At 38.2% G+C, this 265,063-nt stretch overlaps 2 protein-coding genes and 1 long non-coding RNA gene across 12 annotated transcripts; 1 reads left to right on the forward strand and 2 right to left on the reverse strand.

The window, feature by feature from the left end:
• The first annotated feature begins 56,059 nt into the window (after positions 1-56,059).
• Positions 56,060-79,219, forward strand: LOC128808916 (uncharacterized). 2 transcript variants are annotated; one of them, XR_008437567.1, is made up of 6 exons: positions 56,060-56,257; positions 57,275-57,371; positions 58,473-58,638; positions 60,374-60,452; positions 72,272-72,494; positions 78,852-79,219. It is a non-coding gene; the product is annotated as an uncharacterized LOC128808916 (long non-coding RNA). The 2 variants fall into 2 exon arrangements; XR_008437566.1 differs by lacking the exons at positions 72,272-72,494; positions 78,852-79,219 and adding an exon at positions 62,862-62,925.
• A 29,166-nt stretch (positions 79,220-108,385) lies between these two features.
• INSC (INSC spindle orientation adaptor protein) lies at positions 108,386-234,569 on the reverse strand. Of its 5 annotated transcripts, none has more exons than XM_053980636.1 (13): positions 234,406-234,569; positions 194,402-194,495; positions 163,621-163,966; positions 163,057-163,109; positions 161,364-161,487; positions 159,018-159,131; positions 153,660-153,785; positions 125,373-125,544; positions 123,004-123,182; positions 112,712-112,778; positions 111,039-111,194; positions 110,320-110,396; positions 108,386-108,975 (listed from the first exon to the last, which is right to left on the reverse strand). In XM_053980636.1, exons 2-13 carry the CDS (start codon positions 194,452-194,454, stop codon positions 108,847-108,849), a joined length of 1,596 nt encoding a protein of 531 aa, XP_053836611.1. In that variant the 5' UTR covers positions 194,455-194,495; positions 234,406-234,569; the 3' UTR covers positions 108,386-108,846. The 5 variants fall into 5 exon arrangements, with proteins under 5 accessions (XP_053836611.1, XP_053836610.1, XP_053836612.1 ...); XM_053980635.1 differs by having other exon boundaries at positions 108,920-109,865; XM_053980637.1 differs by lacking the exon at positions 234,406-234,569 and adding an exon at positions 165,349-165,600 and having other exon boundaries at positions 108,920-109,865; positions 194,402-194,484.
• Positions 234,570-251,338: 16,769 nt separating this feature from the next.
• On the reverse strand, positions 251,339-256,516 carry LOC128808932 (calcitonin gene-related peptide). Of its 5 annotated transcripts, XM_053980587.1 has the most exons (6): positions 256,444-256,503; positions 256,065-256,249; positions 255,891-255,978; positions 255,411-255,506; positions 254,986-255,117; positions 253,645-254,180 (listed from the first exon to the last, which is right to left on the reverse strand). In XM_053980587.1, exons 4-6 carry the CDS (start codon positions 255,494-255,496, stop codon positions 253,982-253,984), a joined length of 417 nt encoding a protein of 138 aa, XP_053836562.1. In that variant the 5' UTR covers positions 255,497-255,506; positions 255,891-255,978; positions 256,065-256,249; positions 256,444-256,503; the 3' UTR covers positions 253,645-253,981. The 5 variants fall into 5 exon arrangements, with proteins under 5 accessions (XP_053836565.1, XP_053836564.1, XP_053836562.1 ...); XM_053980590.1 differs by lacking the exons at positions 253,645-254,180; positions 255,891-255,978; positions 256,065-256,249 and adding exons at positions 251,339-251,808; positions 252,105-252,289 and having other exon boundaries at positions 256,444-256,516; XM_053980589.1 differs by lacking the exons at positions 253,645-254,180; positions 255,891-255,978; positions 256,065-256,249 and adding exons at positions 251,339-251,808; positions 252,105-252,292 and having other exon boundaries at positions 256,444-256,516.
• Positions 256,517-265,063: the final 8,547 nt, after the last annotated feature.

Below are 265,063 nucleotides of genomic sequence, written 5' to 3' on the forward strand. Positions count from 1 at the left end.
ATATAAGAAAAATCTACAGCTACTAAAGTTCAGTTCTTAATGCAATATTTCTGTCTGCACTTCAACTCTTGTCAGTGGTAAGACCAAAGTAACAGCAGTGTATAAATAAAGGAAGCAATCTTTGAAAAAACAGTAGTGGAAAAGTAGAATTGCACTAGCAACAGGCCTGGAGTTAGTAATGGCTGCTCTTATGTTTTTATTATAATTGTGAGACTTATGGGTTTGGGTTTTTTTAACATAAATTCCTTAGTACTCCCTGAAGGAAATTAGAGAAACAGTAATAATACCTGAGTAGTAATATGACTGTAATTCAAAAATTAAGATCCAATTTCCAGTATTTTCCTCTTTACCACAATTTCTTATTAAAAAAAAACCCAAAGAAACAAACAAACAAAAAAACCCAATAAGAACAAAAAAACCCAAACTCAGAACTTCAAGCAAGGAAAAGCCTTCAGCATTGTATTCTAAAGCTTTATCTGTCTAATTTGATCACTTCTTGTCAATTTTTCTTACTTTCATAAAGAGCTGATCACCAAAAAAACCTACCAAAAATGCAAGAAAAAAAGAAAACAAAGGTAAAACCAATTAAAATCAAAGCACACCAATAAGCTGCAGTTCAAACCACACAAAGATGTTTACTGTGAAGGTGATGAGGCATTGGAAGAAGTTGCCCAGAGAAGTTCTGGATGCCCCATCCCTAAAAGTGTTTAAATGTTGGATAGAGCTCAGAGCCTGGTCTAGTGAAAGCTGTCCTTGCCCATGGCAGGGAGCTTGGAACAAGATGATCTTTAAGGTCCCTTCCACTCAGGCCATGCTATGATCATGCAGACTGACAAAACACTGGAAACCTGAGCTGCCAAAGAAAAGTCTCAGCCAAGAAAAATTTCAAATTGGTGCTATTAAATAGAAAATAAAAGAACCTGAAACAAATTCCCAATCTAGGCTGAATACTTAAGTCCCATAAATACTATACCTATGTTAAATTTCACAATGATTACCATTGGTTGGCCAGTAAACCAAAGAGAAACAAAATATTGTACAACAAAATAATTAAAAAGAGTTACTATGTTTCCTCATATGAAGATTCTGTGTCTTCTGTTATAAACATCCCTACACAACATATATGAAAGGTCCATTTAACTCATAAGGACTAGACAGACTGTAAACAAATATCGAACTTGGCCAAGTGATTGTAATAATTTTGTGAAGCAGAAATGAGTTTGAAGCAACTTCCTGAAAGCCATATTATATATGTCAGTTATCAAAATTAATAAAAATTCTGTAAATATTGGAAAGGTAGATGAACTGTAATGTAAGAGTGATAAACTCACCCTGTGCCTAGGTATAGAATGAACCTGATATTACCTTTTACTCTTTATGCTGTTAAATATATCAAGTCAGGGAATTCACATTGCTCATTGGAAGTCTAACTATATTTTCTTTAAACCAAACTATACACACTCAATAAAAAAAAGTACTGCGAGGTGTACTATCAAACCAAGGTGTGACCCTGTATTAGACATAAAGAAGAGGAAAAGTGAAACGTACCTGTAAATAGCAATCATGCTTTGCTTGGTGCCACTAAAATGAATCCCAAAGTTTTTTATGGTTTAATTGCTACATGAAAGAAAATCTTTCTACTCAATTGACCACTGTACACCTCAAATTTATGTTTCGACAGAGAGATTATAAAATACAGGTAAAATAAGATGTTCAGCAACCACAGGTGTTTATCAAATTTTTTGTATTTAAGCTACTTTCTAAGGCAGAGCACTGTGAATATACCTAATATTCTGCAGCCAGCCATAAAGAAATCAATGTCTCTCACATACCTCTTATCTTCTGATGATCTCGTTCATCAGTTTCCTTTAGAGGTACTTTTGAACCCACAATTTGCTAGCTGGTTTGAAATTTTCTGTAATGAGTTCTCTATCCCTAGTTCAAAGTAAATCCAGCACTCAGGATTTGGGAGAGAATGATTTGACTACTGTGTGTACAAGGTAATTATTTCCTTTCTAAAAGTTTAACCTTGCACTTCCAACTTAACATTGTTTAGATTAAATCATCAGTTTTAAATATATGGATATCACAACCAGCCAAAACATGCAGAATATAGCTTTAGCACGGAAAATCTTACTGTACTTCATTAGTGTTCTAGATGTCTGGATCTGCTGTGTGACAAACGAAGGTATTTGTCATTACACACGGGGTTCAGGACCTTTATCAGGAGCAACTGAAAAGTGATGCAGAAGTATTGCAGTGTTCTGATGTTAGAACCCTGCTTACTGAGAATTTTAGACTTTCTGTGCTGATAGGCACTGACCCCCAAGAGAACACTGCATTTGACCTGAGGCCATGGAGAAGGCTTCCAAAACTGAATGAAAGAACTGGGATTATGGGTGTGGAGTTTGAATAGAAGTGTGCAATATCACATGGTGGAAAACTTAGAGTTTTAGAATATAGTAATATATATAAAGCAAGATGGAGATTTCAGGGCAGAGGCCAGTCCTTCTTCTTCACCTTCTTCTTTATGGCTTTCGCTGGTTTTGTGTAACTGGATAAAAAAGTCCACATTGTGGGCCACCGGTGGTTGGTTATTGGGTTAAAAATAAAAATAATTTAGATATCGTTTCTTAATTATATATTATTTCTCTCTACAAGGTTTTCTAAGTTTATCATTAAAAGGCCTTGTAGAGAGAAATACGGCTCCATTTTTAGTTTGTTAGAGTGAAGTGCTGTAGAACTCACAGTTTGTGAAAGTGTAATATAGGTAAGAACTAATAAACATCTGAGCCCGAACAGGAAATACTGCCTTGCGCATTTAATCCCAACCTTAGCAAAAAAGAAGCAAGAATCTACATTCTGCCACTGGAGAGTATTAATACAATGGGGCATCTGGCTATTGCATAATCCTCTGTGTTGGCCATTCAGAGGGGAATAATGCAAAATAAGTAAAATCTTAGCATTTGTGTCATCTGCGAGGTTCTCTCACATCAGCTAACACACTGTAAGATAATGCAATCAAAGACATGTAAAACTGCCTTTTCTCAGCACCACCCTGGTGCAGTGGGAACATTTTGAGCACTACAGCACATTCAGGTTCAAAAGTGGGGTAAAAATAGTAGTAGGGTAGGTATAAGCAGGTATGCCTGCTTATTCCTGAGGCACAGGAGGCATGCATTTCTTCTGTGATAAAATACCAATGAGCCATTTTATTCTGCATGTAGAGTCAGATAAAACATCATAACTGCTTTTCAGGAGGTAGTCACTGAAACCTAAAGTAGAATTCATTTCAGATAAGCTCACGCTGCTTTTGTGTTCCCTCTTCTTAATCATTAGAGCGATTTTCCCTAATTTAAATGGGACATCACAGGAAAATGTTAAGAGTCTTGAATGCTTGTGTACCTGCATGTCACTGTACATGAAAGGGAACTTAAGGGAGGAAAAAGTCCTCATTAATAACCCAACATAGAGGTAAATTGAAAGAATCATGCCAAGATCTGGCTTCACAGCAGTAATACAATGCATCTCATCATTTAATGAGAACAAAATGAGAGAATATTAAACCTTTACCCAAGTAACGTTTTGAAGTTTAGGAAAACTTTGGAGACATGTCTGAGGCAAGAAGCATATCAACCACAAGTGGTAGATCTTCATATTAGTCCCAATTTTCATTCTTAAAATCATAAGCTAATTCTTCCTACTATTGCTTTCTGCTTGTGAAATATTGTTTTATGCAGAGTAACTTGGGTTCTTTTCAATACAAGTGTGACAGCTATGATAGTTAGTGAAAAGGAATATGGACAGCTCAAAGCAATGCTTTCCAAAGATTGCAAAACATTTGCAACCTGGTCCAGCATCCTTTCAGACACCACCAGAGAGGCAGGGAGGATGGCTGACCAGCAGCACCATTTTATGGGAATATTTGAATATGTGGCCTGCTGTTGTCATAGAGTACGTCACACATCACCCTCAGGTAAATTTGGAATATGCAAAACAACAGGTCCAAGCTCACTAATCACTTTCAGTAACACTGTCTCCAAGTTTATGAAATTGCCCCCTTGTGATGACTTTTAATTGGTATTAATTTGACCATGATCTGGCATCCATTACTAAAGAATGCTGCAGATAGAAAACAAGTGAGCATATAACTGAAAATTTGCAGAATTGTTTTCATAATATTAACACTGCCTCAAAATATAACACTTAACCTAGATAATTAATCAACTCAGAAAAAAATAATTTTGCTTAATTGAAATGGCAAATTCTATTCTAGTATTAAACAACTACTGCTCAACTCTCAAGAAAGCGGAAGGACACAAGACATGAAAAAACAACTTGCTTTCCAACATTGCCACAGTCTGAAATTCTTACTTGCTCCGTTAGAAATGGGGAAAAGACCCTTCATGATTTTAAATGGAACTGTAAGAGTCCGTCAGGTTTCTACTGTGGCAGAAATTATGACACTGAACCTGCAAGATGTACACATTGCTTAGCTAAAGTATAAAGTTAAGCAGAGTAGATAAATCCCTGCTGACTCAAATGCCAGCAAACTGTATTCCTTGGCATTCCCAATGTTCCACAGGGACTACAGAATTAGCTCTTCTCATCAGCAACTGCTGTCAGCTGTTGTAAGCAATACAGAGAGCATGCAGTAATGAAAGAAAGAAGAGAATTCCGTTTTCCTTTAGGTTGTTGCATTGATAAAATTTTCTGTTTAAGTACTGGACTGTAACAAAGTCAAAGAAAGAAGCCATTCTGAACACAGAGCAAGTTTGCATGGCTTGTAGCCAAACTGCCGCCTAATTTTACAGGAGAGTTAACTGTTATCTACATTGCAGAGACTGTGCTATGGTAGTCTTATGTCACCCAGAACCCAAGCCCCCCTTGGTGCTTCCAGCCAGCACTTCCAGCTCGAGCATTGCTCCACATGATGAACACAATGTAAATGCTCAGTTATCTACCCCTAGTTCCATAAAATACTTAAGCAAGAGCTTAGACCTTCACAGAAATATCGTATCTCATAAGCTAAGCATTTACTTATGCCCAGAGTTGGACCTTCAGATGAACCTTGAAAGATAAGTAATTTCAATGTTCTCACACAGCGCAGCTGGGTTGACAGTCTCAGCAGTCCCAAATCATCTTTTTTCTCTTCTTACTTGGTACAGCCCTGAATAGAACTTCATTTAATCACAGAAGGAGGAACTGGCACAATTTAAAGATTTCCTGATACAATTTAATTGCAGGTTGGTTTTGTTTTTCTGTTGTTTTGGGATTTTTGGAGGGTTATTTTTTTCTTATACATATTAGTTAAACTTAGGCAAATCAAAGTATAAACCACAATTTTTTTTTTTTAAATACTACTCAAAACCTGACAATACATTTTGTTACAAAAGTAAGGGATTACTGGTGAATTACTGGGGTTTTTAATTACTCTGGGCTCAGTTTTTTCCTGTGAAGTTAATTTTGCTACTATCAGGTTTACTGTTACCTTCAGGAACAGCAGAACATGCTCCTTTATGTATAAATGATACCAATGAGGTTTGCCATCACAGGATCACACACAAAAATACTTGTAGAACACATTAAATAATGCAGTAGTAACACTATCATATATTGATTTGGGCTAAATTTTTTTATTGGGGGGGGGAAACTATCTTAAAAGATGCAATTAAACTAGAAAAACAGTGTGATCTACATTCTAAAATTATATACTTTGCCATTCAATTTTCTAAATGTAAGCCCAAATGCTTTGTCTTCGGGCTTAATTTTAGCTCTATTCTACTGCAGGTAAGTCTTCTGCAAATTCTAGCCTGAGGGTATACTTTTTTTCCTTTGTGTTTAATGCTGTTTGAAGCTGCCTGAGTGGAACTTGTGAAATTCCCAGCATCACAAGAGAGGCTTGTGTTTTCCATTTAACCCCTGAGTTCTAACTTCTGTTCACAAATTGTCTGAGCAATATGCTACATGCAGCACTTTCCACATGCTGATACAGATGCTGGGCTCCATTCACATGAAAGCAGACCATGTTTATTTAAATATTGACTCCACTTAAACATCAATATCTTTGCTATAAAAGCTGCATCTGAATGTTGTGGAAAGTGAGGAGGATCTAGATAAAACTCACAGTACTTTTTTTTTTTCAGTAAGAACATAAGTTCAATGTGAGTAAGAAAACAGAACAACTAAGAATGCACCAACAACCATAGGAAGGAAAGATTTAAATTACATGGGTAGTTATGAGGCAAAGACTGCAGTGGTTTGTTTTTATAGACAAAGTGAAAGCCTTATATAAACAGAAGAGGAACTAACTGTACTAGCTTTAAGGCTTTATTCAGAGAACTTACACCTGAAGTTAATATATTTTTAGAATAGATAAAACAAATGTAATTTAGAGTGCTCAGTGTGCTAAATCTACTTGGCATGCTCTACAGCTTCCTCTTTGCTGCTGTAAGATTCGCTGCCTATAGCTTTTGGCAGTCCCAACAGAGCCAGCTCTTTCCACTAACAAAATACAAAATGCAAAATTAATAAAAGGACCCTTTGAAACTGACAAAAGTGCCTCAGGCAAACTATCTGCCCAGCAGCTGGTTAAAATTTAATCAGTTATTTTTTTCCAGTCCTGTATATCTTTTGTATGGAGCTCCCCAGACCGAGTGTGGTCAAAGTTTGTTAAAAAGGAAGAATAGATAAGTCTCTTTCTTTCAATAAATTAGCAGCAAAGCTAGTTAATTTCTGGTTTTTTATTGGCTAATTGTTTTAGTTTCCCCAAAAGCATCTAAAAGATCTATTGGCAGATTTTTATCTAAATATAAGAAAATTAACCCAGAAAGCCTGATTTGGATTGTGGTGAAACTGTGATTATTTTTTTTTTTCCATCTACTATTGCTTTAAATTTTTAAATAATTTTTGTGGAGGTGGGTTTTAGCAGTCATGCTGATTTTAAGCATTAACACTATCTGTTACAGATGAGGAATATAGATTCACTGAGTAGTCAGATGCAAAATATAGGGTTGCTCTTCAGTTCCTTTAGTTTTCATACTTAAATACTGTTTCCAAGCATTCAGGTGAAAAAGAGGCATTTTCATGAACCACACATTACTTTAAGAGTGGACTTGCATATGTAGATCAGGTTCCTTTCTAGTGTCAGTTTCATCTTTGAAATTTTAGGTTAAACCTTCAAAAGTAACTACATGCAAAAAATGTTTCTCATAGTTTAGGTAAACTTTAATTCCTGGCATGTATTTCCATGCACTAGACTGAACATATAAAAATTTACCTCTGATTGAATATAACTTTCAGCTGCAAAAATTGTAGCAGGTGGCATTTTTTCAGAACTCCCAATAAGCTCACACACTCTATTAGCATATGCTTTATCATAACACCCAGGAACTGTAGGCTTAGAAAATGACTCCATAGCATTTCATTTATTATGGTCACACCATCAGAGTGTGGAAGTTTCCCCAGTATGACTGAAGTAGAAAGACAGAAAAGCTGTTCTAGGAAGCAAATAAGTGAGCATGAGAAGCATGAGGATATTTGTTACATGTATTTACTTATTAGCAAAAGGTTGAGTTCTAAAAATTAACTTTGGGTATGAGAGATGGGTTGGGTTTTTTTAAAAAATTCAGTACCATCAAGACATATAATCAACTAGATGTAAGGCAAAATCTGCACCTTTTTAATTTAATACATCTTTGCCTGAATTACAATTACAAGTCTACCCAAAACATGGATTTAATGGCACTTTTACTTTGGTATACTACCTGATGGCGAAGCATGCATGAACTTTTATTAATAGTTCATAGTATCGTGGTGGTGTCAAGTCATATTTACAGAGCTGGGTAAGGAAGTTTATTGTGATTTATAATGCCAGTGGAAAATTGATTCCATGAAATCTAATGTCCAACAATCTCTCCATATCTGTGGGGTGACAGTCCTCTGCATCCCTGCTGGCCTCCCTTGATTCACAGGTGCCCACATCTGGGTGCAAAGTACAATCCAACGATTTTCTTCTGCCACGATCAGTCACTTCTGTCTAATAGGTTGAATGCGTTTGCATTCTGCAATGCCTTATTTTTTCCCAGATTTTCATTTGGAGAAATGAAAAATGTATAAGAACACTCAAGTCTTTCCAAATAGCTGAACAACTTGGTGTTCAGTAAATTAATGGTGCAGACAGCTCCCTTATTAAAGTCCCCTCACTAGTATATGTCTATCCTACTGTTCTTGCAGTGGTAACTAACGAGTTGCTGCAGTAACATTGTGCTATGTAAGACACTGCCTCAGGCTCTACAAGGAGCCCTGAAGGCCCAAGGCAGGCCCCAGCCTCACCCACACATAAACAGATTCAGCTGCAGGTGGAAATGCTTTCAAGCATTACCTTGAGCAGATCATATGTCTTTCCCTAAATAACCAAGATAATATGGCCAATAAAACCTCCAAGCAGAGCCTGCTTACAGGCAAGGATTTTGACAAATTATTTTCTTCATAATCTTAATGTCTATTCTTTACTGATATGGCTCTCTACTTACTTTTAATAAAACCAAATGTCATTAATTGCAAATTGCAAAGTTGTCTCTTCATTCTTTAAATCTAACAATGTAAAAATAAGGATATGTATACTAAAGCATTTTAAGTAGAGTTATATAAATCTATGTTTAACTCACAGAAACAAACTAAAACTGCAAACTATACATTTTGCTTGAATATTCAGTGGGAGAAATAAATTCCTTTTATCACAACAATTCAGTTATATTTATCCATCCTGGTCTGGTACGCTTGGTGGTTTTTTTTTTTTTTTTTTTTTTTTTTTTTTTTATACTCTGACATTACTCACTCTTCCATTACTATCCTATTATTAATAAAACAAAATGGTGTTATATTACCAGCCAGCATCCACCTTCTTAATGTTTAACTTCTAATGCTCATGAAGGCTTGACAATATCTAATTGAGGAAACTCTGTGCCTCCTGTGCTGCTACAAATGGATGACCAGAATTCTGTGCCCTGTTTGTGCTCTGCTCAGGAATCTGTGCTGGCAGCTCTGGTCTGAACCTCTGCTCCATCTCTGCCTAGGTTCAGTCACAGCCCTGCTATTTTATGTGTCCTACAGACTGAGGGGCTGCTCACAGCAAATTTTCCTCGTTGCTTCTGTAGCTCAGCCAGGCATATTATGGAACAATCACAACCAAAAAGTGCATAAGAAAGAAATGACTTCTTTGAGGTAAACATGAGATGAGCAGGCATTTATACACAGGGTTACTTTAGGATAAATTCCATCCTTTGGCATCTCATTAAATCCACAGCCTAAATGTTGTCTCATACAGAAAGAGCAGCTGGATAAGCTATTCTTACAAGATAGCAAAAGTGACATCCTTCTTGTAGATCAGCATTTGGAAAATTTGTCTGACATGCAAAGTATCCTGGTTCAAATGCCTCTGCAGGTTCTGAGGACACTGATCTGGATGGCCATTAGGAGATGAAAGAAATAAGTTTGTTTACCTCTCTATATAATTATGTGAAGTATAACAGGTTATAAAGCAGTGAATGGGAGAATTCCCAACTAGAAAAACCTTTTTCAGATTGACTGCTAGCATGAGATCTTGTACAGGGAGTGCTCTTGAGATAAAAGGGAAGAAACATCATGTTCTTCTCACATGTGCACTGTGCAAGCCCAAGGTCTGTACAAGTCTTGAATAAATCCTTACCTTAATTGGACCCCTCAGGAAAGACAGGTAGAGGATCCCTTTACTGTGAATTGTAATAGGATCTGTGAAAAGATCTATAAGAGATGTTGGCAGTCTTTATGTGTTCTTGATGGCCCACAGAGACCCAGCTAAGTATTGCAATTCAGCATTCTGTACTTCTGCCAAAGAATGGCTCACCTGCCAAATTGTCTTTCCTGCTGCACTCAGTCCGGATGGATTCCTTTTTTTATATATATTACTAATACTTAGGACATGCCCAAAGGTTTTGTAACTTTGCTTGAAAAAAGCCATTTACAAGCCTGGCTATCTGTTCAGACATCTCAAGAGTTAGAAAAGCTTTTGCATCACCCAAAACCAAACATGGCAGGGAGAGGAACTACCTTTATTGTGTTTCCAAGGACCTACACTCCAATTTCAACACTTCTGTAAAGTGCATCTGACACGTGATCTCTTCTGTACTTACTACAGAAAATGCATTCCTTGGCTCTTTTAGGATATGAACCGGGCTGCTGAAATGAGCTGCAGTGGAATGATCACAGTTTCATCTCTGTGAGTAACATGAACTTGAACTTGTATGAGTAGATCTAACAAATAAGATATTGAAGAAGATATCAGATATTCTGCTCAGAAGTAGCAAAATACATTCACCCTCCAAAAAGTAAATTCCCTTCTCTTTCTTTAACATTGGAAGGACTGGAAAGGGACTTTGAGCATCATATGAGAATCTAAACACTTCTGTTTATTATCAAAGAATTGACACTCAGTCTTACAAAAGCTGTGGGAAACCTTCCAAAGTAACCAAGACTGGATAATTATTTGGCACACATTGATATACCTCTTTAAACTAATAAAAAGTATCTATATGAAAATCAAAGTAGATAATAATAGACATATAGACAAACAGCAGTAAGTACTTATATACCAACCGTAGCATAACTCAGCCACATATCAAAATAGTAAAAAAAGTCCAATTTTACCCACTATCCATTTTATTCCTTATCCAAGGACAACAGGCCTGGGAGGTTAAAGATATAATATTAATCTATAAGCTGAATAGACTGAGAAAAAAATTATTAAAATATTTAAAATTATAGCAATAGCCTTGATGACTGAATTATTCTGCAATATACAAGGAAGGTTTAAAACCTGGTGGCAAACTTTCTCTCAGGTCACTAGGTTTAACGGTAAGATATTTAAGATAAAGAGTGTTCAATCACCAAGTACAATTAATCTGATCTGCCATTCATTTCAGGAAGGTGGAGATTTGAGAGACACACATGAAATACACAAAATGAGTGTCTGATTAGGAAGAGAAATGTGTAATAAATACTTTCAGAAGAATATAATCAAAGACACAATATAGGCATAATATTCTAAAAGTTCTATTTGCTGGAGGATCAATTACAAGTTAGATAAAAACTGAAAGCTTAATTCTGATCTTTTCAGGTCTCTGGAGAGTGAAAGGAGCACAGGCTCAGACTCAGTCTACTATCCTGAATTCAGTAATCCCCACTTGTTACATATCAGTGACGGAATAACCTGAACTCAGAGGCGTGATTTTCATATGCACTTTTACAGGAATAGCTAGCAAAAAGGCAGCAATCCTCACATCCTTGGAATCTGTTAATCTTTATGAAAATTCATTTCTCGTTTACAGAGCATCAGGTTCTATCACCATTAACACAGAATTGAAACTAATTTTTCAGTAGTGCTAATAAAAGTAGTATGGAGGTGCATAAGGAGCAGCAGTCACTCTGGATTTAAGCGACAACATCTGAAATTAAAGGGAGACAGAATTTTAGGCTCTCACTAAACATCACCATTAATTAAGGCGATTCTGTAAAGATATGTCTAAACTCAGTTCATAATGTAAAGACTTTGCAAGTCCTATTGAGTCCTGTGAGCAAACCCACTACATAGAACAGTACACATTCCAAACTTAGGGAATCATACACCCTGTTTGCTATCTCACTTGGGTTTCATATTGTGCGTATAAATAGCTGAGACACATATATTAATACATCAGCTAAAATTAGCAATACAGTAATTTAAATGCAGGGAGCATTTAAATAAAAATCAAAGAATATAAAATAGCCTTTATCTTTATACTGTAGCAGCTTTATCCAGGCTTGTCTCAGTAAGCATCATGACATTGCCTAACAGTTGTATAGAGAACATACAGCAAACTACTGGTTCTTTAGTTTGCCAGAAACCACAGACATTTAGTTTTATTAGCATATCTGAGTTTTATACTAACTTTGTACCCATAGTGTGAAGAAGACAGGTATTTAAGTAACCATCTAAAAGTATAACTATGAAAAATTTGCATATCTTTCACAGTTCTGTCTTTTGTAAAAGGGTGCAGCAACAGTGATCGCATGAATTTCTATCCCTTGCTCTGCTTTCTGAGATTAGGCTTTAAATTATCAAATTGAAAGTGGACATGTGGGTCTTTCATACATTCAGAGGGGAAAAAAAAAAGAGGATCAGGGCAATTTGGTTCTATGTATAGCTTACATCCAACCAACACATCTGAAAGAGCTTCATTCACAAAGTTTCCACACCTATAAAATTTACATGGAGAAATACTTTCTCCCCATTTCCCCCCCCAACCCAAATTCCACCAATTTTCCACTTCTGAACACATTTCCTGCTCCCTAAATGAATTTGGTCTATTATCACACCTTGATTAAACCCTAGAACTGAAATACAGACAGCAGGATGTAGGGAGCACAGTGGCCTTCCCAGAACACTGATCTGTGGCTCAGTCTGTTGTGTTTGCTGTTTTCTGCCAAGAAAAGCAATATGTATCTACTTCCACATGTAGCCAAATGTCAGGATGAACCATTTTCCTTGAAAGAATTCCAAAGGCAATGTCTAGGCTTTGGGAGTGACTTCAGGACCTTTAGCTGTGGCATGTGCTCTACCACAGTTTTTAATGAGTATCCTATACATGACAGTTTGGGAATAAGAAAGTAAACATTTGAGACCATAAAAGTGGAGTTTTAGAAAACACCCAATGTTTTCAACATCAGCTTGGCAATCACTTGGGAAAAAAAATCCATATGAAAATTCAAAAATGTATTATATTATTAACAGACCACTGGCTGACAGTGCAAAACCAACAATTTTCTTGTCTGAAAATTGCAACTACAAAAATCTGCATAAATATATTAAATATTTGAAATCACATTTCAAAATTAACACTTTTGGTGCAGAAATATTGGAAAAGAGAAAAAAGAAAAGAGGTTTTGCTCTAGAGATGAGTGGTAGTAAATTTCAAAATAAACATTAATGTAACTACAAAGTCAGAAATTAAAGCCAATCGAAAAATACTGAGATGGGGATGGTATAAGAATTTAATATTGAAAATGCTAGATGTGTAGTTCTCAAAATTGTAATTTCTCCCTTCCTTTTATTTTTGTTTTTGGTTGGCTGTTATTCCTGCTACTATGTTTTGGGTTTTTTCGTTTTTTTTTTTTAATGACTAAACCAGTATTTTTCACAGGAATCCATTTGATACCTAATGTGAGTGGCTTCCAAAGCATTTCATGCTTTTAACAGCACACCTTAGAGCTTCTGGGAACACTATTAATATGTGAACTGGAGGTTTTTCTTTTATCTGCAAGACTAAAAGTTACTGGTTCAAACAGGTATGTTTGAGTTGATTATTTTCTCCATTTATCTTTCATTCTAGATGCTCATCAAAATCTAGATTTGAGATGAAGTTATAAAATGGATTGCAGTGTATGTCAATGTTAGAGGATTTGATGGACCACTTACAGTTCTTCATGGCTAGACATTTAATTTGTCTTACCTGGTTCATGCTGCTCTCCAGCATAAAATACATGACTTAAAAGCAAAAAATCACCTTTTTGATTACAAAGCTTAAGACAGTCACAAACATGTTGCACTGTGAAAGTGTTATCATGTCATAGACCAAGTTTTACAGCCAAGAACATAGCAAAATCTCCCCCAGATGGACACTCTCCGTACTGTCTAACAGATAATGAATAGGGAAGAGTAAGGGGCATCTCAACTTGAATTAGATCAAATACCTGCTCTGTTATTTATCTGGTGTTTCTACTACTGAGACCCTGCCCTAATGAAATTTGGCTTTTGTTTCTCTCAATGACAAATTAACAAGTACAATTCAAACATCTTGTTCAGAAGTTTTAAATACACTGTATGAGAGGCTTTTAAAGAAAGAGGTATTGCTGAAGTACACACCAAAGATGTTTTGATCTCCTTACGCATTCTTCCATGGATGGGATTACAGATTGGTTTTAATAGCACCATGAGATGAAAGCAGTCAATATTATCACAGTGAATTACAAAACAGATGGCTTTTCCTTCACTTAAAATTAGTGCAGCACAAGAATGGTTATCACAAATACCCTGGCCCTCCTCCTGACCCCCAAATCTTAGTCAGCTGCCTGTCCAAATGAGGCAGGCCAACACATGTTCCAATCTGGGGGAGTTGCACCTACACAAACTGAAGTTTGAGTGAAAAGGTGAAAACACCATTTGAAAATTCATTTTGTCTTCCAGTTTAGACTATCTGTGCCTCAGACATTGATGACTGAAACATAACTTACCTTATTAGCCTCCATTTCAAAAAAAAATACAGATCTGCTGTAGTTTGACTTATAGCCAGGAAATTCTGGAAATCTCAAAGGTCAAGAAAACCTTGACCAGGATCTTCTGTGACCTCGAAATGACTACTTTGTGTCTACTAAAAGGTTGTTCAAATTTCACCCAAATTATCAGAAACATTTGATGAATCCTATGAAAAGCAACAAGTTTTTAAAATGCAGAGTCAAGAGGAAATCAATGCTATGCAGTTTGAGATAAAACCTTCTCTGATAGGACTGGAGCTACAATAAAAGATTCTGCCCACTGTCTAATGTTGCTAAGTGTAAGGAAGGACATAACACATAAGCTAATTATGTTTCACTCAACTTTTTAAAAGTCAGGCAATAGTTTTACAGATAATTATACTGATTATACTAAGAACAACTGTCAAGTGTGGCAGAGAAGGATATACTAAAAGGAGAGATGATCAGAATTTAGTAGTTTAACCATATGAGCTTCTTCAGAAGTCAGTTCTGACACGTGACACCTGAAGGTTTTACTCTGTACTTATGTCTGTAAACTGTATGATTATTTAGTCACTTAGAAAGGCAGAGAAGACATTAAAATGTACATGAGACTGTACTTAGACCAAATAAGGAACAACACAGTGGATATGGCAAGGTTTCCTAAGAAAATAGCAAATGGCTATAACCTCCTGTGGTATGGCTGCAATAAATAAAAGGGTTTTTTTGTTCTAAAAATAAAACCTCATCTCCTCTGATCAAAACAAGTATATTTTTTATATTGTATATACACATTTACAATATTTAAAACATAATTATATTTATATTAAGGAAGGCACTTTACAAAATGTAAGCATCATTTTTAATAGATTTCGGTGATTTGTAAACCCCAGTTTCACTATGGGTACTTTCCTATGGGATCTCTTGTTTTTCCTCTAGTCTTTGAATCTTTTAAAGCCCCTCTCATTATTTTTGTTGTCTGAAGTTGGGAAATAATGTTACTGTGATTAATTAAGCAAAAAGACATGGAAATGGGGGTGTGGTAATCATCAGATAATAAAGCCCTCTGGGTCTTGCAATGCATGAGGTGCAGCCAGGACCCTTTATCCCCAGAGGTCTGATTATCTCCAGGAAAGCTACACCTCCCTGTACTTGCTGTATGGCTATTATGAAATATCTTTACATTTTATAGATAAAGTAAATTACTTTAATCACTGAAAATTGCCAGTGTTGTGAGGTTTCAGCTGTGAGGTTCACAGAGCTTAATCTGCCCATTTCAAGTCTGAAATAACCAATAATTGTTCTAATAAAAGCATCAGTAAATCATTATTTAAATGCTGGGATCATCCCCTCAGAGTGGCAAAGGCACCTTCTGTATGTTTGATGACATGGGGTGCTCGTTTAACCATAACTCTGGAAGTGCAAGCCATAAGGGAAATACTCTACCAGGGCTACTTAGTGTGTGTAATCAATGCTTTGTTAGAACATCAAATTATTTTCTGTCATTCTGCAAAGTCCTAGGTCAGCAAACAATAACATCTGCCCAACATCTGAAAATCTCTTTGGAAAAATTCCAAATGTCTTCGATTTGTCACACTTCCAATCAAGCATTTTTCAGAAAATCTTCAGTGGCTTTTGTTCAAAGGCAAAATATATTTTCCCATTCCTAAATCATTGGAACGCACAAGAAGCATGTTTAGTAATTGCAAATATGATGGGGATGTCAGTGACAACTCTATCCTGACCTCCACATGCTCTGGAACTGTGAACACAGGGCTTTGGCAGGCGCCACAGTCAATCAAAAGACGTGTCCTCCTTCCTGCTGCCAGCCCCAGGATCGTGACAGCCTCACATTTCCTTTCTGTAGAGGAGCACAGAAGTAGAAATCTCAGAATTGCATCCCAACTGATGAAGGAGTCACAGACTGACAAAAAGATCACCTTTCAGGAAGAGCATTTCCAAAACAAAACTTGTTTACACTGATGTATGATCCTTACCTGTCACATTACAGTAATATATTTAAGATACACTAACTATTTGGAAAGATTTGCAAGCAGTTCCACAGGGCTATGGATTTCTACTCCCAAGAGGCTTTCAGTGACCTAATGCACTATAAGAAAACACTGTAGGAAACAGACATATAGCTAAAAAGCACTCCTGAATATCTGACTATCCAGAAAGGTGATCTAGGTCTGAGCTGTGTAAACAGATGAATTAAAAGCAATCCAAGGCCTTTTTGCAGTGTAATGTTCACATACACGTACAAGCTGAAGACCAGTCACCCAGGAAAGCAACCAGTTATATTTATTATATATAACGTATGACTAATGTATGACACAGTTTCCGCTGGCATGTCAAACCGGAGACTAGAAACAGAAAACAATATCCTTAGCAGAGGTGAAAAAACAGAACTAGGAGGCAGAGGAATACTGGTCCTAATGCCATTTATCTTACTTTTTAAAAGAAGTGCTAAAAAGTTGACACATTTCTCATGACAGGAAAGTAATTTTATTTCAGAAGGAAATTGTGTGCTATCAGTAATTCTTGAGAGAAATCTGAGATTATTGTGCTAGAGGCAATTAACCCTGAGTAATAAAAACTTCTAGCAGCCTTAAATGGCAACTTGATAGAAGAGCAGATATTTCCAAGGGAAAATAGTGACTTGCAAACAAGATATCTTTTTCTTCTCTTCTGGCTTTCAACCCAAGCTTTTAAGCTTCCTGCAGTAATTTGTTTACCAAGTTGACTAATGAGAAGAATTAATCAGAAGACTTTTCATTGGAGAAATATGACCAGTAATATGAGCAAGAATTATATGATACAGAAGACCAATGTCATCTGCTTCTGGGAGAATTCCAAATTGAAAGATTGAATCTGGTTACAAGATACAGTGTAGGAGATGAGGAGGAATGCTCTGTGGAAGCTGCATTAAAAAAAATCCCAAGTGATTAGCAAAAATATAAATAAGAATATCAGTCCTAGGAATAAAGATGAGATCAAATTTAAGGCCAGACTTGTTCACTCTTTAAGTATAACTCATATAAAGAAGGAGCTGGTGAAGTCAGTGAAAGGACTGATGTGGGAAAATCACATGAAAATGAGGAAGATTGAAAGATTCTGCCTTCTGGTAAGTAATTTGCTAGTGTTGAAAATCTATTGCATTTTTGAGATACAAAGGTAAATGTTAAAATCCCAGTACTGTGTCCTTGTTTCATCTGGGACACGGTTACTTTTCCTCCCAGCAGCTGGTACAGTGCAGAGTTTTGGGTTTAGGATAACAATTATGTTGATAACACACTGAGGTTTAAGTTGTTGTTTACACCAAGACTTTTCAGCTTATATCGGGGAGGAGGATGGGGGGCACAAGGAGCTAGGAGGGGACACAGCTGGGACAGCCAAGGTGGCCAAAGGGATATTCCATATGGTGTCATGGTCAGTGTATGTCCTAGGAGGAAAGCTGGCTCAGGGACTGACAGGTGGGTGGTGAGAAATTGCACAGTGCATCACTTGGGTTTGATATTCTAACCAAAGTCAGTACATTTCCAAATGAAACAAAGTAGCTCCAAAATTTTTAGCTACATAAAAGTTCATGATGTATCCCATAGGTTAATGCAGTTTCAAAAACTAACTTATATCTTAAAATTTAAGAAGACAGAGTGAACAAAAAATAACTAAACAACTATACAGAAAATAAAAAAAGGTGGGCTCTTAAGAGCTATCATTGAAGTACTGCTTATTGATTTTTAACGTAGGAATCAATTAAAGTTTTGGTAAAGTATATCTTTTATTAAAAATGCTCTCAAAAGTTGTCTATGCCAGAACTGTGCTGTACATGGTAGGTATATTGTGCATCCAGTAATTTTCTTATGCAAACAAAGCAAAAACATGGAGTTGAATTCACCATATCTCACTATTTTTCAAGGTATTTCTTCTGAATTTTCTTCTGAACAAGCAAATAAACCTAAGTTTAACAAAAATTTTGAAAACATGCTAAAAGGAGGAATTGGAAACAGGCATGCAACATGGCATGTAGTAATTTTCAACAAATATTTACGCTATGATTGAACACAGCATACCCAAAGCTGTTCGTGACTATGATGGCCAGTATGTCCTGCTACTCACAGCACCAGAGGTTAAAGCTCATGTAAATTTGAAAAAAACTTCCAAACAGTTCCAGACACACAGTATACCCAAAGTAAAAAAGCTAAGACCATGAAAATTCTTGATTATCTAGAAATGGAAATACTACAACATCTGGCCCCACAGTCTTGGGCTCCAACTCTGAAACTTATTCAAAGTGGGATAGCTCACAGGAGCAGCTCCCTCTTGCCTAAGGTTGCTGAGGAGAATGGCAATGTTTAGGTTTAATAATTATGTTAGGAAAGGATTCACGTAGACACTTGATATCAGGTAAGCTCCTCGTCTAATACGGAAATTGAACTCATGTAACATTCATGCAGAAATATTTTACGTAGCTACAGTAAATATGATCAAAGCCTTTAATTGTAAAACAGGCTGAAGCTTCTTGTGAAGAATTTCGGGTAATAAGCAAATATGAAAGCCAACTTGGGGGTTACCTAAAAGGGTGAACAGCCTTTGAGGTACCAAACTTAAAGCTGCTTGTGCATCAAAATCTATAATATTTAGAAATAAAACAGAGATCCTTGAAGGCATGAAAATCCTGAGGCTTCAAGAATATCTTATTTAGGCTGAAGAATATATTACATAAAATGGGAGAAGGCATGATGAACACAGCATAACAAGGAACACAGAGTAATGTCTCAACATGCTTTTTGTTCAAACTTTATAGGAAATTAGATTCATAATGCATGAGTTGCTTTATGCTAAGGTTACTGGCTCACCCACCCCCTTATTTATTTTTCCTTTAGAAAACATTCTACTTTTACATACAAAATTAGATTTTTCTCATTTTATTCAACACGGCTAGAGCAGACACAGAGCTCTCAAAGGCTTTCAGATAAAGTCACTTTTATCAAACTATGTGGAGCTCTTTTGTTCATGTGAGTATTTTTCTTATTGCAAAAAGTAGACAACCTAAAGAGCAGCACAACTAAGTTATATCTTTTTCCAGCATCACCAGTTCTTTCAAAGATGCTGTTAAAGTAACTTATGGTAAGTTGTGATATTTACTAGATCTAAGGAAAACCTACACCTGTTTGGAAACAAACCTCATTCTTGCTGTGGGGAAAAAGAACAACATGTGGGCTAGAAAACATTTCCATCCTTCTCCCCTTCTTTCTTTGTGGAAAGAGTGTCAGGCTTACATTAGGAGCAGTTTTTCAGCTAAGATTTGGGCAGGAAACTCTTCACCTTGCTTTTATTCTAAAGAGAAACAGGTTGCAATAACACACACTGTCCTTGAAGTCACATACCTCCACCTACTCCTCTTGTCAACGAGAAAATGAAACTCTCTGCAGTCCATATGTCTTGTCTCATGAAACACAAGGCATTTTGGGCATTTCTTCCCTTTAGGGGCAATTAGAGGTAGTAGATGAGATAAAGGCTAGCAGAGTACAACTGTGTACACAATGACTTCTTGAGCACAGTGACTCATGGAATAGCAGAAAGTCAAACATGCACTGTGATATTTCTTTAAATGACAAGTCATCATCAAAAGAAAGCTGTGAAACTGTTGCCATCACTTTCAAAATATAAATAGGGGAGAACAGAGCAAAAGAGAAGGAAGATTTCTCCCATAGAATCACAAACCCCGTTAACAGAACAAGAACAGATAAGCTTTTTGTTGATAAACTCCTGCAATCATTAAGTCAAACAATTGCAGCGAAGAAAAGGAGCTCAGTAGATCACTTTGTCTAAGACCATGATCTGAGATAGAGCTATTTGTACTTAAATAAACATTTACCAGGGAAAGCTAACATTTTTTTCCTTTTGGAAAACTGTTGTTTATCTGCTTAGGTAACAGTACAGTGAGATTTTTTTTCTCCTAAATGGAGATATTCTCTTTCTACAAACTAAGCCAATTTCCTCTTGTCCTTCATCTGACATTTACAGGGAGCAATTCAGGATAGTCCAGTTTAGACATTGAAATGCTACTGTCAAGATTCCTCTGATTTTCAAAAGCAGAAAACTAAAACAGTTTTTTCAGCTATTGGTTTAAGCTTTACATTTGTTATTTTATCAAAAGACTGTGCTTTATCATCAAAAGACTCAAAGTAGATAAATATAGTATAAAGTTTTAGATATATATGTAAAATTATAGTCAAAGGAATTCTCAATTTGTCATTACAGACACTGTGAACTTTTTTGTTGCCTTCACTAGGAATAGCATTAATCTAAAGAAACAAAACAGAGTACAAATCCAGGATGATCTTTATGAATAACAGCACATGGGAAAATTCTGGACAAATCTATTTTTGCAAGACACACCCTTTCCTTAACTTCAGAGAGAAGTTGCATGTAGGAGATAAGTAGGATTTGACTGTAAAATAACTCAGTAACCATGTACACTAATATTCTAAGATGTTATTATCTGGCACACAGGCAATATTAATAAAAAAATACATAATTCAGTTTTCCTTTGCTTGTAATTAATAATTTCATTGCCAAAGTTCTCACAAATTGAGAGAGCCAGCAACAAGAATCATTTTCTGTAGATTATAAAAGTTAATTTCCAATACATTATGTATATCATTCTTTAAATGTCACATCCAAGTGCATTTTTAGTGACTGATCTTAATTTTGCATATGCTTTTAAAGTAGTATTCATTAAAAAGTAATCTCAGTAAATTGATGTCAGGACCATATTTCATTTCATCAATCAAATCCCTGAAATGTTTTGAGACAAATTCTTGCACATCACTAACTATACCTGGGAAATTATTGTTTCACTCTCACTTAAACTACACCCTGAAACATCAAAAAAAGATTAGGAGCTTGCTAGGGAGAGATCCTTCACTTAAAGTAAAAAGGGAGAATGATACTGCATTGCAAGGAGTTCTTTAAGCTGCTTTTGCCAGAGCCTGAATTGCAGGTGAAGCTCCTCATCAGCTGGGGACAGCCACAACAGCCCATACCTGGGGACAGGACCAGGTTTTCAGGACCCTCCTTTGTGAGCTACCAAAACTAAATGACCTTCTCTGCATACACATAAACATTTCTAATTCATTTCTGATTTCAAATTAGACTAAAAATTCAATGAAGAGCAGGTTTTGCTTTAATTTACTGTGAATTTCATAATGTAATAACATCAGAGGAGTTAATGTACAGCTCTATTAATTGAAAGTAGAGCTTCAGGGGTTGGTGGAGCTCTTTGGTTCTTTTCCTTATTTCTTTGTAGAGAATGAACTTTGAATTTTGTATTTTCAGGTCTTGTAGATTTGTGACACAAAACACTTTTTCCTCATTCTTGTCACAACATGACTAGGGGAAAAAGACTTTTTTTTGGCTGGCTTTCTCTTTTTTTTTTACAGATAATGACTTGGATCAGCTAGTCAGTCTGAATACCCTTACAATGTCACAGCCTTCAGGCTGACATTTATATTAATTTTAATATTTCCTTCTGGCTAATAAGGAAAATTGGCAAATAAATACTTATATAAAACATATATCTGAGCAGTTGGTTGTGCAGGGAGATATGAAAAACCAAAATGCTGGAGAAAGGGAAAAAAGCCCCAAAACTTAATCACATTTTAAACAATTTTCCAACAAGAGTTGGAGAATCCTGGCAATCTTTTTTAGATAGATCCAATGATAAAAAAGGTCATTTTCTTTACCTAATGTCGTATCTTGATAAATGAAGATATAAGTAATAATTCTTTGTTCTATGCACCACAATAATTCATAAAAAGAGATGGGACTAAGAAGCACCATATATCACATATATCATAAAGAAGAATACACAGAGAATACTGGTCTGAGATACACAGACCAGTATTTCTTAAATGCACTGTAAGGGATTCTCAGTGGGATGACAATATAGCCTACAATACTCCTGTCTCCAAGCTCAATCTATTTTTTTCCCTAAAATTAAGAGGTTCCATAAATCAGGAAAGGAATTCAGGTTCCCTCTTTCAAAAAAAAAAAAAAAAAAAAAATCATACCCACAAATTAACCCTGTCCCTCCACCCTACAAATACACAGACATCCCGTCCTACAGAAGCATCTAAAAAATTATAGAAACCCTCAGAAATTGCATAAAATATCTCCATGTCATTTCCTCTAAGTATAGAGAAAGGTCATGAAATCTGGCTGCTAAAATTTGTACCTACCATACAAACAGAAGAAAGAAGAAAGCAACATACTGGTCATAGGGTAAAATTAGGGTACTTTACCCCTGTATCCCAAATTCTATAAAAGAGTTCTACAGACATAAAACCCTACTGAAGTTTTCCAGATAATTATTTGGCCTCATCTAAATCACAGAAGAATCTGATAGTGGAACTTGGAGTTTTGGGCTGTTTTCTCCCACCCACGTTCTGGGACAAACATTGTAAACTACTGGAAAAGTTCAGCAGATTTGAATTTTCCTCTGAGGAGGAAAGCATTAAACTTTACCAACCTACCTAACTACATGTTGTACCAAAGATATATGACTCAGGAAATTCTTCTGACTGAGGCAGAAAAAGAATACTCTAAAAATTTGATTTGTTGTCTGTTAACACCCTATTTTATATTCAATTTTCTTTTGTCACATTCCAAGAAAGCAATTATTTTTGCATGTACAGACACACTGTTCTTTCTGAAAAGTACAGTTTCATATCTTTGTCCATCCCTTTTGATTTATTGCCTCAGTGTCAATATACAATGTCTGTGCCAGCATTTTGAAACTCAAAAAGGGGTATTTGCTCCACAGAATATAAATGCTACTTCAAAGAAAATATTTTCTTGCATTTATGCTTTGAGGAAACAGATTTTTAAATCCTGGAAACCTGTTTAAATTTGGCTTACTGGCAATATCTGCCCAGTTATGACATTTACCTCTTTAGCTCCTGAAGGACAGCAACACAGAAAAACCATCATCACACTCTGCAAATTAGTAACATCTGAATCTTAAAAAAAACCCAAACCAACAATATAATAAACAGAGATTTTAATTTGGTAGGTCATCTTAAGTATTAAAAACTGATGTAAAGTCCCAGGTACTGCAGCCACTCGAAGTGCCCAGAGCTTTCTGTTCTGACTGGAATTTACAGAAGTGCTATTGGCAGGTGCATATGGACATACAGTAAGAATATTTTTGCAACTCAACTTTTTTTTTGTCTCACCAACTGTTATTAACTTTTACTGAGACAGAGCCACAGTCTGTTTTTACTTTTGGAGTGGTAATCTGCTAGCAAGTAGCATGGATCCCCTCTGTAGTTATGTTTGCTCAAGATGTTTATGGTTTTTTGTTTGCAAACACAGAAACATTAACAGAATTTTCCCATATTCTGTGCTTAGCTTTTGAAACCAGAAAGAGCTGTTCTATGAGCATGGATGAAAACACTTTTTTCCCTGTTTCTACAGGACCACAATTTTTTCACGTTGGCTACACTAAGAAATTTGAAAGCAATACTTCTATTTTCAGCTGAAATCCACTATTAATGCATATAATAAATTTTCTGAACTAAAAAAAAAATAATAAAATAAGATGAATTATTGCAGACTGGCAAATGCTCTTTAACTCTTCACAAAGAATAACAGCTGTGAATATCAAGCAGAACTCACTCATTGAAAATGCCCCATAGTTTACAGATTTTACAGTAAAAAGGGCTGGGGGAGGGGTGTGCAGGGGCAGGGGGAGACCATGTGAACATTGGCCAAATCCAAAAATGTTTTAGTTTGCTGCAGCATCTTTGAATTCTGTTTACATCACCACCTTGAGGAACGGTTTTGTTTGAAGGGCTTCATCAGTGAACATTCTGGGTTAGTTTTTTAGTTAAAACTAAAACTGCGTGTGAATAACAGGTCCCTGGACCATCACACACCCCTGCAATGTAGCCATGCTGAAAACACACAGCATTTGTGTTCTTAACCCTGTGATTTGAGAACAATAACTGTTAATGTAACTCAGTTAACTGTATTGCTTTTAATTGAAGATTATCTTGATTACAGCCAAAGGGCACTATTAATACTCTGAAGAAATGACTAAGACTAACGCATTTGAATGTTGTAGAGAAAATAGAACTAATTAGCACTAATTTAATTCTAAGATTAAAGAAAATTCATTTTTTAAATTTTTAATTTAAGATAAACTATTTTACTCAGAACAAAGAAAGAATAATAAGTACTTTTTCCAACTGAAAGGCATTTTTTTTTTACTTTTTGCATTATTTCATTAATATGGGAATATGGGAATCATGACCCCATTAAAGATCAAATAATAAGCATTTAATTATTGACAGCAAATAAATTTTTAATAAAGATACAAGGGTTTTGCTGTATAAAAGAAAGAAAACAAAGTACCTCTGACCCAGAAATTCTTAGAGGATCTCACACCACTATATAATCTATAACCCAATTTTAAAAGGATAGGTTCACAAAGGGACATGTCATTTTTCTTTCTTCTGTACCACAGAATGAGGTACTGTAAGTATAATATCTGTGAAAATGCTCCCCAGCAGAACCCCAGTTCTATCTTAATCATGCACTTAAACTAAATAATACATTGAATATGTCATAACCAGGAGGACAGTCATGATAAAAAGTGATTTAACCCCTTTTTACTCTACAAAATAATACTTTCTTTTCTTTACCTTGGGACTAGTTGTCATTTATAATCTCTGACCAAGGGAGACATAATGGATTTACAATAAAACTCTGATGCTTTTCCAAGGAACATGAAGATGCAGAAAATAACCACCTATTACATTAGCAGACAAAAAGATATTTTCGTTGGAAGTCTGAGCCTCATCCTGGTGCTGGCAAATAAATGGACTGTTTGCAGGTTCTGAAAGCATACTTTCTGGCTAATCACATTTCTACAAGGTAAAAATAAAATGAACTTTTTCTGAACTTTCTGATTCAGCACATAACTAAAAGATTCAACATTACTTTTTTCAGCTTTGCATTCATATTCAGAAGGGGCCCAAATCCAAGAGCCCTAGTACAACCAGTCACTACTAAATATTCAGATTAGTATCCTAAAATGCATAGAAATACCTACATGACAAATAAAAAGGAAGGAAAAAAGGAAGATGGATTTGGGAACTTGTTACTGTAAGAAACTCTAACTCTTTTCCCAAATTACTTCTTTTGCCACCTGTAAATCTCATCAAAATATCACATCAAGGAGGGGAAAAATACTCTTAAAAATGTAAAGAGTAGAAGAAAAAGAGAAGCTGTCAGAAGACAAAATATTTACTAAATTATGGAATCTATTTAGTCTTTTCATAGTTTAAATAAAATAGCATATTCTTGACAGATGAGAAAATTTCAAAAGATTCTATGTTGAGATTCAGTTTGAATAACTCACATACTAGCTGAATTTCACAAATTTGCAGAAGTGGGTTGAAGTTCTCCCAGGCACTGCTTTTCTTCAGATTCCCCAGATTTTCAGAAGCAACATAATATATAAATAGGGAGAAGTGAATCACATGAAGATTTAAAAAAAATCCTCCTCAACAATTCAGTCTAAGTTTATGGAGATTCTGATCTGAAACATTAGGAAGAAATTCCTTACTTTGAGGATCGAAGGACACAGGTCGCTCAGAAAGGCTGGGGATTTTTTCTATTCCTGGAAGTGTTCAGGGCCAGGTTGGATGGGACTCTGAGCAACCTGGTCTAGTGGAAGGTGTCTCTGATCATGGCAAGGGGTTAGAATGAGACGAACTTTATGGTTCCTTCCAAGCCAGGCCATTCCATGATTCTATGATCTAGGAATTCCTTTAGTTGTCCAATCCCCATAGTGCTTGTAGGAAAATGGCAGCAGTCATACGCATGTAGCAGCCATGGAAATACTCTGCATTTTGTGTCTAACAGTAGTAGGAAACAATAGCCCCCATTACTTTGCATTTCACAAACAAAAAAATCTGCAAAAGTGCTTTTTGCACAATGCATTTCTCACACAACTTCCTTCTGCATGTGCTCTGGTCAGATTTACAGCAGCACAGCCTACACAGACTTGCTCTCAGCAACACAAACACCAGAATGGGGGAGCCACCAATACCATTTTCAAGGATACCCAGAACATTCATGAGTAAAAGCAAACATTTTGGAAGGAATTTGACTGACTGCTTGAAAAAAAACAGACAGAAACCCGGAAGTGGTTTATCCTTAGTCTCTGTGTTCTAAAATTATGTCCCAATTTTTGTGAAACATCTGGTGCAGGCCACTGCAGGCCACTCAAGGACAGGGTAATTGCTACTCTCTGATTTGGACCAAGCCTGAAGGACCATTTAAAGACAAGTTTTAGGGTGAGTTTTCCCAATCTCCTAGACCAGGAAAACTGGAAGTTAGCAACATCTGCTCTATTTGGAACAAAATTAAACCCCCAGTAATCATGTTTGAAAACACTTTGCAATGAAAAGTTCAAACCAGCATTGTTATCAACTACTAATGCTGCAAAAAAACACCTTGATTTTCATGTTTCCTCTAATACAGTATGGATGTTTATAGTGTGAAATGCACTGCACAATGCCTTTGGCTGGTTTGCGTTTGATGCAAATGCAGTCTGTGCATATTTACAGTAATAAGATTGTTCTGCAGGCAGCTCCTCAGCCTGTTTTCCAGGAAATACACATTGGGAAAGCACCTCCACCACTAAAAATTCCCAGTAATGTTAGAATTAAGGTAAATGATGAATCCAAATTAAAGCAACATTAAATTAGCAACCTATGAATGACTTCAGGCTACTTAAAGCAAGTATTCAAAGACAATGTATTTGGGGAGAAGTCAAAGTTTACCCAGACTTGCATATGGAGTACAACAAAAGTTTTCACCTACATTATAAGAAACTTTCATTAATTTCATATCAACAGAGATGAGAAGTACCACTACCTGAAGCCTCTTCAGAACATGAGCTGTCTGCTGCCAAAAACCAGAGAGAAAACATAGTAGGGATCAATATACAGTTATAAGAGCCTCAAAGTGATGAGATGTTTCACATCCAGACCTCAGCAGGTTAAAATTAATGATTTATAGGAATAATGGAAAACAAAAAGGTGCCATCCTTGATGACAAGCTAACAGCCCAACAAATGAAGTTGGTTCTCCAAGTACAAGCTTGGAGAACTCAATTTCATTTTTTTTCAATTTTTTGAAATAACCATGGCAGATATTTTAGTATGAATGGTACATTTAAGATTCTTTTCCTCCAAAAGGATGTGAACACTCAAAAATACTGACCCAAAGTCATATCTACTGCTAACCAGTGGAGGACTTCAGTCTGCAGCAGATCAGATAGCATTTACTCTAAGAATAATGACCAGAGAGGCTTCAGTTGTAGGGGTAGACAGAAACATTTTTCTACCCTAGCATTTGACAAAAAAAAAAAAAGAGGACAAATTATCAATGTTTATTTCTTACAATGGGGGGAAAATTTGGTGAAGCAAGAAATATTAGTCCTGGTATATTTGATTTCTCCTCACAGATCTATGTAGATTCTTGCCGCCTAGTCACATTTTTCCTGCTGCATTAACTTCTCAAACTAATTTACTGAATGTAGATTAATTTTAAATACAAAGCCCTCTTTTGCTTATCTGTGAAAGTTTCTTAGCAATGTAAGAGATCAAAGAGTTTAGTCTTTAAGTTTTAAAGAGTTTTCTTTAAAAAACAAAACATAGCTGCCAACTTTATCACCAGTTTTATGCCACATTCGGTTCATTTACAGCAAGTACTTACCAGCATCAACAAGAGCAGTCCATTCCTCAGACACTTCCACATCACAGCTTTTGGGGATGAACAGCACTTATCTAAATGTTCAGCTCAGGCTCATCTAAATTTCCCAACTTGATGGAGAAGGCAGGAGACATCAAAAAAACATCCTGTGTGGGATGAGAGAAAAAGCAGTGTGCCCTCTGCCCCTCACCAGCCTCTGACACAGGCCTTTCCAGTGAAGCCTTGTTACTAAGTAATCTGACTAAAAATCAGGTTTTTGCCAATAGCTAGATGAACTTTGAATGAAAATGGGAACTTTGGAATTTACATTATCAGCAAGTTTTGAATATTTCTTAAGGTTAACAGTCAATTTTAAAAAAAATGAATCTTACAAACTTCTGCAAGTCAGTGGCACATTTTATCAAGGAATTTTTTTAATTATTATTTCTTTTTTTTAAATTCATTTTATCAAAGAATTTTTTTTTAGTTTTGAGTTTGCATTCTTTCCATTCTCTTGAGTATTTTCCTTTTTTAGTATTAAGAAAAAGAGTGAGTAATTTTCCTGATCTACCTTCTCTACAACAGTCATCTCTTCTGATCACTTTATCTTATCTCTTCTTAATCATTCTGCTCTGAAATAAAAAGGTTTAGTATTTTCCATCTCTTTTCATATTACTCTTGTTCATATTACTATTGTTGGTGTATTTTATCACCAACAATAACAGTATTGAGCTCTGGAACAAAAAAGGCTGAACAAGGTTCAGTCCGACTCAGAAAAGTTTGCTAACAGGCAGATTTTTTTAGACTGGAATAATCATAGCAGACCTTATTTTGTAACTGAATAGCATCATTCTGATTTTTCATCTTTTTGGTTCTATTATTTTATGGCAGTCCTGTCAAGAAGTTTTGCCAGCTTCAGTCAGAAACAGAGCGCCTAATGCAAAATAAAAGGCAGAGTACATCTAGCTTTTACAAATGTTTACTGCTGACATGAAAGGAATGCCAAGTGGAGAATAATACCTCTGCTGCTGACTTTGTCACAACTTGGGAGAAACTTTAAGCACCATTAAGAGTCACTTTTATACTATAATTTCAAAACAAAGCTGGGCACGTGTAGGCTAGATTTGGAAAGGAAGCAAACCATTAAATTATCATGTAGGTATTTTTATTGCCATATTGGCAGTGATCACCTTTTAATGCCAGAGCTGAAGTATCACCTTCCTATTTCCTTCTCAGCTGCCTCTCACCAAATCAGGCAGAAAGCTGCCATCCAACAGTTAATGCCCATGCAGAACAATTACTCAAATCCTTGGAAAGAGGATGCTTAAATCAGCCTGAGGAGCACCTGCCTTACCAGTTGGGTCTTGCAGTTGTGCACTGAAAGCTCTAATAATTCAGTTGCCTTTCAGCAAAGGGCAGGTTAACTGTGATAAGAAAAGGCAGCTGTCATCTCAGGGGCACAGCAGCATGGGAAGAGATAAAGGCATTTCAGATACTAATATGAGGGCTAGCAAGTGCCTGACCTGACTTGAACAGCTCTCTCCAGGACAGTTTAGTGGAAGAAGATAACAAAGAAAAACAGAAAAATGTAACATCTGTGGAGGAAAATACAGTCACACCACACTGATTAGTTTGAGAAAAAAGTAATTTAATACATCAGAGTGACAAAAATTATTTCCTTAAATAGTCCATTGCAAGCTGATCTTCACAGCTACTTCGTGCTTCTTTTCTTTTTCCTCTAGTAGGTCTCTTACAACCATGATTTCTGAGTTTCTATTTTCTGTTCAGCAGAAACAAAGTATTCTTTACCTCAAAGCACAGTTGTATGTGACAAAAGTAGGTAACTACAAACAGCTGACTACCTGTTACAGTGCCTTTTGTTGGGCAGTATCTCAGCCTAGCCAGTTTTGCATTGCTGTACCCTCAGTCTAGTTTGCACACCATGATTTGGTGTTTAACCATTACAGCAAGTGGACATAAAAAGACAAAAGTTTCATATTGAAAGGGAAAAACTCAAGTGAAGCCTAAAACAAAATGCCAATAGGTACATTAATTTTCTTCAAGAAAAAAATAAAGTCAGCAAGAAGCCAAAGAAAAACAACTTAACATGCACTAAAGAACCCATCAAACTTGAGAGAGCGCTGGCACTTCCACAGTACATGTGATTCACAGCAATAGCACAGGTCCCTAACTGTGGCAAAGAAAAACTAATTCATTTCTCACGCCTGGTTTTCAACATGCAACTAAAAACTGACAGATCTCCCTGTTCCATTTTACATAACCATTCAGCAGATGATAAATCCATCTTCAAGCACTTTGATTTCAAGGCAAAGCTTGCTTTTTGTTTGTTTACTTCTATGTAGGTACACAGACCCAGAGAACAAATAGCCAAAGCCCACAAACAGTACCAGAAAGCAAACTGGTAGACATTTCTAAAACAGGAAACTGGAAATAGGAAACAAGAAACACCATGGGAAGAGACAGAATAAAAGGGCTCCCTCATGCAGGACTCTGAATGAAAATGAACAGTGGCTTATACAGGTAGGATATAGGCAATGGGAAGGGAAACATGAGACTCAAATTATGTGTCAGCTCCCAAAATGTCACCAAGCAGTAATTGAAACTTTAGCAAGGAGCAAATTATGGAGAGGGAAAACAGAAAAGAAAGTGTTACATAGGCTTTTTGTAATTTCTTCAACATCTTGATCTCATATGTTCTTCTAGGTTGGTGCAATCTGCATATTTGCAATCTGAAAGAGCTATTTTTAGAAGACCAACCGGGTTGCTATCTGCAGAGTAAACATCAGTTGGGGTCCAAGATCTAAGCCAAAGCAATTCATTCACTGCTCACTTGACAGAACACAATAATGCCAACAGGAGAATCTTCTCCTCCTGTTTGTCATGTAGGAGCTTTCAGGATTTTTTTAGGTAATCTTCTCTTTCATATGCTCCAGCTGGTAGCTCTTTTCTTCCTTGTCCCCTCCACTCCCTAGACACAACCACACTGTGTCCCCAGGTACATTTTATTTCCCACAAATTCCTCTGTTTGCCTTTGCTGATCATAATGTATCCTTAAGCAAATTGGTTCTGCACTTATAGATATTTTCAACGTCTGGTTTAGTGATGAAATAAGAAAAGAGCAATGGAAAAAAAGAGAAGAGAATCTGAAAAAAAGACAGGAATTAACTTCTCTGCATGAATAAAACCAGCTACAGATCCAAATGCGTTTTCAGACTTAATTTCAAAGAAAAGTTAAAGGAGATTAGTATTTGGGGTGTTTTATCCATACATGTGTATGGATGTGCATATTTATAGATAGACTTATATTACTAAGGCTAGAAAATTCAAAGTATAAAACAATATTTGAAATCCTTTCAAGTTTAAGAAATTAAAAACTCACTGTTCAGGTACCTAAAAAGAAACCCCAAATTATTCTGTCTCCTTACCAAAAAGCAACCACAGAGATTTGAAAAGCACCTCATAGGCACACAATAAAATACCAAATTAGAGTGATTTTTAAACATCACTCTGCTTTGGGATACTTTTATACACACTCTTACTCAAATATTTCACTTCCAACTTTTACTTAATGAAAGATGCTTATGCTATCATCTCTTCCTCTTTATTTAGTGGTGTCATTATGGGTATAATGGAGACTCCACAGCTATATTTCCTAAATATGCATAGCTTTAAATGTTTCTGGAGGTATATGGGATACAGAACACACCTACACATAATAAAGAGTTCCCATTTAATTAAGGAGTTATTCTTGAGGTAACACACAGTCAAATCTCTCTAAGCATCTTACAGAAACTGTTCACAGCTATTTTTTAACCCCACTCTTCATCAGGCCTTAACTAAAACCACAGTTTATATATAAAGAATAATAAAGCAAAAGCCTCAAGAACAAAGCACATCTCACTGAATGGGCAGGTGATCCAAGCTAGTAACATAATTAAGCAGTGAACATCACAAATGGGTATAAGTAAAGCAGCACGTGCACAGAAAAAATACAAGTCTGTAAGGGTAAGTTAGAGATAAGCCTAAAACTCCTTCAACATTAAGGTTTTATTCTGTTCCAGAAGTTCTGATGCTGCTCTGCAGCTTCAAATGGCATGCTCCTACTGTCCCTTAAACAGCTAGGCATAACTATTTAACCATTTTAAGACCAAAGTAGAATATGCAGGTCCAGTTAACACTAATGGGAGCTGAATGTTCATTCAGCTACACCTGCTGCTAAAAATGTATTTCTTGGCCCACAGCTTCAAAGTAAGAAAAAAAAAAAAAAACATTCTTAAAGGCAAAAAGGTTCACTTTTAGATCTTTTCACTGAGTGAAAAAAAAATATTATAGTGTAGTTGTCACAGGCACCATAATCTGCTACATAAAGACAAATCAGGCCTGCAGCAAAAAATCTGGGCACCTAAGAATCAGTGATGTGTCACAGGGATATATAAAATGAATCAAGGCATTTGCATGGATAGCATATAGTGGACATAGCTCACAGCAAAATCCTACACCTGCAGCTATAAGCTTTCTCAAAAAGTTTCCCACTACTCTGCATCATCTAAGCAACAGTATTGCTCTAAAGAGAGAATCTGAATCCATCTCTGTTTGTTAATATGGCCTTAAGTGTTAAATTTGCTGTTGCTGTCTTGAGCTATGTCAAGACTGTTTAAATAAATGCTGTGACTTGCTAAATCCTGTCCCTAGCTAATTAAAACCATGGGTTTGAAGTATGTTGCTTAATACATTCCCTTTACTCACTGTTCACCGTTGATACACTTACTAAAGAATTGCACAATACAGGACACATATTCAGGGCTGCAAATACAACAAAAAAAAAGAGAATATGAATTTGAGGGAATTCTCAGAGTACAAAAAAAAAAATCAAATGTACTGCTGTGATTAAAGAAATGAGAGGCTTCATAAAAATGGAAAAAAATTCTTGATTTGTAAAGAAATCTATTTTTAATGGATAGCATTTATATATAAGTCAGATAAGTGCAGGTTATCATCTGAAACAGATGTTTTATAAAAAGTTGTTTCTAGTGTCAGAAGACTGACAAAATGAAACAATTACAATTAAAAATATTGCAAACTCTATTCTAAGGGGAATTCAAGTAATTTATTAAGTAAGGCACAAAATACCTACTTAATGTGTCGGATCTTTTCTTCTAATTGGGATTTTCTGTAATCCAGAAAGACTGTGTACACCCTTCAGTCTTGGGTGGGCACATTCACTTGATTGCTTTAGCTATTGGTTGGTTGCAGTGAGAATTGGTTTACTGTGTTGGGAAAATGTTTTCCTAAATGTTTTCCAAGGGATCTAAAAACTTCTAGTGCAACTGGTGCAAGACACAATCCACAGAGGGGATCCTGCACGTACAGCTCGTGCACAAGAACCTTAAGAGCATTGATTAGGTTTAGATCTGGAGGCAAACTTCTTCATTCTGTTTCCTTTCCACCCATCAGTCAGCTTTCTGATGCAGCTGGAGCTAATTACAGCTGCCAAAATATTATCTATCAGCCATTGAAAAATGCCTAATGATTGTGCATCAGAGTAAAGGTTTTTTAAGTCAAAAGAGATAAAAACATTCTGGTTCTGTCAGAGTACACAGCACTTTGACAGGAACCACATATTACATGCAGACACAATGTGCAGAAGGGAAACAAATATACTGGGTTATACTCACCTGAGCCAGGAACTTCTTAATGTCAGAATTTTTCACCTTCCCAGAGGCAATGGATTCTTGGCTCATCCAAAATACCTGAGACAATTATCAGTCACAATGCATGTCCCTGGAGGTTTTTCTTTAGCAAGAAGCAGCTTGTGCAACTAAATCACATTCTACTTCTGTAGCAAATACTAGGAATAAAAGTAATAGTTCACACCTTAGCAAAAACCTCGGATAATGGTTATAACAAGGCTGTTGGCAGGAGTCTGGGCTCTCCTTGGATTGCCTTTATAATCTCTAACCAATGTCTTTAACCCCTCTTTCTCTCTCTTCATTTTCTTTTCTGTGCTGTGTTAGCTATTTGTAATTGCAAACTTTTAAATTCAGTAATAGGTTTGTAATCAAGAGTAATCAAGCTGTGAAATAAGAACGGTATTCTTCAGTCTGTGACATTAAGGTCAAAAGGATATTTCTCCATTCAGAAGTTGACATCAGGGATCTCACTATTACCATTGAATGGATATGAGGATTGCAGTGACCAAGCATCCTTAAGAAGGAAAAAAAAAATGAGGAAAAAAAAAACCGAAAACAATGATTACTTTGCAAACTTAGAAAAATTCTCATTTAGAGAAGACCTAAATTCACTCTGATTTTGATGGAATTACTTCAGCTTTACAGTTATGTGATTAAAAGTAAGTTAAGAACTGTAGTTCAGCCTAACTATTTCTGAACTTGCTTAGCCTAATATCCCCATGCACCAGAAAACATGCAGAGGCTTTAACTCAAAACCTGATCTGATATTTTCAATACAGTGCCATTTCTATTATATTGCACAACTTCATTAGCATTAATAAATTCAATCAATACTTCAGGAAATAATGAAAGTCAATCATGCTTCTTATTCATGGCCTCTGAAGGAACTCGGTACTGTACTGGTGACAGCCTCACAGCTTTAGGAAGAAGCCTCTAAAGTAATTATTTGCAGACAAACTGGACAATTTTCTAGATATTTTTAATGAGGCAATTCCTGAGATAGTAAGCCATTTAAGAGCCAGAGAACTCTCATGGGAACTCTGATGTGTACTTTGTTTCTTGGGCTGAACTCAGGAGCACTGTACCTGACTATGCATCCACCAGCACCACTGGAATTACATCTCCTTGCCACAGGGTTGAATCAGAGCTCATGTAATCATGGCAGTCAAAACATTGCTAAAAAGTCAGATTGCTCACAAGAGGAAGAACACATCCCTCTGCTAAGACATAGATCTTCCATACTTTATTTACCATTAACAAAAAGTGCTTTATAGTACTGCATAGAGGTTGCCATAAAACAATGTTTTAAGGCTCTCTCAACCATATTTCAGCCATAAATGTCCTATAGTTACAGGAAGGAAAACTACCAAGGTTCAATATTATCATCTTTATTACAGATGACCTCACTATTGTGCTCACCATAAAGAAAAAATATTAAACCATTAAAATTGTCTGAATCCTAAATTAATACAGGTTTACTACTCATATCTAGATCTAAATGGCCTTACTTGCAGAGTAATTATTTTTCTAAGAAAATTTTGTTGACAGCCTCATTAACAGTGATCAGACCAGAATAAATGTTACCTCTTCTACTAAAAATGTGACTACCCTGGCAGAGTATCCCATATATTAGTACACATCCATCAGCAATTCAGTTCTCAGTGGTTTTATAATGAATGCCACATTAAAAACCAAGACACAAATTAATGAAAATTCAGTCATTGCACTATGTGTTACAAAGCTTAAACAGCTGAAACAGCTATCCTGTTCAATCCAGAGATTTTGAGTCCCCTTTTACACTACTTCTCACTAGTCCTATTTGTCAGTATGGTTCCATAACACAAAAATATTATTACAAGTTGTCCTCATGCAGCTCATAATAGTTCTTATAAAAATCCAAAGGAGACAGTAGAAAAAATAACATTAATTATTGTTTCATTATTTTTTTAAATGAGATTCATATGTCTGATACCAAAATGTGTTTCTGCTTAACTCGTAGTTCTGTACATCCTAAATCTGAAAAATCCCAAGGCAATTTCTAATGCCTTGTGTCAGAGTATGGCAATAGCAACAGTTCTCATTTCTGAGCCTATTCTACTGCACTATTCTACTGGAACTTCACAGAATTTGACCAGATTACTGAAATATTTTCAGACAAACAACACATGATTTATGAAGATGGTCAGTTTTATTTGAACACGGAGGATTTAAATCATTAAACTTGCTTTCTTACATTGGAAATAATTCTGTCTGCAAAAGTCATATTTCACAACAAAGCACTGTTGCTGTGAATATGGTTTCCCATCATAGAGTGCCTTAGAAAGAATTCTCTCATATTTTCTGTGGAAAGCTCATTTTTCCCTGTTTGGACAATAATGATAGCAGCAAATTAGAGGGAAAAATGTTGGTTGGAGGCTTTTCTTTTAAAACTGTTAAAACATCTTCTTACCCATTTAACTCTTTCTTCTCATTTTTTTCTTTTTTTTAGTTCTCCAGAAGATACACAGAATTTCCTCTTCTACTTTTAGCTATAAAGTACTGCTGGAGAAGGCAGATGGGTACAGCCACTGTGTGGTTGCACCACAGCAGAATTGTGAACACTCTTCTGCAGACAGCAACACATCTCTGTTTATCTTGGCAATCAGCTTGCAGGAATTTGCCTAAAAAACAGAACTCAGATCTCACTGCTGTAGCAGGCCCCAGGTTATTTCCTCTCTTTTGGCTGTTGCTTTTTCTCAAATGGGTAAAAGAAAAAATCAATTGCAGGAAGTTTCATTCTTTGGCAAGAAAATGCATGCTCTGGCAACAGTACATTCTTATTATTCACCTTGATACAGCTTTTGTACATTGTGCTCCTCCCAGTTCAACGGTACCTGACAAAACTAATGCCAGTTTTCATCCAGCACCAGCCTGTGATGTTAAATAAGAAACTCTGTGTGAACGTGCTTTTAAGCACTACAGTGCACCAAAGAATGAGCTGTTTTCAGCTAACATTGAGCCACTAATGATTTTAATGAGAGTGCCTTCTGGATTCATATTTTTTTCATAAAATACATCACACTAAAACAAAATCAATGAGAAACATTAATTAGGGCCTTTTTAGACGCCTTCTGTGGTGTTGTTTTTCTTTTGAGAAGCACCAGATGAAGAATGCTGTGCTTTATTTAAGCTAAGTTGTTTGACATTTAGATAAGAGAAAAAAGGGAAAAATACTAACAAACACAGGAACAATTTCTGACAGCTCTTTGTCATGCAAGAGAGAAAAAAGGGGACCGACTGTGAGATACTACTTTGAAGCCCTGGAAATTTGTAATGAAAAATTTAAGATACAAGAGAGGAAGAAAGATGAGCTATTCATTGGGTTCTGCATATATTAACACTTGTAATTCAAACTAAAGGTTTGCTATGTGTTTTCATAATTTTGACTCTAATAAATATCTTGGAGAATTGCTTTGATATTCTAAGATCATGCATGTAGCTTGCATCCATTAAGAAAAATGGGGAACAATCATCATCAGCCCTCTTGGCGCTAATGAGAAGGTCATTGCTCTTTAATTATCACAGACATGAAACTGAAATATTTCAAAGGGTTTGTGGAATACAGTGGCTATGGGCAAAGCTGTGTATCTGTTTATAAGTCTGTCTGACCCAGAGCATGTAGAGTAGAACATGCATCTTCCATTCTACAGCCTTTCTGCTTTTGTGTATATTAAATTTGCAGGTTTGTATCACTCTTTCTTGCACATCAGATTAATCTGGGAAATTTAGACCAGCTATTAGCGGGGGCTGAGTAGGAGGGAGGAGGGCAGGGAAAGGCGGAGAAAAAGGGGTAGAGATGTGAGAATAGTAAAATGTTCCTCATCAGGAGGTATTGTGAAATAAGTACTACTGTGTTGTGTGACCTTATTTCCCACAGTAGGGGTGTTATGAAGAAATAGAAACGGTGAGGTGCTGCAGGAAAATATTAGCAAATTAAAATTTTGTGTTTGCCATTGGCTGTGATCTCACTCATATTTCCACCCTTGCAGAAGAAGTGACTACAAGGGGAACAGACAGAGTGGAGGAGTTGGGGAAAAAACAATTAAATTTAAATAATTTTTTCCTGCTGGTTGTGATTTACTCAAAACAATTTCTTCCTACTCTGGTAGAGAACTACAATAAATCCTTCCCTCACTCCTAATGTTTTTGCACCAAATATGTTCTATTGATCCATTAGCTAAAATGTTGATTATTGCTGGATTAAATAGACCATTTCAACTCTAGTAATAGGTGAGCAACCCTGTCTTTCATGGGAGTGAAAAGGCTGAGGAGTAGAAAGGAAAAATTTCTTGCTGTGAGGGAGAGAGGAAAGAGGAAGATCCAATTTTGCATACAATTTTGTTTTATATAATTTGGAATACTACTGCTGAACAGCTATCTTCTCTCTTTTTCCTCAATTTTCACCTTTGGGAGCAGTCACATTCCCAAAAGCACTGTCAAAATATGAGTGGGAAGAGGAGGGGTGGGAAGAGAAAGCATTCAAAATACTAGCAATCAAAAATTGGTCTCCTCTGAATGCTTTGTTTTAATAAAGAGTTATGGCAAAAATGCAAATTTAGCTTCTAAGTCTAAAATTCACAAATATTTCTCATAATTAAGAGAGTTTCCATTTCCCAGCTTTGGAAGACTGAAACTGAATTTACAATACAAACTGACTTACAGAGTTTGGATCTCTAAATATTCATTGCTGGAATCTGATGTGAACATTTCAGCAGAGTAAAACAGCAGCAAATCTTTATGACAGATAAAAAGTTTACCTTCCTGCAGTAACCTTCATCTTGAAAGGCAGCTTAGGTGGAATTACATTAGGCAAGGAGGAAATTATTTTCCAAGTTATTTCCGATAGAGATTCCAGCTAATTCTTTTCATAGATTTTTACCTTTCTGGGGAAAGACAAATACCCTTTCCTTCAGCTGACAGATGTCAGGCCTGAAAAACTTCTTGGAAATTTCAGTGAAATTACAAGAGGAAAAAAACACCCCCCTATTTTTTAAAGTATTTTATAATACTTTTCATGCAGAAAGCAAGAGAGAAACTCAAGGCCAAAAGGACCATGTGCTAAGCCAGTATAGAATGGTAGCTATTCAAATTTTATCTGTTCATCTTGTAATCCAAACAAAAATCACCTAAAACTGGTTAATACCCTGAAACCAGGTAAAGTGGCCTAATCTCCAAAGGAGGCAAGCCACCAAGTAAGTGATTCTGACTAAAAAAGTAAGATTGCCCCATTAAAAACCAATGTAAACATTTTCATAGGACCTTTCTCCTGAGATCTACATACATAACTCTGTAAAAAAGATCAGAGTGCCTTTTTCAAAGAAGGACTTGAGTAATCATTTCCAGAGTAACTAAAGTGACTTGATGTGGTTGAAGCCAAAGCAGAGCTGATGCCTGAACTGAGATATGCATCTGAATGCCCAGATCAGGAAATGTTTTCTGACCTTTCTCCTTCCCACTCTCCCAAGAACCTGTAAAAACAGTAATTTGTTGCAGCAGCCAGATGGTGACCAGAGTGCACCTCCCACAAGCACTTCAGATGCAGTCAAGGTTCCCCTCTGACCAGACTTCACTGCAGCAGAAAAATGGAGTTAAACAGAAGCTGTGCTGACAGTGTCAGCTCTCTCCCGCAGCTGGACACCAGCTGATCTAGTGATTGCAGTGACCCCTTCATTAGCTGGAGAGCCCAGTGCTTTCTCTTTTCCCCATTACCATCAAACCTTCAATTCAAGAGGAACACAGAATCTGGTATCTCATCAGAGAGTGTCATTATCTTGTACTCCTATGACTGGTATTTATAACTCTGGTAATTCTCACCTGCCCTTCTAACTGGGCCATTTTAAAAAGAACCAGAGGAAAACCACACATTTAGTCAGTGGATAAAATCTTCAGTGTTGTGTCAGAAAAGAGCCTGACCCTCCATATTTAGGAGAATTGGCTGTGAGAGGTACTCAAAGGAGACCATTTCCTAATGATCTTGTTCATGAGGAAAGAGGGACATTAGCTGGATTTCAGGATTCCATGTGAGAAATCTACTATCCAAACTAGACTGACAGAAACATTGTGTTGGGCTTTACTTGCTCTCTCTACTTCTGTAAAGAGCATGGGGAAACTTGCAAGTGTGGTCAGGCAAGGCAAGCATGAGACTGGAATCTTCTAAATACATTAGAAATAGCAAAAATATTTTCTGGAATTATGAAAAAAAGTCAAAGCAAATAATTTACCTCTCATAATCCTTCGACTCTCTCTCTCTTTTGCACAGGCTTAGGGAGAATGGCATCATGCAGGTTCAAGCTGCTATCACAAAACATGTAATTAGGAAGTGCTCACACCTGGATAGAGACAATTTTCATCTGTAAATCAAGCAGCACAAAAAGCACCAGGGAGTAAGTTTCCTGTTTCAAGGCATTATGCAGCTAGAAATATTTAGCATATTCCCAAATACTTCTCATTTACAGTATTTTCTATCCTTAAAACACAAAACAAAGGCATAACTTGTCATTACAACATTTTGTTTATATATGTCTCTAGCTTTATACAGCTCAATATCCAGAAATATAGCTACAGAATAAGAAATTAATTTATTTTATCTGAATAATTCTTAATTAAATTGCCTACTTTCTTTATTTTGACATTTTTTGTGTCTTTGGCATCTTAAATCCTTTGCCAAATGCTTTTTTGTCTTGACCATTAAGGTATAAAGTAAATTGAATTAGTCCTAAAACTGTTTCTTGTGGTACTTCCTTTTTTCCCTTTTTTGCCTTTGGTATCAATGCACTTAAAAAAAAATTCATCAGTTCATGTAGTAGATCCCTTCACAATATTTACAAAACTTTCATGTAATTAGAAAAGCCCTTCATGCAGCACTGTATCAAAACACTGAGAAAGGAAATGAAAACAGAAGAATGCTGACAACGTTACAGGATGAAAGATTATACAGCAATTTTTAACAGGGGAAGCTGCATGAGCTTTTGACAGCCAGCAGGGGAGAATTTGTTATTATTTCAATCTCTTAACAATGGAAATGACACACACTGAACAAATGGCCGCCTACTCAAGTTTTGTATGGCCTTAAAGCACCTCTCTCCTTCTGCCACTTATTACCAGCTCTTCTTCTTCTTAACCCCCATATCACTCACAACCCTGAAAGCAACATCTTCCATTGAAAAGAATACTTTACCTCCTAAGTATCTGCCCTTCTTTTAGTGGAATCCCCATTTGACTGCTCTTAAGAGCACAGAGGATGAAACTGGTAGGTGGCTGCTCAGTTCATCTCCATTGCTCTCACAAGAGCCAAGGATCTTGGTAGAGACATTCATGGGAGGCACAGCATGCTTCCAGAACAGAGCTAGTAGAAGAAATCAGACAGAAAAATATCACAGGTATAGAGAAACTGAAACCACCTGGAAGAGCACAGAACTGCACAGAAAAGGTACAGCTTTAACAGGGCTCTGATTAAGTGTATCTGAAAATCCAAGCAGTGAGATCTAATCTGCCCTCTGGGAATAGCTTTACACATAGAAGGCAGAGGTTGTTCTGCAGTTACCCATTCTCAGGGTTAACTGGTGTCTGAGGTAGACAAACACACTAGTTAGAGAAATTCAGCTCTTACTCCAGAGGTATCCTGAAAAAAAAGTGGCACACACTTATTTAGAAAAAGAAACACCATGAAAGTTCATGAAAATAAGACTGCTGGAACTGTAAGGCAATGGAAAACCTGAGCATGAGGCAATGAATTTCTAGGCCAGTGGGGGCCTAAGGGGCCAAACCCCAAACTCTGCACCTATTAATTTCATGCCATTGGCTTCAATAGGGCCATATCCTATAATGATGAGTGATACTCCTGGTGAGGTTGTTTTTATGTTGTGTTAATACAGTGTTAAGCCAGTTGTTTAAAACTGCATTGCAGTAATTAAGTAATGGCAGTTACTGTTACATGTGTTTATTAGTGAAAAATAGTAAAGGACAGTTGCTTTTCTGTTCTTTATATGTGGCCTTAGGGACTGTACCTTTTGTAGTCCCCAAAGTCCCCTCTCATTATTGGACTAAGCTTGCCAATAAAATACTATAGGGGATAAAGAAGTTTGTTTTTTCTTTTTCAGTGGGGTGTGAGTTCAGCTGAACCTGAACATCACCAGAACAGCAGCTGCTGATTTCTTGGAATGGGAGAGGCAATCCTTACAGGGAGGGCTCTCTGTGCCACTCTCCTCTCTCCTTTGTGTTGCAGCCTCACTGTGACACAAGAGGTGTGTGGCTGGATGCTGCAGTTTTCTTCCTGCTTTTTTTCTCTTCAAGAACAGTAAACAGGGCTGGAATCAGCTGTGACTTATCAAAAGAAGTGTTAGAAGTCTGTAACACAAAAAGCATGGGGCTTTCCTAAATTCTACCAACTGGGCAGAGATTAGAAGAAACTCATTAAAGGAAGGAGATTTCCACATGGCATCAACACGAATCATGGCCATGCCAATAAAATATGGCAGACAAAATGCAAATCCCAAATGGGTACCACTGACACATGACATAATTAAAAACGCAGAGACGTTGAAACTTCTTCCTGTCTGCAGAGGCAACACTCACAAGTGTACACAAAGGTCACAAAACCAAAATCCAAATCCACTTTTAGGCAAAACAAGCCTGATTTTCCACTACAACATACCTTATGTATTTTCTTAAGAGAAATCTGAGGTTGGCAACACAAAAAAGCTCTTCATTCACCATTCTGATATTTGCTCACTAGACAGAGAAAATACGGAGAATCTGCCTGAAGTCCCAGATGAATGGAATGATGGCTGTTCAAGGCATGTCTTATGACAATTGCATCATAAAAAAAGGAGCACAACTTATATCCCACAAAGGATGACTATCTAAATTGCCGTGGCACATTCAGGGATCTGTAAATCAAATTACTCCATTTTTTCACTTAAGAAGGGATGCTTGCTTTTTTTTTTCCCCCAGCTTCTGCCAACTACTGAGCAATATAAAGCTGAACTTCTACCCCAGGTATAACTCAGATAACATGATTAATACAATTATCCCATGTGAAAAGGAACATTCCTTAAACTTACTGACATTCCACATCAGTTTATTCTTTCAGTTTTCATATAAGTATCTTCTATCTCTCCAGCTTTGACATATCTTGCCACAAGGAGAACTTCAGCAATTTTGGAATAAAAGTCTGTCAAAGATGAGATTTGCCTAAAGGTAGCCTTTTCAGCAAGCTGAGTAACATGCCACTGTCACAAGATACTGAGATGATTTTTCTGGTCAAGACTAACTTTCAACAAATCATTGTCCCATAATGCCAGGGCATCAGATTTTAACGACACATTTGTCATATGTTTTAGCTGAAATTCTGCAAATAAGTAAATCCTATGCATGTCTGACTTAAAAAATTCAGGAGGAAATAGTCTTGAAGATTCCTGTTAAACTGTTTTCTTTCTTCTCAACTCCTTATTTGAAGCATATTCTTAATTATGCATCATTTCCCACACATAAATTCATTTATGTATATTAATTTTTGCTCCACTTAGCAGTGGTCACTTAATTAAATGTCTTCAGTTGTTTTAATGAAAATAAAAAAAAAAGGATTTAACAGAATGTGTAACACTGTACATTTAAACATATTTGTTGCCTTTATTTCAGTCCATTTGTAACACTGATACTAGAACATTTGTGGAACTGATATTAAAAAGTAATATACTTTTCTAAAGCCCCCAGACTGTTTAGCAGATTTTTTAAATTGAAATCAAAATTATACAGATTTTTCATTCTGATAATTTTACCAATTCACTAATTCTTTAATCTTTACAGGTCATTGAACAGCTTCACATTAATGAGATGTAGTTAAGAACAAATTTTACAGTTTTTTCTCTCCTTTTTTTTTTTGAAAAATGTTGCATATCGTTTGCAAATTAGAAAGAACTTGTTCCATTTATGGTACATTTATTTAAAATAATCAAATGCATGAGAGCCAGCTGAACACTGTGTGCAATGATGCTTTAAAACAAATTACCATTTATTTATAAGGAAGAAATAGACTTTTAAAAAGCTCACAGACTGCATTTCATTATTAATGGTCCTCTCCACTGATTTCTTGCAATGAGATACAGAAACAAGAGAAAAGTCACAGTAAAACCAGGAAAGAAAGCTTTTTTGGGGGACATGCACTTTATACCAAATATAATATAAAATATAACCAAAAATTGACGGCACCTGAGGTGCATGTATGAGGAATTTCAGTGGCAATTTCTCTGCAGCTGCTAGAGAGTCTCAAACAACACAGTAGATAATGTATTTAGGAAGTCAAATTAGCCCATATCATCATGCAAAAAACTTCACTTTCTTCCAGTGAACCCAATACATTCAAGAAACACTTCTAACATCAGAAGCCTGAAAGGATCAATATCTCAAAATTATTGTAGACTGTAATTTCATGCTGTGGAAACAGTGAAAGGTAATTACTTCAGCTCAAGTATGTTAAATTACTATTATTGTCTTCTGAATTGAATAGACTCTTTATCTTTTTAAACAGCAAGTTAACCACCGTGGGTTTCCCGGGCCAGGTTTGATGCACAGGCACACATGCACAGTACTCAGGAAAGTCAGCACTCGGTGCTGGCTGAGAGGTCCATTGTTATTCACTCCAGAAAAATCAACTTCCTGAAGATTAAAGCCACATGTCTTAGTGAATATTCTGAATGCTCTTCAACCATTCTCTAGGCTTGCTTGTAAAAGCCTGAAAATTGTGCATTTGATTCCCTCTGGAAGTCGAATGAAAACCATTTCAGACTGTTCATAAACAACTATTTCATTACAGAAGATCAGCAACCAGAAAAAAGATATTTTGATGGGTAGGCAGCAAGGTTCATCTTCTTTTTTTAAAAAAAAAGAACAATTGAAAACTTTAGTCCCATGAGTGTCTATTATAATATCAGCTTGCTCATCCACTTGCACTTTAGCTCCCTCTTTCTTGTGTTACAAGCTAGGATCTGACCTGTGGCTTCATAGCTCAAGATAAAGGAGTACCACAATTTCTTAGCCAATTTTAACAGTAGTACAGATGGAACCATAAAAAAAAGGTCTGTTAAATCAGTTTTTGAAACAGCTCAGAAAATATTTTAGTTTCAAAAATATATGAACTGTTTGACAATAATAACTATGCATCTGATAATTCCACAATCTTTATACAGGGGATGACACACATAAAGCCTAGAACTACTGTTACTAATGAGATTGCTGTTAACAGGCAGCAATATCAATGCCTGACTGCAAATTCCTATCTGGCCAGTGATCTGACAACAATTCCAAATGACTCATTAGTGATCTTCACTTCAGGAGGTGCTTTGTAAAAACCTGAGCTAATTCCTCTTCTTTCATTGAAACAGCTATTTGCATGAATCCTGAAATTCGACAATTTAAGTTTCTCTGTAGCTGCCAGCTATTGCCATTGATGAGATTTGAAGGTTTCTAATAAGCTTCCTCACAAAATTTCTTAGCAAAGAAAAACACAAAGAAAATGTGTGTGCTCCTGGGGCCTGTTTCCAACTCTGCAGTCAATCCCTCTGATGACCTTGCTTTCCAGCCATTCTGATTTTTGCCTCTTGCAGCCTTGGGGAATGACATGGTCTCTTGCATAAGTTATACCCCACAGTGAAGAGCCACTGAGATGGGGTTCCTTTTCTGTCCCTTTATTCCCTGTCTTACTCCCAAATGGAGCAGGGAGGAGGTGCACAGGGTTAAGTTGTTGACAAAGAAGTGCACAATGGAGAGCTGCCCTGGCAGCAGAGCTCAGGATACAAACTAGACCGCCAGGAGCAATATCCATCCTCCCCTTTATCACTCCTGTTTGCTTCCATTTCTCTAGACATGGGAAGAAGGCAAAGAAATCTCAGAGCCTGTGATGAAGAGACACAAGATAAAGACAGAATGGGGGGAAAAAAATGAGAGGAATGTGTTCCTAGGAGAAGGCTTTGGAAAATTCAACTTTCTCACCCCTGAGCCCAAATAATTTAAGAGAGAGAGGACATGGTTACTTCCATCCTGTTAGGCAAAAGGAAAACACACACTGCCCTGACCCATTCTCAAAGATAATGGCCTGCACTGAAGTACAGTAGCTTCTGAATTTCATATAATGTCTACACCACTTCTGTGTTCAAGTGAGAACTAGGAGTCACTGACAGGAGCCTAGGATGAGTATATTGTAGTGACTATAGTATCTAGGAAGCAGTTAATTACACCACAGAAAAAAAAAAGTGTGAAAAGGGACTTGTCCTGCAACAGGATAGCTGACAAAAAATTTCAAACTGCTATACAACAGCAGACATTACAAATAATCTATAGCAAAAATTAATCCATTGGAGGCCTTTTACACGGTGTGTCTTACATTACTGTGTAAAATAATGCTCTACTTTTCAGATCAGATCTGCATTTTAAAGCTTACAACTTACTGTGATATTTTCCACTTGTAGAGGCTGCTATTAGAAATATGAAAATGGATATAAAACAGAAGGACACAATAACTTAATTCAGAAGAGAGCTCAGAAAGAGCTGTGGTCCAAACATACCACTAAATGCAGGGGCAGAGATGAGGTTAGAGACAATTTCAGAAGTTACAACATGTTTTTCAAGGCCTTGCTTGGTGGTGTTTTGATTATCCCCAGAGAGATTTCACTGCCCCTCCTGCCCCTCACCTTGAGCACCTTCAGTGTGAAAATTCCCTAATATCAAAACAGGATTTCATATGTTGTAACCCGCATCCATTGCCCTTTTTTATTTTGCTGGGCATATTGAGGAGTCCTTTATCTTGCTCATAAACTTGTTAAGCAATTGGAGACAGCAATATGATGCCCCTTCTCTTCCTCAGATTGAACCAACTCTCAAGACGCTCCTTGTACCTGTGCTTGAGCCTCCACAATGATGTTTGAGAACTCTGCTGGACTTGCCTTTCTACCACTGTCTCCCAGCAAGCCCCAAACTGGAGACAGCACTTGAAATACTCCCTCCCTTTCACAAGAGGGAACACTCACCTCCCCCAGCCTGCTGTCTGCCCTCTGGCTGATACAGCAGAGGTTTGCTGACCTTTCCTGACACAAGTACACACCATTGGCTCAGATTTGATTTGTCCCTGGCCAAGGCCCCAAATTCTTTCCCACAGAAGTGCATCCTCAACAGTCTGCAATCCCAGGTGCAGGACTCTGTATAAAGCTACGTTGAACTCCATGAGATTCATGTTGCCCAGTGCTCCAGCAAGCCAAGGCAGCTCTGGATTTCTGGACTTGCCTTGCCTGACACAGTGTCACCTGAGAACTGAGTGCAGGTACACTCCATCCCACCTCCAGCTGAGTAACAAAAGTTATTGAAGCACCCATGTAGTGACTCTTGAAGAATGCCACTAGCTGGACCCTGAACGGACAGGTCTTTAAGCCTGTTGGTGCAGCCAGGTTCCCACCCACTTCAGAGCACATCCAGGCAGTTCACATCTCAAAAAAAAAAAAAAAAATTTAGAACATTATATTGTGAAAATAATCTGGAATCCTTTCAAGTAGACAGAAACAGATTTGCCAGCCTGAGAAGAAAGGACTATGCTACTCCTAAGGAGACCGGGAGCCTTGGCTGTCCCAGGGGAGAGCCTATCCCTGTGCCAGATGTGCTGCCAGAACCAGGTGCAGCTGCCAGCTGCCAGCCATAACCACAGTGCACAGCATGTTCTGAACTTCTCTGGCAACATCAGGCAGCCAGAGCATTCTGGGGCCACCTGCCAGTGCCAGGGTGGCAGCAGGGCCATTTGGTACCCACGCAACTGCTTCCTGCACTGTGGCAGTAGCCAGCCTAGATGCTATTCCTGGTGCAACTTTCCAGCCAAGCAGTCTGTAGCTGTAATGTGCAAACTGCAGGCATGTCAAACAAGTTCTCAAATTTGCCAACATAAGTAAGCATTAAAACTATGATGTGCATGAATTTGAGGTTTACTTTAAGGATACGTATATACATATAAATTCTTATTTATATTATTTTCCAGGTAAAATAATGGCAGTGTTTTCTTGTGGTTTAAGAGAAACATGCCACTTTACCAAATGTTAAATAACAAAAGAACTTGCATGTATTGATCCTTCCTTTATTCCCTAGAGATATGAGTTATTGCAGTGTTTTGGGCCAACTGCAAAATATGTTTCCAGTCATTTGCCATTGAAAGCTTACAGTCTACTTTCTAGGACCCATATTAGTGCCTTTTTTCCTAAGGAAAATCATTAGAGATCTTCCACATCTCCTTTGTGAAATCTGTGTGCTTCCGCTTCACTTCTCAATCGAATTTAACATGTACAGCTGTACTATTTTAGCAGTTGGTATCTTTACCAAACACGGGAAAAAAAAATAAAAGTAATATATGATACTTGGTTTTAAACTAAGTTTAAGACATGAATAAAAATACTCTTTCTTCAAAGCTCAAAAAAGACCCCTTCATGACCACTCTTGGCAGATCACAGAAGATGGGACCTAAACATCTTCTAAACAAGAGGTTGCAGATGCCAACTTTATTTCTCAAGTGGCTCAACCAGACATATTAACTCAGATGGAACAAGAAAGAGATGCCTTCCTTGTCCCAACAAACATATTATCATGAGGAATGTGAATACTACGTGTTCAATGTTCTATGTGAAAGAATGAACAGCAAAAGCTTTCAAAATGTAGTCAGCTGTAAATGCATACTGTTCCTTGAACTTAAGATGTAAGCTCCCCTGGAAGTTGGTCTTTTAAAAAGTTAGAGAGCTACGTTTGAAAAATGAAGGAACAGCACATATAAAATTTCCATATTTTTAGAGCAAATACAAAAATTAATACACCATAATCTTGTTAAAATGAGATTTTTCAGTATACTTCTAGTTGTACTAATTCAGTGTTTAAGGATGATCTGTCAATGCTTTAAATTCTGCATATTTCAAAAAACAAACTTTGACTGGTCCCAGTTCTAACAGTTATCTTGAATTTCAATATATTTGTTATTTTTTCCAGAATCACATACTTTGAAAGCAGCATTCATTTCAAAAGTGACAAAGACACAAAACTCTAAATTCATGGTAGGAGAGAAAGGCTGGAAAGCATTAACTAAATACACAGATAAAATTTCGGAAATATATTCCAAATGAAATAAATTGTCTTTCCCACAGTAGTTATTCCAAAGCAAAATGGGGTTTGTTTCATGATAGAGCAGCCACACAGGGACAGCAATTAGGAAATGACATGCCACTTCACATTTTTTGCAAAATACCTTCAGCTCTTTATTCTAATCATGTAGATTAGACCTAGACCTTCCAGACTACACCTGGAAATAATGGAGAAACCTGTCTAGACTCACAGGGGTTTGGGGTTTGTTTTGTTTTTGTTTTTTTTTTTTCCCCAATCAATATTTCTTAGAGGAGGACAATTTTGGCCAGATCTAGGTATAAAGAATTTTGGCCGCTTCCTAGGCTGGCAATCAGCTTGCACATCAAGGATGGCTGCTATCCCTGAACCTATTTTCTTTTCAGTCCTACAAGAGCCCCAGCAGGAACTCTGGGGTGGATCAGGAAACGTGGTCCTCCCACTGCAGCAAGACCTCTGCTGCCCTCATCCTTTCCATCAGTACAGAATCAGGGGGTCCAGCACCTCAGTGTCCCTGCCCAGCCCCTCTCTTTCTCATAGCAGGTCCTTGACCTGCACAGTAATTTCTGTTCCACACCCCTGAGCGTCCCTGAGCTGCAGCTGAACACTGTTCTCCACGTGCAACTGCTGACTGTTCTGGGGAGTTCCTCACTGAGGAGCTTTGCAAGGGGGAACTTTTACAACAGGACCCAAGGACTCACTCTAACTATGTGCAACGTGTGAATTACTGCACTTGCCTCACTGAGGGTAAATAATGCAGCTCTTTCTGAAGAAAAACACACAGCCCAGCTTAAGCTTTCCCTCCTTAGTTACACAGGCAGCCTGGAGTACATGAAAATAGGCCAGAGTCAAAGTGGACGGTAATAAAGTCAATGGCATTTTATCAGACACCATAGCTAGGGGCAGAATATGATCCAATGTGTACTTTTTGAATAGAATTCTTTTAGAAAGCACTTCAGAGAAATGAAACAAAACCAGTTTGTTTTCCTTGATAATATTCAGTCCATGCAGTACAACTCACAAGAGACCAATAAATGATTGTTACTGGAAACTTTGAAAAATCATGGCAAAAGAAAACATTTATGCAAGGTTATGGAGGCTTCTGAAGTATGGCTGATATGTTCAGGTCCAAAAAGTCTGTAAAGTATCAGGATATTACATAGAGTAATGCTGATGGTCTCTACTCTATTTATATTGAATGCAACTTAGTTTGCTTTTTGTATATAGGAAAGGTTAATTCTATACTGAACAATGTTTTGATTCCACTCTAGTGAATTTCTTATAGAAACACTAAAGATTACTTGGATTAATAAGAGTAATAAAAATAGTCCCCACTTTATAATACTAAGATAAACATATGAATTTGTAATGGGAAAACGTGATTTATGGAAAAGATGTAAAATTTAAATCCTGGCAATCAGGCTCAGGGAAAGTAAAAGTAGTCCTGAATGGTCACCCAAAACTGGTTTTAGCCCCTATATTTGCTTATAGCAGAAGTAATTTTCTTAGGCCATTTCTGGTTTAAACTTGCTACTGAAGATATTTAGATAATACTTAGGGTAAGGCTACAGCAAGATTTTAATTATAATGTGATGCCTCTCAGTGCGGCTTCTCAGGCATATTTGAGCCAAGTTTGCAAAGTTCATAAACCTTTTGATAAAACTGGGCCAAGTCTAGAGTGAACACAGATTGATTTATAGCATTGCATGTAAAAAGGAAGCACCTTGTTATCTTCAGAAAGTTCAAAAATGAAATAATAGTCTCAATGTTATAAATGAGTGGGATGCCCTCTTGTGAAATAATTTACCATGTTCTGTCTATTCAACTTTGGAAAGAGCACAGAGAAAAACCTGGGCCAATGACAGGACTAAAAACCAGGCAACAGTTAAGACTGCAGTCATAAAAATACATCTGCAGAAGGAGAGCTTGAAATATTAAAAATTTTGTTTTGAGTGGAAAGGAGGAAGCAGGAGGAAACATACTAGAGCTACTGCACTGAACACAGTCTGAGGGATTTCAGATGCTCCCATGTCCACTATCAGAGTATGAGAAATAAAGATTGCAAAAATACTCCTAAACTGCAACACTCTTTTAAACTGTAATTTCAAGTTGTTCTTTTTTATATTTTTTTTAAACAACATATTATAAATAACCTGTAGAATTCATTGTTACAATGAAAAAGTTTAGTTGGTATGGGAAAGTACAAGTGATTAGGTTGAAAATCTCAATTAACATAAACAACAATGATTAGCACAAAAACTGATTGGCTAAAGACATGAACCTGATTCAAGACAAAACAAAACTTACCTCTTGGACAGGTTGCCCTTTGTACCAAATAATACCAGTACTATTACGAATGTAAATTTTCCCATTATTAACTCAACATTTTAATTTCCTTATTATGTTACTAAATTTCCAATTGATTTAAAATTTTTAATTTAATTTTTCACTTTAATTTTTATTGACAAAGGATTGCTCTCAGGTTAATAATCTGCAAAGATACTGTGTGTTCTTCAGCACACAGGTTTCAGAGAGAGGCCTGCAGAACTTGAGAAGGCACTTCATTCATGATTACTAAGTATATCTCCTTGCTTTGGAGCCATCAATAACCTCCTTAAAAATAAAGATATCATAGGCAGATAATTCATTTCATTCTAGCAATAATTGATCTTTGTCACTACATACCACCAGAGCAGTCTGGATACCATCTAGGAGCTTCACTAAAGTATTTACATAAATCATCATCATGGAGCCCCTTTAGGCATTTGTTGGGTTTGAAGTAATTGAGATGCAAAAAATCCTCTTTGACTAATAGTCAAGAGACAGCAACTGACACCAATCAATGTCTGGAACTGAATCAGGTGGAACATATTTCTCCAGAAATCTGGGCAAATACAATCTGGGGACACATAAAGAAATCAGGAATGGCATTGGGAACATGGAAAAGAAGTAAGAATATGTTTGCTGAAAATATTACCAGGGAGTGTAAAATGTATGCGAGAATGCCAAAATAGTATAGATTAACCAGAGGAAGCCAGAAGAGATCAGAATTCAGTTTCTGTGCTCAAAGAAGCTTTTATTCTTTCTTCTCCATCTTCTTCTGATGCATCAGAGATTGGCCACAACTACAAAGAACATCTTAGGTAAAGGTGGACAGCTCTTAGACTCCACAGAATACTAATTTTCCTAGACACATAGCACAAGGTATAAAAACCAATAAACTAAAAGCCTCTGCTATTTAGAGAGTCACTTTAGATCATCAAACCATTTCTCTTCTCCTGATTCTAGATGTTAATCATGTGCTTTAGCCACTTTCCTGTCTGCTTCATTCACTGTGTGTGACACATTGTATATTGGGTATGGGGAATGGGGGCACTCAGAGCAGAAGCAGCAAGAAACATTAAGGATTTGAATTGCATCTTGTACCAACATCCTTCCATTGAATACTCTTGCAGTGTAAAACAAGTATGCCTCAGGTTTAAGTATGAAGGCTAGAGCATTTAGGTTTACCAAGTATGAACTTGGAGCAGGTATCCTGCACAATACTTGCTTAGTGTTTGTGGCAATCTTTGACAAAACCTTGGGTTGTTGTTTCTGTAAAAGGTATTGCCTCCAGGTGCACAAAGCCCACAAAACATTTTTACCTTCCTCCCAACACAGCAAGGAGTCAGCAACAATCTGAGATGAAAAAAAAAAAAATAGGGAAGTATTTTTGAGACCTGTATATTTGGGTGTCTCATAAACCACTTGATTAGGAGAAGGTTGGACATCACACTGGCAGATAGTCAGTGAAGACATCAACATGTTGTAGGATCATCCCTCCACTTCAGAAGGGAAGCTCAGCTCACTGTCCTGGGCCACCTCTGGGGAAAGGACGAGCACCAAGCAGTTCTTGCTGTTGCTGGACTTCAAGATGCCAGGCCAGCCCATGGCATTTTTCAAACAATACTATATCAGTTCACATCTGTACAGCAGGTTATCAAGGGAGTTCAATGTGGCCACTGACTGTGAGTGCTGAGATTTGACTTGCAATTCTCTTTCTCTCCACCTGGCCTACCACAGTCTGTCAGCCAAGGAGGGAAGCCTCTCCTGAGAAGCAGTTTTTGGACAGCTCAAATGAACTCAAACTCACTGCAGGTTCCATGTGGCAGAAAGTTAACTCTGCTGGACAACTTGGAGCTTGCAGAAATGGCTCAGATTGAAACATACCCAACAACTAAGCCCCACTTCTGTGCATGAACCCAGTAATGTGCCAAACCTCACATGTCTTGTGGGAGCAAGGGGAAGGCACTCAAATGATATTTTTTGGGAGGAGAGAAAAAAAGAAAGTGGAGCTACTTCTGTGATCAGCTTCAGATGACAAAGCTATTGTCACAAGAAGAAAAAAAGCTAGGGAGTTGTTTCTCTTCAAAATATTAAATTTAGATGAACCTTGACATTTCTAGGTGAGAAACCAAAGTTTAGCTCCAGATAATAGTACATATGCTATGTATGTCACTAATGAAATATATAAAACTAAGACACATTAGTTAAGAGAGGCCCATTAATCATTTGTGTGTTTAAAATACAGTTCCTGCTACTTGAACGTAGTTCCTCTGACTTGATGAAGTATATGCAGAGCACCATTGTGATTTTTCTACAGAACACTGTAGAGCTGGCATCGAGAAAATGCAAATACCACATAGTGCTGTGAGATCCAGATTCACAGAGTACTGTGGTAGCTGAATTGTTTGAAAAGACATACGGCATCCCAAGTGTAACAGATAGTTGAATCTCAAGGGGGAACCATTGTTCATTCATCTGGACCAAGTGACATTCTTTATGCAAGAATAATTCCTGATTAAAGGGTGAGTTTTAATGGAAACTAATTAGGCAACCTCTTTAGCCTGGGCATAATGATCAAATGAGCTGTCACACAGTACCTGATACAATGATCTCACTTGGTACAAGATTTTATTCCTTAGCAATTACACTCCCACGTTGCACTGCATGTGTTTATTGCCTGGAGCACACATGTCAAATTAAAGAGCAGCTTATGCACCTGATATTTAATTATTGCCTAGCACTACAGACAACCGGGAAATGTCAAAGTGAGCAGTCCTGCACTGGAGCAACTAAAACGGATATCTTCTCTGGCAAAGAAAAAAATAGAGATAAAATATGTATGGATGATTCAGTTGTCTTACAATTCACAGTTACAAAAAATGGCCTCCCCAATCTTAAATAATTTACCATCCTGCTCAATGCAGAGAATACTCCCTGAGCAGAAGGGTATGTGAAACAGGTTCGTCAACTCACATAATTATTTGTATTAGATGCATTTTTGCATGATTAGAGTGTTTAAAAGAAAATGTTGAAATTTGAGCTGGTTTATATCAACTTCAAATACCAAAGGGATCATTTATTTATTCAGGTATGGACTAATTCACAGGTGTTAAAAGAAACATTCATTTCTACAACCCTGTTATCCTGCAGTTAACTAAAAATCATCCTTAGCTTACTGGAAATTTTCCTAAATTCCTTCATAGTCAAATCACTTCCTTAATCCTAGCTGTAATAAGGCTGAAATGAAAAGCCATCAATACTAAAAGAGATGCAAGTGAAGGGTTTCCAGCAAATCAAGACAAGCTAATCAAAAAAGAAAGTTTTATGGCTGCAACAGAGGTGATGACAATAAGGTGAGGAAAAATCCATACCGCCCCAAGTTTTGAGCACAATTTTTAATAAAGGAAAAATGTGCACAATAAAAAAGAGTTTTTCTTAGCCATTGATCTGTAATGGAACACCCAAATAGAGATACGATGGCATCCTGTGGCTAAGAAAGTTGTGTGTGTGTGTGTGTGTATCTTGGACAATTCTACTCCCAATAAAGGAATCTAATTACCCTTAGTCTTAATTGCACAGTCTAATACTAAAAAGGCTTAATAAGAGTGCTTTTGTATTTACAAAACTGCACAGCTTGTGAAAGAACCCTCAAAACATTTGGCAGGAATCCCAGCCGAGGTATGACTGACTGGAACCTCTAATGACTACAACATGTAAACAAGCGTTTTGTTTCCACTGATAATCATTAACTTCCAGTGTCAGACTTATCCCACAAGGTTTTGTTCACTCCTTCACCAGGCTGCTTTACAAAGGCATCTGGTGCTAAGGGAAAGGGCAAGGCGAGCAGGTGGGGGGGGAAGAGGGAAGTGCAGAGTGCTATACAGTGTTGTCACTCTTAAACTAAAGTGGCAGTAGGCAAATGAAAGGGTCATGAGGTAAATGCTTCTAACAAGGAGCAAGCTGCTGTGATAATTCCCACCATTCTTTGATGGTCCCTCTTACTGTGTGACTTAGTGACATAACGTGCTAGACCTCCTGGTTATTTTATTGTATTTTATTTTTTAATGAAGAAAGGTCATTAGAAACAGAGCCTCTCTGAAATATTGTTTCACACCAAGGTAGCTTTCAAAATTAAACATGGGCAAAAAGAAAAAAAGTAAAATGGAAATTTGGTTTCCCTTACTACTGTAGTACTGGAACAATCTGCCTCCAAGTGCTGCATTAAAATAAAAGAGGAGCTGCTGAATACAAGTCCTATTAGGACAAATCTGGTTGCACACATAACAGAAGGGAAGCGTGTCAGAAATGACACAAACTGCCCTGGCTAGCTAAGCAACAGTCATTTTAAACATGAATTTCAGACATCCAGACCCTCAGCTAGACCAACTCTGCTAAAATGCATACACCCTGAGAAGCCTAACCCGGACTTCTCATCATACACTTACTTTATTTTTAAAGTACTTTCCATTCAAATAATTTTATGTAGAAACACTGAACAAGTTGTAAAAAATTATGTCCATTATATATAGCATTTAGTAAAACTTTGCAGTCTATAAACAAAACATTGAATAGCCCATATTTACATTCTCAAGCCTTTCTTAGCCTGAGAAGTGCAGCTAATTTGGTAATTTTTAACCACAGGGCTATAGACAGCCAGTGGTTTCCAAAACAGCAGGAGTAGCTTGCAGCCTGCAGACCTAATACTTCTGTGGCTACCTGCGAGCAAAAGGTCGTTTGTAACACCCATTTAACTGTCGGTGTCACGGAGGCTCCTTTCAAAGGTTTACACTTATTTCATGCCCTGCTAGGATGCTGCCTGTGAAGGAAGCATTTCCTGCTCAGCCTCAGTAGAGCTCCTCACGGGAGCTCTGTGAGGAGCAGGTTGCTCACAGCTCTCACCACTGCACCAAGAAATTGATGCGTGCATCTCTCCAGCAGTTCTGGTATATACCCCTGCAGAATCAGGTAGGAGCTGTGAAGCAGCCCAGCTAAATTTATTTTAAAAACACTTGGCAAAGCAAGTTTGCAATTGTTTAATTTTCATTATAACTGCTGCCTCACGAGATAATGAGCCCTCATAACAGTGTTTTATATAAAAGCACATTATGCCTTTACCCAGCGCACACAAATGGCCAGTGATTATTAACAATGTTAAAATGTCAGTAGAACCAAACCAGCAGAAAGCATGGATTTAGATGCCATAAAAGCTGCAAATGACTGTTACATTGTTTTAAGAAATCATCTTTAAAAGGCTCTTACAAACAGAGGAAAAGAAATATTTGCTATGCGGAATAAAAATTTATGAAGAAATGTCAATCAAATTTGACTTCACGACAAGCATTAGGCACTAGAAGCAGCTAAGCTCATCACTGCTGCCACTTTTCAGTTTTAGGATTAGAGACAAAATGCTCCATAAATAATTGTTGATTTTACCTTTGGCTTGAATTTTTTTCCCTTGCCATTCCAGGATTTCAGTGTTTTGGAATGCTTTAAGAAAACATTCTCAAAGTAAAACTTCAGAAAGTCCAAATCTACACATTTGCCACTGATTTAAAGTCAGGAAAAAAAAAAAATCCAACATTTAAATGAAAGTCTAGTAAAGAGTACAAGGTCTAGACAGGATAATCACTATCTAAATTATCACAAATATTTTGGAGGCTTTTAGCCTCAAAACGTCACTCACAGCATCATCTCAGATACAAATGGGTCTTATTCCCATTCACTGAGGTGAAAATTAGTGTGGTAAAGTCTGATTCACAAAGGATTTATGTTTGGCTGTTGTTGGTTATTTATGTCAATTCTTCAAAGTTATTCACATGAATTTAAACTTAGTAGGCTCTATTTAGGTTAGTTCAATTTTTAAATTAGAAAGAAAGAAAGAAGAATTGTGGTGTAGGGTTTTGGGGGTGTTTTTTAATTTGCTTTGGATTTGAAGTTTTTGTGGGGGAGTGGGGGTTTGCTTATTTATTTGTGTTTTTTAAGTTACCTCTACCTGGCAAAGAATATAGTATCATCCAGGATTTGTCAGAAGAATTACTGTGCTTGTCTCCATGTAACTCCAAAAGCTCTACAAATGCATGTAAGTTAAATAATTTTTAATTTTAGCTTGTTCAGTTGCCAGGTCACATGCTGCATTTCAATTCATACATTAACAAAAGGTGTTCAAGAGCAAATGAGTCGTGAATGTCAATGTTTTCCCCACTAAAGATATACTTCTAGAAATATAAACCTACAACCTCTTTATTAAATGTGAACACAAACAGAAATGTGAAATCAAGTGTTTCAGACTTGCTCTATGTAATCTATTGCCAATAATATTCTTTTTTTCATTTCCAACTATTATTATTTTATCTTACGCAGACAGTAGCTTTTTCAAATAAGATATTCAATAAATATTTGTACATCCCTCTCACTAACCACAGGCCTAATTTCTTCTCCTCAGTTATTATAAACCAAATACTTTAGAAACTGATTTAGATAGCTCACAGAATAAATTGGTATGTCTGTATAATTAATATAATATAGATTTTTGAACCAGATAGATGGGAGATATTTCAAACATTGCTCTAAAATATTAATATTTCATTGCTTTCATTGGGCCTTCAATTGTGAGTTTAGTTTAAGGCAATAAATTAGTCTTCCTTGAACATGCATTAGATAGACATTGTTTCTCTAAAGCTGGAAATCTATCATTCATCTCCAGTCAGCTTTAACACTTAGAAGGTCTGTAATAAATACACACACAAGCAAGAAAAGCCTGAACATTAGCAGAGATGCTAAGAGGGCTATTAATTAAGCCACATTAGTACAATGTGATCAAAAACAAGGCATCAGTATCCTTAGGGCAAAAACACATTTCAGGTCAAATTTTACACACATGCATATAGAGATAGATAGATATAGATATAGATATAGATGATATATAGATATAGATGATATAGATATAGATATAAATATAGATATAGATTAGATATAGATAGATATAGATAGATATAGATACCCCCACCAATAGGCACACATAAAGAAGTATATACCAGACAGACCCTTCCTTTATGCTAAATATATTAAAAAAAAAAAAAAGCATCAAAGTAACTATTTGCACTGGCTGCTTCGTTTATTTGCACTGTGAATTATTTGAGACCAGATTTTAAAGCTCGTTTGATTTCTGATCTTCTCAAAGCTCAAACCATCGTCTCGTACTGTATATACTGATGGCCTGGCACCACCCTATGGTAGCCGTCAGAAATGCAGACGGAAGCTCTTCCAGATGCATGGAGAGAAACTAGCAACACATAAACATATTAGAGAAAAGAAGCAGTGAGTGTTTTCTCAAAAACAATCAGCAGGTATTTATTCAAAACTAACTAGCTTCTCTTAAATATGCCTTAAAGTTGTTCAACAAGTGTGATTCTTGCGAAGAATTTAGTACTGCCTAAAATCCATAGCAAAGCAATTTTTTTAGTGAATGCTGCATTTGTTTGTTTGTTTTAATACCATTAAAAAAACACAGTTCTTGTGATATCAAAACTCATAACCAGATGGGAATTATTGTCAGGTCTGCTGCGACAGGAAGGCTGACCTACAGTGTGTAACTACAGAGTAAAGGGTAAAAGTTAATTAATTCTAGCAACTGGAGAAAGAGAAATAGGTGGCTTCAAAGCAGACAAGGAAAAAAAAATCTTTAGTGATTTCCTAGCCAGAGCAAATTTATTCAATCCTTACTTGCTCCATGACATATATTATGGATAATTTAAAAAAGACACAACAAAATGCTAAATTCCTTCCCCCTGCAGAAAAAAACTCTATACACTGACTCCTCAATCAAATGTAAGAGGGTAAACAATGTCTCCTCCATTCCTCAGACAGAATAACAAACATTACTGCACTATCAGGAAAGCTGGCCATTCCCAAAAAGTGGTAAAGTCACAACTTCACCCCCAGACATCCTACTCAGTCACAGCCTTTGTGCAACTCCAAATTAGATTTCCAGCACACAGAATTACAACAAAATGTAAAGGCAATATAAGAAGCCGAAAAAGCTTGTTCAAAAATCCTTTGAAACAAGTCAGGTTCTTTTTCTCAGAGAAGATTCTACTAAAAACCTTCTTGGTATTGCAAGTTTAAGCTGTCTTATGCTCTGGTGCATAGTTTGGTCTTCATTGCCTTCATTATAAAGGTTGAGCTTTATAAGTGTGAAAATAATTTCCTGCCGCTCCCAGAAAATTATAAAAATTATAAAAGAGAGCAAATAGCATTTAGACTTACATTTTCTTTTTTTTTGTTTGTTTTGTTTTGTTTTGGTTTTGTTGTTTGTTTGTGGATTTTGGGATTTTTTTTGGGGGGGGGTTGGGGTTTTTTTTTTTTGGGGGGGGGTTGTTTTTGTTTAAACACATACATAGGAAACTTGAAAAGGATGAACTGGTGAGGCATATTCTTTAATTGACAGACTGTTTTACTATAGACTTTGCAGGAAACTGACTGTAACAAGCATCTCTAAATTTAAGACCTCCTGGATTTCACAAACACAGAGCACCTGCAGGATTCCACAGAAACTAGCAGTGCTTTCACAGGAGAAATTAAGTCTCAAATGCCATCATAGACTAAAAATGCTGTGGCAGCGTTATCCAATTTCAGATAAACAGGATTTTTCAAATGTAAAATGAAGTGACTGGAATAACGTGTAAAATTTTCTTGCTACTGTGTTTAAAGAGATTTTTCAGGACATTTGAGTGCTGGAAAAGGAAATACTTATACAATATATTTTTTCTGCGGTTCAACACTGACAATTAAATCATAGATTCTTGACCACAACTCCCCATAAGGAGAGTGTTTTGCAAGGGAATTTAGAAAACCACAGAACACCTGTGTTCATGAGAGTAGCATTTGTGTTTCTAGAAAAGCTTTCTTAGGACAGAATCAGTTTTCCTCAACAAAGACACAAACAGTGCTCCATAATGAGCAGATCCTACTACATGCCTTTCATAGATAGAATGGAGGTGCACATTCCTCTGGATGAAATGGCAGATGTGAACTATCTTGTATCTTACTCACAGAAACATTCTTTCTCTCTTTATTCTCTAGGCAATAAACACACTAATGACAGAGGTTCACAGAATTCACTGAGAAAAATGGAAAAGACACAGAACATGTTCTTCCTATGGTGAGTTTTAACTCAGAAGACATTATTTGACAGAAATTCCACAGCTTCAAAAGGAAAAGAAAACTAAACAGCAAGAGCAAAGCTTGCAACACTAAATATAATAGTACAATTTATATGTTATTTTCACAAGGATAAGCTGTTTTCTAAGGACAAGACAAAATAATCAACTCTATAGAAGCAGCTTGAGTAGTCTAAATATGTCCCAGTTAAATTTTTTAATGAAGCTGCAGAGTGAATGCAAATCTACAAGTCCCAGAGCTGGTGTAGCACCACATAATTTCTAAGTAGCAGAGCCTGAGAAGTCCCCTAGCAGCACACCACAGCTCCTGCTGAGGAACCAAGTACCCTTGTAACACATTAGGGTCCACACAGCAGCATCCAATCAGTCCCTTTAATCTGAGCAGTGCCTTTTTACTTTGTGAGGAACCTAAGTCTGCTGGGGGGGGTTGTACTGGAGGCTTTGGGATCTTAAAAGCAGCAACATTATCAATGCCAGCAAAGGCAAACCTCCAGGACCTTTTAGGGGGAGTCCTGAGAGGCCTGTAAAAACAGTGAGAGTGTCTCCCTTGCAGGGATACCAGTTATAAAGGATAAACCCCTCAGGCAGGTTTAACTGTAACAAACAGGGCAGGGAGAAAAACCCTCACAGGAAAAAAGGATGCTAAATTACAGAGGAACAGTAGCACATATGTTGTATTCATTCCAGGTCAGAGTTCACAAGGAATTATATCCTGGCAGAGCCTGAGTGCTTTTCAGCTACCATTGGGCCAAATCCTCCCGTCTTTCATGTTTTCTTAAAAAACAGCAAAACTGCCAGGGACTCCCAAATTATTTTTCCCTACTTAGAAGAATAGCTGGAGTGCTAAAATGAGAGGAAGATATGACAGAACTATTCTGGCTTAGTGACAGAGGTTTCTTGGCACATCTTCTTCCCCTTAAAAAGTAGGAAAGTCAGACACATATTAGAACAAGCCAACAGGAGAACAAACATTTCTCAAAAAAAATATCAAGGCAAAAGATTACTTGTTTCCCTGCTTGCTGGGAGGACAGCTTCCCTGGCTGCTGGAAGACTTGGAGACCTTGCACACTCCTTCCCTGGAAAGAGCTGTCCCTTCCCGCACCCTCCTGCTGCTGTCCTTCCAGGTGAGATCAGCAGCTCTGAACCCCAGCACACCGGGCTGACGGGAAAGCTGAAAGGCTTTCCTGGGGTTTTTGGCTCACGACCTCTAACTTTTTGGGATGATGCCAAAGTACAGCTCTTTCTGTGCTTGTTGGCTCAGCAGCCCTAACAGGGTGAACTAAAGCCCAGGCCTCTAAAGGACAATTACTCATTTATGCACATTGAACCTACAACCTTATAACAACCAGGACAAATACAGCACTTCAGGGTCAGACTCTGCTTTTGGGTAAACATGAGGCGAGTAACACAGAGTGCATGTCATTTAGATGGCTTTGAGCAAGTCCACAAAAAGCACGTGCTTGCACAGAGAAGGGAGCCTTACCCCCACTTGACACCACACAGCAAACATGGCTCTGTCGTGCTCTGTTTCTGCATGGAATTTGTTGCATCAAAAGGGAGAAATTTTCACTGCCAGCCAGAGCTCTCCAAGAGACACTCAGGTTCAGAGAACAGAGTTCATGCACTGACAGCCCGATGGCTCCTCGAAACCCCTCTGAAAAGGCTGCACAATAAATAGGGAGCACTTGGACCCAACATTTATGTGGTAATATAAAATATTAACTCCAGCCAGGGTGTGCAGACTTTGCCAAAGCTTGATTGGCGTTAGGTGATTTCGGCATCATTGCTAACAAAGATTTCAATGGAAACCTGGGTGACTGAAAATTAAGTGTAAAAAAATTATAGAGACTAGAATATCTACCTTCAAGTCCTTGTGCAGCAGAAGGGGTCAAGCAGGTAGCTGCTATTCTAAAGGCAAGGAAGTGAATTTAAAAGCAGCTTGAAAGCTTTGAATAAAGAAAATAGTGGTACAGAAAATACCATGAAACCTCACCTGGCTAACAGCTTGTTCTGAAAAGCAAAACCAAAGAAGGGAAAAAGTGTCAGAGGACATGGGAAACCAAGCAAAAAAAAAAAATGTAGCTGTAATTTCAGTTAATTTCTGTGTTCGTTATTCATTAAGTCTTTTGTCTACATCTACTGTTAAAAGGCTTTAATCTCTACACTTCAATTCCAAATCTCTATGAATGACAATTTAAGGCATTTTATTTACCCCACATTTTTAAAGATGTGGTAATTAAAATAATCTGTTTTACACTTATTAAAAATAAATTATTGCATATTTTAATGTTTTTCCTCCCTGCAACTTTTTCTTAATTAGTTATTTAAACTGCGTTGAAAATCCCAAGCCAATACATTTCAATATTCATTTTTCTATTTTAATTTTTCAGACAAGAAGAAAAGTTTCCCTCTTTAAGCTGAAAATTCAATTTAAAAAGCAGATTAAATACTCATTGGTGTTATTTTACATCGTTCACAGAGAGCTTTCTTTTTCTTCAATATTTATTAATGACGACATTCTTGCATGTACACATTATCTTACATCTATTAGCATCTTTTATCTGGAAGGAACTTGGAGAGCTCTTACAAACAGACACTTTTGTAAATACGATGAGGGACTCATTCATTATTCGAACCCAAACCTCCCTGGAACACAAATCCTTTTACTGTTTAAAAGTCCTCAGCAAAGCTGTAAAAAGCAGCAAAGAGCACCTTAGTGAACATCAGCAGAACTAATGCAGCATAGACCCATTGAATTCTATTGAATCTTACCATAGAACTCACAAGTAAATAAATCAAATACTGAGGCTGATTGGCGAACTGTTATTAGTTCTGTTGGATATCAGGCCTTGTATCCCTCAATAAAGGATTAGCAAACTGCATATTCCCCAATCAGAAATGGCTGCATATACTTTACATAATTTAGTAGCACATACCTTCAATCATGTTGCTGTTTTACCCTCTAAAGAGCATTGGATTACTTCAGTATTAGTAAATAATAACCAAAAATACAACCAAAATCTGGCTGCTGTCTCAGCCAAGACCCTCAGCAGATATCAGCATGTTCTATCTATACCATGGCCACACAGCAATGCTAGGGAGGAGGCTTCATAGGGATACACATACATATGTACATGGTTTAAATTTAATTGTAATTACAGACTTTGTGAAAACAAAGCTTCAGGGGAAGACAGAGGCTTAATTTCAGCTCAGTTGGAACTGAAGCAATCATTACACAGTGGGGATTGGTACAAAAAATGAACTCAGTAAGCTTATGCAGAAAATTACTGAGTTTAAAGGGTCCCTCTACATCTTAAAAAATAAAACAATTTTGCTCTTTGACTGTGTTTTTCTACCATGACATAGTATAAACCGACTTCTTCCAAAAGTGAGACACACACTGTGTTTGGCTGGAATAGAGTTAATTTTCTTCCATCTGTAGGCACAAATGCTGAATGTGTTTAATTTATTTTCTAAAATGCAGAAATACATGTTTTTCGTAATATCTGGTTTTCTGAGTAATGTGCTATTAGAACAGCCAGTGTGTCACCACCATGATATTGGTGGTGACTGAAATACTTCTAGTTTGGCCAGCCTGCTTCTAGTTTTTCAGGTAGATGCCCAGGCCAAATTTGGGGAGGAGGGAGGAGGGGAAGGTGAATGGAGTTGGTTTCGGGGTGGTTTTATATTGTTTGGTTTTGAATTTGATTTGGGATTTTTGCCTCTCCTATTCCACTGTTTTCCCTTGTGCAGACTGGTGTTTTATTCATATAGGAAGTAACAAGGTGAAGTATGAAAACATTGCCTTGGCACAAGGTGTTTCCCGACTACAAGCATCATTTTTACTGCCTGCACTGTCTAAAGCTTCCCTAATAAATATTGTCCTGCTTTTTCACAGTAATCATATAATGGGCAGTGTACACCACTTTCTCTTCAGCTGGCTTAATCTCTTCAGTGTTTGACTGGTACAGTAGCTTTCCACATCAAATCCAGTTTAATTCAGGGCAAGATGCCACAACTAAAGATGAAACTTTTACATAATTGCTGTGAAGAACAATGCAGAGGTATATAAATTCAAAGGTTTTGTCTTCCAATGTCTCCTTCCCAGTTTTCATAAAATTTTTTAGGTTGGAAAAGACCTTTAAGATCATTGAGTCCAACCGTTAACTCAGCACTGTCAGAGCCACCATTAACCAAGTCCAAGGTGCCACATCTGCATGACTTTTACATACCTTGAGAGGTGGTGAGCAGTGTCAGAAAGAAGCAGCAGTTTTCTCAAGTTCACTTTAGGAAGGAGAAGCAGAGACAATCCAGTACTTGCATGCACATCTATCTGTAGCAATGCGAACTCCACATCAACCTGACACTCAACAGTTCAGCAACAGGAAAATTGGAGCTACACAACTATGAATTGCAGCTGTTGGGGGTGAGGAGATTTCTTGTCTAGCCTCCCAGAAACTACTGCTATCACCTCCCATATCCTGATTAAGTAATCACAGCAATCCTCTTTGCTCATACTCTGAGCACACAGAATAAATGGCTTTCCTGGTGCCCAGGGCTAAGGTTTAAAGAGCAAGGCAAAAGAACCCTGATTAAGTTTTGTTCAACTTGGGATGCAGTATTCCATGTAATTTTCCAGACGTATACATTGTACTAAAGTGGAACAAAAGCGGAAATAAGAGATTTATAAATTTATTATATTGCCCGGTAAGTGATGTCTTCTCAGTCATCAACCTTATTTCCTCCTAAAAATGCATCAGATTCTTCTTCATTCCTGGGGGTTTTCTTTCTCTGTAGTTGAAGTTTGATGGTCAAGCCACAGGGAAATGATAGAGTACATTATAGCCATAAAAAATAATCTTAGAGTCCAACAGCATGCCCAAGACATTTATTATTTTACTTCATATGTTCAACATGTTATTGCTGCTTTTGACTCCAAATTAACCCCCAATAATTTTGCAAATTATCTTTCTATCTGTCTCAAATGTAATACTTATAAGAGAATGGTAGCTAAAAAAACTTGGGTTAGAACTGGACCAAAAGTTTCAGTCTGAATGCTGAAGATCTGGGTTTAAAGGTTTTGATATCTGCATTGTGACCAACTGTCTGCTCCAGTAATTTTGTGAATTTACAACTTTGAATGAGAGCAGAGATCTGCAGATTCCATTGCCAAATCAAAGCCAAATATATCAACTGTCAGCATAATGTCTTTATTCACAGAAAGGGGGGCACATTTGTGCACACAGATAGTCTATGCACTGCATGCAAACTCTCTTGCTATAGGAATTACATTGTTGCAAAGCAGAGCTAGGAAAGCTCTAGTATACTAAGGCTACATCCCTGTGGAAATACTGCATGAAAAGGCTTTTCATTTTTAAAGATAATTTTTTTTTTTTTGTATAATTGAGTCACACTTTTCATGTAGCACTCAGCCTAGGGATGTCTGCAGGAGAAAAGAACAATATCTTACTAAATCCCTTTTAGGATCATTAAATTTAGATCACAAAACTCTCACAGGCATGCAATTCCAAACATGTCACAGAAACAAAAGGAACAACAACAAAAAATGACAAGCTTCTCTTACATTATTTTCCTTCTTTACAATGATGTTTAAGGTAGCAAAGTGTTAATGAATTCAGTACAATGTATCATGCATTGTGTTAGAACTTTTATATTGTTGAAAAATTGTCATATTTGGCTAGGCAGCTGCATGGAGAAAAAAGCTCTGACAATATCTAATTGAGTCTATTTTTACTGTCTTTCAGATAACATTGTTAGAATTATGTACTGTACATATTTCTTATTTTTAGTTTCATAGTCCCTCCCCCTCCCTCTTCACAGCCCCTCTCTGCAACAGTATTTTATTACTGCTTATAGGAATCCAGGTCATTTTCACAAAAAAAGAGTGAGTCCTATTCTGTAATATTGAACTGGGGCTACAAGCTGTTATGTAAATCACTATTAATAACAGAGTATTCAGGACATGTGCCTCTAAAAAGCTGGTCCTTCTTTAGAAGGCTGACTGGGACACAAAGGCTTCGAGCTCTGTCTCCTACTTTCCCATGTGCTTCCTGGGCATTTCTGAGCTGAACGTCTCATATCTCACTTGCACTTTTAAGTAAAATGGGAATAGCAGAATATTTCCTTTGCTTTTTTCTGCCTTTGGAAACAAAGTGCTTCAATGCAAAGCCTGCCTCTTATGTGGATAGATTGTGTCAAATGCAACTGCTCCAACTCGCACACAAAATTTCTGGTATTGCCCTGGGATTCTTCCAGCACAACAACCTTTCATCTCTCATCTTTACCCAATCAGCTTATTCACTTGGGACTTTTCATGAGTTTCCCAAGCCCCCACAGCCTTGTAGGAAAATCAGGTTGGTAGGTTAGTCACACAGACAGAACAGTTTTCTTCAAGGATAGAGAATGTCTTGAGCCTCATCCTTTGCAGTAGCCTCGTTAAGAATGTGGCAGGACACTAAGCAGGGACTATCAGAAAGTCTTTTTAAGAGGAATCAAATTGTCTAGGGCAGCACACACCAAGCAGCACCAGCACTGATAAAGTCCAGGAGCAGAAAATTACTCCTCTGCACAGCTAGCCAAGAGGACTGGATCTTCAGCCTTTGCAAATGGAAATACCATAGCCTGCTTCCATGCAGGAGAACAGCACACCAAACTAGATAAAGCAAGCCAGCCAGGGGAAATAGCCTCAGGTCTCCACATAGAAATGCATTTGTTTAGAAATGCTACTGTTGAAGAGAAACTACTTTAAAAATATCCCACATATTAAAAACAACATAAAACTTCACACCAACATCATCCCATTCCCTACAATTGTTGTTTAAACATTATTTTATACCCAAATTTAAATATTATTATTTCTTGAACCCAAGGGATCAAGAAACAGACTTCTGGGGACAAAACTCTTTATGAAAACTTCAACCAGCCATGATCCAAGAGAGCATTTTGCTATGTGTACAGTAGGGACACTATCAATAACTGGGCTTCACTAGGCTTTGGAGGAAAACATTTTACTGAGAAGAAAAATAATATTTCGATGACAAGGTACAGGAGACGAAAGTAAGCAAACAGGACTTTCAAGATGGGAAAGAAAACTACATCACTAAAAAAATCCCAAAACCACCAAAAAACACTTCTCAGCTTCTTTGGTTAGCTCCTGTTAGCACCACCAAGATTTTCCCCAAAAACTTAGAGAAAAATATCTCCTCTTGAAATCTGAATGACATTGATTCATGTGGGTAAAATGAAACACTGAGCAAAAAGTCAAAATTCCAGAAACTGAAACGAGTACATTTAGTAGAAAAACTAAAATTTTCCTTTCTATTACTTTTTTCCCTCCCAGCAATAGAAACATTGAGTTTAGGATGAAAAGCAAGGTACCATTTTGCAGAAGACTGACAAAGTAAGATACATATTCTCTATACCTTTCCCTTGGCCCTTACCCTCCAATTCTGTCTCTATAAAAACATATTTTATTATTTTTCTGCATGACACCTCAGATTCTCATGATAGGAACCTAATACTGAGACATTGTTCTGAGTGATTTAAGCTTGTGTAAGCATTCAGGTGCCCACGGGGGCACTGATTATTAGAGAAACAGGAGTGAAAAAAAGGAATGAAAATGGAAAGCATGGCATTCTCAGGGAAGAATAGTTGGGATCTAATGAGGAGCTGTACCTGTGAAACCTAAAGGCCAGAACAGAATTGGCCATTCAGGGGGACTTACTCAAAATAGTTCTTAGAGCAGGTTTAACAGAAGAAGCGCTCCAAACCAATATAAAGTGCAGCTGCAGATACAAGTAACAAATGCATGAGTTAGTAGGACCTGCTCCTCTGTTACAGATGCCCAGAGGCTATGGTCAGACATCCAGGATATGAAAATGGATACACCTACACCATATAATCAAGACCATAATGCCCACAGCATTCACTTCCATTTAGCCTGCAGGCTTCTGAAAGTACAGGGAAAAGTCTGGTCGATTATGGGAACTGGTATTATACATGTATGGCCAAAGAGAGCAAAATTCTCTAATATGATAACACCACTTTTCATTTTTCATGAGTTTCCTGATTTACAGTGCATAAGATACTGGTTTGAACAGATGGATTTATGAATCAATTGGCTTGTGCACAAACTTTTCTGTTATTAAAAAAAAAAAATCAGTATAATTTTCATGTGTGGATCTACGCAAAGACTCAAAATGGAATGTCACCAACTTTTCAGGCTGAACTATAACAACCTTAATAAAGACTCTGCCCATGTACCTCTGCCAGTTCCCACCAGAGATGAGGACTGGGTCTCACATGAAAAGTTCTTAAAAAAAAACCTAATTAAATCTGCTTGACTACTGCCACTTACTGTCTAGAGTTACTATGTGACTGCATATAAAATAACAACTGCTAATGACAAAAACCCAGAAATCTTAGTAAAGAAGGTTTAACTTTCTGAATGCAAGATGAACTGTAGTCTCATAATGATTGCTATGACATTTATTATTAATCACATATTTTTGGAAATAAATGACTATTTTGAGGGGGGGTTTTGTGCAACATTCAATCTAACCCTTACCTGTCTACTGTTCATACTCATGTTTGCAGTTTAACATGGGAAAACAAGTCTAATATGGTTATTTTCTGTTCAGTTCCAAGCTAGACAATGATAACCATATGTACAAACCTCCTGCAGAGACACAGAATATGAGAGTGCTACCTGGACTATCAGATCCTGGCCTCATAGGTGTACACTTCACATAAAGTCTTCCAGAAGAGGCTAAATCTCCATCTTGGAAACTGCACCTTTGGTCCATAGGGCTCGTGGCAGGCAGTTCTAATCTCCCACTGCTCTGATAGTTAGTTTAGTTCCTGACTTTTCAACCTGAATGTTCTCATGGCCAACTCATCCCGTTTGTTCCCGAGTGTTCAGTGTTCTTGAAGCTACACTTCCTCCAGCTAGTCTGCTTCCTCTGCTGTTCAATTTTTCTCCCTCTTCTTTCCTTCCTGTTTCCCTGCTGTCCTCAAGAGTTTCTTGGGTAAATTACTGTTTGCAAGGACCTACTTGACAACAAATTATTCATTTCCATTTTGCACAATTATGCAAGTAATTTATTTAAGGATCCTGTTGAATGTGTGTACATATAACACACACAATTGTTACTAGTTACTGAATTATCAAACAGCTCAACATGACACAAGCCAAAATAGAGACTTTATTTTTGTGTCAGTAAGAACACTTACACTAAAATGGGAATTTTTTTTTTTGTGTTAGTTCTGTTTATGGCACTCTGTCTTCAGGATGGTTTCTTACCACAGTGGAGTCACAGAAACAAAGACTCTTCTCTGAATTATCTCTGCTTCTGGCAATTGTCAAAGAAAATACACTGAAATAACACACCATTCATTTGCTCCAGCAAGTGTCATGCAAGCAGCTCTTACTGCAGTTGCAGTCCTGGGCCAGTGCTCAGATCTGTGAATAAGTTCCTGACACAGGCGTCAGTCCCACATCATCCTTCATTTTGAGAACTACCTTTAATAAAATTAGCAGCGGCTAACTGTACATTCTTCTCTCTCTAAATACTGAAAAATCATTACAAGAAAACAAGGACATCCATAAAGTGGCAAAGGTTCAAAGAAGCATCTATAACAGGATGGAACCATTTCTCTATTGTTGTCCCTGCTTGTAACCCCGGAAACTAACTGGTAGGACATGATGTACTAGAAAGAAACTCAACTTTAAAACATCAGAAGCGAAGTTGAACTTCATTAGCCAATGTACGAGCCATCTTGAAAATATGGAAAAATTAAGCCCTGTGCATGGTTTGAGGCTTTATGAAATTTACACCCTTAATATTTAAAATTATGCAATTGCTGCAAGGCCTCCCTCTATCTCTTTTGGAAAGTCTAAAACAAAACTTTCATTAAAGGAGACTGCAAGCTTGCCTGTGGAGCCAAATAATTTCCTCGTATCCCATTTAAGAAAGCTCTTATTTTACAGGTCAGCTCTGCTTACCACACATGCCCATTTTGTAAGATGTATAACTCATGCCAGCTAGACTAGTGAATGGGATGCAATAGAATAAAGAGATTATCCTGATAATTTGGGAGAAAGGAATTCATCTGACTGCTCCATCTGATTAGAAAAATGTATATTTACATTTTGAGATTTACTTAATTTCTTCCATTACAGATGTTTTTCCTTTCTCTGTTCTCTCTTCTGTTCACCTTCCTCTCTTCTCATGACTCTGTATTGTCCCCCTTCCTCCTTGACAGGTGCTGTCTCACTGGAGACACTCATTTGCCTGCACTTCTCTCTCTTTAAAGTGACTCCCACACAAGTGAGTCCTCCTTCCAGGAGCTTCTTGTTCCCACCATGTAAGGAAGGGCTTCCCACCCAATAACCACCTTTCATCACACACACAGCACAAAGAACCCCTCTGGATTTCACTCTGACGTTCTCCACACCAGGTGTCTGGATTTGCCCAGCACTGGGGTGTCCCATGCATTGTGAAGGTATCAGCAAGACTTCTTCTCCTACAGGCCAGGTCCTTCCCTGCCAGGATGGAGAGCAAGTATGTCACTGCTGCTTTGATTCACCACAGATTCCCCAGATATGGAGCCAGAAATACAGCCCAGTTGTGTTCTTTGACCAGAGGTCTTACGGCCCACAGAAGGGGCTCCCAAATCACCTTGTTCAGTAGGAGTTTTGGAGTGTATTTTTTAAAACTAGGATTTTTTTCCATGTAGGGCAGCCCAAGAAAGAGAAGGAAAAACCAACACCTTTCCATTGAACCCCAAATCTGCTCCACTGAAGTGAGAACATACTTCAGTCTCAGGCTATTTAATGTTTGATGCTCCTAGAGATCCTTGGCCAAATACAACTGTTTTACCATTCTCCCTTCTCATATCCCCTCTTCTCAGCAGAAGATGCTCTGTGTACTGGAGCTTACACAGAGTAAAACCCCTCTATGCTCGCTCTCTCCATCTGCATCCAGATGGAGTGGCTTTTGTCCCTTTCTGCTGCTTGAAAACAAAGCAAAGAATCTTCCCCATTTATTGATTTCTAGAACCCTAAAGGTTTTTGAAATAATGCCTTTGCCTTTCAAGCCAGAAGGATTGGAAGCCATGGCATAGGAAACTGGCAACAAAGAAAACATTTTTTTGAAAGCATTCACTCAGCAATTCAGAATCGATCTGCAGAGTATGTTTCACTTGTGCTTGCTTTTCACAGCCATTAGAGCAAGAAAGCTCTTTTTGCATTCATGCCCTGCCAAAGGGCTGGGAGGCTGCAGGCTGTGGACTCCTGGACTGTGCACACTCCAGCTCGTAGGGCAGCCTGGCAGAGTTGGAGCCATTGCATAGAAAGGAGCCAAGGCCTGGGCGAGAAACCCACCCTGGTTAAAGGGGAGAAGTCTCAAAAAGGTCACATGTTAGGGAATTTCTGTAAATCAGGACCATACTCTCTCAGGTACAAAAAAAAACCAGGAAAAGGCAGAGGAACCTTTCCTTACATCACTTGTTGGCTTATACCGGGTACTTCAAACAAAAAAATTACAGCATGGAAACATACAACTGCCGCAGGGTAAGTAAGGGAATAACTATCTGTGTTTAACCTCTAGTCAAGGCCAGCTCAAATTGCTCTATCATTTCTACAGACATGCAATCAACCACAGAAAAGAAGCTATTGCAGAAAAGAAGTTATTTATCTCAATGATCTCTTGTAAACTTCACATTTTCTGTGTAATCTGAAAAGACTGCCAAAATACTGTTTATTTCTTTCCTAACACAGAGGCTGCTTCAATGGACCTTCCACAAGCAGAAGAAAAAACCAAGCAAGCAACCTTTTCCCTGGTCACAGAGCAGACAACTTCCTCACTTCTGGAACCCAGGACCCCAAACTTCCTTGACATATCTCCTGCACATTGAAACAAAACAGCACAGGAAGGAATAGCTGTTTGACCTCTCTCTCTACTGACAATAAGCACAACAAACATATGGGATGCATCTGTGTGGTGAGAAGAGCAGACAAAGTCTTAATTTATTTAATGTTATCAGTGGCTGGAAGCATTCTGTGTCTTAAAGGTCCCCTAAAAACTCAGGCTTTTGTTAAGAGTTTATTTTATCACCATGGAAAGAAATGCATTCAGAGATCTGCTGCCCTGAGACTTAGGAGAAGTGTCGGGTAACAATCATCTTTAGGAAATTTGAATCAAAAGGAGCTCAGAAGTACAGCTTCTCAGAATCCATTTCATTACTTAAATGTTTCTAGACAAAAAAAAAAAAAAAGCTTGCAGATTTTAATTTTTTTAAAAAATAAATGTAACAGTCCAAGACTCCATGGCAGGAATATTTGACAGCACAATCTCTCATCTTTGCATTGAAGTCTTTATACCACACCCATGGCACATCAGAGACCTTCACCCTTAACAGCTGCCACTTTTTCAGTAACCAGTAATGAAAATACAAGAATATTGTAATAAAAATAAAAGATAATATAATAAGTGTGAAATATAATACAAGAATATTGTAATAAACAAAAATCAAGCAATGCAATCACTGGAAAGACCCACTAAAGAGTTGAACATGTGAAATTTCATTGCAGCAACCAGTGTGGAGGCACCTGATCTTCAAGGTGGAATCCATACCCCTAAATTATACCTCTGGGTAATGACTAAGGAAAGTCAATTTTCTCAAAAAGACAATGTCATCTGTTTCCAAACAGCTGTCATCTGTGCAGCTGCTGAAGCCATAGAAGGGTGTTTGCTCTCATTTTGCAGCTATTCCACTGTAAGGTGCCAGGAGATGGGGAGAGGCTTCCATCCATGGGGATCCCCTTTGCAGATGGGCTCATTACCCATCCTCAGCCACTATGGGAAATCCTTTCCTGATCCCAATCAGGTATCATTATAGCACACACACACACACACACACACACACATATATATATATATATAAAAATCATATTGAGTGTGACATCTATGTATTCTGCTGCCTAATTTGTCATACAGATTCAAGTCAAGTCTCATGCAGTGTTTCTAAATATTCTCCATAGGTTTTTGGCATCCCATTCACACTATTACTTGGTATTTTTCTTTTAAGTTTGTTCCCTCTGTTGGCCTAAGAATCATTAATATGACAAATGAAAAACAAAAAGTAATTTCAAACAGGTTAATTTCTACATTTGCATCTACTCACAAAGCTTCCTCTTTTTACAGAAAAAAAAGTCATCATTAAAATTCCATGGAACAACCACAGTTATCAACTGTAATGGAATTTTAGATGTGCTGTTTCTCAGGAGAGTTGGTCTTAGGCCTAGACTTTGTTATCAGCTCTAGGAGAACAAACCAGAAACCAGTTAAACAAACCTGAATTGATGCTTTCTTTCTGACAAGTTGTGACTGTACAGAAAGATCTTTTTAATGCTTTGGTGTTACCACCATAATTAAACATCACAGATGTTCACTCAGATTTACAGCAACACAAGTGTCATTTTCACCATGCCAAAAATACAATATTGTACTTCCTACTCATCTTCTGGCCACAGCATGACCACAAATGAAAAAGAAGAGAGGGAAAAAAAAAAACAAACCAAACAAAAAACAAAAACCCATTGAGGGAATTGTCTCCTTGGGAAAAGGCTGGAATTTCAAGTCTTGGCACTATTTATGCATGCTGTGATTTCTTATGCACAGTCTCTATAGCATGAAAAAGCCTACATCAAATACGACCATCTTCTGAAGATTCTGTGTGGGTTTCGAAAAATCACTTTGCACATTCCAGTGCTCGTAGGTACCCACACTGAGTTATGAATAACTCCCAACATGTCTCAAAGCCAGCAAGCCTCTGGCACTACTTCAGGATATTCCTGGCAAGAGAGAGTTTTCTTACAGCCATCATATTAGACTCAGGTAACATTTTGGAAAAGGATATTCTACCTACTGAGCAATTTTTTTTTTTTTTAGGAAGGGGTCACCCAAAGAACTCTTCTTTGTATATAGAGATATGCAAATAGATTTTTCATTCTGGTTTCCCCAGAAAACAAGGCTGATGCAATCACATTTGTTTATCTGTTTTTCAGCAAAGCTTCCCACATCAGCACATTTGCAAGTAGAACAAGTATCAAAGACATGTTGAGTGAAAACAGGCTGTCAATAGAAGGAAAAGTTCCAGGCTGGGCTTGTGCACTTACTGGTCCCTAGAAAAGTTTACACTTGGGAGACCAAAATAATTTTCTACTGTTGAAAAAAATATGGATGATAACCCTAGAGTAAAACCAGGAGATCCTTCCAAGCCATGGGAAAATGTCAGATTTCACTGTATGCAGTTCCACTGCAAACCAGTCCACAATTATTCTTGTACTCCTGAAATTATTTGGTTTTAGCTTTCATGTTGTTCTTTTGTATCAGAGTAGCTCAGCAATATTAGAGCTCAGAAATAGCCTGTTCTTGGTGTACTTGTGCATATCTGTGCATTTGCAAAGCTACTTCATTGCTTTGTTTTTTGTTTTTTCCCCAGTTGGAAAGGGAATTTGCACCAGATCCACCAAGAAGCAATCTGGGCAGACAGGTCCTGTGCATCAAGCTCATTTATTATGCAGGCCTCTTAGGAGATAGCCCACATCTTCCAGCTCCTTTATGCATAAACATTTTCTCAAGATTTATTTTTATAAAACATACTTCAGTGACACTACAAGTGGACAAAGCTCTCAGGCATAGGGTGTGATTATTGGGGAGTCCTGTGCAGGGCCACAAGTTGGGTTCAAACACCCTGATGGGTCCCTTCCAGCTCAGCATATTCTATGATTCTATGACTCTTCTTCTTTCTCAGGCAATGTGGTAAAATCAGTATGACCTGACTTCCAAAAAGCAAGGCCCAACACCAGTATTTTGCAGCATAGAGGAGACATAATCTAGAGCTTTAATTCACTCTTAAATCTAGTTTAGAACTCTAAAAATACATCTATATTTGCACTGTGTTCTCGTTTTGCAGATAAGTGATAAAAACTCAGTTTTCTTCATGCTTTCAGCTGACAGTAGGCAGATTTTACATGGTTTTCTTCATCTGATTCTTACTTTAAATATATATATATATCTATATCTATATATATACAGGAATGAATGAGAGCATTAGCCTCCACACATTCTGTACTTTATGCTATTTACTACTGGATAGCTCTGGAATATTTGCAGCTGGCTGTACTGTGTTTTGTACAATGTAGCTCTTTATCATGTTTTTTATCAAAGAGCTGTGGTTTAGCACAGAATGAGGCAGAACTGCATTGAAGATGTAATGTGGTTCAGGTTACCAGATTGCATTTTTGATGATTTGGTATTAAAGTGTTCAACATACACACAAAAAAAAAATCAACATTTAAGAAATACAAGTGAGAAAAGTTCTAAAGAGAGACCGTATAAACTATACCATTATGGAGATTTTGCCTCACTTTCTATATTAAAACAAGTAGCTTTGAATCAATATGAGCAAATCTCCTTATTATTTTCTTTCTGAGGCAAATCTTACACTAAACTTTTGCTAGTAGAAAGTCAAGGGTGTGAGGACATGGGATTTGCAACCAGCACAGCTGTGCTGGCAAAAGGCCCTAACATAGATGTGGTTTTACTGGCGAAATTGAACTTTTGCCAGCATAGCTAATTTCTCTCTTGGGAGTTAGTTTTGCCAGTACAGCTGCGTCCAGACTCAGGATCAGTGACTTAGAGACATTTACAGAGCTGCCTTCCAAGCATGGGCACGCTCAGTCTCAGCAGAACACTGGTTTGTCAGCACCTTGGGCTGATATTGCAACCATGGCTGTCTAACAAGGAAACAACCAACCAAACAAAAGAGTTACCTGGCTCCTCCAATGCTGCCTCCAGGGCCATGAAGCTAACTCTTTTTTTCTTTCCTTTCTTTCTTGTCCTGACTCCTTTCTGTAGGGGTAACACAGAACACTAATCCTATTACCACCTCCCTCTCTGGCAACCTCAAGCACATCACCTTCTCCCCATTCCCTTAATTCTCCATGAAGCCTTTGTGTTTCTCAGCTCAGCTCTGATTTCAGTTGATGCCTGTGATAAAAATTGCTATCAGCTGCAGCTCCATCACCTAGTTATGGTCTTTGCACAGCTGCCTGTCTCTCATCCTAAAGGACTCCTGCAGTATGGCATTTCTTATATGCTGCTGAAAGTGCTGATCTACTACCACCTACACACCCTTATTCAGCTTTTCTGTCTTTCTCAAGCATTATTGCTTCCAGCTTGTAGTCCTCTTTCAAACTGGGATCTCTCCTTTTTCTGTGGGAAACAATTTTGGCTCCTGCATCAGATATCAGGCAGCACTGCTCCCCCTGCACATTTAACACAATATTCTGCTCTAGTCAGAGTGCAACTTTTGTAGTTGGATGATACGGAATATAATTTCCCTTGTGCATCTTCATCACTAAAAATCTGAAGAAGTTGCTCTACATCAGTGCCTGCAGAACAGCGTTTTGATTTTTCAATAAATCCTCTGTCCTTAACCTACAGTTGAAAAAAAAAAAAATGGTACTATCCCTGCTGGTAAGGGAGAAAGGCCAAGTGTAAAGTAAGGGATTATTTTACACCAAAATAAGTAAAAAAAAAGTGGGAATATTCTGTTTTGTACCACTACTAAAATCAGACTTCAGTGAAAATGGGAAGCTGTCTCAAAAAAAGATTTCAGCATCTCAAGCAGTTGGCAGCAGGAAACAATGACACTATTAAAACATTGAATGTTTTTCCTTGAAATATTACTTTTAATGCTTCTATATTTAGCTGATTTAAACAACCACAAAATACACTACCTTTTAAAAAACTGTTGTGCTCTTTCTTGTGATTTAAACTGACCCATTTAAATATGTTATTTAACCTGAACTTTTGATAAACAGAGCAGTGTGAAACTATAATTCCTAGCATCCTTTGAGGAACACTTGCTTTTGGGTTTGGTTTCCTACACAAATACACAGGCAGCAATTAAATTCCAGCAGGGCACTTTGTTCTGTGTCACCCACCATTGAGAGTGGCATAGCCAGCATCTCCAAAGAGGCTCCCATACTCAGCAGCTTTAGAGTTGCTCTGCAAACATGCTCAAAAGGTTGCTTTGTTATAGTCCCTCAGCACAGCAATCTAATGCCTTGGTTGCTGATGTCCTCAAATAAGCAAAAGCAACAAGTTGCATTGATAAAGAGTAAAAATATTGAGTGAGATTTGAATATATATCAAGTAGTTAATAAATGGCATTTCAGAATTTTTTTTTCCTCCTATCTCAGATATGTCATTGTGTCATTGTAGGTAATTTACAAAATTGTTCCTTAAGAGATCAAATTCAACTTCAGAAATCTCATCAAGAATTTCTGAGGAAATTATTTTCCTCAGAAATAAAGAATAAAATAAAGTATAAAAACATAAAGAAATAAAGAATAAAGTATAAAATAAAGACTAAAGTATAAAAGATAAAAAATTCAGCTCTGATGTCAAGCACCTTGCATCCTTTTTGGCACAGGGGTACAGAGATGACAGAATAGCGCTTGCCCTGACCTTGCAATTTTTATCACCATGACTAGGATAATCTCCCAGGAGACGAGCAATGTGTTTACACATCATCTGCATGTGAAATGGCAAGGAGAGCCAGCCCCTCAGTGAGGCTGCACTTATCCTGAAAGGCAGCTGGAGGCACCACTTTGCAAAGGGGATCCCCATGGATGGAAGCCTCTCCCCAGCTCCTGGGACCTCACAGTGGAATAGCTGCAGAATGAGAGCAAACACCCTTCCATGGCTTCAGCAGCTCCCTGCACAGATGACAGTTATTTTGAAGACTGTATTTTTTTGAGAAAATTGACTTTCCTTAGTCATTACCCAGAGGTATAATTTAAGGTTATGGATTCCACCTTGAAGATCAGGTGCCTACAAATTGATTGCTGCAATGAAATTTCACATGTCCAACTCTTTAGTGGGTCTTTCCAGTGATTGCATTGTTCGATTTTTGTTTATTACAATATTCATATATTACATCTGCCTCTTTCAAATTGCTGACATATAATTTTGACCTTAGCTCTGCCTTTCTGCAGTGTTTTTCAGAGAAGCCCCACAGTTATTTAATATCCAAACAAAAGCTGTAAACAAGCACAAGAAACAAGCTTGCAATGCTTCCAATTATTTGCTATTTAGTATTGGCATTGCAAAATTTTATTCCTTTTGGAGGTTATTAACTAATTTGCTAAACACACCATAGCCAGTTGGTTATCAATGAGGCTTATAGCACTTTTAGATGTTACAGCAAGCATATAAGACTACTACAGTGCACAGGTAAATCTGGCCTTTAAAATGTAAATCTATTTTCTTCTCCCTTTTTTTCAGAGAACATGCACAATGGAGTTAGAACAAAGACAGTTCCCCTATCTGATTTTTCCAACTTTTTTTTTTTTTTTTTTTTTTTTTTTTTTAATGCTAACAAGCAGTGCTTATGTAGCCTTGAAGACTTAAAAACCAAGGGAAACCATCCAAAAAATCTACCAGGAAAAAACACTGTGTGTTATGTGTATCTTGCCCTCCACACCCTGGAGCTCTTACAGCAAAATGTGATGCTGTATTTCCTTTAGCCCCAGGAAAAGGGCACTGAGAGAGTCACAGAGGTTCAACTTGGGAATCCTCCACTCAGAATTCTCCAGGTTACTGGCCTGGGCTGGGCTGTGAACAGCTTGGCTTTATCACACTTTCTTTTCTCGAGACTTAGTGAAGATGGAAGATGCACAACTGACACCAAGTAACAGTTATTCAGTGTTTTAAATGCTTTCAATTACGCATTGTCAAAACTATTTGAGGAAGTTAAACATATGCTACTGTTGTGTGATTTGGTTTGTTTTGTTGGGTGTTTTATTTTTTTTTATAGGGAAGTTTTCATTTCTATTAAGTGCAAAGAAATTAAGACACTGATTTATCAATTCTTAGATATCTATTTCTAACTTAAAGAAAAAAAAAAAAAAATACTGCATGTCCAGAGAGGATATTCTGCCTTTTCAGGGGGTAAAATGAAAAGATGATTTCTAGCCTCAAGTTCACCAGTTCATCATTTTATGTTTTTTGACCATGTGAAAATGCACACTTGATTACATATAGCTTGTCACAGGTAAGGACAGACATGTAGTTCAGACCAACAAATACCAAGAGATTTTTTTATAAATCTAGGACTTTTTACATGCATTTGTGAGAGATTCTCACACGAGACACACCCGCAATAGCAGCCATATATTCTCCAAGTATCTTAAAAGTACAGGCTGCAGATTCAATTTCTCCTGAGCTTTGCACTTCTCAGCTATTGTCAATTTGCATCACAAGCATAAAGTTATTTAATATACAAAAGCTTTAATGCTCTTTCCACATCATATAACAACACATGTTTATCTGAGTGCTAAATAAAAGCTTTCAGAACTTTAAAGTGACTTTATGAATTGTATGTACCATAAAATAAACATTAGAGTATAATAATATTCTGTAATTTGGAAAACAGCAACAGAAACCAGTAGAAGACAAAAGAACAAATGCTTGAATAATTTGCTGCATGTCAGAAACATTAAATTAATTTATGCAATAATGTAAGCACAGTGATGTTAAGGTAATATGGAGGACATAAATTATACATTATTATTGTCAGTTCTAGCACTTATCTTAGTGGTATGTCAAAATAAATCCTGATGTGTTAATATTTATAGAAATGAACAAGTGTTACAGCTCAGGGATTCATCTGTGATATTTTTATATATAATTTGCATTTGCATATATGGGTGTCATTGTCTTTTCTGTAATTTGAGAGGTAAGCATCATGCAATTCATTTCTAATGCATTTTACATTACCATGAAAGCACATTATGCTTCCTCCACTAACACTTTTCAAATAGATGGCCTGCAATGATTTAGAGATTGCACAAAACCACTCAGCAAATGGGTAACAATCTACCTGCGAAATCTGCAGTAACAATGGGTTACGGTGAGCAAAGTGCACCATTTGCTAATAACAGATTGTCTCTGTAGAATAAATACCTCCCAAAGTTCTTGCAGTGGCACATTTGCTAGGAATTAATATCTCCAAAGGATACATCCTTCCATTCTTTATATTTCACACAAATTGGGAGAATAATTCACCCTCCTCCCCGTAAAATATGAGAATCTGTGTTTACCCCCTTTTCATCCAGCAGATCAGTTTCTGGATGAAGATAACTGGACCCCACTTGACTTGGTGTTTGAAGCTGACAGGAGAAGTTTCCAGAAACAAAGTAAAGATTTCCCCCCGGATTAAGTACAGTCCCATTTGTTGCTACCTCAGAAGCAAGAGGCACACATTCTTCCCTCAGCAAGAGACCTTGAGTAAGGCTGGTTAGGGGTTTTGGCCCTGGGCCACGACTTCTGGGTTCTGGGAACCATGCTTTGAACAAAAAGGTAGCTGTAGAGTTCATATACTGCTGAGTCTACAAGTAAGGCTACTGTTTCTAATTACCCAAGAACTTTTTGGTGTTTTCCAGAAAAGAAGTGTGAAAATACTTATGCTCCCTGATTCAGCAGTAAAACTCTTATTGTGAGCCTTAGGTTCATGTTCTGGTTATCCAAGGACTGCCATGTCAAAATTATTTGGCCAAGTCTGATGATCTTGCCTTTTCCCAATTGCCTCACACACAGCTGGTTTTTTCCAAAGTTCATCCATCAAGATTTTCAGTATGGAAGAGTTTAAATTCAAATTTTTGTATTTTTATTATGGAGATGGCTATATTTAAGAAACTCAACAACTGTCCCCATTACCAACCCTTATGCTTCATCCTATCTTCTGAAAGAGCTTATCTGGAAAAGCAGCTTCATGTCTTTCTTTGTCCCTCCAAAGGTATTTCTAGGGTCTATCTACAAACCCATGAATATCAGTCTAAGGAGTAGTTTTGATGCCACCATAGGCACAGAAATCAGAGGACTGGAGAAACTTAAATAATAAGCCATAAAAACCCTGTAGGCTGTGGCCTTACACACAACCAAGCTCCACTGGGCACAGTATGAGCATACAAGAAGATTAGCATGAGTATGAGCTGCAAGAGAAAATATGGGGAAGTGTCAGAGGGCAGTTTCAGATCAAGACACGCTAAAATCCACCTAATGTTTGAATCAAGAGAAGGGACTGCACAGCCATAAATTGGGAGTATAAATCATCCCTGTAAGCCTTTTGTCAGACATGGCAAATGGACAAAAAGTCCTGCTTGATCTCACCTTTTGACAGGAAACAAAAATAAAAGAATTCAATGACCACATTTTTGCAGAACCCATGTACAATTCAGGAGAGTGAAAAATGACACAAGAAGTACAATCTTTTCACATATGAAAACCATACCTGAAAGAATGCCATAGCAGTACAGGCAGCACACTGTATACACAGAAAATATGTAAGTAAAGCATAGTGTGTGGGTCGAATTTATCACTTGCCTTTTGTTTATAACATTTTATGCTCCACAGAAGTATAGGATTCTCTTCCATCACTGAAACGGAACTCGTGTCAGCACTCCAGTGAAATGAAATACTCTAAAAGGCTGCTTGACGGTTCTGGGAACAGAGAGGAAATAGTCTTGGGGTAAATGTGGGAAAAGCTTCTAAGCATGCAACTTTACAATAGCATTCAGTCTCTATGGGATATGTCTTCAGCTACTGTAAATATTATCACTTCACTGAAATCAGTGGAAGAGTAGCAATCGATATCAGCTGAGGATTTGTCCCACTGACTTCAAAGGACATACTTACAGTGCACACATTTAAAGGAAATGTATAAACCTTTCCAGCACTGGGGACTTCAATGTAAGCACTCCAAATCCTGAAATCCTTACTTAATATTCTAAACTACTTTTATTCAGAAAACTCTCATTGGAATCAATCAGGATAAGTAACAAACAGAGCACTAAAAGGTATTTTCAGACCAAGATAGTACATATAAGATTCTTGCATGTCAAAGCTCTTTAACAGAATAAGGTGCTTAGACTCACGTAAATTTGTACTCTGGAAATAAAGTATTCCTTATGTCTTGGGCTTACAAAAGAAGGGGATTTTTTTATTATTATTTATTATAATTTTCCCAGCGTAGCTGAAGCAGAGAAGAGAGACTGAAAGCAGGAGAGAAGTTGGAGGTAAGCATTTGTAGACAGTATGGATTTTAATGGACTCAGTATCAAAAGGGAAAAATATGAGCAACAGGGAAAAAAACTGATTTGTAAAACAGTAACTGTGCTTTGAAAACAGTATGCATTTTTCAACCTTATAAAACAGAAATTATGTCAAATATTTTATAGTATTCCATAAACTGTTCTTCTACTTTCCAACCAGATCTTATACATATAACCTTATAGACTTTATCTTTACTTTTAGTAGAACTTTAGGAAAACATAAGATAATGTTAAAGGTGTTTTGTGTGGGCCTTTCCTTCTTGAACACTCATAAATCCTGATAAGGGGAATGGAGGTTTTAAGTATAAGAGCATATTGTATATTCCCACTACTTTCTTACTACCTTGGTTTCAGACAGAGTTCTGCTTTATATATTTATATGAATTGTGCAAAGTTACCAGAAAATTCCAATAATGAGCATACAGAAAAACAGAGTAACTGGGACTTGCCAGACAGAAGGGAGGGAGGAAAAGGTCCAACTTATAGTGTGCTGCTAGCGCTAGAACTGCCTCTCTCTCCTAAATCTAAAGGACCCTTTACAAAATGGTCACTACAGCATATTTCATCTTGCTGCCTAGTGGAGTTTAAGTGGCAGCCTGATGCATGCTGCTTGTTTCTTAGGTTTCATTTCAGCTTGCTATCACTGCACTGCAATGTATTTTTTTTGACTCATTTCTTCTCCCCTCTGCAATGTCTCTAGCTTTTTGGTTTTCACTGCTGCTTAATATGGCTTCCTTGCTGCCTCTGGCTCTGTCCATCCCACTGGTTCTCTATTTTGTCTTCCTTATCCTCCTAAACACTTTTTTTGTTACTTTCTCACATATGACTTTTCTTCTTGTTTATCAAACAAAGTGTGCATGCTAAAGTACCCCACAGTGTCCAACAGCGCTCTTACTCAAAATCTAACAGGACACACCCTCAGCAGTGAGGAAACCAGTAGGCCCTCCCAGGCAAGGTTCCTGCATGGAGACAATCCTTAACTGGCATTAAGCTACTAAATCAATACATAAGCACTGGCTTTTCTTGACCATGGAATACAGAATATGTTTAGTGTAAATGTCCTGACTGGACAATCCTGGTGCAGTATCACTCCTGGAAGAATCTGCAGGCAGTCAGCCAGCCATGAGTTAGCACAGTCTGATGTTATCCTAAATTTTACTGGCTACCAGGAAAGAGCTATGTGATTTGGGATAGGCATACATGCACAAATCTGCTGCTGCTTCAGCAGTGCCAGCTTCTAAAAGCATTTACTTCTGCCTCCCTACACACAGCTATCACAAATCTGTTCTTTAGTCTGATACAGTGCTCGATCTCCAGAAGAATTCTGTTCTTCTTTCTCTCCACAAAACAGAATACCATGGCTTTCTGTTCTCAAGCACAATTTTCACTACAACAACTTTTACATCTCTTCAGGGTCTCCTGACTGTTCTAGCTTGTCTAGACAAAAGCAGTTTAACACCACAGGGCAGAGAAGCACACGTGTGGCTAGAGAAGAGGATGAGAAGTCAGAAAAACCCAGAAAAAGGTCTAATAACCCAGCTACAAAACAAGCTCTCCTGCAGACAGTATCTACTGTAATACCAAATCTGTATTTAGTGAGTTCTAAAGTGACACATCCCTTTGTGAAGGAGAGCAACATTTCTCAATTTCACATTTATTTATACTCTTCTACAATGTTCTCCACTCTCACCTGTGACTATGTTGAGAGAAATCAGTTTGCTATTGCTTCAGAGCCTCACAGTTACTTTTCTCTCCATTTTTTTTTTGATCTCTCATAAATATGGAGCAGTCCTAACACCACTGGTAAAAAAAAAATCAAAAATTAAAGCAGAAATAAAGTTCACACTGAGATTATTTTATACCAGCATGCTTAGTCACGTCACGTGCACCTGTAGCTCTCTCCTTTCCTGTCTTTCACAGGTATCAGGCTTTGATAGTAAACACACACTCCAGACTTTCCCAGGGTGGTATGGGATGGGAAGGGGGTGGTGACATAGCCTGTGGGTGCTGAGAGCAGCCAGGCAGGGTTGTGTGTGTCAGCACCAGCTGTTCTCTGCAAAGAATGCATCTTATCATGCTAAACAGGATGCATCTTTTCTGCATTTGGCTGGTAAAGCTTTGCAACTTTGTCAACCTTTTTAGCATTCAACAAATTCTTTTAAACATATGACTTTTAGTAAGTTAATCCATTCATTGTCTGGAACTGTGCAAAGTGACATAAAAGCACAATGAAGCCTAATTAAACTTGTTCTGTGAAAGCTAATTTGTCAAACCCAGAAGCATAGTTCATAGATAAATGCTAATATTTGAAAGTCAAATTAAAGTTGAAAAGGTTTGTAATAACAGTTAATTAACTCTTGTTTTGTTTTCCTCTCACAAACTTGAACCAGCTGAAATATTGCTCAGTTCATCTTTAACATTTTGGACCACAAAGATAAAATTCAAAGCTTTGAGATAAGCCTTTGATGTTGGTATTCTCTACAGATTATATATTATTTTAAGATCTCTTTGTTTAAAAATTCATTTTTATTATCCCTGCATGAAATGCATGGCAATTCCCCAAATAACTAACCATCAGGGCAATTAACATCTTCGATCGACACCATATTCCTGATAATTAATACAGACTTTGTACCTCCCCTGTGATAGCTGCAAGGGTTTGATTTTTCAGAGCAACTGTTCATTTACAGAATCAGTTTCATCCTAATGAAAATGGATTGTGAAACTTTAATGAACAAGACTTTGCTGTCATAATAATAAAGACTTTGAAACAACACGAAGACCTACATAACAAGCATCTCTCCATGCTTGTGTTGCTATTCTGTATCAAACCAATTAAGCCATACAATGAATATTAACACTAGCGTTTGTCTAAAGTGTGTGACATCAGGTAAGCTCACAAAAACGTGCATTATTTTGCTCTGACAACTTCTGGCATTATGGCTTAATAAACTTAAAGCATCTGTAGAGCAGGATGCTTTGGTCTGCCCTCCTCCCTTTGGTTTAACACGGGTAAACCAAAGCCTGGAAAATCAATTTACAGATTGAGATTGTGTGTTTGCTGTGACAGGCAGAGGATTGCCTCTTCTGCTTGCTTCCAGCACCTTAGGAAGTACACACAAAAGCAAAAATGCTGTTTCTGGCATGCATCTAAGCACCTTTACCAGCGCCTTGCAGGATAAATAACTGAACTATTAACATGTAGGCTCTCCTGAGGAAGGAGTTTGCTGTTCCAACACTAATCTTGGATAGCCTTGCTAAGGATTCCCTGTCAGCAAAGGCTGAAGGGTTTTCAGCTAGCAGGTGACCCCACTGGAATGAGCCCATCAGCCTGTGGTTCATCTTGAAAACCAACCAACCAAGCAACCACCTGCTGTAAAAATAAAATAACTGGGGGGCAGAGAGGATTAATACTTTCATCTGCTGAACCAAGATGTCAGGGTTTCTTTCCAGCTCATCTGACCCCTGTGCAGGTCTCCCTGGAAAGCTCAGAAAGGAGTCTTATGCAGCCTCTAATATCTTGGTAAAAGGTCTTTCAAAGTTGTGATCTGAGCTATAATATGCTCATAGTTTTCCTTTGGCTAAATCCCCTTAAACATGGAAATAGCTGATAGTTCCCACTTTAAAAAAAAATGGTGCACAGGAGAGAAGGGATAGAGTCATTAGTAAATAAATGAATGGGATGATTTTAAAAAAGAATAATTTGCTCAATCAAGAATAATTTGAGCAGCATCTAAGTAGTCATGGAAAATCATAAACTATTACCCTATATAGTGCTCTGTTGACTATTAAATGCCTCCTTTTTCACACCACTGGCCTGAATGAATAACTTGGCAGCACAAAATTAGCCAGGTGGCAAAATGTGCTTGTGTCAGCTATTGGCCAAACAAAACAGCAAAAAGCAAAGCTCATTTTGCAATGTCACATTAACTCCTTCAACACTGGGGGCACGTATTTCATATCTGCTGTTTGGAAGTACCTGGAAGCAGGCCAGGAGAGACCTGCTCACTCCCTGCAGCACAGGTGGCCCTGCTCTTGCTCCATTCGTTGCTGTTGCAGGTTGAGCTGATGTTTGTGGCTGTTTCCAGATGTGGCATTTGAGATTGAATGGAAAGGGCTCCTCTGTAACATCTGTGTCAGCTTAACATCCCAGCTTAGAAAAACTGTATTTTCAAATGCTTTTTACTAGAGGGGATTTTATGCACAACTTCCTTTACCTTTATTAGAGCCATCTCTTCACATTATCATAACACATACCGATATTTCTGTTTTCATACTGCCATTATTTCATGTTTGTCTTTAGCTTCCAAGTGACCTTCAGGAAACTGATGTAAACAGCATTAAGACAAGCAGTAGATGACCAAACTTAACTCTATTATGTTCCTAGTAGCTTCATTGGAATCACCTCAGGGATTAATCTGGAGTTTCACTTACACAGCATTACTAAAATATTATCTATGACAAAAGGACACTTATCTCATTGATGTCAGCAAGATCCTTTTGAGAGATTTCACAGAATTTATCAAGAGCAACCAATGACCTTTTTCATTCTAGAGGTTAATACAGGGGAACAAAACATATTATTTTATAATTAGCAGTCTTTCCCTGCTACAGAAACTCACCTTCCCATTGCACAGCTAATAGTAGATCCCTAAAGTTAAGACTGGGCCTGGTTTTTGTTAGCAGAGAATTTATTTAACCTTAGTATGTAATATTTCCCTGAAGTACCATGGAATCCATTAAGAAAATAAAGGCAGTATTTTATAATTAAGTTGCTGGTTTAATATTTTTTTTACATGAGACATGCTTTATTGATAAAACTGCCCATGTCATTCACTGTGAACCCGAAGCAGAGAAGGGTGGGATATTGGCATCTGTATTTTTTACAAAGGATATTTATAGATTTTTTTTGTCCACAACATATATATCTCATATTTCAGATTCATTTTATTTCCAAAAATTATAAACACATTGTACCTAGCCAAGGATGATGTCCTGTTCTTATCCAGGCAGTCTCTTTTCCAGAGGGTTGTTTCACATGCCCTAGGAGAAAGACGTGTGAATATTTTCCATTAAAAACAGCAGTGGTGGGAGGAGGGAATCACCAGTACTGTAAGTTAATGAGATGGGGGGCTTTAAATACACTTAATAAACAGTCACTTAGGCTGAGCATAATAAGTCATGGAAATTTATAAACTATTACCCACTATAGTACTTCATTGACTATTAAACATCTATTTTTCACACCACAAGCCTGAGTGAATAGCTTGGCAGGAAAAAAAATTGGCCAGGTGGCAAAACGTGCTCAGTACAACCCATGTCAGATATTGGCCAAACAAAATAGTCCAATAGAGGCTGGTTTTCAAATGCTTTTTAACCCTTGGTAGCCTACAATGAAGATTTCTAGTAGCAAGCACACTTATTTTCCTGGAAAGAGTAATCTGTACAAGAACTGTACACTTCTTTTTCCAATGTATTGTGGTTTTGCCTATCCTGGATACCTGTTCTCAGTACTGCCCCTCTGTGATCTCCAGTCCTGCTGACGGTCACAGCCTGGGGACAGAGGCACTCTCTGTCACCCAAGGTGTGAGGGTGCACCCAACAGAAACTTATCCTTTCAGGCCTTTAACACTGGGCTTTGGATTGTGCTCTAATTTCTCTGCTGTTTAATAACAAACTCCAAGCAGGACTGGGGGAATTTCCAGGCTAGTTAAACACATGAGCAAATGGACTTTTTCTGCTGTAGAAGCAAGTGTGGATTTAACCTGTGGATTTAAGACTGTGATGTGCCTGGAGTCACATGGGACAAGGAATGTCTGAGGAAATCTCTGAGCTTGGTTGCATTGCTGTATATTAGCTCTGCTGATCTTTGTGGAGGGATCAAAACCCTCCATTTTTAGAAATTTTCATCACACTTCAGCCACTCCAAGGCTGCTTAAGCATTTTGAGGTATCTCATGCCTGGCTGAAGAGCCCCTCTATAAAAGAGGGTAGAAGGGCTAAAGCTGGGGGCACATAGCACATTGGAAACTATTCAGTCTAGATGAAAAATGAGAGGTTTACACTGTGTCTGACCTTTCATCATCCTTTGTGACTTCAATTAGGCACAGCAGCAGAAAGGCAGCAACCTTGTTTTCCATTATGTCCTCAAATCTGTCAGAGTAGAAGATATAAGATTTTGATTCAGCTTCTAATGCATTTCATGTTCCTCATGTTTCTTCCTTTCTTCCATCTAACACTGTACTTTTGCCTTCAGTTTGCTCATCTCCTCTCTGATGAATTTTGGAAATATCTTACCAGATTACACAGAGAGACAGAATTATCTGTATTTCTTGCTGATACCACCCATCAGTACAAATCCAACTGCGCAGCACACGGAGGGTTACACTCCTGCCACAAGCTGACTTGAGAGTATTCCTGTGTATAGGGCTAAAAAGCAGTGTCAGAAGAATGGCTCAGCCACCAATGTCCAGTCCCTAACAGATAATCCATTCACCTTTTGAGTTCCTACTGAATATGGCCTTCTAGAAATGTCCCCCTATCAAATATTGCTGGAGAGGTGGTAGAGACACATATGAAAGCACATCTGAAGAAACTGTGTTAAGCAGTAATTATATTCTTGGGATAAAGGGCTATATGGGAGGGAAAAGAGCGCTTACAGTTGTTTTAGTGCCTGTTTGCATCAGTCTAGTTAAAAAAAAAAGAGGGCCAGTGTGGCAACACTGAACTGAGCCCAGCACACAGAACTAAATGAAACTGCTGAAGGAATGTGTGTAGGTAAATAAAAAAATAAAAAAAATCCAATTACTGGCACTGGAATTAGGCCAGAACACCTTCACTAACACCTCTATTCATGAAAAAGGAAAAAAAAAGTTATCCTTAATGACCACAAATGATCACAGACTCTGTTTTACATCTCTTACAAAAGACAGCATATTCAGCAGCATTACATTCCCCAGAGCTAGATGGATAAAGGGGGAAATATGTCATTGATTTTTTTTTCCCCCCAGGAAACACATGATACTGTTTGCGCTAATTTGAACAGTACAGAGATTTTCAAAAAGGGAATCAGTCTTGTTTAACCTGGAAGCTAACAGTATTGAAAACCTACCTTGTCTCACTGCTTTCATTTGCAGAGGCAATCAGGATCTGCTTCTTCTCAAGCTGTATTCATGAAAAGCCTCTTAACTCTTAGACTGTAACACTATTACCTGCAGCAGAAGGGAAACAGCCTCTCTGAAGGTTCCTTGCAACCTCATTCCAACAGGATGATGTCTGCACCATCCCAAAGCCCACTGAAGTAGATGGATGGGGCTCTGTGGGTCTCAGTGTGTTTTACATCCAGGTGTAGATACATGTAGAAAAGACTTCATATTTTTAATTTCTACTAATGAAGAACTGTCAATTTATATCCTTCCTTTCTCCATATATCTATTATTCAGTTCCTTGCTGCCTGAATTTTGGGTACACAAGAACAAGGACTCATTTCCTTTACTTACCCATCCTCTGCTCCATTGGAAACGAGGAATGAAGAATTAGGAGATCACTTTTTCCCTCACTCATTTGCCAGTCTCACTGGGATTCAATGTCTTGCAGGACAATTCTTGGCACTGTGTAATATTTTTCCCAATAATTTACTCATTCTATTGCCTACTAAAACCTCACCTTTGCTTTACATGGAAGTTACTGAATCAAAACTAAGAGAACGGCTCACATGTTTCTACATAAATTCCTTGGATTACTTGTTCAAAGAGATTGATATAATTCTGCTGTCAAACTTACAATTGGCTTAACCCAGCTTGGAGCCTGTAGTGTTGTTCCAACATGTTCTACTGGGAAAGTTTTCTCTTTCTGAAATTTTATTTTCCACTGCCAAAGCACGCAATGATCCAGTGCTCAGCTGTGGAAACATAATGAGTGAAAGAAGAATGCTCCTGAAATCTGAAGAACTTATTTCATATTCCTTTTCAAATTGGTTACTACTCTGAAACACTTCTTCCACTTTAATGGGCAATAAAAAATGGCCAAAATCCTGCTGTCCTTAGACCCTGGTTACATAAAGCAAAGCAGTATTCCAGCCTACATGTTGAAAGGATACACAAGCCTTACTTCAAAAGTAATTTTGCTTACGTGCTTGCAAGGCAAGAGTGTTACGGTACCATCATCATAAGGTTTGGTATTAAGTTTGTCCAGCCTGTTCTCATTTTTAGGCTCACCATTCTTGGGAACAAAATCCTACATCTGGCACCCTAGGCTGGCAGAAGAAGTAAGCATGAAGGCTTCTAGCTTAATTGCTGAGAGGGGTCATCTTCTGCTGCTATACCAGGGCTCCTGTGATGGATCTGAGCAAAATACTGGGGAATTTTTAGAGTGAAGCTCCACTGAACCTCTTCTAGGAAATGGTGCTCTGAAATGGAGGGGTTGCTTTGTATTTAGCTTTTTTATTAGCTTTTTCATTTCACCTTTTATCAAAAAAAATAATTAGTAGCACTGACCAGATATTATTAAATGGAATCATTTCTAACCCTGACCAGGTATTCCTGGTTCTGGCAACATGATCTTTTCCTTACTCTTTATTTACTGTTGTCTTGGAACTCACTGCATTCTGGATTTCATTTAACCAAAATTCAGAAGATTTATGCTCATCTATTATGTTTGTGGTGTTCCTTTCTTTTTCCCCTTATTGTATGCCATTCGTGGCATCTACACGAATAGTTTCAGCTATGGAACAAATCCATAAGACACCACTGTAGATACAAACCATGTACCCAAATGAGTTGATTTTGGCACCCAGCATGCTGATGAAATTTATGCTTCATTAACAAATGCCTAATGTATATAATGCACATATTTTAGAATTGACCTCAACCTGGCCAGGGAGGCTGGCTGACCCCATGAAAATACAATTACCTAATGAGAGATTAGAGTTTTGCTTATTGTATTTACTATTTATAGGAAATTACTTTTTGTCTCTGTAGCTGCGTCAGCCTTCTTGCTTAAAGTGTGTTTTAATGTTATTAGCGCTTGCAAGCTAAACTAGTGGAAAGACAGGGAAAGGCAGCACAATTTCCTTTCAGAAAAGAGTCAATGTTTCTCCAAAACCTTAGCAGGCTGGGTTTGCCACAAGATCAATGCAGCTGAACACTCCACCTGCAGAATGAGCTCACTGTCTGTGCATTACACCAGCCCTCTGCCAGTCCAAGTACTAAGGCTCCTGGGGTTGGTCTTGAACCTGCTACTCGCCACACTGGAGAGCTAAGCTTTGCTGCCAAGACACCAGGCCAGGTATTAAATGCATTCTTGTTCCTATTACTTTCCAGCACTCCAGAGGACCACGTTAGAAACACCAGAAAACTTAATTGGAAAGCAAGGAGAATGCAGAATGCTTAAAGACCTTTTACAGACAGAAATATGGTCTTTAAAAAAACCCTACAAAACAAAAAACAACAACACATGGATTTAAGTATTCAGCTCACCCTTCCTTACAGAGGCATCAAAATGATAAATCCTATTTAAAGCAAACAAGAAAAAAAAGTTTCAGGATTAATTTCATCTTCATCACTGTATTAAATTTTGTGTGGGCTGCTTGGGCTGCTCATTTCAGCATTGTAAAGCCTCCATCTTTTGGAGAAGGGAAGTCTGTGGACACTGTAGCTCAAATCCCCAGGTGTCGGAGCCCTGGGCTATGGAACCCACCAAGGACCTCCAATTTGGTCTCACTCAGGATTTTGGATGGAGCATGTGCACCTTGTGAATTCCTTGGAAACCACAGTGAAGGGCAGAAGTGCTGCTTTTAATTATTTGGAGTAAAACTAGTGAACAGGAAAGTGAGGTCCCTATAAAAGTGATTTGGCAGGATGGTTTACCTTGGTTTTTATAGCTCTTGCAGGGGAGAAATGAAAAGCCCATTTGTGGTTTTCTAGTTGTGATTATTGGAGGTAAAAACTCAAGCACCTCAGGTTTATCATTGTATAGACTGCAGGCATGGGAAATAATGCACAGTAGAGTTTGACCACTATGTTAAGTAAAGCTTCTTGCACGTTTTCCTAGGATCAAGCTACCAAAAAGAAGCAATTCAAAGATTGTGACATGCCATGAGGAACTCAGAGGCACATAGGCATGAGGATACATTTTTTCAATATAGCAGATTGTTTAAAAACCTGTTTATCTGTTCATAGCAGATAGTTTAATTGTTTAAATTGTAATTTAGTGTTTCTGAATCAGAGTTAAATTTTAGTCTTCCATTTTTTTCACAAGAGAGTTGAAAGTAGCAGTTAGTTTGTTCCTTTTGTTCCCTTGTTACAAGGGATTTCCCTACTATCTGTGCTTCTCTCTTTCCCTACATTTCTCTAGCCAGAGAGGACAAAGAAGTAAAAAAAAGAAAAAAAAAAAAAAAAGACAAAGAAGAAAATCCTTCCATTTGTAGTAATAAATCTTAAGAGGAGTATTTCTGTGCTACTTTAAGCTCTCCTAAACATGGCAGTCCCTTTGAATAAGCCACACAAGTCGGGGACTTAAGAGGAAGCAGTTACATAAATTTACATAACTCCCCTCTTAATAAGGGAACTGCATTGGTGTATCTCTTCCTAAACCCTGGGTATGGCAGGGAGACACTACACTAAAAGTTACTTAGCATGCAAATAACAAACATTTGTAAAATCTATAAACCTTCTTCAAAATACATGTTAACTCCTCTAAACAGCAATTTCAAGTTCTCTATGCCTTGGTTTGGAAGGGTTTTCCACCTTGAACAAGAAATGATTAATGAACAGTAATTAATCAGATGGCTTTGACAGCTGCTACTTATGTTGAAGTTTGATATACAGCCCAGGTCTCTTACTGGTGGCTCCACAATAAGGTAATTGATGTGGATCCAGACTGAAAGGCAACTGTGTCTCATCCCAGTCCTGCCATGTCAGGCCTCAGTGCAGAGGGCAGCAGTAGCTTAGAGAGCCTGTCAATATTTTTGAATAACTTACTTGAAATGTAAGCTGATAAAGTTTTGCTATTAACCCTAATATATCAACCAATTTTCATCTGGAGGAGAATAATGATTCTGCTTTCCCCATGAGTCAGCGAGGAGCAATGCCAAAGCTTGGGGTGCTTTCAGATTAGTGCAAGGAGAAAAAAGTATTGCAGCACAGCTGCTCTACACACTTGGAAAAACTTTACCATGGAGAGGAACATCTCTCAACAGGATTGATGCTCCTGTCTCCTTGGGTAAGTCAGAAAATACCAAGCAAGAATACCACAGGCACTTTGTTCTCAGACCTGACATTAGTGAGGTCTTTAGATCTAAAACAAGCAAACAAAAAAATCCCACCAAAAAAAAAATCCCCAAAAAATGCAGAGTGTAAATATTGAAATGGTTAGAAAGTTATAAAAATGTGAAATCAAATGCAAAAGACACACAATGAGAAACACCAGAAGCTTTATCTGTGTCATTCAAAGATTTTGATTACAGCCCAGTCACACTTAGGGAAAGTTCTCCACTAACACAAGGTTCCCTGATGTAGCATGACAAGACCTCAAAGATGATTAACTCCAGCTTTTAGCTGAAAGAAACTCGCATAGGGTTTCTTTTTTTTTTTTTTTTTTTTTTTTTTGAGCATAGATCACCATCAATCACTGAAGCAATTTAAGAAAGTAATCAATTTACTGTTAACCCTACAGTAGTTCAGACAATCTAGGAAGATCCCTCTATACACAACTCAGGACATGCAGAACAGATGCAACTTATTGTCTTCAAGTGGCAAGGCAGACCAAAACATCCTAAAATATCCCTCCAAAATCCATGAAACCAAGCAAAACAAAATCAGTTTAAATCAGCGGAGTTGTGTACTTGATGCCCCTTAAAATATGAGAATCATTAAAGGAAAAAAAAGAAAACAACACAAAAACCCACATAGTCATTGGTTTTGTGTACTTGTGAAAAGAGACACTGAAAAATATTTACAGGGTTACGTGCTAGGCAAGGGACCTCCCATCCTATTCTGACTATTACAGTGTTTGGATGTTGACAAATAAATTACATTAATTGCATTCATTCCAGCAACCACTTAAACACCATTAGGGCTTATGCATACAATAACTGTGCCATTAGTCAAATCTGGATACCTCACTGCTGGTAATCAACATTCTGTCTTCTTCTAGTACAACTATCTTAATTTCTTTTTGCAAGCCTCCTTCAGAACCATTCAGCTTTTGAACATGAAATTAAGGACATTATCATTTTGCCTAATAACATTACATGGTGTTCTCTCAGAGTTACAGCCTACTGAGCTACTTGTAATTATGTGCAGTGAAAAGCTGAGGTTTGCTGACTATTCTACTATTCTTTTTCTTTTTTTTTTTTTTTTTTTTTGCCATGCTGCAAACACCTGCTGCAATACTGTCCTCGGATTACTGCTATAATTGTTGCTTTGCTTCTTTCTTAATCTGGGGGGAAGTAAGAATCCTCTTACTTCCAGAGGACTGAAAGCCTAGGCCAGGAGGAACATGAGATTCAAAGGACCAAATATTGGAAAAATATTTGTCTCTTGTATACACTTTGAAATAAAAAAAAAGTGGACAGTGGAGTGGGTGATTTCTTAAAATCTGTTATCCTTTCTTGCCCTTCAGCTGGCTATAGGAACTGCCACCACAGTCCTGGGATTAGGAAGATGATTCCTTGCCAAAGCTGCTTGTGCATCCTCTCCCAAGGGCTGATCCGGGGACATGTGGTCCCAGCAGTCCCAGAGTACCATCTCTAGGAGTTCCCAGCTTTGTCATCAGTGTAGCTGCTTCTGCACACAATGACCAGGGGACTATGAGCCTTCTTTAAAGAGTAGGCTCTTGGAAATTCACCAGTCCTGTATCAGTCCATAATCACAAGACTAAGCTGATTTATTTTTCATTTTTACACCAAAAACTCATCTATGCACTAGGGAGGAATTCCTTGATTACTTGCGTTAGAGAGCTCCTTTGTATAAATGTGGGAAAAAATTAAAAGGCAGGGTAGGAAGTTATAAAACTGATTATTCAGGTCAGAGAGATCTCTATTTTTATCATTTCATTAGCATTTGTTTGTGTTTGATCAAGGCAATAAAGAAAGGGATGAGCACACTCAGCATAGCAAGAAACATTTGGGAGTGTGTCTTGCCCACAGCTTTAAGAGAAGCTCAGCAATAAATCAGCAGACCAGAAGAGATGAATCTTAGGGAAAACATCTCACTATCAGTTCAAACTCTTCATTCCACAGCCAACACCTGGCCAAGATTCCTAAATTCAGCATTGATAGAGCATTGCCTTAAATGTAACAGTTGTTCATTAAAATCAATTTCTTTCATTTATGTTCATTCTCCCCCCTCTTGTGGTTCATTATAAAATCACAATTGTTGCTTTCAGAAACGTTCCATAGTTGGGCTTTTGTGCAGAAAGGACAGAAAATGAGCCACAAAATCTAGCCAGGCAGTACAACTAATAAACTTAACAAAATGCAAATATAGTAAATAATGAGCTTGTTATTCAGGATAATTCTTACAGCTAATTTAAATGTTCTCTGTAATCTCCTATTGAAAGCAACTCTTGCCAGAAATGATATGGAGTCTATTTCAGACATATTTACCACAACTATTAATTGGATATTATGTGCTATTGTCTGAGGAAGATTTTAGTACTTGCACCCTCAATCATTTATTGTCTTACTAGCTTAACATAGGAGTATTTTTACTTTAATGCCTTCAGCCACATCTTCAGCTTGTATAGGTGGATGTAGTACTAAAATACTCTGAATATGTGCCAGAAGCTCTGCCAGCATCAGAGTGCAGGCAGCTTCTGGCATTTCTAACATACAGGTATGTTTCCCCAGCAATTACCTGATCCACTAAAGTGTAATTATGAAAAGTACTAATTGGAAATATACAATAATTTGCCCCCACATTTTGGATACTGGAGGGTCTACAACAGGAGCAGATTTAAGCCTCAAAAATGGTTAGAAATGGATGTGGATATGCATACAGACTCAGGGAATCTCTTTTCAATTAAAAATGGGTTATTTTGGATAAATTTAGAAAACTTGGGAGCAGCAGGCCAACCAAATGAAACTGATATATTGATAGAAATGTGTCAATTTAGTAAATCAGAGACACAGTGCAGGAAAGTCAACACTTCCTAACAAAACTGGTTGATTAAAACTTATTACTAAAGTCAGAAAACAGTCATGTGAGCATTTCTCACCATAATGCTGACACCCAAACTAATCATAATGAGCAGCAGGTAAGTGAGATTGTCACTTGTGATCTCTTTAACCAGACAGTCTCAGAACCAGAGCACAGTGCAAACTGTGCAAAACAAACCCCATTACTGAGAAAGCTGTGGTGACTGGGATCTCCTTTGATTCCCAGGACCCAGCTGAAGGCTGAAAGAATAGAATATTAAGGGTAAGACTGGAGGTAAATGTGCATTTTGATGAGCAGCAAATGGTTCTCTTTTGTCATCACAGAAAGTTTCTCACAGATCTGACAATTTTTAACGAAAGAGTAGTGTATATATATATATATATAGATACACACACAGTACACACAAACCAATATTTAAAGCAGTTCTTAGTAAGACTAAAAAAGGGTGGTGGGACTTAACAGGAACAACATTCTCCATTTTGTCCATGGCATTTCTTGTGTCTGTTACTCTAAATATTGCTGAGCAATCATTTAACATTGCCCACCAGAAATCACACCATTTATTTTGCCCATTGTATGCAAAGGTTTACAATGCAAAGAGCCCAGTAAAATAGAGAGTTTGTGAAACTCTGTGGACCAGCCTGTGAAGTACCAATGTACTTCAAACATTGTTAATTTGGCTTTTAGTCTAAGGTGAGTGGGAAAACTCCTGTTTCTCATTTTCAACAACTTTTAATTGCATGACACAATCACATCATACAATCAGGTCATAAACTTTATAAAGTCATAAGGTCTTTGAACTTTAAGGATTAAAATAAGGCATAGACTGAAGGGCATGGGACATGCAAATTGCAGTGGCACACAGATAACACTGGAAAACACCCCTTCAGGCCAATTTTACCTACACCTTCCTTGTCCCAGCAGAAATTATTTATTCACTGGTTCATAGCAGTAAAATTTTGGGAAACCCTGACCCTCATCCAAACCCAGCAAGCCAGGATTTCTATATCAAGAGGGATAGCTTCCCCTTCTGCAATCTTATTCCCCTTCCCTTCCCTTCCCCAGGCTTTCTCTGGGGAGAGAAAGGGAGCACATCCAAAACACTGCTGCTTCTGCAGGCCCAGTCCCAAGGTCCAAGCAACCTACATCAGGATGCAGGAAGAGCCTTCATGCTCTTATTGAGCATGCAGGACACATCACAATCTAGCCCCAAGAAATTAGGAGATTAAAGTTAGAACATGCTTTAAATGGATCTGAATGAATAATTTTTAATGAATGCATTTAATGATGGATGAGTTTCCTTCCTTCTTACCATGAAATGTGGGGAGTGGGTTGCAATTTCCTTCACATATTCCTTCCTCATTGAATTCTTTTTTAATTTCTTTTAAAGTAAGGAGCTGCTACTCCAAGCACAAACTCACTGTTCAATTGCAGTTACTCCCATAAATCACTTATAATATTGCTTCCATCCTCCAGTCTAATGAATGTAACTCATGGAATCAGACAGGCTTACAGAAAGCACATTAGAAATTCACTTTTCATAGTATTCCTGTGTGAGCTTAACATTTATTTTCTGCCAACAGTTATGAGATTAAAGTTTAATAACTGTGAGTGTGTGCAGGAAATGACACCAAAGGCAGCCCCAAGATGGCTGAAGATTTGCTTCCAAATTTGCACAAATATAAGTAGATATTGTTTCTGCATTATTCATCCAACTTTAGACCTAAACCAAATATGTCTCACTAGCAGCCTTGGAAACATATGATGAAGTGTTTTAAAATTCCAGTAGATGTCCCCACTTCTCCCCCAGCAAGTCCTTAAGTACATCTAAAAGCAGCTTTTGAAAACTCAGTTTGCACTTCATCATGAGTTGTGAAAGCACAGAGACTCCTTTTGCTTTGGGTTACATTTTGTTTTGACAGAAAAAGAATATATCCATTTTCCTCATCTGTGCCAATGAATTAATGAGCTTCTAGAACTGCCACTATTGCAAACCAAGGCACGTGCAGATCAGCTGCCAATTGTGATGTTGTTGCTAATACAAAACAGTACCTAGTGTTGTATTAATTTTTTTGTTTTTCAGTTGATACTTCATAAATATCAAAGTTTTAAATGATACTTTGATTGTAACTATAACCCTGATTGTGACTACAGTTAGTTTTCCAGCGTTCATAACCATTCCCTGCAACATTTCATTTGCTTTTGTTTCCCAAGTTTCAAAAAGCCCCAGTAGTGTCTCCTTCCTAAACATTTGGGTTCAATTCTTTTCAGCTTTTCCTTGCTGTTATCCTCTCCTACCAGGAAAAATGAGGCCTCGTGCTTCAGTTCACCTGATTTTCATGGCTACATTTTTCTCCACTCCCAATGGGAACAGGACACCCACGAGGCCTGGAGTTCTGACATCATGGAAGAAGGCTCATGCTTCTGCTCAGTCACATCCAGACAGACATTACCTTCTTCTTTGCACACTAAGTCTCTATGGAAGAAAATATCTTTAAATTAATATCAGATAAAACTCAATTCCAGGTAAAGTCTGCATCTTTGAGAAACAACATCAATGGATATTCATTTGCTTACACTGACCTTGACCCCTCACATCTGACAATTAATACACTTTCTTAATTAATAATTATTATTTTAAATTTAATAAATTAATAAATCCCTTTATATTTCTCTGCATCATGAAATAAAAAAAAAAAATTTACTCTGCTCTTTTAAAAGCAACTCAGATCCACAGGACATTGTAATGTGAAAAACCACATTAAGAAAACCTTATTCTGCTAGAGAAAAAATTCTTTAGTCTAAACTTAATTTTCTGAAGAGATTTTTATAATCTTTTTCTTTAGCGAAAAATTTTACATTTTCTAAAGAATATTAGAGGACAAAATTAATTCTCAGCAGTTCCCTGGGCAAGAAAATGTTTTGTGTGACTTTTTTTTGTCACTTTAGCAGGTGGCCCCAAGGGAAGCTGACTTTCTGGCTACATTCACCCCTTAAGACTTGGAAGAGAGTTTGGATGCATAACAGTGTATAATGATCATATATTTCTGAGTTCAGCAGTGGTTTAAAGATTTCAGAAAGGTTCATTTGCAGGTCTCTAGATTACTTGCTCTCATTCAGATTTCACCCAGATTAAAACAGCCAAACTTACTAAAGACATTCCAGATGTAAGGAAAATTGGTTTTTAAGTATTTTAGGAAGCGAGATAAGATTCAAATGCATCCCTTAGACTTTTTTAAATGTCTTTATTCATGGGATCAGGTCACCAGAACAAGTTAAAAAACTATCAAGCACTTTTAAAGAATATTTAAACCATTATTGTTGCAATTCCTTTCCCACCCAGCTGCAAAAGGGCCTCTAAATTACTCTATTGTCCATGGGATTTGTAGAATAGCAGCCAGAACTAACATGAAACTGAACAATAGCAACACTGTACTCCTTCTCAAGTAAAAGGAAAAATGTAGTCTATGGCAAAACCTTGGGCTGCTACGTGACAATTGACTCCTTTTAGGAGATTCTCTAATTGCTTTCTAATTTTTAAAGAAACAAGCTTTCATGTTATACGTTTGAAATTTTTTCCTTGTTTGAAAATAAGTTAAATTTGAAGAGAGATTTTTTTGCTTGAACTGTTAAAAGCAGTTTATTGACAAGAGTATGTAAATGGAGGAGAATAATATGAGCAGCTCTTCCTGACAAAATTGATTAGATTTTCCAGAATAAGCTTCAGTATTACAAAAATAATGCTGTCTTCACACAGAAGAAACATATTAATTATGTGGTGAGTTTGACTGCAGTTTTCTTAGATTTCAGAAAAGCCTGTAACGAGTAAACAAATAGTAAGGAAGATGATTCTTCAGCAAGCGTTACAAATAAAGCAGAAAGAAAGAGGTATGCAGACAAAATCAGAATTATTCACAGGGTTGCAGCGCTCAGCTGTCATGATGGGAACAGAGAGAAATTACCACTCAAGGCTTTCTGAAAAAGTAAACAAGCCTAGAGGATACTGAGTGAAGGCAGTGGACATCTGAACTCCACAGGGGCCATGGAGCACTCTCCAAATGATAAGGACGAAGCACCTTCAGCAAGATCTTTGTTTTCGCTTGTATTTCATACATTTCCTGCCCCTTGGCCTCCCACACAGAACACACCTTCAGTCTGCAGCACAGAACTACCATAGTGCTGCAAGTAAAACCAAACACGTGATGTTTGGTCATTTGCTTGGAAAAATAGCCCCTGGGTGAAACTAGGTTTTTTTTTTTTTCTGGTAATACTGTCATTTCTGAACTCAAGGTAAAACAGCACATAAGGCCTTTGTGAAATGTCATTAAAGAAAACAAATTCTAAGAACCTCTTTGGTAAAATCTTTTGCAAAAGTTTTTTTATGGTGTTTTTAATAGAAACGTTTCTAATTAAAAAAAAAAATCCAAATACTTAAGAAAGAATTTTTTCAATAAAAATATATCCATACTTCATTAGTGAAAGACACTCTACCTTAAAAGTACCTTCAAAATACTTAAAGCCTGAGATCCTGGTGTCAATAACACCTCTCTTCCAAAACCATATTTTAATGATTTAATTTTCAGCAGCCTTTTTGATTATTGGTCACACCAACTTGTAGCATTTAAATCTGAATTAAAACAGCTGCAATATTTTATTGATACACATAATGAGAAAAGTGAACAAATTAAAAAGTTAATCAAAGGATAAATGAAGAAGGCAGAACTTCTACTGAGTATGAGAAGCAACAAAAGGGGCTCTTAGATGAGCTTGCAAGCAACAGAAGTGCTGAAATAATTTTCTATAAATGAAAAAAAAAGTTTGAAATCAGCTGTTTTTAGTGAATGAAAGCTGCAGCTGAACAGGTGTTGGACACAACAGACATCTCTAGTACAGCCATGTCAGATTATTAACTGCAAAAAAGCTCCAAAGACATTTCCACACAAGGAATAGATAGGGTCACAAACAAAAAGAACCATACTGGTACTATCAAAGGAATTGGTCTTTGTTTTTAATATTTTTCCAAATAAATTCTCTTTAAAAGGCCTCAGATTAAAGGAACAATCTTAGAGACCTCAGTATCATACAAAAGGATGGAAAGGAACACTTCACTCCTGTATTTTTTAGCCTACATAGGCAAGAGAAACAAAAGATGAGAAGAGGAAAAACTCATGAACATTCATCTGGTCTTTGCAGCAGAATCCCAAAATTCTAAGTGCACTAGCCACTATGTTGGTAACTATAAGTATGATGCTTCAAAAAAAGAAAACTAGATAATATCTGAGGAGAAACAGCTGTGAGATGGTGATAACAGTGCAAGTGAGGAAACAGAGAAAATTTTAGCCAAGATGTTAGACCAAGAGATTGCCTTGATTAAGATATAAAACAGCAGTGAGACAGCACCTGCAAATACCTTGTAAAAAATGTCACTGTCCAGTTTCACAGATGTTGGGTTTGAACTCTCAATAGCTTTCCCTTGTACTGAGCTAATCCTTCAGCTGCCATTCACTCTAAAGGGGAGCATTAATCTGTTGACATCAGCAGGAAAGGCCTAGAGAAAATTAGAGAGAAATGTAGTTTTGAACTACCACACATCTGTCATCAGCAACATTGATGGAAAGCATATTCTTGACTCAAGAAAGGGTTCCCAACATTTGCTAGCTCAAAGATTAAGCCACAGTAGCATAGCAACAGAGACTTCTATGCAAGGGTTTAGCAATGGTCTTGATAGTAAGCAACTTCCAAGCCAGCATGGGATAGCCTACACCACCTGGAAAAATCCTCAATATCTGTCACTTACCTGTGATGTTGCTTTGTTTCAGGCTCTGCCTTGTAATGAAGTGTCCTTTCTTCTTCTTCCAGCTCAGCTCATTACTTTTGGGAAGGAAGGTGCACTGGGTTTGAATGGATTTGTGTTTGTTTTGTTTTCTGGTGAGGAGTAGCTTTCCTGGCATGTGCAATACTATTGATGCGCTCAGGACAATTTCACATATTGTCCAGGATAGCTCACTTTGGAGTTCTTATTTAGTGTCTGTTTCTCTTCTCCCTTTTTTTCAAATACAAGATATTTTTCTGTAGTAATAAACCTATAATCTGATACCTTATCATGAGATCAATGAGTTGGTGCAGCTATTGTTAATTGTTTTAAAACACTGGCAAACAGAATTCATCAGTTAGCACATACCAAACAAGTCAATGATGTCTTTGTCATTTCAAAACAAGAGTCTGATCTTGCAAAATCTTCTAGTTTGAGGGAAATTGTTCTTGATATGTAAAACAGCATGTAAAACCAGAGTTGAAAAAGTGCCTCCCCTTTGTCTCCAGACTGAGCCTGGAATTCATTTCCCCTGATTTCAATTAAGACCCAGATGTCAAGGTGTTTAGACAGCTCCCTCAAAGAAATCATCAGCACCATTTTCCTATATTTCTCTCTGTGGCCTACAGAAAGGACCTAAATTGCTTGTCTGGACTGTACTTGCAGAACTGAACTTCTAACAGTTCACAATTCCCCCCTAGATAAAGCACATGACAATTTCTTCTACTGATAGGATAAACTTCTTAAATCATTGATTTAAAAAGGTTGGTTTTTTTTTTTCCTTAGTTTCATATTGTAAGACTTTATTTCTATTTATTTGATATGTTAGACCTCTACACATCTAACTCTAGCAAGATTCTGGAAACCTTGGGTTACCTCTGGCTCTTCTTCAGTGCAAGCAAACTGACTTATAGAAGTCAGAAGTGGCATCAAATAAAACTCCCCTAGATCATTTGGGCCCATAATTATTCTTTTGATGCAAGTGGAAACATACGTATCTGTTTCTGGATCCTTTTAGATATACCTTCTTGATTTATCATAATCTTTGTCTCACCTGATGAGCATACATAACAGACAAAAATTGTTAGGTTTATCCTTTCAGAACTATTCAAAAAAGGAAATTTTTACAATATGGGGTATTAAATATAAATAAATCAGACTAAGTAGATCACTTAGAAGACATATGCATTATTATATCATGTTCTAAATGTTGCGAGGAATGTAGACAAAAGCTGGCTAAAACCCAGAGGTAATCCAGAAAGCTTAAAGAGGGTATGAGCAGTGATTTGTAGCACAAGTGATCACAGCAGTGATAGGTGACTGCATTATACACACCTCCTTCTTCACATCATTTAAGCCTTTTAATCCTTTTAAATTTCTTTCCAAAGCAAATTAGCAGCATTACCTGCTACTCTTTTTTTGCCCCACTGGTTTCCCATAGGTTTCTTTGGGTTCTAGGCACACTTTAATTATTAAAAAGTCATCAATTGGCTATTGAAAATGAAAGAGGAAAATCTTTGATTTTCCAGCATTCAGGCTGTAGGTCTAGTGGGTTTCTTTTATTTCTCTGATTCAGTGATTATTTGGCTGACAACTGATCAATTCATAAACTCTAAGTCATCAGGTCTGCTTGCAAAAGTACCAAAACATGAAAGTATAAGCTGATATACCTATACTTTCTCTCAGGCTTTTTGGAGGATATGTTGGTCCTTCCCCTTGTCCTAAGAACAATAAACATTTCTTTCTATTCTAGCTGATCCTTATTACATGTATTTAACAAGGTATTTTTGTTACTTAGTTTCTCAGGAAAAACCTTATCAATATAGTAATTAGCAGAACCAGACCTTGGAGTGCAACTCTCTTCTGTTAGATAACTAGCTTAGACAAATATACTCCCAAGAGGAAGACATTTGTCACAGCTGGAAAAAGAAACTCAGATCCAAGAGCAAGCCAGAAAATAGAGATAAGGGTCTCCACAAAGAGCATAAATATCTAGAATAGATGATCCTGTTTTTTTCTTGTTCCCAGTTCTTGAGCTTGTCAAGGGCTGAAATTATTCACCCACCTTCCCACCAGTTCTGCACTTCCAACTCCCATTAACAAATTCACTCTGGACCTTTTTTTCAATGCTTAATGCCATCTGTATTAAATTACAAGTCCTCCGGGCTTCACCCGGGTGCCCAGCCAGTCTGGGGGAAAACCCTCAGAGGACCGGTCCGCGGGGAGGATGTGGCGGGAACCCGGATAGCTCCACCGTAAGGACGAGAGGGCTCCGGAGTAGCTGTATTCCTAGAGGCTTTAGTGTAGGAGAGTCGCAGGAACAGGAGGGGGAAGACGAGGGAACACAAGCTCTCTGGAAGGGAGCCAGCTCCGGGAGCCCCGAGGGAAGGCGGGGCTGGGTATTAAGGGCAAAGGAGTAGGAGTGGTTAGGGTACAAAACAGCCAATGGGTAACGGGTAAAGGGGGGGAGACAGAGTGGGGTGACATACAGAGAACTAATCGGGGTACAGAGGAGGAGTGGTATTCTAACAGGGGCCAATGGGGATAACCATTGGGGATAACCATTTCTGGAACTGGGGAGTATGCTAAACATTGACGGACAGCTCTTCTGGGGTGGAGAGCAGCAGGTGATTGGCAACCTTTTTCTAAACTGTTGCTGCCTCCCAAGGGAGAGCAGGAACCCCTCCCACAGCCATATTCCCTCCCCTTAAGAATGAGAACACTGGTGAATAATTTACAGTGTCTAGAGTGCTTCTTTAAATACATTAAATTTAATATAAATTTAAACTGAAGATCAAAGCAGATTCCTCAAAATACAAAAGCCAAGGTTATTTTGACTGTTCATTGCTGTTATCTAAAAAGAGATGGTCAACAGAAAAATTTGTAACTAGCCATATGAGAGACCAGAATCAGTCTTGTACAAAGGCAGAACCCTACAAATGAAGTAATCTTTTGGATACTAGCAGACAAACCCAAAAAAATAGTTAAGGTATGCAAATTACAAAGACATTATTTTATCCTTTGTAAATACAAATACTATTTTAAACTGAAAAGGTCAAACAAGTAAAATCCCACATGTACCAAGTACACAATAAACAGAGAATAACCAAACTTTATTCTATGAATGAAATATCTGGGCCCTGAACATCTGTAAAAAATTTGAAACCAAAGCTGAAATTTGAAGACATTGTCCAAAGTTTCTGGAGTGTAAATCAAAATTACAAAGAATCCTGCAGCTCACTGCATGTTTGTTAAGCATTTCTAATCTCCTACAAAACTGAAAATGTTCAGAAGAATTTAAGTGAAACAACATTATTTCTAACAAGTTTGACATTCATTTTCCAGGAAGATTAAACCAATACCTAACCTATATTCAGGCACTGTAGGTCAATGAGTCCACATAAATGAGCTGATTTGTGAATGTATTACATATACTCTCCACTCTCACTCCTACCTGTCTATGTATAGACACAGGGAGTGCAAGGATTAAGCCACTAGAATACTTATTTTAGTGAAAATTTCTTTATATTAAATATTGTATTTAATACTAAACTTGAAAGAAAAAATGCTTTTTCTGGCTTAAACTGTTCTTTTTTGTTTGTTTTGTTTAAAAGCTGAAGAGTCACTTTCAAAGCAAACATTTAGAATCAAGAATTCATTCAGAATCCAGAATTCGCATTCAGAAGTAATGAGAAAAATAAATCAATATTTATAATGACTTATTATTTCCAAGTAAATCAAGAAGTAAAATTAGAGGCATGTTTATTTTCCCATAAACTTTAGCATATACAAAAATAAAGTGCACAGCTCCAGGTGAAAAAATCAAAACCTAAAATGGTTTTGAGGACACTTAGGTGACAAGAGGTCTGCTGAAATGGCTTTTTCAAGATATATTTTCTGCTGCAAATATGACTTCCATCTAAACGTACTTTTCTTCAGTAATATAAACAGCCACATCTGTAATATGAACACATTTAAATGGAAAATATGGGCCTAGAATGAAGGACCCATATTGCAGATTGAGAGTATATGTAGTAAATTCAATCAATGGGTATTCACATTCCTGTATTTGAGAGCAAATTAGTTGTTACCAACCTGCTCACTGAATATTTGATTGATCTGTTAGAAATTACATTAAAACATTATGAGTCATGATGGCATTTTCTTAATAGCTACTTCAGTTCATTATGCATGAGTGGAAAATTTCTTTAAATGAGATCTTAAATTTACCTATTATGTGATAAACCCTACTCCATCTAGAAACTCATATCTCTGGTGTTAGCTGAAGCTGACAGAATGAGGTTCTGTACAGAAATTCCATACAGAATTTGATGTGTTTTATCAGGGTTTTGCCAGGCTATAAGAATTATAACAACAAGATTTTATTTTTGATTCATTTTTAATGAAATTTATTAATTCATTGTTTATACCAAGAAATCCATGGCTCACACATGTATTTCTGCTTAGTGAGGAAACTGTTAAAGTCCATCACTAACACAATGTTATTAAAGCTTTACAGTACCATACATTTTAACAATCTTGGAAACTTAAGAAACTGTCTCAAAGTGAGCAAAAAACACCAGAATTCATCTCTGTGCTTACTAGAACAATCTGATTCAAGACTTTCCTTTGAATAGCTGCTCATGACAGAGGTCATTGTATGTTTTGTAAGGTTTTAAAATTCAGTCAAGATAGAGCTGATTATATGAAGAGCTCACAAGAAAGACATTAAGGCAGAGACTTCTTAACCCATACAATCAAGGGAGAAAAAAGTAGCCACCATTGTCTCACTGCTTGATGCAGGACAGATTTCTCATATACAGAAAATGTGGAAGGCAACCACAGGTTCACAATTTCCTGGTGCTTTCCATCTAAAAACCACATAACACTAAAGAAACATTATTTAATTAAGCTGTTTAATATATCTACAAAGTACAGTAAGGAAGGAATGTGGGGGAGTTTTGGCAGATATCCTAGAACCCTGAAATTGCAGATCATAAAATGATCCAAAGCAATGTTTGGAAGCCATGAAGAAAAAATTACATCATTTTTTTCATAATCTACAGAGTACTTTGTGAAAAGTTAAGGAAAAAAGAATACCAATATACTGCTGATTGAGTAATTTTCAATAGATGTGGTTTTTCAATGAAAGGAAAAAGAAAGAATTAAGAAGAATGCTAATGAAAAAAAGTTGATTTAAAAATCACATCTGTTATTTAAGTTATCATCCATTTCTCAACTTCCAGAGCTCCTAAGAGTCCCATTTAAGTTTTAAAAATACTTTAAAACTAGTTAGCAAGTCAGAAAAATGAAAATTCAAGTTACAACTAATTAAACTCTTCAAATTATTTAGTATAGGTGTGAACAACTTTTTCACAAAAACAGTAGCTTGGATGTTAAAAACATGTCTGGGCATTAGCATTTCCAGTTCTTGCAAGGCTTGGAAAGGAGAGAAAATTATCACTGTGTAATGATTTTAAAAAATAGGTGGAAAATCTCACATTCTGAGATAAAATACACACACCATCAAAGATTTTTTTCTAGAATTCTATGGATTTCTTTAGGAAATTTCAGTCAATGTAAATAAAGAGCTTTCTGTTAGTGTGTATCCTCTGATGGAGCACATCTTTATACAGCCTAAGAATGTATTCTAGCATCATTTGAAGCCAGTATTTGAAATTTTTTTGAAATTTTTCTCTTGGTTATATAATTCTATTAAAAAACAACAACAATTAAGAACTGTAACATCCCTTTAATTTCAAAGTATGTACTTGCAGCTTTCAGGACTATTTTTCTCCTACTACAGATGAGGCTAAAACATTTATTAAAAAACCTACAAAATGTCCTAACTATAGAAAAATATCAGTGATAAAACATTATTAGGAGCATTTAACATCAGAACAACAAATTCTTGGCTTCATTACCTTTATTTAACTATATTAAAAAAAACATTTTGTTAGATGGCAATGATAACGTCTTGTGTGTCTTGGCAGGAGAATAAAATAAAAAATTACCTTTGCAAACTACAGTAACAAGTTTTCTTATTCTGTCCCTTTGTTCTGACAAATCCCATGTTCATGGGTTTAGAATAAATAAGTCATAAATAACAATAGGACTAAACCAAAATAAAATTGTACATGTGTTATCTTACTGTGTACCTATCACCTTCCTTATTGTTCAAAGATTTTTGGCTCCCATTTATACAAAGCTCTCTTCCATATTTGTGCACAGCAGAAAAGAATCCACAAGTCTGGGCTTTACCAGCTGCTGAAAATCTGAATCTTCCAGCCCATCAGGACTCATAACTGCCAGTCTCCTCAAGGCTGCCTAGAAAAACAAAACAGCATCCTTGCAATGCAGTCAGGTTTGGCAAAGTCTTCATTCAGGAATCCATAATAACCATACCTAAATAACAAAACTGAACTCTGCAGGTCTATGGGTTCTGCTACCTGGGTAATCTCTCCTCACTGTCTTCATCTGTCAGATGAATCTTCTGTCATGCAAAGTTATTCAATGGCAATTATTTTGGGGCACTTTACTTTTCGACCTGAGCAGCAGGTGTAAGTACAGCGCAAGCCCTCAGACACCAGTGACAATACCTATGAAAGCTTGAAGCAGTTTATGTCTCAAGGACAATATTTTTGCCACATTTTTATCAGAAAACATCTTCAGGTAGTTACTAAAATATCAGGAAAAGCCAAATTTCTAAGACAGGGAGGTAGATAATGTCTCAACCAATAGGCATGGATTCAAGGAATGTGCAGCAACAACTTCAGTGAGACAAAAATCATACTCTGGTTTGCTGCCATCGCTCTGTGGTCTCTCCTCCAACCACACAAGATTAACAAGTCTTCTTGGCATGTAGGAAGAATAATCACAGCATTTTCTATGCTCACATTTATAGTTTCTTCATCCTGAATGAGACCTGCTTAATAACCAGGCTGCAATAACTGAGCAATAGTTTTACATTTAAAATAACATTAATATCATAAAGCACTGTCAAACAGTATTCTTCAGTCGTCATTCATCACAGCTTATGCTCCAACCCTAGATCCCCCATGTCCACAGAGCCCTTTCACAGAAAACTCAGTGAAATCATTCAGCTCTGGCATTTGGCTCACAGTCCATGCAGTGCAGGGCCAGGAGATGGTACCTTTCTCCTGAGCAGAGACAGTCTTAAGCTTCTGGTGCCCACTCCTTGCTGGGCACTGTATTGTCTTGGCAACACAAATAGAACAAAAAATTGGATTGGAGTGGAAGCAAGAAATATCTTATCACTTTTTTTGATATTTTACATAAATATTTTCAAATATATGCGTGAGTGCTGATAAAGGGCTATTAAACCCATGACTCAAGGTTCATTTCAACAAACACAGAACCATCACAGAATGGAATTTAGGAATTAATGAATCCTTAAATTCCAAAGTGTTCCAAGGAAATTTTTTGGTGTCCAATAATGTGAAGATGAAGCCATTTTTCCTTATGTGCTTAAGTCTGCAATCCGAGGATGAATAATTGACAGTGTACAGGATTATGCTTAAGGGGAAAAGCAGGAGACCCTAACATGAATTTAAAACATTTTGGCAATACTTATGCATTTTGAAATCTAAAGGGATTTTTTTTCCTTAATTTTCCAGTATAAGCATGAAAGGAAGATTAAAATGTACATACCAGACATGCCACTAAAACAGAATCACTGTTATTTCTTTCTGTTGGTGATCTGCAAAGTTTAATCAGGCGAGGAATACCTGAGAGCAACAAAAGAGTGTCAGGAGAAATCATTTAGAAAACCAACTTCTTATTTTGTAATATTTTTTAGATGCATCATATTTATCTTTTTTTAGTAGATATGATCTCTAATGCAAAGATGATATGCAAATACTTAAAGGACTTTTCATGGAGCTATGCAGTTCAGAGCAGTCATAATTAATAGTTGTAAAGCATAAACAAATAAACTGGCTTTACTTGCTGCTGCAGTTTCAGAGTGGAAATTGTGACCTCCATTTCTTCCCTACCAATCCTCCCACACACCTTAAAAAACTCCTACCCAAAGAACACATTCCCTCCCATTGGATTCATCACATCTGGACCTGCTGGGGTCCCAGTTTTCTGTGCCCTGACAGATCCTGCATAAAGGAATGAGGAGGCAGCAGTGTGAGTTGGCACAGCAAGGCACAGATACATGTTGAGTGGATGCTGCACATCAGGCTTCTCTGGGAAACAAGCCAGAGGTTCATTTAGCTCCATCTCCTCAGTCATCCTCTGGACAGACTCTATTGGGAATATCTCTCATAAAGTTCACCAAGTGAGGCTAAAAATTAAAAAGAGCTTCTCCATGACTGGCAGTTCCGCCCTCTTTCAGTGCCATTAAGCAGGAGACACATCCTTACAGCTGAGTTTTACAGCTGCATCTGCCACCTCGGGATCTCGGCTGAGCCGTGCCAGGGTAACTGCAGATTTCTGCTGGACTCGCTCACAAGCTGCAGCTTCTGCTGGATTTCCAGAGGAGGATTTCTCAAAGAGCATCTCCATTAAAAGCTGAACACCTACAAGGATGCAAGAGCCGTCATTATCCGCTCTCCAACAAAAAAACTCAGTGCAAAAAAAATAAAGGGGTAAAGGAAATCTGGGTTAATACAGACCAGCCACTGCCCAAAAAGGGAGAATGGAGAATACATAAATGAAGTCTGCATTTTTGACTTCAGCACCCAGGCACATCTGATCTATGCATTTTTGTCTTCACTAGAAAGCTACAGAACTTCTGGAACTAGAAAATGCACTAACTCTTTCGTCTTCTAAAAGTTGGTATTTTAAATTTCACTAATTCATTTCAGCCAACCAAATGTAATTTCTTATTTGATTCTAAATTAACCTGAAGGTAATCACTATCTGAAAAACCTGTAGTCACATATTTCAGGTCTCTAAATGAAGTTCCACTCTCAGTTAATTTTTTTTGTTTGTTTACATATTTTTAAGCAAGCCTTTAAAATTTTCCTTCTCAAATGTTTAAGGGTATTTTAGAATGAGGAATCCTTTAATGAAGGAAATGATGAAATTCTGTTTCTTGAACTTTACTGTATAACCCTTCACTCCAGAAGAGACAATGTTATCCCTGTCAAAGTGGCTTCATTAACTTATTGTTGCCTGTAGGAGTTGATATTCTTCTTATAGCATCACAAAAAAATAAGATGATTTCTCTTTTCTAGATTATTTTAAGTGTAAAGACAATTATGTGCTATTAAACTCTATATGCTATTAGGCATTCAGATTACATCAGGTAGCATCAGAGGATTTTAACTGTTAGAACATTTGCATAAATAATTCAGAGAATTATCATCAGAACCATGCAGCTAGATAATAATCAATCAACATACAAAAAAGTCAGAGTTGAGAAGAAAGTACCTAAATTCTCCAGCATTCAAAGACCATTTTCAGAATGTGGCCTCTGACTAGCACCTGTTTATTATAACATTAGGCAGACACAAAAAAGGTTTTACACCCAGGATGACTGCCAACCCCTCTCAAAAGCCAGGGGGCAAATACTTCTTGTGAAATTCCATGACAGAATGTATACACAAATTTTACTTGCTGTCACTGTCCCTGACAATCCACTGCAATACCCAGCATGAGTTAGGCCTACTTGGCCTAGCAAAACAATATATGTGAATTTTCATTGTAATTTAGTGTATATTAATATATAATACATACATATATTAAAGGTGTATTAATAAAGCATTTACACCTTCTCACATTACCTGTATTACCACTGTACAGGTTGCTGAAACACATTTTACTACTTTGCTTTGAAGTCACACACACAGAACACCAACAATGTGGTCACAAATGCAGTTTCCTAAAACAGTGGCATTTTATTTCATTTATGTGGAACCATCCCCAGGGCTCATTTTGCACCCTGCAGCAATATGCAATATGCAGCAGAGACAAGATGCAAAATGAAGCTTTATTAGTGAAGCCTTTCTCCTTTACCTTGTAAGTACTACATTCCCATCTACTCAGACTCTCCAGAAATAAATATAAAATACAAATCAACTAAAATACATACCATTTCCCTGAATGATTTCTGAAGCACACTGGTCGAACACAGACATGTTTGCCAATATTGTTACCACCTGTTGTTAAAAAGAGAAAGAAATATAAAGTCCAGTCCTTCAATTCAGTAATATTAAATATCATTGTGGTTCATAAAATTAATATGGCAGAAATAAAGCAAATATTTGGAAGTGCTATTATTGCACTGAATCGGTTCAGGTGAAATGCTAAGAAATCCTTGCAAGAGATTTGGAGTTTTGAGCTTTGATTCAAGGGAATATTTAAGGAATATTTTTCAGTTTTATTGAAGTCAAGAATTGTGTGCATGTCAAGACACTGTCTCAAAAGTAACTAGACTTAAAATTCTGTTTATATCTTTCCAGAGGTAAAGGCCATGGTTAGGCTTTGTACCAACACACTCTGTGTTGATATGTGCACAAGGACATTTTGAGATCTAGATTTATAGAATTCCTTATCCCAAATAGCTTTATCTGTTTTTGAGATTAGGTGTAACTCAACTTGCTTAAAGCGATGCAGCAAGCTACTAACAGAGCTGAACCCTGTGGTGCTGTTGGCTTTCAGTCAGCCATTCCCTTCATTGATGTCACATACTTTCTCACACATCCTGCAAGACATTCTTCTCAGTCCTTCAAATAGTTTGCTTTTTGCATGCAGACACATCCCAATATTAACAGCATATGTGAGAGATCGTCAGAATGCAAACCAGAAATAATTTTCTTTCTTAAGAGATTTTAAATTTTCTTTAATTCAGGAAAACTGACCAGCCTCAAAAATAATGGTCAGTTTTGGAACTGGTTATCAGCTTTTAACAGTACAGTGTCACTTCAGAAACCAGCAAACTTCTTAGATGTAAGGAGGCATGAGATCAAATCACCATTCTGATCTCACTTTGCCTTTTTAAAAACAAGGATGACTCATTTCCGATGCTGTGACATAAAGGTCTTCCACTTTTGAAGGTAGTGTTACAGTGTCATCTCCCTGAATAAATATACTTACTTAGCATGCAAATGAGTTGCTGAAACTCTACAGAGTGACAGGTAGAAATATGGTAACTCAGTGTATGTCTATGTATTTATTCCATATTAATTATTAACCATGTTGCAGGCAGAGTGTATATGTTTTCTCATTCTAAATTATATCCCGTTAATAAAAATTGCTTCCTCTGTGCAGAATCTGTACCCCATGTGGCTCTCCAAGCCACAGATGAAGAATTCAATTAACCACAATTTGAATACATGCCAATTATTCCACTGCTTCAAGTTATTTTGTCTAATAAGTATTTTCATACATAAAAATAGTTTGTGTGCATCTTTTGACACCAAAAAAATTATTTGAGGTTATAGATATATTTCCTTCGTGTTGATTTTGTGGCCTCCATATTTTGCAATATTTATGGACTAGATTGGAGGGTTTATATGTAATATTTTCCAGAGGGGTGTAAAAAAGACCCTTATGATCAATGACCATCAAGTTCTGCCTATATTATCTTTTAAAATCTTAGTTGGACTCAAAAGGTAGTTAAGCCATAGATTAGCTCACTCTATATGGATAGATTTTTCTTTCCCCAAAAAAATTTATTTTCCTGTGAGGTAAACAATAGGAATAGGATAACATAAAAATGTAATAGGCAAGCAGAATAAAGAGTTGACTTTAAATGCTCTATTTCCCCTACACTTTCCTATTTTAAAGTTCATGCAACTTACATGAAAATTTCCTCTGTAATACAAACAAAATTTCAAGGAAGTTTCCTATTAAGGATGAACTCTCTAGAAGAAAACACAAACAAATGTAGACTCAATTTGCTTCAGAAAGTAACACTTCTGTGATCACTGGTATTAATTAATTCTCATCTCTTCTGGATTTAGAGTTGATCAAAAGTATAAATAGATGTTTTCCAGTAGGTTCTCTCCCACTGTAGATTTTTTTTCTTTTTGTCTAATGATACAGAGGCTTACACTGCAGTCTTTATCTTTGCTTCTCTTCCCATTATCTGGCTCCAAATTTCATAAAGCCTTAGGCAGTCTCCAAATTAACTATGAAGTCCTGTTGAATCAGCAAACCAGTTCAGATGTTACGGTGAGACATGGAGCACACTAACAGATACAGATAAAAGTGACTGTCTAAGCCTTATTTCATACTTGAAAATTACTGGAAAAGAATACATACACAATTTATGATTCTTGCAATTATTTTGGGTTCCTAAACCATGCAATGAACTTGTGGTCAACTCAAAGTGTAATAAAAAAGGCATCCTGAAGACATGGATACATGAGCTCAGGTTATCTGCCATTGCCTTCCTACCATGGGGAAGGAATGTGCTGAAGCCACAAGCCAATTCTTGACCTGTGGGATTTGTAGATGTGCTATGAAGCAAATTTTGTCAGGGAATCAAGCATAATTCCCTACCCCAGCACCTGTATCTCTGCTAAGCAGATCTGCTTTGGAGGTGGATCTTGACCCATGCATTTCCAATATCTGTATTTTAGCAGTGCTCTCCAAAAGACCGACACAGGCTGACCCACACCCCTTTCTCTGATATCCAATCCATCAAGAATTTCAGGTGCCTTTCTCTGCCAAACCTGTGGCTGCAGTTTGTGAACTGGCAGCCCTAAATCTACTGTACTAATGAAGAGCACAGAAAAATAGACTTGATCAACAAATAATCAGCATAGAATCATAGAAAGGCTTGGGTTGGAAGGGACTTTAGAGATCATCTAATTGCAATCCCTGTCATAGGTAGAGACATTTCTCACTTGATCAGGTTGCTCAGAGCTCCATCCAGCCTGGCACTGGACACTTCCAGGGATGGGACATCCTCAGCTTCTCTTGGCAACCTGCTCCTGTGCCTCACCAGCCTCACAGGAAAGAATTTCTCCCTAATATCTAATACAAACCTACTCTTGTTCAGTTTGAAGCCATTCCCCTTGTCCTGTCACTACATGCCCTTGTAAAAGGTCCTTCTCCACCTTACTTGTTGGCTCCCTCAGGTCCTGGAAACCCTATGACATTTGTTTGCCCTCAGAAGTGAGCTGGATGAATGATTCAGGTCAGTGTCACGAGTAGCACTGCTAAAAACAACCCAGAGCTCCAGGGCTCCTCCTGTGCTCACCACCTGCCTGCTTCCCTGTGCTCTGCACACCTGAACCACGGGGCACTGATACACAGGGCAAGGCAGAACGTCAGCAAAGGAATTCTCAGGCCAGCTCAAGATTTAGCACCTTTTGAAGGGGCACCAACTTAGCAAAAGAGCAACATGCCGAGATTTCACTGAGAGTAGTAAGATTTTTCACAAGAGCAAGAGATTAAGCAGTTAAAACTGAACTTAAAAACTTAAAATTTTAAGTTAAAATTGAACTTTAAAACTTCAGAACTTAAAAAAGCACACCCAAAATCAAGAAGCTTTGAAGGTTCATCTTTAAATAGTATGTTGGTGAACTGAGTATACAGAGATATTTGAGGGGCCCCTTAAGACCCATGGAAAATTTCTCTCTTTAATAAATAAACTTAAAAAATAACAGGGTTATTTCATATTTTTCAAATGTCAATACAGCATCATCTTCTTAGTCGTGCAGTTACCATGGAAATTAACCTGAAATCTAATCAAAAGTCTATTTTTATAAGCAAAATAAGTAAACAGATATTAAACACAGATGCTAGTGACAATATCATATATTATTATAAAGTTGGCAGTGTTGATCTTTTTTGATTATTCTATATATATTTCATAATTTTAAATTTGTTTCTATTCCCACATAGTTTCCTTTCACTCCCTCAGATTTTCACACATATTGAATTTATGAGTGGTGAATCTTCCTTTTAAGTTCTGTAGTCTGTTTTGCCCTGAACTGTAGGAATTTCAGTTGTCAAGAACAATTTAAATTTGAGAAACCATGGTTAATTAAGAATTTTCAAAATAGTTTTCTTCAAACAACAGTCACTTGGGATTTTTTTTTTTTTTTTGCTAAAATACGTGTTTACTAATACTATAATAAAACTTTTCTAAACAACTAATGGTGACTAATGCTCATTAACCAGTGTACTAAGGTGCTACATCCTTGTTACAAAAGTAAAAACTAGATACAAATGCTTTGCTATAAATTAAGATACACGGAGTGTAAATCTGTAATAATCAAAGAGATTTAAACTTAAAGAACACTTAAGAAACAGAAGGCTTCTCTGAAAACCTTCCCTTAGTGGGAGATTTAAGAAAGTTTTCCCCTTTATTGTGAAATGAACTACTAAGGAAGATGCTCATTTTAGCCCGCTATAGGCCCAAAACTTCCACAATTGAGGGTCCCTTATCTCATTTGTGGGAGGGGGAAGTGTCTACAGAGGTGGAAGGTGTGGTGCTTATATACCTTAATTGATAATAAAAGCACACGGCTCAGTAGGCTTTTATCAACAGTCCCAAAATAATAAGAAAGACACAAGCTCAAAATAAGAATTATCAAGTAATTTAATAGGGTGGCAAAGTAGATCAATATAGAATTGCTAATTCTGTTAGTTAATTACTTCTTTAAGGCTGATTCATTGCTAAGTAATATTAATTTTTGTACATATTATAAGAGCATTTTGTAATTCATTCAAATAAATGAGATAAGCATAAATCATAGTGTGTCTGCAAAGTTCCAGATAGCCATCTTTAGAAACAAAGTGGCACCAGAATACTACTCAGAAGCAAGACAGAGTCTCTGTTTCTGAAGGTAAGTTAAAATCATCTGAACATCACAATTCAAGATCCATCCACAGGGAGATAGCAAAAGAGTGCATTTAGCAGGCATCAAGAACAGGCATTACAGCAAGCTGAGGTAGAAAAAGCCTTTCAAGATATTATCTATCAGGAAAAAAAACTTCAGTAAGAAATCTCTGGATATTCTCTCTGGGACATTATAATGCTTGAAAATAGAAAATAACTCCAATGGCTTCTGATAGCCATTTTTGTGATTTGGAACTTAGTTTCTCTTCCTGAAAACAGAAAATAAATACAGCTAGATGAGCAGAAGAAGCTAACACCCCCCAAAAATAATAACAAGGCATGGAGACAGAATCTGCTTGCAAAGTTCAGGTTTATTCTGAGACTGTGCCAGGGAAATATAATTTTGGCATGCTGAGGCAGAGGAACAGAGACTAAAGCTGTAGGAAACTTACATTTTGGAATGAAGGAAGTCTTTACTACATTTTTATTTACTTTACTTCCTATTGCTGACTAATGTAGATAAGGAATAGGCAGAATAGCCAGGCTCTTACATTATTTGTTTTAAAGAAGCACATAGGACACGCACCCTGAATAGGTCACATTGTGAAAAGACACATCCCATAAACCAGGGCATATAACTAACAGAGTGATCGAGCTAGTGGCCACAGTTTTCTGTCTTTCAGGTTACAGCCTGGGGGGGAAAGAATAACCATCTCTCAGACTTCCTTCAAGACATTGAAAAGCTTCTCATGTTTTTCAAACAGGCTCAAGCAGCCAAAGGCACCTAAGAGATCTGATCTCCCCAGAGCAGAGCACAAATTAGCCTTTCAACACAAATTAGTTTTTCAACTGAGCTGAGATTTTATTCTTCCAACTGAAGCCCTTGCTTTGCAAGTAGGAGCACATTGTCTTATCCCACACAGATTCTAAAATATGACTGGCAGAATTGTAATTAAGCAGGAATTCTGTCTCAAAAATCTTAGTGTTTAAGATAGACAGTCAATTTTGGAGCCCTGAAATATAACAATCCATAATATTGACCATATAATGCCAGCCAGTACTGTTATTTATTTGTGCTGGTCGCATGTGCATGAAAAGACAGAGAAAAGCAGTTAAACAGAAAAGCAAAAAACATCAGGAAAATTATTACAATCTTACATAGGAAACTAATTGGACTATCATTAATATAATGATATGGTTAAAATTCAGATAGTCTGGTGACTTTGGCCTAATTTTCAGTTTTGCATCTGCTACTAGCAGTCATGTTTCTTTCTTGATTTCTTAAGCCTTTTAAAATAACTTAATTTTTTAATTTATCACTTCTCTTTCTAGCTATATTAGTAGAAATCATGTTTTCTCAGTGTGATCTAGCCAATACTGGAAAGGATCCCACTGTTTTAATGTACAGTTTACCACCTACAGTGCACAGTCAGGTCTCTCAGAGGGAAGGGAATTTCAACCACGTATCTAGTGATCATGATACCAAAGTCAGAGCTGGATATTAACAGAGACCTGTACAAGAAGACAGTGCAGATACCCTTTTATGACCTTGTCCACATGTAAAGGCTTTGTTAATAAACTCCCCAGTATTAAGAAACTCAGATTGAGAAGTAGTACTGCAAGTTTCTTTCATACAGACAGGGATTTTCAAAGGAAATCTAAAAGAACTGTTAATACTATTCTCATTAAAAACATTGTTCTCAAAGTCTTTCACTGGGGGTTCAGCAACATTTGGAAATCATAACTTCTTCTATTATAGTAACATCTCTCTCTAATCTCCTTTTGGCACTACAATCTTCATTTAAGGGGGAAAAATGAGGAAAGACAGTAAAAATAAGCACAAATGCCTGATAAGGGGAAAAAAGGTGAAGAGCAGAGAAAAGAATGTGGAACCTAGAGGAAGAATGGTATTAAGGACTTAAAATCTTAAATGACACAGAAGATCTCAGTGTCTAAACCAGCAGTATCTCCCAAATATCAAGAAAACAGGAAAGAATTTATTAAAAAAAAAAAAAAACAGCAATAATTTCCAATTTTTCCTTCCAGCTTAAGAGCCTTTCTCCACCACAAACTGTTTTGAAACATAATTCACTGATTTTAGACCTAGGAATAACCACTTTAAAGGGGATGTGTTCACTGCACATTAATTCTTTGTCTTCCTGAATAAGAGAAGATCAGAAGGTGTTAGGCTATACCTCCACAGCTTCACAGGTAAGGTGAGAATATTAAAAACACTGAAGAGACAAGCGGGAATGCAGAGAGAAAAACTGTATTATAGATAAACATACTGTGCCCAAACATACATATTTCATATTTTTCTATGTAGAGTCTAAGATGATGGTTAAAGTCAAGAAGACCCTGGATGATAAGGGGTTTAGCTAAACCCCTCTTCTGACAGATCTTAATCTCCATTAAGACTGCATACACAACACTGCTGAATTTAGGCATAAACCCTTCTGAAATGATATTTTGGTGCTTTTTTGAAGTAAAATGCCTTCTCTTCAGAAAACAACTATCTGGAGAAAGAAAAGAGAACATGGGATATTCATATCCATTTTGACCCAAAACTGGGGACTAAGGAATCTGGAAAATATTGCTTTATGACTGTTCTTATACAATGTATTTTGCTACAAAACTAAGAAATCTCAGTATAATGTTGCTGGCTACAGAAACAGTCACATGCTTCTGTAAAATGGGCAATGATAATCTTGTTTATCAGTTAATCCAGCTCTCAGTTCTAGATTTCTTTCCTAACCTAATCTAACACTGCCTAGGAAATGAAAGAATAAGGAGGTTGGTTTTTGGATAGCAAAGATAGGAAAGGTTTGTTGTTGTTTTTTGTTTTTTTTTTAGTTTAGGTTTTTTTAAAGGTTTTTATTATCTGTAAAAAAAAGCTTTCCAGAAGTCAAAAGGCAAAACAATTTTAAAGCAGTAAAATATTTTTTGCAGCCAGTACACAATCTATCAAATATCCAACACCTGGGCAGAATGTTATTTATTTGTACCATCACAGAGAGTGATAACTAATAATAATTCTATGTCCTATCTAGAAGGACATAGTGTGAATTTAAGATGAGATAAAATGACACAAAGGAAAAAAAAGTTCAGTGTTCCTTCCCAGCATTTTTGCTGTCTTCCTCCCAGTTTTGGCTTACAGTAAAGCACACTTCAGAATTTTCTTAAATCAGCATTAATGCTAAAGTAGCAATATACTCAGAAATATTAGGTAGTTTTCTATAAGTAGCTGTGCTACTTAAATATTTGTATGAAAAACAGAGCATTTACGTTTGAGGGGTCTTTTATATAATTTTATAACATTCAGACCACATTTTGTATCAGCTATAAAACTACTTACTTTGTTTAATCATTTCAACATTCAGTTCCAAATCCTCTTTTTTACTGACCAGGATGACTTGATTATTCAGAATGGACATCAGTGCATGAAAATATATTTCACATTGGCTCTATAATCCAAAATAAAATCTTGAATAAAAAAATTTTCAAACCTACTCACTTTTAATGTACATCTCCCTAGGCAAATGTCGACTGCCTGGGACATAATACTAAACATACCGGGAAAAGATTCTGACTACATTACTTACCTAAAAGGACTTCTTGTCAAAAGCCAAAATTGGAATTTATTATATCATTATAAAATATAGTATTGTAGGGCTGTTTTTCTTTTCAGTTGAGTGTATTTTCCAAAAGGCACAGAGCAAATTAAAAGGCAAAATATTCCATGAGACTGCTGTAATTGGCAGACACCATCCCCACCCCCAAATACAAGACTGAAACAAGGGGAGCTTTTCAGTCAAATACACATTTGTTCAGGAATTTGAAGGAAGACTTCTCTCAAGGCTTTTGCATTACCAAAACTGCTTGACTGGCAGCTCTTAAAGACAAGATGAGCAGCACTCAGATTCCACCTGGACATTCAGTGCTCAGTAAAAACTCCAAGGTAGGATTTTATGATTCCCATTGCTGCAGGAGCCAAGGAGTCAGCTCAGAAGCTTCCTGCAGCACACCACAGGGAACATCACCCTTGCTGCTCTAGTTTCTCGTTCTGAGAAAGAAGGTGAGGTGTTCTGGGGGATGAAATCTCCTCAGTTCTTGGAAGGAAGCCACTCAGTTTGCTGTTCATCTAGCTAGTGAGATGAACTTGCAGCTCACAAACTGCAAAAGGTCTGGAACTAGCCTGTCACCTAAAAAAAAAATCATACATATTCCTTTCAAGATTACCTTCCTTAAAAAAAAAAAGGGGGCTTGCTGTGCTACCCCCCAGAGCAAACAGCAAACTCACTGCTGACAGCAGAATTCAGATGAGGGCATAAGGGAATAAAGAAATCAAAATTTTCCAATGAAAGCATACAGGAGGAATAAAAAAAAAAAAAGACCGTGAAGGATTGTACATATGTAATAGTACACAGCCATGACAACACCACAATTGATACCTCTGACTTTCCCCAAAGAGCACTACAGTAATTATGGCTTAATTCTATCTTTTTATACACAGACCTGAGCTGAAAAACTGCTAAGTGCTATTAACAGAAGCTAAAGCAGCCCTAGTAATCCCTCTAGAACACAAATAATCCATTTTTAGGGTCCACTATACCTTAATTTCCAAGGCCTGGCTGCTGGTTAAGGATGAGCAAAGCCTTCTGTGGCAATGCAGATCCTAAATCTACCATAAGTCATCTTTGGCTACTTCAGAGCTGTGAAAGGGAAGATTGTGAGGCTTGAATGGTGGACTTCTAATTACAGTCACAAGGTCTCATGAACAGAAGTAGGTTAAGGGAGCTGAGTACCAACCTCCATCCCTCAGCAGCCACCACGGAACCCTCAGGCCTCATACACATCACTGCTAAGGCAAAATAAATCACTGAGATGCCAAATAAGCAGTGCCTCTGCACCATCCCATTGCATTTGAGTGCCTGAGAGGAGCAAAAGAATTCTCCCTGATTTCATCTGTGCATTATCATAGAGCTTTAGTATTCTGTGTGCCTTCACTAAAAAAAAATTTAAAATACTAGTGAGAAGGAAAGGGAAAGGCAAAAGTACATTAGCAGTATTTGCCAATAAAAATTTGCAAACCATCTACCAGGCAGACAGGACTTGGTCCAAAGCCCACCGACGTCAGTGGGCTGGGGATCAGGTCCTTATTCAGCTTTTGGACGCAATTCATCTTTGAATTGACAGCTATATATTTAGGCTCCATATATATCTTTGCCTCAAAGCTCTGTCTAGTCAAGTTTTGAAACCCTCCAAAGACAGAGATCCTATAACCTGTCTGGATCTCTGTGTCACTATTTGGCCCAATTCATGTTGAATGACAATAAATTCTACTATCCTAAATATATGGAACTGCAACCTTTTTTTTTTTTAAATCAGGTTAAAGTTGTCATATTTTATAATGCACATTAAAAAACATAATAAAAAAACAACCAAAACCAAAGAAGGAGCTGAAGGAGATAAAGAGGCATTATAATGAAAAGAACCAAGAAAGGATTGGCTATGTCAAAACAGACACAGTGCTGAAATCTTTTGCCTTTTACACAAATGTGACATTGGCTTACAGAGAAATTCCTCACCTGATCCCGGGAAAACGGAGTATCCACTATGCGTTTGTCTGAGCACGCTGCTAGGAGAATCTTCATTGCATTTAACTGGAGCAATATTTCACAAGCCATGGTATCAAAGAAAGTAATATTGGCAAGAGCTGCTGAAGCCAGCAGGAAGACTTCACCTGATGAGGCTTCTTGGCACAGCTCTAGGAATGCAGAAAATAAGCTGAATAAAAGTCATTCCTTCAATGCAGCTGTTAAAAGAAATATTTAAGCATCTGCAGCTTGCAATAGTGATCTTATTAGCTGATACGAAGTCAATAAATGTGGAGTTAAAAAAAAGGAAACAAAAAATATAAACTTAATTTTGTCAGTTATGTAATATCATAGAAGGGTTTAGGGTGGACAAGACTTCTAAGATCATCGGCTCCAACCAAGCCCAGCACTGCCAAGTCCACCACTAAACCATGTGCCCAAGTGCCACATCCACACAGATTCTAAATACCTCCAGGGATGGCGACTCAACCACTTTCCTGGCCAGAGTGTTCCAGCACTTATCAACCCTTTCCATGAAATAATTTTTTTCCTAATATCCAATCTAAAATTCCCCTGGCACAACTTAAGGCCATTTACTCTTGTTCTATCACCTGTTACTTGGAAGAGACCAACACCCATCTCACTACAATCCCTGATGAACAATACGCTCTACCTAATATACCACTCTACTGGGAGTATTTCATTGCATGTTGCTCAAAATAAAGCTTGCTATAACTAAATGAAATCAAATACAGGAGGCAGAAAGCTAAAAGTAAATGATCCATATGAGAATAATTCCATCCTCTTCTTTAGAACAAGGCACATGTTGCTTATCTCTAAATCTAATTCTCTGTAGTTGAAAATCATCCTGCATATTTTTCAACTTCAATAAGTGCTGAAGAGACAGCTACCTTTTAATCCCTTGTACATATATACTTTAACTAAGATGTGAATCACCTGGTAATAGGATTTCTGCATGGTTTAAAAATTAAACATGTTACAGTAATTCAATTACTGAGTTATAAATATTAGAAGGAAAGTGGTGTGTGATTACCGAAATGGCTCTTGCAAAGTTATACATGTTCTATTTTTAACACTTACATTTCTTGGGCAGAATATGTACACCTAAAATGCCCGTGGAACTTAAAGAGCAACAACTGGGGAATGATCCACCAGCTAATACATTCTGGATAGGCTCTTCAGATTGGGCCTTGACTGCAGTATACTAAAATAACCCAGAAAATCAGCTGAAACAAATCAGGTCAGATGCTGCTAGCTACAACAGAACCCAACTCAGCACAGGCTAATTCCACCCACTGTATTCCGGGCAGTGTCAGGGCACAAGCTTCTCCATTAGTTGCTGGACATCAGGAATAAATTATTCCCTTGATTTCTGCATCACTAGTTCTGTTTGGACCTATTGAAGAATGCCTAAATACATCTCTGATAATTCCCAACCACAACAGAATCCTCAAGCACTCATAATACTCTTTTTTTCTTCTTTAAAAACAAATAAGCAAACAAACAAGCAAACAAAAAAAAAAAAAAAACTGTATTCAAATTGAAGTTCTGCAGTTTGACTGTAACCACAGGGTTCACTAGAAAAAATTCCAAATGTACTGAACTATTATACATGAGAAATCAAACTAGAAAACCCAAACAGTACATTCTGATTTGGAGCTCTGGAAAATTGAATTTCTAGACTAGAGAGAGGAGAATGCTTGAATGAAAGCTTCTGGTATTTGAGAGAGAGGGAGCACACTGCCAGAAATAAGATATTCCTCTCTTTAGAAAGAAATGAGAAATGTCATCTTGTTTTTCTAAAGTATCCTCACTGACCCAGCTTAAGGAAAGTCTTGCTGTTACCTTTGTCTCACTTTACCATGGATCAGGGGCCTAGACAGGAAAGACAGATCTTTCATTTTCTTGCAACAATACCCATAGATTACATGACACTCTATTTCTCCTCTGAATTATCATACAAATGCAGATGTAGTGGTGAGCTTGAGTCCTAGCAAGTTTGGAAAATACAACAGGCATAATGGTTTGCAGCTCTCAATATTCCTCTTTTACAGTCAAAAATCAGACAAGAGGATGCTTTGCTGAGTCCTCCCTGGAGACTCTTAAGATAAACTTTCACACAGACATTATTTTTACAAATATTAATAAATTCTATTCACATGGGGCCTGGAGTAAAAAAATATCATGTAATTGCAGAATTCTCTGGTTCAGAATTTAAAATTGTTATTTTATCTGTTAAGGGAAGGATGGTAAATATTATTTAAGGAATATTTCTAATGAAAGAGTCATACCCTAAGGTGTTACTTTATCTGGACTCAGAAGTCCTGTAGAGAACTTACTGACAAGTGCTGTCACGATTTCTTCCATATTTTCCAGAAAGCTGCTGAGATGCTGAGTGAACGTGAGATGTGGAGATGTGATCTGGGCAATTACTGCTGCTGCTTCTGCATGAGTAGCTTCAGAATGGCTGGTATCAGTGAGGATGTCAGCCAGGCACAGTATCCCATCAACCTATGGAAAAAAAATAGGCAGAAGTTAGAAATATTGTAGGAAATACTTTTGCAACTAAAGATGGTTTTCTATTTGTCTTTTCTTGGCAGTGACTAAACGACTCAATTTAATTTCAAAAATAACTTCAACTTGGTGGCCTTAGTGTCACAGGAAATTTCAGTTTAGCAACTACAAATGAGATCAGCATATGAGTTTGTTGTCCTGGCAAAAGTCTTGAAGTTCCTTCTCCCTTAATGTTTCTGTGAAATCAATTTTGGTCCAACAAAGCCTTCCCTGACAGACATCTAAAGTTAAATATAAATCCAAAAATAAACTCTGATAAGCAAATGTTAATTGTTACTATGCCTCATTTGAGCTCTACTACAAGACTCAAACCTCAATGTGCACTAAGGTCTAAACAGACAATTTTTTTTTTTTCCACTTTTGCCTGAAATTGTCACAAAGCCAGCACAAGATCAAAAAGAATAGTATTAAGATGACCCTGGCCAAGCTGCTCCTGATGAGCTTGCACAGTACTTCTATTAAAGCCAGGTCCATGCATCCCTTGCTTACTTCAAAGGAAAACAGAAAAATGAAAACTCACTTAAATGTATGGTTTTAGAGTGTTTGAAGTGTTCTTACATTGTTCAGGCAAATAGATCATATACACATACATTGTTTATGTTATAGGAGACCCACTGGCACAACAAAAGACAGCAACAGGGCACATCCATTGGGATCCTTGTTAGCAACAAAACACAGCAAGGGAGTGTTCTCTCTGCACAGGGGCATAATCTGTGAACTTTCAAATTAATAGCAATGTGTTTCTCCCCATTTAACATAGCCATGAATAACTTATCGCGTTGACAAACAAGTAGGTAGACCATAGGATCATTTAGGATGTAAAAGACCCCCAAGATCACTGAGTCCAGCCTATGACTGACCACCTTGTCAAGCAGACATGGCACTCAGTGCTGTTCAGTCATGGCGGCTGCACCACCTCCCTTGGGCAGTACATTCCAAAGCTTGACAACCATTTTCATGTAGGAATTTTCCTGATGTCCAGCCTGAACCTTCCCTGGTGCAGCTTGAGGCCATTTCTTCTTGTCCTGTCACTGGCTGCCCTGGGAGAAGATGCTGACTCCCACCTTGCTCCACCCTCCTTTCACTGCCTTGCAGAGAGTGATAAGGTCTCCCTTGACCCTCCTTTTTCTCCAGGCTAAACACCCCCAGCTCTGGACACTTTAGAGATACAAGGAGGAGTTAAGAAGGCTTAGTACTGAAATATACTTCAACACTCAAAGAAAAAACAAACCCACACACATTTGTGTTGTACAACCACTCTTAGCTCTGTTGCTCAGACTGCGTTCTCTGTAAACTCAAAGCTTCCTCACAATATCCATGTCAAGTCCTACCCATTATCTTCAAAAAGGGTATTTGGCAAATCTCTTATTATCTTTTTTTTTTATTTATTTATTAATACAGAATGTTGAGTTATCTTAATTACTTACCCTGCAATGGGCATTAATTAAATTATTTGATAAGTACTGGAGTAAAAATTACCTTCTGTAAGATTATTCACTGGGATGGAGTTTTTAATAGGAAATAGACTATATCATTGAAACTCTAATAACACAGATAAATAGAAAAGAAATTATATCTCTATTTTTCCCCACATCAGAAATGGTATTTATTGTAGAAGCTCTAGCACTGGCAAAAAGAGAAAGAATAAATTTTCAATGTTAAACATTTTCTTGACAAGCTTTCAACATTAATCTACCTACAGCAAAATATTTCCTCCTAGTTATGGCAGAATTCTACAGCTTGAAACAGCAGAGTCACATAATTCACTGGGCTTCAAAGGTATATTAATAGATCTCAGTGTCAAGAATTAATCTATGTCCTCACAAGATGATTTAGTGCCCAAAGTGTGCTAGACAATATCATATGCAAAACCCCACTATTTTGTCACCTTGAAATCTCCCCAGATCACACCTTGTCTGGGGTCCAAAGGATGTTAATAACAACAGGCAGTATAAAAAGTTAAACATATTCCAAGACATTGCAAAAATACTTGACAAGAAAGTTCTTCTAAGATCCACTTCAGTCTTCAGCTCTAAATTTACTGGTTAAAATTCACTTGGCCTACTTATATTCAATGACCTTGACAAATGACTTAAGAGTGCTTTTATGCTGTTTGAGAACAGCTAATGGCTTATGAAAGACAGGTACAAGTACACAGATTTTTCTATCACCAGTAATTGTGTAAATCTACATTAATGATACAAGCTTCTACTGCTGTACTCAAATTTTAAATCACATGTTTGATTTCATTATTTGTTAAGCAATAGTTTTTGGAAATTGGGAGTTGCTGAATTGTGAATAAAAATAGCAGATAGATAAAATTTTATTCAACACAGAGATAAATTACATATTTTGGGTCTAGAAAAGCCAGCACTAGTTATTCTTCTTCCTTTTCAGAAACATGTAAAATACTAACAAATTCAGCCTAAAATTTTCTCCATACACTTTTCCCTGCCATCTTAAATATAGAAAATAAAATAATTCTACTTCAGCAGGCAACCCCATTTATAAGTGTCTAGCAATAAATTTTAAAATGACAGGGGAACAATCTAATAAAAGCACTTTAACATCCAAAAAGAAATTGCTGCTTAAAGCATTTTTATAATTAGGTTTCACACTGAAAGGAACTTTGGATGGCTGCCCTGTTTTCTGTTTAATTTTGGTGAAGTAATCAGCTAAATGTCAAATATGTTCATCACCTTGGCAATACAAAAGAACCAGTTAGCCAGATAATGCAAACAAATGAATTCCATGAATGCAACAAGATGCTGTGAAGCCCTTGCATTTGAGGAATGGCGTTCAGTAAATGCTTGATCACTAATATTTCAGTATTGATAACTAGAAAAATGCCAGGAACTTACATCCTTATGAACATAGCCCTGTTGTAGAAACTTAATCCAAGTGACAAAATAAATGTGTGACCATGTTACTGCATAGATCAAGTCTTCCGAAAGGAAATAATTTCTTTTTTTCTACAACAGGAATGAATGAGTTCTGGGGCAACAGTTTTCTTTCTTCAGTATACCTGCCCTTCCTCCTAAAAATATTAAATAAAATTAGACATCTGTTAAAGATACCAAGAGAGAACTTGGGATGGATTGCATTTATGACTTCATTATTTGAAATATTACACACAACAGCAACCTTAACTCTCTGCTTTCCACAAGGGGGTTTAAGGCAGTTTTTCCATGCCACTCTGGGAACCAAGACCCATTGTCTTCCTTTTAGAAATGTCTATGTTCATTTGTGTAAAATGCTGCTGAAGGCCTTCTCTCGTAGCACGACTTTCCCTACTATTCCTGTTTGCTCACTTAGCATTCAGATGATCCCTACATATTGGTAAAACTTTGGTCAAAACATTTTTTTGCCTTCTCTAAATTGATCTCCAGAGTCATTTGGTGAGACTGGAAAGTCTTACAGGCTTCTGTCAGCAGATTTCCCACTGTCAAATCCATGGATAACACCATCAGCCTAAATCTGGGTGCTTCTGGTAAGAACAACCAGCAGATTTCAAAGCAGTTTTGCAGAAGAATAAAATGGAGATGTTGCGATCCAGAGGTAGGGCAGCAAATGAGGAAACAATATCACAAAGGAGATAGCCCTTTAAACAACCTCAATTTTCCCAGAAGAGAATTTCAATAGCAGAGGCTGCACCCAACAGTCAAGAACTGATAGATCAGAGCTGTGTGGCTTCTCTCCTTTCATTCACACTGTGTAACAACATCTCCTACCTGAAGCCAGGACAGGTTAGCTGTGTAGGTGAAGACATGAACATTAGCAGGGCAAACCAAATACATAAAGGTGTATAAAAACCCAGACACATCAAAATTTATGGGATGAGGAAGAGGGTAACTCACTAAGAAGGCAGGGAGGGAGGAGTATCATATTCATCCAGCAAAACACATGTATTGTTATTTTGATGACTTGTTACTGAGTAATGAGATGATATAGAAAACAAAGTGATGCCTTTAAAACATCTCCAAAAATAATCCCAAATAATCCAAACTACTGCAACAATTCCATGGCAGTAGCACTGACCAGTGAACAAAACTGCAATGATTTTTATAACTAATGCTGTACAACAGCAGCCAGGGCACCTAATTTAAAAGCCCTGTTGTGTACACCATGGAAGAGTGTGGGGATGAATAGAGGTTGAACAGTTCCCAACTCAGTAGCTTTGAAACTTCTGTCAATAACTTTAGCTTTGTACCTAAACTGGCAGTGAGTTGTGCTTTGGTTTGCAGCAGCTTTGACTACAGCTTCCCTTTAAAATTCCCCTCCTTCAGATGTGGTCAAGCTGATGAAGAAGTATTTGTTCTTTCTAACATTTATCCACCAAGGAGAAGTGTAAAGTTGATCTAGGAATATTGTTATGAGCATAAGAGAAAAGACATTTGGCTGTACCAGCTTGAAGGATGCATTAAATGTGGCAATGCCTGAGTAGCAACCTTACATCAATGCTGCAGGGAGAAACAAAGTGCAGAGCAAGATGAAATAAGAAGTTCCTTACTCTGGACTGTCTAGGAGCCGAAAGATAAATCCTGTGCAAACCCCTTCTCCCTGTGAAACCAAGAGGAAGCAGCCCTGCACCTCAAAATTCATGTTCCTCAGCACTCAGAGGTACTCTAAGCCTGTTGCAGATAAAAAGTACAAGTGGTTTTCAAAGAGATGATAGAGAATAAGTCATTTTACAGAAAGGATGGACAAAATCAGTAAGGTTGATATCCAAGACAAGACTTCTCTCTTCTTTTTGCTTCAAGGATAAGAGAATAGCTGGCTTTGAACTCCCTCAATATTGAGGGCTGATATGAAGGGTAAAACAGTCTTTTAAATAATTTTTGTGGTTGATAAAAGAAACCAGGCACTGCACTGCTATTATCCTAGCAATAGTCACATATTCCCACTCCCATAAATCACAGCATTACATTGCTTCAAACTATTCCCCACAAATATAAGTGAAATACCCAAGGATAAACTCAGCTTTCCTCCAATGTGATATCCCTCCATTTCTACAGGATAAACCCTGAGTGGCTACAAAGGGCAGGAGAAGACACTGCAAAGGAATTCCCTTGCAGTTATGCAGAAGTCACTGTAGTGCAGGTAGGTGTTCGCAGAACTGGGTTACATTGATAAAACAGAGGGAAAACCACTGGTCACAAAAGAGCACAGTGGCTTAGAGGGGAAAGAAAAGGCATTTGCAATTACCCTTGTACTCAACAATTGTTACATTTTCTTTCTCCTATTCTGTCAAGCAATCCCAATAATGACTATGTTACCTGTAGAGTCAGAAGCCTGTAAGAATAGGAAGAACTATTTATGTTCACATGTGATAAAGATTAAATTCTTGAAGTTATGTGACACATGACAACAAATGTTTCTCAGGTTCTTGTGCCCTACATTTTTGAGGGCCGGATACACCAGTTTGTTTTTAAGCTGCAAGAACCTATCCCTATTTGTAGGGTTTTCTTGGTATCTGCATCACAAATTCCAGAAAGTACATGCTTGTTTCTTTTAAATAATGGATAAGGCTTTATACATTATATTTTGGGGTCTGAAGTCCATTAAAATGAAGCCCCACAGACCCAAAAAGGACTTGTCAACAAGATGAGAGGAACTGTCAAGTGGTGTACAAGAATGCTGAACAAGATACTGGGACATGAAGTCTGAATTAAGGAAAGATCATACATTAGTCATTTTCACATAGCCCTCATTTTTATTTACCCTGGGGGGGTTATAGTCTGAGAAAAGGAAAAACACCCACCTCGACTACTCCTATAAACAAACAGGGGCTCTGGGTTATGTGTAGCAGGGCACTCCAGAAAATGAGATGTACTGCCTGAAAAAAATATACTCCCATCATCTACTTTTAAATAAATAATGTCACAGACACTTCATGGTGTGAGGGTAAATTCTCCAGTACCTGGTGCCTTGCATTTAAAAACAAGAACACTCTTTCAGCATGTTTGATTACTTTGTATAATTTAGTTTTGGTGTAACGCCACAATTTTTATTTTCTAGTGTCTCTTAGTATAGCTCTTCATGAGAAAAAAAATAATCTCATGCACACTGCATTTTTGGAGGACCCTCATTTTGCTACGGTAATGAGAAAGGGTTTCTATCCAAAAAGAGCAGCATGGAGGTGACAGCCACTCATTATCACCTAATCTAACTCTTCATAGTGTCTTTCCTTTCTCAGGAAAACTATCTGATAATCTTCCTGCTAGAATTCTGGATTTGTTCAAGTCAAAAATTGGAAACCTTAATTATGCTGTGGATTTAATTAATAATTTTAATTATCCCTGTTGCTATTATTACTGTAATTCTACATACAACCTCTCTCATTGAATTAAAATTCTTGACCAGGTGTATAGCACTGTACCATGACTTGCATACAAATACAACCCTATTCTATTCTCAAATTACAATAGAAACACCACAGTAGAAAGCAGAGTTACATTAGAGAGGTAGAGAAAGTGAGCAATGGACATGTATAGGATGTTGTACTTTTTTTTAACTCTTATTTTAAACATGAGATTTTTGCAAACTCTTTTAAGAATAAGATCCTTCTGCAAACAATTTTCTTGCATTTCTTATTTCAATGGTGTCAGTTTAGCCTAAAGAAAATACACTCTCTAAAATGCAAGGCTTCTGCAGTGTTTCAATCATATGTACACTAATCAAATGCACTATACTAGTAGAATATTTGTATAATGTAATGTATTAAATATACACAGTAACTTGCTCAGAAAAATGCTTTTACATCTAAATTCACATAGTTACCAAAACTGACTCAGGGCTTTACTCATAGTTCTTTTCCCAAAATTTCTGTTGCTGTTAAGAACAGTGCTATGAGGCACCAGGCATTAATAGAATTGTTTGCTACATTCATTAATTCACAATGGCTGTTCAAATATTTTAATACATTATTTTAAATAAATTAGCTCCAGAACCAACCTTCGATGTGCCAGATTTTTATTGGCAGAGACTTTTTACAAGCAAGTTATAGCATTTTATGATACCCATTTATAATGAAAACACTCGCAGTACTTTTGCTATAAAAGTTTTAGCGAGCAACTCAATAAGAGTTCATTCGTGTTGTAATAACAACAGAGGAAATTTCTCCCTTTATTTAAACAAAAAATTTTAAAAAAGTGAAAAAGGGGTAGTTTTCATCTGGTGAGAAATGATAGAACTTTATTGGCTGCAGCAGACCCAAGTTATTTGGTCCTAAGATTCCTCTCCTGACAGTTAGGTAAATTTCCTTGAGTCTCCTACAAACATTGATTTTGTCTATGATTACAGTGGCAATAAAAAAAATTGCTTTAAGCCTAAGAAATTCAAGTTTAAGATCAGCTGTTCACATACAGTCTTTATGAGAAGTCAGAGGTCTACTAGGAGTCATCAGGTAAAGTGATCTCAGATGTTTTTCTCTCCATTAGCACCTTTGAGTGCTGCTTTTTGGACAAATACGGTTGCTACATTGATTCTATATTAGAAGAAATAAGGACAATCCTAAGACGCTGAGAAAATTGAATATTTTTACAAGCTGAATTTTGATTTTTTGTCTACTCAATATTCTTTACTGAGTAGAAGAATACTGCCTTAACAGGTCTCAGCATAAAAAACCCCTCTTATGAAAAATTATAAACACATATATTTAAAGTTAAGCTAGTGTTTGAACTAGGAGGAACAAAACCACAAATTTTGTTACATTGCAGTAGAGATTGTTCTTTCAGTATATGAAAATCCAAGGATAAGTACCATACAGCACTTTGATACAGGGGCAGTTACAATCTGCATTCAAAATCATACTTCCAAGTCAGCTTATTTTCATAAACTGATCTCACATCAGAAAAACGGGTCAGAATCGACTAAAATTGAATTTACCTAGTGAGCAGATTCCAGCTTCAATATCCCAGGATCTTCTCAGTGTATTTTGGATAGATAAATGTGGAAATGTTATGTTATGGCAAAGATAAAACCCCAGTTTGCCTTATTTTAGCTGCTTATTTTACATCTGGGAAAACAAATATGTTGTTTAGCAAAATCCCAAACACTGTTCCGATTCTGTCATCCAGCCACTACCTGTTTTTCTAATATTGTCCCTAATCCATAAACCAGTTTTCTCATTCTTAGAAAAATGCAAGGGAAGTTATGGCAGAAGGAAGGTAACAGCTCCAAAGTACTAAATATTAGTGTTCCCCAATGACACACAAGGCCCACTTATGAGCAGTAACAACTCTTATTTCATACTCCAAACCAACTGAATCCCCCAGATCTGTAAAGCTCAAGTCTGGACTAGAAATTTCACACGACCAAGCTGCATTCTGCCATCTGCCAGTCCCTAAAGAACAGAAGAAGAGCCACTGCAGGTCTCCACAGAATGGTATTTGGTTTCCCCTGGACCCAGGAGAGCTCCCAGGATTAGGATCTGTTCTGGTTCACAAGGAATCAAAAACAACATAATTGGACATCTAGAAGTGATACTAGAAAAGGGTGACAGGTAGGATTCTGAGTTATATGCACATCATTCTGAAACCAGAGCTACTGAATCCTTAAGGCCAAAGAATGTAACTTTAAATCAAAATCTACCAGACTTTTAGAAAGAACTCAAATTTGAGATATCCAAAAGAAGAAAAATGCTGTTTTGAAGGACAGTGCCTTGCCTAGAATGAAACTGTGGTTTACTGGATTTTCTCCTAAGACTTGCCTTCTGTGCACTCCCCATTCCCAAAAGCATTAACAAATAAAATCTATATCATTTTCTAGGCAATCTAATCTAGAATAATTCAGACTGTAAATAAAATATTTCAATGGAAATATTTTTCAAATATTTCATCTCCACAGCTGACAAAGAACAAAAGGAAGAAAGAACTGTGGACATTCTATTTATATTACCATCACATCTCAGACTACAAGTATGTCTAACTTCACTGGGCAGCAGGCAAAGAGTCCTGGTCACATCCTTCTTACCCTTGGGAAAGTGTAACAAGCCTGAACTGCTACTGAAAGCAATGATAGCAACTGCTAGGGAAAAGCCACTGCAAAGTCTGTGCTATGTCTTTCCCACTATTTTTTACCAAAGATGAATTTAGCATATGAATTTAACTTTTATTTTTTTGAAATTTACTTTGACTGATGTCTGATTAGGAAAGTAAACTATATAAAACAGGATTCAACATAAACTAATTATACCAAATTCAAAGCCAACAAGGATCCTGGAGGAAAAAAAAAAGCATGATCAGTGCAAATGACTTTTAAAAATATTCCCCATGTTGTTTATAATTAGATTAGTAGCCTCCAAACAAAAAATTCAGGCCAATCTCTCTTACATGTTTTATTTTCCTCTCTACACAAGAGGAAGAGATGTTCTAGAAAAGAACATTCAAAACTGTCTAGAAACGAGTCTCTTGTGTGTTAAGAACTGCTGGCTCTCACACATTCCACAGATAAAGAGCATGCCTCAGGCTTGATTTCACCCAAAATACGTGAAAAGTACCTTGCAATTGAGGCATATTAATGATATGACAAACTGAAGGTTTAGCATTCTTCAGTGTAATTAGGAGCTATCAATAAAAGTCCTTGCACCTAGACCTAGTTAAGCTAAGAACTCTTCCACATCCCATGTTGTCCCAAAAGTAACTACAGGACTTTTCAGGTATGAATACTCTCAGACTGCCTAGGGACTTAGGTGTTCTATTCACAGCATCTGCTCTAAAGTTCTGTATAAAATCTAAATAACAGTTGTTGTGCTGAACACGTGGGCTTTTGTTTTCAAAATATTTATAGAATTGCCAGTTTTAGAAGCAACTCTGTACATACAACAGTTAGGATAAACACGAGGGAATACAGGAAGGAGGGCTTGTATAGGTTTTATTTTTTTTTTTTTTTAATCTTGATTTGACTAATCTGAATTGCTTGGTAGCCAAGTTTGGGTTTGTTTAAATTACGTTTTTGTCATTAAAAACCCAGTTCAAATTGCACTGATATTTTAATGCACTAGGTGGCATAATGATATTCATATTAGAGAAATTAAATTATTCACCAGCACCCAGATACTTCGTTGGATAAAATTAGCCATCCTTTCTGCCACCCTTCTAGGCGAGGTTTTGTCTGTGACTATGATTTTTACTAACATCCATGTCAAATACCAATAACATTTATTTCCATATTGCTTCCCATCAAAATAACTTCTATGTTGTCAACAGCAAAGATTCACCATGAACTCTGGAGATTCATTAGTCCCACCACTGAGCAAAGATATTTCTAAAGCAAAGTAGATCCAAACCACCTTCTCAATGGTCCTTGCCATGACAGAAAGTTAATGCTTCCCACTCCTAATACACAAAACCTGCAGGATAGCTCTGTCCATCCCCATTGCCAACCAGCATGGACAAGTCGCCCAGCAGCAGCAGAGACGTTGACTGGCCTTTTACTGACACTTATGGTTTAGATCTTTAGTTGTTTTAGGGAAGAGCAACTTTAACCAGAAGTAAAATACAGGAGTCACTACAAAGATGAATGGCCAAAGTAAATGGAAGTACTTATTCCAAAATAAGGATTTTTAAGGAAAGGGCAAATGTTTTTGTTCAAAATAACTGGCCACAAACCATTCTTCTTAAAGGAAAAAGAAAAAGACCAAGAGTCTAATCAGTCAGCTTTTAATGAGTTTTAACTGATCGCTCTTAATTCTATTGTAAATCTTAGAATCTATGTTACTGAAAATGTCTTTGACTGTTATATCCTTGCCTATCTCTCTCTCTCTCTCTATTATTTTTTCTTTATTTAAACTAAAAAAATACTAATTACTGGTATAGGCTTACTCTTCTTTTTACGACTAGAAGGATCAGAAATCAGCACTCATAGCTTCTTTAAAAAACAAGAGAGAAAAAGAAGGAAAAAAAGCCAGTGTCATCTCAACTTAAAATCACTTCCTTTGCCATTACCACTTTCAGCAATTGTCATTCTTTGTCTTTTGGGGTTTTTTTCTGTAAGAAAAATCAATTGTAATTACATGAGTATGTCTCAATTATCTGTCCTTTTTTTTTTTTGGCTGAATGTCCTGATCTGATTAATTGGACTTCTCTGTCCTAATGTCTTCTCCAATACCCCAGGTCCTAAGTGCCTTACCTTCTTCATACATTTTGTGGCAAGTGCTTCATTTTTACTGGTTAATACAAGACATAAATTCTTCTAGCAAAGAAATGTGCCAAAAATTAGATGCAAATGTGCTATTTCATGTTTAAGGGAGCTTGAAGGGAAAATGAACCAAAGGAGACCAGTAAACACAGAAGTTTTACTCAGAGTAACACCAATATCATTAATACACTGGCAAAGCTGGTAAAATAAAGATGCAGGTTGTGTTTCTCATCCTCATCTGACACAGCCACACAGAAATCCATGGGCTGGAAAATTCAAACACCACCAGTTCCCTGGGACAAAAGTCATCAAAAATCATTTTCTAAGTGAGGAGAAAAGCAATTTGTCACAGCCTTTAAATACATAAATAAATTTAGCTAACTGGAGCAGGAAGTCAGTCATGTGTCTTCATCCATGAATATTTCTTAGATGAGATCCTGCAACTTGTAACCCAGTTCTTCTTCCAGGATATAGGATGAAACAGGAGCAATCTTTATAAGTAAAAGGTGACTTATGCCTTCTAACTACTTTTCTCAGAACAAATCAATTATATCTTGCTGAAAAATAAATTTCAAACCTATTCTAACTGTTCTGTTGTCTTCCATTTTGTTATAATTACTTCTTCAGCCTAGACAGTAGTAAAACATCATGTTTGGAGCAGCCATGAGGTTCACATTACATATCTGGGGAAGGTTCTTACTCCTAAGTAACTTCATTTCCCTTTCATAACCTGTGCTATGATTAAAAAAAATGAAGATAAAAACTTACTTACCTACAGCCACATGGTATGTGGCTATAGACCATTACAAAAATGCTATTTATTATCCTTCAAATGAACTTTCATTTCTCTAGAAATTGAGTCTTTCTCAGACTTAATAATAACCAGATCAACAAAAAGTCCTGGAAGGTGTTTTCCTGTATCCAGCCACTCTTTGTAGATCTAGAATAATTCCAGCATGAACAAAAAGCCAAAGCCTGCTGTGCTTATAACAAAATGCTAAAATAAATGCAGAAGGCAGAGAGTGTTAAAGCAGTTAAGGATGGACAATTTCTAGAAACTCAGATCATCATTCTAATTAATAACATTTTGGTGATCTTATGAGTAAGGCCTATATATAACAGGAACTGAAATCTGAGCTCAACAGCACCTTGCGTGTAGGAACATTATTCTAATTCACTCCATTCTCTTTAGCACTACATGTCAGTTGTTCCCAAATCCCTGCTCATCAGAACTATTTGCAATACATGATGCCTGAGAAAGCAATAACCAGAAGATGACAAGTGCAGATAGCCTCATTCCCCATGAAGAAGCATGATGACCACTCCATAGTAAATAATACATTCTTTACAGAAATCTGATAGTCCATTCATTTTGTAGCATAGGTTTTGTTGAGGTTGTTCTGTTTACAGCTTATTATTAGTGCCCATTTATTTTAGTGGTGCTGCTGTTAGCATTACCTGAATTTAAAGCTTGCAGACATTTTTCCCTTGATAATTCCTTCCCTACCTGACACTCCTGGCATTCCTCCTGTTCTCAGCTCCTCTCTCATGCACCTTACAGCCTTTTCAGACTGAAACTGAGCAAGGAGCCATGCTTTCCTTCTGATCACCCTTTCCCCCATGCACACATCCTGCTCCGTACGGCCTCTCCAAACCTTTCAGGCTGATACTGTCCCTGTCCAGGCAGTACTCTCATGGCAGTAAGAATAGAAAGCATTTTTCCCCACTCCCCCAAGGATGCTCTTGCATTAGATGTTGCTTAAGGATTTTTTTTTTTTAATTAATGCAGTTAAGGCAAAGGGTCTGTCCTGCAGGAAAACAGGCCATCCAGGTTGTTGTGATCAGATAAGAGAACCTAAACTTTTCAGATTAAAAGCCCGTTTGACATGGCTTGCTTTGATTTTGGAGGATGCTTCAGCGATGCATAGCTTTGGTCCCCATAAACCTGTGCTCCCAAATCCTCTGCTGCCTTCCTAAACACAGGATAGTTTTCGGCAGACCATACCTTGGAACAGCACAAACTTTGCTGTGATTCCTGTCTCCACTGGGTGCCACTATTGCATAGCATAATGTGCATTTACTGCACGGAGCCAACAGCCTGGCAAAACTGACTTTAAACTTGTGCTTTCCTGTTGTGAAGTTTTCAGACCATATATAGGGAATTATCACTTGGTTTTTATGACCCTAAAACACCACGAGATAATCATTTTAGCACAGATATACGAGGATGATTTAATTCTTCCTAGATCACTACAGCTGAAAAGTTCTAATGCAAAAGTGCTCAGATTCTTTCCTGATCTTGTACTGGAATAAGCCTTTCTGTCCCATGTATGGATCTCTTACTCCATGCTGACTGACAATCATGTAAATCGACTCAGCCATCTATTTTGCCCTATCTTTTTTAATCTCACTGCAGAGGGCCTGGATTAGATGACCTTTAAAGGTCCCTTCCAGCCCAAATTATTCTATTGCTGTATGTCTCCATCTGAAGTGCTTTGATGACAGCTTAACCAGCACAAGGGTAAAATTTTACCACAGATCCTGGATACCTTAAAAACACTCACTCGGTGCTCTTAAAGTGTGTGCACATCCCAAGGATAGCAATAACACTGAAAATACATTATCAGCCAACTTTTAAATTAATAGCAATTAAGTATTAGTTTTATGGAGTGGATTTAATTGTCATTTGATGGTGCATGGATATCCACAACTTGATAGATACCATTCTGGTGATTCAAGCTGTAATCTAAAAAGACTGAAATTTAATGTTACTAATCACTTTTTAAAATCCTGGGCAGAAAATTCAATCACCTCTGGTCTATTTCACATTATCCCTCCTCTTGTATTTTGCTTTATTTCATTTTCCCAGGCCTTAAATAAGTAACTAACTAAATAACTAAGTAATATCAACTAATATTATATGAATAAATACAAATATTTAAATATATACATTATATTAATATATTCAATAATCTATGCAATTAAATAAATATTACCTAATGGATACTTTGAGAGCTTACAGAATACATGCAAAATTCTTCCAGGCAAAATACTGCTACAAGGAGATTTTCATGCCAGCCTCTCATCCTGGAATGATTTGTTATCCTACTCATTTGGCAGCACTGACATAACCACAATTGTTTCAAGCTGCTGAAGATGGGGGAAGCAGTGTCTCAGTGTTTATGGAGTCTGCTTTTATAACTGGTCTTTCCTCTCACCCTTTTAAATACTTATAGGCAGTGACACTGAGAAGTACAGAAACATCTATAGTCACTGGCCTTTGAAAGGATCTCAGCCTTTTCTAGCAGAGATCCAAAATACTTCCTTGAAAATCTGCTATATTTTGACTCAGGCTTTATTGCAAACAGAAGTTTGAGCAACTCTGCTCAATACTGGTTATATTAAAAGAGAGATGGGCAAAAAAAGAACATGTAAGCATTAATCTGGCAGTCTAGACTTTTCTAAGGCCAGAAGATACAGCAGCAAGAGCGAACAAGACTATCCAATAAAGCAGGGAAATCAACAAAACCAAACAGCAAGTAGACTGAATTTTAATCTGACCCACAGTTACTCAAAGGCATCTAAATCATTGGCACCAGCAGCTAAACACATCTGTGGTGCAGCTCTGGAGGCAGTAGGCAAGACCTGTGCCCTGCAGCCTGGACATTGCTGCATTGCTGGAGACCCAAAAGTGGCTGTTTGTGGCTAAGGAGAAACAGCTATTCATCTGGCAAGGTAAACTGATAAGGTCAAAAAATTCATCCAGGGCAGGAAATAGAAACACCTGCAAAAGAAGATTGAGACAGAGGCAGAATTTAACTCAATTAGAGCAGCTCTGCTCTAGGGCTCTCTCAGCATTCCAGCTGCTGTTCATCAGACATGCCAAACTCTGCAGGAGTGACCATCACCCCTGTGGTTGGCTCCATTATGCCTACATACTGAAACATGTCAGAAACAACAACAGGACAAAAGAACTACCTACCTGCTCTTTAAATGGATGTGTGTCTATCAGGCATACCCACAAGGATGTGAAGGAAAGGTCACAGATGGAAAGAAGGTCAGGTTTGTAAACAAATTTGTTCTATCAAAACCTAGGAAATCCCAATCTTTCTATTAACAGCTGAACTAAAAATTTCTGGGCAGCAGAGCCCAGTCCCACTTTGAGCAATTTAGGACACTTTCAGGAATCTAGGATGTTTATGGTCTTTCCTACCTCATCAACAGCTCAGGAAAGTGCCTGTGCACAGCCACCAGGAATACTTTCCCAAGGGGATTTGTGCTGCCCTCAGAATTAATATGGGCAGTTGTCAGGGTATCAGAAGGCTTTAACCTCAGCATAGGTTTTTTTGGTTTTGTTTTTTTGGTTTTGTTTTTTTGGGTTTTTTTAGGGTTTGATATGTGTCTTTTTTTTAGGTTTAGTTTCTTTCCCTCATTTTATAAACCATAGATAATCAGGGACTCTGGCCAGTAAAGTTGAGGATTGGTGACCAGGAAATTATGGCAGATCTTTCATGGTTCTTGCTGTACATCATTATGTGGCACAGTACATCTTTATGTGGTATTGGGCTCAGCTTCATGAGCATCCAGCTCTGCACTGCCTTCAGTCAGACGGAGGCTGTCACAAACTCTTCTTAGAAGGGGCTTCTTTGAAAATTCAAGATATATGTAGAAGATGCTTATCTTCTTACAAAATATGGATGTACATATAGGTGAGAGAAAAGGATATAAAGTCCTGAGAGACAGAGGGAGCACCTTTAGCTGGTATATTGACCTCTCTGTTGTAACCAAGAACAGCAGTGTAGGGACTAGTAAAACTAATTAGACACTTTCTGCTCCACTGTCAGATACCATTGTAGTAATGACATCACAGAATTTCATGGCACATTGAATAGAAAAAAATCAGCTTCTTCAGTGACAGATGTTATAGGTCCCCTGTTGAGTGTCAACAAGTCTTCATGGGATGTATGTAAGAGAAAATGTTAGCCTCCCTTCCAAACCCAATTTTATGAAGTGTACGTGCCAGAAATGCCCATTTTTAGCAATCCAGCTAAGCCCATTTTCAAACAAAAACAGACAGAGACACAGCTCTGGCAGAGACACACAAGTGTGGCATTATGGAGGCACAACAGAAGCTAGAAACAAACATTGGTTACACCAGCTGGCTTGGGATTAGACATGGACTGTTTGTCAGATGATGCATTGGCTGGATTGTCACAACCAGAAAGTAGCAGTCAATTCCTTGGTGTCCAGATGGAGAACAGTGATGAGTGGGGTCCCTCAGGAGCCCATATTTGGACCAGTAGTGTTTGATATCTTCCGTCAATATTCTTTTCTTGAGCTTGAAACTAACAGTTTGAAATAAAAAGTGGTGACAACAAAATAAGGTTATCAGTTATATATGAAGCATAAAGAAGTGCACACACATGTCCAGTGTGACAGGATTCTCAGTATGAGGACATCATGTCAAAAGCCTTACAGAAGTCCAGATAAATTAGAACAGTAGATCTTCCCTTGTCCATGAGTGTAGTCCCTCCATCAGAGAAGCCATTCAGTTGGTCAGGCAGGTCTGGTCCTTGGCTAATTTAAGTCACTGAAAACTTTTCCACACCTTCTTTGTGAGAAAAAAGTGACAAAGTTCCTACAAAAACTGGAAAGGCTTTTGTCTTCTTAATTCAACTTGCTGGTCCCATAAAGATTCCTTCTTCATCTCAGCTGAAGATCCTTGTCAGACAAGGATATGAGTATGCCCTGATCCATACAAAACTTTCTGATCCATTCCCAGGGACTGCAAAGGAGCAAACTGAAAGCCCTCATAAAGGAAAAGCTTGAGACAGTACTGCAAGGGAAGGAACAGTCAGTGAAAGAGCTTCTGTCTGGGAACTTAATGATAGGCAAGAGAAGAAAGGTGCAGGTCAGGTAAATATACAAGCAATGCTGTTAGATGTTTAGATAACAGGATTATTATCTTTACCAGAAAAGGTTGTTTTCCCAACAGCTCTTTAAGTGTTTTCAAAGATGCTTTGTGAAACATGAAAGTTTTAATGTAAATCAGGCAGTGTGCCAGACCTAAGTGGTTTCCTGCAAACAAGCCTAAGCAAAAAAAATCCAGTGACACACAAACACATCTGCCATTAATTATTGTTTACCCTTCCCTTATTTTAAGAACTACATGGAGACTCTTACATATCATGGGTGAGCTTCAGGTAAGTCACATGGTAGCTCTGAGCTCATTACAAACCTGGAGTAAGAAAAATCTCACACAATTAACTTCCTCTGGTTTGTTAGGAGCACATGCAAGACACTTCACCTGAGTAATGCCAGCCCTGACTTCAAATGTACATCACAAGGAAAGGATACCAGATTTCATCTAGTTAGCCAGCTGGATTACACTGGGTTTAATCTCCTCTATTTCTTTTTTACAATTACCTCTGGGAAACAGTCAGCTCCACTAAGGGCAAGTTTTTGGCCCATGTAGCAGAGGTAGAATATTACCCCCAGGAAAACCCTGAGTGAGTTGTTTTTTTTTTTTCTATAATGCGGTTTGAGGGGTAAAGTTAAACTGCTAAGCGCACGTTTAAACCAAGCAAGCCTACTGGTAGAATGTTTAATAGTGGCCAGGGCTAGAACTGGTCAATGCTAGTGTTGTAAAAGTTTCCTGCATGTATTTTTTCTCTGTTTTCTAAAGAGTTTTCTGACTTTCTTGCAGTGGTAGGAACTGAAAACAAAGAAGGAGAAAAGGAGGTTTTACCAAATATTTTGACTGTAATTTTGGCAAGCATTGTGTGAAACAAAACAAAAACCACAAGCAACTGTATAAAATTAAAATTTGCAAAATACAAACTTGTGGATTTCCGTCTCGATAACAATATCCAAATTTTTTACATTTTGGGAGCTCTTCTTGGACCTGATTTGCAAAGGTTCCTTATTATCTGCACCTACAAAAGATTCCCAGCTCATAGCTGGACTGAATTGTGTCACAGCAGGACTCTTAGAGCCTCCTTGCCTATGTGTGAACTCTGGGAAGTGCTGTGATGCAAGGGCTTGTCAGTATCACGAGCAGCTGGAGGAAGGGTAGTAGCACTCGTGGGAGTACAAGAGTGGCAGAAGTGGTTTTGGAAAATAGCAAAGTTGAGGTTTATGTGTTTTGCTAGTTTGAGCTACTACCAAAAAGCAAGCACAAGGAAGTGGTCGAGATGAGAAGCTAATTCAGAATATGGATGCTCTTGTGATGAAAACCAATTTTCTGTAGTGCTCTCACATCCTGTAACCGCAATATGTGACCAATATCTATTTCCAGACCAAGTAAGCCAGTGACTTTGTCTGGCAGCCTCCATCATGTTACCCTCACGTATGACTGAGATCAGCTCATTTATGAACATACAGAGCTATTTGTTTCCAACTGGAATGACCTAAAGAAAATAAAATTAAATCACCTGGAACCAGGAGAAATAATTCCCTATTTTTGAGAGTTTTGCTCATTCAGTACTTCTGTAAGTATAGTTTTATATTAGTAAGGAATCCCATTGCTGCAGTTAGATGAATGAAGAAAGGATTTTCTCCTTTTGCTTTTTGGTAATGTGTATCTGAGAATTCAGTCCTTCAAAATTAAATGTGTATTAACATTTTTGAAAATTGATGTTATGCAAGCAGGAATAGATACAAAAGAAACCATAAAGAGCACTAGAAAACTCTCAGAGTTAACAAAGGTGGGAAAATAAACATGAGAGAAGGATTAGAAGGAAAAATAATGCTGGTAGTGAATCCTAAGGCTCCAGAGGCATTTAAATCCCTGATGTGTTATCAGATCTCTGTAGGAAGGTACCTGCTCTCCTCCCTGCAGAGGTCTCAGAAACAAGTGAGGTTTTAGGTAAGCTCAGGCATCAGCCAAACAAGAAAGGGAAGCTCTGAGCAGTAAACTCTTTGGACTTTTCTATGATCCAGAAAATTCATCCACAATCCTGAGTCATAAAATCCGCAGCAGGATGGATTGGTTAGATCAGCACAATTTATCATTATTAGAAAAGATTTTGTAGAGGGGAACTATCTACTTGCGTTTGTCTCTTTTTACAAGCATTTTCACTCCTATCTCTCCTTTATCATGGATACAGCTAAGCTATTTAGAAAATGCAGCCTAAACACATTCAGTATGTGTGTTTACACCTGGCTACAGAGGTAGATCATATGAGATATGAGAGGCAACAGTTTCCTGCTGAGTGAAGAAAAAAGGATTATCAAAGTTAGTCATCTGTCAGGTCTTTCTGTAAGGCCATCTCTCTCCAGTTTTCTGCCTCTGTCAGGGACAAGGGGAATATTTGAGGTCCAAAATAGCTCTCTGCTTGCACTCCTTTTAAATGCTTCAATTGATTCTCATTAATCTCTGCCTTCAGTTTAGGAGCTGAGTAAGCTGTTTCTTTCATCTTAAAATTAAATTTTCTTGATTTATTATTATTATTAGGTAGGGAAAACCCACCTGTTATTTGATGCACTGGCTTCTGTTCCTTTGGACATCATTCGTGGATAATTCTCTGCCCTGATCACTGTCATCACTTTAGGTAATATTTTAAATTGTTACATAAAAATCATCATCTGGTGATTTCCAAATTATATTTTCATTTATAAAATTCTCTTAACATCCTGATTTTTGAAACATAAATCTAGAGCTATTTGGAGTGCTTGAAATAAAATACTTAGAGAAAAAAAAATCAATAGATAGCATAAAATACTAACAGAACTGACTTCAAAAACCATGTGTAAATTATATGGGAGCCAAACAAGTGCAGAGCAGTAACCTGGCACCAGTCCAAAGATTCAAAATGAAGTTGGAGGGAATGGCTATCCACAGGCACTGCTCCAAGTTGGTCTTGCTGTTTGAAGTGTGCACCTCAGTAACCTGGCATAGCCTGGGGTCTTTCCTTTTCAGCTTTTAAAATCTATTTCAATGAATTTTATCTTTTTAAAACAAGAAGAAAAAAAGAGATCTGTAGAGTCTCTCCTGCATCTCAATTAATAAAATTGAGGTGTATAAAAAGGCAGAGCTGAGGGATAGATTAGAAGAGTGGTTATTCCTCCTTTCAGTAACTGCATCCTGTATGGAAACCAAATGCCAAAAGTACACCTCATTCTATCAGCTCTCACTTGCTAAACACTGCTCTGGAGCCAAGAAAAAAAAAGTATAACAGTGGCAAGATTTACTCCCAGCACATCAGTGATAATACCTGAATGCCACTGCAATGCCTTCTTCTGATCAGGTCTTGCTGAAACATGTAAAAAAACCCAGTAACACAGGGTTGCTATGACATTTTTGCATGTGGACACATTTTCACAGATCCATGCTTAAGCAATATACCACTTTAAGTACAGGACAAACTTCACAAAGCCTAAATCTGTGGGTCATGTGGAAAGACTCGCACTACAGGGAAAGGACTTCAAGCATTCGTTGTTGGGTTAGAAGATAGCTCACTTGAAACTGGCATACAAATTCCTAAATTGTTAACATTAAGAATTTACAGATAGATTTTTATGTCAACTCATAGATTGCCTGTTGCACTCTATTGAAAAGGCAGACAAAGTTTATCAAATAGATCTTTTACCTATTTAACTCAAAAAGTTTTCCTTTGTGCCACAGGACTGTGTTCAGTAGTCAACAAATTAATATTTACTTAATGAAATGTATTGCCATCAGAAATCTCAGTCATGAACAGACCAACAGATGTGCATGTCTGCTGAAATTTTTAGCAGGTTCTCTTGTTTTTTTCAATTAATTTACTCAGATGTTTAAGGCTGAGTGCACATTTCTATGTTTGCAGAATCTGGGCGAGGCCAGATATCTAAATGAGGATCTGCTGATAAACAGTAGAATCTGTGTCCTCCAAAACCCAAGGCAGGTATTCACCAGCTCCTTAGCCAAGTCTCACATTGTCCTCCTTCACCGGTATTATCAAAATGCTTAGTGCTACACTTGCTGGCTCCTTTCTTCCTCTTTTAAAATATGTAATATGATTTAAGGGTAGCAAGGTTTGTAAGGAGAGATACTAGCTTTTATCAGAGCAACAAATACATATCTCTTTAGAGCATCAGGACTACAACAACACAACCACCATAATTTCATTAGTCGTCTTAACAGAATTGAAATAATGTCCATGACCTCAGCCAAAGCAGTTTGTGAATACTTTTTTCCTATGGAGATCTGGCAATGTACCATAATCTTGCACCAAGTTGTCTGTCTTTATTCAATTCTATGTCTCTTGAATAAAGCATTAAAAAACTCCTTGCTTTCCTTTTTGCATGATGAAATGGGCACTACCATAAAGTGAACAAACTTTAATCTGCTGTGTAACTGGTAGAAGATTTTCAACATATTGAATGCTACTTCAGAGGTTGGCTCCCAGTTGGTTTTTGGTTATTTTCTTTTGATGTTGTTGTTGTGAGGTTTTTGGGGGAAGGGATGGGGTTTTTTTAAACCTCTTTTCACTCTGTTTTTCAGTATTCACAAATACCACTCCCATGATTTCCTTATTTCTCCTTAGAACTGCAGCCTGTTGCACCTAAGATGGTCAGATTCTGCAGTGACCATTGGAGTCTTGCTGCTCTTGTCTGGGAAGGTGCTGAAAGAGGCTACACTTACTAATTTCATGTACACAGCTGTGTGCCCAGAGGTAAAACTTGAACCACCTAATACACACAAAGCCAGCACTTGAGGAAGGGCAGCTCCTGCACTCTGATATGATTTAGTGAATCTTGCAGGGGCTTTGACAGAAATGTAATTTGCCAAACACTGCACATTTTTCACTGCCAATTAATTAAACAGCCTCACTCAGAAGAAGTGTCCAGTAAATTAAAGAGCTGCAAGCGTAGAACTTTGCATTATCTAATTGTACCACAAACTCAGCTACTGAAACAGATATGCCTGGTTATCTAAAAGGCTATGTGAAAAGCAGTTTAAATATGTTGTCCCTCCTGCTATTCCTTAAGTTTGACTTATTTCTTATTTCTTTCTCATTGCTCTTCATTCTCATGTGACTTTCACACTTAGCCACTGAGAGCAGTGAGACAATTCCCAGCTCCAGCTATCAATGCCATCAACTTTCAGTGTGCTGTGCTCTGTGTGTCAAAAGTTGCCAAAATTAGTCTTTAAAATGTTATCCTTCTCTCTCAAAATTCAGAAACCTCTTTATCCATCCCCGCTTACTGTTTGTAACTTCATAGGTATGATTTCAAAGCTTGGCTACAAACAGCCATGGAAGATGAGCCAAAAGAGTGTTCCAGTATGAAAAGAAGTGAATTATGCAGACCAGAAGAGTTGATTCTCCAGCCAAAGGGCTGTAAAAGCAATGCATCACTTGAACCCTATCCACCTAAATCATTTCACATGTTTTCAGCACACAAACCAGTGCTTGTGTGCTTGTGGTTTTGAGTATGCAGAAAGTAAGCTTCTGGGCTCTTCCCAACCATGAAGCTTCACAAGTTTCTCCTGTAAATAAGTACTGCTTTAGGAAACATACAAGAAAGGTATTCCTTTTTATAAAACAGCATTAAGAATGTGTTTGCCAACAGGAGCTGTGAAAAATTCAGAATGGGTTGTAACACTATGTGTTACCTGCTTTTGTGGGAAGGAGACAAGAGAAGAGCTCCTTGACACCTTCCAATGGCTTCTAAGAATCCTGCATTTTCTTGTTATTACCCAGCTTTATCCTGTCTCCCTCAGGAAACAGATAATATGAAATTTGACTCTTCACGTATTAAAACTAAACTTTGAAAACTATGGCCATTTTGAAATTTATTTTTTTTAATCTTAATCATTTGAGTTCTTCAACTCAACTCATTTTAGAACAAAATAACCATGCAATTTTTATCATCTTTGAGACCATCTAATCCTTGTTCTGAAACTACTGAAATAGGCCATGAAAATTTTTCATCTAAGAAACAAAGAAACACTAACACAAAGCTCTTCTTGGAAGAGTAATAAGGGCTAACAGGCTGAGGCAGAGATATGCATGTTCTGAAATTTTCTCATTGTTGCAAGTAAATAAGCCACCATTTGCCACAATAAAAATCAACATTTCCCTGTTTCTCAAAAAACTTGCTCTTAAAAGAAGCAAACAACCTGCAGACATGCTTTTAGATGTAGCAACCTACCTAAACTAGCAATCTCACATACCTTTTCTTTAAGAGTATTATTAATAATGTCCCTTGCCATTCTGCAATTGGAATAACGAACTATGAAGGCACCTGTATAGTTCATTAAATTGGGAACATTTTCCATCTCTTGCATTGTACAAAGTTACTTCCACTGTATATCAGGTACTATGAAAAGTAAAACATTCACAGTTGTGGAGCATTCCCGTGCTGTGACAATGAAATCCATGGGCCACTAGCTAACTTTTACATTCAGCCTTTGAATTAGTGACTTCACCTTCATACCATCCAAGCTCTCATAATCAAAGTCCTCTCCATAATTCATAGAATAATTTAGGTTGGAAGGGATCTTAAAGATCATCAACTTCCAACCCCCCTGCCATAGGCAGGAGCATCTTCCATTAGACTAGGCTGCTCAAATCCTCATCCAATCTGGCCTTGAACACTTCCAGGGATGAGACATCCACAGCTTCTCCGGGAAACCTCTTCTGGTGCTCTACCACTCTCACAGTGAGGAATTTCTTCCTAATACAAAGTTCTCATTTCTGTCTTACCCTACAGTCACATGGACTTCAGTGGCTTTAGTAGCTGAAACTTCACCTGAGACAAAGCTACTACATGATTTTAACTGAGGTTAACATTTGAAACTGAAAGTTCAAAGTGGTTAGAGCTGAATTAAGTAATCAACACACATGCACCTGAAAACTATAAGTTGTAGTAGGAGGTTCTGTATTATACATTTTACTTCATTTCCCAGAAAAGTTGGTTTTTTCAGCAGTATCGTGGACAGACTGCATTACCATCATGTAGAAATTATTACAGTGTATAAGAATATGGTTATTCTAAGGCCCAGACTGGGTTCACAGTGACTAATAGATTTTTAGGCCACTCATGTTTTAGAAGTCTTCGTAAAATTCATGTATTATCCCAGCCACAAATCATGTACACTTCATACTTTCTTTACCCTTCTTCTTCTAGAGGTAATTTGATTTAGTGTGCTTTAAATGAAGGATTCAAAGTAATTTGTAATCTATTCCTGGGCAATTTTGGTTAAAGCAAAGTGATAAAAGCCATGTCATTTGTTAAAAAGGCTTTACTAATGAAAGTAGCAGCTGTTGTCAACAGTGTCTCTGGATTATCTCCTCTTAATGAGCTGATTCCAGGTGTCTGGCTTTCTAGAATAGTTTAAATAATGTAAGTTACCATACTCAGCACACTGTTAAAATTTAGGCAGCTAGCTGTTTGTATAATCATCCTATTTTTGTGGCAGTTAACCCTTGATCTAGGTCCCACCTAAGCTGCATTTTTTAATGTGATAACATTTCACATGCACAGTTTAAAAAAATGCAGTACATAGCACTGTTTGCTATTTATTTCTGAACCAGCTCTGCAGTTCTTTTATTGCAACAGGAAGTTTATTGCCACAGAAGCCTCAGTGAAAAAACAGACAACTGAGCTTTACTGGGGCAAAAATTGGAAAGCCATGCTTTTTAGTACCACCACCACCAACTTTTGTACAGACAGCCCTGAAGCAGAGAAATTGCCACCATTTTTAAACTTTAATGAGGCTACATGTCACCAAATGTGTGGGAGACATTTTGTTCAGACAGCTCTGCAAAACAAGGACCTAATGTACCTCAGAGGGGTAAGGCCTGAAGAATTGCTTTAGAAAAAAAAAAAAAAATCTAAATACAAACCCCATTTCCAGGCAAGGTTGCTCCATGTTGAAAACCAGATCTGTTAGATTTTGTGTGTGTCTTCATAACAAAAGCATTACTTGAAGTACAGTTATTCCTAAGGCAATTTACAAGATATATGTCACCAAGATCGCAATTTTTACTTTTTCTGAACCTTAAGTGTCACTAAATACACACAATAATCTATCCCAACTCTGTGCCTCCAACTCTCCTTGCTACACTGAGGTGAATTAAGTTTGCAAAACACATTCATGAAGGTTCAGATACTCTTCTCTCCAGAACCCTCAACAATTCTCAAGAACCAATCTCCCACTACATCACTGCATTTCTGTCCTAAGCCTCACAGCAGGGCACACCAGCAGATCTGTCTGCATGTGCAGTACTAACATTGTTCTTCGGTTTCAATTATGCTCAGATCTCACAAACTCCTTTCAGTTTGGGGTTTAGGGATTTTATCTATTTTCTCTATTCCCAGCTACCTGTATTACTTATTGTGTCTGTATAAACTCTGGAATTCCCACATCAAGAAAAATCAACTTTTCTGCTGCAGTGAGCTTTCCCCTAAAAATACTTGAGTGCCACAAGACACAGATGACAAAGTTCTCTTGGCTACAGGGACAAACAGCTAAGGAATAATATGTTCTGGTTGCTTTTCCAGGGTCTCTCCATTCCACTCTAAAGCAGGACTGGTCAGGAAGCTCAGACCAAATAATGATCCCAAATAATAATTTCTGCTGGTGTCACACTGGATTACAAAATTAAAGTGTATCAAACAACCAAATACCCACAAGTAGCTTGAAGTACCTTGAAGCACAAAAAATACCACTTGTTGAGCACAGCTTACAGAGAACATTTATTTATGCAGTCCTCAGGCACACATTGAGACTATTTCTTCACCATTTTTCTACTTTAATTGCCTAACTTGTCACTCTTGAGTTCCTGGAGCTCTGCACTTCAATGTACAGCAAAGTAAGAGTACTAGTATATTATCAAAATTCAGTAAAGTACTTGCAAATGAAATAATTGCTCCAAATTCACATTTTAACCAAGTGATTTTACATCACTGCACACAGACCCAACTAGATTCACCTGCAAGAGGAAAAGTTAATCATTGAACAACTACCTTATCATTGCAATTATAGTAAAGATCAACTCGTTTATCAAGCTGATAAAAAGGTGATAATGGCTTTTTCTAGTGTGATATATTTATAGGTGTGTCACTGGGAAGAACAAGAATTGTTTTTAAAAAAATTAAATAAATGCTTTTTATTAAAATAGGCAATTTTCTACATCTTTAGAAATGAGCACTGAATTGGCAAGATCAAAGAGCACTGGATAAATAAATAATATTCCTGATGTCTTTAGTAATTAACCACTGCAATTACTGCAGAAAGCATACCACCCCCTTTTAGTTCACCTCTCAGATAAGGGTTTCATAAGAAATTATAGCACTTGCTGCTTTCTTTTAAATGGTCTTTTAAACACTGCAATGGCTGTGCAATCTAATAAAAAAATACAGGGGGGAAGGCTTGCATAGGGGTTTTTTGGGGGTTTTTTTGTTGTTTTTTTTTTATCTTGATTTGCCTAATCTGAATTGCTTGGTAGCCAAGTTTGGGGTTTTTTAAGTGAGGTTTCTGTCATTAAAAATCCAATTCAAATTGCACTGATATTTTAATGCACTAGGTGACATAATGATAGTCATGCTAGAGAAATTAAATGATTCACCAGCACCCAGATACTTTGTTGGATAAGAGAAGCCACCCTTTCTGCCACATAAGAAGGCCTATGATAACTTCTGTAATTATAGGATTGCTAATACTTTTAACTCTCTTTTATGTTCTTCAGAAGAGTACTTCAAATTTTGAAAGAAAAAACTATTCATATTTAAAGATGATGATTTAAGAATTGAAAGCCGTTGAAGGTTGGAATTTCAGTTAAAAATCCTTTAAACCCTGCTCCAGTCGTGATTGTGATTGAGTGTACCCTGAACAATTTTACTTGTGGCCAACATTAAAGCAGATCAAAGAAACATGAGCTTGAGCTGAGACTCCTGCTCCCTCAGCTTTGATATGGGCCACGTTAAACACGTGTTGATGCAGCCAGGGATTGGACCTGGTGACTTGAATCAATCTTTTTCATTTCTAACTCTATTAACTGCACCATTATAATGGACATAATGAAAGATACTTTTAGACTGATTCTGGTGTTAGTCTGAACCAGCATGATGTCAAAAAAATTTAAGTCATCTTCATTTACTATAAACTCAGAGACTTGCTTTTTGCTGCAGGTGTTCTGTCACAGTTTGCTTGAATTCAGGGAAGTAAATTACCAGATATGTCAGTGTAAAGGGGCAGTGAAATCATTTATCATTAACTTCAAGAGGCCATTATTCAGCTGAGGAAGATGACTCTTTTATGAAATACAAAGGATGAGATCATGATTTAGTGACTAGAGGTGTTCATCTTCCAAAACATAGCAGTATGTAGTGAATGTGAGAAAGGAAAAGAGCCTAAGAAGTTGATATAATTTTCTCTGGATAATGTTTTGATGTTGGCCATCGCAGTTAAAAGTGGCTTTTATGAAAGCTGCTGCTGATTAGCAGACACATTTTTTGATTGACTAATGACTGTATCTGTCCCACTTCTTTCTGTGCAACTACAACTCTCACAAGCTGCAGCACTGCCACAAGCAGGAGCCCTATCAGACCATCAGGAAAGGATTTAAAGAGGTATAAAGCCTTCTGTCTGTTAAGGACAATTTGAAATAGTGGAGTTTCTAAATGCTTTAGAAACTCCAGAAAACATATCTCTAGTTTTTGTTCTCCTTTTTTGATGTAGTTTCTAACAGGCTTACCTGTTTTACAGAATTATTCCCACTTATAAAGCTTATTTGTGCAAGGATTATAGGATAATGCTGTTGCTGAGACTAATTTTTTGAAGACTGAAGATGTGTTCACAGAAAAGGTGAGCACAGTATGGAACACAGTATCAAACACCACCAAATCGTCAATTTCTGGAAGAGATTAAAGACAGGGCTTCTCTGTTTTATGACACAGTCAGTAAGGAGCCCAGGAGTGCTTACCTTCTCCAGCTGGTGCATCCCTTCCTCTACACAGCAAATTGATGCCAGGGTTCTCAGGGTCTGGGGATAAAGGCACCTGAAACAATCCTGGCGACAGATCTTAAAGAGAGCAACAACACCTCCTTCCTGTAGGGGAAAAACAGCCATCAGGACAGTAGTACTAGAGGTTTCCCTAGTACTTAATCAAGATTGGGATGGCGAGCAGATTCCTTTAGTAGTTTATCCAAAACAGCTATTGTAACAACACCAACAAAGAGGGTGTTAAGCTCCCACAGAGAACTCAAGTAGATTAATACTTGTACACTAAGTGATGAAAAAGTAATACAACCTCAGTAGGAGGTTTGTTTAAGTGATTGACTCCTACCAGTTACAAGCTCCATTTAAATTAAACCTGACATTCCTGCAAATATTACAAAGAGCCATCAATAGGTGGCAATTCGAGTGACATTTAACTGACCCTTCAGCCATATTATTAGTATAAAACAGATTTTTGTTGCCTATATATTTCCTGTTCCTCTACATTTCTGAGCTCCACACAAAATTCAATTAACGATAAAGTTATGAACGGGAAGGTCATATGTTTGAAGAGGTGCTGAAAATCAGGTGGAAATAGGCGTCAAATTCTAAACATACAATCCAACTCTTCATCCTCTAACAAATAAAATCTGCATTCCTAAAATTTTTTCTTTAAATACTATAGTGGCAAAGACTTGAGTACATATTGGAGTAGCTATCCTTAATTAATTCCCAACACAGCTTGTAAACATATGCTTTAGCAAATTTCATATAACAAATGTAAATATATAAATAAATGCCAACAATGTTGCACTTCGTGTGGTGGGGTTTTTAAAATTATTTTTCATTTCAAAATGTTGTGCTATCGGGTAGACTACATATGTCTTTTATGATGTAGGATCAGACATATGATGACAACAAAAGCATTTAAATTATTGATGACAGGTGAAAGCGTTCAGCCTAAAGTGTTCAGATTACAGCAGTAAATTAAAAATAGTTGAAATCATGGACCAAGTGAAAAGTACAGCCTTTTTTAAAGGCTGTTTCCTTAGAGTCTGTTAAAAAATATTTTTAGATTCACAGAAATAATCTATTTTTTCCTCAGCCATTTTCTTCTCAATCATTATTTGAAAGCTCAACAGGTTATACTGACTTAAAACCCTGGGCTACCATTCTGATTCTGATCATACTTTATTCATTTTCAGAATTCTATATTTTTGTACTAGTTTTGCTTGAATACAGTAGAGAATAATAGAGGAAGCAAAGCCTTCTGTTCAGTTTAACAAAAAATTTATACCAAGTCATATAGAATTAGACAAAATTAACTCTTCAACATATTTTCCAGATAGAAGTTTTAGTTCATGTCTTTGCAGAGATATATGGAATATATCTCTGGATATATGGACATATGGCATCAGTGAAAAAAATAAGCTCACTGAAGTTTTTTAGGAGTAAAACTTATTTATGGAATTGTAAAAAGCACTCGTGTCTGTTAATTTATATCTCGTACTGCTATATATAGCCTAATGCAGAAAGATATTTCTGAGCCTTTAAATTAAAAAAAGAGGCAGTACACTAACAAAATGTTTCAGTCATATTTATCCTTCTACAAAAGGATACTGATATTTCATCCAAGCAGTAATTAAATTATCTATTAAAAATATAGGGAAAAATACTTGAAAATTATTTATGTCATTCCTAAGCCAAAGGTAACAGTTTTGTTAGGTTTTTTTTGCTTAAATTTCATTATCAATTTGAATTTTCCCACAGTTCAATTGAATCAGGGATGATCTGATCCTCTGTTTTAGCCATAATAAGCAGAGGTTTGTGGACAAATCTAGTAATGCTCAAGAGATGTTGGCATATTGTTTTAAGCATTTTCTGTGCCAAATGGGTGCCCTGATTTTGCCTTTGATGGACAGGAAGTGATTTATCACTGTATTTGTCAGGAGGAGATCTGTACTCTTTATTTTGTGCCTCGTGTGCCATTACTAAGCTGTAAAATATTGACCATGAGTAATGAACCAAGAGATCTGTAAGTGAAATATTGGATGGGAGGAAAATACTCAGCCTGATTCCATGGCTTGTCAAAACCAGTCCCCTCACTGGGATCAGAGCATTTCTCAGAATTTATTCACCTTTTTCAAGATTCATCCCCTGTATCTTTTGCAGTGATGTCAAACCATTCCATCTGACAGGGACATAGATAAATTGGTCAAGTGGGTAAACACTCAGAGGAGGAGAGGGACACTTGCTTTACTACGTGATGAGCTACTTCTATCCTATATTGGATTAACAGGAATTCAGTTTTGTGGGATGCTGTTCAGAAGGGCTAGTTTTAGGTAATAAAATCACCTGAAATACAATCACCAAAACTATGTGGATTGAGTGAATAAAGAGGGGAAGCAAAAAGGCAACTACTTCTAAGGTGGAATATTTTGTGGTTTCAGCCTGAAATGACAAGTGCAGTAAATACTCATCAAGGCTTTGACAACATTTACAATTATCTTGACAGATGATCTCCAAAGATATCTTCATCATAAATAGTTGCTAGAAAAGGAGCTGGCATATAAAGAAGGTAAGGCAAGATGCATTAGAAGCTGCTCGGAGCAAATGACCTGCTGTACGGCCATAAGAAATTCCAATAGTCAAGTATTCTCCAGGGGAGCTGCTATGAGGTATGAATATCTTCATTTTTGTTCCTTTCTCTTTTACAAGCCTATTATCACAGCACTCTGTTCAGTACAGTTGGTATTGGACTCTATCATCAGTATTTTTTTTTTAATTCTATATTCTTTATCATTCTATGACCTATTTATTGTAACTCGTAAACAGATTTTTTACCAAGTCTTCTGGTTGTTACAAATTCAAATCTATTTATAACCCGTTTGCTCCAAGTAATGCTAATTTTCTTATCCTGTCCATGCTACTACTCATTTTTGTTAGAGACCTTAGGCTTTATGTCTCTGATAGCTAGTGAGAACTACTACTGGCTGCCAGGGTGAGTCAGCAACATGATTTTTTCACAGCAGATTACAAAGTTACATGTATAAAAAGAAAGTGTCAAAGAATGCCTGTGGGTGGAATTAAATTACGGGTGATGCTTTATCATAGAGGGGAGTGTTTGACAGCCTTTTTTAATTTCTGTAAAATATTAGCAGGGGATGGGGGAGAAGGAGAGAAATGACTGAAACCCTTACCAAACTGTAAAATGAGCGACCCGCTCCTGTAATATTGTAGCTTTACAACACTATCTTGGTTCTTTTTTTTGCACCTCCAAGACGGGTGTGCTTTAGAGTTGTACCCTACAGCTTGGGACAGGAAAAAATCTAACAGCAGTATTCCACAAGATCACACTTTGTCACGGAGAGTAAGACTTCAAGGTTACATGGACAAATTTGTTGAATTTCGCTTTCACGGTAAACAAATAATCAATCTCTCTGGCTACTTTTTATCAAGGATATTATGACAGCTCTTGAGGGAACTATAGATTCTATAAAAGATTTTGAGATCTTTGCATAACTTCAATCCTTTTTCACCCTTATAATGACTGAGAACAATTTCAGATTTTGTTGTTGTTGTTGTTTATTTTTTGCTTGGAAATCACCCTGAATTTTTACTGTCGTAGGTAACCATTCATGTCATAGCTAACTTGAGCCAGTGCCCCTCTCTTCCTTTGTGCTTCAGAGATTGTGAAACCTGCCACAAATGAAACTAGAATGACAGCACAAGCAACATTTATGTGTTATTTGGTCAAAAACTGCAAACTCCAAAAAGTCTGCAAACAATAAATAAAAGCATATTTTATTCATATTGGGAGCTTTTGGAAAGGTGCCAGTTAACCTCCAAAGCAAGCAAATTGCAGTGCTGTTAAGTTCCTTTGCCTGAACAGAGCTCTTTACCCATTTGACCCATTTGAAATTCTGGTCTGTTACAGAGCCTCTGCCCCCTTGGTCACTGATGCAGGTAACTGAGGCAGTGCAGAGGGTGAAGGATAATGGTCAGGCTAGACAAATGCACTTCCCAGTGCACAGGGCAGGCAGAGGCACAGGACAAGTGGTGCAATCACCACGGTAATTTGGCAGCCAAACACCACTTAGGGTTCTTTGCATAAGGGGATGCATTTCCTCAGTTGTAAACCTGTGACACACCCAGGTTTTAGCAATATATTAACTTAGTGATTTATGAAAGGTCAGACTTCCCTTCTGCTAAGTTAAACTGTTATGGAAGTCAAAATTATAAAAAACCCAAGACCAATTTTCTTTACTTTGTTAATTCTGCACTACCTCAATACTCAGCATTTTAACACTGGTTTTGGGCACCACTAAGTGGAGCTCAAATACCAGTTTAGAAAAAAATAAACCTCTCAGGCTGTTGAGACAAAATCCACTACAGGTTTCTGAGTCTGGCTCGTTCTCAACCTTCAGAACAGAGGAGTACCTTTTATGGTATAAATATCCATCTAAAGGCACATCAGAAGTAATTAAATGCTGCTGTCTAACCCTGTGTCTGAGTGGGACAAGGAACTGGCATAGCACTCTACAAGCAGTAGCTGGGGGAGGGAGGTTTTCCTCTTTCTGCATGCCCTGTGGCTGTGATTATCCTATCCTCAACAAGACACATGTACCACAGTTCTCACTTCTTCAAGACCCAAGTGTCCTCAAAGGTGCAAAGTCTGCAGGGATTTCCAGTATCATGGATCTTGACAGAATGACTCATTTATACCAAAGTTAGCACCAACGACTCAGTAAATGACAACACACACTGACAGAAGTAAATGCAATGATGGGTCTTTTGTAAAAGGATAATAATTAAGGCAAAGTATTTATAAATTTACATCTTTAGTAATATCTCTAACCCTCCTGTATATACAGCCGAAGAGGTCTTACTGTTTCTCTGCACAGTCGGCCACAGCAAAGTTTCCATTGTAAAGTTTCTCTCCATTTACATGACTGGTATTTTAAAAGTACTTTATTTATTTTAAAAGTCAGGAGAGACACTAAAAAAGTTACCAAAATTATGGAGTAATAATACCTCAGATAGCACAAAGACAACTGCAGCTGCAGCAATGCTGAGAGCAGTGCCTGTTGGAGCAGACCATCCTACTGAAGCTGCTTGCACAGGCATTGGGCATTATTAAATTAAAATTCAGAGGGATGTGATCCTCTTTAGGGAAAAAACCTCTAATGCGATAGTTGTGGTGGTAAACTCTGCAGAGTACAACTTGCAAAAGCACCACAAGAAGAGAAAAAAGTGGTTTCTCTGAGTAAATTTTGTTTCTCTTTAGTGAAATGAGTTTCTTGTATTGCTAGTTTGCTTTGGATTACTCCATGCATCCCTTACCTTGGCTATGATGCGGCAGAGGTGAGCTCCTTCCTGGGCAAGGCTGAATAAACTGCTGATGGCCGACTCTGTGACATACAGACTGCCTGAGAGCTCTATCTGCCTCAGCAGGTTCTGGGGGATACAGGACAAAAAGTGGGGGAGTCAGACTGACAACACACATTTATCATTGCATTTGAGTAGATAGAACCAAGGACAGGGAGATTTAAAAATAAATATTAACAGGGTAAGACAATGGGTACGTGCATGAGAAAGGGCGGTATGGAACCCTTCTATTTAGTAAATATTAATAATATTTAGTTATTGTGCTTGATCTGGGATCGAACCAGAATTTTCAGAAGGCAACCTATTTAGTTAGTATAGAAGCTGAATCACATGGTGATACAAGATTTCCACCTTATTTATAAGCAATATTGCTACACCCTGTCTTACGCTACCTTCTAAGGCTCTGGGTTCATCGCTACTCAGTCAAAACGTCATTGACAAATAGACATTCTTATAAAGAAATATAGTTTATTTCTCCAGTGTAGGAAATAGATTAAATATTTTTTAATCATTGTAAATAACTGTCTTGCCTTTGCACTTATGTCATTGCAGCTTTAGAGAAGCACAGCTGTGAAAAGAACATGAAGTCTATTTCATTTTATGTTTCTGAAAAAAGACACAGAATCACTAGAGTAATTAATTCTATTTCCTAGGAGGAGGAAGGTAAGCATTTTTGTATTTAATCCAACTTTGAAAGAAATGCAAGGAAGCATCCCATGTTTTACACTCTTATTTATACAAAATTCAATTACCTTGCCTTTAGAGGCTCTGTTCTTCCACCTTTAGCATTAGAAAAATGCTCCATAATAATGCATTAGAAAAATGCTCCATAAAAGACATAGCTTGAGAGTTCACAATTTGATATGGACCTATCCTGAATTAAATCCTGATACACTGATTAGAAAAAAAAAGCTCTTTACACAATTTAAGCTGAAATCTCTCACAGAGACACTTAGTCTGCTTCAGAGCAGCAAAGTATCCCCAGACATGGGGTTTTATGGCAGAAGTGTGAACAGAGCATGACTAAATGGCTCAGAAAACTGTTCATAAAATAATTTTTAGTAATGAGTTCTACATCCTTCAGTCACACAAATACATGCAAGATGATGTGGCATCAATAATTCCACTCCCTTAAAAGAAAAAGGGGGTAAGATTTCAAGTGTGTCAGTAGGTGCTCAAAGGCAGAAATATCAGCAGTGAAGAACTGCTCTTCAGACTGAAAAGAATAAACATCTTAACGATGGTAACCTACTCACTGAATTTGAAATATGCAAAGTTATTTACACACTTCAACTCATACATTTCATGGAGTTCTCATAAATACCAACCAAAGAGCATTAGGAGGTAGCTTGTTACTTTGACTGTAATTCTGCAAATATATTTAGGGTAGTCTTACCTCCTGTTAATAACGCTGCAAAACTAGAAGGGATTTTTCTGAAACCACCACAACTTTTTTATTGCCATCTTAACACATCAGGGTATGTTAGAGTTTAACCGATAGCATGCATTAATTTTGTTTTGTCACTGTAATAAATACTTTTTAACCATTTTTGTTCACTAAGCCTCTTGTTTCCTCTTTTTCTGCTGCAACAACACAAAATCACAGCATAACATCACCTCTAAAACATGGGCAAATTATTTCATCAGAATTACATTTGAGGTTTTTATATGTGAGAAAGAGGAGGGAGGGAGGGAGGGAGGGAGGGAGGGAGGGAGGGAGGGAGGGAGGGAGGGTAAGAGGTTGGCTAGACTTGCAAATTGCTATTATTACAATAGTGATCTAATGGAAAAAAACTAATGAATTTGCCCCCTCAAAAATAATTACTCAGTGTATTTCACAGAACCAGAATCACAGAATGGGTAAGGCTGGAAGGGACAATCAGAAGCCATCATTTAGATGCCTTGCAAGAAAGAGACATCAAGAAAAATAAGTAATATGGTGAGCCAAAATATAATTTTGTTTGGGATTTGAGGTTATTTGAGAATACAAACATCTAAGTCACATTATAACATATTTCAGTTAACTGATGATAAGTTTGTTGAAAATTAAGACCTATAATTCTAATTCTCCTCTTAATCACAGAATTATAGAATGGCTTGGGTTGGAAGGGGCCTCTAAAATAATTTAGTTGCCATCTCCCTGCCATGAGCAGGGACACCTTCCACTAGATCAGGTTCCTCAGAAGCCCCATCCAACCCAGCCTTGAATCCTTAATGGATGGTTGCCCTCAAGAGCCAACAATTTTGGAAGACTTTTTTTTTTTTTTTTTTTTTTTGGAGCTTTTTTAACTACAAACTAACCTGTGCTTCTTGTGTTAAAACCAGCTCTATCAATTGGCCAAAATATTGGGCCACGGTTGTGAGTGTTTCGTTAACACAAGATTTCATGGACTTCAGTATCTCTTCATCTTCAGTCTGTAAGCACCTGAAAAGAAAGAGATGAGAAAGGGATGAAGGAAAAAAAGATGCAAAAGACCTGATTTTCAGAGCTGAGCCCCATGTTAATCACAGGAATTGGAATTCAGCTGTTCACAAGGACTTTGTGTCATTAGCATCATTCCAGACTTCAATCAAAGCTTTGTCTATACAGAGTAAATACACCATGAAAGGATGGACACTACTGAATAATTTTGGGATCACAATTTACCTCACCGACTGCAGGCCAAATTTTGCCGCAGATGCTGTGTTTTTATACAGTGCAGCACTGCTCTTTTCCTCTTATGCTGATAGTTTCGCTCTTGGATGCCTGCATTTCAACTGCAGCTGTGAATATCCTCCTATCTTTCATAATCAATATTTCAGTGATTTTCATTTCTTTACCTTGTCATAGTTTAATGATATCAGGATAAGGATGAACAAAGAAATGTGTGCCCAGATGAGTTAAATAGCATAATCAAAAATAAAATTTGGCCCTCTCTACAGAAAGATACATAAAGCACCTTTACAGAGTTAGTACAGTTACCCTGTAACCAGTGATGTTTGGCTATAATTGAAGAAATGAGATAAAGATGGAAAACTTTATGCAATTCAAATGAAATAAATACTTCCTCACAGCAACACATTCATTTGTATTGTCAAAATATTCTCCACTCAGGCAGGCCATTGTAAAGGAAGATATAGTTTGGGTGATCAGGTTTCAGCTTTACCTGTCAGACACCTATATCAATTTTTTGTCAAAAAAGACAAGAAGGGAGATGGCTGATTTAGGGCAGACACTTTGAGATTGGAGCTCATTATTAAATCCATGTGTCTTATAGTAAAATATAAAATACAAATGTGAGCTCTGTGGGTTTGGCACAAAGCAATAGTGCTCCAAAAAATGTTATTTCCTGGTAATTAGATGGTGCTTTTTTCCCTGATGATATCCCCAAAACAGAATGACTTACACAATGTTTAAAGTAAACCAAAAAAGAGTGATTGAACTGTGCTGGGGGAAACGGCTAACTTATGTTAGAAAGCGGAAATAGCATGAGAATTACAGAGATTTTTATTTTCCAGTCTCAGCATTCCAGAGTGCAGGGAGATGAGTAGACCTACAACTACAATTTAAAGGAATGTGTATTTACTTCCTTTTGATTTACAATACATGGATATGTTCATACAGGAACACGTAGTAACAGTCTCAAAATCCAAGTTTTCACACCAGCTGAAATCCTGACTCAACAGAACTAGAAGGGAACTTCGTCACCAATATCTGTCACAGCCAGACTTTCTCCTTTGATGTCTAAAAGTCCTGAAAAATCCACTTGTGTGTAACTTTGCATCCATGTCAGACTCTTTGTACAACAGCAGATCCCATCTTTCATGAGGATGCATTTCAGGTAAAAGCAACTCATTTCATCCACCAGAGATTAACATTTAGAAAGCCTTGCAGAATTACAGCAGCCTAGTTCAAACAATTGAGGAGGTGCCTATGGATTTGTGCTTCTCATTAGGAGTTCTACAACACAATAAAACAGCAAAATTAATATTTCAACTACAAAATTCAAGTTACCTTTCTGTGAATGTTGTAAATTCTGAACACTTGTCTATTAAGAGTTTTTCAAGCTGTAGAGAGAACAAGAGAAAGTGGTTTTAAAGTTATATCCATACATACAATTGCTTTACAAAAATAGATAATCCTTGTTTGTTAATTGAAAACTCTCTCAAAACATAGTATTTCATATGAACATCCTTCATCTACTTTTCTGAATAAAACTGGCAGAGATAAAACTGAGGTTTACAAAAAAAAAAGTAGCATTTTCTACATTTTAAATGCAAAGGAACTCACAGATGGGGTGTCAAAATACTTTAGTTCTGTAGTCCTCAAAAGCAAAACATTTTTTCTATGAAATTTGTCAACATTATTAACATTCAGAATAGCCTATGATAAAATAGGATCCAAAGTAAGTCAAGAAGATTTCCATTGCTGAAAAGGGATTGGAAAGTCTTAAACAATGGACCAGTACCAGTATGTAAGAATTTCTTACAGATTGCTTAAAGCAAGTTTTAATTATTACAATAAAATAAAAATTCAAAAAGAGAGAGAAGCGTGACATCAGGTAAGGCATCCTCTCACCTGGTGCATTTCTTCTGAAGAACTCCTGGTGAAGGTGTTGTACTCATTTATCATGGAATGCACATGGCAGTTGACTCTCACTGTCATGCTGTGGACCCTCTGCCACCTGTTCTTCTCCAGCTTCTGAGTAATCCTGGTCAACTCAGTGCTGATGATCCAAGCTCTCTTTAGCAAGAGCTGCAAGTTATCACAAGTGCTGTACTGTGAGGAGAGAATGAGTTCATTTTGTTCATCCTTCTCAATGCTGATGGGCTTGGACTGGAGAATGCACATACATTCGCAGTCTGTCATCAGCTTCAGGTCTTCCATCCATCGCTGAACAGAGTCCACCTGGATTAGGTGCATGCTGGAAGGCAGAGAGAGGGAAGAATGAGGTAAAGCAAAACAACCGTAGAATAACCACCAGCAGCACCACACAGCTGGTGGAAACCAGCTGTAACCACACACACCCCAACTACTAGGTTGCAATTGATTGACCAAAGGCAAATAATTGAACAAACAACTTGCTTGCAGTAACACAGTGACATGTTTAGCTCTTTATTCCAAAAACAAGTTCTGGATTTCTAATAATTTTTATACAACATACCCCGCTATAAAATTATGTCTGAAAAATCAGTGGGTATTAGAAATAAATAAAAAGGTTTTGGTTGTGGTTTTGGGGGGAAATGTTTCTTGTACATTCAGAGTTTTATATGGGAGAAGGAGCAAAGTTATGGGTGTGTTTGCTTGTTGTTTATGGGACTATCAGGTTTTCCTAGACACTTGGCCTATCAAGTGCTTAAAATAAAATTTTACCTTGCAGCACCTCTCCAAAGCCCTTCTAAACTTATGCAACCAAAAAAGACAGTGAACAATACCGCAATATTTGTTCTATGTCATAAACCCTAGAACTAGAGCTGGATTCTACTTCCTGACCAGACCTTTACCTTCCCCCTTATTTCTCATTGTTCTCTGTACATTTTGCACACTGACTTCCAAAGTACATTTTTTACATGACAACAAACATAATGTGAACCAGCAAGGCTGAAAAGCTCCTTGACAAGTGTACCCTGACACAAGGGCAGTGAACCTGCATTTTGTGCCCTTGCACCCTCCAGCCAGCAAAATGTGGTACCTGAGGCAGAAGTTGCACTGATTCGGAACTCATTTTTTGAGGGATCACAAATTTCATAGAGTCTCAAGATGAAGATGCCTAATTTTTTTCTTATAAGGCACCCAGATCCTAATAAAAATATCTTAATCCTCACCCCAACCTTGCTAAAATTTTCCAAAGAATTGAAAATAAAAGGTAAAGAAGAGATTAGATTAAGTGAAAGCAAGAGAAAATGGATTTAACTATTTTTTTCCAAACTTCTATTGGTATCCTACAGTTAATGTGACAGATTAGTCATAGTAGATTATTGTCTACCTTCTGGATACAAATGCAGATTTTATTATACTATACCAGAAAGGACAAAAAGAAAGTCCCTATTCTTTTAATTCAGATACTGATTTATTGCAACTCAGCAGTAACATTCTATGCTGTTATATAAAGCCTTCCTGCTAGAATAAATTCTGCAATCACATTAGCTAAGCTAAGGAGGACCAGGTGGAAGCCTTTTTCAAATCTTGTGCTTCCATTTATATCATGAGTACCAGCTGAACTCAAGAAATCTCCTGCCAGACCACTCCAGTAATATTCCATAAATAAACAAAATGTATTTACATATACAGGAAAAGGAGGCTCACCTCAAGTATCATTTCATGTAAACTGACAGCAAACAAGATACAAGAGATCAGTTTCATTGATCCAATCTCCCTTTTCACAATATACGATGAAACTACTTTTAATTTTGAACTTTACAGGCTACTGCTATTTAAGGTCTTTATTTCACTCAGCTCTGAATATTGTGTAATTGCATTTCATGATCGATTGAGGCCCACTTTCTTCTTGCTATGTGTAGTCTCCTTATTGCCTTTTTGGATCTGAAGCAAGGTTTCCTAATAAACAAAAACAACAACTTTAGAAGTTTGAGACCATGATTTATAACAATATGCATAGTTTGCATGCAGAACAGGATAAACTCATTTGACACAGAGTAATGTATCTTTCATTTTCAAAGTGCACTGTGATGATTAATTAAATTTCTGTTTAGTAAGTAGAAATAAACTTCTACATTATAAATACATATGGACAAAAAGCTAGAATAGAAAGTTAGTGAGGAAAAAAAAACAACAAGAAAAAAAGTAATTAATATTTCCTTTAGTCCCAGAAAGCCATTCTTCACTCTAAGGAGGAAAAAAAAGAGGTAATAAGAATTGCACAAGGAAAAAAAATAGATGTTAAAGAAACTCTCCTTGTTCTATTCCTACTAATTGCCAGAAGTACAACTGTAGAATGTAGGATATTTTTTCACTGAAACTTAATATTCCTTAACTGACAAGAGCAAAAAATGATACCATTCATCTCCTTCTAGAGGACCACTGAAAACTCCCCCTGCTTACTGTTAGCTTTTATGACACATTGTCCTTTAAATTAGACACACATCATTATCACTCAAATGAAACGCATAAATGATTCACCTTCATCCAAGTCTCACTGCATGTGGAGAAAATTTTCTTAAGCATTCTGCAGATGAATTTGTACTCATTTTTTACATATTAAAATGAGGAAAGCAAAAAATTGTGATCATCCCTAATTAGCTATTAAGAATCATATTCCAGATGGCATTTACTGAGCTCAAAAAACAAGTTGGAAATTTCCATTTTGTCTCCCCATTACTGAAAAAAAAATCCTATGCCTACAAAATAAAAACAACCATAATGGTTCAGACAAAAAAAAAAAAAAACACCCAAACAAACTCTGTTTAGCCCATTATCCTGGTCCCAACATGCCATTAGGAGATGCATAAGGAAAGATTATAAGAAGTGTGGCAAGAGCTGAGCAACCCCTCCTTCCCATCTTCTGGCAATTAGTGGTTTAGAAACTTCCTCAGCCAGAAGTTGCATCTGAGTAGGATGTTTTTACAGTTCAGGAAACAAAAGTAGCCATTAATCCCTTTTTGAACTCAGTTAAACTTTTGGCCTTTGCAACATCTAATGGCAGTGTCTCACATTGTGTATTTTTTTATATGAAAAAAAGTGTTTCTTATTGTTTGTTTTAAACTTGCTGCCCGGAGATATGAACACAAATACTTTACTTGCTATATTCTAAGAGATACTGTAAATGAAATTATGGTTCTGTATTCACTCTCTTCACGCAATACATTATTTTGTTTGCTCTACCCCATCTTCTCTAGGTTATTTTATTTTCATGGTGTCGAAACTCACTCTATCTAGTCTGTCCCCCTATAGACAGTATTTCAGCCCTCTGATAATTCACTTACTCTTCCCACCTTTTCAAAAAGCTTTTTCTGTTTCCCTATGTCCCAAAATGTGATGGGGAAAACAGGACACAATATACAAGATTCAGGTAAATTTATACATTTGAAACACATTTTTTTTACAGTCCCTATTTTCCACCAATTCTTAAAATAATTTTTTTTTACTAAAGTTTTTTCCAGAGAGCGGTTTCATTTTTAACTTTCTGAAAATACACTTATTTTGATTTCAGAATCTTTTCCATAACTGTTAACACATAATGTAGTGTTCACTATACATGTGAAGAAAGAAATCGTGTTTCAGTTCCCTTTACCTCCTCACATGTACTGCTTTATGTTCATTAACGCATAATTTCTTCTAGCATTTTACAGTCCTGTATTGTCCTGCTTTTATAACAATTTTTCAGGTCATTAAATACATTAAACAAGATTTACTCAAGCGTAAGAGACCTCACTTGTGTGATTTCCCACAGATCTCTCTAATTTAGCAAAAGTATCTGGTTAACTGGCTCAGACCCTGATGTTTATAGAATCATAGAATCATTTAAGTTGGAAAATCATCAGGTCCAACCATTAACCCAGCACTGCCAGATCCATCACTTAATCCTGTCTTTAAGTGCCATTTCTACATAGCCTTTAAATACCTCCAGGGACGGTGACTCAAGCACATCCATGAGGAGTCCATTCCAGTGCTTGACAACACTTCCAGTGAAGAAATTTTCCCTAATTTTCAATCTAAACCTCCCCTGGGTTACTTTAGGGCCATTTCTTCTTGTCCTATCACTGGTTATTTGGGAGAAGAGATCAGCCCCCACCTTGCTCCATCCTTCTTCCAGGCAGTAATAAAAAGAGAACTGTTCCTCCTCAGCCTCCTCCTCTCCAGGCTGAACACCCCCAGCTCCCTCAGCTGCTCATCACAGGACTTGTGCTCCAGACCCTTCCCCAGCTCTACTGCCCTTCTCTGGACAAGCTCCAGCCCCTCAATGTCTTTCTTACAGTGAGGGGCCCAGAACTGGACACAGCACTTGAGGTGTGGCCTCACCAGTGCCCAGCACAGGGGACAATCCCTGCCCTGCTCCTGAAGGACACAATATTCATCCAAGCCATGAGCAGCCAGTTTCTCCAGCAGAATGCTGTGGGAAACAGCTTCAAGGTCTTTCCTGCAGTCCAGGCAGACAGACAACAGCTACAACCTTTCCCTCATCTGCTAAGTGGGTCACCTTGTCAGAGGAGGTCAGGTTGGTCAAGCAGGACCTGCCTTTTCTGAACCCCTGTCTGAACCCCTGGTTGTCCAGTTGTGCTGCATGATGGCACCCAGGATGACCTGCTCCATGACTTCCCTGGTTCTGAGGTCAAGCTGACAGGTCTGTAGCTCTCTGGATGTACCTTGTGGCTCTTCTGGAAGACAGGCGTCACATTGGCTAAAAAGCAGCCACCCGGGACCTCTCCATACAGAGAGTGTGCTGGTAAATGATGGAAAGTGGCCCAGTAAGCACTCCTACCAGGACCCTCAGTATCTTTTGGTAGATCCCATCCATCCCATAGACTTTTGTGATTATTTCCCCTTGGAATATGGTGGCTTCATTCTGTTCCCTGCCCATCTTCCATCTCAGGGGGCTGAGAAGCTGCAGAACAGCTGATCTTACTATGAAAGATTGAGGCAAGAAGGCATTGGATGCCCTGAGCCTTTTCTCGTCCTGTCACCATGCTTTTCCCCCACAGCCAATAGATGGGCAGGTCCTCCTTAGCCTCCCTTTTGTTGCCAATGTATTTATAGAAACATTTTTTTATTGTTTTTTACAGCAGTAGCCAGATTAATTCTGGTTGGGCTTTAGCCATTCTAATTTTCTCCCTGCATAACCCCATGGCATCCTTGTAGCTCACACAAGTGGCTCTCCCTTTCTTCCAAAGCCTTTTTTTTCCCTGAATTCCAGACAAGGCTTTCTGTTCAGCCAGGCCAGACTTCTTCCCCATGGGCTCATCTTTTGGCAGCACATGGTCACAGACTGCTCCTGTGCCTTTAGGATTTCCTTCTTGAAAGGGAGATGTATACATACAGAGATGGATAGTAGTTACCCACTAGTTAAAATTAGTATGCCATGGTATATTGGCAAAAAAAGCAATTTATCTAGACTGTACATTATAAAAGTGGTATTTAATGTAAAAACAGTTGTAAAAATAATTCAGTGCAAAAAGAAAGTTCAAGAGAAAGTCTCCAACATTCCTTAAAAACCATCCTGGTTTAATTGAGGTTGTAAAGTATTTGACACAGTTTTCAAGAGCACTCAACTGAACTTGACTAAGAAGCAATTTGAATACTCTGAATTCTAGTGTGCTTTCCAAAAAACATAGTCTTTAAAAAATTGTGTCATTTGGAAAAAATCCTCTGGTGTCAGTGGCTGGGGCCAGCTTAGAGCAACAGCCTGTTGCTCTAAAAGTGTTACTTCAAAAGATGTTTGGCCTTGTTTAATATAGATGTTTCTGCACTACATAACACATTGCAGGTAAATTTCATCCTGGGTAAAGACATTAAAAATATACTCCTAATTTAAATATCTATGATATTCAAAGTTCTCTTACCAGCATTTCTCTTCCCCCTCCCTCCCCCTTTTTTTTTTTTTTTTTTTTTATTTTCTATCATCTCTTAAGTAGTTTGTTAACTAACAAATCAAGATTTTTAGGATAGACAAGGTAGATTGATATCAAAATGATTGATCTCTCTCATGTTGGTGTTACATGAACACAAAAGTCAGGAGTTAATGACTAGATCATTTGTTTAATATTTCCATCTTGAAGCTCTTTACCACCATTTTACTGGCAGCACATATACTTCTGTTTTAAATTGCAAATGTTATCATGAAAAAGAGTTATACCTCCAATTTAGCACTGAGTTTCACTAAGTGCAAAAGTTTCATGTTTTATAACATTGTGTCAAAGTCGGAGCTGATCAATTTATGTGAATAATTCCAGTGGTCATATTTATAAAGTGTAGAGACTTCTGCTCAGTCAAATTATGTTTCCAAGGCTTCTTAGCCTTTTTATGCATTTTCACCTAATATGACAGATTTATTACCAATCCCAATGATAGCATTTAGTACTGCTTCCAGATAAGCCTATGGTGAAAGTCAATGCCAAATCTTACAATTGTATGCAAATTTATTATTCTAATTAGTGGTAGGTAGTTAATTGGCAACAAACAACCTATTGAATGAATTTCACCCCCTCTTTGAACATAAATAATCTCTATTTTTTTTCTAATTCATCTTTTCAGAATTATTCATGGGTATGCAATATAAACAGGGCCAATTTCCACATCAATACAATGGCCAGCAGAACTCATCTCTCACTGGAAGGAAAGAGTGAAGAGCCATAGAGACAGTGCTCATTTTTCTTCAATTGCTTTACATGATACTAATCACATAAAAGAGCCCTGTAGATACACAATATTGTATTTGCACTGATTTGGGCAAAATTTCGTAGAGCTAGCTAGAGAGGTAATTTAAAACACACAGAGTACCTTTAAGGTAGATAAGAATCAGATTTCTGTTTTTTGAGTGCACTTACTGTGTAGATCATTCCTAAGGTAATAGAATCCTACAAATATTTAAGTTTGGTACTCGATGCGGCATGATAAAAGTACAGCCAGATGGTTTGCAGGGTACTCTTTTTTTTCTCCTCTTATTTTTACCTACTTCTCCAATGGAACACTAGCAACAACTTCACTGTGACAAAAGATGACTTCAGTATGAATTATTTAAACCTTTAGAACACAAGGATAAAATCTAGTTTCTAGGTTTTTAAACAAGTGAACAGGTATATTGAAAGGGTTCTTTTAATTAGCCTCAATGATTACTCAATTGTTACAGTTACCAAAATCTAACAGCTTCTCCAAATTTAGTCAGTAATGGCTAATGCAGAATTACCCAAAGATTACCATTGTAGAAAAGTCTATAAAAAAAGTAAAAACCCAGTAATCACTTGTAATATATAAGATATGATGTGTGAACTTACAGTTGCTCCATCACGCCTCTTTAAAAGGCCATATAAATAATTTAGTGTTAAATGCTGCACCACTGTTCTCCTCAGATCTTTACGTTTTTCTGAGAAATGCTCACTGTAAGTTGTCCCTCTGAAGATGTCTGGAAATATTATACCAGCCTGGAATTGCTGGCATACTGCAGAACTTAGGGAAGTCACTGTGTAAAATGAAAGACTAACTAAGCCTGATGATTAGTTTATGTAAAGTCTAGGACAAACTTCTCATACACTAATTTTCTGGACATGGGAATAGTTTAAGTACGTCCCGTCCTATCCAGCCTTCATCAGCTGAAGGGACATTGAGGCACTGTTCCAGCTGGTTTCGAGGAGTTTTACTTCCTGCCTAGCACATTGAATTGCTAAAACACAAGCCACTGAGTTCACAGAAGTTAAAGACCACGGTAAAAGAATGTAATTTCCTGAGAGAAAGGAGGAAAATGCAAAAAAGCCCCCCTAGCAGCAAGTTAATGACATTATAAGGCTGTTAATTGGCCTCTTTCCAGACAAAGCTGAACAAAGAATATGCTATTATTGTCACAATGCTTACCAACCAAAATGTCTGTTGATTTGTATTTGTATAGTATCATTAAATCATACTAACAATGAATATTATTGCATTTGCAGTGTTGTTATAAGATAGTAAACCAAGGAAAGCTTTCAAAACCACTAAGTTTGTTGAACCCTGTGATATTGGCATATTCAGATTTAACAAACTGTTATGGACTCAAATCAGACTTAATGAGTTTTGATCCAACTTAAGGAATCCACCAGACTTAGAAACAGGCAATTTTAGCCACTCTAAAATTTGGATATGAGGGATGGGTCAAAAAATAATCTGCTGACCCAGCTTTGTGAAGGAGATAGGTTCTTTTGTTCAGCATGTTACCTGATGATTTGTAACAAACTTCTCCAGTGCACAGACTAAAGCAGCGATGAAGATGAAGGATTCCATGACTCAATCTCTTTGCAAATGGCAGCCTGGGTCTTGCAAAAAAAGTGCAACAATTATAGATTTCCTGAGAGATGAGACAGCAGAGGTGAGCGAGCTTAGCTTTGTGCACAAGGGCAGAATCCATGACTTTTGACTTCATTTAGCCCAAAGTAAGAGAAATATGCCTCATGAAACACTGCATGACAAATCTACTCAGAACTTCCTTGCAGATTCTTCCAGGAGTTTAAAATCTGACATGGTGACTGAAGCATGTTGATAATATTGAAGGGATATTGCCATCAGCACATGTTTAAATTGCAGGTTCCTGAGTACACACACAGTTCTCGCTCCCATAATTAACAGGGTATATTTCCTGCATTGTGGAGGAGAAAAGTGAACAAGACCAGCAACAGGAAAGAATGTGCTCAAGAGAGCTCACCCTGGTTCATTGCTTCCCAATGCTTAGGCTATACTTGTAATTGAAGGGGACAATATTCCTGATGGCCTTATAAGAATATGCTGCAAGAGAGAGACACTTGGCAGGGAGGGAGAACTAGAAATGAAAGTGAAAAGGAGAAAAACAACTCTGGACATAATTTGGGGCCATAGGCAGTGAAAGTGCTCAGACACAATCACAAGCAATGACTAATTTGGAGACTAACATGAGAGTCCATGAAAATAGCACTAGTGCCTCATTGAACATTGTTTTTTTTCTTCCTCCAAATCTGCCTTAATTTGTAGTTTAATAACAAACACTACAGCTCTCTGTGCCTTATTCAAAGGAGTTATGACATGCATTATGAGCCGCAGCATTAGCCTTTCACCTTCTACTATTTACTCATTTAAGGTCCTAACCCTACTGATTAAGTAAAGCCTGGATTACTTAATGAAGGGAGCAACAAGCATTTTACAGGGAGCTATGAGATCAGTATCACTCAGGAGACTAGAGAAATTTGGAGACCCTTGTTCACATCTATTACACAGCAGCTCCAGCTAAAACTGTCAAAAAAAAAAGGTGAGAAGAGGATGTTAGCTTTTCTAAGATTCCCATCAGAATATTAACCCTTCAACAGACAAATTTAAAAGACTAAAAGTAGCAACACAGTGTCACAAATACTGGAATTAGATGGCAAAAATACTTTAGGTGGTCTCATTCAAATAAGAAAGCAGTTTCCAATCAAACAGATTCAATATTTGTGCACAGGTTTATATGTTTCTGTAGAAGTCAGAAGATGGAAAAGGAAATCTACGCCATCAAACCTACACATTTGATACTAGAAGCAACCAGATCAGACAACTTGCTCATAAATGGCTTAAAAATCACTCTAAAAATAATTCAGTGGGCTCAAATGTGTTCTATGAAATGACTATTCTAGAATTACAGTGGAAGTTTGGCTGAAAGTTTCTTATTTTTAATATGAATTTCTTAAAAGCCAGTTAATTTCCATTTGGTTTCATCTTTCCTTTTAAACAAGATTTTATCTTTGAATGCCTTTCTAGAAAGCAAACACATGTTCTCAACTTCTAATTTGCAAGACTTGACAAGCAAAATTCTTCAGATTCCTTTCATGAAACTATGTCCTCTCCAGACCCCTGCTTTGAATAGATTTGTAGTTCCTGTAAAATTAATTTTTTACTGAAAGACTTGATATCATGCTTGATAGAAAACAAAGTCTAACAGCAATTTTGAGTGATATTAGTACAACCTTATCTCCACCAGAAATCTCATTTCATACAGCCTAGGACTGAGCTTCCTGCTTTCATCACCACATCTTACAGGCAAATGCAGTCACAGTCATCTCAATCAACCAGCGTACATAGGTCCTCCTCCTATTTTTTTTCCATAGAATAAACTACAGGTTGTTGCAGACTTTCTTGTCCCCAGCCCCCAAATGCATAACATTGAGATTTCAATTGTTCCCTCCTTTTCTTCATACTTAAAGTTCACTTCTAATTGTCTAATTTCAAAAGTACCCTTTGTCTAATCACTAGTTTTATGTACCTTATAGTAAATACCATTCATAGAATCACTAAACTTCCTTTGTTCAGAGGGCAGGGAATAAAGTAATTTTGTTTGCCCTAGAGAATGATAGATTATTCATTATTATGCATCTTTCGTAGGCTCATGTATTGGCATCTCATTTCCTGTTTCGTTCCAAACCTTTAACTACTCCTTCCTAGGTCTTCCTTTTCCTTTCCAATTAAATCTTATTCCACCCTTTCTCACTTCTTAGACACAAACATTTTATGTTGCTGTTTCACGCTTGGAGTCAGTACAAATTTTTTTTAGTAAGTTCAGCAGCCTAAATAGAGTAATTTTCCTGCCTCTTGTATATTGTGTTTTGCTTCTGTCTCAGATGCACGTCCTTCTCTTTCCATTCACATTGCAGAGTCAAAACTAGGTACTTAGTGTTCCTGGATGCTTTCCTTTTCCTTTGGGCAGATGTTGAACGTAAGAAAGCCACGTTAACTGAAGGTTTAAATGCAAACAAAGCAGGTTCAATAATTACAACCAACAGGAAAAGCCAAACTCAAACCATATTTCCTTTTCAATCCACCTCTTGTAACAGCAAAGACTCAGGCTATACTATCACTTTTTCCATCATGCTTTGCTCATGATGGCATTGTGCTTTATCATAAAACACGAATGGTAAAATTTTTTTCACAAGATAGTCCTGTATTTTTCAACTGAAAATGGGAATTCTGAGCCACCTTTCTGTAAAGTATATATATTTCTGCGGAAAAGATGAACTGTAATATAGCATCAGCTTCTGGGTGATAATCATGGATACCTGAGGATTGTAACATAAGCAGTAAATGTGAACCACCAACTTAAAATGAAGAAATGTAGTTCCAGCACTCCTTAAAACTGAAATTAAATTCCTCCTCTTGTCTTTGGTGGACTTTGGATAAGGCTTGAGTGTGTGGCACTCATGATTCTTTTCATGATACTTATAGTAAATTCCCCAAGGGAAAGAATCAAGGGTAAAGAATTTTAAGAACAACATAATCCCACATTGATATTGAGAAGAGATGAGCAATTGACTGAAAATGAAATTAATGGAGAATGCTCTAGGGAACCTGATGGCTTAGCATCATCTCAAAGTTAAAAAATCAGCATCAGAATCTGTGGCTCCTTAGGATTCCAGGATTGAGCAACTCTAGGATTCCACAACCCTGGAACCCAACTGCTCCAGGAGTGTCTCCAAGGCAACAAGAGGTTGGGTCAGAGGGAGGTGCTGCAGCACAGCTGCACCCACTGTTCAGAGGCACCTGCTGGGAAATGACCTCCTACCAGCCCCTCAGGTTCAGTCAAGGTCTTGCCATCATCTCTAGGCCTTCAGTAATAGAGGGAGAGCCTGACAAACTCTCTCTTTTGAGACTTAAAATTAATGTGAACAAGTGACAGTGTGTGACTTCCGTAGCAGCAGCTCCTTCACAGCACTTCATCGTTCCTTGCCTCCTAGCAGAGAGTCCTGCTGTATCCAGCCTGTCCTGAGCCCCCCTGGCAGAGCAGCTGGGGAACGTCTCCCTCATTGGCCTGCACCAGCTTGTTAGGCTCTGCTTGCCTCCTCCTGCTTGGGGGACTTTGTTTCCCCTTTCATCTAAAATCCTGGACTTCTCTCTCCTCAAACATGGCCATTTCTGTTTTGCATCGAGGAGCTCCTCTGGCCTGCAGCTTTTTTCAGGGCTAGAAAGGATGTGAAAGCTTTTATTCCAGCGTGAAGCTTCTTTTCCTTCTTGAGAATCTGAATCTTGGGTTATTCCACCTTTCTTTCTCTTCCAAGGAAGGATCTGCCATGGCAATCTTCTGGGTGCTCCTTTTGCTGATGGCAGCTGTTGACATCAACCAGCTGCTCTTCTCCTCTGAAGGGAAGGGAATTGCTCATGAGAAGGAAAGAAGGGAAGAAATCCTTCAGAAGCTGAAGGAGCAGGAGGTGAGTCTTCGGCTGCTATACTCACGCTTGAAGAAGGAAATTGCAAACCAGGAAGCCGGGCAGGAGGCTGTGACAAAACCTGCATTGGCACTGGAGAGAAAGATCCAACAGTGCATATGCAAAGTCCTTTTCTTGGCTGCTCAAGCTCTGGGGATAGCATTTGCAGGAAGTAATTTGTCAGCACAGTGGAGAAGAGACTGACACAATATTCCTGGGGAAAGCATGGAAAGGAGTGGCCTTCCCTGACAACACTCTTTGTTCTACCTAGGGGAATTCACATCCACATGGACAGAACTCTAGCAAATCTTTGTTTAGTTACAAGGAGACTGGTTCCACTACTTTTGAAATTACTTTGTTTCACTAACAAAAGTAATTTCAATTTTGGTTCACTACTTTTTGCTTTAATGTATTAAGAATTTACTCTTTTTTGTATCAATTGTTATAAATCCTATGGTTCAGTTAATGAAATAAAACAAATTAAAGCAAAGTAATAACCTTATCAGAATTGTTTGCTTGCAAACAAACAACTTCATCTTTTGACTCTGGCATTTTCCTTGCATTGTACATTGCTGTTACAGGCCAAACCAAACACCATAGAAATAAAGACCATGTTTGCAAAACAATACTATGGATGTGCAACACAACTTTACTATGCTAAATGATTGGGAACTTAGAGGAAGATGGTTCAGAAAGAGGCTATATATATTTTGACTGGAAAGGAGGGGAAAAGTAGTTTAGCCCTCTTTCCTCCAGCAATAATGTAGAGGTGTTTGTTTAGAATGAAGTCTTCTACTGGAATCCAATGCTGGCAAGGAAGATAAGAGTAAATAATAAAAAAGCTTACATATGTATAAAGCTGATGACTTAAACAATAATAACAAACCGTTCCTAAAATGAGCATTAAATCTCAAAACCATACCATTTTAGGAAGGAATTGTAGGAAATACTTTCTTCACTGGTATCAATAGATTTTCCTACCCTTCACAGTTAAGAAAGGATTTCACTCCTTGAATGTTTTAATGGACATTTGAATGCAAAGTGAATTGCTTTGAACTTCCAAGGTTTGGAGTGTGCACTGTGGGATGCAAGGAAACACTGCCCAGGGAAGGTGTAGATTCTACATCTGTTTAAACAAAAGATATTTAATAGGATTATTTCCAACTTTAATTTCTTTCCATTCCATAAGCAACACTCTTCACAGAATTCATTTTTCCAGAACAAATATCATCATTGTACCAAGGTGGCCAGAATGGTGCAAGAACCACCACCCAACAGACAGAGGCACCCAGGCAAATCCCTTTTCCATGGGTCTGCACTGACCACACAGGTTCAGTAACATAATATGCCCTTCCCACAATGTTTTCTGAGTAACTCTTGTTTAAGGTTGTAAGCCTTGTGCTTAATTTCATATGAGAAAGAGCAATGCAATATTTTTCTCTTTTTGCCCTACTTATCTATACAGTCTTGATGGGCGACTGTGCACAGATGGACTTTTATTTGCTGAATATCTTAAAACTTGTGTGGCTTTCCAGCCACAATAATGTTACTCGGAGCAAAAGACCAATCTAGCAGATACATTCAAGAAGAAATTTCAAAAGTTGAGCTCCACTCTTTGCTTTCCTACTAATACCCTGAGAAGTTTAATTGCCTCCTGCCATCCTTCTCTCCTGCTAAACTCTCTTCTCTACTTAGCCTAAGTGACCCTTCCTTGGTTTTGCACTGAGCATTGCACAGAGTGTTCTCATCTTGATTGGAGCTTCCAGATGCTACTGTAACACAATAGTGGAGAAAGGCAAAAAACTAAAATTTTTCCAAGCAAAAGAAAACTCTCCTGAGAAGAGTTCTGAGGGCCAAATTGGAAAAGCAAAAAGGAAATGAATGGTTATTTTTACTACTGTAGAATTGCTTTTGAATGATAGACAACAGCTGAAGTGTGAAGAATGCCTGAACTAGAACACTCTCATTAAAATATAAAATCCAAAGCAATTGGATTCCAAGACCTGAAATAGACAAGAGTTCAGAAGACTGAATGAGGTGAAGAAACAAACACAGGCTGGTTTCCTGGCAAAAGTAAAGATGAGTGGGTTAGGAATCCCACAGGTTGCTCCTTCCTGGGGAATAATTCATTAGTGAGGACTTTTCACCTCACTGCTGTTCACAGCAACTCGTAATATGAGGTGTAAAAGAGGAGCAAGAGAGGGAACAAATCTGGCTGACATTGCCCAGGTGTCAATCTCCAGCTTCACAAGGGAGCAAGTGAAAAGAATTACAAACCCCTGAGGATAGAACTCAGTGGCTTTTACACAGACACAGAGAATATTACAAATGATGACAAAAAGAAAAGACAGAATAAGGATTCCTTCTTTTTCCCCCTTCTTAATGAGTAGAATGAAACACAATATCTATTTATTCCTCTTCATTTAGAAAGAGCAGGGTTTGGATCACTGTCAGTGACTCTCTGGCACAAATGAGCTATCCATGATTGATAAGGGCACGCAGGCTCCACATTCTGCAGTGCATTAAAAACAGAACAATGATGTTTTCCAAAAAAAAAGTGCACATCATTCTGGTATAATTGCACAAAAATAAGCCAATTATCCTTCCTTAATTATTTATTTAGCAATAATAAATGCTTAGTGGCCATCAAAGAACCTGGAAGACAGCTAACAGAGCATAGAAGTGTAGTGAACACCATTGTTTTGCAATAATACATCCCAGGTTCATGAATTGGCCTCTGGCACCAAATATTAATAAATGGATGTTTTATGGGAGTACAGTCTTTTGCATTAAAAAAAACAATAAAAGGATGAGTGGAACTAAGTTTTTGTCCTTTTATAGTTCCTTATGGCACCCCACAGCACATCAAGCAAATCAGATTTGAAAATATATCAGAAATGGAAGCAAGGAAATATTGCATCATGTTAAGTCTGTTATTGTCATCAGCTTAGCTAAAGGAATTTATTTCATACAAATTACTGTGAGATAACAATTTCCTCACAAATGGAAAACACGTGTGAAAAACACTCAAAGTTACTTATTCACCGAATATTCTCTTTTAGTTTTCCTTTTGCAGCATGTATTAAGCGAGTAATGTCTTCATGGGAAAGAAAAAAGTTTTGTGTTTGTCGGAATAAAAATCCTCTTCTGCTGCCATCATGTAAACATTAAATAAGATAACTGACCTCACTGTATAGAGAAGCAAATAAAGTAGATCCAGTTTTCTATGAGATTTCTATATTCTACTGTTATCCAGAGTGCGAGGATAAATCAATTTAGCTTTATTAAAGGCTTTTCATCACTTCATAAAATTTTCAAAGCACCTGCTCAACAGCTTTTCAAGCTTCAATTCTCAAGCAAGATGTATTTTTCTATAGCCGTCACTAATACAAAAAATTTAGGCAGCAATCTCAACACTAACTTGGCACTGATTACAAGCAAAAAGATGTGTAATTTAATCCATTTCTCACCTGACACCTGTTTCTGGAAGGACTCAATGTCCTGAAACCCAAATACTAAACTTAAACAATCTAACAGGCTTAACACTGTGTATTTTGAGCCATCTCTAACTTGGAGGGAAATGTAGTTTTTCTCTAGTGTCCCTCTCCCCACAATTTTATTTCACTAAATTCATTTTTAGACTGGACATTATCCAACTAAAAGAAAAGGAGCTGAACCTTCCTTCTGAATACAGGAGACAAGATTGTGCAGTCATGCAATCCCTACCTGGGGAAAGATTCATCATTCCTCTTTAATATACTGCAGAAATTAATAATTTGAGTAGACACACTCTTCAAAAGGCACTGATAGGTACCTCTGTTCCTCAAACCAGACAAGATAATGTCTCTGATTTCCTACCTCTCAATACTGCTGTGTACTGAAGGCAAAGACCACCTATTTTCAGTGGAGAGCAGAAAAGGAATACTAATGAACTTATTTAAGGCTGATCAAAAAACACACACTGAGAACTATAAAGAAAGCCTGAGAAAAACAAGAGCAGTTCACCACAATTTTACACTTTAAAGTCACATTGAATTCTCTATGTAGGATGCAGGGGTGGAGGGTAATCAATGCTACATGCTGCAAACTTACTTCAACTGGATCAGTAAAAACATCATTAAATATCTTCTGCCTGTGTTTTGTCAGATGTGTACTGACAACCAAAGTTGTGTGCTTATGTTTTTTCCCTTCTCACCCTTTTTTACACTACTTCAACCCCACAGACCTGAACTTGGAAGTTTTGAGGGCTTGAGATATTCCAGACTGCACTATTCAGGCGAAAGTCTCATAGTGAGGCTTTGAAGAGCAATATGGATAAAAGTGTCATTGGTTCCATAAGACTGGAGAAAGATGAGACTATCCTCTTTCTCTACTCATGAAATATCATCTTGGTATCACAGCACCCTTGATCTGTTAAATATATGGTTGGATTTTGCACCAAACATAAACTTACTGGAATTAGATTTCCCTGTACTTCACAGCTGCCTGGAATGATAGCTGGTGACAGCAGGAGTGAAACCATGACAGGGTGCAAATGAAGTCATTATGTTATTTGTGTCCATATACACATAGCTGAAATCAAACCATGAAACTTCACAGAAAAAAAGTAACTACCAGATGCATGAGACTACAAATCACATACCAAAATGCTTTTTAATATTTCAGATATATAAGTGGTTGGCTGTTTTATAAGCAATTTTATTGCTTCTCTCTTTCTCTATCCCAATCCCCCCCATCTTTTTTTTCTTTTTAATCAGATCCGTTTTTTTATGTATCAGACTTAATTTGTAGTCCCAATTAAGGAAGAACATATATGCATACATGTATACCCGTGGGTTAATACGTGACCATTTATCTCCTCATTCAGATCATTAAGTTGTGTTCCTAACATATTTTAACTTCATATTTCAATTGCTAGATATTTGCTGTTCCAACATTTGTCTCATGCAATAAATTCAGCTGGAACAATTTGCCTATCAATACACATATACATATTTATCCAGGAAAAAATTAGGGCATTTATAATGAACTTGGGCTCAAGTCCCCACTTTGAGGGATATTCTTACAGATAGAAGCTCTCAGTAGAAGATCTTCCTCTGCTGGTTTCAAATTACTTAGTAGAATGAGTAAGAAACATCTTTATGCAGAGGTAAAACAAATATATTTACAATCACAACTACTCAAACAGAAGAACCATTTCTCAGCCAACTGTATTCAGAACTCCATTTAATTTGTTCTGCAGCTTCAACTTTGGGAAAAACAAATGCAATACCTTGATAACCAATCCTAGAAACCTTATTTCCCTTTTACTTAATTTGCAGACCTAATTGAGAAATAATCTCCCTGCACAGGCATACAAAATTCATTAAACTTTCTGACTTTGTATTTCATGAAAACTGAAGAGTTTCTCAAAGGAATGCTCTGGGTCACGCTGAATCATCTGTGTCACTCTACCATTGGTCAGGATATCCTTTCATAACTTTTTTGCAGGTGGGTCAGTGAACCATTTGGTTACCCCTTGCGCAGGTGCCTAACAGTGACAGCATTCTGAGCTTTCAGCTTCCAAACAACCAGAGAAAAAAGCTTTGAGAATAGTGTTAAAGCAAATATCAGCAGCATTTTGCTGCCTATTAGCAAAAAGTCTTACTATTTCTGACATAAAAGAATGCCTGAAATCCTAAGGTATCTTCTCTTATACAACTGTAGTAAATAAGCTCATCTATACCACATTTATCTGATTGAAGTAGAAAACTCTGTCCTAACGAGCTGTAGGGATGTACACAGAGCTGCTAATGGGCTCCTTTCACCACTGATGCTCTTTGACATATAAAGCTAAACTCACTTCTAGTTATAGATTACTTAAGGACCTAAATTGAGAAGTAGCACTGTTTTACTCTGGGGGCAGGAGTGATTGGAGGCTCTTTATAGGTTCAAATAAAACTCAGGTTAATATACCTGCAGGAAGCAGGTACAGTTCCTGTATCACATTTGTGAAATATTATGCATGTTCCAGCATATCCATTTCCTCTTTCCTGATTCATTTAATGCTGAGGTGATGATATTTGGCAAAGGCATTTCTTCAGAGTATGAAACAGGTAGAGGCATATGAAAAGTGCAAAAGGTGGCTTTGCCTGGCCTTCGTACAGGGCCTCCACATAAGCATCATTTTACAACACGAGCATAGGTCCAAATGCAAGCACACATTGAGGGAGATCCAAATGAAATGCTGAAGGGGGGGGGGGGGGGGGGGAGAAAGAGATGCAACAGTCAAGGCTGTGCGACCTAATTGTGGACTTGCAATACATAAAGGGAACCCACAAGAAAGATGGAGAGAAATTATTTACAATAGCATGACAGGATAAGGGGAACAGCTTCAAACTCAAAGAGAGTTTTAAATTAGATATTAGGAAAAACAATTCTTTACTGTGAGGGTGGTGAGGCACTGACACAGGTTGCCCAAAGAAGCTCTGGATGCCCCATCCCTTGCAGTGTTCAAAGCCAGGCCAGATGGAGCTTTGAGCAACCTGGCCTAGACGAACATGTCCCTGTTCAGGGGATTGAAACTAGATCATCTTTAAGGTCCCTTCCAATTCAAGCCATTCTATGATTCCAACAGGGGCACAACCTCCCCCATAGCTTTGGTTTTCTTTGCAACCTGTCTTTGTAAGCAATTTTAAGAAAATCTAATCTCAAGTGTCATTGTCAAAAGCATGGTGTATACAAAGTGGAAAGAGCAATAATGCTAAAACATTTCATGAGACACACTGGGGAGAGAAAGAAAGTTATATGTAAAAAATAAGTTCTACTACTCAAAGAGGATGGATCATTGAACAAATGCCTACAAAAGACAGAGGTAAAGCAGAACACAGAGAAAGTCCATAAGTTTCTGAAATGTATGGAGCCCATTTTACTTCTTCCAAATGTAGTTTTAGGCTTCTTTCTGGAACCACAAAACCCTGCACAGATTTGCTAGAAGAGTAAGCTGAAATCATATTTTCTGTGCTTTTGCACTATAACCAGTATATTAAATGTATGTCATATATATCCCTATTCTGTGTCAAATTAAAAAGGATAGACAAATGCTGACCTAAATTTTAATTGAAAGAATATCAGAACTGTCCAAAATCCTTCCCTGTTTCTTCCACAAACTCGTACACACACTGAAATTTAATTGGTGAGCAAAAAGCAGTATCACTTTTGAGATGGCGGAAAATTCATCAAGATTGTTGTGGAATCTGTGGAGGTATTTAAATTGATATCAAGCTGTTAACTTAAGTAGCAAAAAATCTTCAATTTAAAATTTACTGAGCACCTTGCAACCAGAACTGCAGTAGAACAATGCTGGGACCAATGTGCACCTTAAAATACCTCCTCTTTCACAGCAGGGCAGCTGTGCAGCAGTTCTGTCAGTTGGACTGTTTGTACGTTTTACCAAGGAAAAAAAATACATTTTCAAATTTACTGAGATCAACCTCTCATCCAGAAGTTAAAAAGAGAATGTTCAGTACAATTCCAGCCCTTTGGAGCAGGACAAAATATCTTATTTTCCCCTGGCAGTAGCAGCTGATTGCTTTCCAGATTGCTCCTGACACTTTAGCCAAGAGCAATAGGGGTTAGACTAAGCCAGGAGTGTTCCCATCTGATGGCTTCCTGATTCACTCTCACGACATAAACACAGCCCTCACGCCTCCACATGGGGACTGTGCCACAGGAAGACAGGCTTGAGAAAAGTTTGTTTGCTTCTAAATGAGATGGAAGAAATTAGCTTTGTGCCTGAACCACTATTGAGAGAAGTTTCTGTCAAAACAACATAAAAATAAAATTATGCAGATATATGGCTCTTCCATAATTCTCCCTCCTGGCTTCCCGTTGGGTGCACTGGACTATAAGAAAGCATTAAACAATAGTAGCTGTAAAGGATTGTTACTTGAAGTCTGGGAGCCTGAGGACCTCAGTGATAGTCTCAAGACTGAGAAACCAATTCACACACCTGTGAATAAAGGACTCTTCACTGTTGCAGACTGGACACTTGCAATATTCAGAAGGCCACTTCCTTTAAGCCTCAAAGACAGGCCAGCATAACAGATTTTATGCTTGAAATATTAACTTAAAATACTAAAGTGAATTCATTTTGAAACTTGGAATTTAAATTAAAGTTTCAAAAATAAAGTAAAAAGTGGCATTTTGCATCAATGGCACAAAACATAGGAATCTCTGGCCCAGAATTCAAGTCAGCCTGCAAACAAATGAAGGCTCCCTTACTCTGGAAACCTGGCAAGCAAGGTTAACAACCTGAATACAACATCATTAGTGGATTTCACTGCTTTCCAATTAGAGTATTTGCCTGCCCTTTGCTTTCATCCCTTCCCACTACCACAGTTATCCCAGAGTTAAGTTGCATAACATATAATACGTCAAAATGCTGATTTGTGCACAGCTGATACTGAACAAGATATTTTTTTGCTCTATAGCACTTCCCAAAAGTTTGCTTTCACCTATTGTGTCATCCATTGAACAGCTTCAGTTACTCGGGTACCATTGCCTAGTTCTTCCTTTTTTCCTTCAATAATTTTCTCAGCTTTTCCCTGGTTTGCTCTTGTTTAATCTTTATCCAGACACCAGTGCTTCTGACATTTAAGATATTGAAAAAATATTTCCATAACTTTTATTGAAGAGAATATTATATTCTTGATGTAGATGTTTTCTATATTTCCACAATAGCCTGGGACCAAATTCAACAATAAAGTATCAACAATTAACAAAAGCAAAATTCAAATACCTGAAGCGTAGTTTACATGTGCAGGATAATTAAAAGTTGTTTCTTTAGAAACAAGTAAAATATTACATATAGACCTTTGTGTATATTGCCCTAAATAAAACAATATGTATGTCTATGTGTATATATATTTTTTCATTTTACCATGTTCTCTGAAATACTGTGAGAAGCAAAACAAAACAACTGGAATTGTTAACAGTCGCACTTCAGCTTAATATTAAGCTCCTGTTTGCACTCCAAATCCCTCAGGGTTAATATGAGCTCATAAACCCAACCACTAACAGACACGAGCCAATTTAATGAGACCAGAAATGGGGTCACACCAACCAGCACATTTTTTAAGATCATTATATTATTTGTCAAAAAGGGAAAATAACAAAGAAAAATATTTACAAAGTTGAAACATTGTCCTTATAGTTTTTTTCAAATTTGCTCATTACAGGCCACTGAACAACTGATTACAAGATCCTCCCAACCATCCTCAGGCAACAGTGAACCAGATTAAGAGAGACCAGGCAATTAAATAAGGAAGAAATTCCCAGGAAACGTGAACTGAAGAGAAAAATACTGTATTTAACACAGTATGGTACTAGTATTTGTCCTAAACAGCTGAAAAGACAAGTCATAGTTAAACTATTGAAATATCTTTAATGAAGGAATCAATTCTTTAAAAATTAATTGTGGAAAAACACCTCAAAAATATCAAGGTATGGGTACTTATTCAGTCTCTGTTATGGCCATGGTTGTAAAGAGAGTTTAATGAACTCACCACTGTGAAAATGACAAAATTTAACATATGGAAGGAACAAGCTGGGTTTTGTGAACAGAAACATTCTTTGCATTTATTGGATGCAGTTTCTAGGTAATATTCAACATCTCCCATTTGCCACATTTCAGGAGGATGCTGCACCCACAGCAGGCATAACAAGGCACATGAGCTTATAACATAGTGCTGTGTAAGAACCACTGAAATAGAAATATATGGAGACACGCTAGTAAGGACTTCCTTTGTGTTTCCCCAGCTGAGGTGGAACACAAAGACAAGGGAAGGTAAAGTGGTTTTCCTAAGGCAAGAAGATTAATCATCATTACAACCAGAAGAGAATCAGGAGGAATGATATCTAGCACTAAATCAAAGTTTCAAAAAACCATACTGCCCTTTTGAAGACACACACAACACCATCTTTTCTCAGAATAAGTCAAGAACTAATTCAGTGAACCTGAGTCCTTGAGTTTGAGGATCCCTTCATTAGTCTGATCGTTATTTTCATGTTTCCTGAAGAGTTGTATTTCTGTTAAGCAGGACAACTTGGTTTTTTCCCCTGTCTTAGCACAGTAAAGGGGAAGGTCCCTAGAATGCTTCAAAGCAGCTTGAATGTTGTACAGGAAAGATATATTGGATACACTAAGCAAAAATACAGGATTTCATCCTTGAGTTCCTTCCAGGGCTAACTAGAATAATTCCAGCTTACATTACCGATGTGATAACAACAGCAATACGGCCTAACTGCTAAAAGGAGAGAAAATTATGGAACTTTTGGTTCCATAACATGCCATTTGATTTGAGCATAGTCTACCTATTACGATAATAATTTACACTTTTTAACTCCCTTAGCATTAACTTTTTTTTTTAGTTCACAGGTGGTATCCTGTGAACTAAAGGTGGCTTCCCTTCCAAAAAAAAAAAAAAGCAACCCAAAACAAACTATACCATTTTTTCCTATATTATGTCAGTAAGAATACTAAATTCAGATTACCTAACATATATATAGTTGCATAGGAAGTCAAAGTGTCTCAGTAAAACAAGTACTTAATAATTTAATATTGCAAAAGGAAAAGTAAAGACAGTCTTTACTATAATTTGCAAAGTTCACAAAGACTTGGAAAGTAAAGAAGTCAAAGATTAGATACTGCAGGCTCTGTGTTCTTCTTGTAAAATGCACCGTTTACAGAGAATACTACTTAACCTTGCCATCTTGAAGACTCTAACTTGCAAGTTCTTCACTGCATGACCAAATTATCAGAGCAGGACATGGTAACTTGATATGGATTTTTGCTGGGAGAGGTTCCTTTTGCACATCCCTCCCCCACAGCAAATACACTCTGGTTCAGAAAGTGCACACTTGGTGTTCTGGATTATTTAATACCAGGAAGCTCACAAAGACAATGCAGAAGTCAACACTGTGGTTTCTAGAAGCTACCCATGGCTGAAATATTATGATGTAAAAGTATAACATGACTGCATTGCAACTCAACTAAAAGAGGGGTTATAGTAGGATTTTGGAAGCTTTTTTTCAAAGGATGTAGGGCAAATAAGCAAGATACCTATGTACTTCACTTAACATTGCACCAAAATTAAACAGATTCAGGTTTTGACTTTTGCCCCCCCCACTCTTTTTTTTTGCTTTTTGCTTTTTTTTGATAGAGAGAGAATTTATGGGACACCATCTGTGAACCAAAAATGAATACTGTTAAATGCTAAGTGAAATATAAAGTATATACCATTATCATAATAGAAAATAGCAAAATAAAATTCTGAGTAAAAGTACTAACATGACAGTGTGAATAAAATGACAGTTTTAAAAATTCCATGAGATTCTCATAGCACATTTAAAATATCCTAAACTTCTAAGACTCCCTCTACCTGGTTAGAAAGCTTCATAAAGCAGAAAAGTTTCAAATTGCAATAAAAATATTTGGTAGACTAAAGGAAATCAGGGCATTTGTGTCAATGCATCATTCACATTGTGAGATTAACAAACTGGAAAAAAGGCTCCCTTGTTCAAGGTAAAGTCTTAAATTTAACACAGAAATAACCAGCAAGTCTGTCTTCTGAAAACAGAGAACTCAAAGAGGAGTGGTGCCAGATGTTTAACTTGCTCAGCATCTGTTCTGAAAGGCACTACAGAAAAATAATTATGATAAAGATTAAAATTCATGTAAACAAAGACCACAGACAACATCTGAATAGTTTGAAAATTTTTTGTTTCACTAGTATCAGTGAAAGCAGAGAAACACAAACCATGGAGTCAAAGCCATAAACCATAGAAGAGCAAGATAGTAATCCTGTCAACTTTACACTTTCTATCTTGGTGTCACAATAAAAACTTCATGCAACACTCGTGAAGATGCAATCAGAACCTATCATCTATGTCTGGCAAATAAGGTAACCTAACACTCAGGCACAGCTCTGTCACTGTGATTTCAAAGACATTAATTTATGGGTTCATTAAAATTAATTTCTGAAAAGAACACCAAAGCCCAAACACAAGATATTTACTGTGCAGACAGCAACTGCTTTTTCTCTAATAAAAAGAGAAGAGCCCCCTCAATAAAATCCCACATTTCAAAAGTATGCATTCTCAAAATAATAGGCAGAGTTTCTTCCATAATAAAGACTACACCAGCACTGCCTTGAGCTCTTTAGAGTGCTCATGCGCCACATGCTATGAAACATTACTGACCCTTATAAAGGATTCAGAATGAACTCTTAATTGTCTTTAAGGGTGAAAGATGGTCCTTGATCTTTTAAAATTATTTTCGAACTTACAGCGAGCCACAAATATGAAATCTCAAGTAAATGAAGGAAAGGTCTAGTGAGTCCAGTTGGACAGATTGTTTAAATTCATCAATTTGTTCACATTTCAAAGTCACCATAACTTGACAATTATTATAGTGGATGAACTCAAATCTCTTTTAGGCTAAAAGCTAAAATTCTCTTGCAACTTCTGCAGTTCAACAGACAATATTTTACAGCATAGCTCTGGGAAGTAATATAACACATTTCTACAGAACATTATATAACTAAATATAAAGATTTAATGATAAAACTATCGGAAGGAAAAGGTTAGGAAATATCTGGAATTCTGGCAGACTTACAGACCCCAAAAATGCCCAAAGTACAAGTGAAATGCAATTATTTTTGCTGCTTGCTAGCTAAACCACTGACCTACACTTTAACATCCTGAATAGAGGAACAGAGATATTTTACCCATGGATTCAAAGGAAAAGAAAAAAATCTGTTGAGATCATACTCCTCATGAATGCCTCCAAATGATGGCAAATCAATAGTTGCTGTTTTACTAACATCACCCTTTGAACTTAGTCAGCTAGTATGCCTGAAAATCCTTCCCAGAAGAACCATACAGATTCACAAATCTGTTTTACAACCACCATCAAGACTCCATGCAAACAACTCAGCTTTCAGTTTGGTGACAGGTATGATATAAATCACTAAAGTCAAAAATGCTTCATAGTAAGCATTCCATTTCTGAAGCTATAAAATTATTTGCTGAATTCTTGTAGGGTAAACTGAGTGAAAGGAAAGGAATATAAGGTCATTAAATGAGATATCATTAGTGCCTTGAGCTATGCAATAATTGATTTTATTTCTTATCACTAGAAGGTAATTTTATTGCATAATTTGCAAAGCACCCTCCTTTCTCCTGTCATAATCTGTTCCTACAGCCTGTTGCAAAAGGAAGTTTTTCAAAACACATTTTCAGTTCCCCAGCAAGCCTTCAATTCTCAAATGTTTTTTAAAAAACTCAAAGCAGCAATTCATAGAGCCAAGTAAGAACACTGAATTTAGAACTCTGAAAATTTTCTGCTCTAGCTCCTATATTAAAAATAACTTGCTTTTTTTTCTTCTAGAATTTCTTCCAGTCTTTATCTGACGAATTTCAAGGAGCCACAACAACAAAGTTCTTGACGGAATCCAAATAAAACTGATCATAGGGAATGTAGGATTCTAATTAACACAGCAAGACCTATGCACAGCAAGTAGCTTGTACAATACAAAAACCAGAAATACAGATGTTGTTTTCTGCTTTTCATGGAGTTCTTGTCAGACAGGAAGTTCAGTTTGCAGACACAGGTGGGAAAAGCCAGAAATACAGAACAAACCCCTCATTATCAGCAGCAAACACTGTAGGAAAGTGAAACAGAAAGTATTCAGCCCTTACAGAAGACATCCCTGGTCAGACAAAGTATTTAAAGTAATTTACTTAAACACAATTTCATGATTAATTATAACTGGAGCACAGTCTTATAATTGAAGACTAAAAGAAGTGCTATTAAAAAAAAAAAAAAAAAAAAAGAGGGAAATCTTGTGAGAACAAGCACTCGGAGATGTGGCTACAAACTACAAAAGCCACACAGATTGGAAATAGAAAGGTAAGAAGAACTGAGGTGTTTTAAAGAAAAAATAGACCAGAAAGAGAAAAAAAGAGAACAACCTTTATTTGTATTTATTCACATCCCTAAAAATCCTTCACCTGGGGATTCATATCTAAGAAAATAGGTAGATAATGAAACAGCAAACATTTCAATGAGCTGCCATGAAACCAAACAACTCACTGCTCAGAATTCAGGGCCAGGAGAACAATGGCATCAAAACCTACAGATTCCAATCACCCACAGAATACAAAGGGCAAGATATCATTGGCAAGCTCAAGGAAAAAAAAAAAAAAAAAAAAACAGATGCCATTTTAGTCAGAATTCACTTTCTATGACAGGGTAACCAAATGTCACTGCCTTTGATTCAGAGCACTACATCATATATTGAGTACTGAGACATTTTAGACACTACAGAGAGACCAATGGATGGATCCATTCTTTTCCTAACAGCCCCATAAGAACACAATATTAAACACATTGAAGGATTCTGCCCATGTCTTACCCCTCAAAATACCTCTTTTCAGCTGTATAGAGGTCACATGAACTCTAAAAGTAGAAGCAAAATGCAATGTGAATGATCCCTGAAATTATTCAGCTCCTGATCAGGTAGAAATCCTCTTACTTTATAAAGGGGCTTTTTTACACTTTTTCTTTCTTTTTTTTTTTTTAACAATATTAATTTCTGGGACTTTTTATCTCATATGTCCATATGTTTTTATCTCATATGTCCATATGTTCCATAACGTTCTACAAATTTGTCATTCTGATTAGGCAGAGAAACAAGCAGAATCAATGCAGCTCCTGCAGTATAAAATCCTGAATTTTTCTTGCTTCTCTTTCAAGTCACAGCTTGCAAAAAACATTATCCACATGCCAATTAATACCAAATACAGAGAATTATTTTTTGTTCTATTTCCATAAAGGTTTCTACATCACTTCAAGTAGTACTTCTGTACCCACTGGGCACACAGCAATATACTGAACAGAGTTGTGAAAAAAAAAAAAAAAACACATTGTTCCTAGCCCTTCATGGATGCTCCTGGAGTCCTGGAAATAGCTTTAGTTTGCTACCTGAAAACCAGCAAGCTATTTTAATCAATTCATGGAATCATGGAATGGTTTGGGTTGGAAGGGTCTTAAAAGATGATCTGGTTCCATCCCACCTGCCATGGGCAGGGACATCTTCCGCCAGACCAGGTTGCTTAAAGCCCCATCCTGCTTCTTTTGATGTAGCCCAAGATACAACTGGTTTTATAAGATGCTAGTGCATGCTTCTGACTCGTATTCAGGATTAGGTTGTTCTTCGGTTTGTTTTGTTAATTTTATTCTGGTTTTATTTGGTTGCTGTTTTGGGGTTGGAAGGTTTTTATGAAGAAGAGGGGAAACTGGGGATGACAATTGTGGTTGGTTTTTTTAACCTAATTTTGATAAAAGATGATTTTTTTTTTTTTTTTACAAATTCTAATTATACCGTGTTTCTCCAGTTGCAGCCCTGAACTGAACACATAATCCCAGAAGCCAAAACAGCATTTTATTTCACTTTTGGTGATGAGTGCTCTCTCTTTCTCTCTTTAGTTGAATGACTTCAGATTCAGCACTGTCTTACGTTTAGTTTACCATGCAATATGGAAAGTATAAAAAACCCCATGTCTACAATGAAAAAGCCTGTTTAAACTACAATTTTAACTCACAGAAAACAAGCAGGCCAATAAACATTCATTACACAGGATGAAGGGCAGGGGCATAAGTGAAAGGTAGGTTTTATTCTAGATGGAAAAGCCAATGTTAAAGCTCATTATCTCTTATAAAGAGAAGAATATCTTATAATTATATCTTGCAAAGATAAGGAAATTTTCCCAAGGCTACACTAAAAATAGCTATTTCAGCATGGGGTTATGTGCTTCTCTAAGGAATATACACACACCTCACATGCTATAGTGAACTGACCCTCCCTGGTGAAAACAGGTGATTTTTATGGTCCTGTAAGGTGCTTTACATGGGAATACAGCTTTTGGAGAGTAAATAAATTGCTCCTTTATAAAAGTGGTCTATTTCCAATTGTTTTCTCTCCTAAAAGACAAAATCATCACTTAAGTTCCTAACTCACTGAAATAGAAAAAAAAATTTCTGCAACAATAATTTGTTTTTCCTCAGGATACTTCATAGTTTTAAATACTGTATCCATAGAAGTCTAGATATCAATTAGAGATAGCAGCTCTGACAGTGTGTTAGAAAACCATTAACACCATGACTCAGTACTCTAGAGACTCCAGCACAAGTTGTGATTTCTCATAAAATCTAAGGAAAGTATGTAAACAACAATTCATGAAGCACTGAGACTTGGTTTAAGGCCCCAGTTTCAAATTCCTTATACAGCCAAAATAACTGTTGACTCCAGTGACCACTGTAGAAACACTTGGAATCTGTTTGCATATTTATGGTACACTTTTCTTATGGAGACAGGTATTCTTGCTGAGGGACCTGCCTGTTTTTACTCATGAAAGATTATGACCTCAACATGAAGCAAGGCATGGTTGTGGTCCTACACAGGATTTACCTCGGTTGGATTTGAGCTACCTTTCCCCTGTGACAAGACCCAAGAAGTTAATTCAAGCCACTCTCACAAAGAGCAGGAACATGAACTGGAATCCTGAGACAGTCATAAATCCTAGCCGGATACAGGAACAATAAAGAATTAAGAATATTTGAATCTTGTTATTTTGAAAATTCCCTTGATGCTTTTAAATGCCCTATAGGAGCCATATCATTCATTTCTATAACCCAGAGAAATTACTTAATCTCATAAAAATTCAATTTCTTTGGAAAAGCTAATATGTTGGGTGGGTTTTTTAGTTTTTTTGACAATCAAAAAGAGCATTTTGTATAGTTCCTGAACTTCATCTAGTCCATTCTGTGTTCTTTCTGCTGAATTCTTACTATAAAAAACCTTTTCTTATTTTCAGTTCCAATGTTCTCTGAGCCTTCACCTTTCTTACCATTGAAAACTTCAGTCTGCCTGTTTCTTACAGAGACTCGATCTGAAATAACCCTAATCTGTAGTGGGGAAAAAATATTATTTCTCAAAATAAAAACAAACAAACAAAAAAAATAGGAGCTTTATATTTTATTGTGGGTAAGGGAGAGTATTTATTTATTTATTTTTAGATTTCTCTATAGAGAATTGCCCTGCTGAGTCCAGCTCTTTGTCAAAACATAATGCTTGCTATCTAAGACTTTTCCAAATCCCTTCTTGTGCTAAGATACAGTTCAGAGTGCTTGTAGAGTGGTTGTGTTCACATAACATGGCAGAGCTTTGCTCTTCTCAACTCTGCACACCTGACTCACAGGCATTTTCCTTTTCTAGAAGCCACCAGCCTACAAAATTCAGTGCTTTTCAGTTCTGTGCTGCTGTTACCTCTAAAGTGCATTTCTCCTACTCCGCATTTCCAGCTGCTAACATGGAGAGACTCAAGCTAATTTCCCCATTTATGTATTATAAACAAATCTTGCCACCATCAGCCTGGATCAGCCTTTGGCCACCCCCAGGACCTGTTCCCTCAGCTCTGTTTGCAGCTAGTTTTCTACAGCTAGAAGTCTTAACTACCCCATTGCTCTTGGAATACTTCTATACATTGCTTCTCACAGAAAAGAATGTTTAGATGGTGTTAGTGACTCTGAGTTTAATGGTAATATCAAAGTATCTGCTGGAAGACTGAGGAAAGGAAAGGTAGAAAAATACCAAACTACCCATGAAGAAAAGCATAGTATTTTGAGATTGTATGTCAATAACAATTGTAAGTTAATTACAATAAGGAATTGCAGTCTGACCTGAAGAAAGAATATTAGGGAAAAGATTGAAAGTTAATTCCTTTTTATTTCTGATTTTATTCCTGGGTTCAGCAGACCTCACCCTCCTTTCCCTAGACAAAACCAAAACAAACCCTGTTGGGACACATGACTGTAGGTTATTGTAAATTTTTTTTTTCTTTTCATGGAAGCTCTATTAGGCTAGAAGCAAAACTATATTATACAGAGACAGTTACTAGATGGCAACCAAAAGATAGATTTTTTAAAAATCTTTTGGTTAGCAGAGTCACCAATGTCTCCATTCCCAACAGGGCACTACAGACATTATACCATACATTATACCATAGCCTTCATATTGTTACCATACCTACACCAGAACAAAGTCAACCATGCTAAACAAATTCTTATTTATAGCTTTTAGCAGTCTTTACAGAGTGCAGAGGTTTCCAGTCATTTCCATCATGACTAAGAAGCAGTCCAGTAAGCACAGTCACAGTGCTACTGCAAACATGGTCATCCATTTAAAATGATGGCTGCAGAAACACTGCCATGATTTACCACACTGCAGATATACAAATTTACAAATGCCTCCAGAAATATATCTCAAATTTCCACATTCATTCTACAAATTCCATAGGAATACGAGCTGGGTTTAAAAATGAGCCTTTAAGTATCTTCAGAGCCTCAAAGGAAAGTCCAGCTGCTGCCTCAGAACCATTTAATCACTCAAATGTGGATGATAGAGTGCACCACTTACCGCTGAACTGGTAAGGAAAGGGAATCTAAGTGATCCTCGCCCTTAAAAGCCATATTTATCCTGTTCCTATGTGCACTTCTCCATAGGCTGGAATCTAGAAAGAAAAGAGTCATTTAGTAAACCTAGGAAAACTCAGGTATCTTCAGCCCAGGCTGGCATGGCCTTTTCCTACTCTTCTGTGGAGAGAGCTCATTAAAACAAATATTTTTATAAAAATTTTACAAAAATTTTACAAAAATTTTTATAAAACAAAAATTTTCCACAACTCCAGCAGTTAACAAAGGCCATTAAGTACATTTCACAGCATAAACATAGGGTTTGCATATTCCTGAAGATCCTGGACTACTGCACAAGTTAGACCCATCTGGGTTGAACATTTCTGAGTTAGTATTGAGGTATTATTTAGCCTCATTTATTTTATATTAACTTGAATGCTAGAGAAAATCTAATGAGTATTATAGTAATTCTTCATGTTATTGTGAGAAAGATTGCAAGTGAGGCCCCTTCCAGCCCTAATTATTCTGCAATAGGATTTCAGGATTGTTAAGTACTACATTTACAGAAAGGTCCTTGATGACTAAGTTGCTGAAGTATTTGACCCTCCCATGTGAGACAATTTCATTTTTAGTACATTTTAAATGCTGCGCACATCTTTCTCCTCCATGATTTCCCTTTATACCTACTGACCAAGAGATGGATACAAGCTTTATTGCACTAGAAAGAAAACAAGAAAGGAGAAGGATTCCTCATTTTCACAAAAGGAAGAGCTCTGCCTCTTTCCCTCTTCCTTTAATTAGCCCCTCTTACATTAGAGCACTACCTACTATAGGTCAAACTATACTCACAACAAAAATCATAGAGGATTTATTGTACAAAAAAGGTGAAGTCATTTTCACTCACACACATGGCTAGAATAAAACTAAGGCAAAATGTTTGAAGGAAAAGACTAATCCATGACTCCAGAAGAAGAAGGAGGAAATGGATTCATTTGGACAAGGAGACAGGAACAGTGGCAAAATTATGCTTTCTTAGATGTGAAAAAAAACTGGGATCAATGGATCTCACTCCTAGAGAAAATACTTTACACAGGAAATTACTGTTGTTTGTGTCACCAACTGAGGCAGAGTGTTTTTGATGTAGCTGCTTGTGAAATTCTGCTATTTGGTTATTAGCTGCATTGTGGGAGCTGAGTCAGCCAGCATTCAAGATCTTTGCCACCCCAAATTGCTCTTAATTGACACAGAGTGATCCTCACTCCCTTTCCTAGCAAACTGATCTCATTACTAATGCATGTCCTTGTTTTTTCCCCAAGATCTCACAAACACGTCCTGAGCACATAAAAGTATTACATCCAGTGTAATAGGTTCACATGCTCTGTCCACTGTTAGCACCAGATTGCTCTGGTGATGGTGTCATCCTGTGTTCCTCCCTACACCCTAGGTTTTTCTGGAAATAACAAACTTAATTTAATCCTTCTTTAGATGCATAGACTAAGAAGATTGAAATATAAGAGAAGAATCAATTAAAAAAAGCCAAAACCAACACAAAAAAAAAAAAAAAAAAAACCACACAAATTAAAAATAGTTTAATTGGTACTGAAGTCTCTGGTTTAAAAAGATTGCAGATATTTCACAGGTTTTGACTGGAGGCTCATATGCCCAAGTATGAAAATATTAGTATGTATTTTTCTGCTCCTGTGACACTAAGATTTGAAAAACAAACTTATTTTGGGGGGCAGGAGGAGGGGGAATTTAGATCATTTAGTGTGTGATCTACAGATTTCACTAACAAATTGAATAAATGAGCTATCTTCATTTCCACTAGTAGAATATTTTCTCTTTTTTAAAGACATTTAAGATTACCAGATACAGACAATTGTACAATCACATTTACTGGAAACAGCCAAATATCACAATAATCACCGTCTTCATTTGGAGGAGATACACTTAAAGCTGAACATATCCACATAAAACCTTAATCTCCAAAATTAATTTCACCCTCCCTAAATCTTGTCATTTAAAGGACAAAAAAACCCCAATATTTTAGCCTGCGGAATTACAGATTCCATGGACACTAAGCCTCTCTTTCTGCTCAGCATTAGACCTGGATTTACCTTCTCGTACTACCAACACTAAATCAAATCTAAAGCTTCAGCTTCCTCTGGCAAGCTACATCTACTTCACCATTAGCTCAGCCTACTACCAATTTCTGCACATACAAATCAAAGCACCTTCTTGTATGCCAATTCCTGCAATCAGTGACATAATGTACACAGACATAAATTAGATTATTGCATGTCCTTGTTCCCCATAAATTAGAAACCTGACAAAAATGCAAGTTTTTATATGCTGTCTTCCCACAAAGCACACTTTTATATTATGTCTGAGAGCCTTTAAAAACATTATCAACTCCTACTTAGAGGTTGCTTATGCTCCAGGAACAATAACAAAATGCCACAACAATATCTTAACCAAACTGTCTGGCTCAAGACTATGATTAGATATTAGCTTAAATATTTAATCCCAAATTAATGTTGGCAACATGAGGAAATTCCTGGCACTTTGCCAGAGAATCCACTGTACTCCCAGGATCACAAGAGAGGTTGGAGCACCAGTGATTTGTGGCACAGGCTTCTGGTCCTGCTTGGAATGCCACCTGCACCTGCTGGCAATTATAGAGCTCCATGGCAGATATTGTTCAGTTTCCAGTGCTCTCATTCTCCTTTCCAGGTAAGACCAAGACAATTGTGCTTCCTAGTAAAGGCTAGGAGAGAGCTGATGAGTCCTTCTCTTTGGTTGAGGTCTGATTTTTATTCAAGTCACAACACAGTGCTGAGCTCTAGTCAGCACTCCTAAAAGCAAAGTCCTCTGCTCCAGCTGACTATGGAGATGTTACACATGCACTCACTTTTATTAAGTATATATATAATAATAGATAACATCAGTAGACTTCTGTAGGAGAGACTAATATTTTTTTTTTCCACTGAAAATATTTCTTTCCATGACCAATGATTAGGCCCACAGCTCACTGGAGATGCTGTCCCGGTAAAATTGTACAAAAAAACCAAATCAAAACAAGCCAAAAAACCCACTGCTTGTAGTTTGCAATATTGGTCATTTTGGTAGAAACCTGAGTGACACACTGAAATGATCAAGTTGTATTTCTGGACTACTGTGAAGCCTTTTATTTAACACTTTATACAAGGCTTTACATCTGCACACAGACTTGTATCACAATGTAAATGCTGACTTACAATTTGACTCCTCTGGTAGGTAGCACATGCATGTGGAATGACATATATTCAAGGCAGCAGGCTCTGTGTCCTGCATTTTTCTCTTTGTGATTTCAACACTGAATTAGGTTTTGAGATGTTATTTCCTTAAGGAATAGATGTAGATAAGCAGAGCACAAACTACATTTCAATCCCATCCAATACAGTCAGGCAAAAGCTTTTTTCAGAGAACAGGAGTTCAGAAGAGAATAAAGCATCACACCTGAAAGAGCATGAAAGCACTGCCCTCAGAAATCAGCAAAGTGCCAGTAAAAGGCATGACCTTCATGGCCAAAATCCCCAAAACCACATAAGCAGGAAGAGGGATCTTGCTCATAGACAGGCACCAGGCACTGACAGAGCCAGCAACTCACCAGCAACTGACAGAGAACTAAAAACATCTCAAAAAAAACTGTCAAATAGCCCACCTGTAAAATAGAGGAGGAGAAGTCTCATCCCAACTTAGACCAGGCTTCGCAGGACAGGGGAAACCTGTGCAGCATCTCATTTAGCAGCTGGCAGCTGTTATCCCACTGCTCCAGGACAAACCCCTCCTGCCTTACGAGAACTCCCTGCTGGGAGCCTCCTGTTGCTCCAGCCAGTTTAGCAATGGAGAGCAGCTTCTACAGAGCCAGTGCTTTTTAGCACCCTGCAAAACATGTTACTTATGCTAGGAAAACAAATTGCAACTCGTAGAATCTCCCAGTTTAAATTTCTTCTCCATCATTCAACGTGTTACCTTATATTTAACAAGTTAGCTATTAGGAGGGTTTTAGCATAAGGATTCTTTTAGGAACAACATCCACCCCCAAAAGTATCATGGTAACAGCATGTTTTCCAGGTGAACTCGGTGTGATTCATTTCCTTCTACCACTGATGGCCCTAAAGTTCTCTATAACAAAATTATGTCCTTTATAATTAAGCTCTGAAACTTCAGACAATTAAATTCACATTTTTGAGCTCATTCATGTCACACATGTTCACCCTTGCAAAGGCTCAAATCAAAAGGCAAATCTGTGAACTTCCACCATGCACTTTCTAACCCCTAACATCATAATTTCAACACTAAAAATGTCTTAAAATAAGGTCAATCAAGAGCATAATTTCTCTTTCAGAAAGAGACAGAAATCCACACATCTAGCTTCTGACTATTAATAATCACCTGAATTAGAAGAGCATGTTACCTATAAGCAATATGGTTAACCTGAGAATAAGAAGTTATTAGCTAAAAGTCATTTCAGACCAGATATCCCTTGATTAATATGAACGGTTCCTGTCTGTACTAAAGTACAATCTCTTTTCTGCCAAACAGTGCTTGCCCTTATTTTACAATTCTGGGAGTCTGGGAATCATTAGTTATTCTCCTATACACAGAATAACTGTTAATGGAATGCCACAAATCAAATTAAGAGTAAAATTCTGACAGCATTTATGTGAGAGGTCAGAAAGTAAATACATACATTCTGTCCTTCAGCAACACATCCAGCCCATCAGAAGTTTTTCCACACTAACCATTTAAGGACTCTAGATCCTGTGTCATTCTGCATTATGAGACTTACATGGGCATGAATTAATTACAATTGTAAGAGCCAACTCAAAATTAAGCTGGGTGTCACAAATCTAAGAAACCATAAAACCAGGAGCAAAAATAATGAAGAGCCCTTCAAGCGGTGCGTTAAAATGGGTTGTATTAGCATGGGATCATATACACAGATCTATGGACCACACTCCTGGAATGCAAAATTAAAACTAGGAGGGAGAGGTGGGAAAAGACACTACCTATGACATTCATTCATGGCAGTGTCTCTTGCAGAACTAATAATCAGAGAAGAAGCTCTGCTGAATAGTTTATGCCTTACACTTCAAGTACAATCTGAAGCATACATTCATTTTCAGTCACAGGGGGGTTTTATTTTTATTGCATATTTCTTCCCCTCTTTTCTCTCTGCTTTCTGCAGAGAGAGGATCTCATTTTAAATCTGCATTTGAAAATATTCCTTCTAATATATCATAAAAGAGTTTGTTTTGGAAGGGACCTTAAAGATCACCTAGTTCCAACCCCTCTCCAGGTTTCTGTAGGGTTACCTTCCACTAGATCAGGTTGCCCACAACCTCATCCAACTTGTCCTTGACTATATACACATATTAAAAATATATATATACATATTTATTGGCATCTGTTTATTTAAATATGTTCTTAATATTTCACTTATAGCTTCATAATTGCAAAAATATGTCATATATTCATTATACATTTATATTACATTAAATATTTTTGAAGTACATATTATCATATATATGGAGGTTTGGAGTGTGTGTATATATACACATACATCTGATGTAGTTATTCATGCAAACTGAAGTTTGTGCTATTTTTTCTTCTGTATACTTCCCATTTTAGTCTTGCTTTACACATCTATACCTTGGAAATAATCAGGGGGATGGAGAGGGAGAAACAAAGATCTATCTCAGTCAAATAAGCCATCCTGAAAACTACAGACAATGAATATTATTGTGTAGACCCTTGAGGGTGGAAGAAAAAAACAAATCTGAAGCCAGTACCATTTCTCTGTATATATAGGAATTGCTTAATTCACTTCCTGTTTTTTTTTTAACCTCCTTGAACATTAAAAAAAAAAAAATCATTTATGATCTCCACAAGGCAAAATCCTGCTTTGAAAGCAAGATGTATGCTCCTTCCATTTCTTTATTTTATATAGTGGAGCATATGAAACACACTAAGTAGAACATATTTATCCAGGTAATTCAGCTTTCTCCAAGATTAAAAATGGAGGAGATCAATCATCACATGTACCACAGAAAGTCTTTTTGCCAAGACATGGGTTTTCTTACAATGCATCTTTAACAAATTTTCCCATTCAAATACAAAATATCAAGAAAAATGGAGCTTCCATCATCATTGATTATATTATGAAAATATTTAAAATAAGGAGATAAAGAAGGGCATAACAGATTTGATTACTTCTTTTCACCCACTCCCCATCAAAATTATTTTAGGCAACAGGCCACTGGAACAGCCATGTGTCATCTTTTGGGTTTTTTTAAATCTTACTAAGTCTCTAAAATCTCCCCTTATGCAAGGGGCACACCAATTTCTATAGCTGGCAGTATTATGGTAGCAAACTGACTAGTGGTCACATTTCTAGCAATTAGCATTTCAGAGGCAGTTTCACTGGAAAAGAATTTAATTTTGAGGTTCAGGAGCCGATTAAAAATGTTGGGGAACTCTGGACCTATATTTTACCTTTTATGTGGTGCAAAATAATCACCATATAAAAACATTTACTGGTTCTCAGAGCAGCAGTAATGCTAGCTGCTACCATGTAATTCTGGGGGTCCAATAGACCAGGCTGCTCAGAGCCCCATCCAGCCTGGCCTTGAACACTTCCAGGGGTGAGCCATCCACAACTCCGGGCAACATCTCCTGGCGCCTCACCGCCCTCACAGTAAAGAATTTTATCCCAATATTTAATCTAAACTTGTTCTCAGTTTAAAGCCCTCATCCTGGTACTATGTGCCTTTGTAGAAAGTCCCTCTCCAACTCTTTTAGGCTCCCTTCCAGTATTGGAAGGCTGCTTCAAGTTCTCCCCAGAGCCTTCTCTCCTCCAGGCTGAAAAATTCCAATTCTCTCAGCCTCTCCTAACAGGAGAGGTGTTCCCATTCCTGGAAAAGTCTTTGTGGTCCTCCTCTGGATTCACTCTAGCAGGTATCCTTCCTGTGCTGGGGATCCCAGTGTGGTCAGAGGTTAGAGGTCAGAGGTTTGTGCTGACAATAAATGACCTCAAGTGAAATTGCCCTGCTTTGGTCTCATTTACGCCTGACACCATAGCCAGGATTTCATCTGGTCTCCATGTAGAGAGATCAGAAATAAAAGGGCTGTTCTTTCAACCAGCCACTGTACAGGGCATAAGGGAAAATAGGAGATTTTTGCACCTTAGAGTGTACAAATGTAGAAGCGTAGACTGTGCTGCTCAGAGGAAATGCCTATAGAATATCAGTTTTCTGTTATTAGATAACACGACTCTCCTAAGTGTAATGAAATTGGAGCTAAGATTCATTATTTCCCCTACAAACACACAAAAATTCCAAAAGGCTCTTAACATGAAGAGAAATTTTTAAAAGTCCTTTCCCTACTGAGGCATAAAATAAAGAAAAAATAATTGATTAACCCAAAGTTAAATATAATGCAAGTAAAAATTGAAACAAAATATTCCAGAGTTTAATACTGTAAACAAGTACATAGAGAAGATAACGCTGTATTTAATCACTTCAAAGGGAAAAGAATAGAAACCTACACAAATAACTCACTGCAAGGAAACGACAATATTTGCACATCTCTGTGTACAAACTATTACCTGTAATGAAAGGATTTCATCTTAATAGCCATTCCTGTTAGTCAGACAGGAAGTCTAAAAGACATCTTTATTTACATTGATATTCCTCAAAAAGAAAAACAAATCTGGCATTTTAACAGAGAGGAGCAAAGCAATATTATTAATTCAGGTAGTAGCCCACACTAGCCAAAGCTGTATTGGGCTAGCATCACAAGGCATTGCAGGGTAAACAGTGGTCATATTTTCATATTATTTGCCAGTGGTGATTGAGTTTATCATTTTATAAAGTTAATATCAAATTGCTCTTTTTTGGTCATAATTCTGAAAAACTTAAGACCAGCTTTAGACCAGTGCAGATAAACACACATTTATCTAAAAATTAGCTGTTCTTGGCCTTCTACAACTGTTATCTCTAGTCCTTATATCACTTCTCTATTTGAATTACTAATAAACATTCTGCTTCTTTCAATCAACTTCAGCATAATTTTTTCACCTTTCTAAAACATATTGGGAAAAAAAAAAGAAAAAGGAAAAAAACAAGGACATCAGAGAACTACAGAAAAGTTAAAAGGGAAGTAGCTGACAGATCAAAGTTATTGCCTGCCTATAAGGTAACTCAACAGAATGCAAGAGCAGGAGATCCAGTTGGGAAACAAGCACAAGAGATGAACTAACACACCAAAGAAAGCGCAATACACATGTGGTTGAGCTACATATTTTCAAGGATCCCAGCTCTCTTCATGCTCATTCCAAGTTTTACTTTCAAGTCTGCCTTTTCTAGATAGAGCAAATCCAGCAAACTTCCTGAAAGCTGAAAAAAATCAAAGTATGCTGTGAAATTACCTATACGCTAAAAAACAAGAACACAGAGCCTACAGTAAAATTTGAGCATAGTTTCTATTTCTTGCTTTTTTTGTTTAATTAACTCCAATTAGCACTTCCAGACAGCCTGTCAGCAAACTATGCTACCTAGTCATTATAATTCTACACAAAGAATAAGTCATAAAGCAGCAACGAGCTTTTTCTGTTTGTAAGGAGAAAATACTTCATTTATAATTTTGAACCACTGCCAAAGAGGATCCAATCACCAGATATTTTCTTCTTCCTCTGCCCTTTGCACAAAAGAAAAGTGGAGGAGCCAAAAAGTTGTAACAATATCAAAGAGGGGGAATCCTCATCAGGGCTAGAGGCAAAACTGCTCTGCAGGATTATTCCCAGATCCGGTGTCTCAGGGTGGGTGTAACATGAGCAGAGCACATTCAGAAACTCCAAGAAAACCCAAAGGCTCAGGGGGACTTTCCAGCCTGCTCACATTGCTATTGCACCAGAGGTCAAGTTGGGTGTAGAGCAGAAAATGCAAATCCTACTTCAAGTCAGTGAGCTGCACTCAGCCTGCGTGCCCCAAGTTCTCCTGAGCCTCTGGCTGCAGAGTTCTGGAAGGCCAAACAAAAAAAAAATGTCCAGGTGGTATTACCTGATGGAATGGCAGTTTTTGTAAGGATCACAGAATATCCTGGTTTTGAAGGGACCTCAAGGATTACCAAAGTCCAACTTTAGGCCCTCCGCAGGACAATCCCCAAGAGTCACACCATATGCCAAGAGCATTGTCCAAATTTTTCATTAACTTTGGCAGGTTTGATTCTGCAAGCACTTCCCTGGGGAGCTGTTCCAGTGCCCAACCACCCTCTGGTGAAGAACCTTTTCCTGATATCCAACCTGAACTCCTCTGACAACTTCAGGCCATTCCCTCAGGTCCTGTCAGAGGTTACCAGAGAGATCAGTGCCTGCCCCTCCTCTTGCCCTCATGAGGAAGCTGTAGACTGTAATGAGGTTCATAAAACCACAGACTATGATGAGTTGGAAGGGACCATCAGGATCAGAAAGCCCAGCTTTTGGCCCTGCACAGCTTTCTTTGGAGCCTTTTGAGTCTGGGTTTTGTTGGGTTTTCTTGTTGACATTGTTGCTGGTTGTGTTTTTTTAATCTTTCCCCCCTTGCCAATTCACAGGCTGAAGCTTTAGTATTGAAGAGCCAGGGAAGAGACCACAGGCAAAATAATAATAAGAAATATAAGGAGAGGAATACTGTTCATAAGGAAGTGAAGTTTGGATTTTGATAAGTGTGTGAACAACCATGTTACACATGAAAATATTGTAGCTCAGTAGGGACCTGTGCAGTTTCAATTAAATAGTGACTATATTTCACAGTACTTTTAATTACTAAACCCCCAGATTTGGCAGGTATACAAGTCTGTATCTTCTTTTGCACTGGTAACTCCCAGATAGGCAGCAAATTACCAAAGTCCAACAACTTCACATCTATCAGCTGATGTGCAGTAGCCCATTATGCAAGGATCTGGCGCACAAGTTCTGAGTACACGATTAATTGCTATACAGTCTGTTCCAGAATGGCTGCATTGTTTGTTCTGATGATTTTCTAAAAATGGATATTTAAAAAAATATGTATTTTTTTAAACTGTACAAATCTCCTTGCAGAACAGGCCTAGTGTTTTGATAAATATTATTATCATGAGGTTTGTGATGGCACAAGTAGAGACACATACCAGAATTAGGTGGAAGGAAAAGTCCTAGAGTCAATTTTGCTATTAGCAGCTAAATTCAATGAATTTGTAATCATGAGGTTTAGGAGTACTCAGATTCCAAACTTTATTTTTCCTCCCCACAGAAAAAATAACAGTGACTATAGGGGGCTTTATCCATAATATTAGCTTGAGCTTTGCAGTTATTTATGACTATGCCACAGAACTTTGTTTCCCTGCAAGTCAAACAAAGGCACATTAGACTCACATTTGGAAAGCAGTCTGTTCACTCATTTCCAATGCAGGTCTCTGCACTATTAACCCTCCAGACACTTGAGACTAGTAAAAAAGAAGTGTAAATGTTCTCCATGTATTTCCATTTCCAGAAATTTGGCACTGACTGTTTCGGTTGCAAATGCACCACAAGTTAGAAGTCACACTGCTGCTCTACTGCCCTGAAAGTTTCAGTCTTCTGACCTGTTTCTTTCTGTTACCTGTGATATGTGGGCAGTAGATCAGCCCATCTCCCATTTGCAAGAGTAGCTAAGAGAACTCAAAATCCCTCCAGATTTCACTAATTCACTCATTAAAATATCAGCACTTTTCTAGAGGTACTTTCATGATCAAGAGTTTCCTTCGTCTCCATTTTCCATTATCAGCCTCAAAAAACTCTACCAATCTTCAAACACCCATCATCTCCAATATTTCTGGTGCGACCTAAGGCAATAAATTGGCCTCAGCATGAAAACAGACACCTTCCTAACCCCTCAGGGTGACAGAGTGTACATTCCACCTGCAACTGTGGCTTTCATCATTTTCAGTGTGCCTAAGTTTAGAGATGCTATCAACAATCCAGTTTTTACACCAGCTGGATCCAAGGTACTTCCTGTGCCAATTACACTTACATTATACCAGTAAATATCTGAGGGTCAGGCATGTCAAATATCTCTCTAGATAATGCAAATGCCCACCCACTGATGTGCCAGTGCCTGGGCATCCCACAGGAAGGATCTGTCATCTCAGCAGTCAGGCACAGTCTGCCCCAATAGCAGGAGAGGATGCACACAGAAGTTTTTCTTTAGATTCACATTATCTGGACAAGACACAGAGCAGAGGGTTCAGGGAAATAGCCCATGACCTCTGTCAGTTAGTGCTCAGATGAAAGAACAGGATCCTGAAGCCACATATCATCTGTACTCATTACCACAACTTGATTGTCACGTAGGCAATTTGAAGCTCATGTGCACAGCCCAGCTTTCCTAGCTTCTGTCAGTACAGACCTCAGTGAGAAGACTGCCCCCAAAAGCACAACCAGCACTTGCACAGCAGGCCCAAAACCTAAAATATCTTTATTTATTTAAAGATAGAGTGCTGTGACCAGCAACATGGACATGCAAGGAAAAAAGTTACATCCTTAAACTGTAGGAAAAAAAAATTTAAATTACTGCAGTGGTAAATGTAAATCAGTTCTGAGACCCAGCCACCTAATTGTCCATTAAGATATCAAAAAACAGATTCTTCTTTTAATTTAATAGTCTTCTGAAAGAGAACCCAAGAAAATGTTAGGCATTACTCATGGTAGAACTACAGGACAGAGCTTTCGACTCATGACTCATTCCAATAAAAGGGAAAGCAGTTCATAAGCAAATTCTGAAAAGTTTCAAAGCACAAGATGAATTTACCTTTAAAAAAAAGTATTTCAGTAAGATGGGGTGGAAAAAGAAATCAGTTACAGGAAACCTAGGGCAGTGATTATATCCAGGGAACGAAAATACAGAAATCATCCTGCTTTACACAACAAGGTGCATCACCATCCTCTCACAGCTATGCAGAAACTTATTTAGCCTCTCTCCGTATTCTGATAATGAAGTGATAATGTTCCAGATTCTTCTACTCTCTTTAGTGCAATGACAAATTATGCCTGCAAAGGTGGGGGCTGGAAGTGCCTTTTTGCAGCCCTTGAGCCTCAACTTGATTCTAAAGCATCAGCTCAAATCTAATTCCAGGAACTGTAGACATCACACATGTGAGAGTGAAATGCATAAGGCACAAAAATAGAATTTAGTAAAAATGTGAAATGGTTGAATCCTGACAGAAGGTGACTAAGAAGGGAATCCAGTAGGGAGTAAACATGGAAAAATAAGTCAGGAAGTTTAACATCTTAGACCCCATAAAAAATTAGAAGAATAAAACTGCAAAGTCAAAACTCTGATGGGCAATGCTCTTTTTGTAGCACATTTGCCACTTGCTCCCTCAAAGTCACTGTGGTCCAGAATCTGGCATCCCACTGCCACGGAATCATTGACATTGAAGAGACTTCAGCTTCAAAGGGGAAATTATTATGGATAATATAAACTATCAAAGTTTAAATTATTTATAATCACTTTTAAGTTCATTTTCACACCTCAAGAAAATTGCTAGTTGTATTACATCCTCCTCTTGGGACACCCTTGAAAGTCTGGCTTCTGGTTTAACTTTCGAAGGCCAGCATTTTCCAGGATAACAGAAAATTGAATGGAAGAACTAGATGGGGTCAGGAGAAGACAATGAGAGGAAAAAATGCATTCAAGTTCCCAACAGCCTTGCCACTGATTTCAGTGGTGAAAGCAGCCAAAAACTTATTGTACATTTAGGAGTTAAGATTGACTGGGACCTTTCTAAAATTACATATACAAAACACCAGCTTCTGCAAATAATTATCAGGTCATATACCCATAAAAGTCAAGAAAATATATTTTATTACCTGCTCATCTTACTTATTCAAAGAGTAGAGCCAATATTAGTCAGCACAAGTAGCGGCTTGTGAGCAGGAAGGCTTCAATCATTAAGGAAGGGATGTAATTAAAAGGAGGGAAATCCAAAACAGTTATACCTACCAATCATGTCATCTATAATGTAGTATTTTAGTCATCAAAAATAAAGCTTTGAAACAAAGATACCATATTTTATGCAAGTTCTTGATTATCTTTCTTCTGAGGGAGTATGTAATTTACAAGAAAGAGGACTTAAAGCTTTAAGTGCCTCTGACTTAATTCAGCATTGCTGTATTGATGGTCCCATTTAGATGATTCCATTTCAGGCCCCTCTAACGCATTAAAGGCATGACTTACTCACATCCATTTGGCTAATGATCCCCTACTGCTCCAAAGTAAATGACAGCTATTTACAGTAAATTATTCAATTAGATAGAGGGAAGTGCAGTATTCATTTTATATTGTTTGACATGGCAAAACAGAAGTGTGCAAGAAGGCAGGTAGGGCATTTTAATCTTCCAGAATCAATTGTTTAATCCACAGCAGGAGAATAAATACACTCCACAATACTTGTCAGCATCAGGTTTTTATTGTAAACATTCTAAGAGAGACTGAAGTATTGCAGCTCCAGTTAATATAATTCTGTGCATTTCAAAAGTAAGTCATCATACCACACAAGGAATACCAGTATCTAACAGGACTGCTTTATTTTAGGCACAATTACAAGGAGCACACAAAGTGACCATATGCTAGCAGGAGACCAAATTTCCATTTAAATAAAAGAATAGGCATGAGCAAGCCTGAATCCCATTTATCTGTAATGGGATTTACACTACTAAGTGACTTCCTCACTCTTCAAAACAAGAACTCAATGTCCCAAGACATTTGGAGAGTGGGATATTTTTAATTTATGAAATCCCAGGACAGGACAGCCCCTTTCACAAATTAAGAGGGAGATGCAGAAGGCTAATCAAATAAAGAACAATTTGGGGCTAAAACAGAGCCCAGAAAAAGAGGGAATGCTCGCACTGCAATAACTCTGAACTAGTCCTTGATTTGAGAATCTTTTAACACATTCATCTGTTCTTTTCCAGGAGTTGAAGGGGATGTGTGAGTACATACACATTACAATCCCCACTGTATACACACTTGTCTGGCCATGACACATGGAGTAAAAAAAAGTTGTGACTTTGCTGTCCCCTTTCAAACCTTTCCCTTATAAAAGAGAAAATTAACAAGTACTTCTCATTATTATAGACTGGAACATGAAGTCCAAGGTGCAAGACAGGCCACCATGTGTGCTGAGCCTGCCAGTGACCATACTTGTGCCGCTCTCAGGCCTCCCAGAATTTATCTGAGGGAAAAAAGGAATAGGTAATTTGTCTAAACCCTCCTGGCTAGCCCTAATTTTGGAGAATTTCTCTCTTCCGCAAGCCCAGAATGCCTCAGAACAAGTGCCAAGCAACCCAAATAGAAGAACATTTTCCTCTGGCTAACCTGTCAACACATTTAATTTTCTACATGCAGAGGGCCAAGTTCAGCAAGCACAGCTCCTGCTAAGCTTAATGGGAGCTGCACTTGCCTGTGCCAGGAAGTGAAGGTTTGCTGGGGGACTGCAAGGAACACACCACAGAAAATACAACTGCTGCCAGTGTCTCTATTCAGAGGCTGCATTTGAATGGACTACTCTTTTTTTTTTCCCAATTTTATTCAATTCTTCTAAAGCTGCTGGCACAATGAAACCCTTTCTACTCTTAGCATGTGTTCACTCACTTCTACGAGCAAGGAATCCAGACTGGCTGTTTGCGGTGATGAATTTTGTCCAAAGACCAGCTTACCACAACTAGGCTGCACAAATTTAACAGTCATTTGGTGCCTTATAGCCAACAGTGCTGGCCAGATTATTCAAAAGGCCTCCTACACACAACTCCTGAATTCCTAGGGAAGGTCTGCATTTCAATGGCTCCAGATCCTATTTTCTGCAATCAGTTCTTATTGCTGATTTTTCAAGCTACCTTCCTCCTCTTATGAATTATTATGTCTTAATTTCCAGCTCTACACATTAAGAAAATTTTAGTCAAGGTTCTCAGTGGCTCTAAGCTACACCAGTTTTTACTAGGCAAAGATTTCTCCATTGTTATTTGCAGAAAATCCCCTCCCCTTTAAATATTTTCAGATGCTATACAAGTAATAGGAATAACAGTTCTAGACCTTAAAAAGCAACACTCTGGTCTTCCAGTCGCTGGTGGCTACCTCTGCTCAATCTACACATCTTCATACAATGTCTTCCTTGTTCACCCTCCTGCTCTCAGACTAAACATATCTGCTGACATTCTCTCTGGTGTAAAAGGAAGTGGCTTGGACTTAAATCTTTTTAACCTGTGATGAACCTCTGAAACATTCCCCAGTTAATTTCCACTAAAAATCACCTGCCTGAATGGCACTGAGTTAAAATAGACTTCAAGCCAGTCCTTCATCCAGTAGATAAGAGGAGTAAAAACAATTTGTGTGGCACTTAAAATCACACAGGAAGGTTAAATTATTAAAAGGAAATGTTAAAAAAATCACAGATGACAAAACGCAAGGGTGATCCAAGAACTTGGATCCACATTTTAAAAAATTTAATTCACCTAAATAGACTTCTATACACCACATAGTGAACTTTTATATTTTTGTAGTTACAAAATGCCCCCAGACAGCCAAATAGGAAAGTTCAGATGAATTGAGACATTCAAGTTATATTGCCAGTAAAATTGCTACACATCAAAACTACACCAAGTAGTACTGAAAACTGAATATTGAGTGTACAGAATTTCTGCTCAGCTGCTCAGATTATGAGTAGCTGCTCAAAATAGGCTGCTTGGAGTAGCAAAAATTAGAAGACACTGAAGTGGAGGATGCAGGGGGAGCCAATCTTGCAGATGAGTTTTCCCTAAGCTCTTCAGGGAGAAATCTTCCCTTCCCTTGGGGCAGACAATAGCTGGAGCACAGCTCCTTGGGCCAATCGCACCAGCAGTGACAGCGCAGCCAAGTTGGCCTGATAACATAGCCATACTGCTGCCAAAAAAACACAAGAGCAACGACTGGAAGAAATGATGTGGCCTAGGATGAGTCACTGGGCATCATCTCCTGTCAGATGGTGCAGGCAGGAATGCTGATGCTCACAGCTCGTGTCCTCATCCCCACTCACTGCCAGTCCCTGCTGTCCCAAACAGGGGCCCTGTCCACGCTGTGCACAGCTTTGTCCAGCACAGGGGCACGAACTGCTACAAATTGACAAGATTTGCAAGTATTATTTACAAATCACTTGCGTTTAAGTGAGATTGTACCAAAATACGGTGTACAAGTTCACTCCACCTTAGGCAGGTGTGCTGTATTTGCATCAACATCACAATTCACAGACATTAAGGGTCAGGCACACACATCAGCTGGAAAAGAGCACCAGGAAAAGTGACATGAACAGCCCATCTCTGCTTACATAACATCAAGCTTTGCTTAGTTTTGTTTTGAGCCTTTTTTCCTCCTCTCAAAACCCTTGACATTGTTTTCTAGCTATAGTAATACTTAGATAAATAGAAACAAGCAACATTTCCACATGTAATATTGAGTATGTCACCCTACAACAGCCCTTAATTTCATAATTCATACATATTTAGATTTAAACAGTTATATGCAGAGTATTTTTAATATAACAAAACACAGGGTAGAACAACTCCCTGAGGGTTTCCAGGTCTCAGGAGCTGTTTAATATAACTCCATAGAAGTCCAGAAACTTTTTTTTTTTTTTTTTTTCATTTTAACAGCAACCAAAGGTCACCATTTCAGAAGTCCTACAAATGTTCTCCAAAGGAAAGGAGTTAGAAATGGGAGAGGCAAAGGCATTCAAATACAAAAAGAATGCAAGAAAATAGATATAAAAGAAAAAGCTGCTCTGGGGAGGCACATTCCATGATAATGACCACGAAAATAAAGATGCACCATGAAAAATGCCATTGCATCTCATGCTTAGGACATCAGTCTGTGCTGGAGACAGTAAGTCCCTGGCATGGGGCAATGTCTCAGCAATGATGAGAGCACGTTTCAGACACAGCACAGTCTTATATTTTGCAATTTATGTTGGCTGCATTTTTCTTTTGTAAATCAACATAATTTGGCTCTCTTAACATTCCTCTTACTTTTCCTTCATTTAGTGATTTTTCCAGAAATGCTTAAAATCAGGGTGTTCTGAACACTAAATTATAAAAACTGGCATATAAAGACTCAAATTCCTATAAATAGATGAATAACCCATTTTTTTTTAATTCTAATCAGCTTCCACTTTTTATTTCACCTCTATTAGATGGCAATCTCAAGAGCATTTTTACAACTGCTGAATATTCATCACTGTTTTTTTCCTTTAAAGAAAATCTATTGATTAATTGATTTTGTAGCTTACATCAAAGGTCCCAGGTAAAAAAACAATAATGTGGGTATAGAAGTAGTAAAGTTTATACCTTATAAGTTAGAACGATGACAGAACTTCAATAGCAAATCTCAGTTTGAGAGATAAGTGTAAAGCTCTGCCCCTCATTGACTCTACACTGGTTCTTAACAGTGCCATGCATCATGACCTTATCCCAATATTTCTAGGGAAATCCACATCTAGCTTTTCATCCACTTCATGTTCCCAGCTCTACATTTCCCCAGGATGAGAACCAATGTTTATGTTAAATAGCTGCTCTGACTCAGGGCTGGCAAGGAGGTCCCTGCTGGACAACTGGGACACTTGGAGAAGGCAGAGAGGATGTAGCTCTGCAGATACCAACACCCCACAGTCTTCAGAGTTTTGTCTCCCACACACCACTGTAGCCCTGTCAGGGAGTGAGCAGCACCAACTCAGGGCTGAAGGCAGCACTGGGAGCCCTGTCCCAAGCTCAGTTGTCAAAGCATGCACTCACCTTTTTCAGTAGCAACTCCATGAAAATGTGAAATCAGACAAGACTTGCTCTTTGTTCACAGCAGTGTTCATACTAGAACTTATATAAAAATCAAAGGGGCAAAAAGCTCTCGCACAACACACACCTAAAATAACCTTACTTCAGCTGTGCCTTGGCAAAAAGCCTAGGCAGCAAAGAGATCTTTCCCTTCAGCTAGCAAACAGAGTCCATTTTCCTTTTTCCAGGGCCCACATCTGTATAATCAACTATAGTTTTGGTATCACCATTTATAGGTTTCATATGGTCACCATTTATAAGCAAACCACTTCCTCAGTACAAACACAGTTAGTATATTTTCTCATTTTCATTTGGCAGAATAGTTGTGGACTGCGGGAGAGAGTAAGGAGAAACCGTAAGGGACAGAAATCAGATCTCAAAAAATCAAAGTGTGTTCCTTGAGACACAATAGATCAAATATGCAAAAATCACTACTCAGAGTGTTTCAAGCTCACTTTCTGCCTTCCTTTTCTCAGAGAAGCTATTGCAGCCACTCAGACCTTTCTGGTGGGATTTCTTGTATAATGCAAGCATTGTGTGTAGAGGGGCTAAAGCAGCCACATCACAATCTTCACTACTACTAAATGCCATCACTAGCACATCTACACCCTGATGTAGTGTGTCCTGGTGGCTAGCTAACAGAAGCAGCCAAGGAAACCAAAGTTTCCAGCTCAGGTTAGACACTCTAGCTTCATTTTTCTTCTGTTAGAGACAAAAAAAGAAAAAAAAATATTAAAAAAATAATTTAAAAAAAAACTCACTTAGAAACAAACCAAAACTAAAGCCTCTTCCAACAGGAAAGAGATAAAATTATCATTTCAGTGCTATCTTTGAAACAGGAGTTCCAGAATCCAATACACAAACTCTTCAGGCTCCAAGATAAAGACTGACATTAAACACCACATCTCTATAAGAAAATATAACCACAGCCCTCAGCCTGCCCTGGGATTACTGGCTGCAGACTCCCAGGAGCTGGCTTTTGCCTCTAACAGTTTACACATCAATATGTTGAACTGGTACTGATAAAGACAGAAGTGCAAAAAGAGCAAGAGCACACATTTCAGTCTGTCACTGCTGTGGCATCAACCTTTTCATCTGCCTGCTCCATCACACAACAGCAAAAAGATTTTTTGTGACACATAATAAATACTGCTTTTTAAAGAAAACAATCAACCACCCATCCTGAAACACCTTACCTGGCCTGTGGCAAACAGGAGGCAGAAAAAATGAAATAGCAAAAGGTCAGTCCACTGTTGGCACAATCAAACTCCCAACTCCCTTGCACTTGGGCTGAAAAGGCATGCTCAAATCCTATATGCAGTGCATGCCTGGCAGTGAAGTTTCTTTATATGAAGAAAGCTCATGCTTGAAAATCACTCAGATCATGGTCTTTGAGAACAAATTGACCTAATTTTAATTATTCATGCACTTGACTCTTAACAGCTCGGCTTTCCCAATTACAATGCCTGGGGAAGTGTATAACCCAGCCATCCCTCAAAGACTTCCACACAATATTTTATGCTGTTTTTTTCTGATTACAACGAAGTTCTTGTGAAGATATTTTCCACCTGTTTAATCTGTTGGTGGAATTCCAGCTAATTATCAACATGCCCTTCCATTCTAGTGAACAAGTCTTCAAATATGTTTTTCTTCCACATGCCATTAGGTCTCATGAAGCAGATACTGAAGAACAAAAGCCTCAAGAGATCAGATCAGATTCAATGGATCAGATTTTCAAATTAAGAAGCATCACCAAAAAAAAAAAAATCAGAAATATTTTCCAAATTTGACAAACACTCATTTTCTGGGTGAAATGGGGATTCCAGAATAAATATAAAGCTCACATCTGACATAGGAACTCGAAAAACTAATTTTTTGAAGTAAAACAATGTTCTAATATAGATTCATTATGAATATAAAACCTACAGCAAATCAACAGCTTCTGTTTGCGTGGTGGACAATAGGGATATCAACAAGAGACAGCAATCATGGAGCACTGTCATGTTATACCAGCTGAAAATATGGCTCACTCCCCTTCCTACAGAGATTTGGAAACTAAAAATACTATGCTATGGCCCATTATTTTAATGTAAATTTACAGCTAGTCTACTTTCTCTGAAATTTTTACACTCTGCCCTGAAGTAGGCAATGAACTAGAATTCAGCATATGGAAGGCAGAAAACTGCAGGGAAAATGCAGCATCTCTGAGTACCACTGCCCCACACAGAAAACTCAGTGTACTCAAGCTACACTTCCTTTGTACACTGGTTTATTTTGCAGAATTAGACCACTAAGGGAAAATGAAAAGCTGCTTTCCTGTAGGATCAGCATAGCCTAAAAGTATATGACCCAGAAGGATAGAATTTATGTTCCACCAATATTAAGAATTTATCAATACCAAGCTAGTTAAAAACCCCATTTGTTTTCACTATTAAATAAGGTATATTAAGAATAATATTAAAATCAAAATTATTTTAAGATATCTCATAAAGCAGAAAAGCATTTGGATGCTCCTATAAAACTTTTGCAACTTTATCCATAACCTTTAGGAACAATTTATTGTGAGCTGAGTACTAAAAGAACTTTGATCACAGAAAATGTCTAATTAAAATTAACTGATATTTCATTAGTAAAAAAAATATTAATTACTATCAGAATTAAAATAATCTGACTTAAGGAAAACAAAGAACAGATATCCTTATCACTGTGAATGAAGGCAATGTTCATTTCCAAAGACTGAGATTTTTATTCAAGCATTCACTTTGCCCTGTAACAGTTACAAATTTAAGTGCATAAAATTTAAAAAGTAATTATATGAACCAAAAGGTGAATTATAAAAAAATCCCTTCCTTTTAAACCATAAACTGTTCCTGCAAATTATGTCATTAAAGAAATGCTCATATTAGGTCTTGAAAGTATTTTTCAAAACTATAAATTGTAAACAGCAAAGAAGACAGTGCACTAATGCAATGTAGATGTAAAGTTCAATTTGTTTTACACAGCACAGCAGCACATCTTAGTACTTAGACATGACATTTACTTTTCTGTCTTTTAATCCAGCCCAATAAACAAGCAGACATTTATCCCACAAGCCACTTTTTCAAGTTCTCTGTAGAAGCGTTTGAGTGCATTCGTGCCTGCTGCAGGTCTGCAGAGCAGGAAATGCTTTAGCCCTGTGTAGATACTTTGCACTCATACTGCACTGAGTGCAAAAAACTTTTCCCGAGAGGAAAAAAAAACAACAAAAAACCAAACAAAATTTTTTAAAAACCCACATACATATTGCCCAAGATATTGCTACCTCTTCCCCATGCTCCCCCCTCCAGTAACCTGAACAAAGACAAACTAGCAGATCTAAGGTCAAAGAATTGCTCCAAGAGACAGTTACCATTTCACAGTGATAAGTATATCTGTTCTTTGTTTTCCTTAAGTCAGATTATTTTAATTCTGATAGTAATTAAATTTTTATTAATGAAATATCAGTTAACTTTAATTAGACACTTTCTGTGATCAAAGTTCTTTTCATGCTCAGCTCACAGTAAATTGTTCCTAAACATTATGGATAAAGTTGCAAAAGTTTTGGTTTTAACAGTCTTGCCAGGAAGGGCATAGATGGTACAGGGTTCTACGTATTTCACAGTTCCTGTGAATACTGGCCTACCTGCAAATTTAGATACTACCACAGATTCAGATAATAAAGCAAGGTCTTGACCAGTAGCTAACATAATGCTGAAAGTAGACTTAATTACTTTTTCTTCCACTAGAACAAGGAAGGAAAGATGAGATCATATTTCATTACTAAAATGGTGTATTTGGGATAGAAATGAAAGGGCAAATTCATCCCTTTGGAAAACCTTTGCAACCTCAAAATAATAGTCAGGTTTGTGACTGAGGCAAGTAGTATCATATTTTGGGGGGCAGCTTATTTGGTATGCTTCTGTAATTACAAGTTTAAATCTATCCAGCTGGAGAAACAGCAGTAATGGTGTTCATTTCCAAAAGATCTGCATTTAAAAGACTTTTTTTTTTCTATTAAGTAAAATTATTTATGAAATCATGTCCTCTATGTTTTCTTGCTTGGCCTGGTTTTCAGTACTGAAAACTGCTGAAGTCCATCTACTTCAGGCAGACTGATTGTCTGGGCAGACAGAGAACCTACAGCTGCAACACACCCCTTATGCACTGAAAAACTGCTGTCTTTTCCCTCCCTTAAAGCCAAAAGAGACCCTCAATCAGCATGCAAAAATCTGGTTTAGAAGAACAACAGGAAACCTGCAAGCCACAATAGCACAAACTGGGCAAGTACAGTCCAGTCCTGCTGCCTGAATCATGAGAGCTCTCCCAGCCTTGCTTCAGCTTTCTTCTCACCAGCCAAAAGAAACATATGCAGTTCTATGCTGAAAAGTCATTTAATTCAGCTAGTTTTGGCAAACAACACCTCTTGAAAAATGCATTCCATTCGTTATTTGCCACCCAGTCTCCCAATTCCTTCCTCAATAATACACAAAAACAGCATGAAGAAACTTCACAAAAGAGAAAGGTGTCACCACGAGACAGGCACAAAGGTGTGTAATGCAATCATGAAACATAAGCAGAATCAAGGTCAACAGCACTCATTTTGTAGAGGAATTAATCCATCATTTATGATGGTTTGCTGTTAAGTGTGAGTTCTCTACAGCTCAGATAAGCTGAGCTCAGCTGAGCTGCTGCTAGATGTGCTTCATCTTTGCCTCCACACTAAGTGCAAATACAGCTCTCAAAATCAGTATTTTTTTTTTTTTTGCAGGCCAGAAAACAAGTACTCCTCTGTGATGGTTTGCTTGACAAGACTGCAATTTTTTTCTATGGACAGCCTCAAAGTTCTACAAGAGATGTATTTTTCATCAGTATTAGTTTTGTGGGGCTTATTGATTGATTTCTTTTTTTTTTTTTCCAAACTCTTTAAATGGGATTGCATACCTAATAGGAATAAAATGTAGACTCTTAAATTTTATAAAATCCAATTAATTCTTTCAGGCTCTTAAAGAAGCAGGAGCTACCAATAGGGAAACAATAAAACTATGTTACAGAATTTAAGGAAAAGCTGCAAATCCAAAGAAATTCTTGCTATAACTTATGCTGCTTAATGGGCAAAGATATTTAAGGTTTCAGTCCTGCTAGATCCCAATCCAGCAAACTACTTAAGGACGCTCATATGAAACAAAATTAAAAATCTCACATGTTTGAAACCTGACACCTGCTGAAATGCTTTGCTACATTAGGGCAGGCAACCTCAGCACTTCTCAGACAAGCTGCTTGTGAATCTTCACTGAAATCAGCTGTGTTGTCTTTTGGCACTTGCCTTCAACCCTGTCAAACACCCCATGGTTGGTGCATGTGCCACCTCTGGCTTGTCTCACCATTTAGATGCTTAGAGTACCAATGGTTTCTAAGGCTTTGACACAACTCTTGAAGATATTCAAGAGAAATCTGGCACAGAAACTCCCAGTACCAGCAACTCTGAGTAGAACACGCCCTTCATGCAAGAGGTTAGATTCAGAAGATTGTTCTAATGTCTCACAAGGGATGTCTGCATAACCCACCTACCTGAAATTCTACATGGAAGCTGTTGCCCCTGGTAGTGGGAACACATTTTCCCATGACAGATGTGGTGCTCCTGCTTAGAGCACCAGTCCCATTCTGTTCCTGGGCCTTGTGAAGCCCAGTGAGTCATTCACACCCTGATTCTGCAAAACGCACCTCCAGCCAGGAAGGTACAAGAGAGTGTGCTTAAAGCCAAATCATTTCATTAAGGTTTGAGCATGTTTTTTGTCAAATAAAGCAAGGTTCTGCCTTGTAGAAATAATCACATTTCTCGCTTTGCACTATTCCTTTATCTTCCAATAACCTCAAGCAATCTAGCTCTTGCTTGCCAGATTTGATAGCGATACTGGACAAACTCAAAAACCTGTATTTTCTGGACTAGATGGGGACTCATCAAGTTCAAAAATTTAATAGCTCCGAGAAAAAATTTCAGTCTATTTTATCCTCTACTGTGTGAGCATAACTCTCAGTTAAAGACCATTAGGGTAAATTGAATCACTCTAAAATGTGAAAATTTGGCCAACACATTTTTTAGACAAATTAAATACACACAGCTTGTAGCTGGCAATCTATTTCCAATGACAAAGTAAGAGACACAGCAATAGGCTGTACAGACCTTCACGGATTTCATACTAGAAATAAAATGCACAGCCACCAGGTCTTTAGATGTGTGTCTCAATGAAGAAACAGTACCAAAAATATATAGTTGTAGGCAAAGGATGGTCTTGCAAAAAAAACCCCATGGATTCATGTAGAAAAAATAGCACAAGTGGAGAAGATCTTGTGAACAATAAGTTGAACAAGGAACAATGAACTCACAACTCAAGCTCAGATAAAAATTAGCTTATCACTTAGGAAAAAAGAAAGAAGAAACAAGAACAAGGATGAAAAATAAAGGCTTCTTTTGGTTATATGCAAGTTTGTTTCATTCTTTACCAATATCCTAAAGCATCTGTGCACATACTGTCCTGTTCTGGTAAAAAGAGGTGATTCAAGGGCTGCATAACTGTGGGAAAAGACAGTGTCCAAACACATGAACACTGTGTCAGCACACTGTGGGGGTGACACAGCATGGTGCCTCACAAGCATCTGCAATTTAATTAGTCAGTTTCTGCTCCCCTCCACAGAAATTACTGGCAGAAGTGGGTATTTTGAACATTAAAATTGAAAACTTACACTGTGACGTGAAAGTCAGATTACAAGGAAAAAAATATGGTAGTAAGATTTTATCCCTCCTTTTAAATTAAATACAAAGAAAACAATTATTTATCCAGTGAACCTAAAAACTTCTTGTCAGAACAAGCAATTCATTCATCACCAATGTTTTGTTGGAGCAGGGAATATTCCTTTGATGCTGTAGTGTTAAAAAATCTACCTTGATCCAATAACAATACTGCCTATAATTTCTAGTGACACTTCAAAGGCTGAACTTTCAAGGTGCTGTGGCAGAAAAGTCTAAGTTACAGCTACATTCAGTGAGACACAACAGGTTTTATACCAGTATTTTCAGCTTGTGAACCAATATTGATCAGCTCTGAATTGCGATGGATCCCTGTCAAAACAGTTGACTTGCACTGAACTTTGGCCAACTGCTCAACATTCTAACAACCTCACTGAAGAACCTTTCTGCATCACTTTTGTTACTTCAGAAGAGTATTTTGGACAAACCATAAACATCAAGAGTTCTATTGTTTTGTTGTATTTTAATGCATTTGTGTACTGGCTTTGATCCATTTGCACAATATTTGAGGGCGATATTAAAAATTAGCGCTCACAGTCCAAGGAGAGACTGCACCCAGCTGCCATTAAAATCAGGGCAACATCTGGCTGCTTTTTGTTTTAAAGGGTTATGAGAATGGGCATAGCTACTTCTTGGGCTCATTAAAGGTAATTCCCCCTCTTTCTTAGCAGTATAAACTGAGAGTAAAAGGCAGAGGAGGTCTTTGTTCACTCCCCACACACTGTGTACTTGTACAGAAAGGCAAAAACTGATTGTTTTAGTAACACATTGAAGGCTATTGGCCTTCCTGGCACCACACTGCCTGCTCAGACAAGGAAGATTACTGTAAAACTGAGACACCAGACACTCAGTGCTAAGTTTATCAAGCAAAGAAACCTTTCTGATGGCTCCAAAAGAGCTTTTATCTATCCAAGATATCAAAGGGACAACATATTTCATAGACCCATAGAATCATCAAGGTTGGAAGGGACCTCCAAGATCATGAAGTCCAACCCTTGACCAATCACCACATAGCCAACTAAACCACAGCACTAAGTGCCACATCCAGTTATCTCTTCAACAATTCCAGGGATGGCAATTCCACCCATTCCAAATGTTTAGCCATTTCAGTGAAGAAATTCTCCTGATGTCCAACTTGAACCTCCCCTGCTGCAGCCTGAGGCCATTTCATCCCATCCTGTCATTATTTGCCTGAGGGAAGCTGCCAACCTCACATCTCTTCTCAGGTGGTTGTAAAGAGCAATAAGGACTCCCCTGAGCCTCCTCTTCTCCAGCTCCCTCAGCCATTCCTCACAGGACTTGTGCTCCAGACCATCCACAAGCTCTGCTGCTCACATCCACAGAACTGACTCTGTTTTCACTCATGGTTAGATTTCTATTAGACTTTTCATCATTTTGTGATTAATTTCTCTTTGTTTGCCATCCACTGCATTTTTATAAATACGTGAAAAACCACTGTGCATTTAACCACTTCTCATGTAAGCATATCATTAATTGCACAAATTAAAATGCAGAGCAAATCTCTCTTTTCAAAGTATCATCAGCTTCTATGGCAATGCTTAAATGGACAACATTTAAAATAAAAGTCTTAAATTGCATCCCAATTTTCTATTTCTCCTATTAATATCTGACAGGTGCACAGAGTACCAGCACTACTCAGACCACCACTGAGACAAAACAAAGTCTTTTACAAGCTTTTACAAGCCCTGTATGAGTGGCTGCTTTATGCAATTTATTACAGCAGAAGCCACATAAAACTCAGTGTGAGGTCTTTGGGACAGAAGGCCTTAGGCAGTGATGCTGCAGCAGGAAGGGGCTGCAGCCTCCCCTCCATTAGATGAGAGCAGAGCCATGGAGCAGAGCAGGACAAGCAGGCTGAACATAAGACAGTCCTGAACTCCAAATCACTTTGAGGAGGAGACAAGACTGCCTATATTAAACAGGCTGCCAAACAATGATATCAACCAAGCTTTAGGATTGCATTTCCCTGTTTTTTTTAATCTCTTCATCAAATCAAAACTATATTGTTCAACAATAAACAACACTGATTCTGCCCTTTATGCAGAATGAAGCGTTTACCAGCTATCTCAAAGTCATGAAAGAGCAAAAGGTATTTGGCCATCCAAATACCAAACTATCAAAGCATTTGAACATGGTTACACTTACTTCTGTGTTAACATTAAAGAAAAATAAACTAACAGTGATCTTGTACTACATTTGTATAATAAACAATCTACATACTTGTAAAAGGTTACTGATTAAAAAATTAAATTGACAGATTAACTGCACAAGAATAGAAAGCTGTCATACTTAAAGGCTGTAGCATAATTCTCCCCCACAGCTCCTGGCTAAGGAGAGATTGACATCACTTTTCAACATCCCTAGCTAATACATTGGCAAAAGGCAGAAGAATTTATATGCCTCTTGTGAAAGGTTTTGTTAAAATTGCATCTATTTTTGGAGCAGATCTTATAAATCTAAATCCATCTGCAAATATCCCTCAGCTTCCAGAGCACTGAAGCCATCAGGAACCCAGCTCATCCGAGATCAATGATGAAATCCCTGCCTTCCCACATGCTCTGTGTCATATGCAGATTGCATATTGCCTGAAAAATAAATAGCAAATCCCTGACAAAAAGGCAAGGTAGGGATTTATTCTTGCTTTTCTTTTAGGGACCACATATTTGAGCTTTAACCCTAAAAGTTCCAGGAAGCCAAAGGGGAAATCAGAACAAACAAATCAAGCACAGCACAGTTTTTCCAGGTTTGCCACAGCCAATCTGCTCTTTTAGCAGTTCCAGTAGGAAGTGGCCTCCTTGCACATTGGTTTTAAAATGTTTGAGACCATTGCCTACTTAGAAGCACTTTTTGGTCCTTCTTGTGCCCTGGATCATGTTCTCAAGTGTGCCTAAGACTAAATGAGACTTTGGGTATTCACCAGTTTATTTTTGCTACAGTCTACTTCATATTTACTTTTCCTAGATATATCCTTAAATCACTTGAGAACTAATAGCCTCAAATCTTCCTAGGAAAAAGCATTACAGTATGTGCTCTGAACTAACCCTTCTCATCAGACACTTAAGAAAACCTGGCTCCACAAGAACACTTATCACAAAAATCCCCAAAATTCATTTCCCTGCCCTCACCACACCACAGTATGTGATGTGCCACAGTCATTTCCTCCTCCTGAGGGTGCACATAATTGTGGCATCTGAGATAATGCTGCAAGCATGGAGAAATGCTAACTTTTGAAATGGAAAAATGATAACTTGCACAGTAATTGCAGGCTATCATAAATGCCAGAGTTACTTAACTGCAAGACAGAACAAAGGCTGGCCCCAGTTTGAGGCAGTTAAACTCCACAGCAATCAAAATAAAAATAAAAAGTCTTTGACACAAATGTACTTTTTTTTTGTTTTTACTGGAAATTATAAAGCACCTCAGCCTCAGTAAATCAGAGGTTGAACCAGCCAAACTACAGGGCTCCCATCCATGAAGACCCTGGCCTGGGGCCTTTGGGCGTCTGGGAAGGAAAGGAAGAAAAAAAATAAAAAAAGAGGAACATCCACAAACTTGAAGTATTCTTTTCAAAAATACCAGCCATCAGGCAGGTCAAAGGGAGGCAGGCACTGCAGAGTCAGGCATTGCTTTGCAGAGACCTGGAGCCATGACAGAGTTTGCCTGGTATTTCAGATATGATCTCATCTCCACCCATGGGCACTTTGGTTATGGAATCAAATCACTAACAACTAATGAACATATTGATTTGGCACATAAAGTTCACTTCATTATTTCTCAAAAATCTAGAGTTATATTTACTTATATTTATTATATAGATATATTATAGAGTTATATTTACTTCTATTTAGCATATGCAACAACTAATAAAGCAATTGAGGTAGTACAGGCTGAAAACTCAAATTATACGTTTACAACAATGTGATGGGCCAGTTGGCTCCTTTAAGCAGCCCCCTCTTTAGCAATATTATTCAATTTTTGCCTCCCCATCTCCTTTTCTTCAAACCAATTACCTCTGTGCCCATTCCTTCAATTTATTTTGGAGGCACCTAGGCTGTGAGAAGGGAGATAGAAGAAAAAAAAAAGTATTTCAAATTGAAAAAATCTTTATAAATCTTGAACTTATTTTTAACAAAAAAAAAAACTTGAGGCAGTGTGAAAAACTCTTTATGTATTATTCTTTCATTGGAACTTTTCTCCCCAGGCTAGTTCACTGTTATTGCTAATAAAGAGTTCTAGCTCCTTACTCTTTGCCCCTTCTTCTTTCCTTTCTGACACACTGTATTCACTTTTGAAAGGAATTAGGAATTTTGAGCCCCTTCCATACCTGGGGTGTTAGCTGCTACAGAGGCCTCTCATTAGTAGACTACATAAATGATACTTGAAGCCATAATAGTGCAAAACAATTTTCTAAAGGAACTATTTATACGTGCAATAAGAAGTGCCTCACTTGTTTTCCATAGAAATATATCTGATTAATTTAATTTTTCTATTTTGAAAGCCCATTAAACTGTAGTCTGCCTTTGACAAAATGGTACAGAGATTCACAATATTATACAAAGTTTTTGTTTGGTTTATAGTAAGTTTTATTTACTATTATTTTGTGATGTAGTTTGTTGTGCTCAGATTTTGAGAATGACAGTCAAAATTCTGCTGAAAATGGAAACATATGAGATTTCCTATCTGGGTCTAAAAAAATGCAAGATTCAAGAGAAAAACCAAAATTATCTTGCACTATTAAGTGTAAGAGCTGTCGATTAGGATCATAAAGGCAGAAACCATTAAGAGAAACTCAAGGCATAGGCAACCTGATTAAATCTCAAACTATTCTTCTGTCTGTCCTCGAGGCACGATTGCCAGCTTCTACACAGAAATAACTCCAAATCTGCCACCAGGAGCTGGTGAAAAAACCTCACTCCAGGAAGATGCACACTTCATTTAGATGGTACTTTTATTCATGGAAACCACCAAGGAACCATGACAAAGAAAAGAATATTCTTGAGACCACCAACATTATCTGGATTACATCTGGCCACCAGGTCATTTTCCTGTGCATGTGGGGTTTTAATGGGTTATGGAACAGAGCAGTAGTCCGTGAGCTCTGCCTCTGCTCTTGAGCACTGCACAGTGGGCACCTGCATTCTCACCAAAAGTTATAATTCAAAAGAAAGTTACAAACTCAAAACAATAGTGTTCACCTTATGCAGTTTATGAGAAGGATCATTTTTAGAAAGCAATTGATAGGATTCTGAAGTCCCACTGTTCCTTTCACCTCTAGAACAAGGCTTTTGCTTTTTTATTTTTGTCTTCAAATAGCTCCCTATAGACAATGGAATGAAGCTACTTCATAAAGAAATTAAATTCCTCTCTCATCTATTAGTGCAGTAACAGAACACAATCCTTAGCGCCCAGAGAGCAGCCTCCCACCTTTGATTTTAGTTTGGACAAGGACCTGTGCTGCAATAGAACATTTCTGTCTATCTTCATCAAACCTCACCTTGATTATTACCATGCTCAAACCAGCATTAAAATTAAGGTAGTGGTTTGACTTCCATTCATCACTATGATGCGAGTATGGAGGATCCAAAAGCATTAGAACTTTAAATTATCCAATTGAAAGAGATACACCTTTGTCCTCCCTATTTTTTGTATCGGCCCAATTTTTGTCTAAATAAAAATGCAGCAGAGGCACATTCATTACTGTGACCAGACTGTTTTGCCACTTTTATCCCTTATTAGGAACACTAACAGGAAAGCAAAGGACTTGATAGTAGTCCTGGTAATTTACAACATTTCCTCTCTCTGCTTTCCCATCTGCACAAAACCCTCTCCATAACACTCAGACCAAGACAATGACTCTATTTTTGTCACATTGCCACCCTTCAAACCAACCAGACACTTACCAGCACTACAATTTACTGTTGCATCATGTCAGACCTGTGAGTAGTACCCAGGCCTCTTTCAGCATTGACCTTTCTGCAACATGTGCTAGGTCCTGCAGGCCATTGTGAAAATAATTGTGCAAATCACAGCTTTGGCTGGAGATTAACAGATCCAACAGGAGAGAAGTTCTGCTGCACACAGCTGTTCCAAAGGTCTCAGTAGCAAGTTGTACTCTTTTTTGGATCAACACACAGAGTGAGGGCTTGGGGATCATTTTAGAGACAGACAAAAAAAGCAGACCTGAGGGGCTTAAAAGAAGGAAGGGGTGGATAGGACTGATTTATACACTCAGAGGAAGAATACTAGCTCCAAATTATTTACTAAGGAATTTACAGCATCTGCTGTTTGACTGAAAAAGGTTCTCACAGGTGCTGGTTGTATTAATCCTAACACACACTTGGGAACACATTTTCTACTCACACAGTAATTATGAGCCAAGTTACTTTTTTCATAACTCCATTCCCCCAAAAATAAACCCAGTTAACATGAACACCTATTTCTAATTGAGCAGAGGAAAAAATAATTAACAAGCCACCCCACCTTCAAAAGCACAGAAAAGCAACTGTTAAGTGGGAATCAATGCAAATATTCATGCTTAGTTATGGTAAGAGTCATTCATTACAAGCTCAGTTGCAGCTTGTAAATGCAGAGCTAGGCTTGCACATATAGTACATAATCACAATTTTCTCTCCAAGTCCTGCATTTCACAGGCAGTTAATTGCCTCTCCATTTGCAGAGGGGAAAAAAAATAGCAATGAAAACTTAGAGAACACTTTACCAGAAAGCCTATTTAAGATTTATCCCAGCTTCAAACACATTACTAATTTCAGAATGACACTAGATTAAAAAAGCAGTGATTTAGATTCCCTAACCAGATCACCCAATGTTGACTGTCCAGCCAGTTGAGGCTTCATGTTTTTTCTTTTCTTCTGGTAACTAATTTTCCAAGAGCTTGACTCCTTTGCACAGGTGGTGCCTCTGCAGCAGGGCACTCAGGACCTGTGTGATTGCTATGGATTCCTACCTACAGCATGTTTTTTGAGGAATACAGTTAGGAAAGGGAAATACAGTCCTAATGTTACTAAGCCACTTAATCCTTAACATATGGAACAGAGAAAGGCAGTTTTCCTGGCCAGGAAAGCTTTCTCACAACTGCCTTGTAGAAAAGCTAATGTAAATGATGGGAGTAAGGTGGTGTTCCAGCCAAAAACAAGGAGAATGTTTTAAATGAGATAATTTGAGGATGCTGATGTTTTAAACCTGCTCCTCTAAGGTGTTTTTTTAACATCCAAGATTATATGGCCCTAAACCCACATCTAGATCACAAGTTGCTAAGAAGAACACCTGTATTCTTATTAATTCATGTATGCAGACTACAAATAGTAAAATTCCTACATCTAGGATAGGGCAAAGTTCTGCAGTAGATAGGCTCACTCTATGAAAAATGTGCCATATCACATCAAAATGGGCTTCTTGTTCTAGGGAAGAAACTGTCACTTAGACAGGCTCTAAGTAATATAAAGTTCAGAAGGAAGTCTGAGTCCATAAATCACAATTTGATTAAACATCAACAAGTATTCAGTGGCCCAGTTTCAGCACTCTCAGAGCATACTGAATTAACTGTCTTCAGAGCCCTGTAGCTACACAAGGAAGCATTTCACTTTCCTAATTAGCAACTGCTCCTGCATCCACAGGGAGTGACATGGACCAAGTTTTATCAAAGATAAAGAGTCTAAACTATGCTTAGAATTGTGAATTGCCTATTTTCCAACTATAACAGCAAGGAACTACACCAAGTCTAGCAATTACTTGACTTCTCTTACATGATGAGATCTAACCATAAAAGAATCTGATTTGTTTTCCTAGGTTTACATCCAAGTAGCACATGCTGAAAGATATCAGTTGCTTACACATTTTTCAGGCTGATTATCTGTTGTTGGTTCCATATATAAGTTTGTACAGTCACATACTTATATACACACTTTTATTTAAAATAAATTCAATCCTAGATCTCTTGAAAATGAAGCTATCCTTTATATTTTATATATATAGACATTTTTGGCTCATTACCCAGCACCCCTTCTCACCTGGGCAATGACTTGAACAGAAAATGATTCTGTGGGCTCCAGTTCCATTCACTTGAAAAGCCACAAACTTCAGCTGTTGTTGAGAAAGTCAATCATTCAAAGCTGAGCGGCTTAATGGCTGCTGGGTACTTTGTTCAAGGTGCAGTATTGCTATGGCCAGAAGTTTTGGGGAGAGGGGGGAGATCTAAAGATCAGGCCTTCTGTAGTTGTTTGAAGTAGACCAAGGGGGACCAAAAAAAAAAACAAAAACAAAAACAAAAAAAAAAAAAAATACAACAACAACAACCACCAAACAAACTGCTATTAAATATCAGATTCACCACTCTCTGCAAGTCATACCCTTAGGAACACATCCAAGAAAAAATCCAACACAAAATCTGAACAAACAAAGCCAGAACCTTCTCTTTGCAGTTTGCTTAATGCAGAGTCCAGGGCTGAGCACGGGGTTCTAGACTTGAAATTTCTAAAGCCTTTCCCCACACCTGGGAAGGCACAGAGAAGCCAGGTGTATATTTGTCATACATACACAGTTTCAAAGTTCACTCAGGCTGAGGGATGGTATACTGGATACTTAACTAGATTTAAATATCCTGAAATCAGATATCTATTTCAGTTACTACCAACACTTCATTTAGAGTATAAATTAGTGTGCTAACGAAGAAAAAGTTTGGCCCTAAGCCTCCAGCCTATGCAGATGAGACAAGGACAAATTAAATGTCCAGAGGAGCAAGAGGCAAGTTGCCCTCCCCACTGCTGCAGCCAGGAAGGAGAAAGGATCATCCCCAGGGTAAAGCTTGGACAGCCTCCTGTAACATGCACTGAGAAGCTTGCTGTCCCTTAGGTTCTGTTGGCAAAGGAACAGCAGTGACAGGAGAAGTTTGAAGAGCCCCTGGGAGGTTGCCCACAGGGAGAGCAAGCCTGTGGGATATTGCTCCAATACTGTGAAGGTACCTCCAAACAATACTGAGCAAAAGGTTCTGAGCTGCCCCAAGGAGCATGGCTGAGTGGCCTCACCTTTCCTGAGAAGGGAGATTGGCTTCACAGAGCTATGGGAGTAGCATTTCACAATCTTCCTCTGACTCCACATTCAGCCCTCTTCTCAGCAGCAAAATCCCCACCACAGAGTCAAATCCCCAGAAGCAGCCATACTTACACAACCTCCAGATCCACAGAACAAAACCATGGCCTTCATCTCACACGCTGGAGCTGCCACTTTCTTTTCCTGTCTCAAGATGCTCACCAGTGGTGGTCAGTCAGTGACCTGCACTGATTTCACATTTGTCAAACACTATTCAAAACCTGCACTCCACAAGCTGCTGAATTCAGCCACCAGCTACTGTGGGAAAGGCACACAGATATAGTGCTCCCCCTTCACTTCCACTCTCAAATACTTTCCATGCTTAGTGGTGTAAATATAACCCACCTGTGAAAGCTGGTGGAGGAGCACAGGTTGTGCTTGTCAGCACCAAAAAGCAGTAGAAGGGGAGCAATAAATAAACAGCTGTGATAGAGAAAAGCTGTCCTGCTCGTAACCAAGTCAATGGCAAAATTCCCAACAAGAAGCAGTGTTGCACCCTGCATCGGCAGCCAAGAGCTCAGTATAACAATCTTACTTTTCCTGTGTCTTCCTGTGCAGCTTTCTAAAGGAAAGAAATTCCCAGTGTGTCCCTTGCACGGCGTATCCCTTATCCTCTGGCTAGAAACACAAGAAAACTCTTTGTGCCCAGACCCTGCACTGTAACTCTGATCGTGTTTCAACACAGCTGATAAATAAAGAAAAGCCTTACACGGCAGTCTTCACTCAAGACACTTAAATCTGCAGCTTCGAATCCGCTTTATGCACTTTCCGTCACATCAAAGTAAAACACTTTCCCCTAGGAAAAAAAAAAAAACGAGGATGGTAGAAAAAGCCTCTGGGTTCTCCGGGCCCATTTAACAAATGGAACATTTACTTTCTGTTTGGTGTAAAGTGACAGCTGGCTTATTAGAACCGACACTGATCCTCCCGAGAGGATTTCAGGGAGCGAGTCACACAGGTGAAGGTCAACACAGCAAAGGAATTAAATGGAGAGAGGAAGGGAGCCACTTCCTCCTAAGGACAGAAATTAGCTAACAGAAAAGCTATTACTAAAGCAACCCTTTCTGGCTAGAAACGCACTACTTGCAATAGGTTTTGTTCTCGAGAAATGCTTCTAAGACACTTTTTGAATGTAAGTTTTTATGCCTTGTAACCAGCTCAGTGTGCTGCAGTCAGGACCCCAGTGCAGTCTCCATCTGCAGTAAGGGTTCAGTGAGCACAGCTTGCAACACTGTCACCGTCTGACTGACACAGCACCAAAGGCAACACCTGAAATACCCTCATTTATTAATCATCACTTCTGACATATGTGAAAAGGATCATTAACGTGGGATGACATATTTTAGAGTGAATAAGACACCAGACACAGCTACACTGCCTGAGTGAGTTTTAACTCCTGCTGCAGGCATACACAGCTGGCTGCAGAGCTGCATGAGTTCTCTGGCTCCCTCAGCAGACCTTCAGCAGGCCAGAGGAATAAAGACTGTAGCCAAGGCATGATCAGCTTTTGTCAAGGTTTGTTCAGCACTCTTGCTTTTGCCTCTCTGGGTCTAGCCCTGGAAATTACCTCCCTGCAGCACCAGGACCTTGGCAGCTGCTGCCCCACAGCAAAACCTGAAGAAGGAAGATTTCATCCTCACAAGGCTGGTGAGAGAGGGTGTAGCTGGTGCATAGCTATGGAAAGAAATGAGGTTTAAACCCTGGCCAGAGGCAGAATTCCTGCCTCAGATGAGGTGCACTCTCTTCTTGTGTGCAAACCCCTAATGGGAGACAGAGCTCGTGCTGCTCTGATGGTCTGATTTTTATTTCTTTTCATGTTTGCTCTGCTGAAGTTACAGCAGAAACAGAAATGTTTCACTGAAACATTTATTACCCCTGCTCCACTGCACTGAGTAGGGCAGCATATCTGTGTCCCAGCTAACACACTCAGTCAAATCAAGCATGTGGGTGCTGTTCCCCAGGGACCTGACCTGGACAGCTTGGCATGGGCACTGCAGGACAGCTCTCATCCACCTGGGACTGTGCTCCAGCTCAAAGCCAGGCTTGACCTTTTTTTGAGAATGCTTGAACGAGGCCAATACCAAATTACTTTGCTGTGAGCCATTCCTTGGGAGCCCCCACAGCCGGTGGGTTTGTTACACATTGCACAATTTAAGGGAGCAGGAGAACAGCAGAAAGTGCAAAGTTCACCCTCAGTCAGCACAGCCTCCTCTGGAAAACTCTTACTCTGAATATTTCATCTCACTTCCAGAACTGGTTTTAACTCCTTCCTAATCAAGAACACAAAAGGCAACTCTCAGCGACCCACCACCATTCTGGGTTTCTCTAACAATTCTAGAAGTCAGTGAGTTTGGGGTTGCACAGAGAGGTCACTAACTTAATCTGACAGGTACCAGCACCTCTGGATTTACTCTCATCCCTCTCTAGGTATTCTTGTATGATACAAATTCACAGATTTTATTATTATTTCATGTGGATATGACTGACTTAAAATTATGAGGGCTTTTCCTGGCCAGAGACAAATTAATGTGTCTCTACTGACTACACTGGGACTCTGCCAGGGTGCAGAGTCTGGGGATGTGAGGGTATCAAAACAGCATCATTTCTCTAGAAGTAGTTTTTCCCAGGTCTCTCTTAGATCTGAAAAAAGAAAAATTCTCAGTAACTCTGAATTATTGCAAATAAGTTGGAATTCTGATATCAGAAGTTTTCTTGTGAAGCTCCATGAGACAAATCTCAGGACCACCAAAACAAGATTTTTGTCCCTTCAGCCAGCTGAGGATGAAGGTGAAAAAATAAGCATGCTTGAGATGTAGATTTGATTCTATAGGGTTTTCCTGTATGACAGGAGAGCTAGGCAGGTTTAAATTCACAAAATATTCTGAATTTCCTAGATGACTTAGAGTGGCACAGAGCAGGTGTGTTATCCCAATATGTCTCAATTTTCCCAGAAAAACATGAGTGAGAAATCCATCTTTCCAATTCTCAGTCCTCATGAGAGCAACTGGATTTCAAGGATATTCAGAAATATACAAAGGAAGGCAGGATCTGAGAAGTTTGGCTCAGCTCTAAATGTTTGCAGAGTCCCAGTGATCTACTCCAGTTTCAATCAATAGTTTCAATTCTGAGGCTCTGGATAATACCCTGAGATTGAGCACATCTCCGTGGAAGACCCCAAGGAATAGTTATAGATAATCAAATACATTCCTTAGCTCTAAAAAATTTCTATGAAATACCACTTGCATACTATATATGTATATATTCCGATAATATAGAACACACACTCAAAGAACTTTGGAAGTACACATGAACTAATAGCTAGCTCTAATCTCTTTTAAAGGTCACAAGCCTGCTAAAATGTTTTCAAGCATGAGCCTACCCAAAAGCTGTGGATTTCTTGTCTTCTCCTGGGATCACAGCTTTCCCTTCACCTGCAGAAGTTCAGGCCTTCCTAGGGCTTTTTCTTTGGAATCTGAAGTCTGTGGAATGAATATTTTTCACCAGACCATCTGCCCCCTGCCACCTCCCACCCCGTGAACCTCTGCAGATGGAGGATTGAAGTCCAGGAAGCACAGGGGCTGTGGCAGGGAAAGAACTGAGCTGCTGGACTTGTAACTAAGCACAATCCATTTACAAGCCCAATTAGAAAAGTTATGGTTAATCCCCACTTGGGAGGGAGGCAGGTAGGCAGAAGCAAAGAAGAAATCTTGTTTAAGAGATAAGAACAACAGTGTCTAATCCCAGCTGAAGTCTTCTCTCTGTGCTTAGCTGAAGTTTCTCCACTGGGTCCTCTGTGCAGCTCTCCCAGACAAATCCAGCCTTCATGTCATGACCTACATTACCCAAAGAGACTCTTCCAGTATTCAGGAAGAGGGTACATCCTCTGGGTTTCTTTTTGGACAGCACTGCTGCCTCTGACACTCTCAGAGACCCCTACAAAGGGCTAAGACAGCCCCTACACCCCAAAATATTTCCATATGGATTGGTGCCATGCATTTTATGGCCCATTAAGAGCAGGTAGCTACCTGGGGAGATGACTGAAGAATGAAGAATGGAGTTAATTGGGCCAGGTACACAGGAGGCAAAAGAAGTTTGGCAAGCGGTTGCTCACGCCACTCTAGCTGATTATCCTGCTAGTAAACCTTGCACTCTGTGATCACATTTGCTTTCCAGGCCCAGGAAAATATGTGCTTCCTCCTGTGTTCATTAAGTTGGTATGAGGACTGGTACTCAACTCCTGCAGGAAAATGTGTGCCATCCCATGTGTGCCTTTCCAGCAACCTGCTTCAAGTCCGTTTTGTTTGCCCTTTGATCACCAGAGCTTTCTGCCAGAAATGACACATTAACTATTTGGCATTCAAGAAAATAAATAAAAAAGGTCAATGGGTGAAAAACATGTCCACGCACAGAATGGCAGTCCTAAAGAAACCAGGAGAAATGTCAGTGCCCTTTGGAAAAAAATCACACAGGCCAAAGGATGACTGCCAAAAAATACTAATTTCTTTTATTAGGCAGTGCAGGTCTTAACCCCATTTTCCTTAATGCTCTAATACACATTTTACCTTATATGACACAGATGAAAATTTAATGCCACCTCAAAGAGTACAAGGGTGTATAAAAGAAGCAAACACATGGATTTCCTCTTTACCAAAGGGAAGGAAACAAACCCTTGTCTGTTACAGATAGTAAAATGCTAAAAATGCATAATCTATTTTTCAGTCTTCCAAGTATTCTCCCTACATACAGCTATGTTGACCTACCAAACCCATAAAATATTTCATTTTTGTCTCTTTCTATACATGCAGCACAATTTCAACATCCAGTACAATGTACATTGTTTTTGGTGTGATTTTCAGGAAACAAATTAAAATCCAACTGTCCAAGAACTGGAATCCTGAAACATAAAACTGCAAACATTTCTGAAGTAAATATTATATTCTTGTGTCAATCAGCTCCAGTGAGATCCATCATACATATTTACCCATAGGCATTGATTTCTGGAATATCAAACCCCAGATAGGTGGGGGGTTTTTACACAATATTATGAAAATCAAATTAGAATTGATGTTATTCTAGTATCTATCAGCCTTGACTTTAAGGCTGTTTCATTTAAAGAGAGGAAGGAGAGAAAAAGCAGGGAACAAAAAGGTTTCCATGAAAATGGCCCTGTTTCAGGAGGAACCTGGCTACATCTGTCTTTTCACTACCTGGACATAGACCACTTTAAACAAAAACCATAGATATACTATTACGGGTTTTTTTCAGTCTGTCTGTAGAAACTGCCACATGTGCAACTGAGAAAAAGCACCTAACCCAGTAATAGCTTTCCCTTTCTAAGAGGAAATAACTTGCCTCAGCATTTCTAAACCATGCCACGTTTAGAAATACAGAAAAAAGTTCCTAAAGGCTGAGCTGTGCTTGCTTTCCACAGGCATCAGATAAGACCCTTCACATAAAATGAAGGTATGGCTCAAAATAAAGTAGCAACACAAAAAGGAATGCTGGGATACAGAAACACAAGCCCTGAACAGCGACAGAAATCATTCAAAAAAGCTGTTATCACATACACATTCACCTCCTTTCTTACATTCAAAGTGTATGAAAGTTCCAGTCCAAAATGCACTGACAGAAAAAGTTGCTCAACTGTTTAAACTTCACATTTAACATACTCACCGCCCTTGCAAAGTGCCTGTATAGATTTCATCTCACAGACACCTCAGAAGACTACGGACAGATCCTATCACCCAACAGCCATTACCATTTGTCCTCATTTTCTTTCTGTATATACCAACAAATATCCTTTTTCTGCTTTTCCTACTGAAGCAGCCAATTACCTGCTGTGCTTTGTAAGCTCCCATCCACATTCCCCAGGAAACGGATAACGTGAAGTGCAGCACGGTGAGGAGAGCTCACTCAGATGCAAAATAATTCCCAACTTACTCAAGTAAAGTCTTTCCACTGCATTCACAGGCTGAGCTATGTGTTAACTGTATTTATTCACCAGTGAAAGACTACACTTTACAGTTATAACCCTGGCAAATACTGAGCATTTCAATAATTCTGCTTTTTCCTTATCTGCACAAAGGGGTTTTATTTCTCTACCACAGCTGTACACAAAAGAATAGAGTGCCATTTCAACCCAAAACTCTCTGAAGTTACTACTTACCAGCTTGTGATTATATATTCAGCAAGCCTGAAGAGCTGAAAAGATTTTGTAGCAGGAGGCAAAAGTTACAAAAAGGCAGGCAGAGTTAACAAAAATTGAGGGAAACTAGCATAAATTCTCTCTTCATTCATCTTCTTAAATGTTCCTGAAGACTAAAAAGGACCTTAAAGAAAGCCCTCTCAGCAAAGACTACATCCTCTTGTCAGTCGAACCCTGCATAGTTTCAGCTAGGCATCCATCCAAAAAAGACATGGAATTATTCTATTTTTGTCTCCCAATGCAAGTGGAAACATTTTTACAGATTTGTGGTGAGGATTTCAATTTCTGTAGTGGTCAGCTAGTAAAGGAATGTAATTAAAGACCTTGATAAACGAAAGATAGTCCAGAAAGGAGGAACTGGATAAATCTGGAGATAAATACCAATTCCATTACAATACAGTCTGATATAAAAACACATTAAAAACTTTCAATGAAGTTAAAAATCCAGATGTGGTTTACTGGAAGAAAGTTGTAAAAACCTTTTGTTTTAAAAGAGAATTGTTGTCACCAGCACAGTTTCAACAAATGTAGGCTAATATTTTTTAATTAAATAATTTTAGTAAAAAAAATTGAGGGTAATATGCAGAGCACTAAAAGTTTGGTTTACCACCCATGTTATGTCCGGTATGTTACTGGTTTTACACAACACAGGTGCTTCCTTAGAAGTACTTCATATGTTGCCTGTTGCTGTCTTACAAAATAAACCTCCTAAACTTCTGGCTTTGTAAAGTAGGAAAATACTTTGGAAATTATGTTTGGCTTCTATTGCATTTAATTTTTGCTCCTATTATGTCAGTAAGAAAGTATGGCCATTTCCTCTGTACATTCAGTCTGGAAGCTGACTCTGAAACTCAGTGTACATCATTACTGATCTGTGAAGCTCTTCAGATCTAAGACTTCCCTCAGAAGGGAAGCTTTTAGTTCAATTCCCCAAAATTTTGTCATCATTGAAGAGAATGAACTTTTGTCCTTGCTGCCTTCTCCTCTCTGCTCAAACTTCCTCTGCTCCCAAGTTCCTCATTGTGCCTTTCACAGTGGCTGCTATTCTGCTCTCATCCGTCCTCCCCTGATGTGGTCCGAGGCTGCCCTTTCCCATTATGCACTGATTTTTACTCCTCTTTGCAGCTCTGGGTCCCTGTCTCCAGGTCCTGCCCAGCCTCACTCTTAGGGCATCTCCAGCCACTGCAGCCTGCTGGGCAGTCTTCCACATTGCTCCTAAAGCTGTAGAAATCCCCCTCCTAATTTAGTCCAAGAGGTGCTGGCTGTCATCATCCCTCAGGTCAAAACCTTCATCCACATGCACTAGAAGACATGAAAGAACTGCAAGCTGGAGGGTTTCAAGGAACAAACAATACATATTTTAACAGAGAAGAAAAGAAGCACTTGTCCCCATTCCCTGGTTCTTAACTTACATATTGCTTTTTTGCTTGGATTTTTTACATTCCCTTACAGTGGAAATGTCCTTGGGGTAGGAATGCTCTCACACTACATTTTGAATTAGTCTCTGGAGTAGCAGGATCCAGTCTTCTCACACTGCAACGCAAACAAGAAATAAGCTCTTTCTTTAATATCTTGTAACTTATTATCTTCTTCCTCAAATCACAGCTCTTCTGAGATGCAGCTTTCCACTAACTGTAGAGATTTGTTTTAGTTTTAGGGATGAAAAAGGGAGTTTAAAAAAAAACCCTGCGTGGATGGGTGCAGATTGTAGATTGCTACCCATGCATTACTAGGAATGACAGTGGGCTACTAAATCTTCAGCAGGACAAGGAAGTGCTTCCCTTTGAAACACCTCAGGCATATTACAGTGCTGGTTTCTGTAACCAGGAGCATGACATGCTATCATTCCATGCTTGAATTCTCACATTTGCTGAGAGTGGGACACGAAAATGTGAAGGAGAGGAGCACAAGCTAGAGCACAGGGGTGCAGAAGAAGGGCAAAACAAACTTGAAATGCCAAGGAGCATTTCTGCTTGGATTACATCTGGGAAGGCAGGGTAAGGACAAGGTAGGATTTGTCTCTATTAAATTTGTCAGCCTTTTTCTTGTTGGCATAGGAGTTGAATTTCTCCATTTACTCCTTTTCTACAGGATACCTAGAAATCCTTCACTGATGATGTGTAGAAAAGCATCTACCTCAGGAAGTGCCAAAGGGATACCCAGGAAACCACAAACCTTCAGCCTCATTTTTACCTCAAACTTTATGAATAAGCACAGCTTCATCCATTCCACAAGCCTGACCATATCTGCTCTGGAACCTACAGATTAACTATTCCCAGACCTCTTCTTCCAAGATTCCATCTAATTCCAACCTTTAGTTCAATCCCCTGCCATCCTCTCACATAGTAAAACTGTGGCTGTTTTTACAGCTTGCTCCTTCCTGGGCAGCCTTTCTCTCCAGCCTCCTGTGATTGTGCTGGGAAAAGCAATCCAGTCCTTGCACCCACAGCAGCTCCAGCTGCACCTTCTGGGCAGAGGACAGTGCCTCCCTACCTGGGCCAGTACAGAGGGTTTGATTTTAATTCTACTTACCCCAGTGTGATGCTGGTCACCTAGAGGATGAATGGTGCTTTAAAGACGAGCAAAACACTATAATTTAGGGAGTTTGCAATTTACCAAAAGACCTGTGAATTATGTGCTCAGAGCAGCTCCTAAGTAATAAAAGACTTGTGGTGACACAACCTAGAAAGGAAGGCTCTCAAACCTTATGTTCCTCACAGCAGAGAAAGGCTGCCAGCATTCCCATGCCTTCTCCCTGCAATGGAAAACCCAAACAGACACCTGGCACTGATGCAGATCACTGTTAAGCTCCACCACCTGATGTTGAATACAATTCCCAATCATTCTGATAGCCAAAATACAGGAAAATCATCAAGGCATTGCACAGTTAATGTCTAATTAACATCACATTTCTTGCTGGCTGGCCGTCAGCCACTATTACACCAGTATGACATTGACTTTTAAAATGGAGATGTTTTATGGCACTGATTGCTTAACTGTCTTGTTCTAAAATTGCCTGGTCTCCAAAACCCATCCATTTTAAACAGTTCCTAAGAGGCAAAAAGCACTGGATTAAGATTACTGTTCCGTTATTGGTCAGAGTATTAATTTCCTTCCTGTGATACCAGGCTGCTTATCATCTTTGACAACACACCTAATTGCTGTTACAACCCCCACAGCTTTTTCATAGGTGCTGTCAAGATTATTTTAATTAAAATAATATCTATTCAGAGGTTAATGAAAATAGAGAGAAAAAAATCCAGCAGGAATTTGTCATTTGCCACACTTCATTCCCCATGATTCGTGGAGACAAGTGGGACAAGGAAAACACCCCTGCATGGCTTCCACAAAGATGTGGCTCCATCTCACTTTGTTTGTCATGCAGATCCAGCACACTTTCCACAGAGAAACCATCAAAGTCCTTGTCACTCTCCCCAGAAACACCAATGACCGTGGGGCATGTAAAATCTCCTTCATTAAGTCAAATACTACTTTGATAGCACCGTAGACGTAACCTGGGGTCACCAATACTTTTTCAAAGATATGATAATTTGGTATCAAAAAAGCATTTATTTTTATACATTTTAAAACCAAATAAACAATACCACATGTGGGAAGCCCATGCTTCCAACAATAAATGCACTGAGCACATAATACATTTACTCAATACAACTTTTTTTTTTTTTAATGCAGATTAATCTCCACTTTAAATAAGCCCTGCATATAATTAGACAAATCAATATCTATTTCTCTTTTTTTTCAGTTAGCAACCCTCACTTAGTGCTAAATTCTATCTCTGCAAACTGCTAATCTAACAAATTACAGGTTTTCAGTCAAACCAGCACATGTTGTTCACTGCTTATGGTTACAGTCCACAGACTTTGGAGACTGTTTCAGTAAAGTTTCTGAAGTAATGCTCATGAGTGTAGAGCTCACTGACTCCTCTATTTTAAACACAATTTACAAGCTGCTGGTGTATCTTTGTGTGTAGGTGACAGCAGGCCCAGCAGTCACCTTCTGCAGCTCAAAGCAATGCCTTTGAGGGAGGCTGGCCATATTTCCAGGCTCCCCTTCTTGCTCAGCCACTTGTTTGCTTCGTGATCTCATTTTCTGTCCCATGATAAAGTCACTACTAGAGCTTGCTTTTCATTCTGGAAAAATGGTCACTTCCCCAGGACACCTGTTTTCACTGAGGAGACACTGCAAAGTCCACATCTCTGTACAGGCAGCGGAACTAGCAGAGGTTGTCTTCCCACAGATTTCCATGGTGTTTATTAAACTTTCTGTTCTCGGTTCCTTGCCATGTGCCATATTACACCCATTATGGCTCCCCTGCTTCTTTCTCAAGCTCATTTCCAGATGACAGGCAATTCCTGAAAAAACCAAGAGCAGCTAATTCCTCAATTTTCCCCTAGAAGGAAACTGATTTTGATACAACTTGTAGACACCTAGTACCTATGACAGGTTGGAATTTTTTAGATTTTCCTGGTTACACAGCTGCCAGGTGTGTCCCACTCCCTCCTGAGAAGTCACCATCCCAGTGTCAGGGTACTGAGGCCAGCTGAAAAACTTGTTCTCCATTCTGGAAAGCAGAATGCTGCAGCATAACACAGCACAGCTGGTGGAAATTTCTTATGGATTTACTGTTGCATTACATACTGCTCATGCAAAAAACCATACAGTTGTTAAAAAAACTATGTATGAGTACCTAAAAAACTTGGGAAACAAACTGGAAGGAATCCCTTATGAGGTCAATGTTGCTGCTCTTTATCAAGGGGAGACAGAAAACCTACTGCAAATAAGGAAAAATCTGTCTGCACAGGCAGTGTCAGAGAGATTTTCTTGGCCAAATCACTGCCTCACATTGCATCTGAACACATCATATTCCCCCCCATCCTGCCTGCAAACATGTGTTGTTCTGTTAAAGGGAACGCCTCCTAACATAAAGTTGCCAAACATAAATCAGCCTTGAATAGGAATAATTAAAGTAAGAAGATTAAAACCATGGGAACTAACTGAAATATACAACAACTCCTCTGTAGCTGTGATTTTCTGCGGGGGAGGCAGAGGATTCTTGTTCTCACTCACACTCCATCGGGGCATTTGCTGGTAAAGGGGCAGCATTGTCACTCGCTCTCAGATTTCCTCATGCCTTTTTTGTGACTATGATGATGCCTCAAAGCCTTTTCTATTAGCCTTTCCCATTATTAACTTTCTTTAACTCACAAGAGTTCATATGCTTTCTGCTGTAAGAATAAAGGGGCTCTTCACTCCTCACAGGCTGCAGAGATTCTGATTACTGGAAGGACATTTGAAATGTAATATTGTGAGGAGAGGTGTAATTATGTCTGCATTTGAATGGATCTATTCTAAGGAGCTTTGCAAAGGCAGACTGTCATGGCTGCTATAGGCCCTTGGGGTCAAGCAGTTCACCAGGAAATAATCAGGACCTGAAAATGGTCTGGTTGTTTTTTGGATGCTTGGCAAATTCCACCACCTTCTCAGGAAACTGATATTAATTATTCTCATTGTAGGTGCTTAAACTGTTCAGTGAGCACTGGCATTGATACCAGTGTTCCTTAACACTCCTAATGGTACCACCAACATTCTTTTCTTTTCCTGGCTACTGGATGTGGTTGCATCCTGCATCGCTTGTTTTGTGTATTTTAATTCTTTTATCATCATTATTATTGCTGTTATTTCCCCTTCCATTTCTCTCCTACTTTTTATCTCAAACCACAAATTTCACACTTTTTTTTCCAGCTGTCTCCCCCATCCCACTGGTGGTGGGGGAAGAAGGCATGATTGGCTGTGTGGTGTTTATCTGCCTGCCAGGTTAAACCACCACAACCCAATTCAGATTAAATAGCATCCCCAATTGTTAAGATTAGGGTAGATTTCTTCCTCCACACACCTTTTAGTCAAAACTGACCCCCCAAAAACTTAAAAGCGGGAGAAACGGAATAATCTTCCCTCTTTGAATTTAAGGTTTGGATTTCAGCCCTTTCCAGTTTATCTTTTCTCATTTTACTTTTTTCACATTCTCCCTTTGCCATGCTCTCAGTCTCTGCTCAGCTTTGGCTCCGTGTTGCCCCCAGCAGTAACTGGGCAGTGCCTACAGCAAGGCACGCACCAAAGCCCCCACACAATCACCACTCAAGTTTGTTCTTAATATTTTGACTAGAAAACATGAACTTCCTTTCTCCTCTTCTGCCTCCCTTGTGGATTTATTCCAGCAATGCAATAATGTAAAATGTGTTGTATAAGCCATAGGGGAAGTCAGAGAAAACCCAGCTTTTCATGTCCCAGACAGCCTAACCTAGGCCAAGAGCTCTTTGAGGAAGGCCAGATTTCCACAAACTCTTTCCACCCATAAAAGCACTGTGGCCCAAAACAAGAAGTTTAATCAGCATCTTGCCAAGATAGCCCAAAGTCAGCTTTTCTGAGAAATATGCCTTCAAAATTTTGTCTTGTTTCTGGCTGCAGCATTCAGCCAGGCTCTGTCATCCTAGGGAGATGAGCCTGGGGCAGAGCTAGTTTAGAAATCTGGCCTGAAGAGTGATCAACCAGTTTTTCACATAACCTTTTTTTAGAAATACTACAAGTCAACATATACTTCAAGGGAGGGAAAGAGCCAAATTTGGGCTGAAAACATCAATGACCCTTGGGAGTGCAGGCTGCAGGCAGCATCAGTCAAGCACAGGCTGAGAAGAGGGCCAGTGATCCCAAGGACCATTCCTGTGGGATTTCCACGAGCTCAAACAGTCTCAGGCACCCAAAACAGGCCAAAGGAACACTACAGAAATCACACAATCTCTGCCACAGACAGCTTTGGAGCAGTAGTAACCACATCTGATCATGCAAGAATGCCAAAGCCACTGGAGTCCTTCCACAAAAAATGGGTACTCTCCACATTCTAATGCTGTCATCCACCACAGGACAAAATCAAGGCTTTGCCTTCAAAAAAAAACAAGCTGAATGACTGGGTGGCTCATGTGCAGAAACACCTGGACTGCATGGGGAATAGCATACAGAAAACAGCCAGCAAGAGTGTCAAAAGTTCAGAGAAGCAGGAACTGAACATCATCCTGTTTCAGCTCTATATGCAAAGATATCACAAAAAATCAAGTCAAAAACTGCAAGCCTGTTTTGCAGGAGAAATCATGAGTATTTAACTTTTTAGAGTGAATGGTTTCCCATTACTTTCCCTGCTCCCTATAAATTATGATCTCTTACAAGCCAAGCACAGAGACTAAAGTGCCAAACCCAGTAGATAGCCTCAGTCACCAGGCAGGAACGGGGAGGCCTCTGTCAGTGGCAGCACATAAATATGTACAGTTTCAGGGAAACAACACTAGAAGTTTTCTAAGCCTCTGTCTAGCAACACAGTCCCACCAAATGGAGTTGTCAAAGGTGGGATGCACATCTGCTATAGGAAAGGCAAAGACTGCTTTACACTGCATGAAGTTGATAATACTGTTCTAAATTTCAATCTGCACTGTTAGGACAAGCCATGTCTCAGTCTCCCACAAATTACTACCAGGAAAATAATGCCTTTAAGCAGAGCCCCATTCTCAAGCAGACCTATGCTTTAATATCCAGTAGCAAAGCAAATAACTTTTTGGATCCTTACGATAACAAATCAGATTAATTTGCTACATTTTACTCCAAGATTACAAGATATCCTAATAAGCTGTATTTCGTCTTTAATGAAGAAAAACATTGTAAAAACCTGTAAATTATATTTTTAAAACATTACAGGTAGAAAAAAGAAATTATTCTATGATACTTGATGATGAAGCAAACTCTGCACTTTGTTCTTGATAAATTTCAACTAGTATGAAAGCTCTTAACAGTAAACACCACTAGAAGCAAGCCAGACATCTAAAAGGGGACATCAGCTGAGATAAATTATTCTGTGTATTATTATACACTAGGATTTTATATTAATATAATGTTAAAATACATTATATTAGATGCAAAGTCACTTAGGGAAAGGTTGAGTGCACCAGCTTTTCCTTGGATCATTATTGCCCAGTCCAAAATGCTGCTCTGCTTATGTGTTCATACTCTTTCTTTTTTCTACTTCTTCTTTCTTTTTTTTTTTTTTTTTTTTTGCAGGGTTCTGTCTCGCTGAGCAGACAGTACAGATGGCACCCAATGAACAGCATTTTATAACTCATGTTTCTCAAACCCTGTGGTATTACCCACTGTTTTGCTCTTGGATTTTCTCATAGCACTTGTCATCACTACCCCGTTCGAGCCCAGCACAAATCTGAATTGACAGCATGATTCTCCTTGGCAGTGCTTCTCTGCCACAAGTGGACACCAGCAACCAGATTATCATGACCTAATGCTGCACATTTGATTGCTTCCACCGAAGTTTATAGTGGGGTTTTGGAAAACCAATTTGCTTTTGGGAAGGTGGGAGGTTTGGATTCTAAATACATTCTACAGAGGGGTTTCTTCCTTCCCCCACCCCCAATGTAATCTTTCCTCCAGAGCTGTGAGTAAAACACTGCTTCACTCACCATCACTATTGGCAGGCTTCAGCAGACACTGCCTCTCAGCACTATCCAAAACTAAACCTCCAGATATTTTTTATTGGAAAGACCAGTTCAGTTTTATAGACACAGTTGGCCTCACCATCATAATTTTCTCCACTCCAGCTTCTCCGCCCATGCTGGACACCCTCCTTTAAATTTCCTGCTCACATTAACACATCCCTGGTCATTCTTAAACCATGACAGCAGTGGGAGTAATGTACCTCGAGATACCTACTTTGGGATGAGGCTGTGCTGCTCCTCATCTTCCAAAGGCCAGCTGGGAATATGCTTCATGGGCTAAAATTGTGTTGCTGGTACACACTATTTTTTTGGAACCTGGCTGATGTATTCTGTATTCTTGTGGCTCTGAGAGACATTTACTATGAGGCATCATCAGATTTCAGCCAACAAGCTTGAAGATGTGCTTCTCTTTGAAGATGTGCTTCCTTTAAAAATGTGTAGAAGTCCATTGCTTTGTAGCAAAGTGCTTGAACGTGCTTTCAATGCTATGTCCATGGCACTAGAACCTACACTTAAGTGGGTTTTTTTGGAATTAGATTGACTATTCCAAGATGAGTTATAAACTTCAAGATGAGTTTGGTTGACAGCTACCAAACATGGTTGTTCCAGTCCTTTTATGTAAAGACATGAATTTTGCAGATGTTTACCTGAGAATACAGGCCAGGTGCACAGCACAGGCACAGGGCTGTGCCTGGCACTGCTCTCATCTTCAGGGCTGTTCACTATGAAAACTCTCTCTGCATCATTCAGGACCCAATGAATAATTCAGCAGAGTTTCATTACTCCACCAGTGCTGTTTTGTTTACTAGAATATCATCCTGTGGTTCAGCACCCATCTGACTTTAGGCATAAAGCCTGTGGAAAATGTTGAATTCCCAAAGGCTGGAGGGAATCCTTTCTGTGATGCAGGAGTCCTACAAACTCACAGTACCTCTGATTTTCTGCTTGAGAGAGAAAGCCAACTGCCCTGAGAAACTCAGCATAAATTAATCCATACATACATCTTGTATACTTTGCAGACTGGCAAAGTTCTCTTCTCTCACTGGCTTACTTGGAACTGAAAAAAAAAATATGCTGGAATTTGGGGAGGTCTTCCAAAGAACAGGTCAGGATATTCTGTTCCACTTACACACTTAGGGTAAGGTCTGTGAACTTCATTTCAAAATGCAAACAAAATAAAGATTGTTCTCTACCAAAAAGTTTCCCAATGTCCTTCTCACACAGGAATTACACTGGTAAGACAAGTGGCTTGTAGCATGAAACACACCAGGACTATCACAGAAATACTCTGTAAGGGTGAGGAAAAGTTCTCAAATACTTCCACCGGACCAGCTAGACAGGTGAAAATCTGAAATCTGTGGTTATTAGGCTTGATGGCAACACTTCTTTGCCCAGGATCTTACCTTTGACCTTTTCCATTAAAAAAGTTTTCAGTTGTTCTCCATAAATGGTTAATGATATGAGCTGCTGCAGAAAACTATATTATTACTGAACTAATCTGGATTAAAAATGGGAAGCATATATTGGCAACTTCATTTATATCAATAGCAATATGAATAATTTATTTTCTTTTAGACCATCAGCAAAAATGATAGAAATCTGGAAGGACAATTCTGATTTTCAGTCACTTCTCTTCAGAAAGAGAAAAAAAATCTGTTTGAGCTTGAGTAGCAAGTGCCATTTTATGTGAAAAGAAGCAAAAGTTACTCTGGCTCACTCATACCTCCTGGTAACTGAGTTATACCAGAGGCTTTCTGTGGCTCCTGTGCCCTCTAGCTTCTAGAAGATGTATTTACCAATCACTCCCTTAACATGAGCAGGTTTATAGAGTTTTCATTTCTATGCAGTCACTAAAAACCTGCTAAAACAGAAATTGACAACTTTCCCTCTCTTCCTCCCAGATATAACTTTAACCTGAGACTGAAATGAAGATTTTTGTTTAGTCTAGACTTTTGTTTACCTTACAGGCACTCCATACTTTTGTGGTGATATAAATAGGCTTTATATGTACACATTATATTAATATCAATTTAGAGTCCTCTGTGAGGGCTGTAAAGGAGATTCACTGAATTCACAGAACTCACAGGACTCACAGAATGACCAGGTTGGAAGAGACCTTAAAGATCATCGAGTCCAAGTCATGCCCTAACACCTCAACTAAGCCATGGCACCAAGTGCCACATCCAGTCTTTGTTTAAATGCATCCAGGGATGGTGACTCCACCACCTCCCCGGGCAGACCACTCCAGAACTTTTATCACTCTTTCTGCAAAAGACTTTTTCCTAATATCCAACCTGCATTTCCCTTGGTGCAGCTTGAGACTCACCAGATTCAGTTCACCAGAGAAATGCCAACTAAATTGGAAATAGCAAGGTTGAGAAAAAAGTGACTTGTGAGACATAAGGGATACCAAATCAGGTCATTATATGGTACACAGCAAAAAGCACCTGATGCACAAGTGGCAGGCTGAAGGCTGTACTTTGTGACACCCAGCAGGTTTTAGGTTGAACTTCTGATACGAGAGCAACACCTGGCCGGGGAGGGGAATTGACCATAAGAAAAGATAATCCTGGTGTCCATAGCTAGAGAACCCGCAAAAACCTGATGAAGAAAACAGTTTTCTTGGCGTTTAAGAGGCTGATGAAGCATGATCAGCTTAAAGCTGGCTGGCTGTGATCATCAAAAGCACCTGAACTAGAAAGGTTCTTCACCTGTCAGAGTACAGGTCTTTGTAAGAGTAGAGGCTTCACCTCCAATCCTACCTGCCACATCACTGCAGTGGCAGCAGTGGCAGCCTATGAAGTGCAGCTTCTGCAAATCTAACAAGCAATAATAAATAAGCAATGAAACTTTTGTTTAGGAGAAAGTCACCAGAATAACAGAATAGGGACACGATCCTATCAAAACCTTCAGTCACAAAGGCGCTTCATTAAGTTAAATATTAAATGTGTGTGGTTTTAAAATACACAGTTACAAATCCAGTGCTCTGCCACTCTGTATTAGGAAAAGGTGCAAAAAAGACATTTTGTTTCTTCTGAGAACCAAAGCCAAGAAGAAGCAAAGGGCATCTTCACATAATGCAAACAAACCTTTTGTCTACTGAAGTGTTCAACCTTACCAAGACTAAGCTTAAACTAGAGATAGCTAAAGCATAAAGTTTATGAAAAAGAATCTTTGAGTTCACTTTCAATGTACATAAAGTGCTTCAAATGTTTCTCATCTGCTTATCTGTAAGCCTTAAAAAAAAAAAAAAAAAAAAAAAAACTATGGCAGTTTTCATTTAAACTCTATATTTCCAGTATTTGAAGGTCAGAACCATTTCCTTTTTCTATGTAATTCTCTACTTCTATTGCATTAAGAACAACAATCAATATTAATTTTCATATCTAATTTAACTCTTAGATTGTATCTTTAACTACAGAATGATAAAGAAGGACTGCATTAACTAGGAGTGAAACTTTCCTTGGAAAATGTACACACTCAAGAATGACCCTGGCAACGTTGTCTCCTTCAGCCTGTCTAGCAGGATTGATATGCTAAAAAGTTCCCCTAAGCTACTAAGACTGTTCCATAAATAAAATCTGCCTGTCCACATGGAATTCACTGAACTACAAGGATTGTCATTCTTCCCCTGATGCACTTTCCTGGAATTCATTCCCAGTAACAGGCCATTCCTACCCACTTCAAATAACAACTTTGATATGGTTCCATATAAAATCATGGTCATTTCATGAGCTAAAAATGGAATTATAAACTATTTATTCAACTATTTTAGGAACAGATGCTAACCAGAATAATTGGCTCCTTTCACAAAACAAAAGACAGTGAAGACCTGTAACAGTCCTTCAAGCATGTCAGCAGAATAATATGCAAATTAATGTGTCTGTTACAATATATTTGGACATTCAAAGTGTTTGCAAAGCTACAAAAAAACTATAAGGGCTCCAAATAGCCATGTGATTATGTTCCTTTAGTGTGGTAGGTTGATCCTGGCTAGACTCCAGGTACCCACCAAATTCTCTCCGTCACTCTCCACCCTCAGCTAGACATGGAGGGAAAATATAATGAAAGGTTCATGGGACAAGATAAGAACAGGGAGAGGTCACTCAGCACTCACTGTCATGGGCAAAGCAGACTAAGCTTGTGGAAATCAATTTAATTTATTACAATCACATCACAGTTAAATGATTATAAGTAAAACCAAGTCTTACAAACACCTCCCCCCCACATCTCTTTTTCCCAGGTGTAACTTTACTCCCAATTTCTCTACCTTGTCCTTGCCCCCAGCAGTGCAGGGAGATGGAGAATGAGAGCTGTGCTCAGTTCATCACAGGCTGCTTCTGCAGCTCCTTTCTCCACCTGGGGAGGACTCCTCACACTCCTCCCATGCTCCAGAGAGGGTCCCCTCCCACAGGAGAAAGTCCTCCACCAACTTTTCCAGTGTGAGTCTTTCCCATGGCTGCACTTCACGAACTGCTCCAGCATTGATCCCATTCCACAGTGTGCAGTCCTTCAGGAACAGGCTGCTCCAGCACAGGTCCTTCACGGGGTCACACATCCTGCCAACAAATCTGCTCCAGCATGAGCTCCTCTTTCCATGCCTCCAGAGCCTGCTGTCTCCATCAGCCCTGGCGGAGGAGGATGAGGAGGAGGAGGAAGCACTTTCCATCATGCCCAGAGTCTGGGTCACACTGCTGGGGGAGGAGAGGAGCTAGTGACTGCAAACCTGGCTGTCCTGTCCCCCTTCTGTGCCCTGGGAGGATAGGTGGCCTCTCAGGGAGACACTTGAGGGGGTCTGGCAGGCAGTTCCCAGACAGCGCTGCCTCAGCACCCACCATTGGTAATCACACAAATTGTTCAGTGCTTAAAGCCCTTGAGCTCCACATTCAGACTGCAAGGCAATTCTTTGCTTTCGTGGAGGTGACACTAATAATTTAGCTGGGATCACAGCTCAGCCCCAGCCAAAAGAGTAATTGGTGAAAATAAGAGCTGTGGTGAAGCCAAGAATAGAAAGAAAAGATAAATGTTGCAATGATTCTGATTACTCCATTGAATCAGAAATCTCACAGAGATTGGAAAGTTCACAGAGAAAGTGTGACAATGTTAGGTGTAATTTGGAAATGGGAATTATTTCCTTTCTGGGAAAAAAAAAAAAAAAAAAAAAAAAAAAAAAAAAAAAAAAAAAAAAAAAAAAAAAAAGAGGGGTACTACACTCCTTGGACATTTTCTACAGAAAAGAAGAATTTTAGAAGGCATGAGGCACATCCAAAGTGGAGAATAGTAAAGAGACAGAAAAGGTGTGCATCATGCAGAGCCTTTAAGCTGCCAGGGCAGCTTTCAGCTGACTGCCAGAGGCAGTGATTGTGACCAATTTGGAACTAAGCTGCCAGTGCTCAACCTGGGTGAAGCCAGGCTTGAAGCACCCAGTTTATCTCTAATAAGTATTCACCTGTTCTGAGACAGTTCAGTCTAGAAAAATGCACAGATCCAAACTCTCCAGCATGTTTTAAACTCTTCACCTCTTAGAGATGTTCAATCTGCTAATTAGACATGACAATGCTGGATTAGATAACCAATACCAAAATTTACTACTGCCTGATATAAGTTGCTTTTGGCAGTGTTCAGTGTCAGAAGCAATAACATTAGCTCTGCTCCTTTCTCACACTGCAGATAATGGAAGCTTTCAGGAAGATGAATTAAATTTCACTAACAGAAGGAGAAAAAAAAAATTGCCACAGTGGAAGTCCACTTGGGTTATTTCAAAATGATGCTCTATCAGTGTGGACAGCAATGTCCTGGTCAATGATCCTGAATCAAAAACTGAGTCAGCTCTAGGAGCAGATGACCACCTGTCCCCTTTCTTTCTGAGAAATTTCTTCTGTTTTTGCCTTTGCTTGCAAAGTACTCTCCCAAAACTTCATTTGCACTCAGATTTAAAAAAACCTTAAAGGAAACATACACAAACAGACATCTAAAAATATCTGAACCAAACTACAGTCAGGCTGATACTGCCTCATAAACAACATAGACACTCGTGCATGAATACTGAATGCTAAGTAACTTGGGTTTGGTGCCACTCACATATACTGCACCAATGTTATACTTCCCACCAGCTTCAAGTATTCTTAGAATGGCAATGTATTAAATTGGAAAAAAAAGTACATTAGAAACCACACTTTTCAAATGCTAACTCCAAAATAGATTTTCTCCTGGAGTAGAAGTTTGGGGTTTACTTGAGAGCTGATAAGTTTGGGTAATATTACCCAGAACATTACCTTTTAAAAATGGAAGCAATTTCTTCCACTTGTTCACAGTCAGTCAAAGCCATTGACAACCTTCTAGCAGCAGCTTTGCAATTCCTTCTACCATGTTTACTGCCTTAAAACTACAAAATTTTTACTTTAAGTATTACTGCTTACAACTCTGCTTTTCTCTAGTTTCAGTAACAATCTGCTTCTTCTAAAGTTCTGAGGATCTCAGTTTTTTTGGTGAAGGGCTTCTATCCCTTCACATCATGGAAAAGTTTTTTGTATTCCCCCTTGATTCCATAGTGCTTAACCCTCTTTCCTTTACAGGGATATGTACTGCTAAGTGTATTGCATTGATGTTCAGACAGCCATCCTAAAGAGAAATGAGACAGAAGATACAACAGGAATAGATCTTGAGGTGGGAAAGTAGCTAGTTCTTCCTAAGGAAAAAGAAAACAACAATCAGCAAGAAAACCATGTATCAAAAGTTTCACCCAAATTTCCTATACATAGGACAAAGTAAAAGCAGCACCAAGGCTACTTGATTGTTTTATGTGTCAGGTTTATGCTGTGCAATGTTGGTCTGAGGAAATCCCCTGCATAATTTTGTTAAACTGAAAAGAGGGACTAATAGTTTTTAGATTACTGACATTCAATTATGCAGAGCCTCAGGTGTCTCTCAGCAGAGAATGGCTGTAAATGGGAAAAAATAAACTGTCTGACCATTTAGACTTTAAAGCCAGAAGGGGCCTATGGGCATTGCCTGGCTTCTTATTGAATATGAATCATTAAAATACATGTATTCATCCCAATAATTGTACTTAGCATTCTGTCTTGGAGAAGATTAAACTGCTGAGTGCTGTATTAGGAAATAAAAGAAACAAGCCCTGTCACCTGTGCCCAAAGGATCTGCAGTGACAGGGAAAGGTGTTGCTGAGATTGCCAGGCAATCCCAGATTATGACCCCCACTTTGTGTAAAAGAAAAATGGGGGGAAGTACCTGAAACATAGCAACAAACACTTACAGGCTCCAAAACTGGCAGTTTGGTCTATCCCAAGCAGATCCTTGCACAAACCCAGTGCAGTGGCTTGTCTCCTACAAGGCCTGCTTTGTACACTGACTTACCAGGGCTGGTGCTCCCCAAGGAGTGAACCCGCAGCCGGGAATGAGCACGGACTGGAAGTCACTGGGTGGCCTCACTGTCCACACCGGGCTGGCCAAGCTCCTCTTTGTGACACCTGCAGCAGAGACACACAGAGACAGCCTGAGAACCTTCACCCCTGCTTTGCACAACAAGGTGGAGTCTCCCTCACTGGAGGTAATCCAGAGCCCTCTGGATGCAATCCTGTGCTGTAGGATGACCCTGCTGAAGCAGGGAGGTGGGACCACATGATACCCTATGGCCTCTTCCCTCACTCACTCTGGGATTCATCTGAATTGATGAAGCAGATTTTAGGGTCAGGCTGTAAAGCACAAAACAAATCTAAACAAATATCTGACTCAGCTACTAAACTGAAACAGCAGCAGCTTTGAGAAGGAAGTTGGCAGCACCACTTAGAAGTCCATGGAATGGATCCAGCTACCCTCTTCTCCACTCACTCTAATTATTTATCCCTGATCCCTAAATAGACTCTGTCTCAGGCTTGCTTCAAAGAAATGTACATTTCTGTAGCTTCTCTTTCTCCTCCTAATTCACTTTTTTGACTTCACACAAAAATCTACAGTGGATGTCAGGCCATTTCATCTGAACTAGAGCTTGTATAAAAATATTTAGTTTTAAACTACACAATGAAATTTGTCCCCATGTTTTTACTAGATGTACCTGTATCTTCATCTTATTTTTCTAGCAGAAGTCTCACTAAGTGGCAGCTTTTGGGTCATTTGGGTTTTTTTAATATATATATATATATATAAAAACCAGCTATTCTTTCTGTTCTGAACTTTTGACTCAAACCCTAGTATTTATAGTTAATAAGGCTGGAGCAGATCAATGGACTAGCTGATCTGCAGTGATGTTGGCTTGGGGCCACATGTCTCCAAAAGCGTGTCCAAATGAAAAATCAGTTTCTCAATCCAAGTGTATCTAAAATACTTTTTTTAATTTTGCGTAAATTCACAAATAATACAATACTGAAGTGATTTCTTTTTTTAAACATACTGTACAATCAGGATAGTTAAGTGTTTTACATCAAGGCACAGCACACTGTATAATACACATATGCCTTGCCAGGCAGCAGTTGAGTATAATCCCCGAGATTTGGCAGTAGGGCCAGGATAAGTAGCATGGATCACATAAGCTGGAAGATAAATAAATAATAGATGCCGTCACATTTTATTTGAAATAGAGTTGCATATAAAAAGAATATACAATAATTTAACTTTAATAACTAGATTCTCTTTTACTATACATAACAGAAGTGTTTTCATTTGTATTAAATAAAACATTTTCAATAGTAGGATGAAAAATTAATCTTTTTGGTGGTCTTGGTTTATGAAGAAGAGTTGCTTCCATTAGAAATTAAAGTTGAGTTTTCAGTTTCATTGCAATCTGTAAGAAAGAACACCAGAATTACTGATACATTGATAATGAAATGTTGGCGGTAAAACAAGCAAACAATTCCAACCAAATTGTTGTGTTTAGTTAATGCACTGTGAAGGTGGTAACCCAATCAGAACATCTCCAAAAGCCCTTGTACATATGTCTGTTCTATTTGTAACATCTTTTTTCTTTTTACATTCTTACTCCCCCTGTCTTCTCAGAGGTGACCACTGCAGGTCTGTTATTCCCCCCACGCAACTAAAATGTTGGTGATGCCCCAGGTTTTGTTTGTGCTGTGTATTTACCGTGCTCACATCACCATTCAGCCTCTCATATCTGGATGCTTCTTCTTCGCCTGCCGAAGGCCTTGGAGCCCACGTTGGTGGGGACAAAGTTGTTCTTGCCCACTGCCCCTGACCTGCTCAGGAAGTCTGCCAGGCGGTGGGTGACACAGGTGGCTGTGTTGCAGGCCCTCTTCTGTGCTGTTACACTGCTTTTCAGGAGGAAAAGGAAGAGTTAGTTCCTGCAGCACAAACCCTGCACGCAGCGAGACATCACTATGACTAGCAAAGGCTCTGCTGCAGGATTAAAAGTAGGCTGGCTGTGCAGCAGGCATTTGCACTTTCTGTGCATGGCTTATAACTGCTAAAAGAAGCCTCTTTATGGCTTTCTCAATGTCAGGCTCACTTTACAAAAGCAGCTGGACTGAAGACTAAATCCAGGCCAGATTTTCAGCCACGCCTGGGCTACTGCCTGCCTCCAGCCAGGCATTATAGCCATGGAAAGGAGCTGAGGAGGTTCAGATCTGGAGAATTTAAACAATCCCCTCTTCCTCCAAAAACTCACATTTGTATTTTGCTTGAGGTGCTCCTGAAAGGCAGTAGCCAACACAGATTTTTCACTTCTCACTCCAACACCTATACTCCCTAACAGCCAGAAAACACACGGAATTGCAGCATCACTGGTCACTACAAGAGCTCTGTCAGTGACTCAGCTGCCTTCAGAGCTGAACCACACACAAAGCCACTGCTTCCACATGCTTAGTGGGAATGGGAGAACCTCTCTTTCCTCCAGCTAGACCTTTGTCTACTACAGAACTTCACCATAGGGCAGTTCAGACTTGTACAGTATTAGTTCTCTGCTCACAATTCAGCCTACAGCTGAGTTGTGCTAGATGGGGAGCTTCAAGGAAAATGCATTCACACAATCCTTGCTTGAAGAATTTTCTACTAAAGCAATGAGTTTTTCTTGCAGTAGGAGGGTTTTTCTCAGCTAAGCATCACAAGGCAGTTTATTAATTTTAACAATGAAGAGTTGTTTTTATAATCAATGCCAAATTTTTGAAAGAGGCCTCTAATTACAAGATAGATGCAGTGCTGCAACAGAACTGTAAAGAAATCTGGGTTTGACCCCTAATGCAAGACAACCTAAGGCAGGTGAATTGTAAATCAACAGAAATATTTTAAAGGTAAATAAGTTTTAAATATAGTGCAAAGACCTATTGTAAAATAAGAAAAGAAAAAGACCACAAAATTCTTACCTGGACATGTTCAGTACCCAGTTTTAAACAGGATTACATTTCTAGTTTGTTAGAATGAATACGTATGAGCCTCCCTGTTTTCTTTCCTTCTCAGGGTCCCTACCAACAGGATTGCATGCATGCCTGATTACAGCAGTACATATCAATTTATATGTAGAACTTTGACTTCTAAGCTCTCTTTGAACTTTTCTAGAAGTTACTAGCATTGCTTCTCTTGAACATTAAGACAAGTTGCAAAATGTTTCTAACCCCTTCTAGAAATCTCACATTCTAAAACAGTATGTTAAACCAAGCAGATCTAACCCTTATAGAAAAATAGGTTTATTGAACAAGTGCATGGGTAAGCACAAAAGAAAAACTCTACTTGTACATTTAGCAGCCAGAAATGAAGAACCTTTTTTAGATGATTTTTAATCAACGTCTAAGAAAATAATTTGGAATGTCAAGGCAGTGCTGATAATTTTTATTTATTTTTTTCCCCTAGTTTGGTATGCATGTTATATTCTTGGTCTTCCTAACATTAGGTCCATCTCAAACATTCTCTGTCGAAAACAGAATCAAAAGAAGACAGCAAAGTTAGCAATCAAAGTTATATCCACATGCATCAGGTTAAAAAAGGGAAAGGGGGAGAAATAAGCATGTCTAGTTGTTTCCTAGGGGTTCCCCATAGTTTGCATAGCGTTCATGTTCCAGGTCACTCAGCACACTCCGTTTCTTGCCAGGAGTTCCAGCCCCGACGTCAGTGCGAGGGTAAGTTTGCAATTTGTGCAATTCTTGAGACAGTTTGCCCAGCACACAAGTACTCAGACTGGCACAGCGTTTGGAAATGGGTTTATCCAGGCTGCAGGGGGGAAAAAAAATAAAAACATGCCCAAAAGAAGAGTAACCTCAAGCATGCACATTCATGCATTTCTTCCCTGCATAAAAGATCTACTGTTAGGAAACTTAAATTCATTCAAAATAAATCCAAACCCTCCACATCACATTTCATGCAAGGCAAGTCCATACAGAAGCAGTCAGAAGGAAAACACCATTTGTTAATGAATCCAATTTTGTTGACAAGCAAGTCCATTAGCCTTTTTGGATGCTCATACAGTCAGAGGTCAGGAAGTTAACTTCCCATATCCCGCATGCTGTTCAGTGTCTCATCCATCCCCATGCATTGCAATGCAAATCCTGTTAGGATAATGCAAATGCTCCTGCATGCCTTTGGTCCCAGGAGAGTGGCGCTTCGTGCATCAGGAGGAAAACATCCCTCCTGCCAGGGACTTTCCATGCCTTACAACAGCATGCACTTGCACGACAGAGAATCCAAGAGTGACTGAGAAATCCCCTAACACTCCCACTGGCAAGACATACCTTTTGCTGTTATATTTTAACACAACCTACTCATTCAAGCTCAAATCGCCCTCCACTTCCAAAAGTAAGAGACAGATAAAGGCAGGTTAACTAGGTGGAAGCCATTCCCTTGACACCGACACTAGGATGTCTCTGCAATATCATCCTTTACCATACCAGTTAGCCATAACCCCAAGAAAACAAAAAGATCTTCACCTGCAGAGGGTCTGCCCAAATGGCTTTTGCTAAACATCAAACATATAACACTCCCACATTGCTTTTCTGCTGCCCAGGACTGCAGTCCTTACCTGTTCCCCTCAGAGGCTTGCTCCATCTCTTCTGCTGTCATCTGTATGAACTCTTTCACCAGCGCATTTAATAACCTCCGAGCTTCGTACTCACTGAGAGTCACTCGATCCATTAGGGACTCCAAGCCAGGTCTAGGCAGAGGCAAGGGAAACAGGGTGAGTAAAGCCCAGACTGCTGCAGAGAGAGGGGTTTGGCAGGCTGTGTGTCATTGACAGTGCCTTTCAGGATGTCAATGTGCAAAGCCCGATGCGCTCTCCTCATGCGCAGCGTTGGGCGGTTTAAGGATGGAATTAAAACACCCCAGCACAAAAAGCAGCCACCTTTCTCCTTCACCGTGGTCTGTTTCCCTCCTGGACCTCCCAAGAATATTAAGTATTTTCATACCATTCAGACAGAGCACTCAGCAACAGGACCAGCTTCTTACCTGACTGGGGCTGCCTGGAAGCTGTCCATCTGGCACACAACCAAGGCATAAACAGCAAGGAAAGATGAAATCTTCAGCATAACCATGATTTCCTCTCTACAACAAAGAGGTACATCAAGCAATGGCTGTTTTCCAACCCTCTTAATCCTGCAAGTTCCACTAAAGAGGTCATTGCTTCCTAGCCACAAGTAGCACAAATATGAACTACTTTATATTTTAAATTCATCTTTTTGTTTATTGTGATTATTGCTACTGTGCTTTAGTTTTCTCAAAATTTTATTATAGCTTGGCTCTATTACAGGGCAGAAAAACGTGGCTTGTAAGACCTGCAGCTATTTGCATTCAACTTAAAGCAGTATGTTCCTCTGACTACTGCACACAATGTCACAGACTGTGTGTCTGACATGGACAGATACAAATCACAAGGAAAGAGAAGTGTTTAACATTTTTGAGAACAAAGTGCCCTTGTTAGCACTTTACCTGAAGCTGCTTGCTTCTTGCCAGCCAGCACACTAACAGCCCAGTTCAGAGTACACTAAGTAGTTTAATGTCAATAAATACTTCTACTCTGAAACCAGAGAAGAGGATAAGTTAAAAATCAGTCATAAGCACAAAAGCTGTAAAAATATCTACTACTGAAGATATGAGATACACCTCTCTCACAACATCAGTGCTTTGGACTCCAAGGAGCACATCACAACCACCACATCATCCTCATTTCTGCCAGCTCCAAGTACTCGACGGGGACTATGAGCCAACTTCCAAAGGATGCCCCTCTTCCCCGCGGCGCCCCGGCCGTGACCTTTGCCGCAGCACTTTGTCCTGGCCGGACACGCCACCTAGCATCGGAAGGGCGAGGAAGTGACAGAGCGGGGAAGGACCGACCCCCCCCCCCGCCCTGGCTTTCGCTGCCCCGCGCACACGAGCCCATGAACGGAGGTACCAAAGCCCCGCGCCCCGGCAGAGACACGGGGCCGCCGCCACCCGCCCCGCGCAGGGAGCCGCGGCCGGCGCAGCGCGGTGCGGCGCTTACCGGGGTGCGGAGCGGAGCGCGGGCAGAGGAGCGGGCACGGTGCCGGTATCGCCGCCGATCCGCGGTATCACGCACTGCCCGCCGCCCCCTTTATACCTGCCGCCGCCGCTGCCTGCGTGGGCGCCCGCGCGCGCCCGCCAGCCAATCACCGCGCCGGCCGCCCGACGGGGCCCGCTCCTCCATTGGGCGCCAATGGGGCCCGGCGGTGACGTCATGGCCCGCTCCTTGAGAGTCCCATTCACAAAAAACGCGGCGCGGCGCGGGGCGAGGCGCGGCCGGGGCGCTGCGCAGGGCGGGGCGGGGGGGGCGCTCCCGCCGCGCCCCCGCCGCGCCCCCCGCTGCACCGCTCACGCGTGGCGACCTCTGCAGCAGTGGGACCGCATTGCAGAGCGGGGCCGCTCCCTCCCCAGGAATTCCCGCCCCTCCCGGCCGCCGCGGCTCCGGCGCGCAGCCCGGGTGTACCTGGCGCTCTCCCGGCGCCCCGACAGCAGCCGCGTGTGGGTGGTGGCGGTTCCGCACCGGCGGGATGTGCAGCGGGGCAGGGGCAGGGCGGGCGGCAGCGCCGATCGCTGCCCGAAGGGAGCACACCGGGACTCCCTCATCTCCTCAGCAGAGGAGGGAGCGCTGGCGGCGGCACCCGCCGCTCCTCACCGGGGCAAGGGACGAGTGGCACCTGCGAGCAGCCCCGTGGCGGCAGCGAGCGGCTCCCGTGCTCTGCCTTACCGGGTGTCCGCACCGCCCCCCCGGGCCGGGGCAGCGGAGTAACTCAGCGCTGCGAGCGGAAACTATCAGCATCACCACCATGTCCATCGCACAACTTCGGGGGCAGGTGCAGCGCCTTTCCGCCCACGGAAGAGGCGCCCGGGAAGGGGGGCTCGCCCCCCGCGCTGCCCGGCGCTGAGCGCCGCCGGCGGGGATTACCGGGCAGCTGCGCATCGCCCATGCATCACCCACCGAGGACCCTCTGTCACGGCAGCACCTGCCCGCTCAGGATGTTTGCCCGGGAGGGTGTTTGCCCAGGCGCAGCGAGCACCGGCCTGCCGGGGGCGGGGAGACTCGACACGGGCGTGGGGACACAACCATGCTGCCGCCCGGAGCGGGCGCGGGGAGGGGGAGAGGCGGCCCGGGAGAGATGGTCTGCAGCGCCTGGGCGCAGAGAGCCCTTCCACCGCCCCCCGAGAGACCAGGAGCGCCTTTCCTGGCCGCCCGAAGTCGCTGGGCGTTTGCCGAGCACGGCGGCAGCGGAGGCACGGGCTGCCCGGCGGGCAGTGGCCGGGCGGGGACGCGCAGAGTCCCCGACCGTCCTCGGGACCCCCGGTGTGACGCGGCTGCGCCCATCCCCGCCCCTGCCCTCGCTCCCCTGCATCGCTTCTCAGCTCCGGTGGGAGGAGACGCCTGTGCCGCTGTCGCCGGCCCCGGCGACGACCAGAGCCCCGCGCACACTCCGCGGCCGCGCAGGGAGCGGGTGACCGGCACGACTGGATGGCGCGTTTCGCTGCTCCTATGGATGGGGAGCTTTCCTCGGAACATCCCGGCGGCTCCTCGTTTATGTTTCTGCAGCCGCTGATGACAGGCTCACTCCCGGCGGCAGGAGCCCTGTGTTCACCGGGAAATGGATAAACCTGGGGAGAACCGCGGGGCGGGTGATATTCTGTTGATGAGATTTTAGCTGGGAAATTTAGAGAAAAACCCACGAACATACAGGAACCACTGGCGAGTGGCTGCCGTCCGGGGAGGGATGGCCGTGTCCCTCGGCATCCGCCTTTCGGGGTGCCCCGGCCCCCTCCCCTCCCAGCGCGGGGGCGGCCACCGGCGGGCGCTGCGCCGCTTCGCCACCCTCGTTTTGCAGAACGACGATTGCAAAACCCTCTCGGGTTTTGGGGTCTGGGTTCTGGTTTTTTTCCAAGTGACAACCCAAAGCACTTTTTGGGGCGCGGGTTTTTGGGTTGATTTCTCTTTCCCCCCCCCCCCCCCCCCCCAACACGTCTTCGTAGCCCTTCACGAGCTGCAGCCCTCGAGGAGGTGGCAGAGGGGATGCTGCCTGGAAGGCTGTCTCCTCCCCCCCCCCCCCCCCCCCCCCCCGCTCTGCCAAATTTGAAAGTTCGTTTTAAATAGCAGCTCCCTCGCACGTATGCTCACCACGGGAATCCCCCGGGAGAAGGAGTCTAAGTATTTGATTTAAAATCTATTCCGTTTTCACGACTCCTGTTCTGGTTTTAAGGTAGTTTTTCTGAGGATGTATTTACAAATATTAGGCAGCACCTAAAGGAATGGCTCGGCTTTGGTTTTGCTTTTGGTTTTAATATGATTTATACAGTTAGACCAACGGAAATAAAGTGCAGGAATTTAAATTACTGGGCTGCCAGTTTGATATTTCTCTCTAACTCCACTCTTCCTTTTCTCTTCCTATACTAACAGCTAATTGTTCCCATTTCCTTTGGGGAATTATTTACTCCTCGTCCACATAGAATATTCCCGGGATTAAAGTTAAAACAATAAAATTCTAGACGATTCTTTTGTAAAAGCATATTTCAGTTTCCTCCTCCTGCGAGGAAAAAGTTAAATTTTGCCTTGTGGCTGATTGCAGACAGTTCAAGCCCTTCTCCTGCCAGTGTGGCTCAGTCCGGGGCTGGAGCCGGTGATTACAGGATTTCAGGTGCCAACATTTCTACTTTAAGCTTTCACAGGAAGGAGTGTAAATTTAAACCAACAGGTACGAATGCCAATAGATCCACTCCTGTGCACGCAGAGATGATGTAGCACTTGGATGTTGGCAGGCACTTCGGCTGCTCCTTGCCAGCGCTAATGGAGGGACTCCCAGCTGGAACGCTTGTCCTATTTCCCCACTCCCCTTAAGCTATATGTCATCTGGCCTCCCCAAATGTATTTTCTTTTTGCAAATTTCTCTTGTACATGAGATGGGGAAGAAGGGTAGTTGACCAGTTTGTCTGTTTTTGAAGCCAGAAAAAAAGAGACAGGATTTTCACAGGACGACATTCTTCTGTTGCTTGATAAATCCAAAATTAGAGGTGAAGTGTTCATGGAAAATCTAGCAGAGAGGGGTACTTTGCAGCACTGCACTAAGAAAGTGAGACATTTACTGAAACAATCTGTTCTGCCTTTTTCAGTGCTGGGTATAGATTCAAAGCAGATTAAATAAAAAGCAACTGAATGATGGGATTTTTTATTTATTTATTTCAAGAAATGAGATTATCTAATGCAACCCCCAGCTTGAAATAAAAGAAATTTTAATTTCAAATAATTTTTTAAATTTGTAGATAATAAGAAAAATCTGGGCTATTTTATAGTAACTTTCTCTACACTAGATACAACTTTTTACAATATTATACTCTTTTATATAATTTAACCAATACATTTAGAAGTGTGACCATTTTTTTCTACCGAAATATTGCCATTATGTTGAGAAGCCACAGATACTGTAGTGAAGTTCTGAAATGCTAGCAGGTGGCATGCTGGTAAACAAAAATATCACATTTATATATTATGATGCATTTTTGTTCAATACTAAAATGTAATTTTTCAAGAAAGATGAGACTGTGAGCTGCACAGGTACAATCTTCATTCCCACAATTAGTTCATATCAGAGAAAAGTGGACCCTACAAAAATGAAAGGGGAGACAGTGATGAGGCCACAAGCACAGTAAGTTCTCCACAAGGGAGGTGAGTGTGATTTAAGTCTTTGCTCTCTCTAAGTTTGTTCTTCATAACAACTAATCGAGATTTTTCAGGTAAGGACAAGTTATGGTAAAGCCAGCTGTAAAAATCACATGCTCTTTCTTTACAAGGAGAACCTGGGGAGTCACTTCTCTGAGTTTTTGGTGGATGCTTGTTCTTTCTGATCCAGGATCCTGTCTCATGAACAGCCAGCAAATACTGCTCCTTAAGAAGACTCTACAAGCCACGTGAGGCAAGGTGAGCAGAGCTACTTGTTCTGCAGAAAATGAAATTAGCTAAGCCAGAGTTAATGGGGTTGTGCTGCTGTAAAAGAAAGCTGTGTAAACAGGAGTATCTTGTTTGAGGCCTGGGAGGTAATCCTTACACTCTACTTTTTGATGATAAGATCTGGATCAAAAAGTCTTGGGCAAGTTGGAAGAAGTCCAGAAAAATGCCAGTAGGGATTATCAGAGATCCCATATAAGGATTTAGGGAAACAAGCTCAAAGACCAGGGAAACATAACAGAAGAAAAGATGATATGGAGAAAGATGATAACAAAAATATAAATACTCATCCTGAAACAATAACAATCTGCAATCTGGTACTATATTACATATATATATATATATATATATATATATATATATATATATAGTGTCTTGAAGGGCAACAAAGGAGACAACCCACATGAGAAAAGCTTTCTACAGCTTTTTTTAATGACAGACAAGAATAGGGTGCATTTCAGTTATGACCCTGAAACCTCTCAGTGAAGGGTTTCATGGCATGTTACTCTAACATCTGTCAGGAGTGACATATATAGGTGACATGCTCTGGGAAAGGAACATAATCCATTACATTTGGTCTCTTTGTGTCTTTCTCCTCCAATTTCTGTGACACCATTATTTGAAAAGCTGGAGAACGGCTTAAACTCTGATACCAACACCATAACTTTTGTAGGCATTTGGTTTTGCAAAATTTACATCCCTAATTGGTCAAATTATTTTCTCAATCCTGCTCCCATAGTTTCTGAACAACCATATTCAGATTTAGCATAAGCTCACATCAAGCTCATGCACATAAATAATATTGTACCAATCTATCTTGTGGTTTGGTTTGAATTTGGCCCAAAAAAAAAAAGAGCTGCTTTTTTATAAAAATGCAGTACTTTCCTGAGAACCAGAATACAGATATAAATCCCAACACTAAAGCATTTCATTTTTAATGGACATTAAATCTGGATTTAGGCTGCTTCAGTGCCTGCTTTTGAGAAAGTGAAACTGCTGTTGAGCTAATTAGTGAAAAATCTATGTATCACTCAGGAAGCAAATTTTCCTCCAAAATGCCTTAGAAAAGCTCCAAGACTGATTTATGAAAGACATTTTAAACAGAAGATCAGGGTTACATTGTTTTAATCTCCTTGAAATCTTCTTATCGCACAAAAACCCCCAAAGACTCTGTAGGTTCTGTGGCAATTTTTCTGGATATATTCAAAACCCACTTTAGAATAATCCTTTAAACCAGACTGGGCCACACTGCCCTGCCCTGAGGTTTGCTTGGCCAGGTAGCAGGGGCAGACCACAGGGACGTTTGCTATGGCTTTGTCATCTTTTGTCCTGCCTTAGCACAGCTCAGCCTCCGAGCAGGTTACTCCAATCCTCTCCTGCCACCTGGAAACACATTCCCTGCCTCTGACAAGTGGCACAATTCCAGATCTGTCCCAAGCTACACCTCCAGCAGGCTGACAAGGAGAACCCCTCACACTCAGCAGAGGCAGGGTCAGACTTGCAGCATTACCAGGGTAGCACTGAGGGGATGCACTACAGAGGAAAATCTCACTCTGAAAATGTTTCAAAATCAGCACTCCATTTTGTTTTGCATTGTGCAGGTAAAATGAGAGTTGAAAAAACAACCTCAGAGCAGAAAACTAATCCTTTTAAACAACAGCATGGTGATAAAACTTTGATTTCATTGCTTGCACAAGTACTGTGATACTATCTTAGATATTGTCAGAGCATGTCAGCGAAAATAAGGTGAGAAACTGTTTCTCAAGCCCTCAGGTTAATCCCTGCTTGTTGTTTACAGGATCTTAGAAGAGTGGAACTCCTCCTGTCATCATTTCAGCCTTTGTCTTGCCAGTACTGAGGTCTGATGAAGCCACAGGGTAACTTAGAGTTTTCCTCAATCCCTCCCAGAGCTATGCAGTTGTCCTGACATTGTTAGGTCCTACAGCGCTGATTTAACCTCTGCCTTCAGTGAAATTTGGGGCTAAAAAAGATCTCTCTCCTTTCAGTGCTGGTAAATAGCATGTGAAGGCAAAGGCTATTACAACATAATATTTGCTAATCTACTTTCAGCAGAGTTTCTCGGAACCCATAGTCATATGAGACCATCAATTAAAAAGATGAATTTCTAAATTTATGCATAGAATTGACCTAAGTATACTCTGAAAGAACCAGAAAATACAACAAGCCAAAACTAGTTTTCAAGTTAAGCCAGTCTCCAGCCTTCTGAGTCTGCTTGACAGACATGAAATGTTTAGGCACAGTAGGACTGTTGAAACAGAGATTTTTAGAGTTAAGTTAACAAAATGAATTAAGCATTTATAATTTAGCTTGTAGAGTTATGTGTTGAATTTTAACCTTTTACTTAAGAAACCTCTGCCTGGTACAAAGGGCATAGGAAAATGCAAATTTCTGAAGCTTCTTGCATAAAGAACAATACCAGAAGAGGCAAAGAACCCAGATAAAGAAGCTCCTCTGTCTCCAAGCCTATCAAGGCTGACAGACGTACTCAGATAAGCACCAAAGGACCAAAAGCGCACGCGCAAAGAGGAAAAGTTCAAAAGTTCAATCATGAGGAAGACCACAATCTTCAGCCTCAGGACCACCGAGAGACCCCCGTACGACCACCACAGCAAACCACGCATGCCCAGAAGGGCGTGGACTTACTTAGCATGAGAAGCGAGGACAGGCGGGGCAAGGGGTTGAATATGCATGAAAAAGTTGCGCAATGTATTGCATATGGAACGTCTTTGAGAATAAAAGTGTGGGTCAGACTGAGGCTCGGGGCACAAGTTTTGGAGAGCTATCTCACTTGTGCCGGGCGCTGACATACATACCCACTTCATAACTACCCCAAGTTGTGGAGCCTATTTATTTATTCCGCGTATCGCTTCACTGTGATGAAAGAAAAGGATGTGACTGAAGGAAAATGTGGGGATTTTCCCAGTAAACAATCACCATATTCACAAGGGAAAACATCAGATGTGGTTTTCTGTTTTAGATAATCTGTAAAGCGCCAGCATCATTACAGGCTTGGCTCAGGAGATAATTGTGACATGGAAGTTGATCATTCACTATGATGACATAGGTTAAAAAGAACTTTGTGAGCATAACAGATAACATCTGCACACTAGTCTAAACTTGTCAGTGGGCTTGTGAAATGAATTTCTTTCATGACAAGCATGCCTGTTTTACACACATCTGTAAAGATCTCTCTCTTTTCCCTGATCCACCATCAAAGGCAAGGAGCAAAATCTTTACACATCTGTCTGTAAAGAAGTTGTTTTCCTGCATTTTATATATCAAGTAATGCTTTCACTGAACAAGAGACACTACCATAGGGATGGAAAACACTTTAACCTGATAAAGGTTTACCTTGTTTTCCAGCTACAATGTCAACTCTCAAGAATAAGAAAACCAGAGCCTGTTTCAAAGTTGTAGCTAAATACAAGTATGTGAGATTTTTAATGGAACTTGGAAACAACTCAATTTTTCTCCCCAGAGTTATCACCAAGATCTTAATATTGCTACTCAGAGAACAGCCACACCTGGCTGTATATTTCTTCAAAAGTCAAAGCTATATATAAGTATGTGTAGTCAAAGAATACAAAGCCAAATAATTGCTTTCTGATTTTCCTGAGAAGACAGGAACACAATAATTTCCTGTTACTCCAACTTCTGCTTATAGAATTTCCAGTGCAAAGTAATTGTAAAACTTGATGACTAGCATATTTTAGAATTTAATAAAGATACATGCTTTAATGGGTTTCTTTACTCAGCTGTCATTTTTATAATTGAAATTAAAAAAACTTTATTCATTCTATGAGTTTGCTCATTTGATCATCCATGATTAAGATGAGTAAAACGTTCCCAAAGAAGCAATTCAGCACAAGCTGCCCACACACTTCTGAAGGAATGAATGAATGAACAAAAAAAATTAAAAAATAAAAAGATCAATCAGAAACTGGCAAGGAATCCTATGCTTGGACAGCAATTGGAGTCTTGCATCCCTAAACCTGCATCCTTAAGTGATTTCATCTGTCTACAAGGGTTTATTTATCACTTAGTTTTGACAAGTTTCAGTTATCTTTGTGTGGCTTTTTACTTCCATTTAATCACGCATCCTTTACAGGTTCTTGGATCTTTAATCTTGGTTGACTCACTATCTTTTAGCATTTGGCATGACCAAAATAGATTTTATTTTTCTGCTATTATGCTCTTCAGTTTCCCTTCCTCTGTTACAGTGGTTAATATCACTCTCTCTTCTCCTTCCCCACAGCTCAAACACTGTGGTAAGGTCAGTTTTGACTGTTCTCTCCTCTGCTTGAAGATAATTGTCAAATATTGTTGGCTTTCCCTCCACTACAAGTCTATTCCTTCTTTTTTAGTAAAATATTTGGACTTTTCTTCTGTATCTTTTTTTCTCCTCTTCTTGGGTCCTTCCTATACTGTTTTTTTCCTTTTTCCCCCTTCAAAATGCTTGCTGCCAAAACTGTTAATTACCTTTCTTTTCTTACTCAGATGCAGTGGAAATCATGTTCATCTAAAACTTTGGGTATTTAACACATAAATAACAGAGCATTGAAGATAAGCTGCAAAAATAAATCAAAGCAATAGTACTTCTTCCTATGTTTTCACAGATACTTAAGCATGCGCACATCTT

The sequence above is a fragment of the Vidua macroura genome, chromosome 6, assembly GCF_024509145.1.
Source record: "Vidua macroura isolate BioBank_ID:100142 chromosome 6, ASM2450914v1, whole genome shotgun sequence".
NCBI classification, from domain to species: Eukaryota; Metazoa; Chordata; class Aves; order Passeriformes; family Viduidae; genus Vidua; species Vidua macroura.

Excerpts from the sequence above, each read along its gene's own strand:
- INSC (XM_053980635.1), bottom strand. The coding sequence starts at position 194,454 with ATGGCTTTTAAGGGCGAGGATCACTTAGATTCCCTTTCCTTACCAGTT. Across the intron at positions 159,132-161,363 it reads TTTTAACACAAGAAGCACAG|AACCTGCTGAGGCAGATAGA; the intron begins GTTAGTTTGTAG and ends TGTATCCCCCAG. Across the intron at positions 109,866-110,319 it reads CTGTTTTAGTGGCATGTCTG|ACAATACAGTGCCCAGCAAG; the intron begins GTATGTACATTT and ends TGTGTTGCCAAG.
- LOC128808932 (XM_053980586.1), bottom strand. The coding sequence starts at position 255,496 with ATGGTTATGCTGAAGATTTCATCTTTCCTTGCTGTTTATGCCTTGGTT. Across the intron at positions 255,118-255,410 it reads TTCCAGGCAGCCCCAGTCAG|ACCTGGCTTGGAGTCCCTAA; the intron begins GTAAGAAGCTGG and ends GCCTCTGCCTAG. Across the intron at positions 254,181-254,985 it reads CAAGCCTCTGAGGGGAACAG|CCTGGATAAACCCATTTCCA; the intron begins GTAAGGACTGCA and ends TCCCCCCTGCAG.